Genomic DNA, 288,358 nt, shown 5'->3' on the forward strand with positions numbered 1-288,358 from the left:
GAAATAAGGTGAAGGGAAGTTTTCTCAAACTCTTTGGTCTCAGGAGGTCTTTTCCCTCCTAAAATTATTGATGATCTCTCAGGAAAATGCATTCTAAAATGCAATATATATAATATATATATTGATGTGTGAATGAACCTGGAGGACTTTATGCTAAGTGAAATAAGCCGGAGAATGACAAATACTGATTGATTTCACTTACATGTGGAATCTAAAACAGTCTACTCATAGGACAGATCATAGAATGGTGGCTACCAGGGGCTAGGAGTGGGGGAAAGGGGCGAATGTTGGTCTTAGGGTATGAACTTTCAGTTGTAAGATGAATAAGTTATGGCTATCTAATGAATAGCATGGTGACTATAGGTAATAACACTGTACTATATACTTAAAATTTGCTAACAGAGTAACTCTTCAGTGTTCTCAACACACACACATACACAGTAACTGTGTGAGATGCTGGATGTGTTGATCAACTTGTTTGTGGTAATTATTTTACACGTGTACATATATCAAACCATAACTTTATACATTTTAAATATATAAGCTTTTAAATTGTCAATTACACCTCAGTATGGCTAGAAAAAAAAAATTAAGGGTCCCAAAGAGCTTTTGTTTATGTGGATTATTTCTACCAATATTTAGCAAATAAGAAATAAAATTTTTAAATATTTATGTGTTAATTCCCTAAAATAACATAAGAATATTACATGTTTACATAAAAACATACTTTATGTAAAATAATTTTCTTTCTCAAAATAAAATAATTCATGAGAATTGCATTGTTTTATATTTTTGCCAATATATATTTTTACATTTTTTATTGATTTGAGAGACAGAGAGAGAGAGAGAGAGAAACATTGATTTCTGGTTCCACTTATTGATACATTCATTGGTTGCTTCTTGTATGTGCCCTGACCAGAGATTGAACCCCAAACCTTGACATATCTGGGCAATGATCTAACCAGCTGAGCTACCTGGCCAGGACCTGCTCATCTTTTTAATGTTTGCTTAAAAATAAGCACTGCGATGTTCATATCTGCTTCTGCATTCAATCTGTTATGATGTGTAGTTTCCGTGAAATTGTATGAATTAATCCAGTATCACACAGACGTGCAGTTGGAATAAAAAGACATAACTATGGATCTCTGCACCCACCCACCAGTCTTCAGTCAAGTAGACCATCCAGATGGTCTCAATAACACATCACCCTCTCAAGGGTGAGTCCTTAAGTGGCTCCTAGCATGGGAACAGCGGGCAGAGGTACATTCCAAAGCTGGGAGACCATGAGGAGCCTCTGTTGCCTTGGTCTACCAGTGGCTGCATCTTCTTGATGACCTCCAACAACTAGTGCATTAAAATTCATTGGCCAATTGAGCACTTGGAGTGGCTCTTTTACCCATATAAGATGTCCCTTCATGTATTGATCATCTGGAAAATAGTGGCTTATTGCATTATGCAGATCTTCCGATTGTTGACACATTTCATGACACAATATCAAAAAATATCATGTCACTACCTATCTTATCAGAAAAGTCTTCCTGTCTAGGGAAACCGGCAAGCTCATGCTGGTGAACACTCAAAATCCTAATGGTCGGTCACTCGAAAGCTTGAATTTTAATATTGGCAACACACACAGTTGTTTTGTTTCTAATAAAAATCCCACTTTGCTTGTGTTTGAGAAATGTGTCAAATACATCACAGTTCTCTTTCTAAAATGCAGAGTTGATCTGCTGAAAATCTTCCCAAGTCTACGGAATCAAGTTCAAGTACCTGAGCTTTTAGACTCCCGATTGGACCCTAACCTCACTCTGCCATCTCTCTCCATTCATCCCTCTCGTACGCTACACTCAGGCCAAGTTCACCTCTTTACCGATGACATCTCCCATTCTTCTTTGCTAATTTAGTAGCTAGTTTATGTCTACCATGGTTTTCTCCCTTTTCCCCAGTTCTTAAAAGTCTACTTCAAGGTTCCAAACTAATTTTATATCAGCTTCCGGTCTTTTGTATCTCAGTGATTCAGAACCAATTTTTCTTTTTTCTCAGCTCCTGACTCCCCTCGTCTAATAAAAATCTTTCTTTTGTATGTGTGATGGTATGATTTGAGTTTAATTATATGGGTTAACTCCACTCCTCACTTAAACGCTGGGTCTCTGAAATCTGAAGTGTTTCTATCACAAGTTCAGTCCTGTAGCTGGCAAAGGAGCTCCTAAAAATAGTTACTAAGTTGAAACAAACCTTGTAATAGTTCCGTAGCCTTCTCCTTAGACCTGAGACGGGTAGTGCCTGTGAAATTCCATATAAGTCCAGGAAAATTTGAAATGAGGTAACAGTGACTCCTCAAATGTTACCCAGTGAATCAATGACAAGGCTGAGTGACTCTCAGAATCCGCTGTGCTTGGTCTCCACAGGCCTCCAGACACTGGCTGAGTTCCAAAATGTCCCCAAATAAAAGAGAAATTCTCAACTTACAAACAAACAAAACAAATAAAAGTAAGGTCTTTGTTCCCCAGCTCCCTGGATCATCCACACCCCACAGTCCGTTCACTGGTGTGCCAGCACCAGGGTTGACTGTGGCTGCCCCCACTGTCCTCACTGTGTGTGTGGCAGGCATGCGGACAGTCTGCCGGTTGTACCCACCCCCAGGTCGTGCTGACTTTGCCGTGAGTCCCCTCTGGAAGCCACTGACTCACACAGCCCTGCCTCCCGTGATGAGGACTCACACCTGAGCCAGGCTGGAGCCATCAGATTCTCTGCCAGGGACTTCCACTCAGTGCAGAGATCACAGAGCAGCTTTGCTGACCACACGGACGAGGAGTTCACGTTCACTTGGGGTCACGTTCTTCATTGAGCAGAGAAAGTGCCCGTTTGCAGCTAGTCGCTCACAGCAGAGACCAAGAGAAAAGGCATGTGTGCAGGAGGGGGTGGGGCGCTTTCATGTGCACCTCTCTGTGTTCTGTCTCCAGCCATCTGTGGGATCTGGGCCTTCCCTTCCAGGAGATGCCCCTGGATATTCCTCTTTTCCTTCTAATCTAGTTAACGTAGGTTCTCATCCCTTGCACTAGCTTACCTGTAGGACATCATGGTTCTCCTATGGCGAATCCTGAGGCCAGGGAACAAGTCTCACTGGCTTTCTTAGCTCACAGTCCTTAAAACAGGGCCTGACACGGTGGATGCTCCATGCAGTCGGGCGCACTAACGAATAAGCCCATTTGTCCAGCTAATGGCCAACCTCGGAATTCAGGGAGATGAACCAGAGAGAAGTTTCTCTCTTAGAAGCTCAGCGAAGGGGAAACACTGTTCATATGTCCTTTAGGTTTTATTTGTGTGAGAACTGCGTCACGTGTTGGACCAGCCAGCTGTATGACTCGGCTCCTTTCCTTCTCTGGAAAGAATTTATGGTTCTGCTAGAGATCAGTTATTTTTCAAGGGGAAAAAAAATCAGTCTCCCTGAACCTAGCCGGAGTCGGTGAGCTGTTCATTGGAAGGCTTTGGGGAAACCTCAGAGAACCGAAGACGTGAATGACCGCCTGGTCCCTGGGGCCTGACGCGGAGGCAGAACGACGAGACCCGGTTCCTGTGTGCAGCCGGAGAGATGCCATGAGCCCCGGCTTCGCCTCCTCTGTGCACCTGCTCCGTTCTCCTCTCTGCACACCGACTTCCTCTCTCCCCCCGCCGTTTCCACTCACCATGCCTTTGGCTCCGCGCTCTGTGGCTGTGCTGGCTCGCAGACAGACGTGAGCGGAGGAGCCGGGGCCAGGTACGGAAGGTCACCTGGGCTGAAGGTCTGGGTGCTTAGCAAGGGGCAAATGTGGACAAAGTGGGACCTTGCCCCAGGATGATCTTCCCTCTCAGCATGTCTCTGGTCATGTGGTTTAGATCCCAGAGCTTTTTTCTTCATTGTTAATCCTCTCCTGAGGATATTTTTCCATTGATGTTTAGAGAGCATGGAAGGAAGGGAGGGAGGGAGAGAGAGAGACAGACAGACAGACAGACATCGATTGGTTGCCTCCTGCACAACCCCCACCGGGGCTGGGGATCAAACCTGCAACCCAGGTACATGCCCTTGTCCAGGAATCGAACCCGAGACCCTACGATCCTCGGGCCAGTGCTCTAACTGCCGAGCCAGACCAGCCAGGGCACGCCTTGACCTCCCGTACGACTGGCCATGCGGTCTGAACCCTCCCCTGACCTCTCCTCCGGTGTGTTGCGAGTCATGCGGGTCAGGCCTCCTTAGAAGGGGAAGGGATGAAGGGCCGGAGACGAGCCCTTAGGCATTAAGTCCCAGGACAATGAGGTTCTGACCACATCACACACATCTAGGTCCCAGGTGTGTTTCAGCTCCAGGCCCAGAAAAGCAGCAAACCAGGCAAGTGATGTCATGGCTGTCTCTGGACCAGCGGTGATGACTGAGGACCCTGCCCTGGTGCCCACCCGTCAGTGGAGACCAGGACCCTGGAAGGACGTAAATAATGGGGAGCTGATGAGTATGCTACTGAGACCCTCCTCTGGGACTGCTCCTAAAACCCCATCCATTCACGCCCTCAGGACACAGGGGCCAGTGGCTCTCCCCGGAGACCCCTTCCCCCAGGTGCCCTGCCTTGACCTGTGTCCCTTTGTCCGGAGCGCCGAGGGCCTTCTTTTTGCCTCTTTAACTTGTTTGTGAGCTCATTTCTTCTACGGCGCACTTCTGCCCCTGTGACTTTCCAAACGAACTTTCTCTTAGAGCTTGACTCTTGGATCTGAGTTCTTCCCAGAACTCACGTGCTGAGGTCGCTGAGCTGAGACTGGACACCTGGTGCCATTCTCTCCACAGCACCTCTAGTCTGGTTTTCCGAGGCCCAAGGTTAACTCACCGCAGCCTCTTCCGCTTGACACACTCAAAAGACCACTCACGGTGGAAGGTTTTCCCAACATCCCCTGCCAAGAAGGTACCATCGCGGATTATTTTCCGAGGCTGAGACCCCTCCTCTGCTCCCTTCTCAAGCACTTTGCGATTTAACTGAGCCTCCTGTGAGTGACTCTCCCATGTCTCCGAAGCAGTCTGCACTGTGCCGCTTGCCCTGGAGTCTGTCCTAGCAGGAAATGCGTTTCAAGTGTTTACCATCAGAAAGCCAGACAGAGCCAATTTTTCCATTAGGACGTCTTTGACTGGCAGGCTAGTGAGCTGTGTCTACACATCAAAAGAATGAAGCCGGTGAAGATGGCTGAGCCTCCAAAGATTCTGAACTGCAGTGTGCCAGGAATCGCCGGCTCCTGCTTGGGCACCTCGTGGCACTAGCCGAGGACACGGGATTGCGCCTCCTGGCTGGCCAGCACCGGCTGGCCATGGTCTTCCAGCGTTGGTCCCGAAGCTTCCTGCGTGATTCTCGTTCAGACTCCCCACCTCCCTTTTCACACCGTCCGTGCTAACATGACCCTTCGCCTGGACCTCGCGGAGAATCTCGCGGTCACTTCTCTTTCGTCCTTCACTCATTCGGCACGTGTCGACTCAGTGTCCACTGTGCGCAAGGACGTGGCTGACCTCTGTGGTGAGAACCGACGTTAACGGACTGTCCTCAGTGGGCTTGGCGTCCTTACCGACCGTCATGGTAGGTGTCTTGCTCCAGCTGACATCACCAGCTATCGGAGCAGAGAATACGGAGGTTCAGTCTGGTTATGCCCTTCGATAGAATGAAAGGCCATTTCTTCAGATTCAGGAAGAACCTTTATAAAAGTACAGTTACCTGGAAAGCAGCTCAGACCATCAGAAGCTTCGAGGTTAAGCAGATGTTTCAAGACTTCAGTGTGAGGAGACCTCACATTTCAGAGCCCATACAACTGTACATTTCCACATGCCAGACTGTGGGAGGTGGTTCAGCTCATTTTCTTCTTAGAGTGTGGCCCATAGGGTAGTGACCTGCACACGCTTGTTAACAGAACCTGGTCAGCCTGGCCCCTCTCTGTGAGATCCCACTCATGCCAGCACCCCAATGTTCCCCTCTACTGCTCGCCCTGGCACATGGCAGGCACGTGAGTTCAAAGATCAGCCCAGGCCGCTGCTGGGGCCGGGCTCTCCCCACTGACTGGGTGGGCAGATCCTCCATGTCCACCACGCGTCGTGACTGCAGACTGCATGCTGCTGGGCCCCCGGAGTCTGCTGTACCAGAGGCGGCTGCCCCCCTGCCCCAGAGCTGAGGGGTTCCCCAGGAGGCTCGCCAATGCCCACTGTGTTCTCCGATCCCGTGAGATTCACCTGTGGCCACCACACCCGCCCCGCCCTGGGTGAATTCCTGCCTCTGGGAAGCTGGAGACCACAGAGCCTGTCCCATTGTACCCAGAACCTCTACTTCCTCTCCACTCTGGGCTGGTTCAGAGTCTGGCTCAGAATTCCCGCCCCCCACACGTCCTTGCAACCTGGCCTCCCTTCTTTCCCATGCTCCTCCTTCTCCTTCCCCAGCCGCCCCCTGCCACGGGGCTGGGGCTCAGCCACGGGGCTGGGGCTCGGCCACGGGGCTCGGCTCGGGGCTCGGCCTCGGCTCCTTGCCCGGCCAGCCCTGAGTGCATCTAGTTACTTTAGGGATAGGATCTCCATAATGATTGCATTTGTTTGGTCTTTCACTGTTGCCTCGAGGTATAATTGACATACAATAAACTGCATGTGTAAGTTGTACAATTTGAGGTCTGGAAATTTTATATTTGTACTTTGAAGAACTTTTCAACAATATGAACGGAATTCTGAACGCGCGCTCTTACCGTTGTGCAGAGAGTGTTTGCAGGTGTTTGCGGGTGCGGGCACAGTTTTGTGTGCGGCTGGAGGGGGCGCTTGGAGGAGGCGAGCTCGTCGGGGGACCGAGCCTGATGATCCACATGTCTACCTGAGCCACGACACCGCCAGGGAAGGAATTACTCCCAGCAGAGAGTCAAAGTCTGAAATATTAATCCAAGGAACAAGAGGTTGGCAGGGGGCCAGATGAATCTGAGTAAAGCCCCAAGGGGAAACTATGAAAATAACCACAGAGCAAAACGGTGGCGTGGAAGCATCTCCGGGGGAGAGTCAAAGGCAGTGCTACGCGTCGGTGAAACAGCGAGACACGGGGAGTGGCAGGTGGATCCCTCCTTCCGGCAGACGTCGCGAGAACGTGAACCGGAGGGGCGACAGACTGACTGCAAGAGAGAGGCCCCCGGAGGGCTTCCCAGGATGACACCCCACAATATGCCACTTTGAGGCTAGGATCGTTTTGAGCAAAAGGCTGTTGAGAATAAGCAGACACAAGAAAAACTCTCTGCCCTCCCCTCTCTACCTGGATGGGCAGGACAATTCTGGGTGGCCAGAGGCAGCTGGAGAGGCACCGGGAGGTCTACACAGCAGACCTCAGTGACTAGCCCTTGTCTTTGTGACTTTCCACATCTCTTTGCTTTGCAGGTAGCCGCCCCTAAAAGTCTAAGCCACCTTCCTCCATCTTGTCATTTCTCTACAAAATCATTGTTCTTTGCTAAGACTTGGCGTTGATAAGCACCACGTTTTAAGACCCTTTCGGTCGGAGGAGGTCATCAAGAGGACGGGACTGCAGGGGCCTTGAGGTGGACCTGGGCCTCTGGGGGTCCCTCATCAGCTCCCCAGTCCTGGGCACGCATGTTCCGCCCATGGGCCCCACAGCTGGGTGCAGGGGCTCACCCTCGAGAGAGGGCGGTGTCTGCGGAACCATCTGGGCACTGTGCGTGACTGGACCCCCTGCGGTCTCCGTACAAACGGTTAGGGTTCTGCCTGGCAGGTGTGGATCTACTTGTCTCCTGGTCCCCGGAGATGAGCCACCTACCAGCGCGGAGTGGCCTGCCTCTCCCGGTCTCTCCTTGCCCTCCGTGTGTGGAGGCCAGTTTGGAACCAACACTTTGGAGTGACTCACCCCATGTGTGTGCTTGGTGCGCATGCGGATAACTTCTGCATGTGTTTATCTGATTATTCTGTCTCTGATTGGGCTGATTCACAGGGCTCTGTCCAGAGGACCCAGGAGGTAGAGAGAACACATCTTTTCCTGCCCTACACGACTGAGCGTGGTCAAGGAATCAGGATCAGTACCAAGAGCAGGAGACCACAGTGACCTGGGCACCATGCATCTCCTGGGCGGCACGTTGGCACCTCCGTGGCAGGCAGCCAGACGAGCAAGCGGAAGGGTGACCAAGGACAGGATTGCTGCTCCTTGGTGTCTGTGACACAGATACACAGCCTGGTGGCCTGTCGAAGAGCCGAGGGCACGATGCAGGCCTGGGGGCCTGGGGGCCTGGGGGCCTGGGCACCGCGGAGTGGGAGAAATCTCACGGTAACACTGCAGTGTGACTACCTGCATGCCAGAGGATCCAAGGGTTACACACATCTGCTTGGTATGACATATCGTTGCGTGTAGGTTGCCATTCATTTTTGTGTACAGTCTGTTTCCACGCCCACCCCAACCCCCCAAATTTGTACTTTGCTTATTGCCTCTCAATATTTGCAAAGCAGCAGGACTTCCTGTGTGTGTCGTCTTCGGGTCGCAGTCCAGATATGAGCGTGTGCATGCAGAGATAGGTGATCTGTGTCCGTACCAGTCAGGAAAGATTAGATCGGCCCACTCCGGGCCACTTTCTACATACTGGGCTTCGTAACGAACTGTCGCTATTTCTACATTGTTAAAAATACAGACATATGTTCTAGAAACTGTGGCCAAAAAGAGTGCCGATTTTTCACTTAAAAATTTACCCTATTTGCTAATGTTAATTACGGTGGGAATCACATTGAAAATCCTTTAGATACGTTATTTGGAACCTAAAGGAAAAATAACTTACTTCTTGTCCTAAACTATACAGAAACTGAAACCCAGTGTTCACCTGAGAGACTGCTGGGGATGGGGACCGGCCACAGGACAGTGAGGAGGGAACCCTCCGCGTCTTCCCCGTGGACCAACGGCTCTCAGATCTGGGGGTCCCGTCGCCGTCCACTAGATGACGGGGCCAGATTCCACTCTGAGACACAAGATCCCAGATCCCACTCTTCAAAGCGGTTTCATAGGAAAAAGAATCACATACGTTTATTAGGTGGTTTATTCAGAAAGTAGGATCTGCGTCCATTGCAGCCTGGTCAACACCAGGCCAGGAAAGGCGGAAGCAGGATTTTCTGAGGATTTTCCACGTCCTGCTAAAGAAAATGGCAGCCTTGAGGGAATACGCCAAACTCTTCCTCCTCACCATCCATCCAGTGATGCCATGAATTACCAATGCATGGAAAAGCTGAAAAGAACTGTTTCCCAGTAACCAACAGATACTTGTGTTTACAGATACCAACTGCGCATTTTCTGTTGTAGAAATACCCCTAAAACCAGATGATGGAAACTGCCTTCCCCCTGGGCGGCCTTGTTTTTTTTAGCTTTACCAAGCTGAACTTTCATATAGGTAGGGAAGTTGTCTTTTAACACAGACTCCAGAAGATTCTTACTCTTTAAAAACATGAATCAAGAGTGATGATGAAAGTAGCAGGTGCTGAGACTCTGCGGTTCTCTGAAGCTCTGGGCCCTCCCGGAGAACCGTACCTGGAAGATGGAGAAACCACTAAGCCATCCTCCCGGAATGTCCAGAGAATCAACAGTAACATGTTTGTCTTCTCTTGTATTTCTTGATCAAAAGATGTTACAAGTATTATTGCAACATGTTAAAGTTACCATGATTGCAGAAGCCACAGTGCTAATGTGTAGCTTAATAGAAGGCACTTGGTGTTAAAAATGGAAATGGATTTCTATGTGACAAGCAGCCCAGGCATGACGTTTTCTCACTATATTTACCCTCAGAATTAGTTAAGCACGTATTTGGATCTCAAGAATTTTTTTTTCCAGAAAGCACTAATATACTCTACGATTCTCATTAATGACAGAAAAGAGAAATATTTGTAAAAACTCTACTGAAGGAGAAGGGAAATCACTAGAATTGAGTTTTGTGGTCTTGCCCCTTTCAACAAGGACCCTGCTCAGAAAGCCCACAAAGTGACCAAACACCCCGCAACTGCGGCCCCTCGATTGGATGAACACTGGTCAGCGTTCCACGTGAATTCTTGAAAGATGGGGCCTTGAGGAAACCAAGTCCAAGACAGTCTCCTAAACTCTCACGAGACTGGGAATGTGGAGACAGGGAGACTGTTTCCATTAAATATTTTTGTGCTGTGATGAGCTGTGGCTCATAATTTGTTAAAATAGTTTGTGAAGCAAATACCTTTTCAAGGTGTGCATCAGTAAGACAAAGTTCCTTCATAAGGTTAAACATCTGTTTGGAAATATGCTTTTATTTTTCCTTAAGCTCAAAGAGCACAGGTCAGAGAAAACAAATTACCAGCTTTTGAACATTATTTGATATCTTATTGCAATGAACACCGTGCAAGCCATTTGGATTTTAGAAATCTTGCCCCATGAATGTGCCTCCCCAGAAAGACAGCGTGGTCCCCCAAGATGTTCAAGTAAGGTTCCCACACTAAACCAGTGTCTGACATACTATTTTTGTTTTGTTTTGTTTTTTATCCTCACCCGAGGACACTCTTCCACTTTTTTCAGATAGAGTGGGAGGGAGAAAGAGGAAGAGAGAGAGAGAAACATCGATGTGAGAGGGACACATCGAGTGGTTGACTCCCGCACGACCCAACCAGGGACGGGGACGAATCACAACCAAGGTACATGCCCTTGACTGAAATCGAACCTGTGACTCATTGGTCCGAGGGCCGACACTCTAACCACTGAGCCAAACCGGCCAGGGCTATTTGACATACGATTAATTTAAAAGTTTCCTCTTCTACACACACACACACACACACACACACACACACACAAATACAAAACATGCAGATATGTTCAGTACTTGGCATCATTCTCTCTCGTATTATCTGACAGGAAATACGAAACAAAACAAAGCACACAGCTATGATGTTGACACAATGTCCTCCAGCCTGCCACAGACACACATTTCAAAGGCAGGAAAACGAAATAATAACTATTCCCGGTCCAAGCCCCATCCACACAGCACCGCGCAGCCGCAGGAAGGAGTGGACACGAGGTCTGTGCAGCGGCAGGACGGACGGACAACACCAGGCCGGACGGGGAGAAGCAAACCCAAGAGACGGGCTCTCTGGGCAGAGGACGCTGCGGACAGAGAGCAGCCGGTGGCCAAGGCGGGGACCAGGCGAGGAAAAGGACAGAAACAGCGAGAGGACATGTTTAGGGGACGGAAACAGTCTACATCTTGGTTGTGGTGGTTCTGACCGGCTTTTCAGGACCCGTGTAACTGCATTTGAAAGGGATCCCTTTGCGGTGTGTACACCATACCTCAGTAATCGGGCCTTTAGAGATGTTTGAATATAAATGTAGAAGAAAATGGAAGTCCGGAGACAGGGAGGCGGGGGGAGTAAGTCTGGGCCACAGAACTGTCCCCGGCAGCGGCTGCAGCAGAGGCGGACCGTGGGATGCCATCGGAGGCACACAAAATGCAGGCACCAATGCCACGGTGCCCAGGAGAGGGACCGAATACTCACACTTCATTGCGCCTTTAAAAGACACTTTCCGTGCGAGCACATGGCAGCTTGGACTAGAAACTGCGCAAAGAGAATGGCGGTCGCCCTTGCGGTCAGTGGGAATAGCGCTGAGCCACAGGCAAGGGCGGGGACAGCGAGGCACTGGGAGGCGGGGCAGTGTCCCCGCTGTCTCTGTGGGCGCGGATGCCTCCCTCACCACGCCCTCCAATGCAACTCAACCAGAGTTTCTGGCAGAAGCTTCTGTTCACCCTCATTGCTGCCTCCAGGCAACAGCTGGACTCTGTGCGCCGGGGAGGCCTCTCCTCGCGCCAAGCAGGGCCTGTCGCGCCGCAGCCGCGCTCGCTTGTCCAGCACCTGCTGTGGCCACCACCGCGGGCAGAGGGCAGCGGGACCGTGGCCCTGCCCTCGGGAGGCTGGCAGTGAGCTGGAGGCCCAGGGGGACCCAGGGAGCCAGGGCCCCCGCTTGCACTGGGCTCTGCAGGTCTGGAGGGTGGTGGCAGTCACGGGGTCCCCTTGCAGGCAGGACTGGGAGCTTCATGAACGATCAGAGGAGGCAGACCGCCCCCTAGTGGCGGGGCGCCGGTGGTGCCAGGAGCAGAAGCCAAGGAAGAACAGGCCACACCGCGTGGTGACCAGAACTGGCAGCCCCGAGCATGCCACGGCCTCTGGGGGTTCCAGAAGGGGCTGAGGGGCTCCTCGGAAGGGCCAGGATGGGTAGACTGCGCCCAGGTCCCAGAACGTCCAAGGACACGTGTAACCTAATGGGAGCCCAGGCCCCGCAGCTGGGTGGGAGGCGCGCATTTGGCAACGCGCAGGTGTGGAATCACAGTGCCCGGAGCCAGCACTCCGAGGCGCGCTGGCATCCCTGCCGGACTCAGAGAAGGGTGACGTCGAAGTGTCATGAGTAGGACCTTCTCGAGGAAGGCCGACTGGAGCTGAAGAGTCACCATGTTTCACTTACAGCTCTGCAGGAAACAGTGTCCACAGACCCGCCGGGGAACAGCGTCCCTTGGATGGAAAGGGTCCTTGGCTGGCTCTCGAGGGAAAGGTAACTGCGCCTGTTTTCAGCTGTAAAATTACTTGCACACCGTAGGTGCTAACAAATGTCTGTTAAATTGGGATTTCAATGAATGAATTATGTCTTACATATATATTTTTTAAGAATATGTTTGTATTCATTTTTTTTAGAGAGAGAGGGAGACATGCATCAGCTGCCTCCTGCACGCCCCCTACTGGGGATGGAGCCCACAACCCAGGCACATGCCCTGCCCAGGAATTGAACCGGGACCTCTCAGTCCGTGGGATGATGCTCAACCACTGAGCCACACCGGCCAGGCAAATGTCTTAAATATTTCAAGATAATGTATGGTTTTAGAATTTTAAGTGTTAGCTGAGTCTTAGAAGGGTTCTACATAGAGTCAGATTATATTACTTTATGAGGAATGTGTGTTGAATCATCTTGGAAAATATTTTTAAAAAATTTTTTTTCGTAGAATATTGGAATCCGAAGTGCTCAACCTTCTGGCTTGAGGTTCCATTCATACAGAAATGAACATGAAAAGAAGAAGGAGTCATGTTCATTGTATTTGAAATACTGCTCAAGTGGACATGATGATGGAATAATGCCCAATCCCATCCAACGTGCCTCTTCCTTCTGCTACAGAAGTTAAAGCTAAAAATTCTATTTCCCTTGCATCTAGGAATGGTCACTGAACACTGTTATGGCTAACAAGGCATATTGTAGAAGCCTTCTGGGAGGAAGCAATTCTGGGGAATCTTTTATGATTCTGATTTTATTTTATTTTTTAATTATTGCTGAAAGCATTTCAGAGGTCCCCCTTTTTCTCCCATTGCCCCCTCCTCCCCTCTCCGACCCCCGCCTTCACCCCAGTGTTGTCTGTGTCCATTGGTTATGCCTATATGCACAGCAGCTCTGATTCTGATGATTATTTTCAAGGGCGAGCTGGCTTTCGAGCGGTCTTCTCCCAGCTTAGAGCACATATGTCAGTCCATGTCCCAGTCATAAACCTCTTAGGGAGCATGAGCGACGCCCCTGGAATGCACAACTCTCGTTCCTGAAGGCGTGACCCCTCCCAGGTGGGAACCGAGGAGCCACACACTCAGCGGGACCTTGGCGAACGGCCCGCCTCAGAGTGATGGGGTGTGCAGGGCGGGCGGGAACAGGGTGAAGGTCTGAACAGTGAGCGAGAAGGACCCACAGATGCAGCTCGGCTGCAAGGGGCAAAGGAAAGTCTGAGAGCAGAGGGACAGAGGAAACAGGAAAGAGGAGACCTGGGCATTTGGTCAAGGATGGTGCGAGCCCCAGGGTGGCTCACCTCCTGCTCCACGAATTGCAGTCTGATTGCCAACTCTGGACGGTATTTTTTTTATTAACCAGGAGGAGGCATGTTCATTCTTGCCTTTGGAATCCCATTCGGGATTGTGGTAGCCCAAGGAATTCATCCACACACGTTCTGTTGAGAGATGCTACAGAAGCAAAGCAGCGGAGCCAAGTGGAAGCAAACACCGAACCCAAAGGTGTTTCAATGCAGCGCGTATTAATTTAGGCCAGTATTTGCCAGTCAAGTGCCAGCTAGAGCTCTGGCACGTGACCAAGCTGCCCCGCCCATGAAGCGGCTGGCAGTCTGGGATCCTACGGGCAGACCTGCTGGCCCCCCTTTTCCTGCTGGCAGGGAGGAACGGGGCCATCGCCCCAGGAACATGTGCAGGGACCCCGCACACTGATTTGAGATTCAAGGCTCAGAGTGGGATGTCTCCATGATTCTGTTCTAATTGACACAGAACTTTCATTTCAGGTCCTAATAAGCCCTTGAAAATCTGCAGGACATCAAAGTCAGCTCAAGTATACATCTAGGGTGTCTATGTACTGGGGGGAATCCCTGGGGTCTCGTTCTCCCCACCAGGTCAGAATCTGCTCACACCTGCCAGTGCACATACCTTCAGTCCTTTGTTCTCAGGACAACCACCTCCGGCCCTCTTATGGTTCCTGTTTGCAGGTCCATCATTTTCCTTTCAACTTATCTGTGCCTTTAAAGTTAAATTCTCACCAGAGGATATTTTTCCATTTATCTCCAGATAGAGTGGGGGAGAGGGGAAGAGGGAGAGAGAGAGAGACATTGATGCATGAGAGACACATCGATTGGTTGCCTCCCGCAAGACCCCAACCAGGGCTGAGGACCAGACTGCAACCGAGGTACGTGCCCTTGACCAGAATCAAACCCGCGACTCTTTGGTCCATGGGTTGACACTCTAACTGCTGAGGCCCAACTGGCCAGGGCTAAAGTCTGTCTCTTTTAAAGGGCATAGAGATGAACCTTATTCTTTGATCAGTCTGACAATCTCTGCCTTTTGATTTGAGTGTTTAGATCATTCACCTTGAATGTAATGATTGATGTGGTTGGAGTTACATTGACCATATTGCTGTTTGTTTTTTTTTATCTATCTCCTGTTTTGTTTGTTCCTCTGTTCCCCCTTTATTGACTTCTTTTTATAAATGCTTGCAATGTAATGATGCTAGGTCTAGTTACTGGTAAAATTAATTTTTTTCATACAGTTGTTAATAAAATAACCCAGTGGGTTTTGCATAAATGGGGCCACAGTTGCTATTATTCTGAGAAAGTTTATTTTTTCCATCTTTCCCCATCTACTCCTTGCTCTCTGCCCTGCCCTACTCCTGCTTGAAGAAGTAGGTAAAGAATTATTTAACATGTGGACTGTGGAGAATTCTAGCATGGTGTGTGTACCTGTGCATAATGATTGCTAACTTAGGGAGAATGTGGGAGAGGTCATTTCCCTCTCTATTGTCAACTCCAGAGTAAGGAAAATAATCTGATAAAATATCCCTTTCATATGAAAGAAAAATCGAGATATAAAAGGTTAGAATTTTTTAAAGTGCAGGTACCATATTCTTTGTGATTTCAAGTATGTCTAAATAGAAGCAGAAATATATAAAAGTTAAGTATGCTTGCCCAGAGAAAAGATAATTCATGTCAGCTATTTTTTGGTACTGATGTAATGACTGTTTTTAAATTATTTTTGTGTGTTTTTTGAATTTGCTACAATGTGTATATATTGCCTTTTATCCTAAATGAATTTTTGCCTTATTAAAAATTGATGCATATTTTAAAGCAATGCGAATACTATAACTCATCTACAGAGGAAAATAGAAACCACCTCCAATTTTCTTACTGAATAATCACATTTGTGACTGTTCTTCCTGATGTCTGCCTATGACTATCACGTTAATTTTTTGACTGGGGTACACAAAGGCACCACCGAGGATGACAAAGTGAACGTTGTCTCTGCTCTAGACGGAACACCGCCTGAGGTTGGCCACTTACTTCACAGCGAAGGTGTCTGGATTCCTTCCAGCATGCCCCCTGCTTTGTCCTCCCAGGCAAAGGCTGAAGTGGGAAAAGACCCCCTTGTCTCACAGCAAGAGAGAAAAGACAGGGCATTCGGAACGTGTCCTGACAAATCCGCTGCAGGGCTTAATAAATACCCTCTTCATAACTCAGTTTCTTCTGTGTACATGCCTTCCTCGCTCACCGGGCTGCATACTTTGAGAACGACATCTTTTGCAAGATAACCATGTGATTACTACCAAAATTTTTTCCTACTTTTTTCTGCTAGTCTTTCTATGTTAAACACTTTTATTTCTGCAAACTAAAGATAGAATAAAGCAAACAACTTCTTTTTGTTGCTTAGTATTTCCTGTTTCCCAGTATGTGGTCCTGTCCATTATTCTGCAGCAGAGAATGTATTATTAAAGCATCTCGTTAGGAGGAGGTGTGGAGAAGGATGGCGTCTGTGGTTCTTGCCTCAAGTTTGCAGAAGACTAATCGTGTTGCTATACTATGTACAGGAAACATCACAGACAGATTTATTTGATTTTTTTTTGTTTTTCCCCTTTTGGAGCAACAAAGTGACAAGTTGCTGAGGAGCTAAAAAAAGCTGGAACTTAAAAAGAACTATTCGTCTTGGACAAAAATTGTGAACTTAAAATCACAGCAGTCAGATTCTTCTTTGAGCCCTTTTTTATTTAACCCATAAGACAGGATGTTCATCTACCTTGACGTAAAATACACAGATGATCCACAAGATAAAATTTACAGAAATACCAGACTCTGACCTCAAATCGGCAGACAGGATGCAGAACGCTGGTCTGCTCACTCAGCTCTTTCTAATTTTATCCGTTTAAATCCCTGTTATCCAAGAACTGATTTCTTTGAAAAAATGGGTTTAAATTAGGTACCTTATAAATCACTAGAGTCAACAAAGTTGGCGCTTCGTTGGTCTTGAATGCGATCAAAACATTCTTCTAATCATGAGTCTAATAGAAAGTCTTGCAGAAGCGCACGAGTTTATTCTGAGGTACATAGAAAAGACATAACCCGCTGTCACCTCATATGGCTGGCCATCTGACTAAAGCATCATAAAAATTTAATCCCGCCCTGGCCGGTTTGGCTCAGCAGTTAGAGCGTCGGCCTGCAGTCCTGAGTGACCCGGGTTCGGTTCCCGCTAAGGGCACGTACCTCGGTTGCAGTTTGTCCCCGGCCCTGGTCAGTTGTGCGGGTGGCAGCCACTCGATGTGTCCCTTTCACATCAATGTTTCTCTCTCTCTCTGTTCCTCTCTCTCCCCCCCCACTCTACCTGAACAGAAAATGGAAAAATGTCCTCGGGTGAGGATAAAATAAAAAAAAATTAATCCTTGTCTCTACCTACTGGTTCTGGTGGTGACCAGAAGCACCAAGCCGACATCTCCGGTTGCACTTATTCCTCCCTGTAAAGACAGAACAAAACAAAACAAAAAACCCTTTTCCCTAACCCTTGAGAGTTTGTGAATCGTTGCTGAGAGTGTTTTCCCCATGGAGACAGTCTCTTGCATGTTCTTGCAATAATCCTTTCAAAGAACATCTCGAATGATTAAGCCTGGATTTGTTTTTCATGTGACACCCGACTATATCCCAACTCCTCCCCGGAAGAAACTGAACTGCTCAGTTTCTCCCACACCCTTCCCCGCGAGCCTGCCTAGCGGGCCTGACCCGCCGCCTCTCACACGGGCCTCCCCTGGGCTGCTTGAGCATCCTCGTGACATGGCTGGCTGTTCCCGCTGAGCAATCCCAGAGCGAAAAACAGAAGCCGCACGAGGTTTTTTTATGATCAAGCTTAGAACCCACACACTACCACTTGGGCTGGACTCTGTTGGGCCGCAGACTGAGCCTGGTGATGGAGGGGACGACAAAGTGTATGAACAGCAGGAGGGAGGAGGGATCCTTGCAGCCCCCTGGGAAGCTGGAAGGCCTGGTTGCAATCACAGACCCACACTGTGAAAACACCAGCGATCAAACAGCCCAGGTCAGACCCACACTGTGAAAACACCAGCGTTCAAACCGCCCAGGTCAGACCCACACTGTGAAAACAAAAGCGTTCAAACCGCCCAGGTCAGGCCCACACTGTGAAAACACCAGTGTTCAAACAGCGCAGGTCAGGCCCACACTGTGAAAACACCAGTGCTCAAACAGCCCAGGTCAGGCCCACACTGTTGAAACACCGGTGTTCAAACAGCCCAGGTCAGACCCACACTGTGAAAACACCAGCGTTCAAACAGCCCAGGTCAGGCCCACACTGTGAAAACACCAGTGTTCAAACAGCCCAGGTCAGACCCACACTGTGAAAACACCGGTGTTCAAACAGCCCAGGTCAGACCCACACTGTGAAAATACCAGCGTTCAAACAGCCCAGGTCAGGCCCACACTGTGAAAACACCAGCGTTCAAACAGCCCAGGTCAGACCCACACTGTGAAAACACCAGTGCTCAAACAGCCCAGGTCAGACCCACACTGTGAAAACACCGGTGTTCAAACAGCCCAGGTCAGGCCCACACTGTGAAAACACCAGTGTTCAAACAGCCCAGGTCAGGCCCACACTGTGAAAACACCAGTGTTCAAACAGCCCAGGTCAGACCCACACTGTGAAAACACCAGTGCTCAAACAGCCCAGGTCAGACCCACACTGTGAAAACACCAGTGCTCAAACAGCCCAGGTCAGACCCACACTGTGAAAACACCGGTGTTCAAACAGCCAGGTCAGATCCCCACTGTGAAAAACCAGTTTTCAAACAGCCCAGGTCAGACCCACACTGTGAAAAACACCAGTGTCAAACAGCCCAGGTCAGACCCACACTGTGAAAACACAGCTGTTCAAACAGCCAGGTCAGACCCACACTGTGAAACCCAGCGTTCAACAGCCCAGGTCAGACCCACACTGTGAAAACACCAGTGTTCAAACAGCCCGGTCAGACCCACACTGTGAAAACACGCAGGTTCAAACAGCCCAGGTCAGGACCACACTGTGAAACACCAGTGTTCAAACAGCCCAGGTCAGGCCCCACACTGTGAAAACACCAGCGTTCAAACAGCCCAGGTCAGACCCACACTGTGAAAACACCAGTGTTCAAACAGCCCAGGTCAGGCCCACACTGTGAAAACACCAGTGTTCAAACAGCCCAGGTCAGACCCACACTGTTGAAACACCAGTGTTCAAACAGCCCAGGTCAGACCCACACTGTGAAAACACCGGTGCTCAAACAGCCCAGGTCAGACCACACTGTGAAAAACACCAGTGTCAAACAGCCCAGGTCAGACCCACACTGTGAAACACCAGTGTTCAAACGCCCAGGTCAGACCCACACTGTTGAAAACACCAGTGCTCAAACAGCCCAGGTCAGACCCACACTGTGAAAACACCAGTGCTTCAAACAGCCAGGTCAGACCCACACTGTGAAAACACCAGTGTTCAAACAGCCCAGGTCAGACCCACACGTGTGAAAACACCAGCTCTCAAACAGCCATGGTCAGACCCACACTGTGAAAACACCAGCTGCTCAAACAGCCCAGGTCAGACCCACACTGTGAAAACACAGTGTTCAAACAGCCCAGTCAGGCCCCACTGTGAAAACACCCGTGCTCAACAGGCCCAGGTCAGACCACACTGTGAAACACCAGTGCCTCAAACAGCCCAGGTCAGACCCACACTGTGAAACACCAGTGCTCAAACAGCCCAGGTCAGACCCACCACTGTGAAAACACCAGCTGCTCAACCAGCCCAGGTCAGACCCACACTGTGAAAACACCAGTGTCAAACAGCCCAGGCAGACCCACACTGTGAAAAACACCAGTGTTCAAACAGCCCAGGTCAGACCCACACTGTGAAAACACCAGCGCTCAACAGCCCAGGTCAGACCCACACTGTGAAAACACCAGCGCTCAAACAGCCCAGGTCAGACCCACACTGTGAAAACACCAGTGCTCAGACAGCCCAGGTCAGACCCACACTGTGAAAACACCAGTGCTCAAACAGCCCAGGTCAGACCCACACTGTTGAAACACCGGTGTTCAAACAGCCCAGGTCAGACCCACACTGTTGAAACACCAGTGTTCAAACAGCCCAGGTCAGACCCACACTGTGAAAACACCAGTGTTCAAACAGCCCAGGTCAGACCCACACTGTGAAAACACCAGTGTTCAAACAGCCCAGGTCAGACCCACACTGTGAAAACACCGGTGTTCAAACAGCCCAGGTCAGACCCACACTGTGAAAACACCAGTGCTTCAAACAGCCCAGGTCAGGCCCACACTGTGAAAACACCAGCGTTCAAACAGCCCAGGTCAGACCCACACTGTGAAAACACCAGTGTTCAAACAGCCCAGGTCAGACCCACACTGTGAAAACACCAGGTGTTCAAACAGCCCAGGTCAGGCCCACACTGTGAAAACACCGGTGTTCAAACAGCCCAGGTCAGGCCCACACTGTGAAAACACCAGTGTTCAAACAGCCCAGGTCAGGCCCACACTGTGAAAACACCAGTGCTCAAACAGCCCAGGTCAGGCCCACACTGTGAAAACACCAGTGTTCAAACAGCCCAGGTCAGACCCACACTGTGAAAACACCAGTGCTCAAACAGCCCAGGTCAGACCCACACTGTGAAAACACCAGCTCTCAAACAGCCCAGGTCAGGCCCACACTGTGAAAACACCAGTGTTCAAACAGCCCAGGTCAGACCCACACTGTGAAACACCAGTGTTCAAACAGCCCAGGTCAGACCCACACTGTGAAAACACCAGCTCTCAAACAGCCCAGGTCAGGCCCACACTGTGAAAACACCAGCGTTCAAACAGCCCAGGTCAGACCCACACTGTTGAAACACCAGTGCTCAAACAGCCCAGGTCAGGCCCACACTGTGAAAACTCCAGTGTTCAAACAGCCCAGGTCAGACCCACACTGTGAAAACACCAGCTCTCAAACAGCCCAGGTCAGGCCCACACTGTGAAAACACCAGCTCTCAAACAGCCCAGGTCAGGCCCACACTGTGAAAACACCAGCGTTCAAACAGCCCAGGTCAGACCCACACTGTGAAAACACCAGCTCTCAAACAGCCCAGGTCAGGCCCACACTGTGAAAACACCAGCGTTCAAACAGCCCAGGTCAGACCCACACTATGAAAACACCAGCGTTCAAACAGCCCAGGTCAGACCCACACTGTGAAAACACCAGTGTTCAAACAGCCCAGGTCAGACCCACACTGTGAAAACACCAGCGTTCAAACAGCCCAGGTCAGACCCACACTGTGAAAACACCAGCGTTCAAACAGCCCAGGTCAGACCCACACTGTGAAAACACCAGCGTTCAAACAGCCCAGGTCCTTCACTGGCTAGACTGTCAGCGAAGGAAAGGAACAGTCAGCCAGCCTAGAGATGGAGAGAAAAACACACCAAATTTAAAAATATGAACAATACTATAGTGTCTTGGTCCATATATCTGGGTAATACAACTATTAAAAAAGCCAGAGTGATGACGCTTGGGGGTGGAGGCTGGGATTGGGATTGGACATCTGCAAGGTCTTTGGGGTCACTAGCAAAATTCTTCCTTGGCCTGGCGGTGGTTACGAGGGGGCTGGAATCCTGCGCTAAGGCACGCATTTGCTCCCCACGACTTCCGGTGACTATATTTTATTCGATAGTAAAAATAACTTTTAAAAACTTGAAAAAATAAAGCAATGCAATGTTCTCGATGTTAGATTATGCCGAAAAGTTTATTGCTGTGACTATGATATGAGTTTCAGGGCAGTAGTTATTGTATACAATGCTTTCTCTTTTAATAAAGTGGATACAATTCTTCACACTGTCCATGAACAATTTTACAACCTCACAGTAGTAACACACAGCGCGCCATTCTCCTTACAGCCCCCCGTTTGCTCACGAGGCACGGGGTGCGGGCTGTCACATCCTGGACCGGGCAGGGGGTGTCTCAGAAACGAGACGATCAGTATGGGGACATCCCCTGTGAAATGGTCTGAACAGTGGTAACTTCAAATGGTTTCCACTTGAGCCCAAAGTGTCTCAAACTCCAGGAAACAGGCCCTTGCTAACAGACAGGTAAGAATATACACCTTCGCTCTTATTGCCTCAACAGTTACCCTGTGAAAAGTACCTGGGTGCGTGTCACGGGCAGGGACGAGGTGGTCTGAGGGAGCTGACAGTCTCCTTAGCAGTCAGGATGTATGGATACAGACACATAGCTTCCTCTCCTCCCCACTTCTTCCTTTATTCTTTCTCTTCAGGTGTAAGATTCCCCAGGGGGTGCCCAGCCGGTGTGGCTCAGTGCTTGAGTGTCACCCTATGCACCCAGAGGTTACTGGTTCGATTCCTGGTCAGGGCACATGCCCAGGTTGTGGGCCAAATCCCCAGGGGGGGCGTGCAGGAGGCGGCCAATAGATGTTCTCTCTCATTGATGTTTCTATTTCTCTCTCCCTCTGCCTTCCCTTTTCTCTACATTCAAAAAAGGAAAAAAAAACAAAAAGATGCCCCAGGGGCATGCCAGCGGGGGAGCTCAGACCTCTGGGACGGCCACAGTTACCCTGTGTGGCTCCCTCCTGCTAGGCTGCTCCGTGGAGGAAGGAAAAAATTGTTTCTCACCCTTCCCCATCCAATCTCACTCTCCCCTTACAAACCGGGAGCACAGACCCCGTCAAAAGGGATTGTTCAACAGGACATCTGGCTTTTGTTCTGTGTCATTTGGAAGTTTGCTTTGAAAAATGTAGTCCCCAGTCCATATACCTAGATCCACCATTAAAGTAAAACACTGAATACTGAGTCTCGGTCTGGGGCGGAAAGGCTCCTAAAATTCCCGCTGAGCCTCTTTTCATGAAGATGTGACCTGAAATAGGATGAAATTAAACAATCAAACGTAGTCGTGTTTCTGAGCATTAATGGGCCCTTGTTTACTGCCGTGATTCCCATGGAGTGTCAGCTAATTGAGGGATTTCCAAGTCTCAGCCAAGGAAGCCGGAATGACCCCCCCGCCCCCCGTGCCGTGAGGAGGGGAGAGACCACGGGAGAGGCGAGGGGTCCTGCTGCCCAGGGCGCACGCACAGAAGCTCCGGCCTGTGCTGGGAGGAAGATGCAGGGAGCCTCCTGCACAGTTCTGGGTGCACTAGCAACAGGTGAAAGGTTTCCATGTGCTTTTAAAAAGAAAAACAAAAAAAAGCTGATCTCATAGCGGGGTGTTTTCTCAATGTTTTGCAAAGCAAGACCGTTAAGTCCCACGAAGCACATCATAATGTCTGACAAAGACTATTGTGTATGAAGCTCCGTGTGTGGAAAGGGGTGGGTGGCCGTACGTTCACTCTGTGGCTGTGGTCCTTGGGGGCCCTGGGGCAGGGGGGCAGGGATGCTGAGAGAGAGCAGGGCCAGGCTTCCCACAGCCTCCACCACAACCCAGTCCCACTGAGGCACAGGGTAGCTGCCTGGCTTCAGGGCCGATGTTGGTCTTCCGGTGCGGCCTAGGCATGCACTGGTCTCATCGAAGGAACAGAGGACATAGAGCTATGTGCATTTACAGGTGACATTATGGCTGAGTAAGCATCAAATTTTGCAAAATATCTCTCCTTCCACGGCCGCGGTTCAAGAACACTATAGCAGAAAACATTCGAAGATTAAATTGTCTGTGAATCTACAAATTACTCAGAGAAAAACAATGAACACATTGGATCCACCGGCTCACTGACGTTCAAACTGAGTCAGAGAAGTTAAAAACATTCACACAAAAGGACCGTCCACCATATAGCGCCAGGGTGTGCGTTCCCAAGGGGCTTCTTCGTGGCCGTGCGGCTCGGATTTCACACGGGCTGGCTTCCAGCTGTCCCGCAAGCTCATCTCATTCTGTTACTACGACGGGGAGGGTGTAATTTCAGGAATCACAATGGAAGAACAGGGCACTGTGCGGCATTATGTCTGCTGGGCTTGAGATCAGTAGGTTAAGCATCACTTAAAATATAACTATATTGTGTGTTTGCATATGTATATATGTACAACATGTTATATCTATCATCTATCTATCTATCATCACATGATTCAATAATGTGCTGAAGATCGCTCATACAGGTTCATGAGAGATGACAGGAATTTTCAGGAATTTTGCAAGCCAGTTAGGATTACGTTGGTACATTGAAAGTGCCCTTGTCAAGACTATTCAGAACAAGGAAACAACAATAATGCAAATCAGAAATCTTTTCCCTTTGGAGACAGAGTTGTTAAATGATGTACCAATAAACCACTGTACATTTGATCAGGAAGGGACCTCACACAGAGTTCAGTTCCCAGGGGAAGCAATAGTCAATTAAAAAAAAATACCAAAGTTCAAAAAAGAAAGTATTTTTGCAATTTAATTTAGCCAAATGTTAATAAATAGGCTTAAATTTCACCTACTTTTCTTCTTAAATATCTTAAAGTAAGATGATAAAGTCCAGTATATTTCTTAATCATTGGCTGTTTTAGAATACTTGGACAAAGATAATTTGGGACATCTATTGCTTTGTATTTTTAACCAAAGCCTCTGCATTTGCCTGCGTTAGTGGCAGAGCTAATGCTCCAGTTAAATGTTAATGAAAATGAAAACTATCTGTAACATGGATGAGTCAAACTTGTCTTTTGGTGCAGCTTGTCTGTGTTTATTTTTTGTAAACTGTCATTTGGTGTCACTGAGGTATTTTGTATTAAATGTGTGTCTTTGTGTCCATGTATTTATATACACAAACATGCACACACATACAGAGACACACATACACCTCAACAAATTATCACGTTAGGGAAATGGGGTTTCAGGTTAATTACATATTCTACTGCAAAACCGGAAATGGCATGTGCTGACACCCATGCCAGGTTTATAAGTAGCTATTTGATCGGGCCCAACAGTTCTTTCTCTGTTTTCTAAAAAAATTCAGCCACCATCACGTCCACGCCCCCTGGCATGGGCAGCGTGTTTAGTTTAAGCGTGAGCGATCCTGGGTCAGAGACTCCGGGGTCAGGGGCTCCGGGGTCAGGGACGGCTTTGCCTGGTCACATGCATGGCGTGTGAATTTTGTGTCCTCCGTCCATTGATTCCTGCAGAGGTGCTGAGATCCCGGCCGAGCCGCTGAGCAGGCGGTGCCCTGGGGTTGTGCGACGTGGTGACTCGGAATCAGAGGCCTGAGTTTCGCTGGACAAAGAAAGTTGTGTTGGGTGGAAAGAATGATCCCTGCACCTGGCGATGGATAGCAGGGATGAAGGAGAGTCCAAGGCGGGTGGTTCTGCACAAGAGGAGACCAGCTCTCTGGGAGGGTCCAGCCTTTCCCCTGGCGACGGGTGTCCACGGTGCCCCCAGCTGCGTGGCTTGGACCATCGGGATCTCAGACGGCTCTGTGGCGCGCCAGCGGGTGCGCAGGTTCTGTGTCCTCAGGTGATTCCTTGGAAACCAGTTCTTAATAAAAGAAATCCAGGGCACTTTGTTTCTTCGTTGACTTGAGGCTCTTTGAGCAAAGCAGAGCTCAGGGCTTGGTGGACGGGTACAGGTGCGGCAGTCGGTGGGACGGAGAGGAGGCGGCGTCGGGGGAGTAGCAGAGTGTTCAGGCAGTAGTTCACACGTGCGGCCACTGTACATTCACTGTCACTGTCCTCGGAAGTGCAGCCCCGGGGCTCCCGTTGCAAGGGAGTCCAAGGCACCGGGACGCTTACTTCGAGAACGAAGAAGCACACACCAGGGCGTGATGGTCGCTTTCTGCAGGTGTGAGGTCTCAAACCTGAAACCCTTCAGAGTACATTTCTGGAGTTCAATTTAAATATCCACTCGATCAGCAGTGGCTTCTCGTAAAAGGCAAGACTGAAATGGAATCCTGCCTTTTCATAAAAATAAGAGGTGTGTTTGAGAAGTTAAATTCCTTCGAAGAATTAAAATACACGTACACTCACAGCTTGAGGGTTGGAATGAACCATGTACCGAGGAGCTGAGAAAACTCCTGCTTTTTCGGTTCCATCCCAGGACGTCGGGCATTCAGAAGCGGCCCAAAGAAGGCGCCCAGCACGTCGGTGGCATTTATTTACGCTGTGACGTCCCATCAGAATCCACCTGAACACATCCCACAAGCAACGTGGCTGGTCATAACAAGTCACCCTTATGACACAAAGCTGCCCTCCGTGTTATTTTGTGTGTTTGTGTTTGTGTTTTGTTTTTGTTTTTTTCAGTATAAAAGAATTGTGAGCTTTAGAGCTCAATATCAAAATTAAGCATGTTTTGTAAAACCTTAAAGTAGTCCATTGGTGCACTTGGTTTTAAAGAAGTCTTTCTTGACTTTCCATCATAGATAGAGTTTCAGCTCAAATGCACTATTTTCCAAACACTTTGGAAAGAAAATCTTCCAAGTATTGAATCCAACACAAAAATATTTACTGTATTATTCTCTGTGCTTTGATTCTATTTAGGTCCATTATAGACTCTACCCAGGAAGTTTTTCTCATTTGAATAGAGGAAAGTTATCTGTTTCAGGTAATTTCTTTCTTAGCATTTACAAATGTTGACCATCTTGTTGAGTGGATATTGATTAGGAATTAATAGAAAAAGCTTAATTTAAATTGTTCTGGACGTAAATGCTTCAATGATCATAAAAATCTTTCTATGAATTCCTTAAATACTTTGAATGGTAATTTAATATATAAATATATTTGTACAGGTTACTCTTCATCTTTAAAAACACCAATTTTTCTTAAATACTCAACAAAAGTGAGTAATTATTTTAAAATATTTTTATCATTTTATAAAATACATATGGTATTGTTTTAGGATCTTGATCTCTCACTTCCCAAGTGATTAACCCTGATAGATTATATAAATTTATGTGACTGTCTTCATCATATTTATAAATTTCTTGTCACATATTTGAGGCAAACCTGAGAATAGATCATTAATTATTTTTTCTCTCGTAAAATATTTCATTTCTCCATTTTCTTCTTTAGTGGTCTTTTGAAGAATCCAATCTGTTGAGAGAATACCAAACATAACACAATTAATAGCCTGAACTGAAGTAATAAATACTAATCTCCTTGAATATGAATTAATTTAATAATATGTTAACAATTCTAGGCATACAAATACTTAACATAATTATTTCTGAGAAGTTGTTGTTGTTGTTGTTGACCTATAAAGAAATATTGAATGTCAAGATATGACATTATCAAATTGTAAATTCATTTTTAACCTTTTCGTTAGCTGAATATATCATCTCCTAGTAAAAACTAGTGCATACAGTAAACTAAATAAAAGGGCTCTGGGGAAATATTTTGGGACACATACCAACTGCAGTTAGCTGGCACGGTCTCTCCTTTGCCATCACACCCCTCTTTTCCAGGGGTGTGGCAAAGAAATTTCCATCAAATAACTAATGATCATACATTGAGGTCATTAGAGTTGATGGGGAATATGGGAGGTTCACTGCGGCTAAAGGGTTGGTGAGATTTCTGAGTTGTCTGGATTAACGTCAAATCATATACAGTGTCAAAATATCTGTATATATAGGCTTGGCATGCACAGCCCCTTGAAAAATACCCTATATCATTGGGATATAAAAGTTAAGTCATTGAGAATATAAAAAAATTCACATAGGCATGAATGTGTCTATTTTTCATTATGCTTTATGATCCAGGCATCATAAAAATGATGTGTTTTATTTATTCATTTTCTATTATACAGAATAACAAAAATGAGAATGGGGCTGGACTCGACCTTTGCAGTCATCTAATCTAAAATGGGTATTTAAAAAAATTAAGGGTCCTAGAGACGTAAGTAAGTCGTTTTATAAAATATCTGTCCATATACACGTCTATGTTTTTCAAATTTGAGAGTGGATTATAATAGTTCAAGCAAAGACAATGAGTTAATTCTTTGAAAGTGCGGTACCTTCCTATCACGTTAATAACCAAGTGATGGTCAATTATGAAAGGGAATTCTATATTTTTAAAAGTAACAAACAACTGAGGGCCTACAGGAGATAAATGGTAAAAACATGCAGTGTGAAATGAGGGAAGTTTTACTCAGGGCATGTCTTCCTCAATGCCAGCATCTAGTTGGTGGTAGATGAGGATAGGGTGAGAACAGAGCAAGTGAACATGAAGAAACGGTCCGCTTGACCTCCTTGGGGTCCGGTCCACCTAGCTATCTCGGGCCCTTTCCACTGAGCCAAATATGAACGTTCTGGATGCACAAAGCCTCAAGCCCCTTAATGTGTGCCTCCGTCCTGCGTGGAGAATGAATCAGACCAGGCGTCAGGAAGCAGGTGCCGAAGGGTGCTCGTCCTTCCTGCCCGCGTCTCTTCAACCAGCCTTTGCTTTCACATGCCAAGCGCACTACTGTAACACGTAACCTCTGCTGTCTAAACTTCCCCGCCCAACCCATTCTATTAACACTGGTCTTCTGGTGGGAGCTGGGTGATCCGTGTGGGGATTAGGGCAACAGAGTTTACAGCCCCTCACTGGATGGGGGCAGTTCTAGCCAGAATCTGAAACAAGTCTGTTTCCAGCTCCAGGCCTTCCTTGTCGCTTTCACCTTCTGTCTTTTCATGTTTAATGATTGTATTTATGCTTCTGGAGTTCAAAACCCTATAGGGAGGGGTCTGATGAAATAGAGAAGGTAAATGCTTACTGACAATAATAAAGTACATGCTAATGACAATAATATGGAATGAATGTTGAATGAATACATGCATACTAACGTATAAAAGACCAAAAAGCTCCCCTTCCACACCCTGCAGGCATATGCATATTGAATGAGGAAAGAAACTTTAGGATCAGTAAATAAATGGGCAGAGCTAGGACTTCAGGCGTCAGGATGAGAGCAAGTTAAGAGAGAGGAAAGGTCTGCCTTCTCAGTTCCTCTGTGGGCAGAGTCTCGGTCCCTTCTCCGGGGAAAAGCTGCACACAGCCCCTGGCATACGGGCAGCGCTCCGTAAGTGACAGCCCCTTCCCTTCCACCGAGGGTCCCGGAGCGGCATCGCCCTCTCGGGGGCTGGACTGACTGTCCCTACTGGTCAGGACAGTCCAAAGGCTGTTAAACGACTGTGTTTGGGTCCTAAAAAGATCTACAAAACTGTTCCTGGAAGGAAGGGTGTGTTCATTTTTATATCTGTGCTTTTTCAGACTGGTGATGAGCAAACAGGTGGACAGAATGTATTTGGCTGTTTCGAACGGAGGCACGGGGTCAGAGAGAACCCCTGCACACATCAGCTCTGGCTTTCCTCCTCTTCTGAAACCACGCGGGCAGTGCAGCGCGCAGAACAGACCACCCTGACGGGCGTCACAGAAGGAGAACACTTTCTCTGTCAGAGGTGACATAAACGGAGGAAGGCATTCCTGAGCCAAGTATAACCCTGAGGCCACTAAGCCAGGCCTCGGGTACCACAGTGTGGCAAAGGCAGGTACTGCAGACAGAGCACAGATCCCTGTGAAGGAGGGAAGAGCTCAAGGTTTGCGATGGGGGACAATTCTGTCCTGGAGACTTTGCTGGACTAAAGCTATGGGCTCTGTTTACTGACCTACATACCACTGACCTACATCTTTTAAAAAAAATTTTTTTTCTTTATTGATTTTTTTAGAGAAAGAGGAAGGGAGAGGGAGAGAGAGATAGAAACATTGATTGGCCGCCTCCTGCATGCCCCTCACTGGAGACTGGGCCCACAACCTGGGCATGTGCCCTGACCGGGAATCGAACTGGTGACCTCTTGGTGCAGGGTCAATGCTCAACCACTGAGCCACACCAGCCAGGCTGACCTACATCTTTAACATGGCTTTATTCATCTCCTCCAAGAGTCACCCCATAAAAGAGGAAAGTGGTCATCATTAGAGTCAGAAATGGTCAGAACCATTGGTGATTAGATGGGAGAGAAATCTGTTACTCAAACTATTTGATTAAAAGATCATTCTCTTGCTCAGGTGTTAGAAAAACGAATACAAAGGGCGAGGAGTTGAGGAACTGGGGGAAAGGTGAAGGGGTTGAGAAGCGCAGAGTGGTAGTTACAGAACAGTCACAGGGAATACAGTGCAGCACAGGGAATACAGTCAGTAATACTGTAATAAGTACGGATGGGGCCAGTGGGTACTGGAAGTGTCAGGGGGACACTGTGTAAAGTGTATGATTGTCTGACACCTGAAACCAGTAGAACATCACGCTGTGAAAAAATGAAAATGGAATATGTATCCGCGATCTGTATTTTTAGCATAATTTAGCTATATAACAAAATAATCCGTAAAATATAGGGTAAATGTCAATTTGACGTTTTACTGGAAAAACTGAATTCAACTTTCTATGGGATTTTATTATCTGTTAAATTTATCTTAGAAGCGATCATCTCAGTTCGCCTCATTTAAAAATGATACAGTTCAGAGTTTCAAAAAATCTGCAGGCCTCAGTTTAAGCAAAACAGCTGGGTAAATGCAGGGATCTACCAGACAGAACACAGAGGTGACCCAGCTTTGCAAGAGGATTTGGAACAGGAGTCCGTGAAACTATATTTCCTCTCCATCGACGCACTGATAAAATTCTCATCTCTCACCCAGGCACAAAACATCGCACAAATGTGGTCTATTTGTTTATACATTCAAGAAGTATTTGATTTTTAAGACACACAGAAATACGTGGTTAGGATAAGGCTCATCTTAACCATAACTCTATTGCTTATATATTCTTGAATGGACATGGGAGTCCATACTTTTCTTTTTCTACATAAGAGAGTTCACATGCTTCTCTGCTTATGAAAGAAATGTACACTTCATCTAAGACTTCCAGTGGCGCACACCTAACATGAATGTTCCCACCTCTAGAGAGAGCCTCTGTGGTTTTTGGATACATCTGTTTCTTTTTCTTAGGCAGAAACAGGATCAATGTGCACACAGTGCCTGAGACACACATTCTTCTTTTTCTCGATCCTCGGTCCTTATTCCAACGTGTGTCATCGCCGTGCGGGATCGCATTCCACAGCACGGGTACATCACGGCCTCTTCTCGCCTTTGCGGGGACAGCGGGGACAGAAGGGAAGGGGGGCTCGGTGCTCACCTTCCACAGCGCCACCACCAGCAGCATCAGCAGCAGGAGGCCGGCGAAGGCACTGAGCAGGATCACCCACAGCGGCACGCGGCCCGGGAGCCCGTCCTTGGAGATTTGGATTGCAAGCTGGGCATGGGGAAACGAGAGGGTTAGCACGCACGCTGAGCTCCCTCGGGCTGTGATGTCCTGCCAGGCAGTGCCCTCGGTCTCATGGCGACATACAGGGAGCACGGAGTCTACATTCAAGATGCCTTTCGTGTCTTCTAAATCTCTAACCAGGTCAAATTCATTTTTACCAAAAACTACCATCTCCTCCTTCAGAAACGTACAGATAAGTAGTAAACTGTCTATGAATGAGAGTGCTCAGAGGTAGGGGTGAATTTCACTCAGGGAGAACCAAGCATATGTTTCAAAGATGGTTCCCAGAGGTCAGTGCCGCATCTCGACAGCATGAGTTTAGGGTGGATGTTGGTACAGGCTTGGACATAAAAACCTGAGACCACTGTCTTATTTTCATGTAATTCTGATGTGCTTTATTCATTTTATTTTTTACAAATTGAGGTATACTTTTCATCCAGGAAAATGCACACATCGCAAGTGTACCTAGAAGTGAATTTTTGCAAATACATTCACCCCGACGTGCTTTTCATTATAGTCCACGGACTCTTCAGTTGACCTAGAAGCTGTGAACTAGGTCTTAACTGAAGGAAAACCCTGAAGTGGACATCTGTGAGTGTAGCAGCGACTCCAGCTCCCTCAGTGTGGCACCCCGACCTCGGTGACACTGTCCACCCTGCGTCCCACCCCTTAGGTTCCTGAGAAAAAAAATAATTGACGGTAGATACTGATGACTAATAATAGCTCAAGTTTCTGTGTTTGCCTGTGACCGGGAACATCTCAATCCCTTCACCTAGGGAGAAGATGAGGGTCAGAACGGAGACCGACAGGGGATGTCTGCACGGACTGGCTGCTGACCGAGCCCTGTCGCTGGGGCAGGTCACAGCCGGTCAGAGGAACCCAGAGCGGCCGGAGCCCAGCCCGACCACGGCTGAAAGAATTCTCTCAACTTGCAGACACAGAACCGAAGTCTGGACGGGACCGGAGAGTTCCCTAAGATCACACAACCACACAACCGTCACTTGGAGGAATTTTAACAATCCGGGTGTATTTTTTTGTAGGATAAAATGTTGAATAAATAGCTCCATGGGGAATTTTAAACTAACATTTTGGGAAAACAAAGCTAATTATAAAAATTTAACAAAATATAGTTAGAAATCCAATGTACTCTTTTCCAATATAATGTGTACTCATTTTTTCTGGTGCTTACTGGTGAAATGTTGGCTTCCCTCTGTGTGGGACAACTTGGCATTTATCAGGTTAAGAGCTATTTATAAAGTAGGCAAACATTACATGTATTATATGCATAGATTCTTTAAAGGTGAATATTTATAAGGTCATTGACAATTAAATTATTTAAAATAAGTAATAATTTGAAATAAGAAATTTAAAAACCAAAACCACAGCTGAATGTTAGATACCTTCCAAATAGAATTTTATGACTCCTGACTACCACATGGGGTATTGAAACTTGTCTGTGATAGTCCTGGCCGGTCTGGCTCAGCGGTTAGAACATCGGCGCATGAACCAGAGAGTCCCAGGTTTGGTTCCTGCTAAGGGCACGTACCTCGGTTGCAGTTTGTCCCCTGCCCCGGTTGGGGTTGTGTGGGTGGCAACCAGTCGATGTGTCTCTCTCACGTCGATGTTTCTCTCTCTCTCTTCCTCCCTCTCTCCCTCCCACTCTATCTGAAGATAAATGCAAAACTGTCCTCGGGTGAGGATAAAAATAGATAAGTAAACTTGTCCACGATAGGAGAGGTGTCATGCTGACGTACCCACGTCTATGATAAATACTTTGGCTTTGTTTTATAACAAGACAAGAGGGAAAACCTCCAACCATTTTATGTTTACCAAGGACTCCAACATGCGTTTGTACTTGGGAATACTTCATTTTCAGTTCAAATTGCCCAGGGACTCAATGAAGAACACGTTTGGAAATGTGCACGCATCCCCACGGAGCATAGACACTTCTGGAAAGGAATTGTTCTTCAGACCTGCTCTTGAGTCAGCTGCAGTTGACAATGCCAGCTGCGAAGGCGGGAAGGACAGCCGCTTTGTTTGTTAGCCAAGTGAAAGTAAACACACCCGCTTGCTGCGCTAGCACAGGTGGCATGTTAACTGCGACCTCATGGTTCCCCCAGGGTCTTACAGAGAAGCAGGAGCCTGAAATCACGCTTGAGGCTGATCGAGCATAATTTGAAGCTTCGGTGAAGTGGGTGGCGTTTCCAGAGCAGGACGAGTCACACCGGGGGGCTCCCAGCAACTATGAGACGCTGCGTCTCGAAGTTCACAGGAAAACGCATCACGTTTTCGAGTCAGAGGTGTGCTTACCTGTCGTTTCTGATTGCCGGGACTCAACACCAGGGATGTGTTTTCACTCGCAAGTTCTGCCCTGACGGTGAGATTGAAGTTGGAGAAATGCGCCTGCAAAGCAAACAGGAGTGACTGTCCACAGGTTACGCTGATCGCGTGACAGCTGGTCCTGTCTGAGCAGTGTGACTGCGTGTGTGTGTGTGTGTGTGTGTGCGTATAACTCTCTGTGAGTTTGATTTTGTTTCCAAATAACGCAGTTTTTAATTAAACTGATTGGGGTAACATCAGTTCATTGAATTATGGAAGTTTCAAGTGTACAATTCTGTGATACACCATCTCTCTGTATATGGCGCTGCGTGTCCGTCACCCAAAGTCGAATCTTCTTCTCTCACCACACATTTGCCCCCTCTCTCACCCCTACCCTTTTACCGAGATAAAAAACAGTGTTTTGCTAACACACCAATGGAACTGGTGGTATCAAGAGGTGATTGTGCTCCTGCCCTTCATCCCTGCGCTCAATTTCTCACTGAAATCCGTGTTCTAACTAATTTCTATTCAGATGTATCCTTAGCCAACACGAACCTTCACCCCCGCCCAGCTTTGTACAGCTAGTTGTGAAAGAGCTACACTCTGGTCATGAGGGGTATGTAAGAGTTTGCTTACAGTTAAACATGAAATTTCCCATATTCAACAATTTGTGACTTGCAAAAACAGCAACTTAATAGGATCAAATCTAGAATTTTCATATAATTAACCAAACACTTCTATGAGAGAAATAAATACTACAACATACGATGGATTAAGTTCTAAAGTAGCTTGTTGTCAGACGGATTTGACTTTAGCAGATGTTAAAAAATGTCCTCCAATATATAGATATGCTATATAAATGTGTTTATCGATTTATATAGATGCAGGTGTAGACAGATAATCTGATCCAATACAATGAGCCCATAATATATGCTAGCGCTATTCTTTGTCATGGCGTCCAGGACTGTCTCTCTCTAAACCTTCGTCTCTGCACTGAGTTCTCAAGCGTGAGAGGAAGTACAGACTTTGGTAGGTGTTCATCTTTCGAGATGCAAAGACGAGGATAAGAAGGGCTGGAACGGCACATATCTGGAAGGGGACCTGACGATAGGAACAGACAAGGGAGGTGAGACCCAATAGCCAGGCGTGGACCACACTTCTGAGACTTCCAGCCTCGTGTTCTCTGCACAGAAGTACTCTGCTCTGCACATACCAAGTAGAGAACAGACGTGTGTGAGCACAATACCCTCACAGAGCCATGCGACCGCTTACTTTTATAAAAGTCGGTTTCCACAGGACGAGGGAGACGTTGACCTGGCTCACGTCGGACGGAAGCAGGCTGCACGTGATGGTAGCCGACTGACAGGTGCTGCAGTCCTGTGGGAACGCCCAGGGGCAGGTGTTAGTACCTGACACTTGACAAGAGACAGTTTGAAAATAGCCCGTGGCAGCTATTTTTAGGTCAACGCTGAATTCGTTCACCGGGAGAGCACACGGTAAGATTAGTGCTTGTCCTGGTTGCCTCAATTTACCAGAATTGTGCCTCGTTTGAGATCTTCAGATTTGAGCACGATCGTTTTCTTCCCGGAGTTGATACCAAGAGGATCCTGCAGGTGATCGGGTCTGCAGTTTGCATTCTGAGAAATGGAAATATTTCTTTCATCAGACAATGCCAGGTGTCGGAGGGAAACGTGATTCGGGGCAATAACATGAAGACGGTGAAGGACCGTCACTGGCACACAGGAAGGTCACCTCCGCAAGCGCGGTGTGCAGGAAGCCGCCCTGTGCGGCATGTGCACCCATCGCCAGGTGACCCCTGCGTCTCTGTGCCATCTGTGAGTATCCTAGAGAGCAGTGAGGTTGTAACGGAAAACAAAGCTTGCTGGCAGAACTTACTGGTACACCAGTCAGCGGTTTTCAACCCTACAACACCTGACTCCTTGGTCAGGGGCACTGACCTCTCTCCCCTTAGATCGTCAAATACAAAAATGACAACAGCCAACACAACAATAGCCGTCTGTTGTGAATGAATCAAAATCATACCTATTTTTTTTATCAGATCAGCAAAATATATATATTTTGGTGTGCCGCAGAATTTTAGCAATTAGTTTATGTGTGCCTTGAGATGGAGAAGGTTGAAAATCCTTAACATAAGTGATACACTTACGATAAGTGTATTAATTTTATAAATTGCTGTAATACAGAGAGCAAAACATGAAAACTCTACTGAGAAAAAAAGGTTAGCATTTATCATTCAGTGTGGTGGCTCATAGGATGATTTACGAAACAAGAAAGCGACTGTCGTCCGCAGGTGTGTATCCATCCAGTGCTACTGGAAGTCTGTCAGCCAAGGGCAAGACTGAGTCTGCGCGGGAGCGAGCGGGAGCAGCCCAGATGCACATTTATAAAGTGGCTGTTTTTGGACTGTCCCCTAGACTTCATCTCATACACCTTTGGCTCCCCCAGGACTCTTCACATCCTTGACAAAGGGTAGTGAGGACAAAGAAGGGTCCCTAAGTAGTAGGAAAAGCACAATTTTAGTCTTTGGAGGTTCTCACAAACCTGCTTTTGGGGATTTGAGGCAAACGCCAGAGGTTTTTCCTTGCCTTTGGAAAAACACTTAGATGCTACAAGCCAACGACACTGTGGCTGTGTCTTCATTTCTGAGACTACTCTGAACTTTACAAAGCTCTAAAGGGAGACCTGTGGTTTGTTTTAGGGACTGAGCCCTAACGATGAACTACGTGGAGACCACTCAGCGTGCTAGGGACAGGGGTGGGGGGGTGGGGGCGTGTGTGCAACATTAGTACTGCCTGCTGTCCCGGGACACTGCTGTGCTTTACGGCAGCCCTGGTGCTCAGTTGCGACGTTGGTGCTGCCTGCTGTCGCGGGACACTGCTGTGCTTTACAGCAGCCCTGGTGCTCAGCACCTATTCAGAAGTTTCTTTCTTGACACGTTTGAGCATCTCCAACAAATTAAAGGTGCCAAAAACATTTCGGGCGTACGTAGAAAATTGATTGTCTCAAATCTACTCTAATGGACTGCATAGTGACCCCAAAAAGACATGCCCGAGTCCTAACCCCTGGAACCCGGGAACGTCACCTGTTTGGAAACAGGTTCATTGCCATTAAGGGTCTCCAGAGGAGACGGGTCTGGATCTGGGGGTCTCTGACGCCACTGGGGACAGTGCTTACTGTAGAGACAGAGAGGCCCGGAAGGCGGCGGAGGCCGGGTCATGCCACCGCCTGGGAGGGGACGCCGGGCGACAGCACCACCAGGACCTGGGGAGCGCAGGCAGGCACCTGCCCGAGCCTCCAGAGAACCAGCACTGTGGACGGCTCGTTGTAGACGGCAGGCCCCCGGATCTGTGAGAGAACACACTCCTGCCATGTTCAGCCACTGGGTTGGGGCAGCCTGTTACCATGCAGGGAACTAATACATCCACTGCATAAGGAGTGCACGTTATTATTTAAAGTGTTTCTGAATGTCTCTCCCTGTTGCTTTGGTGAAGCTCTATTGCAGGTGGCAGACAGAAAGCTTTAAATACGTAACGACTGAGCTGACAGCGAAGACACAATTCTCCGGCACGGTGACTTACGTTGGAAGACGACCACCCACTTGGGTACAGCACGGGATAGCCATCCGATGTCAGGTTGGGGAATGAGATGGACAACTTAAGTTGTGGCATTGGGAAGTGTCCACTTTTCCTAATCTATAGGGAAAAAAATAGAAATGTAACCCTTTCTTCCTCATTCAACAGCATCCTTTTTGTCTGATGTGGGGCGTCAGCTCTCTGCTGATGATTAGGCTGTGTGATGTTTTGAACCCCCAGACCGAATGCAGATGGTTGATGACACTATACAGGGAACCAGCATAATTAAACAAGCAAAAAAACAGGATTTTGATGGTCAGCGATCCTGGGCTCAGACACAACCAGACACTGGCCCTTCTTCCTTCCACTCCCAGGATAGGACCGAGATTCAAGAGATGTCAGGATTGATTTGTTTCTTAGTTAATTTTCAATGCTCATCATCCTCTCCAACAGCCCAGTCTTTGGGAAGGAGAGAGCATGCAGCTGGCCCACTCCGGACAGGTGAGCATGCCTCTGTGTACCTCACCCCAGTCTGCTCTAATTCTGCAGATTATTTCTTGCTCCAACATGGTACACCACCACCGGATAGGCAACCAGACCTCCATCCACCTGTCTCACAGTCCTGTCCCCAGTCTGGCTGCTGTGTCCTGGCTATTGGCAATTCAGGCCGTGACACTCAGACTGACTTCAGCTCCATCCCCTCTGTTTTCATCCACGGACCCCGAATGCCCCCTTCATACCGCACTGGGCCACCCGAGCCCTGATATGTAGTCAGAAATCAGGTATCCTGTAACTAACACTTATTATTACTGGTTAAAAACAGTGCTCCCCACAGAAACACTTAAGCATATGGAAAATAAACAGAAAATACATTTCCTAGAATTCCACTGCATTGCGATACTTCAGTGTACAAGTTACCTGCCCTTATCATTTGCATATATGCAAATTATATACAATTGTATTATAACGTACAAAACGTGGTGTCCACATGTAACATGGATTATGGCCTGGCATTTTCTCGTAAACTCAGAGACCGTTTGGGACTATGACTTATTAGCCACTTAATAACAAGCACACCATCAATGCCCACTGCGGCCATGCTCCGGGCACTGTGGGGGCTTCTGACGGCTTAGTTGGCATTAACCTTCGCTCAGCACCCTGTTTTATCCATTTAGAAAACGAGGTTAGAATGAGAATAAAGATATTCCAAGTTCACAGAGTTGGGAAATAGCAGCATCAGAATTTCCCCTGAAAATGGGCCCTCGGGACTATTATAATAGCTGTGCTACCACTGAATAACTTCGCGGCAATTTATTTAAACAAGCTCATGGTGTGAAGCATGTAGATTGTGCCCAGGTTTTCACTTTTAAATGATCATAAATAACATTATTAAGAATAGCTCTGAGCATAAATCTTTGTTTGACTCACTAATAATTTCCTGTGGTAAATTGCTAGCAGTCAAGTTACTGGGTCTCACCTAAAAAGAGTTTGTATTTTAAAAAGCTCCATTCCTCCAATTTTAGATTTTACTCTAGCAAAATAATCAGAGATACAACAGAATTAATTCACAGGGATATTCTGAACATGTTATTTATTTCAACGTTATTTATAATAGTTTGAGAGTAACTGTTTCAAGTCTGGGTTTTCATAAATGGCTACGTATAAAGATCTACAACATTCAAAGTCTCTTCTTCCCTTTTGTCTTCTTTCCCACCCCTCTCTCCCTTCTGTCCGCCCCCCCCCCCCCCCTTTCTTGTGTTTGCGGAATTCTCTAACCCTGGGAAGTGGGTGGGGCTAGGAAGACCTGGTAGTCTGAATTCTAAAATCTATCCCCATAGTAGAATGACTGGCACTTATGTTACTTCCCAGGGTATAGCTTATCATAGGCATTTCGGCAAAGAGCACAGATAAACATAATGAGAAGCATCATGTGAGTATATATTTATTCCACTTTGTAAGAGAACTTGCTTTTTCGTTGTTGACAATTCCCAAAGAGACTGAGACCATCTTCACCTATAATAATGTTGATTATTTTCTACTTTTGAATCTGTATTTAAATCCATCATTTGAAGTGGACCCTCATTACTTGAGTGACATTCACGTGAGTCTGTGTCTGTAAGTGGGCGCTACTGCCAATGAAGGTCCACGCAGCGCCACAACTACTTGCTGAAGTGGAAAGGAAAAGTCTGCCGTGGACAATTCCCAAAGAAAATTATTGTGATAAAGAAACATCCCTTAAAGAGGTGGTAGTGCGAACTTATGTTATAGTATAATACATACAGAGTAGCAATGATACATATTAATTTGTTGAGTAAAGAAAAACAGTACCAAGACAATTTTAAATAATCCCTTTCTGAAGTAGCTGTAATTACTTTTCAAAAAGTACTTCACTCAGTGATACTAAAAATAATAGTAATAATGTAAATATTATAGGTAGTATCTATTTGGTTTCATAGTTTATTTCTTCTAGGAAATCATTCTAATAAATTTTGTCTTATTATTGGGAAAGTAGAGCATCAGGTCTTTGATATTGTTTCAAATATAATGATCAATTTGAATAAAATTATTTTAAAATAGTAAAATTATATATAAAAGTATGCTGCTATATACAGAGTGTTAAACCAACATGTCTGTTAATGCTTCCATGCAATTTATTAATTTATAAATAACTCCTTACAATACTAATTTGAAGGCAATTTCTTACCAAGTAGAAGATATTAATTTCATTTCCAATGTCCTCGGTAGAATTAATAATTTCGGGAACTGTGTCATTGGCCGTGATTGAAACATGGTGCTCGCTGGCAGAGCTGGAGAGAGTGCACAGGAAGAGGGAAAATAAAACACAACAGAGTTTAACTTGTATTTCCATCTTTCTCTTTCCTCATATCAGGGACCCCACAAAAAACAGTTACAGAGATTTCAAGTCCGAGGCCAACTCTTTTACCCTGAAGCCTAAAATGAAATCTTTGAGGAAAGTGTGGATTATATATAATTTAGTTCAATAGTCACTGATACCTAAATGGCCTTAAAATGCTAAAATATGCATCATTTTTCAAATAAAAAGCTCATTGTTACCCAATGAAGAGTTTCCATGAATTCGCTAATATCATGTACATTTGATGAATAGCCAGGCTAAAACTTGGTATTTGTAATAGTGCTGAAATACTGAATTTTTAAGTCTAGCAGTAAATATAGAACTTTAAATAGATTTTTAAAAAATTGTTACCTTTTCACTATTTAAAGTTCTATATTTACTGCTAAACTTAAAAATTAAGTATTTTCCATACCACTTCTTCATGATCTCTGGATGAACTTAGGGAATAAAATATAACACATATTTTTAAGCAGCACTTCAGTCAAGAGAAAACAAATAAAAAAACATAAGTATTTGCCAAAATTTGACTTTAAATAAATTAAAAATTCTTGGGAAAAGAGTCAATGTCCCAAGAGAAGTGGAAATAGAAAAATAGACCATAGTTAATAAAATTTAAAGGCTAAGAAACATAAGCAAAATCTACATGCATAATCCTCTCATTTTTGTGGTCTGTTACCACAAAGAAATAAAGTGATAAGACTTTTAAACTAAACTTGACACTGATTCTTACACTTTTTACATTCCTTGTGCAGCTCGACAAACGTGCAATGAGAGAAAAAAATATAAGAACGATGCCCAAGACATGCGCGTGACCTCTGAGAACGTCACCTGTGCGAAGGGCTCTGGGCCTTCACTTGCACGAGGATGGACGCCGGATCCTTGGCGCTCCACGTTTTAGTCTATTTAGGGTGCTGGCACTCCAACTTCAGAGTACATGAGAATCCCTGGAGGGCTACTTAACACGGGGTTCTGGGCTCCTCCCCCAGGGTTTCTGAGGGGTAGGTCTGGGGTGAGGCCTGAACATGTGCCTCTCTAATAAGTGACTAGGTAGTTCTGATGCCCTTGGCCAGGGACCAGCGACCGCAGTCAGAGCCCCTGTATCAGCAGAGAGGCACCCACCCCAGCAGGCAGCCTGCTCCTACCTGGAGAACTGGAGCCCGGCTTCGTATTTGACGGGGATGGAGATGCTGACCTCATTGTCGAACAGGGTTTCCGGCGGCTCCTCACTGTCACTAGAAAACACACAGGACGTTCAGACAACTCATTCAACCACCGGCTGTTTAAAGGTGTTTCTGAGCAACCGAAAGAGAAGCTTACCAAATAAAGGCATGAAAGAGTTCAATTCTTGATTTTTAATGGGGTGAGGAGGGAGGTGGCGATGGATGTGGTTCAAAGGTCTCAAGAAGATTCTGAAGAGCAGCTAGGTTGAAAACCACACTGACTCAGCCGGAAGATTCACTGACTTCCATCAGGGTGATAATAAGAACCCTGGGGTCAATTCTAAGAATGCACAGGCTACGGGGTTTCTCGCCTAGGAATGTGGATTCCGTAGGTCCAAGTTGCGGCCCTGGACCTCTGTGTTTTTAACAGGTGATTCGAACTCACTTATCAGAGATGAGGATCTTATAAAGAGATACAGCCAGGGTCACATGACTGAGAGTAAATCTAAATTCTTCTGTCTTCACTGTAATGGTCTTTGCGTGCTAAGTACTCAATGCTCACATTATTTGTTAAACTCTTATTTATCCCCTTGGTTTTAGTTATCATTCCAATTATATATTATGTAAACACATGCAGACATGTGTGTACACACAGGTACACACACAGGTGTCTCATGATCCCCTGTATTCAAAGAGCAGGGATGAGGAACTTGACAGTTGGCAACACGGGTTCTGGGATGAGTTTCTGGGAGTGTTGTTGTACATGCACACACTCGCAACCATCTACTCTCTGTGCCTTGGTTTTTCTCCTAAAAAGTGGGGGTTTATTAGATAATGAATGTCTGATGAGTCATAAGTATAAAATGCTTAACATAGGAAATAACGTGTCAGCTTTCATTATTATTACACGTACTCCTCCTCCAAGTGACCAGGAACCTAGCATTCTGTCTCACAGAATGGTCAATGGGTACCTTCTCCCTCTCTCTTTTTTTAAATATGGTCTTTATTGAGTTTTTTAGAGAGAGTGGAAGGGAGAGAGAGATAGAAACATCAATGTGAGAGAGAAACATCGATTGGCTGCCTCCTGCTTGCCCCCTACTGGGGATGGAGCCACAATCCAGGCTTGTGTCCTGACTGGGAATCGAGGAACCGGGACCTCTCAGTCCACCGGATGACACTCAATCCACTGAGCCACATGGGCCTGGCCCCTTTTGCTTTTTCAGTCGATGTGTTCTATATCTTTCAGAAACTTTGACTGATTTGGATATAATTCATTAGACTACTGAAAGGTATCATAAAACTAAGTCTGTCCAATAATTTAGTTGACCTTGATGGGCAGCCAGTAAAAGTTTCAAATTAGCAGAGCCTGCCAACTTCCAAATAGATTTAGATGCAGTTTGACAGATAACAGTGATGTGTGATTACAACATGTCCTGCAGAACAAATGGTTTAATCCAACTAGAGGGTGAAATTATTTTTATAAAATTAAAATCTATTTGTTTTTCTAATTACTCACACACATACCCTCACGCACACATACAAACCAACCTTGTTGTGTTTAAATGGACGGTCACATTTTCCATGAGATAGGATGTGTTAAATTGAAATAATATTTTGAAAGTTACCTATGAAATAAAAATATACATCATTAGTTTAGGCTCAGACAAAGAAAACATTTACTTCGATTAGAATATTCAGTTACATAACTGATTTTATCTAAGCTCAAGTCATGAAGCTATTTAAGAAATATTATCTTATTAAATAAAAACTCATCACATCTCAAAAAAAATAAGATATAACATACATGTACTTTTCGACATAAAATGTAATATACTTTGCATATTAATATTGAATTTAAACACTTTATTCAAATTATATTAATATTTCATACTAACCACAAATAATTTATACTACAAACCATTACCATGAAGGTGCATCCTATTTGTTTTATTATATTACCAGAGTCTATAAAGTCACAATCATAAACAATATAATTATGAAATAATCATAATTAAAGTCTCCTGATAAAGCTTCCAATATCAGCAACCATCTATACACATTTATTGTAAAATAGAGGAAAACATATTTGGTTCCATTAATTTGATAGTGTAAAAAAGTTTTGGCCCTTTAAGAAATAAGAACAAAGTGAAAAAAAAATACTCGTTATTTAGAAATATGTAAACTATTTTAAAATAATGAGTTTTGCTTGCAATAGTTTGCATAGTTAAAATACCTCATAAAAACTGGGAAATGTCATTGTTATATTCACACTGACACGGAGAATTTACTTTTGAGAAATGATGTCTGAGCACATGTCTGAATTATATGATGCATGATTCTTCATGGACACCGAAAGGCGCACCAAAAACTCGATTTTTTTTTTTTTTTTTTTGCAGAGATATGTCAACAGCAGAGTTCTAGTCCAAGAGTCCTCATAATAATGGTTATAAAACTGTATTTCCCGTTCTCAAAACTAATCTTGGTTTGTGCTAAGTTTAAATTTTGGCCAGCAATACAGATAAGCCAAAGTAAACAATTCATAGAAACTACATAAAATGGTGTCTTTGTAATTAAGTGCTGGACAGGGCAGATATTTAAAGCTCTTTTAACCAGCGTAAGCACCATCCACCGAAGGGATGGCTAGAATTCAGGGGCCATGAGATTTGCATGGCTGCACCATATTCTTTGCAGGGATTGATTTATTTACTCATTTAACTGTATTTTATTTCATTTTGGTGTTTTCCTCTCCCAGGTGTACCTTGAGCTATATTAGAAGATACTTCCTCTAAAGATCGACAGCTCTGCAGCTTCCTTCCTGCTCTTCAGTAGCAATCACAGGCCCAGCAGAAGCTTCGCTGGGGGCCTGGGACAACGGCAGACCACCGGAGAGCCTGCCGGGGCCTCTCAGGAGCTGCTCTCCTCCTGCCTTCCCTTCGCCCCACGACTGTCTGGGCACTCCTGGCGAGCCCAAACATCGAGGGCCGACCCTGGCAGAGTGGTGGGTGCGGTGGGGCAGCTGCCTGTTGCATGCTGAACTGACCCGGAAATGCTTCAGCTAAAACTCTAGATCTCGACACCGAAGCATAGTCTGAGGGTAAAGGCCGTGTACGAACAACTTGCACGTTGTCGAGATGACCTTCCCATGTCTCCACGGGTGACACGAGACACTGTGATCGAGGCTTTTACCCGAGCAGGAAGGACTTGCTGAAGAAAGGATGACAAGGTTAGTAAATAATTCCGATCGTAATGAGGGTCTCTACTGGTTGGAATCTAACATGAAGCAGGACACTATTCTCTGAGAAACTGAGATAATTCCAGGGCCAATTAAAGCAGGCAAAGGAAGGAGTAGACAAAAATTGGTATTTCGTGTTTTCATGTCAAATTAGAGGAGTTATGGGTGTCTTTTTTCAAATGTGAAGGATGTTTTATAAATTTGTAGAGAAGAAATTCAATTTCACAGTAAATTATATTTGGGATGGCCATGAAATAGACTTTATGAAGAGGTTCCAAAAAATAAATTGGTATATCTTGTTAGTGCCATAAACTACAATGGACACAGAAGAGATTTTATTGCATTAGGTGATAATTACCATGATTCATAGTTTCCTGGATCTCTAGTGACCATGCCACATATATGAAGAGGAAAGGCCTTTCTGAATTCTCATTGGCAAAAAGAAGAGCTAAGGTATTTTATTATTGCTACGTGACTAACATTTCCAGATGTCCAGCCCTGTGTTTATCAACTTCTTCAGATGAGTGTTAAAGATGGAAGGGATCTATTTTGAAGTCTTATATTATTAAACATTATAATATGAGAAAGTGGGAATAAATATTGGGAATAGTATTTCCCTTTTTCGTTTAAGTCTAAGTTTTAAGTAAGTAAAGTATCTTCGTATCTGAATCATTTTGATTAATTAAATATTTTCCTCCTTAACTCAATAGTGAATAGAGGAGGAAATATTTATACTGAAAAGTAACCTTCAATGGAAAAAGATGCAAATACCTTGTTTATCATTGAGTGAGCTAATTATTCTCTGTTTTTCATGGAAACAAATGTTGTCTTTAATTTTGAATGTATTTATTATTTAATGAGAGTGCTTGCTTTACTTCTATACAATTACTATGGGAGGTTCTAGCCAGGGCAGTTAGGTACGAAAAATAAATGAAAGAATGCCTCTATTTGCAGATGACATGATCTTACATATAGACTATCTTTTGGAATCCTCCAATAAACTATTAGAAGTAATAAATAATCCCAGCAAGGTGGCAGGGTAAATGATCAATATTCAAAAATTCATTGGATTTCTATGTATTAGCAATAAACAACCTGAAAATAAATTTAAGAAAATAATTCCACTTAAAATAGCATTAAAAGACATGAAATGCTTAGAAATAAATTTAACAAAGGAAGTACAAATCTGGTACTCTAAAAACTACAAAACATGTTTTTAACTTTATTTTTATTGTCAATGCTATTACAGATGCCCCCATTTTCCTTCCCTTTGCACAAAACATTTTTGAAAGACATTTTAAAATTCTAAATAAATGTTAAGACATCCCATTGCTGTGGACAAAAAGACTTACTATTTTTAAGATGGTAATACTCTCTAAATCGACTTACAGATCAATCCCTAGCAAACTTCAGAAAATAACAAGCTGATCCTAAAGTATAAATGGAAACGCGAGGGCCAACAGCTTTAAAAAAGAGAATGGTTGGAAGACTTACATTTTCTGATTTCAAACTTGCAACAAAGATACAATAATAAAAACAGTGTGGTACCAACATAAAGTTAGAACATTGATCAGTGGAATACAATGAAGAGTCAAGAAATAAACTCATGTGTTTATAGTCAACTGATTTTCAATGAGAGAGCCAAGATAATTCAAAGGGGAAAGAAAATGTCTTTTAAACAAATGGTGTGGGACAACCTGATATCCACACACAAAGAATGAAGTAGGATTCTTTCCTTACACCATACACAAAAGTTCATAGAAATGGATCACAGACCCGAATGTTAGAGCTAAAAAACCATAGCACTCTTGGAAGAAAACATAGGAGTAAATCTGTGGGAACTTGATTAGGCAAAGCCTTCCTAGATACGACATCAAAAACATGAGTGACAAAAGAATAAATAGGTAAGGTGAATTTCATCAAAGTAAAAACGTTTATGCTTAAAGGACACCACCAAGAAAGTGAAAAGACAACTTACAGAATGAGAGAAAATATCTGCAAATCCTAAGTCTGATGAGAGACTTGAATGTAGAATACCTGAGGAACTTACAGCTCAGTGCCAGAAAGACATCCCGATTGAAGAAGACTGAAAGAATCTGAACAGACATTTCTATTCGGATCTGCACACGGCCAATAAACACATGAAAAGATGTTCAGCAGCATTAGCCACTCAGGAAATGCAAATTAAGACCCCAGTGTGAAATGACCTCACACCCACGGAGATGGCTATCACCAAAAAGACACACAGGGACAATGTGCAGGGGGTGGAACCCTCAACATTGCCGGTAGGAATTTAAAAGGGTATGAAGGGCCACTTTGGAAAAGTTTTGCTGTTCCCCAAAATGCTACACGTAGTTGTCATATAACCCGGCAATTCCATCCCTAGATGTACACCCAAGAGAACTGAAGACATGTCCACACCAATACCTATACACAACCATGCCTAGCAGTGTTATTCATAGTAGGCAAAAGTAGAAACAACCTCACTGCCCAGTGACTGGTGAATGAATGAATAAAAGGTGATATATACACACAGTGGAGTAGTATTTGCAAATAAAAGGAATGAACTACTGGTACACAAAGGGACCTTGAAAACACCATGCTAAGTGAAAGAAGCTGGTCACAAAAGACTACATCCTGTATAATTTCATTTACACAAAATGTCAGAATAGGCAAATCCATAGAGAAAGAAAGCAGATTGGTGGTTGTCTAGGGATCAGGGAGGGGCTATTGGGGGAAAAAATGGCAATAATGGGTAATGTGTGCAAGGTTTCACTGGGGGTGTGAAAGGCTCCTACGATGGGTTGTGGTGATGGTTCACAACTCACAATTTGGTGAATGTACTAAAACCCACTGAATTGTCCACTTTAAATGAGTGAATTGGCCCTGGCCAGTTTGGCTTAGCAGTTAAGAGAGCCAGCCCTGGTCAAGGGCAGGTACCTGGGTTGCAGGTTCGATTCCTGGCCCTATTCAGGGTCATGCAGGAAGCAACCAATCGATGTGCCTCTCTCATATTGATGGTTCGTTCTCTCTCTCTCTCTCTTTCTCCCTCCCTCCCTCCCTCCCTTCTACTCTGTCCACAAATCAATGGAAAAATATCCTCAGGTGAGGATTAGCAAAAAAGAGGCAGAGAAATAACAGCGGCGTTTTCTATACAAAGTTCTAAACCAACCTGTTTAAAAGGTCAGAAAAGTCTGCTACTCAGAGGACTGCCATACGAGCATTTTCTAGCTCTGTGTTATCAGATAAGTTACCTCCCATAAATGTGTCATTTTGCCTTGGTGTTTGCGTGGGACTCATGCAATAATTGCCTTTTGATTTTAAGAACTCACATTTAAACTCAGTTTTCATCGACATCACCCTATGATACCAGGAGAAAGAGTTGCATATGTGCCTTTGAGAACATTATTTTTAACATCCGATTGCCACATGCACTTTGGATGATGAGCTGCTCACCATTTCTCCGCTCCTCAGGAAGGGGTACCCGACCTTACAGGTGATGTTATGATTGGATTCGCAGCTGTCTTTCTGGATCGCCTAGGAGGGGAGGAAACAGCCTTAGAGCAGACACGCGGGTGAAGTCCTTGAGCTGCGTGTTCTGGGGTCTCCCCAGCTGTGCCTCGCGCTGTCTTGCTAAGATTGATCTTCCGATTCCGTTGGGAAAGTCACAGCATTCTGGGGTGACCTGTCCCACAGCCCATGGAAAACTGGAAACACCACTTGGATTAAGGGGGCCTTTGGGCAGAGTCCACCACACCGTTCTGTCCAGATCCTCCTTCCAGTGCGAAGGGGAGAGCTCACAGCACCTGCCCCCACCCCCGCTGGTAGGGGCTGCAGGAAAGAATCTTGCACAGAGAAGCCCTTAGGGGAGGGTCGAGCAGTGGGGGAGGGGAGCATGGGCTGGACCTGGGACCACCAGGGCTTGAATCCTGACTCCACCCCTCTCGGTTTTATCCTGCGAAGACTCCTGATTTCTGTCAAGTGGGTCAGTTATACTGGATCCCATTGAATACCAAATGCCATTCAACACGAGCCACCATTGTTCTCTATGCCCTAAGGGATGTGATGCTCCCAGGTCGATCAGCGCAACATCGGCTGCAAGAGGCAATTACAGACACGTTCGTGCGGAGAGAGGGATTTACTTTAGAATCTCTGCTACTTCATCCTTACTCACGGAGGAACCAATGAGAGCAGAGTGAACCCTGGTGGGCGCAGAGGGTAACCGAGAGAAGACAGGCACGTGACGGGCACTGGGCAGGGTGACCCAGAGGAGACGGGCATGTGACGGGCACTGGGCAGGGTGACAGAGAGGAGACGGGCACTGGGCAGGGTGACAGAGAGGAGACGGGCACTGGGCAGGGTGACCCAGAGGAAACGAGCATGTGACGGGCACTGGGCAGGGTGACCCAGAGGAGACGGGCACTGTGACGGGCACTGGGCAGGGTGACCCAGAGGAGACGGGCACTGTGACGGGCACTGGGCAGGGTGACCCAGAGGAGACGGGCACTGGGCAGGGTGACAGAGAGGAGACAGGCACGTGACGGGCACTGGGCAGGGTGACCGAGAGGAGACGGGCACGTGACGGGCACTGGGCAGGGTGACAGAGAGGAGACGGGCACATGACGGGCACTGGGCAGGGTGACAGAGAGGAGACAGGCACGTGACGGGCACTGGGCAGGGTGACCGAGAGGAGACAGGCACTGGGCAGGGTGACCGAGAGGAGACACTGTGACGGGCACTGGGCAGAGCAGAGGAGACGCATTGTTGAGGTTCTGTGTTGTGAGCTGCTCTCGGCCAAGGTCACAGAGGAGGCCCACACAGCACTGTCCCCACATCACCTCTCTGCACCTTTGGATTCATAACTGACACCTGTGACTGTGGCACACGACATGTGTTCCAGCCCCTCAGTCACGTCACCAAATGGGGAACTTACAGTGAAGATATAACTTTATAGGAGCTAGCCAATAAATTTAGTATGATGCATAATAAGTGCATTGGCTTTTCGGATGGATAACATTAAAATAATTAGTTCAGCCCTGGCCAGTTTGGCTCAACGATTAGAGCGTCGGTCAGCGGCCCAGAGAGTCCCAGGTTTGGTTCCCGCTAAGGGCACGTACCTCGGTTGCAGTTTGTCCCCAGCCCTGGTTGGGGTCCTGTGGGTGCAACCAGTCGATGTGTCTCTCTCACATCGATGTTTCTCTCTCTCTTCCTCCCTCTCTCCCTCCTGCTCTGTCTGAAGATAAATGCAAAAAATGTCAGGTGCCCACAGGAGGCAACCGATGGTTGATTCTCTCTCACATTGATGTTTCTTTCTCTCTCCCTTCCTCTCTCTCCAAAAGAAATAAACATATCCTCAGGGGAGGATTAAAAAAATAATCAGTACTGCAGTATGAAAGAGAGGTTCACTAAATCATGATTCCAAGAATAAGTAAATGAAAAACGGAAAGTTTACCTCAATTCCTGAAAAAATGAGATTTGGAGAATAATGCACCATGGTTCTAGTATTGTAGGCACTGTCTCCTTTATTTTTGACGGTGAGGGTGACGTTGAACTTGTCATTGTGGGATCTGACGACCATCAGGTCCTTGTCCATGGTGGACACCTCCAGGGCGAGGTCTGAGATACATGTTTCCTTGTTTCCACAATCTTTGGCAAAAGGGATCTGAAACGGCCACGGGAAAGCATTTTCCAGAGTGTAGTTAAGCAATGATGGAGTAAAAGCAACAGCCTGCTGACAAAGAAGGTCACCAACTCATAGAGAGGAGCCATCTCACCAGAGACACCATGAGACATTTTATCTTCCTTCCTCCAATTTGTAGGGAACAGGAATAAACTTACTTCTGGATACAAATTCTTCCAGTCCTCTAAAGAACGTTAGACTGTTCGAATAGAATGGTTCCAAACACCAGGTCAAGTACCTTAAGGACTAAATCTGTCAGGGAACACGTCCACTGAACTCAAGGCCACCAGAGCTTAGGAACATCACAGAGTTCCATGGGGTGTGGGGTGAAAATGCTCAAGTCACAAAACTGGGAGCTTTCCTGGACTCCTCTTCTTCATGAAGCCCTTCCTCTTCGTTCAGTTCCCATGGGTCTCAACTCTGGGGTGCGCCCTCTGACGTCCCGAAACGGGCAGAGTGCCCTGGAGCTCCGGCACCCCTCCCTGGCACACCCCCAGTGACCACCTGACACCTGTTTCTGAGGCTGGGCTGCAGCTCTGAGCCTGGTGTGTGTGACAGTCCAGAGGTTTGGAAGGAAGGAAGGAGAGTGGAGAATAGGAGCCTGTGGAAAATGAATTCTCGGTCCCCAGTGTTTCTCTGCTCCTGCCCCGCGTGGGACCCCTCCTCCTGCGGTTCGCCCACTCTTCCTCGGGGGCGGGGCAGCGGACTCTGAGTGTGGGAGCAGGACCTGGGGGAACGCAGTCAGTCCCTTCCCATCTCTTCTGCTCCTGGGGCAGTGGTGTGCCCAAGGGAAGCCAGATCCTGCTCTATGCCTCCAACCTGCAAGTTTTATGAGGTGGGTCCCCTTGAAGAAGGCCTGATACTGCTGAGCACGGCTGGTGACCCATTTGGTTCCCTGTGGCCTACGTGATTCAGTATGAGATCACCCCGTATGCCTAGAACAGTTTCAAAGAAATAAAGTCAAGTGTTTTAATGTTCGTTAGGAAGAAAAGGAGCTCCATCTGGTCAACCCATGTCTTTCTTTCAACTCATCCTGAATTCAGGAGAGATCAAAACAGGTGTCATTTATAAGTTCCCTTAACCTCCAACAGGAGAAAGTTTAAGAAGTTTGAAAAAGTCTACAGGAGTCTAGATCTTTCTTTTTAAAAACATAATTGATCAGGGTTGTGTGTGCCTGTTGGGATGATGGAATACATCGTACCTTGCATGTACACATGCGTGTAATTCTAAATCAGTTCTATACAGTATGTATGTGTGTGTGTCTGTTTATGCATTTTGAGTTTTTTCTTAATATGTTTAGAAGTAGGTATTCCAAATTAAAAAAAAAAAATGACTTACATATTCATGTACTGAATTTGGGAGAGCATCATCAAGAATGGGCCCGTTTTCGGGATCCGTAAGATTGAAATCCACGGTCACTCGTATGGAATCCCGGAAGTCATGCTTGTCCTAGAGGTCGAACATAAAACATGTCATTGGTGTCACGCTCACTGGATGTTCTGCCCCCGTGAGAACCTCGGGGACATTCCTGTGCACCTGATCTGACATGTCACCTCATCGGACTCTGCTTTGCTGGGACAGGCTGTCCTCTGCCTGGCCCAGGCCGCAGCGGGAAGGCAGCGGCTTCGGGAGGTGACCAGCTGACTCGGCCCTGCTGCTTGGAGGGCCCACTGGAAGGAGGGGGTGCGGCCCCTCGTCCTGTCGGGACACCACTCAGAGCTACTTTGAACAGTGTCATTTCTCAAGACCTCGGGATGGAAGCCAGTAGGTCACACTTGTGGGAAAGTCTCCAAAGCCAGGACTGCAAGCTCCTTGGAGCCGAGCTGCAGTCCATCGGACACTGTGCGTCTTGATTTGCAAGAATCGTACACCGTGGACGGTGTGTAAATGGTGCGAATACGGTCAGACCGTTCAGACGATCCCCAGTGACAACATCATTTATGGCCTGCCCACAATTACGAGCTTCCTACACGTGCCTGAGAGCTGCTTCCAGAGTCCTCCGAGATGAGTAACTACACAGCCATCGTGCAGATGGAACACCGAACCCCTCAGACCGCACGACTTCGCCAAAACCCCTGGGATACAGACCCGTCCTGGCTGAGTCCAAGTGTCCGAGTGGCCATTAAGATCCAAAGAAGTTTGGAAACAAGTTTATTCCTTTTACTACGAGTGCTAGATCCTAAATGCTGGAGAAATACACTCCTGTGACTCTCGGTAGGTGATCACCTCTGGCTTCCTGCGTGGTCAGCCCTGATGAGCTCACGGAGGAGGGACAACTCCGGGTTGTTGTTTCTTCCTAATCATACACTGATCTTCGTGTTGACGGGAGTAGAACATGTCCTCCCACGCTCCTGTCTCTAGCCGTGACTTTCAAAATATAGAATGTGAATCCATCAATTCAGAAACATGTCTGAATTGGGGAGAAATCAGTCTGTTCCTTCAAACCTCCAAGATCAGGTCCAAGGCCCTGAGTCTCAATCTCGGTTACTGAAATCAGCGTTTCCTCATTACAGCTGTTGTGCGCTTTCTGTTTGTTTGTTTAAGAAAACATTTAAGCCCTGGCCAGTTTGGCTCAGCGGTTAGAGCGTCCGCCTGCGGTCCGGAGAGACCCGGGTTCGGTTCCCGCTAAGGGCACGTACCTCGGTTGCAGTTTGTCCCCGGCCCTGGTCGGTTGTGCGGGTGGCAGCCACTCGATGTGTTCCTTTCACATCGATGTTTCTCTCTCTCTCTCTGTTCCTCTCTCTCCCTCCCACTCTACCTGAACAAAAAAATGGGAAAATGTCCTCCGGTGAGGATAAAAAAAAAAAAAAGAAAACATTTAAGAAACTCTTGCCCTGAGTAGGGAATGCTCCCTACATGAACAGCAACTCAATAACATGCATTTCAAGTGGTTCAAACTAACTTGCAGCTAGTTCTAGAGATTGATGCCTGGCTTTCCAAGGCTCCGCCCCCCTCACAGAAAGACACCCAGGCAGCCCAGAGCCTACAGGAGACAGAAAACACCAGACCGTGCCCTGCGGTTTCAAGCCACCGGGTGAAACACCGTTCAGGACAAGAAGGGATCTCAGAACGCACGTGGCCCAACACCCCCTCAGGCGTTTACCCTTCATCACCCACATGTGACCGGCAAGACCCACAGAAGCGGTGTCTGCAGGTTGAAAGAAGAAATGACGGACGGGACCGGTCTCGTTGCCTGGTGCACGGCCCTAGGACTCCACACGGCACGGCTGCCGTGACACACAGCGGGGAGGAAGAGCATTTCAGGAAACTGTACTTGGGAACGAACAGGTCCCATCCAGGCCTGTCTGATACAAGTGAACACACAAAATAAAGTGTGTTTCCTGATAGGCCCTTTGAAATAAAACAGTAAGATTCGACGGACTTGGAATAAGACGTCTATGCTCCATTCTCCACTGGGAACAAGGCAGCGGTGACACATGATTTACTTGCCAACATGTAGAAGAAATGGGAGGCGCACTTGGATCCCCGCACGGTGATGTTTGTTTGACTCTTTCTCTCCTGGGTCCCAGAGAAGAAACTGCGGGATATCTGTCTCTGGGAGTCCAGGGTGACGCGGTACTGCATCTCTATAAGATTAAAAAGGACAGTGGGCGGAAAGGTTTTGGGGTGATTTCAAAGCATCCAGCTCATTAAGTTAGCATGACAGACAAATCTCTTGGGAAACTAGTCAACAAAAAGCTTCTGTTGGTCAGTAAACCTACACCGCGGTAGCTCGGTGCTGTTCAGTCCTGTAGAGAACCCTGAAGGACTCTGCTTTGTGAGTTCACCACACTTTTAACATCTACTCACACCTATTTCGTAATATATATGTATACATACACATGCGCGTGCACACACACACACACTCACACTCACTCGCTCGCCTACATATCACCTAATTTCTGGACCATGTCTGTGTTTACTGGGTTTACATGCTTAGAATAGTGATTATGTTATATTTCAAGGGAGACAAAAATACACATTAATGACACTTTCACCCATTTTATAAAAACTGCCATTTCAGACTATGTTGAAAGCATATAATAAAAAAAAGTGGACTACATAAGTTGAATAAAGTAAGCACACCACAACAGGGATTTCTATGAAGGCTTCAATCTTCCACTGATCATGTAGTTACCGTATCAAAATTAATAAGACTGAAATGATGTCCCACATGCAAGGGGAAATCGTCATTTGCCATTCCTGTTCCTCACTTAGCTTCCAGTCAGAGGACAGTGGCAGAGCCTGAACATGCACCCAGAGCAAACTAAGAAAAGTGGACTTTAGAGATGGATGGTTTTTCTCATCCACTTCTGTTTGGTTTGCAGTGAATTACGTTTCTGCAGCCAATGGCCTTCCTAGTTTTGACTCCAAGGTATTTCAATATCATTTTAAAAAGCCTTAGAAAGTGCAGTGTGTGGGAGGAGGGGGACACCTGAGTGGCAGACTCTCAGAAATGAGGGTCAGCGGAGTGAAGCAAAGGGACCTTGCGAAGGTGGGGGGCCCAGCTTTTGGGTCCTCTGCACTTCCAGCCCTATAGGCAGAGGGACGGGAGGCCTCTTCCCGAGAACCCCAGCAAGGACATGGAGCCCAGTTCCTAAACACTATCTCTGAAAGGTCTCTCTCTCTCTCTATTACTATTATTATTTTTTAAGCAGTAAGTGTAAAGCTAAGGGGAGCCCTGGAATGTTGAGACCATCACACAGAGTTTCTGCCCCAGATTTCTGGGTTCCAACATCCATTTCTCCAACAACAGGTTTTTTTCAAGGTCCCACATGTTCATGGGGCATATGGGCCGTGTGATCCCGACTGCGGGGGAAACGCAGCTCCTCATGAACTCGTCCTGCTGGGGTGACTGTCCTGTCCTCCCGCCCCAACGTCCCTGCTGTGTGAATGACACTTACCAGCCTCGTACACCGTGTCTTCTTTGGACTTCAGTTTCACATCGAAACACACCATAGCCTCTATGCACACTGTCTCCTTTCCCTCCATCTGACAGTTCTTCTTCTGAATGTTCACTTTATTCGGAGTAAAATTCATGGTCACTGTAACTACTGCCACGTCTCGGGACCTGGAGACACACAGACGATGGTGACGCCCCCATTTTCACATGTACAGAGGCCACCGCTCGGGGAGCTCAGAGTGAGTGCTCTGGAGGGGACGGTCCTTCGTGGGCAGTGTGGCGCGAGGCTCCATTTCTCGGGGAATTTCATACAGACGAGATTGTACCTGATGTCCTGACGACACTCGGGTCGTTATAGGACCATCTTAGACTTTTGTTTCTAACGGGTAGCAGAATGCCACCCCACAACGTGACCGAAGGAGCTCAAGACATGCCACCCCAAATATGCCACATCAATATGCTGACGATTTGAGCTGTCGGCCCTGGGAGAACACAAAGGCAGGAACAGGCTTCCCGTGAACTCCCTTCCCGCAGGAAACAGAGCCTCCAAAAGGGACACAAGAGCCCCCCACCCCAAGTCTCATCAGGCAGGGACCCTGACTCGGCACCGGAGAGGGACCACAGGTGCACACCACACCCAGACCACCTCGTCACCAGGCGTCACACTCCCTGCGGCCTCCTAGGGGCCGGCCCATCTTTCCCACGAACCATCGCTCCTGTAGGAGACCAACACTCTCCCTGTTCAAGTGGTGTTTAGCCTGAGTTCTAAGCCACCGCAGGGAGTTACTCAGTTTCCCCTGGGTATCTCCCACGGATCCACGAGGTATATAGTTCGTTTAATTCCGGAGTAACAGTGCAGACAGGAACTAAACGTAAGTACTCTCTGATCCTGGTGGCTTCTGGTGTCAGTGAGCCCCCCCCAAAGCCACAGCCTTCCCAGGCTAGTGTGCTGGTCTCCAGTGGTGACTCCAGGAGCTGTATGTGCAGCTACATGTACAGCACCCGGGTATACAGTTATATCCATAGTAACTATGTATATCATATATAGCAACTGTATAGATAATTTTATGTATAGCAACTGTATATATAGTTATATGTATAGCTAAAACCTTTTTTTTAATATAATGGTTATTATCTGTATATGATTTAGGGTACAAATTTCATTTGACCATTAGTTTTATCTTAAATTATGACAAAGCCATCGATTTTCAGGTCTCTGTCTTCACCGCAGTCTTTCACAGTTTTGTTTACTACTCTAGCAGATAAATTTTGGGAGAAAAATGACCATTGAGGTTTGTTTTCACCTGAATTGTATTAAGCCAATGGTCAATTTGGAAGAATCAATTTGTGTACTTTCCATCAAGACTCGTATCATAAATATAATTTTTTTAAATATATTTTTTCTTTATTGATTTTTAGAGAGAGAGGAAGGGAGAGGTAGAGAGAGATAGAAACATCGATGAGAGAGAACATCAATTGGCCGCCTCCTGCATGCCCCCCACTGGGGATCGGGCCCACAACCTGGGCATGTGCCTTGACCAGGAATCAAACTGGTGACCTCTTGGCGCATGGGTCGATGCTCAACCACTGAATCATACTAGCCGGGCCATAAATATAATTTTATTCATTAAATCCTTCCTTTATTTTCTTAATAAAGTCTGTAACATTTTTAAAACTTTTTATACAAAATTATTATTAATGTTATTCTTCATATATTTTAACCACTTTTTTCAAATAGAACCATTTTTGAAATTGTATTTAATTAGTTAAAGCTAGTTATTAATGCTATTAATTAATAAATTATTTTATTAATGAATAAATAAAATGACATTAATATTTCTATTTGACCATTAACTAGATTTTACAATTAATTGATATTAATTTGGGGATGTAGGCATTTTAAAGGCTGGACAAATTAAGGGTTGATTCTACTTGTTCCTTCAATATAATTTATTGACTTCTCAAGCTTAACAAACTGCCTAATTTTTATCTGAATAGTGGAGTACAAAAGGAAATAAATATTTGGTGTGCAGGAAGCTTCGCTCATCCTCTGAGCTCTAGAACTATGTGAGGTACTCTTTGGGCATTATTAAAATACGTACCAGAAGAGGGCAGCACCACCAAGGCCCCCGATGGTCACATCAGTCAGACCGTCACCGTTCAAATCCATTTCTCCGTGAATGGACTGGCCGAAAAATTTCAGCGTCTTGCCATCTCCCCCTGACGCAATACGCTGTGAAAATACCAGCCGAGAGTTTTCACGTCAGAAGAGTGTCTTCAAAAACGATCTCAAATAAATCTGAGCAGTTGGATTGGTTAACAAAAAAGCAAACTGCAAGAACTTTTGGAACGCGGCCCAAAAGGCCCCTCAAGAGAAATTACGCAGATGTTCCCAAAGGATATTCTTTTTATCGTATAGACACAGTCATTTTGGGGTTACTGACACCAGAGAAGGGGAAAAGATCACATAACATCATCTTGTCTAATCCTCAAGGCCAACACTGTAACGGGCTCTGCCTTCTGGTTCCTGCCCAGCCCCCCGGCACAGAGAAGTGGGAGACCGTGGAAACACATCACACGGCAGCGGGGGCCAGGAAGGGGTCCCAGGGTCAGTTTGCTCACTGAACTTGGGGCTGGGTATCCATCACACGTTCCAACAAATCCATTTCTCAATATTTGATCTCCTTCACCATAGACTCACTTCCAGCCACGTGCAACCACAATGTTGGGAGGGCACAGATGAACACGGGGTTCTCAAAGGACCCCGACATAACGTGTGACATCTGGACTTCCTGGCGTAGCTTTGGTTCCAGCTGGTGACATGTCGGTAGAACCCGACAGTAAGGAGACAGGACAGACAGACCCTCCCTACACTTGAGGTCCTTCTCATCCTCCTGTTTTCTACGCAGATGTCATAGCTTAAGCAGCCAAATACGGCAAACCAACTGGAAACATTTTTCATACTTAAATGTTTGTAACTCTTTGGGAAGTATTTCCTCATTTTTTTCCCCACAAACAAATGGGGAGAGACCTGCCTCCTTGGTTCTGCAGGAGCCGACCCAGTGTGATTCTGGGTGGTCCCCCCACACAAGCAGCGTCTCTGGTTACCATGGAAACCAGGGAGCACATCCTCACCCATCCTTGGGAAAGTGGCTAATAAGCAAAGAAGCTCACCTCTAATGCTTTTTGTTTGTTGTTTAAGAAATTGCTTATGGAAACTCTGTTCCATGTATTAATGACTCACAATCCTTCCCTTTTTACCACACATGCTGCTGCATTCAATTTGCAGGATTAATGCTCATCACAAGCGGGAGAATTCACGGAAGAGCCTCTTCCTGCGCCTCCCGACTCCATCGCGCCCCCTGGCGCCACTACTCATTCTAGCACAGCGAATAACTGCTGTTTCATAGAAACAACCCCTTCAGTGGGCAGGTTTGTTCTGGCACGTCCCCTCGGTTTTGTCGCTTCGCTACTGTCTTTATGACTCCGTGAAAGGTTAGGGACAACTTCCTAACACGCGAAAAAATATTGAGAATTCTGTTGATTACAGCACCAAAGAGCACGGTCCAATGTAAAAAGAAATAATGAATGTTTTGATTTTCTTTTCTTGGTATATACACGAGGAAGTAGTAAATTTCATTTTATTTATAGGTGATTTCCAATGCCTAACTAGCTACCGTTACTTAAATACAATTATGTTAGAAAAATTTCTTTAAACTTTCCTGTTTCTATAGTGCAAGAAACACTTCTGTAAATTTATGTTTTTCTCATGTAAAAAAAAAATTACATTTGTGGATTAGAGCCACTAACAGGATAAATTTAAAACAGGAACAACAGAAATCCCCTGCAGGTTGAGTTTAATTATTCATATATATATATATATATATATATATATATATATATATATTCTCCCCCCCCCCCCCGCCAAGAGGGGTCACAGTGAGAAACTGAGAAACCTTTGGAAACCTAAATTCACTTGATGAAAATATGCCAAGTTAATTCATCAATATAAAGGTAATGCAGTTTTGTCCAGCTGGTGTGGCTCAGTGGCTGAGCGTCGACCCATGCACCAAGAGGTCGCCAGTTCCATTCCCGGTCAGGACACATGCCCAGGTTGTGGGCCGGATCCCCAGTGGGGGGCGTGCAGGTGGCCAGTGGATGTTCTCTCACTGATGTTTCTATCTCTCTCTCCCTCACCCTTCCTCTCTTTCTAAAATCAATAAAGGAAAAATTAAAAAAATAAAGGTAATGCAGTTTTATTATAACAACATGGGGGATGACTATCAAATTATTGTTCTCTCATTCAGAAAGTGGTGCCCTTGGGGATCAGACACATTGTGTTAAGTGTTAAGAGCAATGTTAAAAGTGCTGTGTGTGGCCCTGGCCGGTTTGGCTCAGCGGTTGGAGCGACGGCCTGCGGTCCGAGAGACCCGGGTTCGGTTCCCGCTGGGGGTGTGTGCCTCGGTTGCAGTTTGTCCCCGGCCCTGGTTGGGTTTCTCTCTCTCCCTCCCACTCTATCTGAACAAAATATCAAGGAGTGTCCTCGGGTGAGGATTAAAAAAAAGTTCTGTGTGTGTGTGTGTGTGTGTGTGTGTGTGGAGTTTGTACCATTTTAAAAGATCAGGTTATAGAGACTGGCAAATAACAGAAAAAAACTAGATAAAACGATGAAGTGCAACGTCATTCTTCTACAAAGATAATGCAGAAGAGCATTGGAAACCCAGTCTCCCAGGAGCATCAGAAGGAAGACAGGAGCTAGCTCAGGGAGGCCTGGCACCGCCCAGCACCGCTGGGGTCGGGCGCGGGCGGGACCCACCTGCGCGAACGGTGTCCTCAGCGACCTGCCACTCCCGTGGTAGATGTACACCGCACCCCCGTGGTCATCCTCCAGCGGGGCGCCGATCACCACGTCATTGAACCCGTCCAGGTTGAGGTCTTTCACGGCAGCGATGGCGGTCCCGAACCGAGCCCCGCACGGCTCGTGTTTGTTCTTGTTCGTGCATGAATTGTGCTTCAGGGACGAACAGCACGCCTGCTTGATGGGCTCCAGGCTCATCTGATACTCAAACCTCGTCTGGAGGAAAGAGGCACAGGACAGCTCGGATTTGGGATTTGCACCGTGACTACGGCGGAGGGGACTTTTAAGTGCGCGCCAAACCTGCGCTGGGAAATACCATTTGTACATCAACGGAGCGGTTGCAACATTCCTGCAAAGCAGGGCCCGAGAGGCTGTTGAAGAACAGACTGTGGACGTGTGGGAAGAAGGCAGGCTGAGGACGTTAATGGATCCTCTTTAATGCAATTGAATGAGTGCACAACCCACATCATCTTTCTAAAGCAAAGGAGCTGGACTTTGAAACCCTCGATTCATGTCATGATCCTTTCCTCTCCCAATATCGTGTTTCTTTGAAAAATCTCTACGGATGCCCCCTTACTCTGCTCAAAACCAGACTTTCCTCGAACTTATCTAGACCGAAAAAAAGCCCACAACTCGGTCAAGGGCCAGAAAGTACTAGCAGTGATGGACGGGAAGGAGCACAATTTCTTGGGGGAAAAACAGCATAGGACCCCAAAAAAGTGGACAGAAGAAAGCAATAGAAAGAAAAATACATCACTTGTGAATTTAATAATTAATGTGGTGAGACTTGAAATTTTAAAAACGAAATAGATGAATACCGACTTGGCTCTAAGCAGCAAAACAGCAGCAGCACACCTATTCTAAGGAAGGAATCAAGAATTATTCCATCTCACAAATAATATCTTAGGTCGGGAGGGGAAAACCGAGTCTCGCCCCAGCCAGTGTAGCACTGCAAAGGCCACCGGAGTTGCCGAAACGCCTGGTGTCCCGGCCGCAATGCCCCGTCTCCCCAGCCTGGCCACCCCCCCTCCCGTGCACCCCACCCCCAGGGGCGATCAGAGCTGAGGCTGCCTGAGCTCAGGAATGGCTGCTTGTGAGTTCACTGAGATTTATATTTACCCTGTACATCCTGTTTAAAAAAGAGCAGCTCACATTTCCGAAGCGGAAAACAGCTAACGGTTTGAACAACTGGATTAGAATTCTTAAACGTTCATTTACAGACAGGGGTGGTGGCGGAGCCTGAAATCTTCCTGGCTCCTTTTCCCGAAGTCAGTAGAAAATGAGAACTACCTTATTTATTTGAAATGAGATGAGAGGAGGCGCCTCCCCGGACTCACCTTCCCCATCACCTGGCTCACGGAGTAGACGTACACTTTTCCCTGCTCCTCCTTCTCTGCTCCCATGAACATGGGGGCCCCGACCAGCAGCACGTCAGTGTTAGAGTCTTTGTCGATGTCCACTGTCGTCAAAACACTGCCGAAGTAGGAACCGATCTGGGAGACAAACCGACCGAAACAAAACCGTTGTGGGATGGGCACCGGGGATTCTGAAGCTACAAGTCTGCGTTTGTTTGACTGCCGCTGATCTAGAGGGGACAGAGGCTGATGCTGAGGCTGCAGAGGGGCTGCTCCCCGAGAGCTCCCCCTGGCCCTTGCACAGGGCTAGGGACCGGCTAGGTGCCCCTGGAGTAGGAGGGGCCCTCACAGATCCTGCAGTTTGAGAGAAATCATTTCCTTCAGATTTCACTGCATCATCTTGGAGACTGTCTACCTGACCGGACGGCTCGGCCTTTCCAGCTGCCACGGGAGACAGAAAGCCATGGAAGGGTTCCAGGGGACCACCCCCTTGCAGCCATCGGCTACCTCTTTTACAGGTAGGGTGTCTGTCAGGGAAATGCAGGGACGTATACTTATCAAAATGCAAACAGCTGACACCCTTGGGAAGTCTTTATTGAAACGTGCTGTCTCGGCTCCCATGACTATTTTTGCTCTCTGAATTCTGCCCCATATCACGGACTGACTTTTCACTTCACCTTGGCTGGCTCCCTGCCCTTCCCCGGCCCCTACACGTTGGCCTTGGTAAGCTCAGACTGCGCTGTCCCATCCCCTTACCCCAGGTGACCACACACGTCCAGCTGCAGATGTCCCGTTCTCTCCTCCTCCCCACGGCCCGAGCCTACATGTGTACCCCGGCCTGGACGCAGACCACTGCTGGACACTGACTTCTGCGCAGCCTGTTCTCACAGGCTCAGGAAGGGTCTAAAATGTCTTTAATGGCGGAGTCAATGTAAAGGATGACAGGCTGTAAGGTCTGGTAGCTGTGGATCCCCAGGCCCCATGGCTGCAGCCACCCGAGCCCAGCGGGAGCGGAGCCTTCAGACAGTGCCCGGCTGCCCGCTGCTGGGCCCACGAACGGCTTTTGTCTTCTGTCCAGCTGCTTCTTCACGTCCTTTACCCACCTGGCCCCGCAACCCCGGACTGTGTGCTCACGGGTACGGGAAACAGGCCCAACCCCCAACGCCAGCTGAGAAAGCCTCCGACCTGCTGCGGTTGCGGGCGTGCTAGCCTGGCCCAGGTTTCTCCAGGCTCCGGGCTCGCGCCGCAGGCCTTGGGTCATCTAGATGGTTGGTGATGCGCTCCTCAAACTTCCACGAGCATTTGCATCCCACAGAATCGCATGCTTCCCGTGTGGCAGACAATTCGCAGAGTGGAGCGGACCCCCGACGTCATCCACAGCGCTTCATTGGCCAACCCTGCGGATCCCTCCTCGGTACGCCCACCACGCCCCTTCCTGTTCCACTGGGTGGTGGTGATGCTGCAGGTTCTCCTTACCCCTTCCTTGAGCTACAGCAGTAGCCTTGTCTGTATTGTTGATACATTTCCTGGTCACACATGTGACGATGGGCTAAGAGTCCTTCCACCTGGTACACGCAAATCTGACCTTGGTTCACTCTGACTCTGCTCCCCTGGAAATCCGAGGGGGGCAATTAACCCCTGATGGGACATCACATTTAGGCTGGGAGGAAGTATAACTATCCCACACAGAGGATGTATTCTGGGCTTCTCAGACGGCAGCAACCCTTGTGGCTGCGTGCCCTTAGCGGGACCCCTGCAAGCTAGGGCCACGCTGCTGTGACAGACACCTGCTCCTGCACCTGCCGGATGGATGGGGCTGCCTCCCTGCACCTGAGCTGCGGGTGTGCCGGGCTGTGGTGAGACCTCCTGCAGGGAGGCAGGCTGGAGCTGCCCCCCAGGACTGTGCGTGTGTGTGTGGGGGGGAGGTAGTCTAGGGGGAACCCCCATTGACCCATGAGGATTGCAGAGTAAAGTTCACAAATTCTCATTATAGAACACTTAGAGAATACAGAAAACTATAAAAAGGGGATAAAAATTACCCAACGTTATTGAAGTTCAGTAATAATCCACAATAGCATAGGTGTTTTGTTCGGTTTAAAAAAGTATTTATGTATATACTGATGCTTGCACCTTGCAGAGATCATTTCTTACACCCCTTTTCCTATTCAGTATTGTCTGAGGAGAATTTTCTGGTCTTACACGTTACAATTTCCAGTTACAGCCAGGAGGGCATCCTAATTGTTCACCCCGTTACTCAGCACCTCACACCATCGGGCCCCGTTCTCCTTACCTGGCTTTTCCACCACCTGCCTGATGACTTTCCTTCCAGACTCACCCGAAGTTTGTCTCTTATTAAGACTTTCTGCACCAGTCCGAGCTCAAAACGACCTTCCCACCTTCTGAATGGAGTCTGTGCCCCTGTTAACCTTCTTCCTAAGGCTTTTGCTCTTTTTCTGAAGGAATTTTTGTGCCCCCGTCTCTGCATCTGTTATCTATCCATCTCAGCTCCACCCCATCCACCCAAAATACCCCTGAGGCCAAAGGCTCAGGGACTCTTCATGCCTCCACGGAGCCCACCACAGGGCCCCGTTCTCAGCTGAGGTTGGATAGGGGTGCTGGTGTTTTTTAAAGTTCAGGACAATAGGCAGTGCAGTTAAATCTGCGCAGACAGAGTGTGGCGGAGTTGTTCACAGCCATGCCCTTCCAGCTCACCTGCTCTCCACGGAGCGCCTGGAGAATCCTGACGTCCCCATCCTCCATCCGGTAGATGATGACCTGGCCTGTGTGGTTGTACCGGGGCTGGCCCGCAATGTACAGCACGTCTCCAGGGACCGTGGCGGAGTTGACCGTGTAACCTGACAAGGGAGACATACCAGATACACGCTGTCACCCGACAGTCTGCCCCAGATTAACTGAGATCCACTGTCACGGGTGGGAGAATTATTTTTTATATTTTTGCGTGGCCTTCTTTTTTTATAAAATAAACACACATATTTAAATGCAGACAAGCTTTTTGGGTAGAAGCTTTAGTGTGCTCTCTGAGAATCTCCTGCAACCGCTTGGTCCTGAAAAGAGGGCTCACCCAGCCTCACCGTTCCATTGTTTAAAGGCACAAATAATATAACAACGGTGAGAGAAAACGGAAACTCACTAAGGGCTCTCACAACTGCCATTTGCCGCTCCGTAATGAACTGATCGTAGCTCATCTGCACAGGTGCGTCTCTGTGCTAGAGAAATGACTACGTTTGCCCAGGTGGCGTCAAAGCAAACGTGAAACGTGCCTGTATGGTGGCCCAGGTTTTAAATGGCAGTAAATGCTTGAAGCTGATTTCTCCGAGTTAAACCACAAGACTTTCATTGAAGCCACAGGATTATTTCCTGACGGACAGTGGAACTTAGGAGGTTTTGATTTTTTTGGTGTTATACTTAAGCCTGGAAAGACCCCAGTGTTGGAGTTTTTCCTTCTTTTGGATTTTTTTTTTTTAAATGATAAATTTCAAGGAATAGTTTACTGGATCAAATTTGTAATGGTCCTTATAGTGTTTGGTCAATGGTTTCCAGAACGTTTGTTCTAATTAATTCCATGGAGAACCCAAGGACAGAAGGGCTTCATTCAACTCGTCCAAACCTTGTGTACTGTTACAATTATTTAAATTGTGGGCGTTGTCATAGATGCTCAACATGATCTAATAATAGCAACTTGCTGTGATTTTAATTTGTATTTGTTTGATTAAAAGTGAGCTTGAACAGGTTTTCATGTTAAATCACCCCTCTTAGTAAGTGGTTTTCACAACCTTTAGAGTTTTAAGTGGAATTTTTAAGGCAGATTATTATTAATTTCTGGGAGAAGAATTAGATTCGTTCTTTGTGTCTCTAGAGAACAGAACTAAACCTCTCAGTAAAAACGATCACAGTCAGATTTTGACTCTGCAGAAGGAAGAAATGTTCTAATGACCAGCGCTGCCCCTCACTGGGGCAGAGAGCAGGTCACTTTTGAAAATGCCAGAGATAGCATTTCTTACCAAGAAAAAGATCATACTGATGATTTACTTACCAGGTATTCTGTACAAGGTAGTTGTTCCACGTTTTTCCAAAATTTTGATACAGAAACAGAGGTTTTTGTGCTCAAATATGTTTATTTCTTACAAGAGCTAAAGAAGCACAATTCCTCAGGCCTATGTTCCTCGTGAATGTTTTTCTCACATTCTCCTGTCTTCATCTTCCTTGTAAAAAGTATTACACGTAATAGACTATTTCACACATGTAATGTGGCACACTTTTATGTTACTACTAGGACTATTGCTTCGGAATGACACTTGAGGGTCCTGTTCACAAGAAATAAAGGGGAGAAGGACCAGGCTGTGTGAGATAAGAGCTGGGGGACTATTCTTGGGGTGCTCCTCACCCTAGGCTCTTCCACTGCGGACGAAGACCGTTTCGTGACGAAGAGCCCCTGGCATCCCCTACACAGCGCCTGCCCCGCACAGATCTAGAAGAGGGTGATACCACCTCCTCATTCCGGCAAGTCTTTGGAAAATGACACGATGTTACATCCCTGGGTTCAAGTTCAATATCTGCCTTATTGAGCAGAGCTGTTCAAGAAACAGCTCTATGACAAAACAAATTTCAATTTTCTTTTCCAAAATAGGACCCATAAAAAGAAAAGAATGATAGAGGATGTTTAAGAGACGGCAGGGAGCCAGCACTAACATTATTATACACTTAGAAACTGTTTGAAAGAGTAAATGTTCTGTTAAGTGGTTTTTCTCACAATAAAGTACAGTAGGACTTTGACCCCAGGGAATCAGCGGGGTCAAGGTTTCTTTTTCTAGCTTCACTTCCTGTCCACTGGGTCCCAAGCTCTGCTCGAGGTAAAAGAGAACACCGGACCCGGGGAGGCCTGGGAAAGTGCACATATCAGTCTAAACCATCCCTGCACTAACAGCCTTCTGAGAAAGAATACTTCCACGCTCTGTGATGTTGACTAAGGCCACTCGGAGACCGGAAACTAGCACGTCCTATAAAACAGTGACTCTTGGAAGTTGTAAGAGTAATGCCTTGGACATGGAATTCTACATAGTTGTAAGTAAGCCAATACACACAGAAGCAAATGATGCTAAAGATTTAAAAAACAAACAAACAAAACAAAATTAAAAGCCAGTAACATTCTGTGAATGACATCCCGACTTTACCTAAATAGGAAGCAAGGGGCTCGTTCTTTTTGGTAGACTCAACATTGAAGGTCGTGTTTTGGGGGATGAGGATTTGACTCCCCTTCTGCATGACGACAGTTCCGTTCCAGTCATAGGCTCCTACTGCTCCTAGCATGACCCAGTCCTGACACCCGGGAAGAGAAAGCAGGCTCGTTAGTAGCAGTAGTGAGAGAGACACTTATACAGCAGAGACGAGGTGATGGGTACTCTTTGGAGTGCTTTGCAAGGATGGACGCGGGTGACCCTCCTAGTGACAGAGGGGCTGGCTGCCGGGGTTACCATGTCCATGGTGAGGGTTCACAGCTTCCACAGGATGACTGCACATCGAAATGCCAATAACTATTTGCAAGGACCATGCTGCTTTCTGCCATCAACTACAAAGGATGCCTTTTCTCATGCTTTATGCTGGGTGCCACGAACCCTATGCCTTGAACATGGAATTCTAGTAAAACCCTTGAATATCTTTTTTTTTTTTGGTAGGTGCGCCTAGCGGGAGCTGAACCTGGGACTCTCTGGTCCGCAGGCCAATGCTGCAACCGCTGAGCCAAACCGGCCAGGGCAACCGTTGAATATCTTAACACAGAGGAAAAGACACGTTCTAGGTCATTAGCAACACTCTTAAATGAAGTACTTCACCTGGCCAGATGGATAACTACATACGGGGACCTCAGAAGGCTACACAGTTATCGGGACAAGGCGGTGAGCTGAGAGAGAGCTGTCTCCCCAAGGAGAGGCGCGTGAATGCCTCTCTCCTGCCTGGGTGAGAGGGGCCCTCGGCTCCGAACCCCGCTCGGACCCCCAGCCGGAGGGTACACTGCAGTGCGATGCCTGGGTCCCGGTTTGGGGAGGAAACCTCAGAAAGTGCTCATGTTCTTGAAGCACATTCTCTAACTCCCCTCTATTTTCTGAGCGAAGGAGCAAGTTCACCTGCAGGTGGTCCACGTACCTGTGAGTAATGAGCACTGAAGCCGGTCTGCGACATTTCCATTTCAAACGAAGCCGCCGACGGGTCCACCGTGGCTGGGACAGGAGGAGAAACACGTCAGCACACGGCTGATTGGCGGCAGACGGACACCGTGGAGCTGCGGCCTCTGCCAACAGGAACCCCATCTCTAAGGCGCTTCCCCGCCACGCTTCCCCGCCTACCACTCCTAGGCGGGCGGGTAGAGGGCCCTTCTGCAGAGGGATGTGTACCTGCCTCATGCTGCTTTATATCCACAGGCCCAAAGCCCAGTCCTGGGAAACCTCCTTCTCGCCCTCTCAACCCAGGAATTCTGCTGAGACTTAGGCTAAACTTACCTGATAGTTACGAGGCTGACAAAATTTCATTCACACTTTAACTTAGATGTCCGGCTAGAGGTCCTCCCAGAATTCCATTGTTTGAGAAAGGGGAAAGGGATTGGGGTTTATATTGGCTCTGTTTCCTGCTGTGGGGGTCACTCACAGATGGGGGGGGGGCTTTGGCAGGGCTCTGGGCCACAGGCCATCCGGTCACATACGTGTTTATGACTCTGAGCCCATAGTGAGGCTCCAACTAACATGTAGAGAAGATGAAGAGTTCTCTTTGAGAACGTGCTGCTCTCCAAACATCTGCCAGCCCAAACCACAGCCTCCGAGGGGCTGAGGGGCCGTCAACGTACCGGCTTTCGGAGGGAGTTACTGATTCATTGGGCCTTGCAGATCAGTTAAAAATAGAGCATATTTTAAGAATGTCAGTCTGCCCTTTCATTGAGGCATGAGAATAATCAAATCTGTGGAATCAGAGTTATTTACTAGTTATTTCCTGGCATAAATTTGTTAAAAAGTACATCAGCAATTGCCTTTCTACAGGACTCGATTCAATGGGAAAATGAATCAAGGGTTCAAATGTATCACTTGAACCTCATGACTTGCCCTCTAATGTAAATGACTGAGATGCACTTAAACTTTAATTGAAACCTTTATTTTAAGTCCACAATACTTGAAGGTGGTCTCTCATTTATATTTGCCAGATCAGTTATAAGAAGGCAGCAGCCAAGACCTGCCTGCGTCCAGCACCTTCTGGGGCTATTGTTCGGTTTGTAGTAGTTCTGACATTCTGCCTGCTGAGCGGACATCGTGGGAATGGCGTCTTGTACGTGCCTGAGCTTCTCCCTGTCAGCCCCTGGCCGGGCTGTGCACGGTGCTGGGATGACCACGCTAACCACTGGAGCGCCTCTGGGTAGGGAATTCTGCATTCTCCCCGAGTCTGATGGGAAAGGGAGACATTGGACCATTTTCTGGTTTTATTGGGCAGATTGCTGGCACCCTCCCCTCACTAGGTGGCGCTGTCCTTGGCAGACAGGAATTTTATAATTGCTGCTATTTGCTATCTAAAGATAAATGTTGGCCTGCCGGTTTGGCTCGTTGGTTAGAGCATCGGCCTGCAATCCAGAGAGACCCAGGTTCGGTTCCCGCTAAGGGCGTGTACCTCGGTTGCAGTTTGTCCCCAGCCCTGGTTGGTCATGCGGGTGGCAGCCATTTGATGTGTCCCTTTCACGTCGATGTTTCTCTCTCTCTCTCTCTCTCCCTCCCACTCTATCTGAACAAAAAAATGGAAAAATGTCCTCGGGTAAGAATTAAAAAATAAAGATAAATGTTGATAGGAAGTAGGGATTTCCCCAGTTAACAGGGAAATGATGGCCTTCCTGACCTCACTAAGGAAGAGGACCGGGCAGTCAGGACCCTCTCGTGGTCAGCTCTAGAAGTGCCGCCACACCGATGCAGGACACGCTGCCGTGGAGGAGCTCCTTGTAAAATCACTTCTTTCTTCACTGTAGAGTCCTGTCGGAGTGTCTGGGCACTCGCGTGCCGCCTTTCACTGTGGTGGGCCTCGGCTAGCACGGATCTGAAGGGTCACTTACGGGAAACGGACCCCTTCTCCTCCCAGCCGCTGACATTCTGCGCGTCTTGGCTTACGTCGACTGGCTCACGATAAGGCGAGAATGAGACTGTATTGTGTTTAACTAGCTCATGTAACCCAGTCGTTTTTCCTTCTGATGCTCTTATGGACTGCTTCTATGCTACCTGGGCCCATGGTATTAAACATAAAAAGTGCCCAAGGACTCGGAAAACCTACTTCCTTTCCTCCGGGAGTGCTAAGCTGGTGATCTGGCCTGGGAGGAAGGGATCGTGAGAAGCTGCTGCGAGAACAAAGCCACTTAGAAGGGCCTCGTCCACGGCACAGAGGACAGCCACGCTCTTCAGAAGAGGCTGTGACTTGAGACGGACAAATAGTCTCAGTGTTGTTTGTCACAGGCACAAGGGGCAGGGCAGAGGGAGGCGCAGGAATTCGGTCTTGATGGTCTGTCGGGCTCCATCGTCTCTGAATCAAACTCTCTGCTGACTGGCTGCGGTCCCGTTGTGAAACCAGCAGGGTGAGTCAAAACCCCGATTTTCTTTTCATTGAAAGGGAAGAGAACAGGATGAAAGAGATGGGAAAAGGCAGAGAGCAAGGGCTACTCGGTGATTTTCTGTTTATCTGCATAGAAGTGTGTGCCCTGGGTCACAAAGCCAACTGCATTTATGACTGTGGGTCACCGTGATGGAGTCCGAGAGCCGTTACTCTCCGTCACGTCCTGGCCTTTCCACTCATTTGAACATTCTCTGTCGGTCACGTTCCTGCATTTTCCTCATTACCGAGGCCCAGTCAAAGGGTCCACCTTTTCTCAGGGGTGTCCCCTTCCCATTTTATCTCGCTGTTTCCCATTATCAGCTCAAACGGGGACCCCGACAAAGCGCTTTTCAATTTCCATGTTTCGGAGGCAAATACAACAGCCCTTCGTGTGCCTCGCAAGGGCAGACTCAGATGGATTCGGACGGAACGCGCCCTGGTGTTTCTCACCCCGGGACGAGGAGAAAGGCGTGTTCTCAAGCCCCCGGATCACCAGAGCAAAAGGGGCTTTTCAGGGGGCCTGGCAGGACAGTTCTGAGGACGTTTCTTTCGCTAGGAAAGATCTAGTTTCAAAGTAAGTTGTGACGTGACCACTTCTACCTAAGGCCGCGACTCGGCATCCTCAAGAGCCTATCGCCAATGAAAAAGCACAGACAAAATCCCCACAGACGTAGCGTGACTCAGATGCAGCGAAACGATGTCTCACTGCAGTGGGACCGAGGCCCAGCTCCGTGGAGACCTCCAGCGTGGGCAAGGGCAGGACAGGGGGGAAGAAAGGAACAGAGAAGTCATTGCTGCAGACAGTCCCACAGATGCGCCCCAATGAAACAGACGGAAATAATAAAGCTTGGGCTAGCGTCTCCACTTACTAAACCCGGGTCAGACAAGAGACAGACCACAGGGCACACTGTTCTTGTGCCTCCCCATGGACTGTTGTCCTCATCGGCTCCCAGGTGGGCACTGCCTGTCCTTACAAAGAGCCTCCAGCCGAGACAGCTCTACGGGAAAACTCCATCTCAGCCACGATAGAGTTACAGGATGGCACACAGCACAAACACATTAGCCGGCGGTAGGAGTACACACCAAAAGCCCAGGACATGCGGGTGAATGCAGAGAGAACAGCGGATCAGCAAAGCAGGCCTACCTTCCAGGGCGAATATTCTTTCTCCCAGAGCCTCGACAATGGTGACGAGAGCCAGCTCATCGGACACGTTGAAGAAGTGCTTTTCGGTGGGCTGGCTGGCGATGGATTTTATTTCCTCCACGAACTTTTCAGTGCTTAAATTGCCCCGGTTATAGCTGCCGAGAATCTAAGATACAACAGACAGGGCGAGAATGTACCTTAAATTCTACACGTCGAGTAAGGATCTCAAGCATCCTGCCAGTAAACAGGTTGTGTAGCATCTCGGCACGATGCATGTTTTATGCACTTGCACAGTCTTGGACAAGCAACTGTCAGAATGTATAGATTTCCTAATATTAACTGGTACATACTGTACAAGGTGTGGGAAAGGTATGTTTGTGAAAGTTTCTTCTTTTGCATCCCTGTGTACCTGTTTATTAACAGCTGTATCTTGAAGACCTGACAGTTCAGCCCTGGCCAGTTTTGCTCAGTGGTTAGAGTCGGACTGCAGACCAGAGAGTCTCAGGTTCGATTCTGGTCAAGGACACGTATCTCGGTTGCAATTCGGTTCCGGCCCTGGTTGGGGTTGTGCAGGAGGCAACCAATAGATGTTTCTCTCTCTCCCCCTTCCTCCCACTCTATCTGAAGATAAATGAAGAATATCCTCGGGTGAGGATTTAAAAATTTTTTTTTATTTTAATCTGACAGTTCAAAAGCAGTGTCATAGTTTCTGAACATCTCTGATGTTATTCCAGCCGGTGACATCACTGTTTGCTGGCAAAGCAACTAGCAAATCAGTCGCTCCATCCAGAAGCTGCAGTTCTTCCCAAAAATCTCCCCAATGGGCCGTCCAATCCGTGGACATTTTACACAGCTATTGGGCTAGGAGAAATCTAACTTGGCAATCTAGGGCAATCCAGAAAATCAACAATCGGGACTTCCTGTTTGAGACCCAAAGCTCAAGGCAGGGATGTGCTTCTTCACAGAGAGGGAGGCAGGCATGATCTGTCATAGTTTAACTAGAATTATTTATTATAGAAGGTTTTCTTGAACCTTTAGTTTACTTTTCCAAGTAAGCTTTATTGAGGTATACTTTATATACAGTAAAATTCACCCTTTTCAGATACACAACTCCGAGATCTGACAAACCTACGCCACCGCACTGAGACGTGGAGTATTTCCGTCGCCCCGAAGTTCCCCTTGTTCCTTTCAGCCCCCCCAAACACCAATCTACTTTCGGCCTCACAGCGTCGCTTTCCCAGGGGTCATAGGTAAGGAGCCAGCAGTGCGCAGCCTGCGTGTCCGGCTCTCGCCACTTTGCACGCTTCAGACACCGGCCACGCCGCCTCCTGGGCCGGGGCCCCATCTTCGCTGCCGAGCCCGGGCCCCGCAGGTGCACCGTGGTCTGTCCAGGGCATCCGGCGTGTTTTCAGCTTCAAGTGGCTGTGAGCAGAGCTGCTGGACATGGGCACGCAGCGGTCCCCGTGTGGACGTCCTGTCCCCTTGTCTCCCAGGCAAAGGCCTGAAAGTGGGGGTGCGGTCCTGTCCTGTGCTCAGTGTCGTAAGAAACTGCCCGACCGTTTCCAGGGCGACACCGCGCGTTCCTGGCCCAGTCCCGGCAGCAACGCCAGAGGTGCCGTTGTTTTGCAGCCTCGTCAACTCTTGGTTTTGTCTGTTTGTTCTCTGTGGCTTGGTCCACTTCCAGCAGGTCCACTGGTGGGCAGCGGCAGCTCGTGTCACGTGCATTCCCTGATGCCTGGTGACACGGGGACCTCCCAGCGCTTCCTCGCCACCGTGGATTTTCTGTGGGGTGGGGTCTGTTCCAGGCTTTTGCCAATTAAAATCAATGCGATGTTTATTTTCCTGTACTGAGTTGTCATCGTTTCTACATATTTTAATACAAGACCTTTATGTATTTTGCAAATATTTTCTCCCAGCCTGTAGGTGGTCTCTTTTTCTTTACAGTGTCATTTTATTTGAAGAAGTGTTTAATTTTAATACATTCTAACACATTCTAACTGGAAATGTTTTATGTGTTTTTTTTTGGTTTGTACATTATGCTATTTAAATATGTAGTTTTAATGTAAACATTTCTTAAAATTTAGTTTTTTGTTTTGTGTTTTTTTAAATCCTCACCTGAGAATATTTTTCCATTTATCTTCAGGTAGAATGGGAGGGGGAGAGGGAGAGAGAGAGAGAGAAACATTGATGTGAGAGAGACACATCGACTGCTTGCCTCCCACACGACCCCCACAGGGCCGGGGACTGAACCGCAACTGAGGTACGTGCCCTTGACCTGAATCGAACCGACAACTCTGTCCTCGGCCAATGGTCTAACCACTAAGCCAAACTGGCCAGGGCTTAAAATTCAGTTTACAACATAACAATGTTCAAGTTAAAGTAAATGAAAAAACAAAATCTTTGAAAAATAATATGTAAATTAAAAATGCAGAAAAGTTAAAAAAACAAAACAAAAAACCCAACAAGTAAATAAAATAGAGACGAATCTTAATACAATAATAAGTTTTAAAATTTTCAAAATAGTTTAGATAACATGACACCTCTTTTATAAAGTTAAAAGCAAGGAAACCTTCTCAACATGTATCTTTTCAGGTAGCACAGATGCCAAGCAATTACCCTGATGGCTATCAGGTATTTGCCCTGATTGAGCGACACAGCCCTGGATGCTCACAATGCTATTAAAACGAGTATGCAGATCCAATCAGAAACTCAGAACCAAACAAAGCGGGCCAGGTTCTGACAGAGGATGAAAATGTCTCCTAGGGCGAAGGTCACGGTTCATTCGATTCTCGCCGCAGGTGTCTGGAAGCAAAGCTGAGACGAGAGCGCGGGGCTATTGCTTGGATTTGTGGAAAATCCAGCTGCTTGGGGAGAAGGAGACCGGTGGCCCCCCGGGACCACGCAGACACCAGCATTCTGTAGCTCTCTTTCATTTTTAAATGGCAGCCACAGACTTGTCTGGCACCGTTAGAAACAGACAGCTCTTTGGTACCTTCCAGCCCTGTTGCAAACACAACTGGGGTCCTGAGATGTGGCGTGAGTGCGGCGGAGACTTGGTACCCTAAGGGACAGGACAGCGCGGCGGGTAAAGTTCGGTGGGGAAAATGCCCGAATGGCACACTGGAGGACACACACAGAATGTATAACTGCAACGCAGGAGTCTATCTTTTGAAGAAAACATAAGAGAAAAGAATGCCCAGGCCTGACTGTGGCTTACTCCCAGTTTGAACTGTTCAGCATCACAAGATCTAAATGAACACAGAGGGAAGTGTACTTTGATCCTTCAGCCGGGGGTCTGGTAGCTCCAAACACATTCTTTTCTAGGAATGAGGAGAGATACACAGTAGCGCATAAACTACCCGTTTCAGTGAATGGGAATATGCCAAGCCCAGGCACCTGGTGTCCCGCTAACCACCACCTGTGACAGGTACTGAGAATGGAAGGTCCCTGGAGACAGGAGCATGGAGTGTGCCCACCCGGGGGGCAGTGCCGTCTGTGTGCGAAGGAACGACATTCTAAGACACTAATTTCCCTCACTTTCCTCTGAGAGCTGCAGGTGATGCATCTGCACAGCCCTGTCCTCCCAGCCATTGTCATTTAGGATGGGAATCTGAACACAGAACAGGTGCTAGCCAGCAGGGCTGATGTCCTCAAGTGACAGGGTGAGCTCAGAACAGAGTGCTCAGGCCCCCCAGGACCCCCAAAATCTGAGTTTCATGGAAACTGTCTGCAGTTTCCTCACAGAGGTCTCATATTCTCAGGAGTCAATTCCTGGTGATGCTGTCTCCCCACCAAAACACATCTCTACGGGGTCAAGATCAAATGGTGGGTGAAGAGTCAGACTGAGAGGAACCTTCCCACCGGTAACTGGCCAGTCCCGCAGGTGGACTTGAACACGAGCGTCATGAATGCATCTCGAGAAGGGCCCCCCACCTTTCCGTGGGAATGCACAGGAGAGGAGAGAAAACCACCGGGGAAAAGAAATAGGCATTTGGAAGGTAACAAGTAGTTATTGCGAAAGTGACATTTTCCTAGACGCTGTTATTTATACCAGTTTGAAGAGCAGTTTGATAATACGTGACTCAATGGTTTAAATGGGAATGAACGGCATGACTTCAGGGTTCTCCGGGAAGATGAATGCAATCGTGAGACTTCTTTGTGACCAGATGGGAGGCGAAGTCTGAATGATGACAGGGACCCAACAAAGACAGTGATTTGAGGGAAGAAACACGGGACCTGCAGCTGGATTCGGTGTAAAAGTGTGAGAAGGTTCACTTTACAGTAAGAAGTCATCCAGTGAGGGCACTTTCTTTGCGGTGAAGTTTTCCTAACGTGTTAATGCTGCTGCCGGTCCCTTTAGTTCATGTGACAGTGGGGTGCTACACTGTATCCTCTGGGGGGAGCTGAACCAGTGACAGCAAAGTGGGTCCCCAGGTGTCTCGACATAGTGACATGCCCTGGCTTTGCATACGGAAGACACCAGCCAAGGACTGTGACCGAGGACAGGACCTCTGAGGGAAGGCTGGGCCACCTGGGATTATTCTCCACCCCGGAAGACGTTGAAATAGTCACAGAGAGGTAATAATGAACTGAACAATAATTGGCAAGAGGTAATTGATAGAAGTAACAATGGAAAGAGAGAAATGATGATTCATTAATTTTTTTCTGTCTTGTGCTCCAGATGAAAAAGAAAATGTTGCTTCTTCAGGAAGAATACACGCACCCTTATGTTCATAGCAGCACTATTTACAATAGCTAAGATCTGGAAACAGCCCAAGTGCCCATCAGTAGATGAGTGGATAAAAAAGCTGTGGTACATGTACACAATGGAGTACTATGCAGCTGTGAGAAAGAGAGATCTCTTATCCTTTGAGATGGAGGGACCTGGAGAGTACTATGCTAAGCGAAATAAGCCAGTCAGAGAAAGACAAATACCACATGATCTCACTTATTTGTGGAATATAATGAACAAAATAGGCTGTCAACCAAAAGAGATCCAGAGTCCTGGCAGTAGGGCACAGCCTGACAACCCTCAGAGGGATGGGGGTAGGAGGGGTGGGAAGAGATACACCAAAGAACTGATATGCAGTACGCACACCAATGGATACAGACACTAGGCTGGGGAAGGCAGGAGGGGCTGGGAGCAGGAAGGAGAGGTCAATGGGGAATGAAGGGGACATCTGTAATACTTTCAAGAATAAAAAAATTAAATAAAATAAACATGAAAAAAAAAAGTTATCCCTGCTAACGGCCTAGGGAAGGGTAGAAATGAAGGCCATGGTTAAGGTTCTCAAAATGACTAGATTTTATAGGCTGCAGAAAGATCTCTGCAGGTTTCTGAATGAGGAGGTAACATAATTTATCTCCAAGACACGTTTCAGCTCTAAAGCACTGTGGTTTTATGATCTCGTGGTTGCAAACTCCTTGAGATAAAGTTCCTTAAGCAAAAATAACCCTGCCTGCCGAGCCGGCCTGTGCAGGGCCAGGTGCTCCACAGGGCTGTCCGACTCGTCCCCGGCAGACAGAGGACAGGCTACCCTCCCCCACAGATAAAGAAGCCAAAGCTCGGAGTGTCACGTGGGCCTTAGCCACAGTCACAGAGCAGCCCTGCAAAGGCAGAATTTGAACAAAGGTCTGTCTGACTCCAAAATAGTGTCCTCGACCCTTCCCCAGCCCCACCCTCTACTTGTCACTTCAGGAAAATGCCTGTGAGTCTTTTGTTGTTTAGGTTATGATGCATGCTGGTACACGCCTCCTGTCTCTAGGCTGGTGCACGCCTCCTGTCTCCAGGCTGGTACACGCCTCCTGTCTCTATGCCGGTACATGCCTCCTGTCTCCAGGCCGGCACACGCCTCATGTCTCTAGGCTGGTGCACGCCTCCTGTCTCCAGGCTGGTGCACGCCTCCTGTCTCTATGCCGGTACACGCCTCCTGTCTCTAGGCCGGTACATGCCTCCTGTCTCCAGGCTGGTATACACCTCCTGTCTCCAGGCCGGTACATGCCTCCTGTCTCCAGGCCGGTACACGCCTCCTGTCTCTAGGCCGGCACACGCCTCATGTCTCTATACTGGTACACGCCTCATGTCTCTAGGCTGGCACAGGCCTCATGTCTCTATGCTGGTACACGCCTCATGTTTCTATACTGGTACACGCCTCATGTCTCCAGGCCGGCACACACCTCATGTCTCCAGGCCAGCACACACCTCATGTCTCCAGGCCGGCACACGCCTCATGTCTCCAGGCCGGCACACGCCTCATGTCTCTAGGTTGGCACACGCCTCATGTCTCTAGGCTGGCACATGCCTCATGTCTCTAGGCTGGTACACGCCTCATGTCTCTATACTGGTACACGCCTCATGTCTCTAGGCCGGCACACGCCTCATGTCTCTAGGCTGGCACATGCCTCATGTCTCTAGGCTGGTACACGCCTCATGTCTCTAGGCCGGCACACGCCTCATGTTTCTAGGCTGGTACACGCCTCATGTTTCTAGGCTGGTACACGCCTCATGTCTCTATGCTGGTACACGCCTCATGTCTCTAGGCCGGCACACGCCTCATGTTTCTAGGCTGGTACACGCCTCATGTCTCTATACTGGTACATGCCTCATGTCTCTAGGCTGGCACACGCCTCATGTTTCTATACTGGTACACGCCTCATGTCTCTAGGCTGGCACACGCCTCATGTCTCCAGGCTGGCACTTGCTTCGCGTCTCTACGCTGGTGTCTCTTTATCTCTGGTACAAAGTGTGGTGAGGTGGAGACACTGTGGTGCCCTTGGGAGGCTGGGGACATGCATGGAGACAGGTGAGCACCACAAGGACCTGCGCAGCAGCAATGGGAATCTGCGCCCGGGCAGTGGGTCACAGGCTGGGGGGAGTCTGGAGTCTTGGCGTGTGGGCCACGGCCATGGGCCTGCTGCCCTGGCTCTGCTCGTGCGCAGACCGGGAAGGAAAGCTGCCTCCTCTCTGGGGGCCAGGAGCACAGAGCAAAGGCATGAAGGACACAGATGTTAAAAACAACACCAAGGTTAAAAAAAAACAGAGTACTAGGTAAGCAGAAACTTAAATGATTTTCCATGTTCGCAAGGTCTTCTCTGAACGTCCCTGTTCATGGGGGGCACCATGACAATTAAGTCAACTGATTTCACGGAACTGCTAGAAGTTGGGGGGAAATCACTAATCAGAGGTATGAAGCATTCAGACACGTCTCTGCGTGCATTTGGAGAGACAAGGCTGTTCACCAATAACGACTGCTCTGTGTCGGTTCAGGTATGCTCACGCCGGGTGCAGCCTTTTCCACACCATCCAGAGCAGGTTTTTCCCGGGAACCAGCAGAAATGTCTTCTCTGGTCCCTTTGCCCTCCTTGTCCAGCTTAAATGCTCTTACAGGGCAAACACAGTTTTGTGGCTGCTGGCTGCACCCTCGGGGACCTCAGCAGAGGGGACGTGGCTTCGCACAGAGGACATAGCAGTGGCAAGGGGCTCCCCACCCCCCATTCTAGTCCTGCCAGAGGTGGTAGGTGCAGGGGAGCACCCACACCGTGGAGCCCCTAGGACGCTCCTACCACAGAGGGGACTTCTCCTATGCCAGGGGTACACTGTCCAGGGCAGACGAAAAAGTAGGTGACCGAAGTTTCTTTCTCGCATCTCAGAGTGGTAGGCATGGAGAGGCCATCACTGGCTTTTAGCCCACAAGAGTCACGTCCTGACTGTCCACTCTCTCAGATCACAGGAAGGGCTGTTAATTAGCAGGCAATGTTCATGTATTACCTAGTCCGTCTTCAGTTTCCTCCCTCCCTCCCTCCCTCCTTTCTCCTTTTCTCCCTCCATTCCTTCATGTTCCCCTTCCCACCCTCTCCCCTGTCCCCTCCTCCTCCCTATTTCTGTCCCTGGCTCCCTCTCCCCCTCCTTTATTCTACTGTTCTCCCTTCCTTTGCTTTGTGATGGTCTGTGGGGCTCTGGCCGGGCACTGGGCTGGGCACTGAGGACGAGGAGGGACAGAGCAGTCTGACCCGCACAGGGTCCGCCCCGGAGGGCAAACGCTCTCCTTCCAGCCCGGGCCACTCCCATCAGTGCCCCGACGACCCCACCCGGCAGCCGGCCGTGCCTACCGCTATGGCGAACCGCTGGATGCTTTCCCCCTCGCAGTCCTGGATGACCGTGTGCAGCCGGTGGTTGTCGTGAGACTCGCCGTCCGTCACGATGACCATGACTTTCTTGACCCCTCTTCGGGCGCCTCGGGCTTCGGTGAACGCCTCTCTCCTGAAATGGCAGAGACAAGAGAGGAGCAAGTAAGACCCCCCCCCCAGGTGAGGCAGCGCACAGACAAGGGAAGCCCCACCCCGCGGGTCCCGGCCTCCCTCCAAGGCCCGCGGCGCCCCCGCTGCAGCTGGGAGACCCTCGAGCAGGCCTGCCCAGCCGCAGGGTTATTGGAGGGTGCGGCGCACCACCTGCTGGTCACCAGCAGCCCACGCACAAAAGGCTGCCGTGTTCCGTCCGTGGGCACTGGGGAAGGGGGTGCCGGGAGCAGACGCCAGGCGCTGGCCTCAGCACCCCCAACACACACACACCCCGTGCACAGACCAGCCTGCAGCTGGGAGGGGTGGAGAGAGAACCCGGCTGTGAGTGCGGACGTGCTCCCGGGTCTGGAGGCCGCCGCCAGACACGGGGATCAAGACTGCGGACGGGGCGGTCGGAGCCGGGGCAGAGGCGGGCTCGGGCGAGGGCTGGGGTAGCGGAGGCGGATTTGGCCTGTACTAGGCCTTAGGACACAGGCCGGGGGCGGGGTGGGAGAAAGTAGCCTGGGAGAAAGGACAACGTTATAACCAAATGGCAAAAAAAAGAGAGGGATTTTTTATTTAATTCAACAAGCATTTCTGGAGTGAGAGAGAAGACAGGGGAAACTGTTCTCGTCAGTTTTGTGTCTCCTGCGCACCCACACGCACACACCCACACGCACACACCCACACGCACACACCCACACGCACACACCCACACGCACACACCCCCCACACGCACACCCACATGCACACACTTACACGCACACACGCACACCCACCCGCACACACCCACCCGCACACCCACCCGCACACACACCCACACACACGCACTCACACACGCACACCCACGCACACACCCACACACGCACACCCACCCACACACACCCACGCACACACCCACACGCACACACCCACACACGCACACCCACGCACACACCCACACACGCACACCCACCCACACGCACACACCCACACACCCACACCCACACACCCACACGCGCACACCCACACACGCACACCCGCGCACACACCCACACACGCACACCCACGCACACACCCACACACGCAAACCCACCCACACGCACACACCCGCACGCATACACCCGCACGCACACCCACCCACACGCGCACACACCCACATGCACACACCCACACCCACACACACACACACACACCCACAGGCACACCCACCCACAGGCACACCCACCCACACGTACCCATCCACACGCACCCATCCACACGCACACACACCCACACGCACACCCCCACATGCACACACACACGCACACACACGCACACCCGCACACCCCTCTGTATCACTGTCTTGTTCAACTCACTTTCCTCTCTGGGTCCTGGGAGAGAAGAGAACTTTTACTTAGGACTGGAACAATACCAGGATTTTAGGTCACATTATTTCATACTCTGGTGCAAACTGCAGCAGTCATTGTAGGACTGGCCCATTTAAACACTGGCCCCTGGCCCCAGGAAAGGCAGTGCAGCCGGGCGAATGAACACCTCCCGGAGCGAAGCCTCCGCAGTTCATGTCCAGGAGGGGCTTTCTGCGGGGGGGGGGGGGCTCGGTGGTGTGACCGCTTTCCCTTAGGGGCTTTCAGCAGGTATGACAGGGTATTTGCACCTGGATTCTGTCCGATGCACACACATTTTGCTGCCTTGTTTACATTTCCAATTTCCCCTAAAACTTACAAAAGAGAAATACATGAAGAAAAGACCGACCCCTGGGGAACTGTGTGTCTGCCCTCTACGCCGTGCAAAGGGGTTCTGACGGCTATACGCTCGGGCGAAGGTGAAAACAGACATCAGGGGCTAGTATTTAAGGGGCGTTGGAGGTAAGGGTCAGGGGATGCAGTCCTCTCTGCAGTCCTCACTCCTTGGAGGGTAGGGTCACTCAAACGTGCAGATTATCGAAGTTCAAGGCTGGAACCGAACAAACATCAGCCAGGGAGCTAACGGCCTTCCTTGAAGAGAATCGGGCTCTGTGTTCCTGGGAGTGGCCCCCAGCTGCCTCCTGAGGGCCCCCTTTCTGCTTCAGGCACCTTCAGCAAATTGCCTGTGACCCCCACATACCACCGCCCTGTGATCTTTCTTAAAGTCAAACGCTGGCCTCCCTGCATGCTTTTAAACTGTCCCGGGAGCGTGCTTTCTCTGGGGTGGGAGGACCCCGGGTTTATGATTAAACACGGGAACTCGTTGAAAAGAAAGGACACTCGGGATAGGCAGAGGGGGACAGAGACATATTACACCAGGAGACACTGAAAATGGAAGTAAAAGCTTATAAAAATATAAAAATAGAAGCAGTGTTTGAACTGGCCCTGCCTGAAAGCAATAAATACAATTAAGAATACACTCCAACGTGAAGAAGACGACCCGGTCACATCACGTGGAGTTTTATTTACACGCAGAGCTCAAATCTCTGAGCCCTGCAGCTGGGCCCGCCGAGAGACAGAAACCATATAGGGCCATGGTATTCATGGGGGAGCGAAGAACCGGAATGTTTGTTCAGTTAGCGTGCACAGCTGAATATTCACTCTTCCCTGGTTCATAGGGAATACACAACACCCAGGGCTCCCAGGGGTGCCCACCCAGCCCAGGGCCCCAGGGGTACCCACCCAGCCCAGGGCCCCAGGGGCGCCCCCCAGCCCAGCGCACTGGGAAGGTAGACTGGTGATCTGTGGGCAGGTCCCCCAGCCGCGTGTGGTTCTTTTCTCTCGGGCCCCATGTAACTAGAAGCACCTGCTGCTCTCACATGGACGAGTCTAAAGCTGCCCATGTGATGAAAACACGTGGACTCGCCGACCCACTCTTTGGGGCACCAAAACCCCCATCTTAGCAGGCGGGCGAAGGGGCAGCAGGGCCCTTCGCTCCGGGAATCAGGGAGAGCCCAGAAGTGGATGGCACTGAACAGAAGGGTCGCTAAGGTGGTCAAACTACCTGTCAGCTCCCCAGCGATGTGGGTGTTGACTGTTAAGATGCCTCCTAGCTCCACGGGTGACGGCGATGAGAAATGAGGGGTAAGAGTTGGGTGGGATAGAAAAATACCGAAAGCTAGGGCCCTGCATTGCAAGAAAAGGGGCTCAGTTTGGTCCTGGGGTTCTTGCAGATGGAAGTGCACCTGTAGAGTGGACTCTGTGCTCTCCAGGCGGGAGGGGGGGGGGACCACTGAGGGGATGTGAAGAGTGTAAGAAGGAAGAAAGAGCCAGCATTACGATGATGAAATCCTCTCCGCCTTTGCACCGAGAAGGATTTCAAGTAAGGCGATAGATACTGAGCTTGGCCTCCTAGGAACTCCTATCCGAGCGCCTCCGCAGCCCCAGATCGGCACTGCGGACGTGCCCGCACGCTGGGCAGAGCTGCCTGTCGAGCAGAGCACTCCCCAGTGTTCAGATGGAGAATCCCAGAGGCTGAGAACACAGAATAAAGGGAAGGACAGTCACTCCTATTGGGTCCTAGTGCCCACGAACACGAAGCTGTGGACCACCGTGGTGTTTGATGGATGTTCCGGCAATAAAACCCTCAGAATAAAGGAAAGGGAAGAAGGCAGGGGAGAATGTGTGCGAGAAACACCTGATGGTGTCACTGAGCTAACCAGCCGAGTCAGGCTTAACCAACACAGCTCTGAGCACCCCAAGGTCAATGTTTCACCAACACCGAACGTCTAGGCCGTGAACGGCTGTTTCAGCGCAGGCTTTGACTGCGGTCGGCTGTTCACCGGGTACCTGGCCGTGTCTATCCCGAGGGCTGTCATGGTCTGGCGGCCGCCTCTCTGCACTATTTTATTGGCAGCGACGAGCACGTCCTCCGTGGACGCGTAGGTGTTGAGGTTGAACTCGTGGGTCACGTTTTCTCCGTACTGCACGATCCCGACCTGAAACACAACCGCAGCGAGTCACCGCTCCAGCCCCCGCCCGTCCGCGTGGCTCCGTGTAAGCACGGAGCTCACAGCGGATCCGCTCGGGGCTTCAGACAAGTTTAAAAACCCACGAGAACACGGACCCTACGTGGGCGCAGTACTGTGGCCGTGTGCGCCCGGAGGACAGGCGTGGAAGTGCCCTTATGAAATGTCTCAGGTGATCGGCTTGTCCCTTCAGTGGTGTTCAGGGGCGCAGTGTGAAACTGGGGTGCACGCACAGCCTCTGCCGTCCTTCTCATGGAGCTTCTGAATGGGGAGGGAGTACAACCCAGGGCCTCTTTAAAATGGGGCCGAGGCCTGGCCAGTGTGGCTCAGTGGTTGACCGTTGACCCTGCACCAAGAAAGAGGTCGCTGGTTCGATTCCCGGTCAGGGCACATGCCCAGGTGGTGGGCCCGGTCCCCAGTGGGGGCATGCAGGAGGCGGCCAGGATGGTCTCTCTCCCTCTCCCTTCCTCTCTCTCATATCAATAAAGAAAAAAGTATTTTAAAAAATTAAAATGGAATGGGGCTGAGAGAAGGCCTTTCAGAAGTGATGTTTCCACTGGGACCTGAACAGGTGCGGGGAGGGCAGAGGCCTGGCCCGGGTGGTGGGAGAGAACTGTGGGCATGAGGAAGCTGAGATGGGGAACAGGGAGGAGAGTCCCCAGAACAAAATGCCAGTCAGCGAGCCTGGACCGAGGCATGGGGGCAGAGGGGGCTGGACCAGCAGGCAGGGGTGAAGGGGTGAGGGGCGTCCATGCTGCCTGCTCAAGGTGCTCAGCCCTTCCCCCACCCTTTTCTTCTCTGTCTGCTCCCCCTCACCGCCCTCCTCTCTTCCCGTCTCACCCACAGACTGGATGGTATCAGCAGAGCCACCGTAACGTAAGAAGACAAAGAAGGTAACATGCCCCCAGATGCAACGTCCCTTGATACATGTTCCTCTCCCCACCCCAGAGATGCCCATGTCTCGATTTCCTTTTTCTACACCCTCCTTTGAAAGTTGATGTCGGCCAATGAACGAACCTACATCAGAACTGTGCCTGAACATACTTTTTCGTTGAACTTTCTACCCCAGAATCGGGGACCCAGAGAATTCTGTACCCCAAATGGATGTCTTTTTTCATGTAGGGATTCTGGGCCCTTCGTTTCTTGGGCAGAGGACATAAATTGAGACCGGGCTGCCTTCTTTGCCAGGCAGTTGCCTTGTGTGCCCACGGGTAACCTTGCCCTTGGTGCTTGCATTGGAGCTAAACCTATTTCCAAGTCTGATGCCCTTTCCACGTGGCCCAGAGGATGGGCAGCCACCTGGCGGCCCCCCGCTGACATCGCTGTGGTCAGTACCCCGGAGGCGCGATCCCATGTCTGATGTGGAGGCGTATTTCCACGGCTAGGTCTTCCCGGACACCAAAAGCATGCTCTGGTATTTGCAGAAACAAATACGAGAACCTCCAACACAGTCACCTTCCCTGTCTCTGAGCTGCCTCCAGACCCACCAGACATCTGGCGCGATGGCGTCACCGTGCAGAATCAGGTAGCCCGTGTCTTCACGGCGCCTTACACAGGTTCTCCCCATGTTCATTAAATCACAGCAGCGGGAAGGATCTCCACATTGTGTAGATAAGGAAACTGAGTTAAAAAAACTCACCCTCCACTGAGAGAGGGCAGAACGGGGTGGAACACTGATGACCAGAAGTCGCGTAGTAAATAGGACAGGGTACACCCGACGAATCACACCCAAAAGTAAAGTGAAGGGGTACACACCCATGACGCCTATTCGGGTAATTTCCTTGACTTATAATGAAATGTTTTCTATTATTCTCCACATAAAATTAAAATTCTTTTCCCTCCCAGATGATGTGGCTCAGTGGTTGAGCGTCGACCCTGCACCAAGAGGTCGTTGGTTTGATTCCCAAGGACCCTTACAGCTTTTTATTAGCAATCCAGGGAGACGCTGAATTGTTATTAAGGAAGTCACTCACGTAGGTTTGACATTGCCATTGTGTACGCCAGTGTTCAGTATAAATACAAGTGAAATGATTTTGTAACTTGGATGATCATTATGCTAGCTGTGGGCATGAGGTACATAGATGCTGCTGGGGGAGTTAATTGCTCACCCATTCAGGACACCTTACTGCTTTGTTCTTTTATTTCCCTTTGTTTTTATTTGATTAAGCAGGAGGCTAAGCACTTTGAAAACTGCTCGCTTTCGTCATTGTTCTTGGACATTTTACTGCTTGGATGAATCTATTGAACGCCCTCGTCTCTCATTTCTTCGACGTCCTGAGCTTCCGTACTCTTCCTCTCGCTCACCCGGGTAACCTACTCCCGAGGTCGGAGCATTGACCTTGTCCTCTGGGAAAACCGCCACACCTCAGTCCGTTTCCAGTGTCCTTCTCTCTGACCCTTAACCTCCACTTATTGACCTAGAGCATCTGATTCATTCCTTGACCACATCAAGACGTCCAATTAATTCACAGATCCTACCTTTTTCTTTTTGGTGCCGACCCTAGATCCCACGGTCCATCATGCCGTAATCATTGACTTGCAAACGCTGAACTCCATTAACCTTTTCCCCTCCATTAACTCCGGTGGCTGACTTCCAACTCTGGCTAAGTCTACTACCTCCTTGGCTGGGTTTGCGTCTGGGACACCGGATGTTGCTTCACAGAAATCCCGCCACCGGTCGCCTGGTCTCGCTTCCACATTAGGACCGTGAACCTCGAACCCACTCCAGCCCTGCTGCTTTGTGCTAGGCGGGTACTCCGCTCGCCTGTGTGAGCTCAGGTTCCAGCCGTCAGCGGTAACTCCTCAGCAGAGAGTGTGACCGGCACAGGGTGAGCGCAGAGAAGGGGCGGGGGAGGCTCTGCACTGTGATGTTCCCTCTGACGACCTTTCTGAGTCTGACAACCTGCAGTGAACCACTGGATTACCTGGACCAAGTGTCTTCACACCGGGAATAGCACGACAGGGAACACCTTGGTGAGTCAGAGACAGGTTACCTGTCTGTCTGTCCATCTATCACTCCACTTTACATTCATCTCACTTCTATCGCTTCTTCTTTGCAAACAGTAAGACGTGAGGACCTTACAGTGGCCTATTCCCTGGCCTTTCCGTGGACTGAGCGTCCAACAACTCCACCTGCTGCCACTTTCAGCCGATGCCCTTGGGATAGAGCTGCGTTGCCCCAAAGGGTCAGGGACACAGAAGTGCCTGGAAGTTTCCCCCTCCCCCCCCCTTCGCCATGCTTCCTGGGCAATGCGGGGGCCCTTCCAGATCAGGCCACGGCCCAGACCTCCCTGGAGTCACACCCCTCTTTTCCTCTGTCGCTATCCTGTGTTGCTCCCCCAAATCCCTTCCTGTTTCCTTGCGGGAGAGATTCCGTGTTCAACCCAATCACCTGGCTCCTCTCTCGGGTTTGCTTCTGCGGAATCAGACCCAAGGCAGCTGTGATCTCGTGTCTGCATTTCTCGTTTAGCCCAGGCCGGACCCATGGCCTTGAACCTGGACCACGGCCATGGCTGGTCGCTCCACCACCGCCTCTCCTGTGCCCACGCCCCTCGGGTCCTTCTAGAGCACTTTTCAACGGTAAGTTAACTGTCTCGAAATTCCTTCATCACGAAATTTCCTACTTCAAAAACCTCTAATACCTCTCCGTGGGCTACACCAGTGACTCTGAAATAGACTTTCTCAGAGAACCTTTATTCTCAATGAAATAGGAAATGGATCAGACGTCAAGTTGCCCCTTGAAAAACTAGGCCTACTGGTTTAAAATCCAGTTTTCTTCCCCAGCCCTGCGGTCACTCATCGGTCTTCCTCATCCTCAGGACTCCCCAGTCTGAACTCTCCCTCCACCCAATGCCCTTCCAATGAGGGGAAGTTCTACCCACCCTGGAAGCTTCTGCTTGCACAGAGTGCTGCCCACGTCCTCGCCAACAGCTCCCAGGCGTGTCCTCCCGTCTGAACCCGAAGCAGCCGCCTCTGGCCTGCGGGCTCCGGGCTCCTCCCGGCGGGGGTGCAGCTGCATCTTCCCAGCCGCACCGAGTCCTCGAGGGGCAAAGGGCAGGACGATGTCACAGCATCACCATTCTCTTATCTCTCCCCACCCGCGGCCCTGCTCACAGCTGACCTCCGTGCATTCTTGCCACATGACTGTAGCATTTCCCAGGAGCCAGTGGGAACCGGGCAGGAGAAAAGACTGATAAGCAGAAATAGACACACAGCAGTGTGGGAAAGGAGAGGAGCGGGCAGTGGAAACTCACTCACAGGCGGTCCCTGGCGGAGACCGGACCGTAGGCACCAGACCGGACCAGGCGGAGTGAGGCCTGCTGTGTCTCACCCAAAAAGGGCCCATTTATTATTTTTCATCCCAGGAAAATGGCCACATGACAGAACAAACACAAGTAATGCTTTGCTGAGTATCGGTGAGGCCCAGTGCACTACAGACTGCGCGGGTCCCAGCTCAGAGGACGCTCTAAGGCAAACACCACAGGTTTGTGCCAGCGCAATGTGCATCTGTGTGCGCACAGCAGAATCAGTAAGTGTTAAATAACAAGATACACAAGGGCCCCGTGGGGGTGCACAGTGCGAGGATGCAGGAGCGAGGGAACCAACATTCAGTCTCAGCCGGGGGTCTGCGGAGGAGGGAAGGTCCGGCCTCCTGACACCCAGAAGAAGAACAGGCAACGGGTTTTAAGTAGAACAGAGGAAAGCAAAGCAGTCATGAGCCTGAAAAACATGTAACATTGATAAGGAATCCAAATCATCATAGAAACGGAGAAGAAGAAAACAACCGATAATCATCACGTTGACCTGAAGCAGCTGAAACCCAGATGGTGGACTGAGTCCGGAGCTGGCGAACAGCAGAGAAGGTGGAAAGATTCTAGGCGTTTCTGCTGTGTGGAAATACGTAAGCAAGGGTGGCGGCTAAGAGAAGGGACTGGGTTCGATGTGGACTTTGTAAAAGGGAGAATGAAAAGAGTAGCTTAAACCCTTACAAACGGGGTGGACGTCCCACGTAGAAGGAATAGTCACTTTTCAGAGACCGATGAAATGGATGCATTTACCTCCTGGGAGAGGCATCGGACTTCCTGATTTGTGGACCAAACGTGAGGTGTACAAGTACAGGTTAAGGCCAAAGAGACCTAAGCTGATTCAGGTGACAGTGGGACCAGGCGCACACTGGCTAAGGGTTCTGCTGTATGAGCAGGAGGTCTGTCTCACGTCACAGAACCTCCCACGTAAACGTAAGACTTATAACCCTCCATCAGCCGAACCCCAAACGAATACCCCTCGTCCTTGCCGGGAAGGATGAGCATCCCTTTGAACACTCCCAGGTATGATTTTCTTAAGGGTTCCACCGCGCAGCAGTCCTGAGAAACCACGGGGAACAGGAAGATAAGCACGTCCTGATAGCAGGAGCCTGCCCCGTGGCTCGCTCTCTTCTCCTGCATTAAGGAGTAGATGCCAAACATTTGAAATGGTGCAGAAGAGCAGGCTTCCCTCCTCCCGTCCCGGACGCTCTGCTCCAAGTCACAGGCAAATCCTTCTGAGAGTGCTCTCAGCCTCAGCGTGAAAACAGTCGCCGCGGATCACACACCGGAAATGCATTTATTCTCATTTAGGGGAATGTTGTTTCGTTTTGTGAGGGACATATTCAATACCTCAAACAATATAGTTTGGAAAACACTACTTTATACTATAAAGAGTTTTCTACTTGTAAAGATAAATTAATTGTGCTTTTTTAAAAATATGCTTTTATGGATTTTTTTTTTTTTAGAGAGAAAGGAAGGGAGAGAGAACATCCCTGTCAGAGAGAAACATTCATCAGCTGCCTCTTGCACGCCCCCTACTGGGGATCGAGCCCGCAACCCGGGCCTGTGGCCTGACCGGGAATCGAACCGGGACCTCTCAGTCCATGGGACGGTGCTCAATCCACTGAGCCACACTGGCCAGGTGAGTTAATTGTTCTTTTCATTCACTGACATGCATTGCAATGATCCAAAGATAAGATTTCACCTCATTTCTAAGTGGGACGATTTTTGGGGATCGAGAACACAGTTTGAGTGTTTTCTAACACCGCCCAGACACCTAGCACGGGACTTCGTGAAGTGCTCCGTGGGTGCCTGCTGCACTGACGGGAACTCTGACCTGCCGGAGGAGGGCAGGGAGGGCAGGGAGGGCGAGGACGGCGGGAGGGCCGCTTCCACGGGTGTGAGCGTGGGGACCAGAGCTGCCAGCGAGGGACGTCCACCCCCAGAACTATCCTGTCGGACGCACTGCCGCATCCACATCACACCAGCCGGCGCCTTCCCCCCAGCACGAGCCAAGCTTCTGGGCCATTCGACAATCCCTCATCACACCTATGGCTTCAGGGAGTGACGGCGGAGAAACGGCGACGTTTGCTGGGGTCTGAGACACACAGCCAGGCTCAGGCTTTCCGTCCGGCAGTTTGCTTGTCCTTCAAACAGGGCGCACCTCACAGCACGCTTCCGTGGGGTGAAGTCAGGGCCGGAGGGGGCCACCAGCGCGCCGCCCACGGGGCCTGTCCCACAAGCCCTTCTGAGGCTAAAGCTGAACCCAGGCTGAACCTCTGTCACAGGGACCAGGACACACGTGGGCGGCTCGCGGGCAGACAGAGGGAGCGCTCGGGAACACATACACATACGCCCGAGCGCAGAGGGACCCCGGGCCTGGGGACGGGCGGCTCCCGCAGGCCTCCCGCTGCAAGGAAGGTGCTTCGATAACGTCCCTGCGCAGAGCCCGGGGCGCAGGAGACCGCGGCGTGGGCGGAGAGGGGAGCAGGCTGGGGGAGAAGTCAGGACAGCAGGTGAATGGGGCTGATGAGTGAACACCTGCAGAGAAAAGCCTGAAGCACAGTGTCCAGGGGGCCTCCGGGGCGTCCCCACAAGCAAGGATCTTCAAGCTCATAACGTCACGAAGCGGCGAGAGAGACGGTGGTCATTGCGATAACAATTTTTAACACCAGGAGAAATGACGAATTCCAGGAACTATTTTCCCAGCGTAAAGGGCTCGCCCGCTGTGTGCTAGGCACCACGGGAACGCTGCGCTCCCTTCCATAATGACAGGGCGGCGGCCAAGCCGTCTTTGTGGACGTCACAGAGCCCGCGGGGGGCGGGGCAGCGTCCTGTGACAGAGAGCGGCGTGGCATTCGGGGTGACGAGGGCCATGCCTGAAGGGTGTGCAGATGCTGTGGGGGCGGGAGGGGGGGGAGTGTGCCTTGGGGGCGTGGGTGGAGAACCATAGCAAAGGAAGGGACATTTGGACTAAGAAGTTTGGGCAGCACCTGGGGCTGGGACAGAGAAGGGCACTGGAGGCGGGGTGTCCCATGAGCACAGAGCAGTGTGCTCGGGGAAGGCCAGGGTGTGGGGGAAGAAGAGAGGTGGGCACGAGGGAGGCAGGAGGCCGCAGGAGTGATGGGCACCGGGGGACAAAAGCCTTAGAGTCCCCTGGAGAGAGCAGACATTGCTCATCCGGCAACAACAGCAGATGTTTATCAAGGGAAATGCCAGGACCTGAACTTGACCTTGGGGAGGTGACTCAGGTGAGTGATGCCCAGGGTGGGGGGACGGAGACCAGGAGGCCAGTGTGTGGGAAGGTGCGTCTCCCTGGCAGCTGCTTTCGGGAAGGACAGCCCGGCGGACAAGGGCGCAGCTGCTTGGCTGGACCAGGCTTCTTCTCAGACCTCAAGCGTGAATCAGACCTCACACTGAGGCTTCTGGGAAGCGGCCGTAAAAAGAAAGATAAATGATGTTCCTAAAATGTAATTAATTTCGCTCCTTCGTCTGGCCTGGTTTAATGTTGTGCTACCCTCTTGATGGGAACAATCTAGATTTTGTTCCATTAGTATATTTCACCTTCATCCCGGCCTCACGATTTACGGGCTCTAGTTAGGGTGATGCCCTGGCGTGTGGCATGTTCACGCCGTTCTCGTCTGTCACTGAAAGCAGCGCTGGGTAGGCACTGGGGACCCGCAGGCCTCGCCACGGTTACCACGCCGTCCATGGCGAGCCCAGAATGCTTCAGGTTTGCTTTTATGGGCAGTTTCTTGAAAAGCAATTTCATACCCTTTCCTCTGCCTTGGGTAGAAAGTTGGTTTACAAAAAGCCCTTGACTGTGTTTGCAAACGTCTCACTGGGACCACACAGAGACAGGGAAGAAACTTTGAGTCACTACAGTTGCCCCCCCTTTTCCACGGGGACACATCCCAAGACCCCAGGTGGACGCTGAACGAACCTGTGGGTATCGTGGAGAGTATCAACCCCGATATATATTTTGTGTTTTCCTAGGATAAAGCTTAATTTACAAGTTAGGCACGGTAAGAGATTAACAACAAAACTGTAACAAAACAGAACAGTTAAAACAGTCCTCCGTAGTAGGCGCTCTGTGAACGGGTCTCTCTCCGAAAACAGCTTCGCGTGGGGACGTGGACAGACGGATGATTCACGTCCCGGGTGGGACGGAGGAGCAGGGCGGGGCAGATTTTATCACGCTGTGCAGAACAGCTCGCACTTCAGGATTTATGAATTGTTTATTTCTGGAATTTTCCATGCAGTGGTTTTGGACCACAGTTGACCACGGTTACTGACACTGCAGAAAGCAAACCTGAGATAAGGGTGGATGGAGACTGCTGTGTTCAGAATCAACGTGTGTCCCTGGCGTTACATCCCACGGTGGGTCCCACGTGGAAACGTTAAAGCAAGGTTTTATTTGCCTGTCTGCCTCCCTCCTCCCTTGCTTTCTTGGTGGAGGTGATATTTATGGGAGGAATGTTTCACATCTTTGAGACTGCCTTTCGGTATCTGCCCTCACTAAGTGACAGGCCTTGACTGGAGAGGGGGTCGTCAGAGTGCACCCCCTTCGGCTGCACGGGGTGTGCCGATGGGGTCACTGTAGCAAACAGACCTCAGGACACAGCCAGCAGCCCCCCTCATCTGTGGCTTTGCTGTCCATGTTCCAGTTACGTGTGGTCAACTGTGGTCTGAAAATGCTAAAAGGGAAGTTCCAGAAATAAACAATTCATAACTTTTCAAATGCACGCTGTTCTGAGTGGCGTGATGAAATCCCCTCCCCGCCCCAGCTCCATCCGACCCAGGACGTGAATCACCCCTCTGTCCAGAGCCCCCACACTGCATCCGCTCCCCGCCGATCAGCCACGGAGCAGCCGACTCGGTCATCAGATCCACTGTCCAGGTATCGCGGTGCTGTGTTCAAGTCGCCCTCATTGTACTTAATAATGGCAACAACGCACAAGATAATGCTGCGATTCAGATCTGCCAGAGAGAAGCTGGAGAGGCTTCGTTTGAGTGAAGGGAAGATGCTTCGATAGCGCGAGAGACCACATAACCTTCGCTACAGTGTATTGTTACAATGTTCTGCTTATTATCATTCTGTTCGCTTCTTATTATGCCTAATTTATCAATTAAAGTTTATCAGAGGTATGGATAAACAGGGTTTGGTACGATCTGTGGTTTCAGGCACCCCCTGGGGGTCTTGGGATGTATCGCCTTGGATAGGGGGACGGCTGTAATCAGAACACACTTTTTGGGGGCCCATTGTCCCTTTAAAGCTTATTTAGGGTGAAGTTGTTCTGCGGTCCCTGGATGTAAAGATATGTGTCTTGTGACTTTGCTTATTCTTAGTTTTAAAACATCTGTTAATTTAAAAGTCCTGTATTTTTTTTTTTTTATCCTCACCCGAGGACATTTTTCCAATTTTTGTACAGATAGAGTGGGAGGGAGAGAGAGAGAGAGAGAAACATCGACGTGAAAGGGACACATCGAGTGGCTGCCACCCGCACGACCAACCAGGGCCGGGGACAAACTGCAACCGAAGTACGTGCCCTTAGCGGGAACCGAACCTCGGTCTCTCGGGACCGCAGGCCGACGCTCTAACCGCTGAGCCAAACCGGCCAGGGCAAAAGTCCTGTATTTTAATGTAGGTTGTGCCACAAAACCGCTGTGTTTGTAGGTCACAGAATGGTCAAACAGCAACAGTTTCATATGGCGCAACCTGAATGGAGACAAAGTAACAAGACAGACGATCAGCGAGCAGCACTGATGTGTGACTGTCCTCCCACCGGAGGTGAAGCCTGGAGCTCAGAGGGTCGGGCAGGCCGGCCGGTTCCTGCCCATCTCCCTGCCCACAGCTGATTTCAGTTTCTGGCCTGCCCAGGGGCAGAGGTGGGAAGGTAAGCAAAGGGCGTAGGGGCTTCTCCTTGGCCGGCACTGTCCTAGGAAGGATGCTGCTAACAGGTGTGTACAGCTTTCTAGAGGGCTTTCGGGGCTGTCCCCTCGCCTGCACCCTGGCCTGAGTGCACGTATTTCACCCCTGCTGTCCCCAGGCCGCGGGCTGTCTCCCGCTCTCCTCTGCCCTGCGGGAGGTTGTGTGACAGGGACCGACAGGACCCCGTGCGGGTCCCCGGGACACATGCATTCTTCATGCTGATGAACTCGGGGAGGGCAGGCCAGCCCCAGCGCAACTGCCTCGGCTTTGGCTCGCCCCCCGCAGCCGGTGTGTCAGGCAGGAGTCACATGCTAGGCACTGTGTCCCCACTCCAGGGGACCCCTGTCGGCTTCACTGCACCGCTGCCCTGAAGCCTGAAGCCTCCCTCATGAGGCTCTTTCTACGGATAAGTGCTCCTCCCACCCCACCCACTCCATTCTGAAGACCCGTGTACTTGGGTATGCGCTTGGAGTCCAAGAGCCCTCCACCGGCTCCTCCCTGTCTGTCTCTGCAGCGCCCCTGGGCCAGCCTCGCTCACACTCCTGTCTGCCCCTCGGAAAGGGGGGGGGGGCACAAGCTGCCCCTGCCGCTCTTAGGGCAGAATTGGGTGCTTTATTTTTTTATTTTATTTTTTTATCCTCACTCGAGGACATTTTTTGCATTTATCTTCAGACAAAGTGGGAGGGAGGGAGGGAGGAAGAGAGAGAGAAACATCGATGTGAGAGAGACACATCAAGTGGTAGCCACCCACACAACCCCAACCAGGGCCGGGGACAGACTGCAACCGAGGTACATGCCCTTAGCGGGAACCCAACCCGGGTCTCTGTGGTTCGCGGGCCGACGCGCCAACCGCTGAGAAAACCGGCCAGGGCAGAATTAGGTGCTTTAATTGAAAAAACAGACAGACACACACACACACTTATTTAAATTATGTTAGCAACCAGTCGGGAAAGAAATGATTAAAACTAACTGTCTGGTTTTGGAGATTGTAACTCCAGGACCACATGGAAGATAAGCAGACTTCTCAGTACCCCTATGAAGAGGACGCATCTTTCCAAATTTTCTATGAATGAGTTTCTTTTCTGAATCCACTGAAGGAAGGTCAAATGTTAAAGAGAGTTTCGACCATCACACCTAAAACCCACTGAGCGCAGTCTGGCGAAAGCCGTGGCTCACTGGACACGTCCTGCTGGTCACTTTTGCTTAGAGAATTACCGATGAAACTTGTCGTTAATACAACTTAAGCCAAACTAGAAAAAGATGAGGAAATACCAGAGTATAAATACTAAAGCCTAAAGCAGATTCTGAACAGAATATGAAAATGCCATTTATAGGAATAAGTCTCATTAAATGTCCACCAGGCAGAGAAAGAGTCTAGAAGCATTCATGGTGATCAACATACTTATTCAAGTGGTCACTGAGAGGCCGGCTGGCCGCTGACAAGGACACAGGATGAGGTGCCTGTAATTGGAGGAGGCAGAGCACGCCCACGCACACAGCACACACGCACGCACACACACCACACACGCACCACACACATGCACATGCACACACGCACATGCACACACGCAAACACGTGCACACACGCAAACACGTGCACACATGCACATGCACGCACACACACACACTCCCCAGTACAATTTGAATGCATTAGTCTGCTGTCTCTCCAACTGGAGCCTGCGGAGGAATTGTGCGCACGGCTTTCTCACAGTGCCAGCTGCACAGTCCCAAGCTCAGAGCATCCAGCTCTGAAAGTCTGGGGGACAGTGCCCACACCTCAGGGGTTCCGGGGAAGGGACCCCGTGAGCCACACTTGCAGAAACACCGCATTAGACACAAGCTCCATGCAGGCAGTGACCGCGTCTTACTCTCCATGGTCCTCCGAGCCCCAGCACAGAGCGGCTGCCCGGTCAGCCCTCAAGAAAACCCTGAACAAATGAAAGGCCACCTGGCGCCATCCCCACAGCGAGGGAACAGGCAACGCGGGGTAGAAATCTGAGCAGCTCTTCGGGGAGCAGTCTCCCGTGGGTGAACTGTGCAGATCCTACACATCACTGTGTACAGAGCTGCCCCGAAGTCCCCTCTCTGTGCAGTGGGGTCGGGAACTCAGGAACCGTGACCTCTCTGCCTCAGCGTGACTGCCGGTCCCTCCCCTTCGCTGGTTGCACTGGGCCCCCAGGCTGTCCCCATCCCTCTGAATAAAGTCATTGTTCCCTCTGAGAAAGACACAGCTCCTCAAAGCCCACCCTGGTGGGCTGGGGTGCCTCTGGTCAGGAGGAAGAATAGCCCCTCTATTAGTCTCACCGCAGAAATGTAAAAGTAATTATGGTTCGCAGTTAGGGATCGGAAAATCGCAGCAGAAGGCTTGAGCCTAAAGCAGAGGGTTGTTATTTCTTCTTCACGCAGCCCAGCCCCCTCCCCGAGCCCCACTGACGCAGCGACGGGGACTCTGCAGTCTGTCGATTTTCTCCCTGAAGCTGTGTGACAACTTCGGACGGATGGCGGCGCCCCTCCTTGCCGCCAAGAGCTGCACATAAATTACATTTTTTATAGTAAACCGGATAAGTGAATTCCCAAGTAAAATCAAATGCTCAGATGACTGTAAAATATTATAAATTTTAAAACGTTCCAAGACTGGTCTGAGCTTTGGAAAGAAAGGACTGGCCAGAAGGCCAGGGGGTGGGGAAGGCCGGAGGGAGGGAGGGATGCACAGCGTGGGACGTGGCGCGAGGGGAGAGCTGGGGTCGAGCAGCTGGACTTCAGGGGTGTCCGTGCAGGGAGGGGGCACCCGGCGCTCGAGGCTGGCCTGGGAAGGACGCGGCCAGCGTCATAAGATGGAAAGGACTAGAGACCCACTACTTCAGGCCGTCGCATGGGGCACCTGGAACCTTCCCCCGGGAAGGAGAGGACTCGGGACTGCCGTTGAGGGCTGTGCCCCATGTGGTCAACAAGCGAGGAGCCGCGGGCCAGTCTGGGGGCCCCTCCGCAGACGGAGACTCTCGGCTAAACGCCCTCTGCGGTTCCCCTGGCTTCCGGCTCTGGGAGAGGACCGGGAGGGAAACAGAGGGTCTGTGCGGGCAGGAGGGGCTGTCACCATTCTGAGCGGCCTTTTAAGGGACACAGGCCCTGACACCCTGTAGCAGGAAGAGACCACCAGCCTCTCCGAGCCCCTGCTGGCCCCCTGGGGAAGGTCAACTGCGAGAACCTTCCGCCCAGGAAACGGGTGCTCCTGATGTGAACAAGTCCATTTTCTCTGAGTGGCTTCACCCAGAGTTCGAGTTCCCTGTCCTCCTGGAGGTATACCAGGCTTCCACCTCACCCTCTCAGGGGACCCATGGAGCCAAGGGACAGCCACGCGGAATCCCACCGAGGGGGCTCGGGCCACCTGCACTCAACTACCATCCATCTTTGTGGGGACATTGTGTTTCTCTATATATTTATATGGCCACATACACAGATAGGTGTGTATGCCTTTATATATGTTTATGTATGCGTATGCATCTATGCACACATATGTATAGACGTGCGTGTATTTACACCTCAGTTTTATGTGGGTGTGCTGAACCCTGAAGGGGCCAGGCTGCTGCATCAGTGCCTCAGGAATGTCTCCCAGGGCCAGCAGGGCTGTCAGCGAGGGAAGGGACCCCCTGCCTGCAGGTGCGGCCACGGCCCCCCGCGGTCCTACGGTCCCCACACCAGGAACCACACTGGCTCCGATTCCGTGCTAATTCCTCCGCTCAGGGCACTGACTTGACTTCGACATGCAGGCCGCCTGGTACCCCCTGTGTCTTCTCTACATTTTCAGCCACATGGCCATAAACGTTCAATAAAAATTAGATGCATTACACCCAAACTCCGTGTCTAAAGCGGAAGAGCCACGCGGGGAGTTCCACGACATTGAGTGGCAATAAAAGGACGGTGTTTAGAAGCAGACACCATGGGGTGACAGAAAAGACAAAATCTATTTGACTCACTGCAGCGCAAGCAAGAACTTTGCTTTGTGTTCAAGAGAAGAAATGGTTAAGTGGAAGGAAAATGGACTTTAAGCAATAGCCTGTGGCCAGTTCCCACTGTATCTGCATCTACGAGAAAGGAGACTGTCACTCAGTTCCCCAGATTCTGTAGCTCTGCTCTGACATCACCAAGGTGGCCACACTTAGTGTATAATTAAGAACAAGATTTCACAGAGAGCTCTAGGGGACCTTTTCCAAGGGCGCTGGAAATGGCAGCTTTCATGGTATTTTCTGTTTAGAAAATTGTGTAGTCTGCCCATAATGTCCCTCTGATGAAGAACCGGAAGGGGTTACGTAAGGTAAAACCGTCCCGACGAGAGGTGACGCGCAGAGCCCCGCACCTGCGTCTGTTTCGGGCTGATGTCCATCCTCTCCAGCAGGCTGTTCAGGAAGGCCGTGACGCTGTCCCAGGGGTAGATGCTGTTGGAGCCGTCCAGCACGATGACGATGTCCAGCTGGGTGCCGCACTCTGCAAGACAGGGTCCGCTGACGACCGCGGGGCCCGGCTCCTCGGAGCCGCGGGCGAGCGCCCGTTACAACGTCCACTGGTGTCTCACAAAGTGGGCGCCTTGCGTGTGTCATCATAAAAGTAGTTTTAGGAAAAGTGAAGTGATACGCATTGCATTCCGTAACCGGGGGTGTAGAGCCCTCATCAAATAAGACTCCCCTCTCCCCGACGGCACGAACGTGCCTGAGTTATCTTTGGAAAGGCCCTCAGACGGATTCCCTAGAACAGTCCTCACGCTGGGGGTATCGCACACGAGGTCCCACCTCCCGGACACTCGCTCTTTAAATAAAAACAATGGGGCAGCCTTAGCCAGGGTGTGTAAACACTATTCCGTAAAGGTGTTGACACTAATATTGATTCCAAAGATGGCAGCGAGGTTCGGCTATAGATTGGCAAAGCCAACGGCCCCCTAAACTGGTAACACCAGTAGCTGAGAAACTGGGGCGGGCTTTTTGGCGTGGTCCTGTGGACTCATGTCTCACCACCCAGCTGTCACCAGGGAAGGGCCCAGGAGGACCTGTACCTCGCACGGGGGCGATGGAGTTGACCACCTGGAAGGTGGGGCTGACGTCGGAACAGATCCCGGTCGTGTAGTGCAGGTGTCCACATCTGTAGGCGTACAGGGGCCCACAGGCCTTGGGGGGAAATGAGAAACCGTGAGACTCAAGATCACGCGCGAGACTCGCCGAAGACGTACGACGAGAGCATCGCTCGCTCACCAAGTCTCACGACTCTGCTTTCTTACCAGAAACCCGCCGTTGGGGTTGGTGACCAAGGTGCTTCCGAACGTCATGTTCTCTTTCACTTCTGCGACGTTGGGGATGGACGTATTCACTGGAAACAGGACACAGTTTTGTGAAGGCGGAGAACAACGTGAAACTGTCTTCCCGTTAAAACGTTCTATTAGCTTTGCTCCCGTCATGGCTCATTCCCTCGTCCAGCCACACACTCTCCCGAGTACGCTTAGGACTACAGTGCAGAGGGGCTGGGGCCGTGGCTGAGGTCCCAGACTCGTGATCTGGAGCATCGTCCCAAATAGTTTTGCTGGACTGTGAAGGAATGCAGAGCCATCGGGGCGGAGGGTGTGGGCTGCCTTTCACACACGTTTGCTAATTAAAACAAATAAAGATTTCAGCCTCACGACATTGCAGATAAATGTAAACCTACACCCTTTCCTTCCACGTTAGACCCACATATTATTTGTGACCCGTGATGAAACATGACTCCTGGCAAGAAGGGCAATGGAGAGAGGACCAGAGAAGAAAAGTCAGACGCGATTTTCATGACCATTAGTGAGAACATCATGGGGACAGCATGAGGGTTACAGAGAACACTGGGGCTAGACCAGGGCGGTGGACAGGAAGTTTAGATTTTTAAGAAGGCACAGTGAAGGGACTACCTTTGACATTCCAAACAGCAATGCCAGGTCTTTTTTTTTTCTTTTTTCCTTTATTGGTTTTAATCCTCATCAGAGGACATTTTTCTATTTTTTGTTCAGGTAGAGTGGGAGGGAGAGAGAGGAACAGAGAGAGAGAGAGAGAGAAACATCGATGTGAAGGGACACATCGAGTGGCTGCCACCCGCACGACCGACCAGGGCCGGGGACAAACTGCAACCGAGGTACGTGCCCTTAGCGGGAACCGAACCCGGGTCTCTCTGGACCGCAGGCCGACGCTCTAACCGCTGAGCCAAACCGGCCAGGGCTCCTTTATTGGTTTCAAAGAGAGAGAGAAACATCGATGAGAGAGAACATGGATTGGCCGCCTCCTGCACGCCCCCTACTGGGGATCGGACCCACAACCTGGGCATGTGCCCTGCCCGGGAATCGAACTGGCGACCTCTTGGTGCAGGGTCGCCGCTCAACCACTGAGCCACACCGGCCGGGCACAATGCTGGGTCTTAACGCATGCCAACTGGCAAAACTGGCAAAAAAAGTTCTACTTATTCATCGTAAAAAAGTAAAAGATTGGACAGGAAAAGCAACAGCTTCTAAACCTGCTTGGTGGAGTACTGACATGTTTAAAGGGGCAAAACTCCAGTTCAAGGAGGTTGTGTCTCCCTGTTCACGCCTGGGAGTTGCTGCTCCCTTAGGACGACCTATATATTAGCTGGAGGAGGGATGGAAGAGATTCCTGAATGGTCACATCGCCGTCTGAATCTGAACGCCGGTCTCGGGTTAGTCTGATTTGCTGTCAAAGCGCCTGGGACTGGACTGCACTCTGCAATGGTCTTGAATAATCTGGGTTAGAGTTTTTTATACGGGGGCTGGCCCCGGGTGACCCTCCCTGGGACGTCACAGACCAGAGTGGAAACTTTCCTACTGTTCTTTCTTTATTTCATTTTTCATTGTAAGCATTAAAAAAAAAATTCTGATACTATTACAGATGTCCCCCACTTTACCCCCTTCTATCCACCTCCACCTAGCGCCCCCCCCCCCCATCTTCACCGTGTCCGTGTCCACGGGCTGTGCACATAGGGTCTTTGGCTAATCCCCTCACCTTCCTTTCTCCAGCCCCACCCCCACTCCGACAGCTGTCCGTCCGTCCTGCGTTCTTCAAGTAGCTGACATCGCCAGCCAGCGTGCAAACTGTCCAGCTGCTAGCAACGGAGCAGCAGCTCCTGTCGTAAACTCTTCCATAGACAGAGACTGTAGCCTCCAGGAGAAGGAAGAGGATGTGTCAAACCGCCATCTCTGGGCAGCGGGGAGCAGCCAAAAGCGGCGGAAACTGGAGGGGCGCACGTACCTGCAGGAAGAGCTCAGCAGTGGCTGGGTCTCCTGTTTCTGTGTGTGTGTGTGTGTGTGTGTGTGTGTGTGTGTGTTCCCGCAAGGGAAGGCCCTCGTCAGTGCCTAAACCTCAAGGAGAACTCTTTCCGACTTTCTCTCTTGAAAACAACCGAGGACAGAGATGGGGCAATGACAGTAACTAAGAAGTGGGGGGGGGGGGTACCTTGGAAAGCGGAGCCACGAGGAGCGTTCTAACATGTACACATGTGTCCTGTCCAAACATCTGCATGACCTGGACTGCACATGGGCAGGGACAACTTCAGACAGCCCAGCGTGGGCACAGTGCGGCCGAGCCACCTGCCCACTAAAACCAAAGGGTGAGACGATTCAAAGGCAGGTGACACCCGGATCTCCACACTTACAGCTCCGAAGTGTGACCCAGGATATCATCCCAACCTCCTGTACTCAGGAAGAAACAGGAAGAGGTGGCCCTAGCTTCAGAGAAAGCAACACATGGAAAGCGATGGTGAGATTTTCCAGAAGTCGGGATGATCTGAAACGGGTATCGACACAGCTATTGTCACTGTGCTTGTGAATGTAGAGGAAGAAAATGGTCATGTAAACAAACAGGAGATGTTTTAAGAAGGAGAACTGGAAGCACACTATCTGAATGACTGCAGGTCACGCCCATGGCATCTGGTCTCTCGCGGGACGCCTGCTGGCTGGCTCCGGCAGGCATTTTCTGGCCGTGTCGTAACTGCAGTGACCCTTCCGTCACACATCTCTAGTTCAGTACGGACTCACCTTGTGCTCTTCTCTTTTAAAACATTGACTTATCTATTATAATTCTTCTTGTCTTATTTAAAAACAACACTGAGTTAAGTTTTGTGGAGCAGAGGTGATGGACAGGTGGGTTGGAACACCTGCGTCATGTCACCACTGGCTTTGCAAAGGATGCTGAACTCGGTGGCCGTTGGGTAGACACCAGTCAGAGCCTCTGAGTCTAAGTCTATGGGTAGTCGAGGGTGAATGTCTGCACCCAGTGAAGGGCAGGGAAGCCAGGTGTCACTCTGTGTGAATCTAAATGATAAAAACTGAAGACTGCTTATAGGTTCCTTTTGTTTGTTGTTAATCCTCACCCGAGGATATTTTTCTATTGATTTTTTTTTTTTTTTTTAGAGAGTGGAAGGGAGGAAGAGAGGGAGGGGGGAGAGAGAGAGAGAGAGAGAGAGAGAGAGATTGATATGAGAGAGACACATCAATCAGTTGCCAAACCTGAGACCAGGTACATGTCCTTGATTGGAAATCGAACCCATGACCTTTCAATACTAAGGACCAACGAACACTGAAAGCACTAAGCCACACTGGCCAGGGCTGTTTATGGGCTACTTCCAATAGTTTCTTCAGTTGGTTGAACCTAACTTTCCGTTAGAACACGGGGCATTACTTAGGAGCAGACTTGAACCCTTGGGCGTCACCTACCTGGCAGATGCAGCTTGACGCAAGGCAACGCCTCCCCTCTGCCCACGGGACACCTGTAGACGTCCCCAGTCCTGTTCTTGGGCTGGCCAGCCAGAGGCGAACCGATGAGCACCCTGGAAGTCAGACCACTCGGTTAGCACTTTCAGCGATAAGAAGCATCGTAGGCTAGTTCCTTTACGGCTCTTCTAAGACCGCTGAGAGCAGTTCCCATAGACGTAATCAAATGGTCCCCCCGTGAGTCATCTGACGCGATCTAAAGCGAGCAGGGAGTCATCTCCAAACTGCACATTGATCTGAATAAAATAACCCGGAAAATACGTAGGAGAGAGACCTCAAGATATTTCATTTTATGTTACTTAATCATATATTTTAATTTGCAGGATAAATAATACTTCGTGGTGACGCCTGCTGCTGAGTTCGTTTATGAAACACACAGGGGTAACTGAATAGAGATGTCAGGAACTATGCACATTGGACCATGTACGATTCAACATTCGCCTATGCCGGTTTGTGAGTGCTTGCAAAACAGGGATGGTTCTGAGACTCGGGTTAAAATAATGCATGTCTTTTTAGACAGAATTAAAAATGATCACTCAGGTAATAATTCGTGAAAAAAATATAATCATGATTTATTTTAGTCCCAGCGAGCCATGACACAAGATCTCCCTAGATGGCTTCAGAAACGGAATGGACACACGTGGCCGACTGCCAAGGTGCGTGGGTGGTTCACCACGGCTGATTCATGGCGGGTGGACTAGCTCTGTCCGCACGCTGACTGCTGGCAACGAAACGACTCCATCAGGCACCGTCCGGCTGCCCTGGGGATGTCTTGGCCTGTATCCCTGATAATGTCTTCCATGAAGACACAGAAAGCATGAAAGCGTCCACCGCGCACATCAGTGTGCCCGTGTGGCACTCAGAAATACCTCGGCATTCTGGGAAAAGACTTAAACAAACTAGTTAAAGTTTATGTGAAAACCAATGTAAATAACTTCACTAACAAACTAGTTAAAGTTCATGTGAAAACCAATGTAAATAACTCCACTTAGCTGCACACTATCATCGACATCAGGATGTGGGAAGCCTGGCTTCACTGGCATCTTTGTGAAGACATCGTGGGGGGTTTGGTTGGCAGCAAGCCAGCAGCGTATCTGGGCCAATATGCGAGCGTGAGCTTCGTTTTCGTGGCTGGAACAGATGCCCTGGCTGAGCGCCGTGACACCCGGTGCCCTGCCCTGTCTGGCCACGCCGGGACTCCCCAAAGAAGAGCGAGGGAGGCCCGGGGAACGTGTTTAAAAGACTATGACTCAGGTGGTCACAAGTCTGGTCGTTTTCTCAAACCAGAGAAGCCTGAGGGGACGACAGGGATGCTTAGCCCGCAGGAAGAATGTCTGCAGGGGACTTGGGGATGATACAGGGGGTGGGTGGGCGCAGAGCTGAGAGACTATCAGGTGCGGGCGGGAGGAAAATATTTTTTAAAAGTTCAGTATTTGAAAGTCTGTCTTATTGAAAAGGGTGGAGATTTATTTTGTGTAGGTTCTTTGGGTGAAGCTAATATTAATGGAAGTAAGTCTTATAACAATTGTAAATACTGAATTGCTGACCAGAGTCCCTAAAACATAGTTATGAAATAAGGCCTTTGCAAAACCGTATCTGATCAGAATAAGTAAGCCTAAAAATGTTCAAGCCCTTTAGTACATAATTCTTACTTCTGGGGATTTCTCCTTAAATCAAATTGTCTAAAGTAAGGGGGAAAACTTAATGCACAAAGATGATGCTCAGACTGTTATATATAGTAATGAAAGATTAAAAGAAATATAATCAAGAACTACAACAAATGAACTATTGCAGGGCTATTAGGATATTGAGCTGTCATGAAAAAGGTAATAAGAGAGCATGGTAGGAATAAAAATTATCTTTGATCTAATGTAAGGTAAAACTGACCTCATTTAATGATAAGCTATGACTTCCAGTGAAATGCAACAGATTACATTCAGTGTAGCCAGTACCATGGCAGTGGTGATCATAGCCAGTGTTTAGTGACTTGATGTCACAGGTTAGGACCCTGTTCTAAGTGCTTTCCATGTACTGTGTGATTTAATCCTTTCCAGGAAATACAACCTGTGCTTGGACATCACACTTCATGAGTTCAAGCCACGGCTGCACCATCTGCTCAGCCGTGTGATTCAGGACAAGTCAACTTTCCTTGGTGCCATTTTCTCTTCTCTGTAAAATGGAAATAGTAAGAGTAGCTACCTCACAGGATCCCCACAAAACTAAAATGTTGATATGTGCAGCCCGGCCAGTGTGGCTCAGCGGATGGAGCGTCATCTCATGGACTGAGAGGTCCCGGGTTCAATTCCAGTCAGGGCACATGCCTGGGTTGCCCAGTAGAGGGTGTGCAGGAGGCAGCCGATGGATGTTTCTCACATCAATGTTTCTCTCTCTCTCTCTCCCTTCCTCTCTAAAAAAAATAAATAAATAAAAAATATTTTTTAAAAATGTTAATGTGTACAAAATGCCTACAAAAGTATTTGGCTCATAGGATATGCTATCTAAATGTATTATTACATCTTTTTTTTCAGGGGATGGAACAACCATATCTATGTAAAATGTAGATTAAAAGGGAGCACAGTGAAACACAAATTTATAGAAGGTTGTGGTTAGCTTTTCCCCACAATGTTTTTGAAGCCTTTTATAATGTGATTGATTATATTACTTCTAAAGAGAAAACATTTTAGACAAAAATAATGAGCCTACTGTTATGGAAAGTCTTTAAGTTCAGGCTGGAGAGATGGATTAATGTTTATTAAGAACACTCTACAGGCTTGGCATTTTGCCAGGCCCTGCGGATATAAAATAAATAAAACACAATTTTTAGGTTGTTTGAACTTAGAAGGAAAGCAAAACGATAAATGTACTGCAACAGGGACTAGGTCTGAAAGGCAGCACAGTCTCAGAGGGAGAGAGACAGCGTTCTTCTGGTGAGTTCCAGGAGCGCCCGCAGGGGGAGTAGACCTGGCATCTGGAAAGGTAAGCAGGGTTCTGACCAGAGAGTCCCCGCAGTCCGCCTTAGAAACAGTCCTGACCCGAGAGTCCCCGCAGTCCGCCTTAGGAACAATCCTGACCCCGAGAGACCCCGCAGTCCGCCTTAGGAACAGTCCTGACCCCGAGAGACCCCGCAGTCCGCCTTAGGAACAGTCCTGACCCGAGAGTCCCCGCAGTCCGCCTTAGAAACAGTCCTGACCCCGAGAGTCCCCGCAGTCCGCCTTAGGAACGGTTCTGACCCGAGAGTCCCCGCAGTCCGCCTTAGGAACGGTTCTGACCCCGAGAGTCCCCGCAGTCCGCCTTAGGAACAGTCCTGACCCGAGAGTCCCCGCAGTCCGCCTTAGAAACAGTCCTGACCCCGAGAGTCCCCGCAGTCCGCCTTAGGAACAGTCTTGACCCCGAGGGTCCCCGCAGTCCGCCTTAGGAACAGTTCTGACCCGAGTGTCCCCGCCGTCCGCCTTAGGAACCGTTCTGACCCGAGAGTCCCCGCAGTCCGCCTTAGGAACGGTTCAGACCCAAGAGTCCCCACAGTCCGCCTTAGGACCGGTTCTGACCCGAGTGTCCCCGCCGTCCGCCTTAGGAACGGTTCTGACCCGAGAGTCCCCGCAGTCCGCCTTAGGAACGGTTCTGACCCCGAGTGTCCCCGCCGTCCGCCTTAGGAACGGTTCTGACCCGAGAGTCCCCGCAGTCCGCCTTAGGAACGGTTCTGACCCCGAGAGTCCCCGCAGTCCGCCTTGGGAACGGTTCTGACCCCGAGACTCCCCGCAGTCCGCCTTAGGAACAGTCCTGACCCCGATATTCCCCGCAGTCCGCCTTAGGAACGGTTTTGACCCCGAGAGTCCCCGCAGTCCGCCTTAGGAACAGTCCTGACCCCGAGAGTCCCCGCAGTCCACCGTAGGAACAGTCCTGACCCGAGAGTCCCCGCAGTCCACCTTAGGAACAGTCTTGACCCCGAGAGTCCCCGCAGTCTGCCTTAGGAACAGTCCTGACCCGAGAGTCCCCGCAGTCCACCTTAGGAACAGTCCTGACCCGAGAGTCCCCGCAGTCCACCTTAGGAACAGTCTTGACCCCGAGACTCCCCGCAGTCCGCCTTAGGAACAGTCTTGACCCCGAGAGTCCCCGCAGTCCGCCTTAGGAACGGTTCTGACCTGAGACTCCCCGCAGTCCGCCTTAGGAACAGTTCTGACCCGAGAGTCCCCGCAGTCCGCCTTAGGAACAGTCCTGACCCCGAGAGTCCCCGCAGACCACCTTAGGAACAGTCCTGACCCGAGAGTCCCCGCAGTCCACCTTAGGAACAGTCTTGACCCCGAGAGTCCCCGCAGTCCGCCTTAGGAACGGTTCTGACCTGAGACTCCCCGCAGTCCGCCTTAGGAACGGTTCTGACCCGAGAGTCCCCGCATCCGCCTTAGGAACAGTCCTGACCCGAGAGTCCCCGCAGTCCGCCTAAGGAACAGTCCTGACCCCGAGAGTCCCCGCAATCCGCCTTAGGAACGGTTCTGACCCGAGAGTCCCCGCAGTCCACCTTAGGAAAAGTCCTGACCCGAGAGTCCCCGCAGTCCGCCTTAGGAACGGTTCTGACCCGAGAGTCCCCGCACTCCGCCTTAGGAACAGTCCTGACCCCGAGAGTCCCCGCAGTCCGCCTTAGGAACGGTTCTGACCTGAGACTCCCCGCAGTCCACCTTAGGAACAGTCCTGACCCGAGAGTCCCCGCAGTCCACCTTAGGAACAGTCCTGACCCGAGAGTCCCCACAGTCCGCCTTAGGAACAGTCCTGACCCCGAGAGTCCACGCAGTCCGCCTTAGGAACGGTTCTGACCCCGAGAGTCCCCGCAGTCCACCTTAGGAACAGTCCTGACCCGAGAGTCCCCACAGTCCGCCTTAGGAACAGTCCTGACCCCGAGAGTCCACGCAGTCCGCCTTAGGAACGGTTCTGACCCCGAGAGTCCCCGCAGTCCACCTTAGGAACAGTCCTGACCCGAGAGTCCCCGCAGTCCGCCTTAGGAACAGTCCTGACCCCGAGAGTCCACGCAGTCCGCCTTAGGAACGGTTCTGACCCCGAGAGTCCCCGCAGTCCACCTTAGGAACAGTCCTGACCCGAGAGTCCCCACAGTCCGCCGTAGGAACAGTCCTGACCCGAGAGTCCCCGCAGTCCGCCTTAGGAACAGTCCTGACCCCGAGAGTCCCCGCAGTCCGCCATAGGAACAGTCCTGACCCGAGAGTCCCCGCAGTCCACCTTAGGAACAGTCCTGACCCGAGAGTCCCCGCAGTCCGCCTTAGGAACAGTCCTGACCCCGAGAGTCCACGCAGTCCGCCTTAGGAACGGTTCTGACCCCGAGACTCCCCGCAGTCCACCTTAGGAACAGTCCTGACCCGAGAGTCCCCACAGTCCGCCTTAGGAACAGTCCTGACCCCGAGAGTCCACGCAGTCCGCCTTAGGAACGGTTCTGACCCCGAGAGTCCCCGCAGTCCACCTTAGGAACAGTCCTGACCCGAGAGTCCCCGCAGTCCGCCTTAGGAACAGTCCTGACCCCGAGAGTCCCCGCAGTCCGCCTTAGGAACAGTCTTGACCCCGAGAGTCCCCGCAGTCTGCCTTAGGAACAGTCCTGACCCGAGAGTCCCCGCAGTCCACCTTAGGAACGGTTCTGACCCGACAGTCCCCGCAGTCCGCCTTAGGAACAGTCCTGACCCCGAGAGTCCCCGCAGTCCGCCTTAGGAACGGTTCTGACCCGACAGTCCCCGCAGTCCACCTTAGGAACGGTTCTGACCCCGAGAGTCCCCGCAGTCCGCCTTAGGAACGGTTCTGACCCGAGAGTCCCCGCAGTCCACCTTAGGAACAGTCCTGACCCGAGAGTCCCCGCAGTCCGCCTTAGGAACAGTCCTGACCCCGAGAGTCCCCGCAGTCCGCCTTAGGAACAGTCCTGACCCCGAGAGTCCCCGCAGTCCGCCTTAGGAACGGTTCTGACCCGACAGTCCCCGCAGTCCACCTTAGGAACGGTTCTGACCCCGAGACTCCCCGCAGTCCGCCTTAGGAACAGTCCTGACCCCGAGAGTCCCCGCAGTCCGCCTTAGGAACGGTTCTGACCCGACAGTCCCCGCAGTCCACCTTAGGAACGGTTCTGACCCCGAGAGTCCCCGCAGTCCGCCTTAGGAACGGTTCTGACCCGAGAGTCCCCGCAGTCCACCTTAGGAACAGTCCTGACCCGAGAGTCCCCGCAGTCCGCCTTAGGAACAGTCCTGACCCCGAGAGTCCCCGCAGTCCGCCTTAGGAACGGTTCTGACCCCGAGAGTCCCCGCAGTCCGCCTTAGGAACGGTCCTGACCCGAGAGTCCCCGCAGTCCACCTTAGGAACAGTCCTGACCGGAGAGTCCCCGCAGTCCGCCTTAGGAACAGTCCTGACCCGAGAGTCCCCGCAGTCCGCCTTAGGAACGGTTCTGACCCCGAGAGTCCCCGCAGTCTGCCTTAGGAACAGTCCTGACCCGAGAGTCCCCGCAGTCCGCCTTAGGAACAGTCCTGACCCGAGAGTCCCCGCAGTCCGCCTTAGGAACGGTTCTGACCCCGAGAGTCCCCGCAGTACGCCTTAGGAACGGTCCTGACCCCGAGAGTCCCCGCAGTCCACCTTAGGAACGGTTCTGACCCCGAGAGTCCCCGCAGTCCGCCTTAGGAACAGTCTTGACCCCGAGAGTCCCCGCAGTCCGCCTTAGGAACAGTCCTGACCCGAGAGTCCCCGCAGTCCACCTTAGGAACAGTCTTGACCCCGAGAGTCCCCGCAGTCTGCCTTAGGAACGGTTCTGACCCCGAGAGTCCCCGCAGTCCACCTTAGGAACAGTCCTGACCCGAGAGTCCCCGCAGTCCGCCTTAGGAACAGTCTTGACCCCGAGAGTCCCCGCAGTCCACCTTAGGAACGGTTCTGACCTGAGACTCCCCGCAGTCCGCCTTAGGTACAGTCCTGACCCCGAGAGTCCCCGCAGTCCGCCTTAGGAACGGTTCTGACCTGAGACTCCCCGCAGTCCGCCTTAGGAACGGTTCTGACCTGAGACTCCACGCAGTCCGCCTTAGGTACAGTCCTGACCCCGAGAGTCCCCGCAGTCCGCCTTAGGAACGGTTCTGACCTGAGACTCCCCGCAGTCCGCCTTAGGAACGGTTCTGACCCGAGAGTCCCCGCAGTCCGCCTTAGGAACAGTCCTGACCCGAGAGTCCCCGCAGTCCGCCTTAGGAACAGTCCTGACCCCGAGAGTCCCCGCAGTCCGCCTTAGGAACGGTTCTGACCCGAGAGTCCCCGCAGTCCACCTTAGGAACAGTCCTGACCCGAGAGTCCCCGCAGTCCGCCTTAGGAACGGTTCTGACCCCGAGAGTCCCCGCAGTCCACCTTAGGAACAGTCCTGACCCGAGAGTCCCCGCAGTCCGCCTTAGGAACAGTCCTGACCCGAGAGTCCCCGCAGTCCGCCTTAGGAGCGGTTCTGACCCCGAGAGTCCCCGCAGTCCGCCTTAGGAACGGTTCTGACCTGAGAGTCCCCGCAGTCCGCCTTAGGAACAGTCTTGACCCGAGAGTCCCCGCAGTCCGCCTTAGGAACAGTCCTGACCCCGAGAGTCCCCGCAGTCCGCCTTAGGAACAGTTTTGACCCGAGAGTCCCCGCAGTCCACCTTAGGAACAGTCCTGACCCGAGAGTCCCCGCAGTCCACCTTAGGAACAGTCCTGACCCCGAGAGTCCCCGCAGTCCACCTTAGGAACAGTCCTGACCCGAGAGTCCCCGCAGTCCGCCTTAGGAACAGTCCTGACCCCGAGAGTCCCCGCAGTCCACCTTAGGAACAGTCCTGACCCCGAGAGTCCCCGCAGTCCGCCTTAGGAACGGTTCTGACCTGAGACTCCCCGCAGTCCACCTTAGGAACAGTCCTGACCCGAGAGTCCCCGCAGTCCACCTTAGGAACGGTCCTGACCCGAGAGTCCCCGCAGTCCGCCTTAGGAACAGTCCTGACCCCGAGAGTCCCCGCAGTCCGCCTTAGGAACGGTTCTGACCTGAGACTCCCCGCAGTCCGCCTTAGGAACAGTCCTGACCCCGAGAGTCCCCGCAGTCCGCCTTAGGAACGGTTCTGACCTGAGACTCCCCGCAGTCCGCCTTAGGAACGGTTCTGACCCGAGAGTCCCCGCAGTCCTCCTTAGGAACAGTCCTGACCCGAGAGTCCCCGCAGTCCGCCTTAGGAACAGTCCTGACCCTGAGAGTCCCCGCAGTCCACCTTAGGAACGGTTCTGACCCGAGAGTCCCCGCAGTCCACCTTAGGAACAGTCCTGACCCGAGAGTCCCCGTAGTCCGCCTTAGGAACGGTTCTGACCCCGAGAGTCCCCGCAGTCCACCTTAGGAACAGTCCTGACCCGAGAGTCCCCGTAGTCCGCCTTAGGAACGGTTCTGACCCCGAGAGTCCCCGCAGTCCACCTTAGGAACAGTCCTGACCCGAGAGTCCCCGCAGTCCGCCTTAGGAACAGTCCTGACCCCGAGAGTCCCCGCAGTCCACCTTAGGAACAGTCCTGACCCGAGAGTCCCCGCAGTCCGCCTTAGGAACAGTCCTGACCCGAGAGTCCCCGCAGTCCGCCTTAGGAGCGGTTCTGACCCGAGAGTCCCCGCAGTCCTCCTTAGGAACAGTCCTGACCCGAGAGTCCCCGCAGTCCACCTTAGGAACAGTCTTGACCCCGAGAGTCCCCGCAGTCTGCCTTAGGAACAGTCCTGACCCGAGAGTCCCCGCAGTCCGCCTTAGGAACAGTCCTGACCCGAGAGTCCCCGCAGTCCGCCTTAGGAACGGTTCTGACCCCGAGAGTCCCCGCAGTCCGCCTTAGGAACGGTCCTGACCCCGAGAGTCCCCGCAGTCCACCTTAGGAACGGTTCTGACCCCGAGAGTCCCCGCAGTCCGCCTTAGGAACAGTCTTGACCCCGAGAGTCTCCGCAGTCCGCCTTAGGAACAGTCCTGACCCGAGAGTCCCCGCAGTCCACCTTAGGAACAGTCTTGACCCCGAGAGTCCCCGCAGTCTGCCTTAGGAACGGTTCTGACCCCGAGAGTCCCCGCAGTCCACCTTAGGAACAGTCCTGACCCGAGAGTCCCCGCAGTCCGCCTTAGGAACAGTCTTGACCCCGAGAGTCCCCGCAGTCCGCCTTAGGAACGGTTCTGACCTGAGACTCCCCGCAGTCCGCCTTAGGAACAGTCCTGACCCCGAGAGTCCCCGCAGTCCGCCTTAGGAACGGTTCTGACCTGAGACTCCCCGCAGTCCGCCTTAGGAACCGTTCTGACCCGAGAGTCCCCGCAGTCCGCCTTAGGAACAGTCTTGACCCGAGAGTCCCCGCAGTCCGCCTTAGGAACAGTCCTGACCCCGAGAGTCCCCGCAGTCCGCCTTAGGAACAGTTTTGACCCGAGAGTCCCCGCAGTCCACCTTAGGAACAGTCCTGACCCGAGAGTCCCCGCAGTCCGCCTTAGGAACAGTCCTGACCCCGAGAGTCCCCGCAGTCCACCTTAGGAACAGTCCTGACCCCGAGAGTCCCCGCAGTCCACCTTAGGAACAGTCCTGACCCCGAGAGTCCCCGCAGTCCGCCTTAGGAACGGTTCTGACCCGAGAGTCCCCGCAGTCCACCTTAGGAACGGTTCTGACCCCGAGACTCCCCGCAGTCCGCCTTAGGAACAGTCCTGACCCGAGAGTCCCCGCAGTCCGCCTTAGGAACAGTCTTGACCCCGAGAGTCCCCGCAGTCCGCCTTAGGAACGGTTCTGACCTGAGACTCCCCGCAGTCCGCCTTAGGAACAGTCCTGACCCCGAGAGTCCCCTCAGTCCGCCTTAGGAACGGTTCTGACCTGAGACTCCCCGCAGTCCGCCTTAGGAACAGTCCTGACCCCGAGAGTCCCCGCAGTCCGCCTTAGGAACGGTTCTGACCCGAGAGTCCCCGCAGTCCACCTTAGGAACAGTCCTGACCCGAGAGTCCCCGCAGTCCGCCTTAGGAACAGTCCTGACCCGAGAGTCCCCGCAGTCCGCCTTAGGAACAGTCCTGACCCCGAGAGTCCCCGCAGTCCGCCTTAGGAACAGTCCTGACCCCGAGAGTCCCCGCAGTCCGCCTTAGGAACGGTTCTGACCCGAGAGTCCCCGCAGTCCACCTTAGGAACGGTTCTGACCCGAGAGTCCCCGCAGTCCGCCTTAGGAACAGTCCTGACCCGAGAGTCCCCGCAGTCCACCTTAGGAACAGTCCTGACCCGAGAGTCCCCGCAGTCCGCCTTAGGAACGGTTCTGACCCGAGAGTCCCCGCAGTCCACCTTAGGAACGGTTCTGACCCGAGAGTCCCCGCAGTCCGCCTTAGGAACGGTTCTGACCCGAGAGTCCCCGCAGTCCACCTTAGGAACGGTTCTGACCCGAGAGTCCCCGCAGTCCGCCTTAGGAACAGTCCTGACCCGAGAGTCCCCGCAGTCCACCTTAGGAACAGTCCTGACCCGAGAGTCCCCGCAGTCCGCCTTAGGAACAGTCCTGACCCGAGAGTCCCCGCAGTCCGCCTTAGGAACAGTCCTGACCCCGAGAGTCCCCGCAGTCCGCCTTAGGAACAGTCCTGACCCGAGAGTCCCCGCAGTCCGCCTTAGGAACAGTCCTGACCCGAGAGTCCCCGCAGTCCGCCTTAGGAACAGTCTTGACCCCGAGAGTCCCCGCAGTCCGCCTTAGGAACGGTTCTGACCCGAGAGTCCCCGCAGTCCGCCTTAGGAACGGTTCTGACCCCGAGAGTCCCCGCAGTCCGCCTTAGGAACGGTTCTGACCCGAGAGTCCCCGCAGTCCGCCTTAGGAACAGTCCTGACCCCGAGAGTCCCCACAGTCCACCTTAGGAACGGTTCTGACCCGAGAGTCCCCGCAGTCCGCCTTAGGAACGGTTCTGACCCGAGAGTCCCCGCAGTCCGCCTTAGGAACGGTTCTGACCCGAGAGTCCCCGCAGTCCGCCTTAGGAACGGTTCTGACCCGAGAGTCCCCGCAGTCCGCCTTAGGAACGGTTCTGACCCGAGTGTCCCTGCAGTCCGCCTTAGGAACCTGGGTATGTTTTGTGGTGGGAGATGGTCACCATCGAAGCTTTCAGAGTGGGATGGGACATGATTGACTCCGACTTGTAAAATGTATTTGCTGGGGGGAAGTACCGGAGGCGAAGTCGCCTCCCCCGGGGTGAAAGGTTAGAGGGAGGACGGTTCTTTCCTTTCTGGTCTAGGCCCAGGGGGCTGCCATCGAAATGGGCAAGTGGATGAAACCGGGAGGGTGTTGCTGGTCCAGGCCAGACACTACTCCGGACGCAAAGCGGTCGTCATCAAGAACACTGATGAGGGCAGCTCGGACGCCCCACGGCCGTGCTCTGGTGGCTGGAACTGACCGCTGTCCCTGCAGAGCGACAGCTGCCGTGGGCAAGAAGAGAGCGGCAAGAGGTCAGAGAGCAAGGTCACAGCTTGCGAAAGGTCACGGCTACAGTCACCTCATGCCCGCGGGTGCTCTGCGGGTACCCCTTGCACAGAGCTCGTCACAGGACCCTTCAGAGACCTGCTCTGAAACGCGAGGTCAGAGAGCAAGGTCACAGCTTGCGAAAGGTCACGGCTACAGTCACCTCACGCCCGCGGGTGCTCTGCGGGTACCCCTTGCACAGGGCTCATCACAGGACCCTTCAGAGACCTGCTCTGAAACGCGAGGCCGCACGGGAGGCCGAGGTCACGTTCGAAGGGAGGTACGAGACCGGGAAACAGATGCTGCTTCTAGAAGCTGCGCTTTTCGATCTTTTTTGTTTCAATCATTAGAAATCCAAATAATAATAATAATAATAATAAACGTATTTGCTTACAGTGTCATGAATCAATGAGGGGATGGGGCAGATTAGACTCTGAGTGAAGGCAGGAGTTCCTAAAATTACCCGGATGCGAAAGGCGGACCTGAACTAAGGAAGTGGAGAGGAAGGGGTGACCGATTCTAGAAATACTTAGGGTGTACGCTGTCCTAGTTCGGGGTTCTCCCAAAGCAGACCCCAGACGAGGACTCGCACAGGCAGCTTCTGGGGCGGCAACTCCGGGAAGGACGGTGCGGAGGCGGGGAGGAGGGAGGGAGGGAGAGAGGCCATGGAGGAGTGCAGAGGACGATGACGCCTGCGCCGGGCGGGCTGTGTAGCTGGGGGACATCTCCCGGGCCACCTGGGCCACAGATGAGCGTGGCCGAGGCCCCAAGAGAAAACGCTGCCCCCTCACGAGAGAGGAGGAAGAAGAGAGCCAAAGGCCAACACCTCGGGGAAATAACACCGTAGTTTAGCGAGTGAAGGAAGGAAGCGGGTGGGAGGGGCCGAGAGGAAAGGGGACAACAGGGCTGGAAGGAGACTGTCGCTGTGGGTGTCATGGTGTAGGGACGGCTTCACTGCGCGTGCTGTGGCTACAGAGGAGAAGGATGGAGCATCGACTAAACGTGAGCTTCCTGTTATTAGGCAAACCCTTAGGGGTCGAGTTGAGTTGAAATGAACATGGAGGCGACCTCGATGTGGTTCAATGGGGGTGAGAATGATCCGGGGACTAGAGAGAGGCTGCCGTCTTGGGGGACGGAGGGGAATCCCTGAGCAGGTAGAAGGGGTGGGCCCAGAAAGACGAGTTTGTCTTAGGGATGAGGCAAGACCGTGGGTCCCTCCGCAGGGGCCTGGCCCGCCGAGATCCGCAGGTTTGTAAGCCTGGTCGATGGTTTGGGGTTGTGTGCAGCTTGGTGATTTCGCGAAGCAGAACCTGCTTTTCCTTCTGTTGAAACGGATTTGCTTGGCTTACAGAACGCAGCAGGGAAAAGCTGGGGCTTCTGAGGCTGAGCCTTGAAGGCCTTGCCGAGTCCACAGCCCATTTTTGGAAAGCCGGGACCACGGCGCTGTGAAGGAGCCAGGCGGGCTGAATGGGGAGAAGAGGCCGCACGCAAGAGAAGGGTGCTGGAGCTGCGGGAGGACCTGCCAGACGTGGGTGCAGTCACCCCGGGCCCCTGCCCAGTCGAGGCTGCAGGGAGAGCAGGTGCGTGACGAGAATGCAGGGCTGAGGCAGTGGGGCCTTGTTCAAGCCTCCAAGTCTGCAGAAGCAATCAATAGGTGTGCTTCGAAGCCCCTGAGTTATGGGGTAATCTATTATATAGCAACAGCTGACAGAAGAGAAAGGGAGGATAAAGTTTTAATCTAATGGTTTCCTTCCTCCCTTCCTTCCTTCCTTCCTTCCTTCCTTCCTTCCTTCCTTCCTTCCTTCCTCCCTCCCTTCCTCCCTCCCTTCCCTCCCTCTGTTGCTTTCTTCCTCCTCCCTCCCTCCCTTCCTTCCTTCTTTCCTTCTTCCTTCCTTCCTTCCTTCCTTCCTTCCTTCCTTCCTTCCTTCCTTCCTTCTGTTCCTTCCTTCCTCCTCCCTCCCTCCCTCCCTCCCTCCCTTCCTTCCTTCCTTCTTTCCTTCCTCCTTCCTTCCATCCTTCCTTCCTTCCTTCCTTCCTTCCTTCCTTCCTTCCTTCCTTCCTTCCTTCCTTCCTTCTGTTCCTTCCTTCCTCCTCCCTTCCTTCCTCCCATCTTCCTTCCTTCCTTCCTTCCTTCCTTCCTTCCTTCCTTCCTTCCTTCCTTCCTTCCTTCTGTTCCTTCCTTCCTCCTCCCTTCCTTCCTCCCATCTTCCTTCCTTCCTTCCTTCCTTCCTTCCTTCCTTCCTTCCTTCCTTCCTTCTGTTCCTTCCTTCCTCCTCCCTTCCTTCCTCCCATCTTCCTTCCTTCCTTCCTTCCTTCCTTCCTTCCTTCCTTCCTTCCTTCCTTCCTTCTGTTCCTTCCTTCCTCCTCCCTTCCTTCCTCCCATCTTCCTCCCTTCCTTCCTTCCTTCCTTCCTTCCTTCCTTCCTTCCTTCCTTCCTCCCATCTTCCTTCCTTCCTTCCTTCCTTCCTTCCTTCCTTCCTTCCTTCCTTCCTTCCTTCTGTTCCTTCCTTCCTCCTCCCTTCCTTCCTCCCATCTTCCTTCCTCCCATCTTCCTTCCTTCCTTCCTTCCTTCCTTCCTTCCTTCCTTCCTTCCTTCCTTCCTTCCTTCTGTTCCTTCCTTCCTCCTCCCTTCCTTCCTCCCATCTTCCTCCCTTCCTTCCTTCCTTCCTTCCTTCCTTCCTTCCTTCCTTCCTTCCTTCCTCCCATCTTCCTCCCTTCCTTCCTTCCTTCCTTCCTTCCTTCCTTCCTTCCTTCCTTCCTTCCTCCTCCATCTGTCCCTCCCTCCCTCCCTCCAACACATTGGCTGAGTCTTCGGCAGACGTGGGAGAGGCAGTGGGGTCCTGGGCTCATGGGGGGCGAGGACACTCACAGGTGAGGGGGTGGGGTCCTGGGCTCGTGGGGGGCGAGGACACGCACAGGTGAGGGGGTGGGGTCCTGGGCTCGTGGGGGGCGAGGACACGCACAGGTGAGGCGGTGGGGTCCTGGGCTCGTGGGGGGTGAGGACATGCACAGGTGAGGGGGTGGGGTCCTGGGCTCGTGGGGAGCGAGGACATGCACAGGTGAGGCGGTGGGGTCCTGGGCTCGTGGGGGGCGAGGACACGCACAGGCGAGGCGGGCACAGCTGCTCGGGACTTTGGAAGCTGCTCCTACAGCAGCTGGCGGCCAGGCCTCCCAGGGCCCTCCCCACTCTGAGCTTCCATCTGAGCAGAACAGACTGCAGGGTGCGGAGGAGAACCAACTAGTTGGGGAGCATGTACCATGAACGGGGGACCCCGCAGGTAATCCGTGCAGAGTGGGTGGCAGACACGCTGACTGAGCGGAAGGTGGGACAGAGGGAGGGGGCTGGGCATGAGTGCAGACCCCCTGTGGCCCGGGGCCGGCTGAGACCCCAACAGGGGGCGGACACGGAAGGAAAGGGCCTGGAGTCCACATTGGACCTCCAGGATGACAGAGAGCTCGGGAGGGTGCTGGTCACGGGAAATAACGGGCACCACAGCCTGCCCTGGCCTGGGCAGGTGCCCACGGAGGAGCCCGGGCTCAGAGAGCGGGCGGGCAGTAGGCGAGGACTGACGGCTGCAGAGCTGGCCCACAGGACAGCGGGCTCCCAGGACTGCACTGGAGCACAGGGCAGAGCTGGGGGTCAGCTCACACGTCGCTCCATCCTGCGTCAGCTGCTTCTCCGAGCTGACGAGATAACCAGGACCTGAGATGCTATCAGCAGTGTTTACGGACATCAGAGCCCCCAGCGTCCCTGAGCCCCGCATCTGGCTTTCTGCCCCCCTGCGGCGCTTGCCACATTCTGACAGGGAGATAACCTACCTGTTCACCGAGTTTGTCATTTATCTTGTGTGTTCCCCACCTTCCCCAGTGGAGGACATCCGGGATTTTAATGTTTTAGTCACTCATACACCCTCAGGGCCTGCAATACTGCCAGGCACAAAACAGACATTCAATCAACATTTATTAAATGAATGAATTCATGACTGCGTCAAATATTCTAAGACTCTCCAGGGTGGGGAGGGTGGAGGTGGAGGAGGTGACAGAGTGGCTAAATGGTGATGGAAAGATGAAAAAATAAGACAAATATATCAGCATTCCTCAAAACACAAAAGACAAAAAAGAATCTAAATAAGGCAGATCTGAGAATGTTGGACTTGTGACCAGCTAAGAGGTTCTAATTGGGAAGTCTTTTTTTAATCTTTTTCCATATTAGAGACTAAATATTTCACTTAAGCAGAATGTCATATATGCCTTTGGTTAACACAGGAGGCATTGCCAAAGGCCAAGGTTCCAGGGGGGACAGAACTGGCCCAAAGCCAGAAGGCTGGAGTTCCACATCCTGGCCCGGTTACATACTTGCTATATTAAACCTTCAGCGATTCATTCACAGCTTCCTGTTTAGAAAACGAAGATAAGAGAGATATCTATCCAAACACTCAGGGTCAATTTGAAGACCCAAGGCTAGGGATGCTGTTATTTTAAAATTTAATGGACGTTTGCTTTAACTCATTACATGTTATTTTTATTAGATTTTTACTTTCCATTTGAAATTACTGTAATGATTTGTCAGTAGATTAAGATTAAAGAATGTTCTGGATCTCATTACTGATCTCTTGAGAAACACCCACTGAATTCAGAGACCATGGACGTGAGCAAAACATCTCCAGAAAAAGCTCCAAGCATAATAACATTTGGTAAACTGAGAAATGGTGGCTAATCGCACCCGTCATTATGACCATTGCGATGTTTATTTGCAGAGTAGCTGGTCCCTGACTGCTTTGTTTCATATTTATGTTTTTTTTTCTCTATAAAAATAGCTTCCCGGAGATTATTGTCTCGTGTTTACATTATTTTGTGAATACTTTTCACCTAACCCTTTGTTGATGTCCAAGCCAAGTCACTATGTGAGTGCCAAGAGCCCCTGCCTGCCAGGTTTTGAAAAATAAATGAAGTGTTCGGCCCCCTTAAAGGATGAAGCCGAACAGTGGTCCCATTAGCTGCCGCATTCTCGGTCATGACAGGTAGAAGCATGACATGAGGTGGGCCAAAGAAATGACAACTTTGGCCAACAGACTATTTCAACTTCTAAAGATATTATAAGCAATGCAAAGTAAATATTATACTAAAACACATAAGAGAAAAATTGGTAGAACCTTTAAGACGTCTGTTTAGCCCTGGCCCAGCATGGCCCAGTGGGTTGAAGCTTTGTCCTGTCCACTGAAAGGTCTCAGGTTCGATCCCCGGTCAGGGCACATGCCTAGGTTGTGGGTTCCATGCCCTGTTGGGATGCGTACAGGAGGCAACCGGCCGATGTTTCTCTCTCACATCGATGTTTCTCTCTCCCTCTCTCTCTCTCTGTCTGTCTCTCTCTCTCTCTCTATCCCTTCCTCTCTTTCTAAAAATGAATCACACATCCTTGGGTAAGGAAAAGGCATGAAGCCGCAGAGTTTGATACAAACTCTAGGTGGAGGATTGGCTGGAAAGGCTTCTACATAATGAAAATCCACTGTGAGAACCAGGCCCACTGAGGTCACTGGCACTCCCACGAATGGCTGGGGGTCCGGCAGTGAAGAGGGCGGGCACACCTGCTGGGGGCGGGGCCCCAGGCCGAGAACCACAGGGCGGAGGCCCACCCGGCATCACGCATTCTCCGGGTCGGCTGAGGCCCAGCCACACCGGTGATTCCCGCGGAATCTGGAAGGCTCGGATGGTGCTCAGCACACGCAAGTCCCTTCAAAGCACAATCATTAAGCCAATTAGGCTCCTTGTGACTTTTTGTTCCAAAGCACATTGCAGTTGCTCGGTTGCCTCGGCGCAGCCCCCCTAAGGAGCAGCTGGCCTTACTCAGCGCTGCAGTGCGTTCTGTACTGAGCAAACGTCCTTTCGGGGCCAGAGATGGACAGGAAGTTACACTTCCCAGCACACTTCTGAAAGGTGGAGGGGCGCCAGCCTGACCTTCCTGCTAACTTTCAGTTCTCTCGAAGCAACTGAAGCGATGTTTTCCACACACCCAGACGGCAGCGCCGTGGACCACGAAGAGCTCCTTCTCCAGGCTGCTGCAGCCAAGGTGGACGAGGTCAGGACGGTTCTCTACACTCTGAGCTGGCCGAGCTCCCAACTCATGAGCAGCAAATACGGTTTGCCAAGGTGCCCACATTTGGAGAGAAATAACAGAACCCCGTGTTCTCCCAAACAGTATTCTGTAGTCCGTCTCTTAAAGTAAATCCTACCCGATTGGATACACACGGACTATCCAAACCTGTCTCTAAAATGCAGCTGGCATCCCAGTGCCTGGGTCTCTCGGGATTGACGGGCTGCCCCATGCCATCCTTGAAGGTTAGGAAGCTTAGAATTTTTTTACCGGTTGCTCACTTGCTAATTCAGTTGACCACAATGTTTCTGCTGCCCTGACGTTCACCCCTTGTTCTGTAAAATCCCCGTAAACATGGAATGTCCAAATGGAATGAAAGTATCTGACATCCACAGACATTCCAATGCTCAGTCTCACACTCACGGATCAGGAAGGCGATCCGGCCACGACGGTTACTGTCCACATCTACTTTTTAACTTAGTTCTGACGAAGGAACAGCACTGCACTGGGCGTGGGGAGACTTGAGTCTCACTTTCAGCTCTGGCCCTGATGGTAACATCTTGGGGAGTAACTTTTCCACAAAACCACTTCATTGAAATGAGAGCAAAAAGCTGTACATACGTAATGTGTGTAACTGGATGAGTTTGGAGATAAAACTATCACAATCGATGCTATAAACACGCCCATCACTTCCAAAGGTTGCCTCCTACCCTCTTTATTATTGTTATTATTATTGTTATCTGATAAGAACAGGACATAAGAGAACAAATCTGTTGCTACCAGAGGGGAAGGGGGTTTGGGGTGGGCAAAAAGGGTGCAGGGGATCAACTGCACGGGGATGGATGGTGACTAGACGTTTGGAGGTGATCATCTGTAGTGTACACAAATGTCGCATTGTAATTTGTGTACCCGAAAGTCATATACTTGCAGAAATCATAAAAATCCTACCTAAAGTGAACTTAACCAACAGTACAGTGTATGAAAGCATGTAACGAGAGTTCAGTAAAGTTCATTATAAGGAGGGGGCCATCAGCCGCTCAGTGAGGCACCAAAACTATAAGCCCAGTATTCCGCCGCAGAAGCGACACTAAGCCTTTCGAGGACAGCATCTGAGCTGTGCCCGATCCTTTCTGCTGCATTCCAGCTGCTGCAAAGTGAGAGCAATCAGCCCTCTGGCCATAACCCCATCACTACAGAACGACGACTGTTTGGGATAAGGACCTTCCTGAAGGTCAGCCCAGGCTTCACCAGACATTACTAACCACTTCCTTCCACAGTGCCAAGAAAGTTTTCATTTTTCACTTTGTCGGTTTCCATTACCAAGTGATCGGACCGCGTTTCCCACTGCAAGTGATTTCTTCTGTCGACTCTCATTCATAAAACAAGCTGCAGACAAAGGAAGTGTTCATTACCTTGTAAGAAAACAACCAAGTGCCCTCGCTTACCATTTCCCTTCTTCGTTTTCATACTGCTGCACAGTGTAGCCAAACATGTCCTCCACGGGGCCGCTGAAGGTCATTGAGTTCTTCACGTCGACATTGAAGGACACGCAGAAGCCGAGGACTACAGAAAGGCAAACAGAGACCAGTCACACGGAGTTAACTAAGGTTCCATCAGTTTCGAATCACGAAAGGCATTCTCGAGGTTACCATAAAAAGCTCGACCCTTATTAAGAGAGCAGTGATGCTCAACGATCGAGGACAAGAAAGGTCTATAATATTAACGGTATTACTGACCGGAAATCAATATCATGGCTTTGAAGAGCACATGTATTACCATTCAAACAAAACCCCATCGTGATTTAACATCTGTATCATTCCCAGAACTTCAGACTTTAAAATGTGGGGAGCATCCCGCAGAAACGCGTGCTCCCAGAGGGCTGTCCGGGAGGGTGAGCTGCACAGCAGACCGTGGCCACCAGGAAAATGCAAGCAACGCCACCCTCCTGTTCTGATGGCAGGATGCAGCCATGGCCATCTAGACCATCAGCAGAGGAAGCTGGCTCCTAGCGGCTTCCCCAGGGAAGGCGAGGGAATGTCTCCACCCAGAGAGACTTCCCGTGCAGGCCTGAGATGTTTCCTTCTCCTGCAAACGCACCGAGCCTCCTTCCAGGGCGGGGGTGTGGTGCGCTCACAGGTCGCTGCTGAGATGAAATCAGATGATGTATCTAGAGTTTACACAACTCCTAGCACGTACTAGATCGTCAGCGAGGGTTGATGCTCTGCAATTTCCTTGCAGTTTAGGTCATGGAAACCCTGTCTGGGGGAGTCTCTCCCCAAAGCGTTCTGGATGGTGCCAAATCCCACCTGGGATGCTGGCTTTCAAAGTGTGCTTGTGAAGTTCCAAAGCACGGCCCTGCTGCCTGGAACGCGGGTTCTCCTCCAAGAGCACTGGCCTAGGAACCACAGAGCGCCCTGAGGTCCACTCAGAGGTGGCCACACCCACGCCCTTTTGTTAAAACCAGGATATAGCTACACGTACCCTGAAAAATTCTTTCCTCACCCAATGTAAACTCTTGCACAAATGAAGTCTAAACCTAGACTCTAATTCATTCTACGTTCTAATTCATAATCTTCAAATTTTGGTATCAATATTAAATGTTTCTTTGGTGCATTGAATCGTACATCACTTAGAGACAATTTTGTCCTTAAAAAGAGAGAGTTATGTATATCTATTCTTGAAGAAAGAGATACTTACATATACCCATTTATAAAGTCTTCCTTGATCTCTCCACCTTGAAAATAATCTTTTAACTACTGAACCTTCATCTGGCTGGTGTGGCTCAGTGGTTGAGCACTGACCCAGGCACCAAGAGGTCACTAGTTCAATTCCTGGTCAGGGCACATGCCCAGGTTGTGGGCCCGATCCCCAGTGGGAGAATGTGGGAGGCAGTGAATCAATGTTTCTGTCTCTCTCTCCCTTTCCCTTTCTCTCTTTCTAAAATCAATAGAGGAAAAATAAATTTAACTACTAAACCTTCCTCTTTTATTTAAAAAAAAAAAAAAAAAAAAATCCCTCATAGAGATAATTATCCAACACTATTTACACTGTGGGTAGCTGTGTGATATTCTCTTTCCTAGACTGAAGAATTCTTTTCTTATTTATTTTTATCTTTTAAATGTATTTTTCAATGACAGCTGACATACACCATTAGCTTAGTTTCAGGAGAACAACAGTGATTAGACATTCATGTAACGCACAGAGCGATCGCCCCAATAACTCCAGCACCCACCTGGCACCCTACATCATTATTATGATATTGTTGACTGCATGCCCGGTGCTGTACTTCACATCCCTGGGACTATTTTTGTAAGTGACAATTTGTACTTTCTTCACCCAGCTCCCCACCCGCCCCCATCTGGTGACCATCTCTGTATCTACGGCTGGAAAGCGCTTAAAAGCAGGGCTTGGCTTTGCTCATCGTTCTTCCCTCTGAAAATAGCGCCCTGCTTGTGCCCAGATGAGCAGGGACACGCTCGTGGAAGAGGGAACGCAGTGGAGGGGGCTGGGCGGGTCACAGAGGAGGGGGCTGGGCGGGTCGCCGTGGAGGGGGCTGGGGGGGTCACAGCTCATGGACCAGGGGCCGCAGTGGAGGGGGCAGGGTGGGTCGCAGTGGAAGGGGCTGGGCAGGTTGCAGCTCGTGGACCAGGGGACGCAGCGGAGGGGGCTGGGCGGGTCACAGCTCATGGACCAGGGGATGCAGTGGAGGGGGCAGGGTGGGTCGCAGTGGAAGGGGCTGGGCAGGTGGCAGCTCGTGGACCAGGGGACGCAGTGGAGGGGGCTGGGTGGGTCGCAGCTCATAGACCAGGGGATGCAGTGGAGGGGGCTGGGCGGGCCGCATTGGAGGGGGCTGGGTGGGTCGCAGTGGAAGGGACTGGGCAGGTGGCAGCTCGTGGACCAGGGGTCGCAGTGGAAGGGACTGGGCAGGTGGCAGCTCGTGGACCAGGGGTCGCAGTGGAGGGGCTGGGCGGGTCGCAGCTCGTGGACCAGGGGATGCAGTGGAGGGGGCTGGGCGGGTCGCAATGGAGGGGGCTGGGCAGGTGGCAGCTCGTGGACCAGGGACGCAGTGGAGGGGGCTGGGCGGGTCGCAGTGGAGGGGGCTGGGCCGGTCGCAGCTCGTGGACCAGGGGACGCAGTGGAGGGGGCAGGGTGGGTCGCAGTGGAGGGGGCTGGGCGGGTCGCAGCTCGTGGACCAGGGGATGCAGTGGAGGGGGTTGGGCAGGTCGCAGTGGAGGGGGCTGGGCGGGTCGCAGCTCGTGGACCAGGGGACACAGTGGGGGGGATGGGCGGGTCGCAGTGGTGGGGGCTGGACGGGTCGCAGTGGGGGGGGCTGGGCGGGTCGCAGTGGGGGGGCTGGGCGGGTCGCAGCTCCAGGGGAACGGGCGGAGACTCTTCCTCCTGGAGGAGGACTCTATGGCGCTGGAAGCCTTGGAGTGAGGGACTGGCCGTGAGACCACGTGCCCCGGGTTCGGGAGGGTCTCTGCACGCGGTGAGAGCACAGGACCAGGGTGGTGGCGACCCCAGTGGAGGTGCGGGCTGAGCCGGAAGCACAGGCCTTCCCGCCACTTCCGCTCCAGTCCAGGTGCTGGCGACAGCTGGTCCCGGCACCTGCGCAGCAGCCGTTCCTGCCTCCGAAGGCAGTTTAAACACCGTCCCTGCTCCGAACGAGGGACGCGCCCCGCCCTGTCCTCGGCTTCATGTCTTTCGAGCACGTTCAGCCACCTGGTGTCCGTAAGAGACAGGACAGGACTGCGGCTGCGCAGCTCCGGGGTGGCCATTGGGTGGGAGGAGCCTGTGCTGGGAGGCTGCCCTGTGCCTTGCGGGGTGGCAGCAGCCCTGGCCCCGCCCCCCATCCCCGGAGCACCCCAGCTGCAGGGTCAGAATGTCCCCAGACAGTGCCAAATTCCCCAACCAGAGTCGCCCGGGTAGAGGACACTGCCCTGTCGGTGAGGACCAGAGCACCACACCAAAGGCTCTGATGAAGGAGATAACTGGAACCCGAGGCAGCTCCCCAGGGCCCGCAAGGAGCCCAGAATCCCAGGCCCTACCCAGATTTCCTGCATCAGCACCTACATCCAGCGGCGCCTCTGGAAGTCTGCGTCCTGCCAGGGTTCGGGGGCACAGGTGTGTGACACAGTACCCCTCTTTCATATGCTGATGCAGGGACCAGAATGTCCCCAGATTAAAAGTGCTCAGCATCCACCCTGGTTCAGCGGTTAGAGCGTCGCATCGGCCCATGGACCAAAGAGTCGTGAGTTGATTCCAGCCAAGGGCACATACCTCAGTTGTGGTTCATCCCCAGCCCTGGTTGAGTCATGTGGGTGGACACCAGTTGATGTGTCTCTCACATCGATGTTTCTCTCCCTCCCACTCTATCTGAAGATAACTGGAAAAGTATCCTTGGGTGAGGATTAACAACAAAAAAGTACTCAGCATCCTTTAGACCGGGGTCCACTGCCAGCGCCCCATGGTCTCTGGTCCATGCTCGCCCAGAGGCGCCCATGGAGCCCCCACAGGCGAGGACCCAGAGCGGGGCTCCCGGGCCTCACTGTGGATGCCACATGTGTGTGGAATGTCCGGGGTGTGCTGCACTTCGTTCATTTCCTGTGCTCAGAGCGCTCGGGCAGTCTGCCCGTGTCTGCGAAGCCAGCAATGGGCCGGAAGCACAGGAGATGACACACGAGACAGTTTACATTTTGTTCTTGTAACCTGAAGGGGACATAAACAGTAAGAGCAGCATCTCGTAGCTTTTTGTTCAATGTCCATTTTGTTTTACTGTGTCGTCTTAGAACTTCACACACCAGAAGGAAAGCAAAACCGTGCTCATCCTCAAAGTCAAACAAAACACAACCAGCAAACAAAGCCAGGGGGGCTTCAGGGCCACGGAAGGTGAAAAGGACGGAAATCAAAGACAATAGCCACAGGTCAAGACTGAATTCTGACTTCACATGTACCAGTAAAAAAAAAGAGAGATTGTTTTCCTTAATAATCCCAACAGTTCTGTGCCCTTACTACGTGTTACTCTTCACATACTCCTACTCACACGATTTTCCAATGAGCCTATAATCAAATACTGTGCTTATAGCCCAGCCGGTGTGGCTCAGTGGTTGAACATTGACTCATGCACCAAGAGGTCGCTGGTTCGATTCCTGGTCAGGGCACATGCCCAGGTTGTGGACCTGATCCCCAGTGGGGGGCATGCAGGAGGCGGCCAATCGATGTTCTCTCTCATCGATGCTTCTCTCTTGTTCCCTCTCCCTTCCCCCCTCTCTCTAATATCAATAAAGAAGACAAATTTTTTTAAATAAATAAATACCGTGCTCATCACCCTTGGGCAGGTGAGGGGGCAGGAGGAGCTTCGGCTGCAGGGGCCTGGCTGTGGGGCCCGAATGCAGGAGGCTGGGATAAGGCACAGGCCCCGCCTACAGACCTCTAGATAGAGCAGCTCAAACATGTATGTTTAGGTAGAAAGAAATGAAGCTCGCTCTCCTCCAAATGTGGCTACAGATGTATGTCACCTATCGTACGGCTAAGAACTGAGGAGGAAGACGGGGTGGCTGGTACTGAAAGGCGGCACTGGGAAAGAGACCATTTGGTGCGATTTCTTTTCCCCAGGATGGAATTGGGAGTGTAAGACATCTCAATGGGAGAGAGGAGAGGAGAAAAACCTCGGGTCGGGCCTTGTTATCTGCCTGCGACTGTTGCATCCACATGACAGCACTGAGCATTGGACATGCCGTGGAGGGATGCTGGGCAGCAGTCGTCACTGCCTGGGTTGGCAAACTGGCCCTTGGAGGGTTAGATGGTTTGCCCAGGACCAGACTGTGTAGTGCAGAGACAAGCTTCAGCATGGGTCTTTGAGGCTGAGTCATAGACTTTCTGTGACTACAGTGCTATTATTGAGTTGGTCAGATTAAGAAAAATAAAATAACCCAGGTCAACAAAACCCTCAAAGGGCCCACGAGAGCTCTAGTCATCTTGTAGCTTTGGGGTATTTGAGGCTGGGACTAGCAGGGAGAGCTGAATGAGGGGTTGAAGTCTGGGCATCTCCAGAGGGTACTGACTGGCTGGTGCAAAGGAGGCCTCCTTCCTCCTCCTCATCCTCTGATGCCCGAGGAAGGTCACTGCAGCCTGTTTGATGGTTTGCTTCTCAGTGATGAAACTGTCTTTCCTGGGGTGGTCTGGAAACTCTGATCTAGCAGTATCCAGATTGAAGCATGAATAGCCAGGGGAGCCTTGAATATTTTAAATCCTAAGCCCAAGGCAAGGGGCTGTCAAATAAATGACGTCAAGGGTACACGTTAAAATGCGATTGCTTTCTTTCAGCAACTTCCTACGCAGGACTATCCCGTCTAGAAGTAATCAGATAGATCATGAAGGTAACATTATATTTATTATTTCTAATAGAGTGAAATGATGATACACTATTGAGATTAGAAATAAAAGTACGTGTGTTATTATAGTTAATGAGTGGTTTTTAGAACAAATTCCTTGGTAGTGGTGATCTTTAGAGATATATGAACCTGGGTTTAAACCTAGCCCTCTCATTTATTTTTTTAGTTATTAACATGTATCCAACTACTGCACAAGTATTAATCACGTCTTTACCTCGGGCGGGTGATAGGCTAGACCCTAGAGATTAAAAGCTACAGGCGGCAGTGCCCCTGTGTTCAGAGCTCTTACAGCCGAGCTGGGGAAAAGCACAGCAAATGGTTTAACCGCTCTGAGCCTCAGTTTATCCTATTTAACATGAGCTTACAAGTGCCTTCCGGGTATTGGTTGCTGTGAGAAATAGAAATTGGCATCGCCACTGTAGAGAACGTTCAACGCGTGCATTAGCAGATTTCATAACAAACCCCAGAGTCGTTACCCTCTGGCAGTTGAATTGTATTTCGGAAGAGGATCTCCCTCCGTTCCGATGGCCGTTCGTATCTTCAGGAGCGATACAGAGGTGTGACATCAGTGGGACAGGACAGTGACTCATCTCCACAGCAAAGTGCATGTTCCCAGGGCCACGGCGGTGACACGTGTGAAGATGTGAGGGCGTGGGGCCCTCCCAGTGGGGGAGCTGGCCGAGAGGGGTGGTGCCTGTCCTTGAGTTAGATGTCCTGGAGGGTCATCTTACTGCCTCGAGAGTGGTGCGTACTTATGACACCATCTAGCTTCTCAGGTCAAGGTCACGAGAATGGTGCGTACTGATGACACCATCTAGCTTCTCAGGTCAAGGTCACGAGAGTGGTGCGTACTGATGACACCATCTTGCTTCTCAGGTCAAGGTCACGAGAGTGGTGCATATTGATGACACCATCTAGCTTCTCAGGTCACAGCACGTCCAGGCTTCTCTGATTCCAGTGACAGCCTCTAGCCTACTAAAGTCTATTCCAAGGACACAGGACAAGTCAGCCTGCAGTGACTCGTCTAGTGTATCCAGGCCATACTAATGGAGTCACCATCTTCAGGCACCTGAGAATCAGACAGCACACCTGGGCAGTGCATTTCCGTGGTGGGGGCTGCAGAGGTCCCATCTCCCCAAACCTGGCACTGGACCATCCTGGGCCCCTGGTGGGAGGAGTCCACCCACTGCTGCGCGAAGGGAAATAAACTCCGGAGGCTCCTGTGGTCTCTATAATTATGGTGTGATGCGTTAGGCATTTGCATAACTCCAAATTTACAATTTGTCGTCTCCTAAAACTTAGATCGAATAGATTTCACTTTGAGGCACGCCAGGGCGTTGGAAGGAAAGCACTGATAAAGTTGGTGGAAGTTGGAAGCCTTTTTCCTCACCTTGTGACAAGCAAGGGAACATCTTTATAACATCAGCGCTGTGGGCCTGAAATGCTCACTAGCTGAATGATTCTGGACAGGCTGAGTGAGTCGGAGCTCATCGAAGTACCCGGTTGCCTTGAGATAAAATCTCATCAGAAGTGTAAGCGAATCTGTCCGAACACCCTGCAGCGCCGCAGCATTCCTGTTGCGTTGAGCTCCGAAGGTCATTTCAACAGAACTGCAACCGAGAGGGAGGAGCCAAAGAACTGCAGGGATGAAGGCCCAGGAAGTACAAACAGAGAGAAGACCCTCTGAGCGCCTTGGGCGTACAGTCAACACACTGGCTTGGGAATGACATCATCACCTCCCATTCAGGAATTTATATTTTTTGGGGAAAAGTACCTTATCCAGCTCAGTGTCTCCTTCAAACAATCAGAACTTCCCTGTGCAGTTAGGGACGGGGAAAAAAAAAACCCAAAAAACATCAGTCTCAAGCAATCTCACCAGTCAAAGCTTTTCCATGAAAAATGATGTAATATGCCAGCAGGGCATCTACCTCCACCAGCAAGTCGGGACAAGCCAACCCAAATAAACACCGCGGGATCAGAGCGCTTTCCAAGCTTCCTCGGGGAGGTGCTTGCAGACCGCGCCTGCGCAGTGCGCTCTGCCTGCGCTTGGCGTGACCGTCCCGGCCTCCAGCCCCAGGGCGCGTGCGCATGTGTGGCTCTGCAGACGGCTGGCGGGAAGGAGGCCGGAGCCCCAGTTCTTGGCACACAGTAGGTGTTTAAAACAAGTCTGCTCAATGGAACAGGATGGAATAAACAGAGAAAGGAAGATGTCTAATGGAGGTCATTCTGGCTGTCAGGACGCGTGGCCTCTTGCGACGGCGGCCCAGAATATGATGCTCCGATGGAGTGATTCCAAACACCCTTTGTGGAAAACCCCCCTTGCAAACCTCTCTGCATCGGCTCCTTCTTCCCGTGTTTGTTTTCCCCTGCAGCGTCCACAGCCGTCGGCCCCTTCCACACCCTGGCACCATGGATGGCGCTGGCTCTGCCCGCCCGCGCAGGCTGCCTTCGGGGTTCGTGTCTGAAGCCGGCCCCACCGGTCGGCAGCATCTTCTGGCTCGGTGTTCCACAGGGTGACACAGGGTGACACAGCCGAGCCCTCAGGGGGCCTGGGAGCCCACTGCAGGGAGCACGCCTGTGTTTCTGCAGCCGCAACCCGAGCGCAGAGCCCTGCGCCCCGCTGCCCGGCCCCCGGAGCCCAGCTCATCCCTCCGGTGACCGCGCAGCGTGGAGCCCGTGGAAGGCAGGCACCTCCAGCCGCAGCAGCTCCACCCTCTCCGAGTGTTCTCCCCACACACGAGACGCCGTCTCTGGATGTGTAAGAACCTGAGAAATTTTCAGTGCATTTTATCCATGTCCATAGAATCTCGTCTCAGTGAGGTGGGAAGGCGCTGACCACTTGAAGGTTAGTTCTGTTGGTACCCACGCAGGTACGTGCGGGGGCAGGACATCAGAAAGCCAGCAGGCAATGTGAAATGCTCAATTTCCAATCTACCCATCCACTGACAGGTTCCAGTTCCAGGCACGAGGAGATTCTGGGCCTGGTTCTCTCACACCATGAAATAAAGCAACTTTTCTGGGTGGCCTCGGGGTCAGCCTCTAGAGGCCACATGCATGTCCAGGTGTAGGAGACATGGTCACTGCGGGACCCTTCCGTGGCTTCTTGGGGACAGTGGCCTTTCCGACCGACTTTCTGTCTGTTGGTGAGTTCCCGTGGGGGTAAGTCCAGTGAGAATGAGGAAGCTGGAAATCGCTGTGTATGCCCCCTCGTTGCCTCCCTGGCCCATGACACGTATGCACACTGGCAGGAATGACCCTGGGACAGGCACCCTGTCACTGGCTCATCTATATCACCAAGAAGAAAGTCTGTGTAAATGTATAGTTAACTGATAAGAGCCTGAGAACAAAGGTACAACGTTTTATCCAGCTCCTTTATTGTAAGACGTCGATGGGCGGAGCACGCATGGCCTATGCCTAAGGACGGACTCAGCTAAAGCCCCTGACATTTCAGAAACGGGGGGGGGGGGGGGGGGGGGGGGAGGGTGAAAACATATTTAGGTGCAACACAAAATAAAGTGAGAAAACATAAAAATTTCAAATATGCCTATCACTGGAAAGATGAGGGGTCAAAGTTGAAAGCTGTTCACAAATGCGATCATTTTGACTCCACTCTATCACATAAAATATACTAGACATTCCTTACATCCTGAACTTGCACAAAGTGAAAACAATACCATTAAACTAGGTTGTGATGATCAGATTGAAAATAGTCACTGGTGTTTCGAGTTGGTGACAGTGTTTTTTCAAAGAGACATGTACCTGGACGTTTTCGAATGTCATGATTTGTATGGAAGGTTTGAGAAAGAGTCAACACACAAAATGAAGTCTATTTGCAGTTTATTTTTCCATGGAACCCCAGGGGACATTAGATTCACCTTGCTTGACCTCTCTCTCTTTTTTATTTTTATTTGCCAGATTGCTCAGAAGCAGGAGGCAAAGTATACAGATTTATAACATTCCTTGCGGACGGAATACAGTTATCTAAATACTTTCTGGCTTAACATGCAAGAGGTCAGTCATTAACATCACTACACCAGGGGCTTCATGAAGCTAACAAAATGGAATACTGTGCACACCCCAACCAAAAACAAACCTATAAAAAATCACGCATCCCAGAGTTACCATGGCTTTACCTGGCATTTCAAAGTCCAGACACTAGCAGATGTCATTGTGGAGTCTCCTGTATTAGTGCACAGGCTAATTTTCTGGATGGCTTCGTACCGCCCCTAATAATACACTACCACTTAAAAAGGATTTTGTATCATTTTCCTCCCCTCCTAGCTACTTATTATAGAAATTTTCCATTATATCATTCGCTACCAACGTTCTCCTCATTCAAAAGCTTTTTGGTACCTCTGCTCAATTTAAAACTTGTCTAGTTTATCGAGAAGAAATAGTGTAAGCTAAATGAATGTGACTTGTTATTCACCAGAAAAACAAAAAACTGGACGATAAATCAGAAAGTATTTTAAAGGACATTGGGGCTTGTTTATAGGAGATGAAGAAAAATCTCAGAGCCCTGGAATGTTGAAATGTCTCAGAAGGCAAGGGTCAGTAGAGGGCTTGTTTTCTTTCCAGAATAAAGAGATAATTTTTTTTGATGCTTTGTTTTCTCTTTTGAGATAGCTCTAAACTTTGTTTTCTTAGCTATAATTGTTGTTGCTAAGACGGTAATGATCTTTTCGTACTTAGAACACAAGTGGAGTAGTGACATCCTGGGCTCCAAAGCCTATTTCTGTCCAGTAGCATCGGCTTTTGCATTCTTTCCATGAGCCTCCTCAGGCATCTTGAAGTACATGCAGATGTTACAGTGACCGTCTCCCGAAACTCGCAGCCAATACTTTCCTTAAACGGAAGTGTTCTTGGACTGAGCATCCCAGTCCTAGCGCCTAAGTACCTGTCATAATCTGGGATCTTAAAATTCGGGTAGAGGTTACCTCAGGACTGAGGGGAAAGGAAGGATGATCATGGGTTCCAAAAGGAGATTTTTTTAAAATGTGACTTGAACTTTGCTTTTAGAAGAAAATGCGGACTTCCCGTTGTGCTGTGTGGAGGGACTTCACCGACTCTAACACTCCCTGTCTTCTCTGCCTGCTCTCCTTTCCCTGAACCGCGGGGGGCTTGGAAGGAGAAGCTGGACAGTGACCACTCCCTCTTGAAGGTGAGCCTCTCCATAGGAAAAAGAAAAGCTTTGTTCTGTTTCTGCAGCGTGGGCTCCCAGCTGGTGCCGGAGGCTCCGTTGGCCTCATCCAGGGATCAGTAGTGGGGATTTCATTGCTCGGCTGTCCCCGTGCTGATCCTGTCATTTCCCAAGTGTTCTGACCTCTGGAGAGGGAGGGAATTGCTCCTTATCTGGCTGTCTCAAAAATCCAATGGTGTTTTATTCCTTATGAAAGAGAAACAATTGTGGGGAAATGTCTGGACCTCAGGAAGCTGAGTGGGGGACGTTCCTGTTGGCTGTGCATTTTCTTTAATTTTCTTGTGAGCTGGAAGTATTTCATGATAAAAAAAAACTTCTAACAGTTATGTAATGATTATTATATGTTTGAAAATGTCCTGACATGCTAGAACTTCTATAATTCTGTTTAATTTTGTTCGATGCTTGCCCCTGTTTTTATAACTTTTAACAAAGAAATCAGCACAAACAATGCTATTCCTGTTTCTAAGAGCTGCCCAGAGGCAGAAAATAAAAGCACTTGCATGAATGGCCTTAATTCTCTTTACCCATTTCCTATTTACCACAGTCCCTTGACATTCATGACATTGAAAGTAAGGGGAGGGGCTAGCAGAGGCGGAAGGAGGCGGGCAGGAGAGGGGATGACTGGCAGGCAGGCCTGGGGAGCAGCCTGGCAGAGACCGGAGAAGGGTCCGCTGAGCGTCACTGATGGTGAACTTGGACAGGCAATAAGTTCAAAGATTTTGGAAATGAGATTAATGCTACGATTAGCCAAAGTTCACAATTTGCTTAAACAAATGCATTGGCCTGAAAATTCACCGACTGCTAGAATTTCCACTAGTTCCTTTCCATAATTTCCTCTGCACGTGTCCACATCCCAGTCTTTTTCATTTCGCATCGTAGGACTGTGCCCTTTGGACGGACGGCTCGTAGCCTCTGTGGAGAAGTGCAGACAGCCCCAACCCTGAACAGAGTTACAGGAAGAAAGAGGAACTCAGATTTACAGTAAGAAGAGGAACTCAGATTTACAGGAAGAAAGAGGAATCCATCCGCCCTTCCTCCCTGAAAAGTGTCACTAGGAAATATGGAAGTAAGTCAAGGAACTTACTGGCTTTCCATCGCTCACCCTCACGTCGCAAGGACAAGGCACTCGGGAGCCCTGAAAACCGAACAGGCCGTCTCTCGGTTCAGAGCCGTCCAGCTGGCTACGGGCGGATCAGACATCTGCTTCTGAGCGTGTGAGCGTGCCGGACCGAGGGGAGTGCCGAGAGGTCCACAAGGGTCGGGGTTACACAGGCACAGCAGGAGCATGGCAGGTGAGTACGGATGCGTCCCTGACAGGGTCCCGCCACGACGGCAACTTGAGACAGCTTGCCAACCTCAGCGCTTCTCACCATCCGCGTGTTCTGGCAACTCTCTGCTTCTGAATTAGTATTTGGATCTTCAAAGGGGCAGAAGTTAGTGCAACTGAATCAATAATAACAGCAAAGACCTCACCTTGTGCCATCTATGGAATCTAATACCACGTTTCCTCAGGAGAGTTGTAGTGAAACACATGCACCTGTCTATAAATTCATCAGTTTCCTTTCCTTTCTGTTGGCAAAAGTGTACTTTGAAAACATAATCTGGTTTTAACACCATCTTACTCCTGGATGGCTCTCCAGAGCCCAGGGGACACAGTCCCCCTCCCTAGATGGCATTTTGCACCCATGACAACGAGGTCTCCTTTCCCCTGTCCAGTCTGGACCCCCCTGGCGAAGCTGTGGTCACCCTTTAATATCTGCAGTTCCCTGACACATCTGTATTCTCATCGGAATCACCCTGAGCCTTATGAACATCCACACACGTTCCAGAGCCTCCTTCAGGATCGCCCTCCCAGCTGCCCGTACCGAGAACCATGCTTTCTGTGTGTCCCCGTAGGACTGTACACATTTATCCCACAGAAAACACTGTTCCATCGCAGTGATAGTATACATGCTATTCCCGGGTCGGACTATCAGCTACTCAAGTTAGGAACTCCTGTTCTCATCTTCAATGCCTAGCGCAATTTCTGGATATGACAGAGGTGGCTGGTTGAGTCCCAGGATCTGTTTCCTCCTTTTCTTTAGTAGCAAAACCTTTGCTTTACCCAGGGCAGCGGCAGACGCGGCCAGAAGACAGCTGGCAGCTACGGGTGGTTCTGCCCACATGTGGCCAGTGGACAGGAGGGAGGAGGCATCAGGGAGCTCCTGGAGCAGGGCAATGCCCTAAAAGAGGTGCCCTGTTGCCTCCTGCTTTTGCCCGTCTCTCCTCCTGCCCTCAGGTAGGGGTCCCCACACGCCGGGCACTGAGCTGTGCCTCTCCCAGTTCAGCGTTGACCCCCCAATGTGACTGTGCAGAGACAGGTCACCAAGGTTACACAAGGCCAGAGGAGGGAGGCCCTGGCCCAGCGGGACAGGTCTGATAAAGGAGGGAGAGACACCACCCCGCGCCCGGAGGAAAGGCCACGTGGCGAGAAGGCCAGGTGAGGACAGGGCGAGAAGCCAGCTGCGCACCAGCCAGCACGGAGACGCCACCAGGAACCAAGCCCGGTGGCACCTTCAGCTCGGAATTCTAGCCTCAGGAACTACGAGCCAACACGTCTTTGTTGTGTCAGCAACCGAGCTGGTGGTCACGGCGACCGAGGAGACCAATAGGAGCTCCAGCTGCCGGGCCTGGCCAAGAGGTGGACCAGAACGGGTGACGGGACAGGAGGCAGGGCAGAAGGACAGAAGCAGCATGGGACTGTGAGGGCACCGGACGCCACCGCGCTGAAACTGCTGCCATGGGCCCCGAGTGTCACATGATCTCTGCACTGTTCGGGTCCTTCCCGTACTAAAGTCACAGTTTGCTAGTTTCTGGGAAGTCGAATCTTAACAGATTCGGTGATATGCAGCAAGTGTTCAATTGCACTTGCTGAATGAATGAAAATATAAGATGAATATCATACTTGTTTTTAAAAAAGATTTCTTATGGAGCCTAATTATCACCTCATGGAAATCTGCAATTCTATGCCACGTTACCCAGACATGGTCTTATCTACTTATTTTGCTTTTAACGGTACAAGTCAACTAAACGAACACACCCGCCTTTGAAAGAGCCACATTACAGATTTAACTTTGATTTCAATTTGCATACGCATTTATCAGAATAGCTTCAACCGACTTCAAAGAATACTACTTCGAAAAATATCCTTGCAACAAAATACACTTGCTCTGAACTGTCACTGTGTGGTCACCTAAAGAAGAAACCTCCATACCTACAACAGGGCCTCCCAAAGGAATGATTAGTTGCTACTGAATAGGCTCTCAGAAAACTTGGCTCTCTGGCCAACAGCAAGGTAGTGAAGTCAGACGAAAAAATTCAAGGAAAGATAAATATCTGTGGTATGCCTACGCATCAGGAAACATTTTCCCAGGAGATATGTAGCCATAACGCTTCAGGAAGCCCACGCCGTATGACACGATGTTACGCGTTTTCTTTGGAGACGGGTAAAGTTAGAGGAGCATCTTATAAACACGCATGGGTGACCAAGTGGCACGAGACCGGATGCACTGTTTTACGAGGAGACAGCCAAGATCTGGAAAGTTCTACAAAGTAGCTTATCCCTGCTGAAACGCATTCTGTCTGCTGGTCCTACAAGAAGGTAACAACCAGTCCCTCTGACGGCTTCCCCAAACCAAACCCCCAGTAAAATGAAACTCCTTTGAGTGATAACATCAGGAAACAATACAGCTAGAGGTACAGCTGTTTCTGTTGGGATAAAAAGGGTCTTCTCATTATTTAGAATGTTTCAGTATTTAAATTTGCTTCCAGGGCGCATTCTCCATTCTAATACAGTGTGTATTCTTTTTGGTTTATACATTGTAACTTCTGCAACAGAAATCCATTTGGCCTATCTAGGTCACACTGCTGAATTTAAGAGAACCTGCATTTAATTAATTATGACTTACCAATATTTCATGATAAATCATAGAATCTTAGAGCTGGAAGGCCGGACGCCTCAGCTGTGGCCCCCCCCACCCCCCACCCCCGTTGCAGCAGGTCAGCCACTCCCTTCTCTTGGTGCCCGACTCCCTCAATGGGGGCGCAGAGGTGACGCATGGCTTTGAGGGACCCTCTCCCCGAGGCAAGAAAGCTGAGAAAGACAGATGGCCACAATGACTCGACACCATGCTTCCTTCTGACTTCTGTCCCCAAAAGCGATTCAGAGGTGCAGGAAGACAGAGGGAGAAGGGAAAATGGACTGGGCCTGCTGTGTGTACAGGTGACCGGTCGGCCAATGAGCGTCTGTATTGACGACACCATGAATGTGTTCCCTTCTTCAGCACAGACGGACCAAGTTCACCACGCGGGGCTCACGTAGAAGAGCTAGGAGGTGGACAGGTGACATAAACCCTGGCCCTGACCCCGGAGGCTCCAGTCACTTGTGAGATGCAGAGACAATGTAGTCTGTGAGGTTAAAAGGAGAAAAAAGAAAAGTCCTCAAGGGCCATCCCTGCTTACTGTAATCATGACGATTGTCATTTGGATGCCCGTGTCATAAATCCACACAATCCCCGTTTCTTTCTCCCCTTATTAATCACTGAAAAGCTCCGGGCTACCTAAAAAAAATGGGGGGATAGATATCTGGGGACTTAACTTGGGGGATCCTTTACCCATTATGAAAAAGTGTGACACCTCTTTTAGCTGATTCAGCAGGTGATGAAATATTCTTTTAAAATCTTCCCGTAAGGACTCGACATTTCGAAGTGGAAAATGCTTTCAGAATCAACGTCTGTTAGAGGTGCCGCCGGACCGCAAAAGAGCATGACGCAGACACCCTGCTGGCCGTCACTGCCGGTCAGACTTCCTGTTGGAATCTCCCGTCACCTTCAGAATCAGTCATCTCATTCCGAGCCAAAGGGCAGGGTGGCGATGAGGTCACCACGAGTAACCGCAGCCGGGACACACTGTGAGCCGCCCCAGCTTGTCACGCTGCCTGGCGTCCCATGAAAATGCTCCCGTAGGTCCGCAGCGATGTCGCCGCGGGACCCCGAGGCGCGATGTCCCTCCATGTCTTGATGGCAACTACCATTCCGACCTTATGATGATGAAAGAGCAGGAACATAACTTGTGTGGTCACTTTATAAATGCTTGACCTTTTACTGCTTTAAAGGCATAAAAAGAGCTTTGTGAAATTTTTCAAAAATTGGATTCTTTTCTTTTTTTAACCTTTAACAACAAGTTATGATTTTTTTTTTTTTTTGGATCAAGTCCGATCACCATAAAAATGACTGCTAGATTATTTTTTAAAAATTTCCGTCAAATAAGAAAAAGAAATTTTTTTAAAGATATACTCCCGCGTAAATAATTAGGACTTATTTTAAACCTTCATAGAACTCTGCATAAGAAAGCTTCCAAATTTTATCGTTAACGGCATGTTCAACTGGGGACAACTTGAGACTGTGGTGAATCGAAGCCTTGTCGTCTGTTTCTGAGCAGGGCCATCCAAGCAGGGGAAGAGGAGCCCGGAATAGCGCGAGGGTCTAGGGAACTGGCTGCGAAGCGCTCGGTCTTCTGAATGAGGCCATTGTGTGAACTCCGAAATCTGTATGTTCTCGGACTGAAACAGCTTTTCACAGAACTACTGCACCCTGTTGGTGTTTTTACATTCAGGAACTCGAATAATTTTTAATATATTGAATCAAATGTCATTCTTGAGAAGAAAGAATTACTTCACATTTTTTAATAAGAATTATTCTCTTTTTTTTTCAAAATTTTTTTTCTTTATTGATTTTAGAGGGAGAGAAAGGAAGAGGGAGAGAGATAGAGACATCAACGAGAGAGAACATTGACTGGCCGCCTCCTGCATGCCCCCCACTCAGGGTCGGGCCCGCAACCTGGGCATGTGCCCTGACCAGGAATTGAACCGGCGACCTCTTGGTGCATGGGTCGATGCTCAACCACTGAGCCACACTGGCTGGGTTCATTTACATTTTATTTAACTGATGCATGAAATGACATCCCAGCAAAGCTGGCGGTGAGCTACATGTCACAGTAAAGCACAAAGGTGCTGGGCCAGGAGTCCGGTATAACTTTCCTGTCATGACCTGAACCCTGAGCCAAGAGTAAACCAACCAAAGTTAGGATTGCAGTGGTCAAAAGACCCAAACCTCAACATTATAGATGACTTATGGGTAAAAGCAAATAAAATAAGAGTTCGTCATGGGTAACTGTGAACACAAAAAAACCCCTGCTCTCTGGACATTTTAATAGAGTCCTCGTTTTGACAATACAAAAACAAACAAAACCCCACCAGACTCCTTAGTACCTTAAAAGGTATTCTCTGTATACGCAAACGATGCTGTTCCCATTAACTTCCTCTCAAAAAAAGAGAAAAACACATCAGTGTCCTTTGAAAATCTTATTTGAAAAGTTCTTTTCAGAATCACAATGAGTGAAGTCTTTTCTGAAACGGATTAAGAATTTCTTCTGCATAGGAAGACATTTCCCCTCACCTGCAGATCTTCAGACTCTGAGGAAACTCAGAGGACCACACTCTAAAACTTCTATTTAAAAAACTAAGCATGGAATACACTGTATTCGGTGTAGTGGGGTGAACGGTGTCCTCAGAAAGATGCCCCACGTCTCCACCCCTGGTGTCTGGGAATGTGACCTCAGTTGGAAAGAGGACCCTTGCTGACAGAGTCAAGGAGAGGGTCTCAAGAGGAGACGGTCCTGTATTTCGAGAAGGCCACACCCCCCAAAACTGCTGCCCTTAACGGATAAAGGAAAGGAGGTAAGACACCTGGGACCAGAAACACAAAGGACAAGGTCATGTGAAGTCAGAGGCAGAGACTGGAGAGGTGTCTGCACGCCAGGGCTGTCCAGGACCCCAGGACCCCAGGACCCCAGGACCCCAGGACCTGGGAAGGAGGAGGCCTTCTCCCGAGAGCCTTCAGAGCGGGAACAGCTCTCTCGACGTCTTGAATGGGGGCTTCTGGCTCAGAACTGGGAGAGACCGCATTCCTGTTATTTTACTTTTTCCAGTTTCCTAGAGATAGAATTGACATTCAACACTGTATGTTTAAGGTATATGGCCTAATGCTGTGCCCTCTATATCATGAAATGATTACTACAGTAAGTGTAGTTAACATCCATCATATATATAGATATATATATAGAGAGAGAGAGAGAGAGAGAGAGAGAATTTTTTCCCTTGTGATGAGAACTCTTCACACTCGGCCTCAACGACACCCCTGTCCTGCAGCTGTGCAAACCGTAGTCACCGCGCTGTGCATCCATCCCCAGTGCTCACTCGTCCTGTCACTGAGGTCTGTGCCTTTGACCTCCTTCCTCCAGCTCCCCCCCCCCCCCCCCCCCCCCCCCCGGGAACCACAGATCTGACCGCTCCTCGAGGAGTTAGGGTTTTCTGTCTGCTCGTTTTCTAAGACCGTACATGTGAGATCAGACAGGGTTTGTCTTTCTGTGACTTATTTCACTCCGCTTCGTACCCTCTAGGCCTCCACGCTGACACACACGCCAGCTTTCCTCTGTCTTCAGGGCCGAGTCGTGTTCCTCCGCTGGGGCCTCCGAGGCGTCCCCTGCCTTGGCCACCGTGGATGCTGCTGCAGCGGACAAGGGCTGCGGATGCCTTTGCGACGTAGTGTTTGTATTTCCAGGAGTGGACGGGCTGAGTTACTGTTCGTTCTGTTTCCGAATTCCCGAGGAGCCTCCACGCTGCCCCCCACAGTGGCTGCCCGAGGGCTCCCTTCGCTCCACACCCCCGCCAGCTCTTTCTACGTGTCCTGGCCAGAACGTCTGCCGTTCGGAGCTGGGGTCATGTCATGTGGCGGCCCCAGGGAGCCAGCAGGTTCCGAAGAGGGCCCACATCCTCATTTCTGACAAAGGTGCCCAGGGTACAAAGTGAACGTGCCAACACAGCGACCACCCAAGTCTAGAAAAGAAACATTTCCATCGGACGGAAGCCCCCTTGGGTATATTTCCTTTTAAAATACGAAGAAACTCAACAACAAAGAGGCAAACAACCCAAATGAAAAGTGGGCAAAGGACTCTAAGAGGCATCTCTCAAACAACCTACATAAACAGCCCACATAAAAGGATGCTCAACATCACCAATTATTAGATGCTCAACATCACCAAATCAAAACCGCCGTGAGATACCACTTCACACCCAGAAGGATGGATATAATAAAAAAATACAAAATATGATGCACACTGTGGCGAGGACCTGAAGTCACTGGGACCCTCGCACATCGCTGGTAGGAATGTAAAATGGTGCAGCCTCTGTGGAAAACAGGTTTGTGCTTCCTCATAGGAATATACAGAGCCACTGCCGGGCCCACTCGTCCTGCCCCCAGGATTGTACTCCAAAGAGCTGGAAACAAATGTTCACACAAAAACGTGCACCTGATTGTTCACAGTGCTGCCCACCCCAGCACCAAAGGGGAGACATTACCCAAATACCCATCAGTGGATGAATGGGCGAACGAAGTGTGATCTATCCATCCAGTGGAATATTATACAGCTATGAAAAGGAATGCAGTGCAGATATGTGCTACAGCATGAGTGGATCTTGGAAGCACATGCTGAACGACAGAAGCCAGTCACAAAAGGTGACCTCCTGCGTGACTCCAGTGATACACTAGAAAGAACTGGCATATTTATAGAAACAGAAAGCAGCCGTGTGGTTTCCAGGGCCTGTGGGGCAAGGGCGCTGGGAGGGAGGGCATCTGGGAGGGGTCTCTGTGCGGGGTGGTGAGAGGGCCTGGGGCCAGCTACTCACAGTGAGGAGTTGCCCAACACCGCAGATGTTCTTAATGCCACCGAACTGTAACTTTCAAACGGTCCGATGGCAACTTTGTAATGTTTACTTTGCCACAATGAAAAGGACAAAGCAGCTGAATTCCTCTCTCTAGTCATACAACAATATGCTTTGGAAAATTAAACTTTTTATTTCGAGGTAACTAGAGGTTCACATGCAGTCCTTCTTTTTCCCACTTAGAACAATAAAATGAAAAATACCTTCTCTTTGGTAGCTAAGGCAAGATTGTGTAACTGGGCACCCTGCTTACTGGGCTTTGTGCCACAACACTGGGTAAAAGTACAACGTTCTGCTTGGTTACTTATCAGCCCATCGAGAGAGAGAAACCTTCCCAGGTATTTTATCTTTCATGGGAGACAAAAGGAGACACAACTAAGGACAGATTTTGAAATCGGGATGATTTATGTACATATTCAAATGAATTCTGGTGAGTGATTGATCTATGTATCTATCTATATAAATATATGTATACATTGTTTATTTGTTTAGTCTGTAGAACAAATGCATGGTCTGGGCTGAAGGAAATTAAGTCACAGACCATTAAGTATGAGAACAGAAAACAAATGCATCACTTTTCAGTTAGGGCAGCATTGTCTTGAAGCCATGATTCTTCACATACCTGACGGACCATGCAGCTGGGGGTGTGGAACACGTGAATGACACTTGTATACACGTGAAATAAATCGGCAAGTGCTGATCTGTTTCCCTTCTCTGCAAGCCTAGTACAGGCATAGCAAACACCTATTCTATTGTTCAAGTATGTGAGAGAAAAGAGAAAGAAATGTTCAAGGTTCTATCCATCCCTTTCCCCTCCTTGTTCGTTGTTTTCTCCTCATTTCCAAAGACTTCTTGCCCTTTGCCTGCATTTCGCCACTGCCTGTGCTGTGCTCTCGGTCTCCACTGGGACGTGTACATGCCCAGCCACAGGCTAAACACGGACCAAGTAAACAGACATTGATCTGGCTGTGGGTTCTGCCTGCAGCAGGCTCCTGGGATCAAAACTCCAATGAAAAGAGATGTCAGGAGGCCAGTCACCTCCATGTTCCTAAGGCACAAAAAGACTGGGGTGTCAGCGAGGGTAAGGTAGCCTCCGTGTCACTCATTCTACCCACATACATTTACATGTTTATTTGTGATTAAATATCTTTAATCAAGCCATGGAATTGAGAGCAATGAATGGTATAGACTATCTCACTAATTTTGAAAATGAGGATCTTCTCCAATATTTTATTCATCAAAAATAATGAGAACTGGTCTCAAACACACTTATGTTCTGGATTCCTGCCTCTGTGTCTTAAACAGGTCTGTCTGTCGATGGCTTTGCAAGATTCGTGACCACTTTAAATGCTCACGCACTCGCGGAAGTCGGGTGCTTCTATGTTGATCATTCAGTCCAAGTCTAGTCCCGGGGCTTGTCTGTGGTCCAGCAGGGTCTCAGGAAAGTCTGAGCACCTGCAGCCCCCTGGACCTGGCTCCCTGGAGACGGCTTCGAGCCCTTGAGCATCTCAGATGGCCGCAGCTGGGGTAGGCCTCACCGAGACCGTCTAACTGCACACGTCCTCGAAGGAGGAGAACGCCGAGGCCCAAGCAGGTGAAATATCTTGTCTAAGATGCTGTGGCGTTTACGGATGGATCTAGAGGAGAAAGCAACCCCTTGGCCATTTGACTCCTTGAGGACACGAAGCAATGAGGAGCCACGTCTGCACCCCTGCATGTGACCGCAGCTCCTCCGAGGCAGAGAGACCAGAGGCGACAGGCCACCGGCCGTCTTGCTGCTCTGTTTCCACGGGGTAAACGATGTCACGGGCTGAGGCTAGATGGGGGATGGGTGCAGAAATGGGGCCAAGTGACAAAGTTCCGGCTGGTAACAGGCTGAGGCCCCATGGCCAGGCACCACGCCGGTGCCCCACAGCCCTGCGCAGAGCCGCTGGGTACCAGCGACAGACTGTCCCAGGAGAGCAGCTCACAGTGGCCCCCTCGGATTCAGGCGGTTGCCGGGCCCTGCCCGGGTCCCTACATCACCGGGAGGGACGGGGAGGACGGCGGCGGGAAGTGGCTGGGTTCACCTTATTATATCTGTATCTCCAATGCTCTGCATACAGTAAAGGCCAAAATATATTTATTTGAACAGACTCATTATAGGCAGAACTTCGTCACCAAAATACCGAAAGCAAACATCTCTCTCCTCTGAGCCTCAGTGTCCAAGTCTGTCACGTAGAATTGCTCATCTTCTCGGGGTCTTTGTCTGATATCTGCCTGTGACCACCCCTGGGGAACTCTAAGTACCCAAGACACAGAGGACAGAAGGCAGGAGACGGCCACCACAGGCAACCTCGTCGAGGTGGTCCAGGCCGACTTTGTCACGGACATTCTTCTGCTGCACACAACACATCCCACGGGAGTCGGAGCTGTAAGAGCACAGGCACAGCCACCCTACGTGACAGTCACTCTGAGGAGCAGCCGTGTGTTTCCACAAAGCAGGTGGGAAAATAAGGGAGCTGGTGGTCAACCGACTTGGAGCAGCCCCTGCAGGCCACCCCACCTTTAGCCAAAGCACAGCAACCGCAAGGACAACCCGAATGAAAACGCTAGCACCATGTTACAGGCATGTCCAATTCCTAGCAAACAAGCACTACGCTAAGTACGGGACTTCAGTGGAGGGGACTGAGAACACAGAAACTGCGGGGCTCTGGGGACGGGGGAAAGCGACAGAAAGGACACGTACAGCCAGAGGGAGCCGCGAGGGGGCACTGGAGAACGGGCACTGCTCCACGGTGTGTGAGTGCCAGCTCCCAGTGCACCTGGCATCCAGGGCTGACACTCGGTGGCACAAACATTTAGGGGAAAACTGCGTGCTAGTGACGGGTTGTGGTGACATCACTGCCCTATTACCAGCCATTATGGGCTAATTTGCTTACAGCAACATGCACCTGAACAGATGCGACTCTGTTCTTCTCTTATGGGTTATAACAGGGCCATTTAACTCAAAATGAAAAACAGAATAGACTAAATTCATAATTTTTTTTACTAATGTAGGTTCATTGGACATACTGAGAGAAGCATGATCCGAACTACAACCCCGAAGCAGTCTAGAAATGCAAATGAAAGACAGTCACCCTCGATCTTCATGCTACTGACTGGAACCATATTTTCCTTAATACACGTCTCCAAATTAACTGATGCATATACAATTTCCCCTGTCTATTAATCAACCAACACTTATGTCACTTATGTATTGAGTACACACTGAGGCATAATTGTTTTCCTCCAGTGACTGTAACTGAAGAAACAAGACACACACACACACACACACACACACTTAGGAAGTAAGCTATCAGTACAAAGGAATATATAACGTGATGCAAATGTTAAGGATTATACAGTTAGATGGTGTTTCATCTGTCAACTAAGTTAAAGGACAGAGAGTTTTAAATAACCTTAAAATGGGAAAACAAGAAGAATGGAGCAAATATCCCCATCACCATATGTTCTTGTCCAAACCAACTGAATGAAAACTGAGGTGCTACTGTAAGTTTCTCATAGTCCTTACCTGATTGAAATTTGGATTCAGAACAAGAACCAAGTGCTTTAACTGTTTTTCAGTGGCAATTCTGGCTCCCCAGTTTCACCACATATCCATGTGCTCTTTCATATTCCACAGCCTCCCTTGCAGCTAGGTGGGAGCCATATAGCTGATTCTGGTCAATGAATGAGAAGTGATACTGTATCACCTCCAGCCGAGGAAGTTAAGAGAAGGTGCACTATTTCCTATACCTCTCTCTTCCCCTCTGCTGTGATCTTATAGCAAGTGTTTCCAATGGCACAGTACAAGACAGAGTAGAGCCATCCAACCCACACTGTGCTGAGACACAGGGGAGAAACAAAGTCAGCATCCAGCCACTGACATTTTGGGGTCTTTTGCCAGCTAACTGTGTTTACCTTGTTATTACTCTTGCCGAATGTTTTAAACTAGGAGCAGAATCTCTAAATGGTGAGGGATTGGATGCCTTTTGAATGTACATGTTAACGCTGGATGCTTTGTTAAGTAAGGCACAAAGATTGAGTTAGTCAGCTTCTTAGGTTATTATGTCAAAAAAGGGATGCATGCAAGATGGTGGTGTAGGTAAATGGTACTCACATTCTCCCATAACCACATCAAAATGACAACTGAACTATGGAACAACTATCATTCACAATCACCTGAAATCTAGCTGAATGGAAGTCCTACAACTAGGGAATTAAAGAAGAAGCCATATCCACACTGATAGGAGGGGCAAAGACGTAGAAAGGACTGGTCTCACATCCATGTGTGGCAAATAAAAATTGGGAGGGATATTTCAGCTGTAGAGGTCCCCCCTGAGGAGTGAGGGGGTCTCAGCTGCACACCAGACCCTCCAGGTCAGGGTTCCAGTGCCAGGAAAGAAGACCCCCTGACTTCTGGCTGTGAAAACCAGCAAGGACTGAAGCTACGGGGGATGGAAGGCTCTGGAGTCCCAGGCAGTTCCTCTTAAAGGGCCCATGCACAGACCTAGTTGGACTCACTCCCTCTGAACTCTAGCACTGGGGCAGCAGTTTGTAAGGCACCAGGGACATATGGGGAAGAAATCAACTGTCTGGCCTTAGGACAAGAGCTGGGAGGGGGGCAGCATTCTCCCAGACAGAGCTGGCAGGGGCCATTGTTCCGTTTCTGAGCCCTCCCCACACACAGCTGGCAGGCGGGCACCATGTCTTCATAAACCTGGCCCCACTCCCTCCCCACCCCTGGTGATTCCCTGAGACTCCACAGCACCAAACCTATGGGCCTACACTGGCTGCTTCCAGTGGCTTTTCCAGACAAATGGCCTGTCTAGGCTCATGACTCACACTTCCCTAACGTCTCTCCAACAAGCAGCAGCTGGCATTGGCGAGCCCCATACCTCTCGCCAAGTGTCCCCAGACCTGGCACCAGTGGCATCTGGATTTGGTTTAAGTTTGGATTGCAGCTTGGCCTCTGCTGGGCACCTCCAATCCCAGCACAAGTAGCAGCCATCTGCAGGTCACTTTGTAGCTCATGCCAAGTGTCCCCAGGCAGGGGACAGGCACCAGCTGACTTAGGCCTACACCCCCCAGGAGATCCCAGAGCCAGTGCACCTGGTGGACAGCTTCAGACCACATCGAAGCACCACCCAACCACCTCTACAAGTGACACACTCAAGGGACAGACTCAACAGGCACCAGAGCCCCACTGAAGTACCCCTGCTCTGTGGAGTGGGCCCCTGCACAGCTGATCCTCCACGGTGGTCATTACCAGTTCTTGTAACTGATTGACCTGGGGGTAAATCCCTACCACTGACATGCCAGCAGTAATTAAGGGTCAACTACAACAGGAAGGTGTACACAGCCTACCTGGAGTACCCAGACTGTGTACTCCATGCCACTGGGCCCTACAGACACCTACTACATGAGGCCACTTGACCAAGCCCAGGAGACCCAGCAGCTAGACCTAACACACAGGACAAACACAGGGAGGCTGCAGAAATGAGGACACAAAGAAATGTGTCTCAAATGAAAGAACAGAACAAAACTTCAGAATAAGAACTAAACAAAATGGAGACAAGCAATCTACCAGATGCAGAGTTCAAAACACTGATTATAAGGATGCTCAGTGAACTTAGAAGAGTAAATGAACTTAGAACTTCAACAGCATAAAAAAAGAACTTGGAAACCACAAAAAAGAACCAGTCATAAATGAAGGATACATTAACTGAAATGAAGAATAATTTATAGGGAATCAGCAGTAGAGTAAATGAAGCCAAGATCAAAACAGCAACTTGGAATAAAAAAGCACCCAATCAGAACAGAAAAAAATAATGGATGGATGGATGGAAGGAAGGAAGGAAGGAAGGAAGGAAGGAAGGGAGGGAGGGAGGGAGGAGTACGGAGCCTCTGGGATAACTTCAAGTGTATAAACATTCACATCATAGTGGTACCAGAAGAATAGAGAGAGCAAGAAATTGAAAACCTATTTGAAAAAATAATGACCGAAAAATCCCCTAACCTGGTGAAGGAAATAGACATACAAGTCCAGGAAGCACAGAGAGTTTCAAACAAGATGAACCCAAAGAGGCCCACACCAACACCATAATCAAAATGCAAAAGACTACAGACAAAAAGAAAAAATAAGACAAAGAGAGAATCTTAATTAAGCAGCAAGAGAAAAGCAGTTAGTTACTTACAAGGGAGTTCCCATAGGACTGTCAGTTGATTTCTCACCAGAAACTCTGCAGGCCAGAAGGGAGTGACAAGAAATATTCAAAGTGATAAAAAGCAAGGACCTACAAATAAGATTACTCTACCCGCAAAGCCATCATTTAGAACTGAAGGGCAGATAAAGAGCTTCCCAGACAAAAAAAAGTAAAGGAGTTCATCGTCATCAAATCAGTATTACAAGAAATGTTAAAGTTTTCTTTAGGCAGAAGAAAAAAAAAAACAAAGATAAAAAATATGAACAATAAAATGGCAATAAATACATATTTATCAACAATCACTTTGCCAGATGATTTCAGTTATATGTGGAATCTGAAAAACAAAATAAATGAACAAGAAGAAGAGAAACAGATCCATTGATACAGAGAACAATGTGAAGATGGCCGGAGTGGGGGAGGGTTGGGGGATGGGTATAAAAGGTGAAGAAATTTAGAAGCACAAATAGGTAGTTACAGAAGAGTCACCAGGATGTAAAGTACAGCCCAGGGAATATATTGTAGTTAATAATATTGCGATGACTATGTACAGTATCAGATGGTACTACTTATTCAGGTGATCACTTTGTAAGTTATATAAATGTCCAATCACAAGGTTGTACACCTGAAACTAATACAATATTGAACGTCAGCTGCTAATTTAAGAATTAAAAATAAATAAATAAGCTTTAAAAATTGCATCCTAACCGTTACTGCTACTGTAAAGACGTCTTGGGATCAGGGACCTTCTCGGAAGAACCATCTCAGGTGACTGAGCTGAAGAAGGAGAGGGCGTCATTAACTTAGGATCTAAAAATCATCTGGAAAAGAGGGTTGCTAAGCAGATGCTCGTTCACGTCACACGCCACTGTTGAAAGGCTAAGGCAAGCGTTTTCCAAACACAGGACAAGAGGTTGGCCTTTCTCCATTGTTCTAACAAAGGCTCCAACCCGGGGCAGGACCTGTTCCAGCAGGATCCATTGGCCCGCGATGCTCCGCGCCCACCCACGCAAAGACCTTCCCCAGCTAATCACGCCAGCGGTGCGAGCGAGATGAACATGCCGGTGTGGGGTGGCTGCACACCAAATCTGAAGTTGATATGCAGTAAATTATTTTCTTGGAGTTAAGTATGTCTCATTCATGCCCACCCCCATATAGGAAGGTGGAGGGAAGCTACGTTTTACAGTTTGAGCTGTGGCGTATGTCCAGATTTAGGTGTAACTGTAAGAGAGTGAAAACCCCAGTGGGCCGTGTTCCTTTCAAGTCCCCTGCTCAGCCTGCTGGACAGGAAATCCGCAGGCATCTGAGAGCTTCTCCTCTTCCCAGCCTGAAGTCCCACAGCTGCGCTGAGGAACAATGTGGAGGCCAAGGGCAAGCGTGTTCGGAGCGGGGAGGTAGAGTCTCACCTTCCTCTTTCCTGGCTTCTCCCTCCTTCCAGAGGCAGATGTCAGCAGGGGAGAGGCAGAGACAGGAGTGACCTGAGGTGACCTCAAGAAGCCCCGCCTCCCGCACTCCCCTGGGCCTCCAGCTTGAACACTGGACCTCCCGCTGGGAATTCCCCTGGCTGGAAGTGCAGAGATCCGCTGAGCACTGCAGCCCAACAGCCACTGCACTATCAGCAGCCCAGAAGCAAAGTGTCAGGTCTAGGGGGTTGGTGCTGGTTGCCTGGGGTGGCCATCCATCCACTGCATTGTCCTACACAGATGACTTCTGTAGCAGGGGTCTGACTGTGCCTTCTCCTTCTTCCTGAGCCTCCTCATCTTCTTACGAAATACTTCTTCATGGCTCACATGATCATAGTTGCCTTCTGTTGTTATCAACTGACTTAGAAATAGTAAGAGGATTGCGCTTTGTTTGTGCCTCATGTATGGTGTGGCTGAAACACCCAGATAAAGTTGAGCAGCTGAGGAACAGTATTGAAATAATCATTAACAGGTACCATAGGCATGAAGGTGACTGAATGATGGGAAAGACCATACGTGTTGCTTGAACTAAGAATGAACAGTGATTTCTCTTGGCTGGAAGTTTAATGATGGGTGGTGGCTATATGAACCAGTTCAGCATCCTGGGGCTGCATGAGCTTCCGTGGCTCCTGCACAGAGCCAGGACCTCCTGGTGGGGGGTTCGAGCTCCCTGCGTGCTCACGGTGGTCTCCTTGAAGGGGTTACCGCTCCTGGCCTGAATTTCACAACTGAAATGTGCTCTTCTGCGTTCCTCTTCTTTATTGGCTTGTATCCGTTACACAAATGGGGTTTTCACCTGCATCCTCTGTGTGAGGAGGTGGGACACGCACATGTATCTGAGGATGAAGGACGTTATAAAAGCTGAAAGTGGTCTGGCTAGCCCCTCCTTGCTGAAGGTGCCTCTAGGGAGTGGGCCCACTCTTTGAGGACGGTAGGAGTTGATAACAGGAAGAGGTATGAGAGCCTTCTTCTGCGTCATACCTGTACAGCTGGAGGTATACTTCTACCGTCATACCTGGAGCCGGGTGGTGCCCCTGGTAAAAACATGCATTAGGCCCTGACCGGTTTGCTCAGTGGTTAGAGCATCAGCCCTTGGACCAAAGAGTAGCAGGTTTGATTCCAGTCAAGGGCATGTACCTCAGTTGCAGTTGGGTCCCTGGCACGGGTCGGGGTGGTGCGGGAGGCGACCAGTCAATGTGTCTTTCTCAAAATGATGTTTCTCTCTCTCTTCCTCCCCTACTCTATCTAAAGATGAATGGGAAAATATCCTCAGGTGAGGATTAAAGAAAAAAAAAAAGATGCATTAGGAGAAAGGGATAAAACTAAGTTAAATAGAACTCCTGGCAATTTCCAGGTATTTAGCTAAAATCTTATCATTTATTCCTGGCACCTCTCTGAGAAATTTTGATCATTTCTCCCATTTTATAGATTGAAGCTCAAAAATCTACATTTGAGGATCATTAAGGTCACATGATCCACCCGAAAGCCACAGCACTCACTGTGGGAGAGCGAAGGTTTTTCTAGTTCAGGCCACTGCTGCTCCTGGGTGAGTAAAGACGTTCAGAAGGTGGCCCGAGCCCAAGTGCCATCGTCACGAGTGACTCTAGCCTACTGCGATGCCTTCCCATTGTCAACAGCTTCAGCTTTTACTCACTGCATCATATATGGTTTTGCTGTCTTGCATAGTCCTTGCATCCAAGACGTTAAAGCTCCATCCTTTGAGAAGTGGGAACCAGTTTCTCTACCATTTTGTACCCTCATCCTGCTGTATCTAGCGACATATGTACATGCAAAAGGCATCGATAAACATTCGCAAATTGGTCAATATTAGGCACAATTGTGAATTTATTACAGCAAGTCGAAGATACCTGAGGTACAAACAAATCCCACACTGAGAAATTAAAGCTAAAGAAGTACATTCCCCACAAAGCAATCTATAGATTCAACCCAATTCCTACTAAAATACCATTGGCACATCTCACAGATCTAGAACAAATACTCCAAAAGTATACATGGAACCAAAAAGACCCTGGATACCATCAGTAATCTAGAGAAAGAAAAACAAAGTTGGAAGGATCACACTACCAGATATCAAACTATACTACAAGTCCATAATAATCAAAACAGCATGGTATTGGCAAGAGAACAGGCATCTAGATCAATGGAACAAAAGAGAGAGCCCAGAAATAAACACCTTTATGGTCAATTGATATTTGACAAAGGAGGCAAGAACACACAATGGGGTAAAGCCAGTCTCTTCAATAAATGGTGTTGAGAAAATTGGACAGCTACATGCAAAAAAAAAAGAAAGAGAAAGAAAAAGAAAAGAAACTAGACCACCAACTTATACCATACACAAGAATAAACTCAAACTGAATTGAAAACTTAAATGTAAGTCATGAAATCATACGAATACTAGAAGAAAACAGACAGTATAATTTGAGACATTACTTGTAACAATATTTTTGCTGATAGATCTCCTCAGGCAAGGGAAACAAAGAAAAAAATAAACAAATGGGACCACATCAAACTAAAAAGCTTCTGCACAGCAAAAGAAACCATCAACAGAATGAAAAGGGAGCCCATTGTATGGAAGAACATATTTGCCAATGAAACATCTGATAAGGGGTTAATTTCTAAAACATATAAAGAACTTATACTACTCAACACCAAGAAGACAAAGAACCCAGTTAAAAAATGGGCAGAGGACCTAAAGAGACACCTCTCCAAACAGGACATACAAATGGCCAGGAGACATGAAAAAATGCTCAACGTCATTGATCATCAGAGAGATGCAAATTAAAACAACAATGAGGTATCACCTCCCACCTGTCAGAATGGCTGCCATCAACAAATCCTCAAACAACAAGTGCTGGCGAGGGTGTGGAGAAAAGGGGACTCTAGCACACTGCTGGTGGGAATGCAGACTGGTGCAGCCACTATGGAAAACACTATGGAATTTCCTCAAAAAATTAAAAATGGAACTGCCATCTGACCCAGGGATCCTACTTCTGGGAATATACCCTAAGAAGCCGGAAACACCAATCAGAAAGGATATATGCAGCCCCATGTTCATTGCAGGGTTATTTACAATCGCTAAGATCTGGGAACAGCCCAAGTGCCCATCAGTCGATGAGCGGATGAAAAAGCTGTGGTACATGGACACAATCGCATATAACTCAGCCATTACAAAATAGGAAGTCTCACTTTTTGTGACGGTATGAATGAACCTGGAGAACATTATGCTAAGTGAAAGAAGTCAGTCAAAGAATGACAAGTATCACATGATCTCACTTCTATGTGGAATCTAATGAACAAAATAAACTGACAGACAAAACAGAACCAGAAGCGTGGATGCACAGGACAGACTGACAGCTGTCAGATGGAAGGGTGTTGGGAACTGGATGAAAGAAGGTGACAGGATTAAGCAAAAAAACATGCATAAAACATACATACAACAGCCCGGCCGGTGTGGCTCAGTGGTTGAGCATTGACCCAGGCACCAAGAGGTCACCAGCTCAATTCCCTGTCAGGACACACGCCCAGGGTGTGGGCCCGATCCCCGGTGGGGGGCGTGCAGGAGGCGCCAGTCAATGTTCTCTCTCGTCCATGTTTCTCTCTCTCTCTCCCTCTCCCTTCCTCTCGCTAAAACCAATAAAGAAAAAAAAATTAAAACAAAAAACAGACACAGACAACAGTGTGGTGATGGCCAGAGGGGTAGGAAGAGGGGGGTGGAGGGCGGAGGTGGACACAGAGGAGGAAAATGGGGTGAAAGAGACTTCACTTGGGGTGACGGGCACACGATGCGGTGGGCAGATGATGTCGTGTTGAGTTGTACGCGTCAAACCTGTGTGGTTTTGTGAACCAATGTCTCCCCAGTAAATTCAGTTTCAAGAAAAAAAAAAAAAGTACATTCCCCTCATCAACTTTTAAAGTTGCCTTTCAGTAGTAGAAATCAGTTCCTCTAAAGTTTCACAGTGTCTTTCTAGGCCTCATCTCTTTTTCTTCGCCAGACAGCTGGCTGGTATTGTGCACAGAACTCACGACAGCCGCTGGTCCCCTGGGGGAGGCAGCCGGTCTCACCAGCGGCAGGCAAGCCTGTCGGAAGGCGCAGGCGCCGGCCCCTCCCCCAGCATGCTGCCTAACTGGAATCAGGACCGGCTCCTGACTCCAGTGAGCTCCCTGGTGACATTAATGTGGTGTCTGGGTGGAGAAGCACTGACTAAACTAAAAGAACATTCCAGAGAAAAATAAAGACCTGTGTTGGCTCAGTGCCTGGTTCTCCGGGACCGCGGGCTAGGTTTTTAGGGGAAGGACACACCAGGGCGGAGGCTGGCAGGGCTCTGCCACTTGGCGTGTCGCTGGAATGTGGCCAGTGAGTCACAAACATGCGTGAGCCTCAGTGTCTGTGCATCTACCGCCAGTGTTTTAAGCAACCCCCCTCTCCCCCAACGCCCACGTTTAAAGGCCCCCCACCACTTCAAAAATAGGGCAGCCCTTGGCCAGGCGGCCCGATAAATGACCCTGACTGTGGAATGCGCGCCTTCCTAGCAGGCTGCTCCCTTAGCCGTCAGCCAACCAGCATTTGGCAGTTTCTGGAATCCGGTGCAAAACAGATTCCTTTTAAAACCTGAGAGTCACTGGTGATTTATTTTGCAGGAAATATATGACTTTTAAAAATAACAAGAGACGGTGGCTACTGCATCAAGCAGGAGCAGAGACGGGCCAGGGACTGAATCAAGGCTGCGTGCCTTCCCTCCTCCTCCCGATGAAGGAAGCAGGCTCCAGAAGCTGCCATGACGTCCCTGCCCTCACGCCGGCCCGGGCACCGCCTGAGCTGCCCAGACGGGCCAGCCCGGGTCCGCACCGGCCTGGCCACTCCTCCGCGATTCCTAATGGGTTATCCACACACGCCACGTCCGTGCAGATGCTTAAACGACACGATCTCCGGGAACGGCAGCGAGCGGCATGTGACAGCCACATTGCCGTTTGGGGTCCCCAACATGAGATCTGCTGACAGCACACTCCTGAACCCGACAGCCACCGCTGCTGATGCATCTGAAGGACACGTGCGGACCCAGCCTCGCACGCAAACCCGGGGCTTCACACCCACCACAGAGTGCTCTGAAGAGGCCTGTGCCCCGAACTTCCTGTCCGCGCACCCCCCTCCCACCACCGTCTGCTGCGGAGCAGGGAAGCCTGGAGACAGACAAGGGTGAAACGTGGTGCCCAGCAAGGCAGGAGACAGGCGCACACCCAGGTCTAGGCAGGGGTAGGCCGAGTGAGGAACTGACTGTGGTGCTGACAGGCTCGCTTCGGAAAAACACGTACAGCTCAGTGATGACAATAATTTTGTCTCAGCTTGTCCCCCTCCCCACATTCCACCTGTCATTCCCCTTCCTTCCTTCCTTCCTTCCTTCCTTCCTTCCTTCCTTCCTTCCTTCCTTCCTTCCTTCCTCCCTCCCTCCCTCCCTCCCTTCTGTCCGTCTGTCCGTCCGTCCGTCACTCACGCTGAGGATACGGGAGAGACACAGTCAGAGCCTGTCCCAGGGCTCAGTTCTCCTGGGAAAAACATTCTTTCCTCCCTTCTGCAGGAAAGACCCTTCCTTCCAGCAGCCCAGTGCCGGCCATTTACTGACACACTCCTTCGGCAGCCTTCCCTGGTCTTGAGGGCGTGTCCCCTTACACCAGGCTCAAAGGATGGCTAGAAAGAAAGACCCCAGCAGGGCTTCCGGCAGGTCTGGCTCCCCGGCCCCAGCCCGCTGCCCCCACTTCCTTCCACTGGGCAGGGGCCCGGTGGGCTGCTTCCTCTCCCAGAGGTGGCCGCCACCCCGCTCTGTCCTGGGCACCCGCTTTTCCAAGGGCGCCCACGGAGCAGGACACAATGTCCCAGCCCCTCACTGTCCCCTTCCTCGCTGTCCTGAAACGGCAGCCAAGCTCTCCTTTCTGGGGTAACTGTGTTGCTATTTGTCACGAGAGAGAACCCGACGATCACGAAAACGTGAAAAATACAAAGGTTCCAGAATCTTCCAGTCGTTTCAGTCATGGCCCCTGGTTCCCATGTCTGAGTTTTTCACTTAATTCGGAGGAAAGGAGGTGACGCAACCCTCTTCTCAGGGTTGTTGACTCTTCCCTGTAAATACTGAGCATCGAGAGAGTTCGGGGATTCCAGGGACCACGACGCAGAACGACAACAACATCACAAGTGAGCGAGAGGCTCTGAGAGAGGAAAGCTCTCCGTTCCCTTTGCCACCCCGTCTGGAAGCAGTGGGAACTGGAACCCCCGTCACTGTTAGCCCAGCGGCACCCCAGCCCTGCAGCCAGGCTGGGCAGCAGCCCCTGACCCTCCCCCGCCACCCGCTGCCAAGGCTGGGTGGCCCTGGAAGGGAGGTCTGCAGTCTCCTCGCCTCGCCAGAGGCTGGCATAGTGCCTGGCTCCCCGCAGGTACTCAGCCAATGGTGGTTGGAAGGATGAGGGGCAGGAGGCAGAGTCTTTCTGGAGCAGAAGTAAGTACCCCTCCAAGGAGCAGCCGCCTGCAAAGCGGATGCCCTGAGACCCAGGTCTAGGCAGGTGTTGCTTTACTGAACATCTAGAGAGCTCAGGGATTCCAGGGACCATGGAAGCATCACTGGAGGAAGCATCACTGGATGGACAAGGAGGATTTAAGGCCTTCGATTCCCAACTTGCTTCTTTTTCCCTAGCCCAACCCCCTCCCCAGACGGTGATAAGGAAGTGGGTGAGACCTTGGAACCCGGTGGGCTGGGCAGGAGTGTGGACCTGCGGAAAAGCCCCATCTGTATGGCTTTGAGCAAGTGACCAGCCCCCCTGGGCTTCAGTTCCTTCTCCACCATGAATGGAAGGTCAGACGACCTGCAGGGTTCCCGAGGGCACCGTCCTTTCGTGACCCTCCAGGATGGGAGCCCCCTGGGGCGGTGTGTTCTCTAACTCCCTCTCCTCCTCCTCCCCCCAAAACCAGGCAAGTTCTCCCCTTGTCAACAAAGCGCTTGGAGAGGAAGAAACACTGTAAATTACGGTCACAGGACCGACGAGCTGAATCACAGAATGAAAAGATTTTCCACGCACACCGCAATCTTTCACGCTGGTGTCAAACACAAAGCCCTGGTCGATGTTTACACTCGACTCGACGAAAAGTTCCAGACATAAAACTTCTGCAGCTCAGACTTGAACTCAGAGGACCTCCCGCCTCCGAGGAACTTTTGCAACGGAATTTTCCCCTTAACAAGAATTCCTACTTCAGCAGTGACGTGAGTTTTCTTCCTGAGAGTCCCGTGGAGTAGTAAGACTGGCTATCCGGAACTGTCCTCCGGGGTATGACAGCTAAAGACTGAAGTGACACCGTCTGACTAATTTGGGAGGAACGTCATTTCGAAAGACATGACAACTCCTTGACCTCTCCAGCAGAGCACACGGAGTGTAATCCAGGCTTCTCCTCCAGATGAACACCAGTTGCTCCCACAAGGGTCCTCAGGCCCAGGATGTGCTCTGAGCCCTGACTTTCCCTCGGATGGCGTCATTTCTCCCTGTCACCCGTCAGCTCAGTCACTTGTGGCCACCTCTCTGTGATACCTCATTTGCTGATTAAAGGCAGGAAAATTTTTCTTAATTCATCATCGCATACCCAAGGGTAGCACAGTCCCTGCCACCTGGAGGTACTTCACAAAATGAGGCATGAATTAACCTAGCAGACAAGCTGGCTGAAAACGAGGTGTGAAGGAGAAACCCAGATGCCAGTGGGGCTCGAGGCCTTGGCTGAATACACAGATCTGCAACAGTGTCTGCGCACTCTGATTCCCAATCTATTCCAGAAAGATCTGAGGGCATCGGATGAGTTCGGATCTTCGTGAGGCTAACACTAGTGGTGGCGGGGAAATAAAAGCACACAGAGCAAGGCCCTGAACGCTGGCCCAGTACACGAACCTTGGCTCTCGGGCGGTTTTCCTGTCCAGGCAGCTGACCGGAAGCCGAGGCCGGCCTGGCCTTCTCCTGTCGGTAGGAAGCTGCTTGTTTGGCTGGCCAGCCACCCACCACCTATGGATCTTCGACAAATCATTTAACCTCCTTTTTTTCCCCTCTAATCCTCACCCGAGGATATTTTTTTTCCATTGCTTTTTAGAGGGTGGAAGGGGACTAGAGAGAGAGAAACATGGATGTGAGAGAGGGAGAGAGACACATTGACTGGTTGCCTCCCACAAGCACCCCGACTGGGGCAGGAGATCGAACCTGCAACCCAAGTACATGCCCTTGACTGGAATCGAACCTGTGGCCCTTTGTTCTGCGGGCCGGTGCTCTAACCACTGCGCCACACGGGCCAGGGCTATCTATCCTCTTTTAACTTCAGTTTTCCCATCTGAAAAAGTACAGACAGGGCTCTTCAAAGAATTAAACAATTCATTTTTAAAGCACTCACTATAGGCCTTAGTAAGCACGTAGCCACCTTGCTTAATAATCCACTGTCCATTCCTAGAGTCGGGGCCCTGGTGCCGGCGCCGTGCGTGGCGGGCCCTGTGGCCACACACTTTCCTCTCTTGTATGTGCTGAGTGGCAGATGCTGCCTCAGCCCTGGGTCTTGTGGGAGCACCTGTGGTCCCCTGCATGGAAACGAGGTCCGAGCCCTCCCAATGCCTGGCATCGCAGAGAGCAGGTGTCTCCTTGCGCAGGCTGGTGTTCCACAGAAGGGCACTGACTGTGGGCACTGTCAGAGCAGGGAGGACAGGGCCTGAGACTGCTCATCCTGGTCCTCACCGTGCCTCCTAAATGTCACGATCCTCAGCGACGGGCAGCCGGAAATATACGACCTTCCCACATCAATGCCAGTTATAGAATGAGAGGGTGAAAACATTCACTGCCAAAAGCAAAAACGACAGCCTCAAATTTGTATGCAACTAAAGTACTACACAAAACTGGATTTTACTTGAGGAAACACATTGGTTTCTCTGTAATTTTTTTTTTTTTTTTTTAAATCCTCACCCGAGGACATTTTTCCATTTTTCACTCAGATAGAGCGGGAGGAAGAGAGAGAAACATCGATGTGAAAGGGACACATCGAGTGGCCGCCACCCACACGACCCAACCAGGGCCGGGGTCAAACTGCAGCCAAGGTACATACCCTTAGCGGGAACCGAACCCGGGTCTCTGTGGACCGCAGGCTGACGCTCTAACCACTGAGCCAAACCGGCCAGGGCTGGTTTCTCAATTGAAATATACAAATTCACAATATCCCAGTTTCTTTCTCAGCGTTTCCACAACAGAACATGCTGATATGTTTCTTAATATGGAGAAATTCAATGCTGCAAAATAAATGGGTTATCTTAAGTAATTCTACTTGGAAATCTATACAGAACACTCTAGAATATGGCTGAGGAAAGAAGACACGCTACCAAATGCTCCCTTAAAAGGAAGAATTCCTGAGATTTTATCACCCACTTCAGCTTAACAAACACCTTTTACCGGTGCTCTGTCATGGTCTCTCTAACCTGATTGTCTTCTTTTGAACATGGCCCTGTGTCTGTTAGTGCTAGCTGAGTCACCAGCTGCTCGCGACTGTTAGGTGGCTCCTGAGGGTGCTCCCTGCTAAATTCCAAGGCCCCTCAGATCTCAGGCTCCAACCTCCCACTTAGCTGCATGTTGACTTCTGAGTGTTTCCCGAGTAAGGCGTGCTTGACACACAAAATACTCTATTTGCATTTCAAGTCCTTTATTTATTTATTTATTTTACTTTCCCCCAACCCCACCCTTTATTGATTTGAGAGAGAGAGGAAGGGAGAGGGAGAGAGAGATGGAAACATCAATGAGAGAACATCCATTGGCCGCCTCTGGGGATCGGGCCCACAACCTGGGCACGTGCCCTGACTGGGAATTGAACCGGCGACCTCTTGGTGCAGGGTCGAGGCTCCGTGTTGGAGATGGAGCCATGAACCTACCAGACCGTAATCTCCACCCCCATGGAGCTTATATCAGAGAGAGGTGATAAGCAAAATAACCGAGCATTACAGAGGAAAATAAGACAGTGGGAAAGGAATCTTGGAGAAGTGACATTTTTTAGAAAGGCTGGTTTGGGAAGAGGGCACTGAGAAGACATCTGAGCCAAACCTGGCGGGGATGAGGCGGGAGGAGACAGGCATCTGGTGGAAGAACACTTGGAAGATGCAACACTGAATGCAGCTGCCCTCACAAGCCTGTCTCTTGCTGGATTTCCTGTCTCGGAAGCTGACCTGTGCCATCATCTCCCCCAGCCTTAAAACAAAAATCTGAGACTTATGGACTCCACTTCCGTAACTAACACAGCCTGCAGCCCAGGCCGTGCGGTCCTGACCCCGCCACCTCCCACGCTTTCCTTCTGGGAGGGCTCTAGCCACCGCCTCGCTCAGGCCACCACCTCCCCCGGGACGTCTCTGGCACCCTCGGAGCCAGCCTTACTGGCCCCCGCCCCTGATGCTGCCCGACATGATCATGCCGTTCTCTGCTTCAGCTCCCCGTGGTCTCTCACCGTGGTCCAAGCACACTTCGTCGTGGCACGAGGGTCCCGTGTGCTTGGCACACCTGCCCTGCCCTCCTCCGCTTAGTCATGGCCGCTCCAGGTTGCTTCTCGTGGTCTTCGATACATGTACTGTCCCGGCCAAAGCTCCTCTCAAGTTACTCCTTACAACACCGTGCCCTCTTACACACTCCATGTACACTTTTACACGGGAGTGTGTACACGTTTGTCTTTCTGAAACCCAGCTCAGTGCTTGGTTCAAAGCACTAAAAAAATGAATGGATAAAATTAAATGCATGACCCTTAATGACTGTAATACAAACAGGGACACCCCATCTCTAAACCCCAATCACAGGCAATAGGTTTCCTCTCCTCACACCCTCAGAATCACCTTAGAAATCCCTCTTCAATATGCAATTCAACATATTCTGACCCTGAACACAAATATCCACTCTTTTTTTTTTTATCCTTACCGGAGGACATTTTTGCATTCATCCTCAGATAGATCGAGAGAGAGGGGGAAAGAGAAACATCGATGTGAGAGAGACACATCAAGTGGCTGCCACCTGTGCACATGACCCCAACTGGGGCTGGGGACACACTGCAACCAAGGTACGTGCCCTTAGCGGGAACCGAACCCAGGACTCTCTGGTCCACGGGCCGACGCTCTAACTGCGGAGCCAAACCGGCCAGTGCTAAATATCCACTCTTATTCGCTTGGAAAACAATGTTTTAAAAAGCATAATATTCCTTTCCCAAGTAACAGCTTCTACTTCAGAACATTTTATATACACCACTGATCTGTGTCCTTTTGACAGCAACAGAGAACTTCAGTGCCAGAACTGCAGAGGTGGTGACTCACTTCTGTTAGAGATCGTCTGAGGTTGACGGAGCTGGCCAAAGGCTCAGCAAAGGAAACTTCGGGCAGTGACAGAAAGAAGAAGGAAAAACAGCTTCACAAAGCTACTCTAGGGGCATCTGGGAGGGAAGGGGTCCAATCTGTATATGAAGGAGGAATGAAAGTGAAATCCAGAATCAAGAATCCAGGCATAAAGTCAGCAAAACGTTTAACATATAAATGGCCGACCAGGAATAGCAACAGGTAAATTTGATATGTATCATATCTAGAGGAAGAAGAAACAAATTTGCAAACTTCTCATTTATTGTGCCTCGGGGGGGTGGGGACCAAATCTGTTTACAAGTGTCTGATGGTAAATGGAAATTTCCAGTACGCTGCATTATTTTCAGATGTTTGTTACAACATGGTCTTTCCTTATTCAGGAACAGCAGTTGGAATTAGATTACTGAGCGTAATTTCCAAATAATTGGGGTTTATTTTGCTCGCTAGAGAACAGTAAAAAGTAAATATTAGAATTTTTATTTTATATGCTCCAGTCACTGTTTGACATTTCTGCCTACGCAGAAATTCTTAAAGATAGTTTAAATACTATAGAGACATAAAAGCATGCTTCTATTTAAAGAAGTTTTATAGATAATTATGCACAGCAATCAACTGGAGATGTACTTAAAACATATTGCAACTCAGGAGGTGGATGTAGGGTAGAGACCGGATTCTAATTTCTGGAACTCTCTCGGGAGATGCTGCTGGCCCATGGACCACACTTGGATAGCAAGGCCTGAATTCATGGTTCCCAGCCTTGATGGTTACTGGAATCACCTGGAGAGCTTTAAAAACACAGCATTTCTAGGGGAGAAAGGTTACATGGTCTGCGGTCCAGTCTGGGTGCTGAGTTTCCAAAACTCCCAAGTAGCTAAATTTGAGAACCTATGGCCTAAAATGGATTGGTTAGATTATCAGTAGGCTTTCTTCCCCCTGATAACTGTAAATAACAGAACTAAGAGTGACCAGTAATGAACAGATTATTAGAGTAATAGACAATGCACCAAATCTCCAAATTCTGAGACCACGATTCATTATCAATCATTTTATATACTCCTAACAAATTATTTAATAACATACTTTTAATATATTTTAAAGTCAAATATTGATGGAATTATAATGCAATGACAATCTCACTTATTTTTAGATTAGGATATAGTTATGCAAAAATGTGATTTTAAAGCATATAGGGATATATATTCCTAATTACAGATAAAGAGTTCTGATTACTTGGGAAGTTTATAAAAAATAATCCCCAAACCTGGAACTCATTCCAGCAGAGACCCAGACTCAGAAAGGACGATCAAAAGTTTAGTGTCCATCCATCCCTACTTGAAGTAGGCACCTCTGTTACAAACAGATTATCACTCTCCCTTCACAAGGCTTTTCCTGATTATTGCTACGTTGAGGGTTATGAAAGGTCAAGCTTCAATTCCATTCCAAGGGTCCCTCCCTTAAGTTTAGAAATGCACATCAAAAAAACTTAAACAGGATATAGGGACAGCCCAGTAAGAATGTGAAAACACACAGAAATAGCACGAGGTATAACCATGGCCACAAACAAACCCGTGGTGTTGCCGTGCAAAGAAATGAGTCCGGGCAGGGCCTCCGTCCAGCTTGGCCTCTAATGAGCCATCTGACAGCAAATCACACACCCAGTCTCACTGTATAAACAAGGACACCTCAAACAGAAGAGCTTGAAAATGAATTCCTAGATCCAAGCTCTGTGATCTAGCAAGAACTAGGTAAGAGGTCCTCTGATGCAAATATGACAAATTCTAGAGAAAGAACCCAAGAGCTTACTTTTAACATGATTGGTTTAACAAGTTTCTTAAGAAAAAAAAACATTTTAAACTTGCCTTCAAAAAAAGTCTACTAGGTGGCTATCATTTAAAACAATAAATAAGTTTAGAAATGTAAATAAAGAGCAGCGTAGGCCCTGGCCCATCTGCTCAGCAGTTAGAGCACCAGCTGGCAGGTGAAGGGCTGAGGGTTCGACTCCCGGTCAAGGGCAAGTACCTGGATTGCAGGTTCGATCCCTGGCCCTGGTTGGGATCGTGCAGGAGGCAACCAATACATGTGTGTCTCTACATGGCTGTTTCTCTCTCTCTCCCTCCCTCCCACTCTAACTTAAAAAGGAAAAAATATCCTCAGGTGAGGATTAACCAGGAAAAAAGGGCAGTGTAGGACAAGTGGAGAGAAAGGGATCATTAAACAGTGCAAGAACACTATGCAGAAATCAAATAAATAACGTAAACTGAGGATAATGAAATAGTAAAAGCTTTTCCTAAGGAAAACTATTTCAAAGCATGAACTATGGGGTTTTATGATCCATCCCAAAGAACAGAGATTCTTATTAAATACACAAAATGTTTCTAAGTACTGCAAATAACTCATAATTCCTAGATAAAATTATTCTAATTAACAAAAAATGGTAGTACGTGGAGATTATTTCCTTTTATTGTTTAGGTTTAGTTTTAAATAGGAGTCCTGCCCGCCACAACACCCTAGCGTGGCTGGTCCCTACAAGAAGGCTGCTCTCGTGGCTGCCTGTCTCCAGGATGCTGAGAACATGTGGACAGTCAAGGAGGCACGCGGCTGTCTCAATGACAAGTTCCAGTCGTTAATCTTCTTCAGAGCTGGAGTCGTCCTCTTGGTCGGAGAGTTCGGGGACAGGGAATCGGAGAATGGCAGCTACTCCGGTCAACTGGCTGAGCTGCTCCCCGGAGACGTGGAGGCTGGAGAAGATCCTCACAGTGCCTGCATTCTCTTTCACACTGTCCACCAGCCGCACATACCGGCTCCGCATGGCTACGTCCTGATGCCTGAAGAGCTCGTCGCTGATGAGCAGGGTGTCGATGGCCATGGCCTCGTTGGCCTTCTCCACCTGCTTCAGGCCGTAGAAAGCCCGGTCAGGTTCATGTTGCAGCATTTTATAGAAGTCATCCAAGGCTTTCACTTCCCCCGCAGCTTTGGTGTCCGAAAGGCGGCTGGCCACGGTCGGGTCACAGAGGGCCTCCTTCAAGGAGTATTTGTGTCCAGAGGAGGCATGCACCTAGAATCGATGACAAACATTACACAAGAATCTCTGAGAGCACCCATTAATCAGCCTGCAATAACCTAAAGCCAAACGCACTAACGGGCTTTATACGCTTAAGAACTTTATACCTTAAGAACTAAAGCCAAGTTTACTGTATAAACTTGCTTCTGTTGAACAGCTCTGGTTTCATGACCCCATTTCCAATCCCGGTCAAACGAAGACTTTCTACAGACCCCTCTGCCCATTCTTGGTCACCGGTGTGTGTGTGGGGGGGGACAGTTTTACCTGCAGGAACTTGGACCGGTTTTCCAGGAGCACCTTGTTGTCCGTCTTCACCGCTTGCTGAAACATGTAGTCGCAAAACTGCTCCCGCACAAACCCCGGGCTGGCCACCAGGACGCACTTGACCACATCGAAGTGTATGTGGCGCTGGATAGCCTGCACCACCTGCTCGTAGAACCGCTCCAGGGCCCGGTCGTGCTGGGAGCAGTTCCCCTTGCGTTTCCTGGGGATGTTCACCTCCACCTTGGCCCGGGTGAGGGTCATGCTGGGCGTGACCAGGCAGACGTGGGCCAGGCCCTCCTGCATGACCACGGCCGCCACGTCGGCGCTCCAGGCCGGGTCGCAGGCCTGCTCGATGCGCTCCAGCACCACGCTGTCCCACTGCTTCTTGGCCAGGGTGAACTGGCGGTTGGGCTCCAGCTCGATGGTGTGGTAAGCGCCCATCTTGACGTACTCGTTCTCCTGGATGTTGGTCCCCTTCACCCGCAGCTCGCAGGCCTGCGAGTCGAAGTCGATGGCCTCCACGCAGAGGGTGAGCGTGGTGCGCACGCGGCTGCTGCCCACGCTGCCCGTGGAGGACTCGGTCTGCACCTTGCGGATGGTGGAGGCGCGCAGGCTGTCGCCCACCTGCACGAGGTTGTACGTGTGCCACATGTCCTCGGGGTCTTCGGGGACCAGGGTCACCTGGCCCGCGTTGTCCTTCTCGATGTCCTTCCTCAGGAGCTTCATGGCGCTGCCCGGGGCTCCGCGCCAGGCACGCGGACCGCGGGGTCCCCACGGGGAGGGACGGGGAGTCCCGGCCGGGAAGGGGGCGGGGTCTGTCTACAGCGTTCCTCCAGGCACTTGGGGGCGGGAAGGCAGGACCAGCTCCGACTCAGGGAGCCAGGGGAACATTTGCTCCAGTCCTACCTTTCAGTCTCGGGGCGCGACGCGACAAGCGGGGGCACGAGAAATTCCGCACCGAGCCCAGGCTCGTCCGCAGCTCCTGCCGCCAGCACCACCGACTGGCTGATGCAATGAGAGCGCATGCGCAGCCCGCAGCCCGCTTCCCCCGCCCCCGCTCCCTCCCCCCGGCGCACGTTTGACGTCGAGCGCGGAGGCGGGGCCGCAGGTTGGGCTGCGCAGGCGCAGTGTACGGGGAAGGGCTCCGGACCGTAAGCCTCCTAAAGGAGGGGTACGGGATCCTGGTGGGCGATCCCCTGATTTGAATGCTCGAGTTGCGCTTCCTAAGTTTCCCCTTCCGTTCCCGATTGTGACGCTCGGGGGATTCGTGAGTGGAAATGCACACTCTTTAAGCTGCGTGCATTGCCTGTCCACCTGCTCCCTGCGGGGCAGTCCAGTTTCAAGGCTCACCGGAAAGGAAAGGGAACCCTCAGGAGCCGAGGGACGGGGGCACAGCGCCGGAGCCTGTCTGCGGGGCGGCTTCCCGGGACACACAGGTGGCGGGGTGGCTGCGGGCGTGCGGGGTCAGCGCGGGGCGACCCGATCGGCCGGGCACCCGGAATCCGCGGGGGCAGCCTCAGCCCCAGCTCCGCGCACTGAGATGTGGAAGGGGGGACCTGAGCCACTGGCATCCCCCATCTGACAGCGACAGAACTGATTTTAAAGGACATCCTAAGTCACTTAACCCTTGTGGGGGGTGGGGCGGTTTGCTCTTAATACAACCCGTGAATGGGAAAAGCCCAGCAAGGTTTTCTTGCGAGTTAAGACCGGGTGGAGGGGTGGAGTCCTGCGCTCACACCTCATTCTGTCTCCCTGTCTTACCGCGGGTGGCATGGACAGCGAAGCTCCTCACCCCGAGCTGGGGACACGGGGTGAAAGGGAGGAAGCTGGCTCTGGCACACATCGTAATGCCAAAGTCGCAGTTATCTTCCTCAGAGATTGTCGGGGGACACGAAGGTCCCCTCCGAAACTCTAGTGCAAATTAGAACCGCTGCTTGCTCCGTGGCCCCCCCTCTCCTTCCTTTCGGCGCTCCGTGCCCTCATCTAGTTTCCGGCTCACAGGGCCTTCTCCCCTTCCAGGAGAGTCCAGCAGCTTTTCACCGAGCAGGGAACGGATCACCCCGTGTATCCTTTTAAATTAAAATGTGCTTATTAACCTAGAAGAATTCCTACCTGGAAGAGGGAGGGAGGGAGGGGAGAGAGAGACATGGAGGTTCTCCTTGATCACCTTTCCAAATACAACTCACTTCTCTCCAAAGTCAGCCAAGGATGAAAACCCACAGAATCCCAGAGGCAGCACACAGTAGGATCTTAATAAATGTTGGGTTTTCATCGAAGAGCTAACATTTATGGAATATTCACCAGGCACTTTCCTGTGCTCTTTCTAATCATCATCTGTGGGGTCAATATGTGTTATCCTCGTTTTACAGATTAAAAAAAAAAAGAATTACAGAGAAGAAATGTATTCAGAAATCACATAACCAACATTAAAATTCAAACCTGCTTAACCCCCCCCCCCTTGCTATGCTGCATCATGGATGTTTGAAATAATCTCTGCGACCACAAGCCACACGCTGATTTGAACAAAACTAACCTAAAGGATTGGAGAGTCACCATTCCCTTCCTCGCTTTTATCACTTTTTAAAAGTCTTTACTCTTCTTTTCCTTTAGCCCAGGCTAGGTCACCATCATAATCCTTGAAAAAAAATCCATTATTCTACTTTCGAAAAATACACATATCTCTCTACATTTAAAACCTGTGGACAGCATAGACAAGAGATGGTGATTTGGTGGTAGGATTTGAAGGACAGAAGATCTAGCGATTTCATGATGGCAGAGCTAATCCAGACTTGTGAACAGACTGGATGTGGAATACAAGAGAACATGGATCTAAAATATTATGACTGATATTTTGGACCAGAGACTAAAAGGATGGGAAAACAATTCACAGAGATAGGTTGTGGAGTGGGGGAAGGGTGTGGCGAAGAAGTCAGTCTGGAATGTTATGTGTGAGGTGACAGTGGGACATTCAAGTAGAGCTGTGGCCTGGCAGAGGAGGCTGGGTGTGGCAGAGGAGGCTGGGTGTGGCAGAGGAGCCAGTTCATGAAGGAGATACGCATAGAGGTTATGAACATACAGTTGGAATTTAAAGCTGGGTAGCTAAGGAGAAACTCCAAGAAAAATGAGGGAACAGCTGGTTTGGTGGAGGGGAAGTCCTGGGAAGGCAGTGACCACTGTGCCAGATGCTGCTCAGAGGTCAAATACAATGACCTGAATAAGGATCATTGGTATCATTGATGATCATGACAAGCACTGTTTTATTGGCATGCTTGGGTGAGTTGAAAAGGAAAGAAACTGGAAGCAAAGAGTGTACACATGCCGTCCTGAAAAGGCTCTACACTGTATCTTCTAAGTATATGACATTCTGGAAAAGGCAAAGCTATAGAGACAGTAAAAAGGTCAATGGTTGCCAGAGGCTCGAGGGGAGAAGAGAGGGAGGGAGGGATGAGCAGGCAGAGCACAGGATTTTTAGGACAGTGAAACTATTCTGTATGATACTGTAATGGTGGGTATATGAGCTGCATTTGTCAAAATCCATAGAAATGCACACAAATATAAACTATGGACTTTATTTTTAAATAATGTATCAATATTGGTTCATCATTTGTAACAAATGTACCACAGGAATGCACGATAGTAATAGGGGAAAATATATGTGTACTGGGAGTATATGGGAACTCTGTATTTTCTGCGTAAATTTTCTATAAAACTAAAACTGCTCTTAAAGAAAAACCTATGGAAAAATCCACATTGTCTGTTAATTCTGTGGCTCTTTTTTAAAAACTCATTTAAATTATGAGGCAAATTGCTCTGGCTGTCTTTAAACATAAATGTGCTTCAGTGATTGAACCTATCCCAACATTTTTCATAGACTTACTATTTGATCTGAAACATCTTTAACAACTATATTTTTTTAGTAAGTGGAGCTTATTGTTGAATGATCAGATGTTTTTTTCCAGATTTTGTGTTATAGTTTAGTATTTCTAAAACAATCATTACACTTTTATTTGAGTTCTTTGGAGGTCCCGTTGCTATTAATTAAAATCTAAACTGCCTAGTATTGAAGGCCTCCATTCCAGCCTCACAGGCTGCATCCCCCACTTGTCCCGTCTGCACCCCATGTTCCCCCATAGGAGGGACCAGTGACCTTGGTTCCCCGTGCATCCTGACAAGCGTCTGCTTCGCCGCCTTCGCTCATGCTGTTTAAAATGCGCCCCCACCCCCGGCTCCTGCTCCCATAAATCCTGCTTATCTGAGGGACCAGACTGAATGTTATCTGAGATGTGAAACCGTACATTCTACTCACTGGAGTACTCTTGCTTACTGAGCTCTGAGTGCATCCCTCCTGCGACCCTGGAAGAGTCGCGTGCACACAGTAGGCACACGCACACGGATGGCCGGATGACGAGTGCGTCCATCATCAAGTGGCTGCTCTGAACTCTGGCACAGGCCGTTCTGAAGGCGTTGATGTTGTTGCCAACTACAGCTCACTTTAATCCCTTAGTGTGAGAAGGAGCTCTATACAAAATCGCCATAGTTGTATAGCAGTATATGATAGTCTCAAAATGAGCAAAATCATGGAGACGTGAGGAAAAGACCATGATTTAGCTCTGTTGCCTTATGTTCTAATTTTATTGTTATTTATGGGTTCTTTAAAAATAGAAACCTTTACCTCAGTACCTTTATATCTGTTTTTTTCTATAACATTTTACTTATGTTGATTTTACTTATGTTGATCTCTCCAGAAGAAAAGAAGTTAATGTTATTACCACCAAAACTTTCCAATTTGTTGCTTTTGATATACTTCTGGTGTCTCAAAAAAGGAATTGAGCTAAAAGTCAAGCATCCTGAATTGTAATTCTTACCCTGTCATTTGTTTTCCTGTGATTTTAGGCAGTACTCAGTCTCTTTGAAACTCAGTTTCTTTTACTTAAGAATGGAGAGGCTTGAATTAAATAATTAACATTTGTTTTAATTGTAAAAATTATGCTGCAACGGTATTTTAAAAGATTAAAACAATACCCATAGTCTCACCCTAACACATTTATTTTCAATTTTGCATGTTACCTTTTGAATTTGATTCCTGCTAAGGCCCATTTTAGCTGTAAAAGATTGGTACTAAGTTTAATACTTTAGAGGTAGCAGACCTGAGTTCTGGTCTTTTCTAGTTAGATTCCAACAACTTCAGATAAACTCGCCTAACCTCTGCTAACCTGAAGCTTTTCATTCTAAATCGTAAATAAGATGATGTGTCCTACCTCTCTCATTAGACACCCCTGTGAGGTTCTAATGAGACTGATATTTTGTAACCTGCAGAGCGCTATAAACAAAGGTACCATATAAATCTCTAAGAACGCCTGGCTTGAAGCTAGAGGTCTGGATCAAGCAAGAGGCAAGGGCTCACTTTTTTTTTTCCCCTCACCGGAGGACATTTTTGCATTTATCTTCAGATAGAGCGGGGGGGGGGGGGGGCATGAGAGAAACATTGATGTGAGAGAGACACATGGGAGAGAGACACATGGAGTGGTCGCCACCCACACAACCCCAACCAGGGCTGGGGACAAACTGCAACTGAGGTACGTGCCCTTAGCAGGAACCGAACCTGGGACTCTCTGGTCCGCGGGCCAACACATATCACTGAGCCAAACCGGCCAAGGCACAAGGACTCACTTTAACATGATCATCATTGTTCAGCCTTGGAAAACCAGCTGGTTCAGCCAAGCTGACCGATGGATGGTCTGCTGGGTGCATTCGATCGATCCTCGCACCTCTTCTCCAGGGAAACCTTAGGTGGGTCCTGCTGCATAAAGTCGTCCGTGCATCTCAGTGGTGCACTGGATTACAATCCTTCCTCCTGTTATAATACGTTCTACATGGTCTGTAGGACCGCAGCAGGGATATGGGGTCCCGAAAGGTAGGAATCTTGTTTGAACACCTTGAGCCTCGCACAGGAGGGGCTGTGTACATTTTCTGGCTTCTCGTATTTTTTGGCGATGCAATGCTTACTCTGCTGTGACACAAACTAATCTCCTCCCTTCTCTTCTTAGGGCACCTTGGAGGCTCCTCCCATCATAGGCTCTGTGCTTGTCTATTGCTTCTCGCGGACGATGAGTTTTTAAAGGACAGAGACCACCTTTTATTTGTCTTTGTGTTCCTGGAGCCCAGCACAACAACTGGTACGTCGTCATAGTTACTATCTGAAAGAGTGAGTGGTTGGTAGTTCTCCTGTAACTCAGAGTTTTTGAGGTATCTGTCACTGACATCTTCAATTAGGAAAGCATATTCTGCTTTATAATGTTACCAAAAATTTAAAAAGATTACTCATAAGCTAAGTGTTTATAAACCTATTTTAATTTTTCAGATATCCATGCTTGGATAGAAAAAATGATTATTTTAAACACATCTTATTAAAGGAAAGACTTTGAAATCTCTTAAAATAATGTATAACAGCTGCTTTTATTATACATGGTTTGGAAAACGATCTTTACAGAATAAGTAGCCAGAGCTCTGGTTATGAACATGTAGCAATAAATGCAGTTGTTTATTTAGACAGAATGTGCTAACCTCAGATGGTAAGAAGTGCCCCTGTGACATCCACAAGCCAGGCTGAGTGGACCCCGGGAGGGCTCTTCAGCTAATTCAGTCAAAGGGAGAAAGCAAAAGGGAAAGTTTATTTTTTAAGGAACTTGTTGTACTCACTTACTGTCTAAATTTCCTGTGATTAAAAATAAGTACTTGCGATTGTCACCAAACAATACAAAACCTCCTACCAGATAAACAAAATCTTATCAACAAAGTATGTGTGGGTGTGGAAGGGTATGTGTGAGTGGGGGGTGTTTCTGTTTGTATGTATCCTGTGTTTTGTTTTGTTTTGTTTTGTTTTGTTTTTATCCTCACCCTGGGACATTTTTGCATTTATCTTCAGATACAGCAGGAAGGAGGGAGGGAGGAAGAGAGAGAGAGAAACATCGATGTGGAGAGAGACACAATGACTGGCTGCCACCCACACAACCCCGACCAGGGCCGGGGACAAACTGCAACTGAGGTACGTGCCCTTAGCGGGAACTGAACCCCAGACTCTCTGGTCCATGGGCTGACGCTTTAAGCGTTGAGTCAAACTGGCCCGGGCTTTGTATGTATCTTTGTACATTACAGGATCATCTTACCAAAAAGATTATAATAAAATGTATAATTTTAAGGAGGACTGGTCACATTCATGTATTTTCAAGTTTTCATATTTGGCAAACTAAACATATACCTAATAAAATAATTTTGAAAGTATACTGTGATTTGTAATTTGTATTTAGACATAATAGGATTTATAATATGCAGATTTTAATCATCTTAATCATTGGACATTCTAATGTGAATTAGCTGCCCTACAAAAATTTAAGTATTTGTCTTTATTTCAGCAGATGGCAGATAATCCATACAAAGAAAATATGAATCTCCATTCCTTTTTATTAATCCTCACCTGAGGATATTCTTCCATTTATCTTTAGATAGAGTAGGAGGGAGAGAGGGAGACATCGACTGGTTGCCTCCCGCATGACCCCCACCTTAACCGAGGTACGTGCCCTTACTGGAATCGAACCCAGGACTCATTGGTCCGTGGGCCAATGCTCCAACTGCTGAGCCAAACTGGCCAGGGCACCATTCTTTTTAATATCTGGATTACAGTGATTTTCCAGTTCAGATTTCTCACTTATTCTGTTGATAGAGATCTACTCTTTAGATAAAACAGCATTAATGTTTTAGCACAAAAATGAATCCTTAACACCAAACAGCGCATATATTTTAATCTCCTTTTTAGCCTTAGTTGACTTTTCATCTTCCTTGTAAATTCTAGAAGACATTAGATGAGAATCGGGTCCCTTCCTACACACACAGCCCGTGAACCAGCACTATGGCAGAAAGGTGGGGCTTGCCCAAGCCAGAGTCACGGAGCCTGCCACTGGAACATTTGTTTTGAAGGTTTCATTGTCACCTTGTCCCTGAAGCTTCCTTCTGAAGACATTTAGAGGAAGCTCTGTTCGTAGGATCCGGCGAGGCTGCTGGTGCCAGAGGGGGCGTAGCCCTGGACCAGGTACAAGCGTGGTAGGGAAGAGAACGAAGAAGAGGGACCGTGTTCCTATCTTTGCATCCAGAAGCAACATTATTTGTATCCAGGAGTGTGTTTCAAATCGTACGATGCCGTTTCTAAAGAGACAAGGAAGTGTGGTAGAAATGGCCACGTAGGTGGCCTGTACGTTCTGGAGGGTAAAGAATCAGATGCGCATTTCCCACAGGTCACCACCTCCGGCACCAGGCGGGGCCTGCTCGTCTTGGTGTCATCACTGGATTGGCCCTGGTTTCCTTCCTTCAAGGTGGTTCAGAGATGGTGCATCATTGAACTGATGGCAGCTTCCATTCAGTTAGGTAGAAATATGGGAAACGCATATATTCCAGGTGGGGATATAATCACAGGAGACAATCTGACCCCTGAAGCATTTTCTGACTCTGCCTATAGCCTATTTCATGAATCATTCAATAATGTACTCTTAGATGCTAGGGATAATTAACAGAGACCCGAGCCCCACAGAACATAATGAGCAATGGGAAGACCACTAGAGATTTGATTATAACGTCATGTGGTGTGTGACAGAAGCAAAGGTCCTTGGGTCTCGGGGGAGGGGTCCCGTGTGGTCTAACGGGTTTCTTGGAAAGGACGTTCACTCACTGGAGACTTGAGGGTCAGCAGCAGTGTGAGTACCCCTTTTTTATTGGTATGGGCCCCTAGCGGAAACCGAACCCGGGACTCCTGGTCCGCAGGCCGATGCTCCAGCAGCTGAGCCACCGGCCAGGGCGGGATGAGTACCTCTTGCACCAAGGCCCAGCGACCTGGGAGAGGCTGGCAGAGCACAGGAGCTGAAGGGAGCTCCGTGACCTGGGGAAGGAGCATGCTCAGCTCCCTCCCACGCCGGAGGCCCTCCTGGCTGTGAGTGAGCCCAGCTCTCCAGCCCCAGCGCACCGGACGGGCAGTGTGTTCTGACCTGCGCGTGGCCGCAAGTCCATGTATCTTTCTTCTCACGTTTTCACCAGGAGTTCAAATGCCCTACTTTGTGTTTCATACGACAGAAGAACAGGGGAGGGTGAAAAATAGCATTGTGAGCCCTGACCAGTTAGGATCAGTGGTTAGAGCATCTGCCCACGAACCAAAGGGTTGTGGGTTCAATTCCTGGTCAAAGGAGTATACCTGGGTCTCAGGTCTGATCCCCGCCAGTCAATGTTTCTCTCTCTCTCTCTCCCTCCCTCCCTTCCACTCTATCTGAAAAATCACTGGAAAAAGATCTTTGGGTGAGGATCAACAACAACAAAGCAGCATTTTGATCCCTAATTATCTGAATGTAGGGTGGTGTAAAAGTGGGTTTACAGTTGTTCCTATGGCAAATAAGACAGTAATGAATAAACAACAGTACAAGAATAAACTATAGTTTGCATCTGCACAACTGCAAAGCTACTTTTACACCACCCTATATTCAGAAAATTAGGGATCCAAATGTTCAACCACTGAGCCACATCGGCTGGGCCCACCCTGCATTTTAAGCATGAGCTACTTTATGGTATTAAATGTTTTAAGGGGCACATGAAAAGTCCTCAAGTTAAAAATCTAAGGGAGGTTTGTTGGGTTGGAGGTGATGAAACACAAGCAGAGAGGCATCCGCCTGTGGAGGTCAGGCCATCGGTTACAAGCTGTGGTCCAAGAGCCCCTGCATCAAAATAGCACCAGGGAAGGAAAAACAGGCGAACTAGTTTATTATTCCACTGCTACTCTCCCTGCCTACTTACTAAACAAACAAATAAAAAGATAATCCTTCAAGTTTATTGCTCTGTCTGCATATATTATAGTGACCGAAGAGTTTCACCATCTTCCGCAATTCCTGACAATCCACTGGGTGCCATCGGAGGTCACATTTTTGTGATTTTGTCCCACACTCAGCCACCGCCTCTCTGGACTTCATTTCGAGTAGGAAACCGGTCCCATGAAGACCCCACTTCTAGGCTAGTTAAAATGGTAGGAAGGAGAGCCTTATAACTTTATTAGGGGCTTTCTACATTTATGTTCTGAATAACCAGAGACATAGTATTCTCATTTGAGTTATACTTAATGGAGGGGAAGACATCATCTGTTTTCACGTTGTGCCTAAAAATCATGAAAATAACAGACTCACTTGCATCCTTAATTCAATGCTTATCTAAGTTCTTTAGACAACTCTTGGGTCTAACACCGAGAGGGTCAAGCGAGAAGGAGGCCTGCACAACCAGCAGGGACTGTGCAATCTAGTTACACACAGGGACTGTGGGGTGGCAAAGCACCAGAGAGGCCTGCACAACACAGCAGGGTCTCTGCCATCCAGTTACCCATGGGACCTGTGGGGTGCTAAAACTTTCAGAGCATGAGATCTGAAGTCAGAGGTCTGAGCCGAACACACGGTTTGCCATTTACTGACTGTGTGACTTCGGACAAATTAATCTAACCTTGTTTGGTTGCTTCATCTCCAAAATATGAATAATAGTTGCGAAGCTTTTCCTTTTTCTAAGATTGACATGAAATAATCCATGCAAGGTTCTTGGTGTGGGGCTCATACGTTATACGTTGTCGATAAATACGCGCCTCCCAGCATTAAGCTGCATTGCTTTTTCTCTATTGTATGTATGACCTTTGTCCCCTGGGAGGTTGAACTCTGCCATTTGGACGTGGCCAGTGGGGAGCGCTGGGTACAAAATTAGAGAATGGGAGGTAAAGGGGTAATTCTGTCCCCTGCTTCCTCCCTGCTGGGCTTCAGTTCGGGTCCCCCAGGGCCACAGCTCCAGTCCCCAGGGCCCGTCCCACAGCTAGAGTCCTAGTTCAACCTGACATTGCTCCCTCCTCAGGCCCAGAATGGTAATGGCTGTTCTTCAGCTACATCCTTTCTCTGTTATACTAGTTTTTTTGCGGGGACTTTGACATGCACAAAATAACAATGAAGACTGTATTTGGACAGAAGGGAGGACACCTTTCCTAATGAATGGTGTTTAAATACTGGAAAATGCCAGTACGCAACAGTTCCAACCTCATGGAAATGTACTGGGATGGTGGCGGTTTGTTGTGATGTGAACCCGTTTTGAAGTCGAGAAGGTTTGTTTAGATGGCAGTGGTGGTGGGAAGGAAGGGTGGGCTTCTTTTCTAGATGCTTAAAACAACGAGATTGCATTCGCTGTAGCAAAGTGAGCAGGAGAGTTATGGGCAAAGTAAGGAAATCTGACTGCTATCATGGGAACTTTATGTACAGGTTTTTTTTCCCTTTAAAAACTTTTTAAAATTGATTTTTAGAGAGAGGAAGGGAGACACACACGCACACACGCACACACACACACGCACACACACATCTATGCCAGAGAGAATTAGTTGCCTGCCTCTGGATCAACCAGGGGATCAAAACTGCAACCTGGGTGTGTGCCCTGACCTGGAATCGAACCCACCACCTTTTGGGGTGAGGGACAACCCTCCAACCATCTGAGCCACACAGGCCAGGGATATTCAGGGCTTTAAATACATAGAGTACTGGTCCCCCAAAGATGTCCATGTTCCAATCCCTGGAAACTGAATACGGGAGGAAGGACCTGGCCTGTGTGATTCGGTTAAGGACCTTGAGAGGGGAGGCCAGCCTGGATTCCCGGGGGCCCAAGATCTCGAGAAGCGTCCTTACAAGAAGTAGGCAGTGGAGTCCGAGTCAGAGGGGAGACTTGAAAGTGCCGCTCTGCGGGCTGGGTTGCAGCCACCAGCCTGGCGTTGCCCGCGGCCTCTGGAAGCTGGGATGGATTCTCTCCCAGAACCTCCTGAACACACACCGGTGCTGACACCACTTTCAGCCCAGTGAGACTTCGACCTACAGAACTGTACGGCAGTAAGTACGCTGGTCTTGTTTAAGCCAAGAGGTCCGAGGAAATCTGTTACAAGAGCCCCGGAAACGGAGAGGAGAGTCTGGGAGGCAAAGGGCGCTGGGTTGGGGCGACCCCTGCATGGTGGGTTGAGAACTTTGGATTTTATCTGAAGACAACAAGAACCACCGGAGTTTCCTGACTAAAGACTCAGATGTAATGAAAGTGACTTGTTAGCAAGATAGATGAGAGGTTGGGTTCAGATGGGAGACAAGAGCTGTCTGCAGGCGTGTGCGTGCGTGGGTGGAGATGAGCCCCAGGTTAGGTGTGGGCTCGAGGTATCGGGAAGTTTCCAGGGAAGCAGACAACATGATGAGTGGCTGGGAACTAGCAAAGAACAGGAAGAACAGTCAAATCTCAGACCCTCTTGATTCTGACATCGCAACTTTTCAAATTCTAAGTTTCAGTGATTGCACAACATACAGAGAGATACACACCCACAAAAGGGAATTAAATGTTATAATTTTGAAATATTTATGCACTCTTTTCTTTCAAATCCCTCCCTGGACTCAGCAAGGCACATCACCCCAACAACTACAGAAAAGCCACAGCACACAACTCGTGACACCTGTAGGCGTGGAGAGTAAAGTAGTGGGCCTGAAAAAGAAACTTCTACATATATGTGGGTAGGCAAATAATTCTATGCATAAATAACAAAACTATATATAAGTAATGTCTATGAAATTGTAACTTCTTAACCAATACTTTTACGTCTCAGTCTTGTCTTTTTATAGGACATGCAAATATTAGTGGGTCATGTCTGCATTAGTGGCTGCTTACATGGTGAAATGAAAAAAGGTACTATTTTACAAGTGAGTAAGCTATTCAGATTTTGCACAAGAAAAACAGGCAAGTGACCTCCAAAAAATGTGAGCTGGAAAAAGCATCATAGGTCGTATGTGTCAAGGGCAGTGACAGTAGCTGATAAATTAAACCATTCACTACCTCTAGAGCTATTCCGAGGTCGTCACTGTTTGGATTACTGAATGTTTCCTGAGTAGTGGAAAAGGTTTGGATGAAAAGTCAGTAACTCATAATTAACTCTCTTTCTACCATCGGGGTGGGGGTGGGGGGCTGTGCTTGCTAACAACCCATTTCTAAGTGATCTTCATAAAAGTGAACAGTGCTTGGCCGTCTAAGCCAAGCTAAACCGGCTGGATCACTCTGCTTTCAGTGGAAAAGAGCTAAATTAACTGCTACTAATAAGTACGCCAACGGTGAAGACGCTGAACGACCGGATACTGATGACATATATATATGGATATGCTGAAGTCAACCATTAATTAAACCACTCATCAGGTCATCCTTTAAAAACAAAACTGCACCCATAGGCCTCCCCTCGTTCCCCACTGCAACTTCCCCTCCTCAATCAGCAACTGGTAGAAAAGGTCTGACCACGGGTTCACCACCTGGAAAACCTTAGAAAATACTACGATTCCACCTTTCTCTAAATTGGATTCAACTTGGCATCACCACTGTGTTTTTTTTTTTAAGTCCCTCCTCAAAAGTACCTATGTATACACAAATAACAATACTGTATTTTGCATTTTTTTTAAAAAAAATCAGCTCTGTGATATTTACAGAGTAAATGTTCACTATTCCTTCCTCAGTTTCAAGTCTCCCCTCCCGGTGCTGACACAGGAACACAGTTCAGGCCGAGAAGCGTCTGGCCTCCCCTGCCTCCCCTTCCCTGTGCGGCAGAAAAGATTTGAAAACTTGGCAGCAGGAAAAGGCAGGACTACCCACCCTGCACCCTGAGGGTAGGAACTTGGCCTATAAACCAGGCGCCCTCTAGTTACTTCCCTCCGGGGGTGGGGTGGGGGGGCAGCCCCGCAGCAAAGTCCTACTCCAGGGTAAATTCTCAAAACAACTTTAATTTGCAAAGTCAGTTTCACCTTGTAAAGTTATCAGCACAGCCTCGCTCCCACCGTTGGGGCGGAGGGTTGCGAAACGACTACAAAACGGATTCCTATCAAATGCCAGACGCAGCAACTCCTTTCGGTCCTCCAACCTGCCCGGAGGACCCGCAGCGCCCGAGAGTGGGTCACAGTGGCCCCTGCGCTCTGGGCCACAGCCCCCGAGCCGCGCGCACGGGAGATGCTCACGAAAAGCGGGGTCACTCACCGGTGAGGAGCCAGCAGCAGGCGACAGCGACCTCCGCGCGGGCTGGGCGCCGGGGGGCCATGGCCAGGGCGGCCGGGGAGCTGGGGACGCGCCGGATCGCCGGGCAGGACGCGGAGCGGAGCCGCGCGCTGGGCCACTCGGCCGGCCCGCCGCTCGGGTCTCAGTCGCTGGCGCGCCGGCCGGGGCGCCCAGGAGCCGCACAGTGACCCCCTGTGTTCTCCACGAATGCTTCTAAGTCCGCTCCACGCCGGTCACATCCAGACGCAGTGCCACGCCGCCCGCCCCTTCGCGCTTTTCTCTCGGAAGTGCCTGGCAGCCTCCCAGGCTCTGTCCGAGACATGGACAAATAAAGCCAGCTTCGCGGGCCCGTGTTTAGGCTAAAGTCCACCGGCTGGGAAGCAAACCTTAAAGGGACATCTGCGTTTCACGGAGAGGGTGATCCCGCCGTCGCTGCCAACTCCCTAAGGTGGTAGGAAGATGGGCGAGGGCTGGCCCTTCGGGAGGGTGTTGCCCGCCCCTTGGCTCCGCCTCCACACCCCTCGCTCCCCGGCTGGGGCAGGCAGGGCACTTTTAAAGTGCCGGCCCCCGGGCCTTCGGGGAGGCTGCTGTCCTGGGTCCGATTGCGCCCAAGGCGCCGGCGATCTGCGACAGTGAGCAGGTCCGGGAGCCTGTCCCTGTCCCTGTCCCTGTCCTGCGCACACTTGAACTTGGCCGCGGCCGCCGCTCACGGGGAGGGGCGGGCCCGGCGCGTGGGGCGCAGCCTCCCCGACACGCCCCCGAGGGCTCTGCTCGCGCCCGGCAGGATTCGCTGCGTTGGTGGCGATTCGGGATTAGAGGGTGTTTGCGGACAGGCTCCTGGGGGCCGTGTGAGGAGCGGGAGGGGAGGAGACGTGAGACGGGGAGGGAAAAGAAAAGAGATGCGTGCAACGGGGAGCAGAAGCGAGCGCAGCCCCGTGGAACTGAACGTGCGTGGGCTAGTTCACGTAGGCTGAATTGGGGGGTGTGTACGCTGGAAATTGAACCTAAGGAAGAACGCGGGGCGCTGGGGGTTTGGGTCGCTGCTTGTTTCTCCTTCTTGCTGAAGCCCGTTGGGAAGGGCAGGAGGACGTGCTGAGGTTCCCCTCGCCTTGCCCCTCCTGCCCCAGGGGACTGAAGCTGGCTGGGCACAGTGCCAGGGCCCGGTGCCGGCCCCGGGAGAGCCGGTACCTTGTCTGGTGAGTGGTACAACCTCCCGGAGTCAAGAGCCACGTTCAACGTGAGTGTCCCCTAATGCTTACTGTTTCAAAGCTGCTGTGTCTTTGTACTTGAGAAATTCAAAGAAAGGGAAGGAGTGGATGAGGGGGCGTGTTTACAGGTGGTGGAGGTAAGGACTATCCAACTGCATTCAATTCAGTTCCACGACCAACAACCAATCCAGTCTCCCCGCAGGAAGGGCTTGGAAGGACAAGAGTGCCCCCCGAAGGAGGACTCACGGCCTGGACAGAATGCAGGTGGCACAGGGTAGGTGACCCAAGGGAAGAGGGGGAGAAGCCTGCAGGGATCACAGCGACAGGAGTCAGCCCAGGCCCTCCTCCGTCTGAGCCTCTCAATGATCCACCTGGTATGTACTCAGACAATCCTTCTCCTTGTTTCCAGCTTTCTTTTCTCTTTTCTTTTCTTTTCTTTTCTTTTCTTTTCTTTTCTTTTCTTTTCTTTTCTTTTCTTTTCTTTTCTTTTCTTTTCTTTTCTTTTCTTTTCTTTTCTTTCTCTCTCTTCCTTCCTTCTTTCCTTCCTTTCTCTTTCTTTCTCTCTCTCTCTCTCTCTGTCTCTTTCTCTCTCTCTTTTCTTTCCTTTTCTCCTTTCTTCCTTCCTTCCTCCCTCCCTCCCTTCCTCCCTCCCTCCTTAAGCGCTATCTTCGAATCTGCACAAACAGATCTCCGGAAACAGATCTCTGGAAAAATCACATTGTGTTGGCTCATAGCTCGGTCTCATCAGATTTTCATAGTTCAGACTCATTACTCCGGCTTCTTTGCCTGCATTCAATCTCTCCTGCCCCAGTTTAGCTTTGCAGCCTCTCTCCCATCTTCTTTACGTGGGTAGCATCCACCTGCCTCCTGTGCTCCCTTCCTGGGAAGGCGGTGCTGGGACACCACATCCCAGTCTCTAGTCTCACGTAGCCCCTCAGTGTGACCCTCAGGGCTTTGCACAGTAATGAATATATACTGATTCACTGGTTAATGCTCATACAGTTAAACTTATGATAAATATCTGATTCTAAAATCCTGTTTTTTATTGCAGAGACATTTCTCTAAATTGCTCAGTTTTCAAGATCAGATAATAGTGTGTGTGTGTATCTGCATGTGTATATGTATATATGTATATTCACACGTACATATCTGGGCTTCTAGAAAATTGCAATATATTGAAGAAAAAAATAAAAGAGAAATTGTAAAGTTATATCTTATTGAAATAACGTAGGGTTAAAACATACTTATAATATGTATGGCTTTAATTACTGGGAACTTTCCCTTTCTTTTTGGGGGGTTAGTAAATATTTGATCTCCTCCAGGGTTTAAATTAATGGTGATCAACACCACTGCCACTGGTAAGGTTAAAGTTAATTTTCATGTGTGATGAATCTCATGGTGATATTTATTGCTCTTCATGTCAAATCAAGGCGAATGCAGAGATGGAGAAAACAGCTGTCACTGGCGAATTACATTTAAAGTAAGTGCAGCCCTGTCTGGTGTGGCTTAGTCTTCTGAGCATCGTCCCACGCACCAAAAGGTCACTGGTTCGACTTCCAGTTGGGGCCCGTGCGCGGGTTGCTGGCTTGATCCCCAGTAGGGGCCGGGCTGTAGGGGGTGTGCAGGAGGGAGCAGATCAATGTTTTTCTCTTTCCCTCTCCCTTCTTTCGTTCTAAAAAAAATCAGTAGAAAAACAAACAAAACATATTTAAAATAAGTGCTCATTGCCCTGGCCGGTGTGGCTCAGTTGGTTGGAGCTTCGTCCATTTGAAGGGTGATGGGTTTGATTCTTGGTCAGGGTACACACTTAGCTTTCAGTTCGGTCTTGGCCGGGGCACATGCAGGAGGCAAACAGTTGATGTTTCTCTCTTACGTCCATGTTTCCCCCACCTCTTTCTGTCTAAAATCAATAAAATTTTTTTAAAATGACAGCTAATCTGATCAGATCTTTTTTAGGGTTTTGAGAAATATGGGCGAGAATTAAAAGGACCCTAAGCAGTTAGAGACTAAACTTAGAGTTTGTGAAATGAGGCAGAAATAATTGGGATTACTGACTAATAACCTCAAAAATAAAACGTTTAAGTCATACCAACCAAGTCTCCTCCCTAGAGGTGACGTAACACCCTGCGTGGCATCACTGGAAAAAGTACGATTCCAGAGCGAGACTGCTTGGATTCAAGGCCTGGGACCACCACGTGGCGAGGGTGACTCAGGAAAAGCACCCAGTTTCTCTAAGCCTCAGTTTTCTCAGCCGTAAAATGGGGATGAACCGCCTTTCTCTGAAGATTGTTGTGAAGATTACATGAGGGAAGACTACGGAGCATGCGGCACAATGCCTGGATTAAAGTCAGCGCCTAACGGAAGGGGTTCTCCTCCGCAGTAGAATTAGTATCAGACAGACAGTGGAGACAGGCAGGGCCTGTGCGGGCTGGGGTGTCTTGGAATTGGTGTAATTTCATGGGCATCAGAAGGGAACTTAAGTGTTTGACTAAAAACATCTCCACCAGCTCCTAGGATTGTTTCTGAAATCCTCACCTTTAGAACTATCTCGAAGATACCCCGATAAAACCGATATACATTGAGACATCAGACCATGACATTAACCATGATTTGCTTTTCAAATTACCTAGCTGTCAAAGGGATATTTTTTTTTTCTTTAAACAAGAGAAGAAAACTTCACCAGGGGTTCGGAATAGGTCTAGAGAATCCTTTGGTAGTAAGATTGTGGGTTTTCAAAGCTACAAGATAAATAAGGTTCTCCCACCTGGGTAGGGGTGGTGTCAATTTTGCTCAATAGCAAATAGTTTTAAAATTGTTGTATGCCAAAATAAATTTATTTAAATTAATAAAAGCAAAATAATGTCGTTTTTTGCTTTTGTTTTGTTTTTAATTTAAATATTAAGTTTCAAATATATTTTAAGGTAGCATCCAAGTGTGTCTTGCCCTGGCCAGTGGTGCTCAGTTGGTTGCACCAAAAGGTTACTGGTTCCATTCTAGGTCAGGGCACATGCCCAGGTTGCAGGCTCCATGCCCACCCAGTAGGGGGCGTGCAGGAGGTGGCCAATAGATGTTCCCCTCTCTCTCTCTCTCTCTCTCTCTCTCTCTCTCTCTCTCTCAATCAGCGGTTCTCGACCTGTGGGTCATGACCCCTTTGGGGGTCGAATGACCCTTTCACAGAGGTCACCTAAGACGTAACAGTAGCAAAATCATAGTTATGAAGTAGCAACAAAAATAATTGTACGGTTGGGGGTCCCCACAACATGAGGAGCTGTATGAAAGGGTCGCGGCATCAGGAAGGTTGAGAACCACTGCTCTAAATCAATAAAAATGTTGAAAACAAACAAAGTGTGTTTCATCCTCCCTCCCGACTCTCAGGTATGGAACGTAAGTGGCGTGGTCTGGAGCAGCCTTCGTTCTCACGAGGGTTCCGTGGGGACTCGGCTTGCTCGCTGCTCTCTGCGTGTTCACGGGAATGCACTCCAAAGGCTGATGGTAGCCCGCGGGTGACCCACATGGGGAGCTTAGTCTCAGTAAATAATATTCAAATGCCTGCTGCGGATGGGGCTCCAGGGCAGAAATGAGTAGGACAGTTGCTTTTCCACTGAACACCTGCTGTCCACTCATTTCTGTCACTTGTAATCAGGGACAGAACGCCAGCATTTTGTCGTCACTTCTCGCATTGACATGTTGCCTTTCAAACCTGGTCAATGAAGCAGTCTCGTGAAACCACCGTGTCAGTCGTACTGTTAGAACTTGGGGCTGCTTCTTCTGTGACCAAAATAAATTCCAAGATGTGAAGCTTGAACTTCACCATCAACCAACCCTTTTCTTTTCTTTTTTTTTTTTTGGCTATTGCGTAACGTTCTGGTGAGTGTTTTTTCACTTACAATATAAAATAGGTGTTCCTCCCGCCCTGTTTCCTGAATGAGTCTGTGCCAGAAGCCTGGTCCAAAGACCTTTGGGCAACTGGTACCGATGAAAAAAGTAACTTGAGAATTCTGGTGAGGTGCCGTTGTTGACGGTGTAGGAAACTTCCCTAAAACTTGTTGGCAGGACTCAACACGGGTGACACACTTGGGCTCAGTGGGGAGAGAGTCTGGGTGGTGCCCTGGCAAGGAAACGTCATGCGTGGCATTCTGACTCAGAGAAACCACCGCTGAAGAGGAGCAAATTTTAGCTGTGTTGCTGGATCCCCTCCTGTGAAATGTGAATTAATTCCATTTTATTAGGCGATTCTAGGATCATCTGAGCAGTTGATGTAGTTACTCTCCTTGAACCAATTTCTTAAACGTGAAATCAAGAAGGTGGGCTCTCAAATCCCAGAATTGCCACAAATAAATCATCAGTTAGTAGTCAAATGAAAAAGACTAGTATTTCTTGTAACAGGACTAGGTCACTGACTATGTCCGTGGGAAAACAGTCTTTAGTGTTTCATAAAAAGTGCATACATGAAGAGAACGCATGTCTATCACTTGACTCTAACTCACTACCAAGGTGGTCAATTACTCATTTCTGCTTCAGCAGAATCTGCCCCCACGTTCTCATTCATTCAAACAGGTATGGAGTTATTTCTGTGAAGAAGGAAGTCTTCTACATCCTGGGATGCGGAGATGTTCAAGTGCGTGGCCCTGTCCTCAAAAAAAGGGCAGGCTACGTAGAGACACGCAAAGAATGGTCTCTCTAATGGCATCCGATGACCCCTGAACACAGACAAAGTGAGCAGGAGAAAACAGCAGGCGTCACGGACGTGGCGGCCCTGGCATTTCGTTCCGCAGAAGTGGGCACGGGGTTTCCCGGGCGGAGAGAAGGGTGCTGGGCACTGCAGGCAGAGGCAGCAGACCTGGGCCAGGACGATGGGATGAAGGTTAGGATGGGCGTGCAGAGCTGGGGCCAGAACTGACAGGACCTTAGAAAGAGGCAAGGAATTGGGGCTCCTCACAAGCACAGAATATTTTCATGGCTCTGAGCGACTTATGCAAAATGTTTTTTACTGTTTTTCTTCTTTTCTTCTACTTGTTTCCTGACGTAGTTGGAGTTCATCTAAGTATTGTAGTAGAGAAAATGAAACTTATGAAATCCGTGAAGCACGCTGTGAAAATTCTAACCCCTGAAGTTTCATGCCACGCCTTCTGTAAGGAAACGCATTGTTATTTATCATCAGTAAGAGCGATATATGCACTACCAGGATAAAGATGGGAGATGGGCCCTGGCCAGCTTGCTCGGTGGTTAGAGCATTGGCCCACAGTCCAGAGAGACCCGGGTTCGGTTCCTGCTAAGGGCACGTACCTCGGTTGCAGTTTGTCCCCAACCTGGCGGGGTCGTGTGGGTGACAACCACTCGATGTGTCCCTGTCACGTCGATGTTTCTCTCTCTCTCTCCCTCCCGCTCTATCTGAACCAAAAATGGAAAAATGTCCTCAGGTGAGGATTAAAAAAAAAAAAAAAAGGCCGGAGATGGGACATTTTTCTCTGACCAAAGAGCGTAGATAGTCCAGAAGAATAATCTTCGGTGGTTCTTTCAAAATGTAAAGAAGATGAAAATAAAACCACTTCCTGTGATGCCTAAAGAAGTTTTAGATACTCCAGCTAGACACCACGCAATAGGTATTTAAAATTTAGTAAAGAGATAGACTGTCAATATTGGACATTTTAAGCATTTTGGTCGCAAAGTTGATTTCTGGGATGAAGGAAGCCATGAACTCAGTCAACCTAGTCTGCTGTGTGGGGCGAAGACCGCCAGCAGAGGAGGGCTTGGACTTTCCATTAAACAAGGCTATGCGCAGTAGCTTTCCCTGCTGGAAGGGCATGTACGGGGCCTGCGACAACAGAGCCAGTGTTAAAGGCACCCGAGGTGCCGGTAAAGCTAGAGCGCAGGGTGGAGGGTAGCAGGCAGTGCAGATGGAGGTGCTGTGGAGCACGGTCCGAGCTGGGAGCTGGGGGAAGTCAAAGCTGAGGACTAAGTATCAGCCTCTGACCGGGTTTTGTTTCCCGTGGGCCCAGATATGCCACAAAGGAATAGGAGGCGAGGTTTACGTACCTACTACGGAGTTATGGCTAAATTTATCTGTGCTATAAAAAGTTACAGGAGAAGTAATTCTAATATGAAGTGCATTAGTAAGGCCAATAAAAATGAAAATATTAAACAACTTTACGTTTAGATTGCAGGAAAGAACTTCACAGTCACAAAAAGTGAGGAGTATGAAAAAGGGTACCATTTGTATGAGAACACCTTTCTTTCTCCAGCCCCCAGGATACTGTACTGAGATAAGTTAGTGCTTCCTTTTTCTTTCTCTGGGATTGACTTCAGTGTTCTCCTCTAATTTAAGTCTTCCTGAGAAGAAAAGGAAAATGAAAGAATATATGACAAAAACAAAAACGCGTATTTCTTTTCAAAGAGCTACAGAAAGTTTTGCACTCCTTGGGTGAAAAAGAATCCTAAAAGTTATAACAAAGGAGAGAAGTCAGGGGACCTAAGGTGGGGTGGATCTGGACCCAGAATGACTGGAAGGATGCAGGTGGGAAGCATCCAGACACCGCCCAGTCCGTCCTGCGAGCAAACCAGCACCTGCTAGCAGCTAGCAGCTGGACTGGGGCCTGCTCAGTGCCTGCCCTTTATTCCGAGGTCTACCAGGTGCGTTGAGCAAGCAGAGCGTAGCACTGCGCCAGGATCCAGTGACCGGAGCGTCCTCCATCCGCCATAGCCAGTGGCTGTGCTGTCCTGGGTATGGCCGACTCGCTCCACCCACGACGTCAACATAACTGTCAACAATCTAGGCCACTTATGCATCCTAACGTGGGCTCTGGGCACCTGGAGGAGGCAAGGTGGAAGGGAAATAACCACTCCCTCCCATCACACCTGTTCTTGCGGGGGGCGGACTGGAACCAGATTAGAATTTTTATTTGAGTTGAAACATAAAGAGTGCATCCCTTATACAGTTATAAAAAATAAAATATATAAATTTAGTTGGGGAATCATTGTCAGTGCTTAGCAAAATTAGACATTGAACTGGTTAGAAGGTGAAGGGATCAAGCAACACACACACACACCAGACACACCCCAAACTCAGACACAGACAACAGCACGCTGATTACTAGAGGGAAAAGGGGGTGAGGAGGTAGAAGAGGGTAAAGGTGGGATAAATGACGATGGAAGGAGACTTGACTTGGGGTGGTGATCACACAATACAATATACAGATGCTGTATTATAGAATTGTACACCTGAAACCTGTATAATTTTATTAACCATGTGTCACCGCAATAAATTCAATAAAAAAGAGCTTAGAAACAGGCCGGGGAAGTTACAAACTATATATGTCTGGCACCTGACTATATTATAGCTGGATAGTTGTGTTTCTGTCTTAGAAAATCTTATAACTCATTTTTACAATGACCACCCTGCCAAAACACACAATTACAAGTAAAATAAAATTTTTGACATAAATTCAATCTAGCTTGAGTCACACTGTTTAGATTTTCCTTATCATCTCCATAATACTTAGTGCTGAGGTTGCTTTATATTTTACAGCACAGAAAGTGCATTAGAATTTTCTACTTGGTGGTGATCAAAGTTAACTCTTCTGACTAAATGTGGTATTTTTATTTCATGAATGTGTGTCAATGAAAGACTCATTTTGTGCAGATGATAGTAATAGGCATATTTGTGCAGTATTAAAATGAACAAGAGGGGAGAAGTGTTTCTTGAATTACAAAGTCAGTACCTGCACAGATCTGCTTCTCCATAAAAGTCATGAGGACATTGGCAAACGTTTGCCCAAATGAGCTCTTTTCACAACTCTGGGATTAAAAAAGAGTTGCAAAATTAAAAAAAAATAAAAAATTAAGAAAACCAGCCAAATCTCAACAAAATGACATTTTAATTGGCTGTTTCCATCCCCTTCCTCTTACCTGTGTGCTGCCTGGAAAGCAGTGTCCTCCCCAGCAGCTCGGCTGCGACAGGAGGCCGCCTCTCAGCCCCTGGAGGAAGCAGAATGGCTTTGACCTCCCCAGACCCTCAGCCCAGGTTCTCACCACTATTTGTCCTGATTGGCAGCTCCCTAAAGAGCTCCATTCTGAAGATTTGTCTTTACTTGGGCTGAGTCAGAGCTAGCACTGTGAATTCCAAGAACATTTGCTTAGAAAAAATCATTAGTCACTGTTTAACACCACAATAGCCTGAGGCAGCAATACCAGTGAAGCTAACAGGAGGCTGATCAAAAAAATGCAAAAGGAAAAAATGAACAATAAGATGTCCACAGGGGACTTGAAAAGGTTCCACATGTTCATGAGAATCTAGAAGGACATGCACATGGGCGGGGCTGTGTGCTTTCTTTGAAAAGACGGAGCAAAGAGAGCCCTTGGTGAAGGCTGGGACACCGGATGTTTCCAGGCATTAAAAGAAATCTCTGTTTAATCATTAAATGACTATTAAGCTAACAATTCCGAGACTTCAGCAGCCATAAAAAAAAAAAAACAAAAAAAAAAAACAAAGAATGAAGATTTTACAGAATTGGTCCAGGGAAGTCACTCATTAAACACAGCAGCAGCAGCAACAAAAACAGATATAACTACAAACCTCAGAGTGAGGAATTTAATTTGTTGAATTGCCATATTATAATATTTTAATATGTTTTTATTGGCTTTTGAGAGAGAGAGAGAGAGATAAACATCGATGTGAGAGAGGAACATCGATTGACTGCCTGCTGCATGGCCCCTACTAGAGATTGAACCAGCAACCTGGGCATGCACCCTGAGCAGGAATTGAACTGAGACCTTTCAGTCCGTGGGGTGACATTCAATCCACTGGGCCACACCAGCCAGGCACCATATTATAATAGTTTAAATGTCCACTTTCAACAAGAAAAAGACACCTAGAGAAACAGGAAAGTATAGCCGAAACACAGGAAAACAACAGCAATAAAACCTGTCCCTTAGGAATCCAAAATGGTGAACTTGCTAGAGAAAATTCTCTCTCTTTTTTTTTTTTTTCATTAATTAATTAATTTCTTTATTTTTGTCACAGATGTTTCTCCTTTTTCCCCCCACTGATTCCCCCCTCTCCCTCCCTCACCACCCTGTTCCCAGCTTTGTTTGTCCATGCCCATGGTTCATGCATACATGCATATAAGTTCTGTGGTTTATCTCTCCCCCACCACCCCCTGTTCTGGAGATTGTCAGTCTGTAACCTATTTCCACATCTCTGGGACTACCCCATTCCTCAGACTGTTATGTTCATTATATTCCACAAATAAGTGAATGATATGATATTTGTTTTTCTCTGTTTGGCTTGTTTTGATTAGGATAATACTTTTCAAGTCCCTCCGTGTTGTCTCAAAGGATAAGAGATCTTTCTTTCTTACAGCTGCATAGTACTCCATTGTGTATATGTACCACTGCTTTTTTATCCATTTGTCTAATGATGGACATTTGGGCTGTTTCCAGATCTTAGCTATTGTAAATAGTGCTGCTATAAACATGCGGGTACATATATTCTTTCTGATTGGTGTTTCCGGCTTCTTAGGGTATATTCCTAGAAGTGGGGTCACTGGGTCAAATGGCAGTTCAATTTTTAATGTTTTGAGGTAACACCATCTTGTTTTTCATAGTGGCTGCACAGTCTGCATTCCCACCAGCAGTGCACTAGAGTCCCCTTTTCTCTACACCCTCGCCAACACTTGTTGTTTATGATTTGTCGATGGTGGTCATTCTGACAGGGGTGAGGTGATACCTCATTGTTGTTTTAATTTGCATGTCTCTGACAATTAGTGATGTTGAGCATTTCTTCATATGTCTCTTAGCCATTTGTATTCCTGTTTGGAGAGGTGTCTATTTAGTTCCTCTGCCCATTTTTTAATTGGGTTCTTTGTTTTCTTTTTGTTGAGTTGTATGAGCACTCTACATATATTGGAAATTAACCCCTTATCTGATGTATCATTGGCAATGATGCTCTCCCATACAGTGGGTTGCCTTTTCATTTTGATGATTGTATCTTTTGCTGTGCAAGAAGCTTTTGAGTTTGATGTAGTCCCATGTGTTCATTTTCTCCTTTGTTTCTGTTGCCTTAGGTGATGTATCAGTGAAAATTCTGCTATGTATGATGTCTGAAATTTTGTTGCCTACATTTTCTTCTAGGATATTTATGGATTCATGAGTCACATTTAAGTCTTTTTTCCATGTTGAGTTTATTCTTGTGTATGGTGTAAGTTGGTGGTCTAGTTTCATTTTTTTGCATGTAGCTGTCCAATTTTCCCAACACCATTTGCTAAAGAGGCTGTCTTTACTCCACTGTCTGCTTTTGCCACCTTTGTCCAATGTTAATTGAGCATATTGCCTTGGGTCCATTTCTGGGTTCTCTGTTCTGTTCCACTGGTCTATATGCCTGTCCTTGTGCCAGTACCAGGCTGTTTTGATTACAGTGGCTTTGCAGTACCTGAAATCTGGTAATGTGATCCCTCCAACTTTGTTCTTTTTCAAGATTGCTGTGGCTATTTGAGGTCTTTTTTGGTTCCATATGAACTTTTGAAGTATTTGTACTAGTTCTGTGAAGTATGTCATTGGTATTTTGATGGGGATTGCATTGACTCTATAGATTGCTTTGGGTAATATGGACATTTTGATTATGTTAATTCTTACAATTCATAAACAAGGTATGTGCTTCCACTTTTTTATATCTTCTTCTATTTCTTTTTTCAATGACCTGCAGTTTTCTGCAAATAGGTCCTTTATTTCTTTGGTTAAATTTATTCCTAGGTATCTTAATTTTTTTGCCACGATGATCAATGGGATTTTTTTTTTTTTAGTTTCTCTTTCTGTGAGTTCATCATTGGTGTATAAGAATGCCATCAATTTCTTGACATTAATTTTGTATCCTGCTACTTTGCCAAATTTATTTATTAAGTCTAATAAATTTTTGATGTAGTCTTTGGGATTTCCTATATATAGTAGCATGTCATCTGTGAATAATGACAATTTCACTTCCTCCTTTCCAATTTGGATCTCTTTTATTTTTTCTTCCTGTCTGATTGCTGTGGCTAAGACTTCCAGTACTATGTTAAATGAGAGTGGTGAAAGTGGGCATCCTTGTCTTGTTCCTATTCTTAAGGGAAATGCTTTTAATTTTTGCCCATTGAGTATGATGTTGGCTGTAGGTCTTTCATATATGGCCTTTATTATTTTGAGATATGATCCCTCTATTCCCAGATTGCTAAGCGTTTTTATCAGAAATGGTGCTGAATTTTGTCGACTGCTTTTTCTGCATCTATTGATATGATTATATGATTTTTATCTTTCATTTTGTTTATGTGGTGTATCACATTTATTGATTTGCAAATATTGTACCAGCCTTGCATCCCTGGGATGAATCCCACTTGGTCATGGTGAATAAATTTTTTGCTAGATTCGATTTGCTAGTATTTTGTTCAGGATTTTGGCATCTACGTTCATCAGGGATGTTGGTCTGTAGTTTTCTGTCTTTGTAGTGTCTTTTTCTGGTTTTGGAATTAGAATTATGCTGGCCTCATAAAATAAGTTTGGAAGACTTCCTTCTTCTTGAATTTTTTGAAATAGTTTGAGGAGAATGGGTGTTAGTTCTTCTTTGAATGTTCGGTAAAATTTCCCCGTGAAGCCATCCAGGCCTGGGCTGTTGCTTGCTGGGAGAGTCTTGATTACATCTTCAATTTCTTTTGTTGTTATTGGTCTGTTCAAGTTTTCTATCTCTTCCTGGTCCAGTTTTGGGAGGATATGTTTTTCTAGACATTTGTCCACTTTGCTTAGATTGTGGAATTAGTTGCCATATAATTGTTCATAATATTTGTTAACATTACTTTGTGTTTCTGTGGTGTTAGTTATTATTTCCCCTCTTTAATTTCTGATTTTGTGTATTTGGGTTCTCTCTCTTTGTTTCTTGGTGAGTCTAGCTATGGGTCCATGAATCTTGTTTATCTTTTCAAAGAACCAGCTCTTTGTTTCATTGATCCTTTGAATTGTTTTGTGGTATTCATGTCATTTATTTTTGCTCTGATGTTTACTATTTCCTTCCTTCTACTTGCTCTGTGGTTCTCTTTTTGTTTGCTCTCTAGTTCTTTAAGTTGTGAGGTTAGATAGTCTATTAGAGATTTTTCTTGTTTTTTGAGGTAGGCCTGTAGTGCTATGAACTTCCCTCTCAGAACTGCTTTTGCTACTTCCCATAGATTTTTTGTTGTTGTGTGTTCATTTTCATTGGTTTCCAGGAAGTTTTTAATTTATTCCTTGATCTCCATGGTAACCCATTCATTGTTCAATAACATGCTATGCTATTTAGCCTCCATGTTTTCAAATGTCTTTGCATGTTCTTGTTGCAATTGATTTCTAGTTGCCTGCCATTGTGATCTGAGAAGATGCTTGATATAATTTCAATTTTCTTGAACTTATAGAGACTTGCTTTGTGCCCTAACAAGTGGCCTATCATTGAGAATGTTCCATGTGCACTTCAGAAAAATGTGAATTCTGCAGTTTTAGGGTGTAATTCTCTGTAGATATCTATTAAATCCATTTGGTCTAGTGCTTCATTTAGAGTCTGTGTTTCCTTGTTAATTTTTTGTCTAGAAGATCTATCCAGTGATGTCAGCGGGGTATTGAAGGCCCCTGCTATGATTGTATTGCAGTCCCCTGATTGTATTGCTGTTGATTTCTCCTTTGATGTGCTCCAAAAGATTTTTAATATATGTTGGTGCTCTTAAATTGGGTGCATATATGTTTACCAAGGTTATATATTCCTGTTGGATAGATCCTTTCAATATTATGTAGTGGCCTTCTTTGTCTCTAGTTATGGCCTTCATTTTGAAATCTACTTTATCAGATATGAGTATTGCTACCCCAGCTTTTTATTTTTGCTTTCCATTTGCTTGAAAGATTTTTTTCCATCCCTTCACTTTCAACTTATGTGAGTCTTTCGTTGTGAGGTGGGTTTCTTATAAACAACATATATGTGAGTCATGCTTCTTATTCAGTCAGCTACTCTGTGTCTTTTTATTGGAGCATTCAAACCATTCACATTTAAGGTGATAATTGATATGTACTTATTTATTGCCATTTTTGTTTAGTGTGGTTCTATTTTTCTTCCTACTTCTACTAATTATAGCAGGCCTTTTAGCATATCTTGCAGTGCTGGTTTGGTGTTAATATATTCCCTTAGCCTTTTTTTGTCTGGAAAGCTCTTTATTTGACCTTCTATTTGGAATGATAGCCTTGCTGGATAGAGTAGTCTTAGATTCAGATCCTTGTTTTTCATGACCTTGATTACTTAGTGCCATTCCCTTCTGGCCTGTAGTGTTTCTGTTGAGAAGTCAGCTGAGAGCCTTATGGGTTTTCCTTTGTAGGTAACCTGTTGCTTAACTCTTGCTGCCTTTAGGATTCTCTCTTTGTCTTTAATTTTTGGCATTTTGATTACTATGTGTCTTGGTGTGGGCCTGTTTGGGTTCTTCTTACTTGGGGCTCTCTGTGCTTCTTGAACTTGAATGCCTTCTTCCTTCACCAAGTTAGGAAAGTTTTCTGTCACTATTCAAATATATTCTCTAACCCTTGCCCATTTTCTTCCTCTTTGGTGACTCCTATGATGCAAATGTTATTACATTTCCAGTTGTCCCACAGTTCTCTTAAGCTGTCTTCCTGTTTTTTAATTGTTTTCTTCTTTTGTTTTTCTGATTGGTTGATTTTTTCTTCCCTGTCTTCTAATTCACTGATCTGGTCTTCAGCTTCCTCTACTCTGTTGGTTAGTCCTTTCAATGTGTTCTTAATTTCTGCTATGTCATTCTTCATTTCCACCTGGTTGGTTTTCAGTGTTTCTGTATCTTTACTCATGGTGCTGATGTCCTTACTCATGCTGTTGAGCTTCCTGAAGATCATGGCTCTGAACTCTAGTTGCATTTCATTGATCTCATCTTCGATAGAGTTCTCTTGTTCTTTCATTTTGAATTCGTTTCTTTGTTTCACCATTTTGGCTATCTCAGTGGGTTTTGGAGTCTGCCAAATTTTCCCTGTGAGTGTTGGTGTTCTGCTGTTTGTGGCTCCCTCTGCTGTGTTTGGATGAGTCTGGGTGGGCCCACGATAAACACCACTGTCAAGTCTTGCTTTCCTGGGTAGATTTGCAAGCCCAGGAAAAGTTCAATTATCCTCTAGCTTTTTCCTGGTGGCTAGTAGTCTCAGTTACTCAGTGCTTTGGGATGTAGGCCTGTGTTCTGCATAAGAGGATTTCCAGAGGGTGGGATAGATGCTGGTTGTTAGTGAGCCTCAATTTGCATTTCTTTGCCTCACCTGGGAAAGGCTGAATCTCCGAAAGAGGGGGGCTGCTGCTTTTCCCCACATCTCTGGGAAGGAGCACACTGGCCACTGTCCTTTGTGACCACAACTCAGCAAAATCTCTGAGTGCCCTTGAACTCCCGTGTGTCCCTCAGAGTTCCAGCCCAGTTTGCCCTCCCTCTGAGGTAGCCCCCAGGTGAGTGGCTGTGGCTATTTTAGCACTCTGTCCCGGCTCTCTGCACTGTGGAGTGGGTTTGGTCTTTATTCCCCAAGGGCGCTGCTCACAGCTAAGACTGCTGCTGTCCTTGGGCTCCCAGCCCCCCACCCTTTCACACCTCCGCAGATCTTACCAATATCCCTGGTTATATGGTCCTGTTCTGCTGCTTTTCTGTTGCTTTTTTCAGAGGATTTGTCTTTATTTTATTTGTAATTCCTGTTTGGTCCTGGGAGATCTTCTGCATAGCTTCTATTCACTCAGCCTTCATTTTCACATCCTCTATGCCTATCTTGTGAGCAGCTGGGTCGCACAGGCCTTTCTGGTGGCCCTGCACCATGCAGTTTCCATGGGCAGGCAGCTGTATTGCACCAGTCTCTCTCCAGCTCTGTCTTCCCACTGCTCTTGTGAGCTACTGGACCGCACAGGCCTCTGTGGAGCCCCAGGTCCCACCGCTGGTGGCTGGGGAGTGCTGCTGCCCTGTGGGGCTCAACTCCTGCTCAGCTTTTGCTGTAGATTTTGGGGATGGGTCTCAGCTGCTGGTATGTGCTTCTGTTGCCTGGGGATGGATGTCTGCTCCCCAGCCACTGTTCCTGGGGGTATATCTGGACTCTGATCGGATTGCTACTATGGGGATGGTGCTTGGCTCTGGGCTTCTGCGACCAGCATCTTGGGAGCTCCACTACTGTGCACTGGTCTGTGTTGACACAGAGTGTCCACTGGTCCAATGGTGCCAGGTGCGCTGGTGGGCTCAGGTTGCTGGGCCCTAGCTGCTCCCACTGCCTCCTCCCAGGTAAGACCCGGGATCTTCCAAAATGGTGGGACCTCCCCACAGCGCAGTGAGAAACACCCTGAAGGGCTGCTTACCACGGTAGCCAGCTGCTCCGTCCACAGCACAGGAACCTTCTGCTCTGTGGCTCTGTACTGCTCAGGTTTGGTCGTCCACCCTTCACATCCACTCACTCTCTCACACACTCGCTCACACTCTCATACACTCACCCTCCCTTCGGTCCTGCCCACTGCCAGCTTCCAAGAAAACTTTAAATCAGTAATAAATATGTTTAAAAAACTGAAGAAATTATGTCTAAAGAACTAAATAAAATGAGAATGATGTCTAGCTAAGTATAGAATATCCCTGAAGGATATATATTAGTAAAAAATAGGAATTATAATGTTGAAAATACAACAGCTGAAATAAAAATTCACTAGAAGGGGCTCAACAACAGATCTGAACTGGCAGAAGAAAGGTGTAGTGAACTTGAAGAGATTATCCAGTCTGAGGAACAAAACAATAACAAAGAACAGAAACATACAGAGGCTTGGAGACCTGTGGGACACCATCCAATGTATCAACATGTGAATGATGGAAGTTCCCAGGAGAAGAGGGGGAAAATGGACCAGAAAGAGTATTAAATAATGAACAGCAGAATGGAGAGAATGGCATTTAAATTTTTTGAAAAAAAAAAAAAAAAGTTTATTAACTGTACCCAGCAAAACTATCCTTGAAAAGAGAAATTACACTTTTCCATATACAGAAATACTGAGTTAAGTCATTGCTAGCAGACCTGCCCTACAAGAAACACTAAAGCAGGCTTTGATTCTGAAATGAAGACACTAAACAATAATTCTAATTCACATGAAGAAATAAAAAACAGCCCTGTGAGTTGGTTGGAGTTTTGTCCCATACACCAAAAGGGTAAGTGTTTGCTTCCTGGTCAGGGCACATACCTAGGTTGTGGCTTTGATCTCTAGTCTCTCTAGTTGGGGCATGTACGGGAGGCAACTGATCTCTCCCCCTCTCTCTCTCAAAAATCAGTGAAAAAAACTAGTCCTCGGGTAAGGATTGAAAAAGAAGAAAGAAAGAAGAAAGAAAGAAAGAAAGAAAGAAAGAAAGAAAGAAAGAAAGAAAGAAAGAATTCCAGTGAAAGTAACTACATATGTAATTTTGTTTCTTTTCTTGTATCATATTTAAAAGTAACCACATAGAACAGTAAGTACAAAACTATGTTGGTGAGCTTATCATTATTAAGGTATAATTTGTATTAACAAGGGAAGAAGTGAAAATCCACAAGTTCTCTTTCCGTTCCCAAGCTGATGAGTGTACAGATTCTGAAGAATGAGCAGCACTAACCTCGCAATAATTACAGAACAGAATGACCGACCACCAGATTTCTTTGAAATGAATGCAGCTTGCTTAAATGAGAACAGTTGGTAGAGGCACACTGATTTAGTAATATCTACTGATCAGAACAAAGCATTGGACAGTATGAAATCCGCCCAGAATATCCCTGTTGATCACAAAATGTTAAGGCACTTCTATGACGAAATGAGGACAAACCATAGAAGTATGTTCAGTGGGCAAGGCTGATAGCAACACGAGACCCTGGGCAAAGTGGGCACCACCAAGAGAAGCTTCCCGTCTGCTTTCAGCCCTGTCGTTGACTCTGTGATTATAACTATCCTAATAAAGTTAGATGTCCTGAAATTGAAAACAGGAAGAAACACTGAAAAAAAAAAGTCCCTACAAACAAGCAACTTCCAGAGCTCTGTAATCAACTCCAGTTGCTTCTTTTAAGAATTATTCTAACCTTTCTTTTTAAAGCAACTAAATGGAATTCAAAGTTGACAAAATGAAATGAGACACTTGAAATGATTCTGTATTCCAGGGGATTTTATTACAATTGTTAAAAAAAAAAAATTGAAAGCTTGACTGTTTTTTAGTCAAAAACTAATAAAGTCAGGAAATTGAGTCTGGTTGAGTCCTAACATTTAAAACACATGTAGGACTGAGTGAGCATGCGTACACACACACACACGCACGCACGCACACCCAGGACATCATCTACAGTATCTTTCACCAATGTTTGCAAAGTCTTTTTCCAAATTTCAGAAGAGTAAAACATTCATTCCACTTCATAAATATTCACAGAAAAAAAATATATAACTATTATTTGTGTGACATTTTATAATTACCGAGAATTATTTCATTATCATTAAATTTGAATTTCACATTTTCCCCACCAAGAAGGCTGGGAAGGCAGCTCTGATTTACTCCAGTTTTTAGAAATTCACAGCCGCACAGGGAGTGGATTACAGAGACGGAGCCTAACTCTGGAGGTTTTGTTGTTGTTTTTGAATTCCGTGTCCCCACAATCTGGGAACATTTTTAAGGGAATATATTTTATGTTAAGCTTGTATTTCAGTTTTTGTCTGTTTGTAGTAAATATACACAAAAATATTAGGAAAAAATCTCTGGGACACATCTGTTTCCTGTTCGTTGTGCACATTGGTAGCTTTGGCAGTGAAATTGACATTTGAAAACCTCAAGAAATGGCAGCAGCAGCAATGACGGGGTTGCCGGCCCTCACTGGTAATGTGGGAGCTGATTATGAATCCCAAAGTCTTTCACGAGATGAAGCAACCCTTGGAATATATTCAGTTAGGAAGCCATCCTGGGAATGATATGGGTTCCAACAAAAATTAATAAGAGTTTCAACCAAGAAGTCAGTGATTTTTAAAATACTACCAATTCTTAAATACTTACCCAAGTGGCTTTTGTTCATTTTAAGATGCCGTCCAAAGTTGATGTTGGCATTTGTGCAAAACGTATTATTCTGTATTGAAGGTAGTACAGATGCCGGAAGTACCAGAACACACCTTCTACCTAAATAGGTGCAGAGCTTTTAAATAATTTTATATTCTGGTTAGGTTACTCACCTTTGAACGAAAAAAAAATTGTACTAAGGAAGGAAACAAAGAGCCTCTACGTCCTTTCCTCAGTCTTTAGTTAATTTTTGTGGAAGTCAAAGCTCCCTGACTAGGAATGAGGCCTCTGGGGTTACCTGCATAACCATCGTGTGTATATATGTTTGCAAGGATGCACGTATTTGTCTCCCGATCTGCCCGCCAGGACCCGGAACAACAGAAGTTACGACCAGCCTGGAGATCGAATAGAGTTCAGTCACGGGGCTGCTGACAGGTGTAGTTAGGGCAGAGGAACCAGCAAGGCATGTTGGGTCACAAAGGACCCCCACCTGCAGCTAGAAGGAAGGACGCGGCTTTAGCTGTGGTGCTGGGGTTCTGGATGGGAGTGCGAGCCAACAGAAGTGCTCTTGGAACAGGAGGCTGCCAGTGGAGTGGGGTGGGGGTGGGGATAGAGCCCAGGGTGGGCGGGAGCCAGGGAGGGCACCAGGAAACTCCCTTCTTCTGCTGTCCAGTGTCCTGCCAAGGATCCTACTGGCCTAACCTCTCAGAGTAAGGAGACCTGGCTGATGCCACTCCCAGAATAGAGTAGAAAGGGGCAGAGATCTGCGGAGCAGCGGGGCAATGAGAACACACCTTTCGTAGCCAGGGCTTCGTTTTCTTGGTTCGGCTGCCTGACTTGCCAGGTGAACCGACCTATCACAGCTTTGACCGAACGGGCTTGGTGAGCACGCCTTCCCGCAGGTGAGCATGCCTTCCCGCAGGTGAAGATGCCTTCCCGCAAGTGAGGATGCCTTCCCTCAGGTGAGGATGCCTTCCCGCAAGTGAGGATGCCTTCCCGCAGGTGAAGATGCCTTCCCGCAAGTGAGGATGCCTTCCCGCAGGTGAAGATGCCTTCCCACAGGTGAGCACGCCTTCCCGCAGGTGAGCATGCCTTCCCGCAGGTGAGGACGCCTTCCCACAGGTGAGGATGCCTTCCCGCAAGTGAGGATGCCTTCCCGCAGGTGAAGATGCCTTCCCACAGGTGAGCACGCCTTCCCGCAGGTGAGCATGCCTTCCCGCAGGTGAGGACGCCTTCCCACAGGTGAGGATGCCTTCCCGCAAGTGAGGATGCCTTCCCGCAGGTGAAGATGCCTTCCCGCAAGTGAGGATGCCTTCCCGCAGGTGAAGATGCCTTCCCACAGGTGAGCACGCCTTCCCGCAGGTGAGGATGCCTTCCCGCAGGTGAGGACGCCTTCCCGCAGGTGAGGACGCCTTCCCACAGGTGAAGATGCCTTCCCGCAGGTGAGGACGCCTTCCCACAGGTGAAGATGCCTTCCCACAGGTGAGGATGCCTTCCCGCAGGTGAGGATGCCTTCCCGCAGGTGAGGACGCCTTCCCGCAGGTGAGGATGCCTTCCCGCAGGTGAAGATGCCTTCCCGCAGGTGAGGACGCCTTCCCACAGGTGAAGATGCCTTCCCACAGGTGAGGATGCCTTCCCGCAGGTGAGGATGCCTTCCCGCAGGTGAGGACGCCTTCCCGCAGGTGAGGATGCCTTCCCGCAGGTGAAGATGCCTTCCCGCAAGTGAGGATGCCTTCCCGCAGGTGAAGATGCCTTCCCACAGGTGAGCACGCCTTCCCGCAGGTGAGGATGCCTTCCCGCAGGTGAGGACGCCTTCCCGCAGGTGAGGACGCCTTCCCGCAGGTGAGGATGCCTTCCCGCAGGTGAGCACGCCTTCCCGCAGGTGAGGACACCTTCCCGCAAGTGAGGACGCCTTCCCGCAGGTGAGGACACCTTCCCGCAGGTGAGGACACCTTCCCGCAGGTGAGCACGCCTTCCCGCAGGTGAGGACGCCTTCCCACAGGTGAGGACGCCTTCCCACAGGTGAGCACGCCTTCCCGCAGGTGAGCACGCCTTCCCGCAGGTGAGCACGCCTTCCCGCAGGTGAGCACGCCTTCCCGCAGGTGAGCACGCCTTCGCTCAGGTGAGGACGCCTTCCTGCAGGTGAGCACGCCTTCCCGCAGGTGAGCACGCCTTCCCGCAGGTGAGCACGCCTTCCCGCAGGTGAGCACGCCTTCCTGCAGGTGAGCACGCCTTCCCGCAGGTGAGCACGCCTTCCCGCAGGTGAGCACGCCTTCCCGTAGGTGAGGACGACTCACTGTGGGTGGATCCACTTGGCTAGAGCAGGCACATCCCTGTCCCTGTCCTCTGCTCCTAGGCTCATGTTACTGAGGTTGGGGCTTGGGGGTGAGGAGTGTTTTCTAATAGGCCCCTCCAATGCCAGGCTGCCCATGTTCCCGAGTTAAGTTACGGGGATGGATCGATGTCAGGCCTTGACCTTGGAGGAGAGTTCCCGGGATTCTCACCCGTGACTCGCTCTGGTGGGCTGCAGACCGCTCGCCTAGCTTCACGTAGATAGGCCCTGGGCGTCCGGTCGGCCTGCACTCCGAGGCCAAGCGCGGCCCCTCACAGTGCCCAGGGACTCTGGTTGTGCCCCAAGCACCAGCGCGCATTTTCCACTCCGACAAAAATTCACCAAACTAGAAGGGTCCAAAACTCCGAATATTATGCTGCTACAAAATTAAAATGTTTTGAAATCAAATTCAACATTCAGTCTGATTCACACTGAAGGTTCAGACCATAAACACTCCTCAATATCATGAAACAATATATTTGAAATAACTTTCCTGTGTTATATTTGGGTGCAGCTCCGGGTCTAACTTTAGGGAAAAGACACTTTGCCAAAAGGCACAGGACTCATCCTTAAAAACGCATCTGCTTGGTCTCATGTAAACATGAACTAATGTGAAGATAATTAAATATTATGGAACATTATTACTGACTCTTACTTTCCCATGTTCTAAAGGTTGTTTAAATTCAATGTTCTAGGCAGGCAGGGGGAATATTGTAGCCAACACATGGGAATGAGCTGCTTCATGTTCCTGAATGACACCATTGGTCCAAAGACATCCAGTGCTTTGAGGAATTAAATACTTTCACAATTTGGATAACATTATGACCAGTACTGTGATTACTGTTACGACAGTATGTCCTCTGTAGTTCTCCCCATATGTTTAAAACATAGAATGTCAAATTTGAAGAACATAATAACAATAAGAAAATGCTTTAAAAAATCTGGAACTTACACATAAAGGAAATACGGATATTGGATTGTTCTGCTTTTTAATGAGCTACCCTTAGAGTTCTACGGCTTGATGGCTCAGCATATCAAAAATCATTTTGTCTGTCAAGATTTATATAGGGAAGGATCACACAGTCTCAGCTAAAACTCTCTTATCTTTAAATTCAGATTGTCATTGATTCGTTTATAAACACATACTGTGAAGTCTTCCTTAGGTGCTGGAGTAGGGACAGGGATCCCGGTGGACGGAGTGAGGGACGTGTTAAGGGGAGGTCTGGTCTGTCAGCAGCAAATCACGGGGGGCAGATGGAGACACTCCACAGCCTGCCCTGACAGCAGAGTCGAACATGAGTACGTTTTCTAAGTAGCTGAACAGAGCGGCTATGAAATGTGCACAGACAGGAACAGGGAGCTGGGGCTTTTGTTTCAATCATGAGCAAGGGGTGGGGGGGAGGAGAAGACAAATCAGAACTTTCATTTCATTTGGGTGGGGCTGGGAAAGAGCTGCTGGGGAGGAACACAGAGTAGCTCGGAGGGTTAGGGGCAGAAGCTGGAGGCGCAAGGGCGTCCTTGTTTAAACTGAGTTTGCAATATCTAAATTCCTTACCTCTGCCTATCTGTAGGACCTGCTCCTTCTGTCAAACACATGCATTATGCAGGACGCTACAAGAAGTCTTCAGAACTTAAACAGCAGAGAGTATATGGGGAGCTGGTGCTCTAATTTCCTGATCCTGTGGTTTAGCCAAAGCTTATGGAGTACCTACTATATGCAAAATATGATAGGCCACTGTAAAAATATGTATCCCTTAATATCATGTTTTCTCCAGTTTAGAAATGTTACTTGAATAAGTGTCTTCAGCGCCGATGAGGGTGCGTGTGTGCGTGTTTTAGGTATTTTGTCACATAGGCAAGGAAAGAATTACCAATGTGCTTCATGAAGATAACGCCTCTAGAAAGAAGCCCTGACCTGCTAACAGAAGTTTGGGAAGCCACACTACAGCACAGAGGTCAGCCTTGTAAACAAGGACTCCTGGAAGTCCGACAGGCAAGGTCCCCACCCACTTTCCGGGCACACAGGATGCAGTGGCTTTTGTTGAAATGCCGGGTGACACCAAGTAATTGGCAGTCACTGAATGTGGCTCATTGAGGGGTTGCTCTGTAGGGCTGCGGTTACAGGAAATCCAATGACCGCTGATAGATGACGTGTTGATGTCAAATAAAAACACATCAGGTATTGTCAGGACACTATTTGGGCACAGAGATTCATATTCCATACGTGCCAAGAATAGCCGCATTGAAGAAATTGTATTCATAGTTCAGGTGCATATGTAATCACTTTCTGTGAGTCAGAGTCCAGGCCCAGCTCCTGCTCGCCCATTCATTGCCTCCGGACATCACTTCTGCGAGAAGAGTTGCCCTTGGACGGGGAGCTCCGTTGGGGAGTTGATTACGCGGTGCGTGTGCAATAACGCATCTTCACCTAGTAGCTCCCTCGAGCCATGTTGTATTGTTATCTCATTTTTTTTTTTCCTGGAACCTAAATTTAACATGCTGTCCACGAATATCTCTACGGTAGTCGATGTCACAACACAGTTTTGCTTTTTTTTTTTTTTTATCCTCACCCGAGGACATTTTTCCATTTTTTGTACAGATAGAGTGGGAGGAAGAGAGAGAGAGAGAAACATCGATGTGAAGGGACACATCGAGTGGCTGCCACCCGCACGACCAACCAGGGCCGGGGACAAACTGCAGCCAAAGTACATGCCCTTAGCGGGAACCGAACCCGGGTCTCTCTGGACCGCAGGCGGACGCTCTAACTGCTGAGCCAAACCGGCCAGGGCAGTTTTGCTTTTTGAACCATAAGTTGATAAAAGTGATTAATTAAACCCATTTCCCTGTTGGCCTTGACTGAGCCCATAGTGTAAGGCAGGATGAGGTACAGACTTCAGATGGTCGGCTGCATTATCCCAAGCTGTTCTCAGGTAGGAAATAAGACAGACACAGTCCCCGCCCTCGTGAGCGGATTGGTTGTTGGGAAGAGATCAATAATAAAGGGTAAACGAATGAGGGAGAAAACGTGTCACGTAGGAATCAGTGTTACACAGATGATCTGCGTGGCTGGCGGCTGCCTTCACAGGCAGAGTCACAGGAGAGCTGAGGCGATGCCGTTCACGTCCTTTGTGACTGAGAAGAGCCAGCCCTGTGAAGTTCACGTCGTAGGGGCCCCCGTGTGCGTGAAAAGGCCCAGCACACTGTGATGGGGACACTTTCAGCCAAGAATCTGGCGAATGTGGGTGGCGATGGGACAGAGAGACATTGGAAACAGAAATTGAGGGCGAGTTGTCTGCAGAGGAGAGTATGGAACAAAAACGAGCCGTGGCGCGCACACGTGGAGACGGCAGGAAGAAGGAGAACAGGGCAGAACAAGAAAAACAAACTTCCGTTATTTCTCACCTCGCTACCCGGCGGACCTAGAGATACGAAGGATTAGCAGGGCGACCCGTGGACGGACAGGAGGGAGCCACAATGCAGGTCACTTTCATTCACTGGTGGCAGCGTTATTTGTTCTGAACTAGGCACTACCATCTACATTATACAAGTAACTTTGAGAGGTCAAATTAAGTATGTGTATCCAAGAGTTAAACAGTCTTTAAACCGCAGGAATAGGTAACAATTGAGTTATATACCTTCTGAATCACCCCCTTCACAACAGACTTTTAAAAAGTAATAGTACATTTGTATAAAAACGCCAGTGTCTCACCCTGGCTGGTTTTCCAGTGGTTAGAGCATCGGCTCATAGGCCAAAGAGTTTCAGATTCAATTTCGGTCCCTGTCCCGACTTCAGCACTTAAGGAAGACTTCACAGTATGTGTTTATGAACGAATCGATAACAATCTGCATTTAAAGACAAGAGAGTTTCAGCTGATTCTGTGTGATCCTTCCCTACATAAATCTTGACAGAAAAAATAATTTTTGATATACTGAGCCATCAAGCATGGATCAACGCTTAACCACTGAGCCACACCAGCCAGGCTCATGTTTTATTGTTTAAATGACCAATTCTTTGCTCAGGAAATGCTTACTCCAATAACCTTTATTGTTCCCCTCATGACAAAAGAAATCTATATAAATACAAATGATACAATAAATAAACATTATACAAATTATGTAATAAGTAAGGAAAGTATACAAATTAGACAATAAGTAAAAATAAAACATAATCTAGCCATCAAATGGTAACCTGTTAATAACATTCAGAGACTGTAACACCTATGATATGTGTATGTGTACATGGATATTCATAACAATGTGGTCATGCACACTACATTCCTGTAATCTATTTTCTCATTGTGTAATTTCACTATGAATCTGTGCTTTATTATGAACATATTGAATGCCATTGAAAATGGCATATACATGATTACATGATATTTATTTATTTATTTAATCCTCACCCGAGGACATTTTTCCATTTTTTGTTCAGGTAGAGTGGGAGGGAGAGAGAGGAACAGAGAGAGAGAGAGAGAGAAACATCGACCTGAAAGGAACACATCGAGTGGCTGCCACCTGCACAACCGACCAGGGCCGGGGACAAACTGCAACCGAGGTACGCGCCCTTAGCGGGGAACCGAACCCGGGTCTCTCAGGACCGCAGGCTGACGCTCTAACCGCTGAGCCAAACCGGCCAGGGCTTATTTTTTTTTTTTTGTGGTATGTGCCCCCAGCAGGAACCGAACCCGGGACTCTCTGGTCTGCAGGCCAATGCTCAACCGCCGAGCCAAACCGGCCAGGGCGGCATACACATGACTTTTCATGTCTATATTTCATTTCATAGATTTATCACACCCTCTTCCATCGGCTCACTTCAGTCATTTCGTTTTCGTTATTAGCAACCATGGTTGAATGGACCTCATCTTGGGGAAGCCATGCAGTCAGAGCAGACACTGTGGACGCAGAACTCGGTCCGGGGCAGTGGCCGCTTCTCAGATGCTTCATCCTCTAAGCGGAGATCTGAGAAGCCCGTCTGCAAGCGATGAAGACAGATGCGACCTAACATCCTTTGAACATCCTTTCTCCTGTTTCCTAATCTTTCTTTAGTCGTTAACTTAGCAGAACATTCTTTAAATGCTTCCTTGTTCTCACTGGCCCTCAGAATTCAGGAAAGAATTCTTTTGCTCCTTTCTTTCTGGTTCGCTCCTCTCTGCCGTGTTAATCGTGGTGCAGCTATTTGACAGGCACAATGCAAACTGCCCTCCTCGACCTGGGATACTGTTGGACAAGTGGGCGTCCCGCCGAGTAGCCTGCGTTCTGGGGTGCTGAACGTGAGGACAGTCCCAGTTCCTGAGGCATGACGCGCTCCTCGGTAGAGGGCGAGGAGGGCGTTCTGTCTGTGCAATCGATGTCCACAGAGTCCCAGCAGGCGAGCGGACAGCTGTCCTGCTACAGCTCACACGGTGGACCCGATGAGTGGGAAATAAAGCCACCTGCCTCCAGCCCAAGAACCCTGAGGATGTGGGGGAGTCTTGAAAACAGACAAGTCAACGTACCCTTTGCTCATTAGAATCACGGCCATCCTTAAAGTCCGTTTCCAATGTCATCTTCACAGATTCTCAAGAAGTGCCCGTGGGTTGTGGACATATCAACTATGCCCCTTGAGCTGGGCCCAGGAGTGAGGAGCACCTGAGGTGTAGTAAAACCCCAAAGATAAAACAGCAAAGAAACGCACAAGATGAGAATTAAACGTTATGATTTAAACGAGTGCTGGGGAAAAAGGGGAAGAATGAGGCAGAACCCAGTGTGGACGTAGGTGTGTACACTGTGATACAGCTGTGGACGTAGGTGTGTACACTGTGACACAGCTGTGGGCGTGGGTGTGTACACCGTGACACAGCTGTGGACGTAGGTGTGTACACCGTGACACAGCTGTGGGCGTGGGTGTGTACACCGTGACACAGCTGTGGACGTAGGTGCGTACACTGTACCACGGCTGTGGACGTAGGTGCGTACACTGTACCACGGCTGTGGACGTAGGTGCGTACACTGTACCACAGCTGTGGACGGAGGTGCGTACACTGTACCACAGCTGTGGATGTGGGTGTGTACACTGTACCACAGCTGTGGACGTGGGTGTGTACACTGTGACACAGCTGTGGACGGAGGTGTGTACACTGTGACACAGCTGTGGACGGAGGTGTGTACACCGTGACACAGCTGTGGACAGAGGTGTGTACACTGTAACACAGCTACGGATAGGGCCCACATCGCGAGCCAGAGAGAACACGGACTAGAACCCCTAGATCACACGGAGCAACACGCAGCTGAGCTGGTTTACAGACAGTGCCTCTGTCCACGGCCACTTCAGTCATGAATCCAGTAGGGGCTGTGGACACAGTTGTACTAATATTTATTTTAGGTTGCCTGGCTTTTTATGAGCTGGTTTGAGTAGGTGAAGCAGAACTCACTCTGGGCGTATGAGGTAAGCTTCTGCCGGCTGCTTCTATTCCGGGTGGGCGTACAGCATTCGAGAAACTGGCCCCGGGCCTGGTGGGAGCGGAGCAGAGTTCCTCAAGAGATGTGCTTCGTTCCATCAGCTGTGGCGGCCTAGTGCCCAGGGCTGGCGGTCTGAAGTTGTTAGCAGTGTTTTAGGAACAGGATAACAAAGTAAGTACTTGCCAGCAGAAGGCTAAGAGGTTGGATCAGACGTGGGAACATTGGTTGTACTTTCTTGAGACGGAGTATCGTGATGACAGAGACCAAGGAAACGTCACCAGTTTAGTCACGTGTTCCGAAGGAATGTCAGCGCCCGGCGTCCAAAGGGTCAGGCAGGTCTTGCTACGAGCTCTCCTGGTTAGGCTCATGTCAGGACGCGTCAGACATAGTTTCATACTCGTGACCTCAACGGTGTAGGTGGGGATTACAAGCAGAACATGGACACTTGGCTCATTTCTGTTCTGTCAACTGGATAAGGGGTGAGCACATGTTGAAGATCATTAAACTATGTGTTGACATTAAAAAAAAGTTTTGAGTTAAGGAGGGCTGTTAGAAAAAACTTGTCAGAGCCCTTGGATCATGGCACCGGGGTTCTTACTGATACTAGAAAATGACATCACAGATTAAACTCTCCTAAGGAAAAAAGAGAACTAGACAAGGTAGCTCTGCGGCCTTCAAGGAAGAGAAATATTCGAATTCAACCCAGACTGTGAGTTGAGCAAATGAAGATTCCATGCCCCCTCGACCTGCTCTGGGTTTCGCGAAGTTGTGGATTGCCCATATTTGTAGATATGTTGGTATAAATGAAGGTCCAAACCTACAGGAAGTTCTCAAGTGACAGCAAAGATGAAGCACAGTTTAAGCTTTGGCAGCAATCCCGGAGAGACAAATCTCGAGGTCTTCCCAGGGCATCAGAGGCCTGGCGCGCCGGCGTGCCTGTGTCCAAGACCGAGGAGCTGGGAGAGAACTTTTCCCAGCAGGTTGGCACACAAGCCCTGGAATTCTGGGTTGTGTATAGGTCTCAAAATGATTGAAATGCACAGCCCTGGGGCAAACCTGGACAAAAACCTAGCAGAAACTTCATATACACCTGAAAGTCACTGTTGAGGACGTTAACCTAGATTCTGAACTGGGATGAGCCCTGAAAAATGTTCTGCAGCCCCCCCCTTTTTTAGAGAGCGTGGAATGAAGGGAGGGGGGAGAGAGAGAGAAACATCGATGTGAGAGACACATGGATTGGTTGCCTCCTAAATGACCCTGACTCTCACTCTGACTGGAGCCTCCTGAGTGACCCTGACTAGGGACAGGGATCGAATCTGCAACCCTTTGGTCCAAGGGCCTACTCTCTAACCACTGAGCCACACCAGCCGGGGCAGTAGCCCTTTTCAAAAATGCCAACACTGCCCTGGCTGGTTTGGCTCAGTGGTTGGAGCATCAGCCCTTGGACTGAAGAATCTTGGGTTTGATTCCGGTCAAGAGCACGTACCTCAGTTGCAGTTTCGACCCCCGGCCCTGGTTGGGGTCATGCGGATGGCAACCAAGAGATGTGTCTCTCTCACATCGATGTTTCTCTCTCTCCCTCTCTCCCTCCCTCTCACTCTACCTGAAAATCAAGGGAAAAATATCCCAGGTGAGGATTCAAAAACAACAACAACAAATGCCAACACTGCATTCTCCTTACTTGTTCAAAGCTGATCAGTTAACAGCACTGGGTCAATTAAAAAAACTTTCGTTTAAGAGATTGATGACACCATGTTCGGTTATGTTGGCATGTTTGCCCATTCACTGGGTTACGCTTTCCCAACATCATCAATAAGGGACTCACGCAGCCCCCCTTGGGGGTTTCTGGTCTCAGGAAGTGGTACAGAAGGGACACATCAGACAAGGGACCACCAGGCCAGGAAGGAGTTGCTTAGCAGAAGGCAGTTCCCTGAAATGTAAAAAAAAAAAAATGTAAATAATTCTCTTTTGCTTATAACAACGTAACTTAATTTAGACTGATACGTGTATTTCGAAAGGAGTAGACCTGGCGGCCGAGGCAGGGAGAGGAACACGGATCCCTCTCTCGTGGCCTGCACGTCTCCTTTTACTGCCTGGCTGCTCCCTTCCCTACCTGGCCAACTGCATGAGGTTAAAAATGGAAATTTTACAAACATAAAAATGAAAAGCTTGTAAAACCAGAGTCTGGTTGTCTCAGTGAAAAGCCAGGCCGCTCCGCGACTTTGCGGTTGACCCGTGTCCCAGTGCCCTGGGGGCGAGGGCCCAGGAATGTCACAGGAATGACTGCTTCTCTGCAAGGAAGGGCTGGGAGCTCTCCTCGAGCACGGAGTCCCCAAGCACTGTGTGTCCATGAGGTGGGTAGTGGCGAGCGAGGAAGCTCCCGAGACATGAGGCACCACACACGTGTCTCCTGTTGGTTAGCAGACTCATAATAAATATTCTCCCGGCGAAAAAGCAAACAGGAAGCTGGTGGCTTTTCAGTTACTATCTACAAAGTGAGCCAGTAACCATGACTCTGAGGTAGAAAACACAAACTCGAGAAGCCACGGGCTGGTCTGCAACACTCCATCTGACGTCGTTTCCACACAGACACGCTGCGCAGGGGGAAGGAAACACGGACATTCTTCGTTTCCTCAAAACGAATGTGACTCTTCGTTTAAAAGGAATTCATTACCGCATCGGTGTTTCCTTCTTCTCAATTTTGATGGTGACATGGGGACAGCGAGATATTTTACTATAATAAAAGAAAAATGCAGACAAAATTCGCTCGTAGATGGAGGCTGGCATTGTTGGTGAAAGGGGTACAGAGAATTGGGGTGAGGGGGGATCCAGGCCTTGTACAAGGGCCAGTCACTGCTCGATCCTGATGGTTGCTGCCATTCGAGACTGTGGGCTTCGTGGGGTGACCTCTCTCAGTGTCCGTAGGAAGTCAGGAATGATGAATATTTTAAAATTGAAAGTCATCTAAGTTTTATATGTTGGCCTCCCCCCACCCCTTCCAAATTCTTCAAGTGAAACCCGTTTGGAGGTTGGAATCCAACCAGGAGTCTCTAGCTTGTGACCACGTCTGAAAGACCATGAGACAATTTCCCTTTCTCGTTATATTTCTGAGCAGCTTTGCAACCTTTCTCTCTTAAAAAAGATGTTGCTTACACGAAGATTAGCAAACCAGGCTGGTTTGGTTGCCAGGGAACCACCACCTTCTCAACAGACAGATGTTTCAGTAGCTGATCCCCAGTCATAAAGTGAGTGCTGACAACTGTAAAAAAGGGGATTGAATCCTTGAGGCATGAACTCAGGAAGAAAGAGGTAAGCAGAAAATATTGCTCATGTTATCTATTTTTGTCATTAACTATGTGAGTCTGGGTAAGTCTTTTGTTTTTGTCCTCACCCAAGGACATTATTTTTTTTTTTACATTTATCGTCAGACAGAGCAGGAGAGAGGGAGGGAAAGAGAAACATCAATGTGAGAGATACACTGAGTGGTCACCACCCACATGACCACAACTGGGGCCAGGGACAATCTGCAACCGAGGCACGTGCCCTTAGCGGGAACCGAACCCGGGACTCTCTGGTCCGCAGGCTGACGCTCTAACCACTGAGCCAAACCGGCCAGGGCTGGGTAAGTCTTTTGCGTGTAAATTGCCGAATCTGTGGAAATAAAGGACCAGACTAGAAGTTCTCAAGCTCAGGACACTGGAGAACCTGCAGTTCAAATGCTGGCTTCCAGGTGCCGTACATCTCTAGGCGACACCATGGAAACCGAACCTTCAAGTGATCACAGACCAGGGCAAATTGTAGAAGGAGAGAATAGGGCTAGATAGAGGCAAAATATAACAGCACCATTTATAGGCACACATGTCACAAAAACTTTTCTGTTTTCATCTGTTTGCTTCTTATTTATTAATTAAAAAAATTTTTTTTTATTGTTTAGAGAGAGAGGAAGGGAGAGGGAGACAGAAACATGGATGAGAAAGAACATCGTTTGGCCGCCTCCTGCATATCCCCCCCATTAGGACTCAGGCCCACAACCTGGGTATGTGCCCTGACCGGGAATCGAACCTGCAACCTCTTGGTGCATGGGTTGATGCCTAACCACTGAGCAACACCGGCTGGGCTAGTTAGTGATTTTTGATGTCTGTTAGTACTTGTTAGTTGATAAGTGACCACAATATCAATATCTTAAGAAAAATTTGTTAGAGACAAATTATTTGAGAAAAGTATTTCTATTAACTTTCTATTTCTTCAAATTGGAAAAAAATATTGCTGTCTTCAATTTTACGGTGGGGAAACTTGGTCTAACTATTATGGGAACATAGTTTGCACCAGTGGAGTGGGTGCCCTAAGGCCCCTCCCAGCTACAACATTCCTCGCATCTACATTTTGTAAGTGTGGCCAAGCCAGATCCATGCACTCTGGGTGGAGAGAAACCCTCTTAAAAACAATATGGAGCTGTAGGCACTTCTTGTGAATTGAAATTGGGAAAACGTATTCGAAGACAAGTAAAATAGCTGAAATGCATGTAAACTCTGTCCTAGCAATAAACGTTGAGAGCTTTATCAACTTCTCTTTAATCAAATCTCCGCCCAGACAGTTTTATAAATTCATTATATTAATTTATTTCAGTGGCCACTCCCCGCTGAGGAATTCTCTACGTGCTGGGAATACAACAATGAACACATGAGAAGAAAACCTCTATATTACTGACGCTTATATTAATGGAGAGACTTAGGAAATTTAAAAATATGTATATATGGAAAATAGTATTTGAGAATATGTAAGTTTTATGGAGAAAAATGAAGCTGACGCAGGGGAGGAGTGAGTAGCAAGAGTTCAGGGGTGGATTTAAGGTAGAGCAGCCAGGAAAGTCTCCCCCGTGAGGATGGCCCGGGAGAGGACAGGAAGAAGGTCGCGTCGGACCCCGGGGTAAGAGGGAGTGGAAGAGCCCGGAGGCAGGGCATTCTGGGGTGTTGAAGAGAGTAGTCTGCTCAGAAGGGAATGTCTAAGGCAGGGAGCGGTGGAAGGTGAGATGAGATAGTCTGAGGACTCACAGACCAGTTACAGGATTTGTTTTTTATCCAGAAATGGAGGCCAATGAAGGATTTTGAGCAAAGTGTGGCGTCATCTGATTTATTTTTTAAAGTTACTCTGAATGCCCCTCTGGGAGGAGCCTGTCACGGGGACAAGAGCAACGAGGAGGTGGTTGCAACAACCCAGGTGTGGGGCGGCGTGGCTCAGACCAATGAGGCCATGGGAGGTGGTTAGGCTCTGGGTGTATTTTAAAGATCGAGCCAATAGCAGTTGCTGAAGAGGTCAGATGAGTGGTGTGAGAGAAGGAGAGCGTCAAGGGTGACCTTAAAGTCACCAAAGGCAAGCTAGCTTCTTCCTCATTTGCACATATTCTTATCCCAACCTCAACAGCTTGTCAGGACCATGATTATAAACTACTCCGTAGAGTTTATTGTCATTTCCCATTGTCTTCCCTTCCTTCTGAATACTCTACAATCATTAGAGCTAGGACTGAGGCTCACATTAAGGTCACCAACAACCTGTTGTCTCACAGGGGGACCACTGACTCTCATGAGTCCACCACCCCCACTTGGTCTATAAAATGCTCTCTTTGTGTTACCTTTGCATGAATTTCCCATCTGGTCCACTGAGCTCATCCACCCGTCCTACCAACTCCTGTGCTCTGTTCTCCTGGGTCCAGTGCTTGTCACTGCACTTATGATCTGAGTCACTTCTAGTTGCATTAGGATAGGATCTTATCAAGAGTAATTCTACCAGCACTCGGGGCATGGGGATAGTGGAAATCGGATCTCGAGGAATGAACAGGTAAAGCCCAGGGACTTAACAAATGTTAATTATTTATTATTATTATTGTTGCTAGTTACTATTATTATTATTATAGAAATTTATTTAAGGAGAAGTGTATCCCTGTTCTGAAGAGTTCACTGTTCATTATAGCCGCTACTGGACACATGAAACGATGTAAATGTAAGTAATTAAAATTAAATTAAAATTCAGTTCTTCAGTCCCAGACACATTTTAATTACTCCAGAGCCAATGTGACTAATGGCTACTGTATTGGACACCGTAGAATGGGGGACATTTACACTAGTGCAGACAGGCTGTCAGAGAGAAACAGCTCTAGACAATGGGTGTGTGTTCTCCTGATTTCAGGAGGGGGAGAAGTACAAAGTCACTGTACTATTCGGTTGGTCTAACTTTCACTCTGGGTGAGTTGCTCTGGGATTTCTTATACTAATAACCAGGTTCTAGGTCTTCCAAGGCTTTCGTGTTACCTTGTTTCCTTACCCATTTGTCAAAGGCAGTGAGTACAATTACGACATTGTGTGCGTATGTGCACACCGGGGATCAAGAACATCTCGGCACAGTCCCATGAGATATACATGTTTTTGGCTGGTACAGCTCTTAGAATTTTTCAAATGACCTTTGCCTGAACTTAAAAAAAGAATGTACATTTTAAAGGAAACAAATCCCACACATTTTGGTTTATTTATGCTTGTTCCTCCAGCTTTTGGTTTGAAGAGGACTTGTGGTATCTGAACAATCTTTGGGGATTTTCAAACGAGGATTAATATCAATTTTCCCCTCCAACATCGGAAGTTAGGTCTAGGTCATGGGCAAATGATCACACAGTCCCAAATGTTTTAGGTTGCCTTCAAAGCTCAGACATGTCAAGTTAGTGTGGGTGTCAAATTTGGCAAGCGATGTTGATTCATTCATGGGACCTTGTCCATTAATGAGTTCTTTTCAAAAGGAGAAAAGGGAGTGTGGGGTAATTTACAGTAAAGGCATTTAACTGTGAGTTATTATGCAAAGTGTTTGTAAAGGATCACTGGAGCGAGGCAAGTGGGCCACTGGCTGTCCTGGGGAGGTACCACAGTGAACTGGCAAGGCTACAAGCTAGTGCCAGCCCACTTCAGGGTCAAGTCTGAAACCGTCCAGAACTTTGTTAAGCAACACAACTAGACAGTCATGGCCTGCACCGTATTGGCCATGACCCTCCTCCTCTGACCACCACAGAACAGCCTGTACTCATTCAAAACTTGGCCAATAATCTCTAAGATATCCAGGTGTGTAGCACTCAACCTTTGCACTAGATGATTCGGCCAACTACACCTGACCCAAAAAGTAGCAATAAAAATAAGTGCTCCTATACATCATGATCATGCCTTATACCAGGTGCTACGCAAACACTTCTACCAAGTTATGCACAGCCACTTTTCATGATACCCATCAATAGACCTATTTTTTTAGTTGAGTAAACTGAAGTTCAGTTTATCAGAAACAATACCTAGAGGTAGGATCGCATGGAGTTGAGTCCCATGTCAAATCTCTTTTTAATAGATTACACTGTTCCCTACTTTCTTCTTGAGCTTGAATTGAGGACCTACAGCAAATGTTATTTGGGTTGTAGAAAATGAGACACAAAACAGAGACGGGGTACATCTGAGTCTTCACGATGGGAGAGCACATGGAGCTCACTGCAATGGGACAAGCCAACAGGTAGAGCTGCAAGAGTCCAGTCACCCTGGGGCCCGATCATTAGCAGGCAGCTGTGCCTTAGGTGCATCCTCCATGGGTCTGGCCATGGCTGTTGAACATATATGTGGTGTTCATCTCCATGTCCATTTTTGATAACCCCTCTCACTGGGGAACATTGCTGTTCTTCCTTTAACATGGAAATCTGCTCGTTGTTGACGAACATTCTTCATTGCGCCATTGTGATTTCTGACTTCAATGCTGAAAGTAAAATCGTTACACACACTGTCTGAGCTAGTGTCAGCTCTCAACAGACTTTAAGATAATGCTAGTTCTCTTCTATTCCCCTTGTACTTATGTGTACTTAAAAATACATTGGAGTTTTCTGATTTTCATGCTTGTCCAGCACAGTTAGTTTCTTCCTTTAATTTATAAATTCTATTTCATAAGAATTGCACATTCCAAGGAGTGCATTTCAGGGAAGTTACTGCAGTTCATTTGAGGATAAAACCATTGGCCTTTGATCTCCTGTCACCATTGCAGAATGCTAAAACTTCTCAGAAATGTATTGCCTTGTCAAGCCTTCTCACTTAATTAAATCTTCCTGTAAACTTCTTGAAGGCAAAGCAACTACATAGCAGTTATTGATATAATAAGAATTATTTTCTATTCCTTAGAGTCTTGGACAGGAGTAGTGCAATCATCAGCATCCTGTGATTAATGCATAGTAAGAACAGTGGGCTTGACGGAGAAATGTCCTCTTTCTACAGCCAAATCTCAGTCTTGCATATCATCTCGTATCTTCTGGGGCTCAAGGAGAAACAGATGTCCTGCTCCCCCACTGACCTGAGATCAGAGCCTTGGGGAAACTCAGTCACACCAGAATTGGAAACTTGGATCAAATCACTGATAAATACTGCATTGCGGCACGGTGGCACTGTGCCCGCTGCAGAGCACTGCCCATGGACCTAGGCAAGCAGGGCCCGTCCCTCACAGAGCTCCGCTCTACATGCATGTTCTAGGTCTCCGTCCCGGGCCGGGGCCAGCAGTGCCACTAGGACAGAGCTCCTGGAGCCTGGGTAGGACTTGGCTGTGCTCTGCTCACCAGTGTGGTGCTCTGCATGGCCCTGTGCCACAGCACAGGTGGGACGGAGTGACAGCCTGCATCCCGGAGCTAGCTAGGCCCCTTGCTCACCAGTGTGGTGCTCTGCGTGGCCCTGTGCCACAGCACAGGTGGGACGGAGTGACAGCCTGCATCACGGAGCTAGCTAGGCCCCTTGCTCACCAGTGTGGTGCTCTGCGTGGCCCTGTGCCACAGCACAGGTGGGACAGAGTGACAGCCTGCATCTCGGAGCTAGCTAGGCTCCTTGCTCACCAGTGTGCTGCTCTGCGTGGCCCTGTGCCACAGCACAGGTGGGACAGAGTGACAGCCTGCATCACGGAGTTAGCTAGGCCCCTTGCTCACCAGTGTGGTGCTCTGCGTGGCCCTGTGCCACAGCACAGGTGGGACAGAGTGACAGCCTGCATCACGGAGTTAGCTAGGCCCCTTGCTCACCAGTGTGGTGCTCTGCGTGGCCCTGTGCCACAGCACAGGTGGGACAGAGTGACAGCCTGCATCCCGGAGCTAGGCTCCTTGCTTACTGGGAGGTTTTGCCCGATGGCCTCTATTATGCTGCTAAAGCATCTACTGTAAGCTTTACTGTCAGTATCTGTAAGGAATCACACTTTTTCCTCTGCTAGCTTTTAAGATCATCTGTCTTGATTATTATACCGTGTTCAACTGTAGATTTATTTATTTATTTTATACTGTGTTCAACTGTAGATTTATTTATTTATTATTTATTTTTTATCCTCACCCGAGGACATTTTTTCGTTTTTTGTTCAGACAGAGCGGGAGGGAGGGAGAGGGAGGGGGAGAGAGAGAGAGAGACACATCGATGTGAAAGGGACACATCGAGTGGTTGCCACCTGCATGACCCAACCAGGGCCGGGGACAAACTGCAGCCAAGGTACATGCCCTTAGCGGGCACCGAACCCAGGTCTCTCCGGACCACAGGCCGACGCTCTAACTGCTGAACCAAACTGGCCAGGGCTGTAGATTTATTTTTATTTCATCTCCTTGCTTCATGGAGTCCCTTAAAGCTAATCCTTCTGCAATTCTCAAAAGTTTTCAATAATTTTTTCTTTAAATATTGCAACGCCACTGGTCTCATTTTTTCTTCTCCTTCAAGAACTCCTATTCTGTCAATTTGGGACATCTCAGTCTAGCTTCTTAGCTTGTTTCCTGATTTATCTTTGTCTCTACATATTAGAATTCTTCAGCTCTATGTTTTAGCTCCTTCATTTTGGGGTAGTTTTGTCTGGAAGTAATCGCACTTTCAAAGTCATTACTGTACTTTTCATTGCCGAGATTTATAGTTGGCATGTCTATGTATCAGCTGTCTATCTGTCTCTCTGCCTACCAAAAATCCTATCTTCATTTATCTCTTTGATATGCTCAACATTTTAAAAAAGTCTTTGGCAGACGGTTCTGTAAAATCAATATCACATGGAAGAGCTACACGATCTGAGGGAGGGTTGTGTTGACTATGTGTTTTTTTTTTTATCCTCACCTGAGGACATTTTTTCATTTTTTGTTCATATAGAGTGGGAGGGAGAGAGAGGGAGGAAGAGAGAGAGAGAGAGAGAGAGAGAAAGAGAGAGAGAGAGAGAAAGAGAGAGAGAGAGAGAGAGAAACATCGACGTGAAAGGGACACATCGAGTGGCTGCCACCTGCACGACCAACCAGGGCCGGGGACAAACTGCAACCGAGGTACATGCCCTTAGCGGGAACCGAACCCGGGTCTCTCTGGACCACAGGCCGACGCTCTAACCGCTGAGCCAAATTGCCCAGGACTGACTATGCTTTTTAGCATCAGATGTTTTCATAAGCTTGGGGATTTCAGTAGGCTGGTTTATCCTGAATAAGAAGATCTCTCTGTCTCTGTCTCTCTGTCTCTCTCTCTCTCTCTCTCTCTCTCTCTCACACACACACACACACACACACACACACACACACACGATTTTGACCACACCCCCTCTTGTTTTAGTGGCTCTGCAGCCGCCTCTGCACACCGAGTCTCCAGTATAGGGCCACTTGGGCTACATCTTATAACCACAGTTTGAAGTTGCCTTCTCACGGGCCCGTTGGAAGAGAGACACACCCAGCCGAAGCCGGAAGGCAGCATAACTGAGTTTAGAGAACAAAACGGGTTTCTCTTTTCCCAAAGCCTCCTTGAGCCCACAACGGCTCCCCCGCAGCTCTGTTCAGCATGTTGCTCGGCACGTTGCTAGCGCTTCTGCTCCCTGCTTCTCTCGGTTCGCAGGGGCGTGAGGGGTGTTCACCAACCCACAGCTCCGAGCAGCCACGGAAGCAAGTCCTCCAACACCCCGCTCACCCTCTCGGTTCCCCTTCTGTTTCTCAGCTACACAGGTATCGTCATGTATCGCACGCAGTTCGCCGTGTGCTTCTCCATGTTCTGCTTCTCTGTTGACAGAAGTCCCCCTTGTATTCATGCTTACTCTTTTTTTTTTTTTTCATTTTTTGTTCAGATAGAGTGGGAGGGAGAGAGAGGAAGAGAGAGAGAGAGAGAAACATCGACGTGAAGGGACACATCGAGTGGCTGCCACCTGCACGACCAACCAGGGCCGGGGACAAACTGCAACCGAAGTACATGCCCTCAGCGGGAACCGAACCCGGGTCTCTCCGGACCACAGGCCGATGCTCTAACCGCTGAGCCAAACTGGCCAGGGCTTCATGCTTATTCTTATAATAAACTCTCTTATCTCACCCAAGTGAACATGTGTTCCTTGCAACCTGGAAATCCTAATAGACATAAAACTGCAAAAACAAAACAAAACTGGTCTTTTTCCGATTTGAAGGAAGGTCCTGTCACTTGCCTGAACCGTTGCAGTGACGCGCTGTCTCGTACGTACTGAGATGCCGAGACCGCTGCGGATGACAGCCCCCCGTTCTGCGCTCTCTCGCGGCCTCCATCCCACGTTCTTCCGACCCCGTCTCAGCTTCTGCCCAGCACCAAGCACACAGGCCTTCCTCTCTTTGCACCTGCTGCCCCGCCTCTGCCTGCAAAGAGCTCCTCTCTGCCTGGCTCTCCTGCACACCCTACTCTACTTCCCACACCAGTCTGGGGTCCGAGTGTGCTCCGTCAGGAACACTGCTCATGCGCGTACTCAACAAGAGTTAGAGGTACTAGCTGGTGGCCATTATCCTGGACAGTGAGAATCTGACATGGAGCAAGAACAGACATGCTCTGTTCCCCAATGGCCCACGCGTGCTCATGGAGGAGACAGATGTCAACGAGCGATCACTGGATAAATGGAGGCCTCTGTGATATGACCACTGTCAAAGCTAGGGTCTCAGTACCACGGGGGCCTGCAGCGAGGAAATCGAGCCTCGAGGAGGAGACTCTCGTGACGGTCCCACAGAATTAAACATTTTCTTCTTCGTTATGTGGATGTGGTTCTGTTATGGTAATGATCAGAGTGAGTTTACGTATCGATGTTTATATGTCTGTCTCCATCGCTAAGCCGTGAGGTGCTTACCCGCTTCTGAACCTGGGTGTTGAGCAGGTTACTTGGCAGCGTGTAGGAATATATTAAATATAAAAAATAATGATGCCCGGCTGGTGTGGCTCAGTGGATTGAGCATCGTCCCAGGGACAGAGAGGTCCTGGTTTAATTCCCAGTCAGGGCACATGCCCGGGCTGTGGGCTGATCCCCAGTAGGGGGCGTGCAGGAGGCAGTCAGTCAATGTTTCTCACATCCATGTTTCTATCTCTCTCCCTTTCTCTCGCTCTAAAAAGTCAATGAAAACATATTAAAAAAAATAATGAACTATTTTCTGTTTGAGTTAACATTTAAAGTTAGTGGTGGATCATTGGGAAATTCATAGAGAAATTACGTTTTTATTCCTGTTATTTACTTTCTGTAGAACAAAATGTTCAGTGTTTAGTTGCTTTGCCAAAACAGTGCCATTCTCTAATAATTATAAGCTTCTTAGAATTCTTTCTTATAGGTCACAGACTATTTAGCAGTTACTTGCTAGCTTTGAGGTTGGAAAATGAGGAAACCTCATTCACTGGTCCAATTATGAATTATTTCAAAGGTCAGAGCATCAGAGCGTCAACTACACTGGTGCCTTTCAGAGAATGGAACATGCGTTTGATGAAATAAACGTTGTAATGAGGAGAACAAAAATAACCATTCTCGCAGACATTTCTGGAACAAACAAGAAAACGATCAAGCAATGTTAAACACGTTTCTGTGATTTCCTAATCTTGTATATTCTAAAATCTTGCGGCCAAAATGACCAGAGAATGGATTCGGCATAGGTATTGGTTGATTTCTTTACATGAAATGGAATGCCTTGAGCACAGCCCACACAGAGCCAAGACTGTTTTCATACTTTCTACCACCACCCTCTTCCTCTTCTAAAAGTAGGTCAAAGAGAGAAGTTGTCCTGTGCGTCTTGCTTCCTGTTCTCGCCCCAGTGTTCCTCTGCCAAGTGACTCCCGGGGCGCACTTCCCTGGCTGAGGCCACACCCCCCGAGCCGGGAGCAGGCGGGCTAACAGAGCACACGCGTCATGTTCACACATCTGGGCGTGCAGCCCTGGTCTTGGGCTGTCCTGAGAGTCCTCCATGAAACCAGGGGTGGGACAGAGGTCTTCTCACTCTCTTTGCACCTGCTTTTACTTAAGATCTCAATAAACTCCCAATGAGGTCAATTGTTGTTCTTTTCTATTCTGATTATAGCCATCCTAGTGGGTATAAAGTCATATCTCACTGTGGTTTTGATTTAGAGTTTCCTAATGATTAAAGACGATGAGCATCTTGTTATGTGCTTATTGGTTACTGGTATATCTACTTTAGAGAAATGTCTCTTTAAATCCTCTGCCCACCTTGAAATTGGGTTATTTGTCTTATTGTTATTGAGTTATAAGAATTCTGGATATGATATATATTCTTGACACAAGGTCCTTATCATATATATGATTTGCAATTATTTTTTCCCCATTCGATGGATTTTCGTTTTACTTTATTGATTATGTCCTTTGAAACAAGAGTTTGCAGTTTTGATGAAGGGCAATTTATTTATTTTCCTTTGGTTGTTGGGCTTTTTGTGTTATGGCCAAGAAAATGCTAATCAAAGTCATGTAAATTTAAAACTGGGCTTTATTCTAAGAGTTCTACTGTTTTTATACTTACATGTAGGTCTATGACCTGGGTTAATTTTTGTATGTGGTGTGAGTAGGAGCCCAGCTCCACTCTTTAGAATGTGGATACTCAGTTCTCTTAACGCTGTTTGTCGAAAAGACTTGACTTTTCCATTGAACTTGCATTTTTGTTGAAAATCAATTGACCATAGATGTATGGGTTTATTTTGAACACTAGTTCTGTTTCATTGGTCCATACGTCTGTCCTATTCCACTTTGATTACTTAGTTTGTAGTAAGTTTAAAAATCAGGAAATTTCTCACAAGTGCTCCACCTGTGTGGTTTTCCCAGATTAGTTTGGCTATTCGGGCTCCTTTGTCTTTTCTTATTAATTCTAGGGTCAGTTTGCTCGTTTATGCAAGAAAAGCAGTTGGAAATTTGACAGGGATTTATTACATTTGTAGATCAATTTGGGAAGTATTTCTATTTTAACACTATAAAGCCTTTCAATTCATCAACATAGGATGTCTTTCCATTTTTTAGATCTTCTTTAATCACTTTCAATGCTTCTCCCTCTCTCGCTCTCTCTCAATTCCTTGTTACCACTGTCCACAAGGCCAATGCTAGCACACTGTTGTCCTGGGATGGGTGTAGTAATAAGTGTTGGGGCCTAGAACTAGAGATGGAAACAGTGCAGGCATTGAGGGGCTGATCAGAGAAATGGTGAAAGAAAAGGAAATTTCATGTAAAAACCAAGAGATAGGAAAAAATTCTACTTACGAAGGAAAAGACTTAAGCAGTTCATGAACAAATAACTCATGACTATGTCAAGTACTTGAAAGTAACCCTTTTTTGAACCAACAACTATTGTTTTTACAAAATCACTCTTGGGAATTAAAGTCAGTGACGCCCATTCTTCAAATGACTGATTAAACCTCTTGCATCAGAATTTGCATACAGGAAGCATGGTGCTGTCCCGAGAGCGTTCTTGTGGTGCTGGTGACTCTGGAGGGTCATTACTACTCTAATAAAAGAAGTAAAATGCAAATATAATGTAATAAGTTTACTTTCTTTATGGCAGCTGGAAGTTGGTATAGTGATCATTTATTGAAATATTCATTCATATTTAGTTTTTGCAGATATTATTTCCTTCCCAGTTTCTAGAGAGTAGCCTGTCGCTTTCTGTTCTTTTTTCCTTAGGGGAACTTCTTGTCTCCTTGTTGAACACACTTTCCTGTACACAAACTCTCTTCCTAGCTTTGGTATATATATATATATATATATATATTATATATATATACATATATATATGTATTTAATCCTCGCCTGAGGATATTTTTTCATATTTTGTTCAGATAGAGTGGGAGGGGGAGAGAGAGAGAGAGAAACATCGATGTGAAGGGACACATCGAGTGGCTGCCACCCGCACGACCAACCAGGGCCGGGGACAAACTGCAACCGAGGTACGTGCCCTTAGCAGGAACCAAACCCGGGTCTCTCAGGACTGCAGCCGACGCTCTAACCGCTGAGCCAAACCAGCCAGGGCGGTATGTTTATATTTTAATTTTAATGCTGTTAAGGGTTACCGATGATGGAAAGGCAGAAAGAAAAGACTAGAAGGACTCAAAGTAACAAGTGATCCTAGAATGGGGAATGAGAAAAAAACCTTCAGATTGGGGGTGCAGAGGGTGTAGGACCCATGATGTGCTCCCTAAAAGGGACACACGGAATTGGCTAAGTCTTCCTGATGATGATCATTAGCATCCTCCTGGCCTTGTAACTCCGCCTCCCCTGTCCAGGGGGCGCTCGCCAAGGCCAGCAGAGGGTGAGAGTGTGGCCGGAGGGTGTCCTCACCGGCTCTCCGACTGCTCAACCTGTGGGGTCTCTTACCTTCCTGGTGACCTGTCGGTGCCTTACTGCTTTCCTTCTATGTTTTCAATTACAGTTCACCTTCCATCTCATTTCATACAACACAGTGGTTAGAAAATCCTATGCTTTAGCAAGTGTCCCCCCGATATTTCCAGGCCCCACCTGGCAGCACACACAGTTATTACAGTAGTATGGACGGTGTTCCCTGTGCTGAACGTCACGTCCCCGGGACTACTCTGTGACTGCCAACCCCCACCCAGTGCTCTGACCCCCACCTTGCCTCTGGCCACTGTCTGCTGTCCTCTGTCTGTGAGTCTGTTTCTGTTTTGTGTGTTCACTGATATTGTTCTTTAGGTTCCACAAATCAGTGAATCTCGTGGTGCTTGTCTTTCTCCGCCTGGTTCATCTCGCTGAGCGTGATGCCCTTGATGTCCGTTCATGGTGTTGCAAGTGCCTTCGCTTCCACATTGTGTTCCATGTACCAGCGGTAAGACCTTGTTTGATTTGTGATCTCTGCCGTGTGAGTTGGCTTCTGGGCTGTTGGACTCTCTTCTTTTCCCAATTCACTTGATTCAGAAGGTCTCCTTTTCCCAGCTTGTAGCACTTTCATCCAGTGCGTAGACACTGACTCGATTCGTTTTGGTCCCAAGGTCTCACCCCAGACTAACAATCACAACTCGACATATTCACGGACCCAACCATTCACCCTCTCCACGGGTTGTTTATTTCCAAGGAAGATTTGAGGAGGTTTCTCATAAGATGTACAGAGGCCATGGGATCTAAATACTAGGGATGAAAACGGAGGAGGAGGATTCTAGAAAATAAAGACTAGAGAAACAATGTCTTTGTTATAGATTGAATTGTGTCCCCCGAATTCACATGTCCCCCCTGACCTCGGAATGTGACCTTATTTGGAAAGAAGGCTCTTGTAGATGTAATTGGTTAAGATGGGATCATACTGGGGGAGAATGGGCTCCCAAACCCAGAATAACTGGTGCCCTTACAAGAGGGGAAATTTGGACGTAGATGTTTACCTAGGGAGAAAGCCATGTGACTGTGACAGCAGAGGTGGGGGTGATGCATCTGTGAGCCCAGGGACGGCAGAGAGGCCAGCAATCCACCAGAGGCTGGGGTGAGAGGCTTGGGACAGTCCTGGGCAACTGCAGAAGGGACCCCTGCAGTACCTTTGGGGCTGACTTCCAGCCTCCAGAACTGTGCGACATGCAATTCTGTTGCCATGCGTTGTCATGGCAGCCACAGCACACCAATACATGACCTTAAACATGAAATGGGTATTCCAACTTAGATGGATGTTTATTTATTTTTTTTCAAAAATGTATTTTGAATTTGATTGACTGTCCTATAGGATATGGACTTTTATACATTTTCTTTTTAAAATATGTCTTTATTGGTTTTTAGAGAGGAAGAGAGAGAGGGGGAGAGAGAGAGGGACATCAGTGTGAGAGAGAAACGTCAACTGGTTGCCTTCTGTACACACCTTGACTGGGGATTTGAATCTGTAATCTGGGCATATGTCCTGACCCTTTGGTGCAAGGGACGATGCTCAACCAGCTGAGTCACACTGACCAGAGCTATACATTTTCTTGACCATCCAAATTGGACGATGAAACCTTCATTATTTTTCTGTGTTTAAAAATATCAACCAGTTTAACACACATGGAATAAGAATTGACCTCTTGGTTCATAAGCTCCACGCCCTCCTTACACAATGTGCAAATTAAGTTCACAAATATACCACCTTGAATTTATTTAATTCTCACTTCCCTTTACTAGTGGTTTGACCCTGACTTCACCCCGGTTTCGATTTCGCACAGGGTCAAACGTTTGGCGCGGCTCCCAGTTATGCTCAGTCTTTTGCACGTTGAGGCTTCCACACAATTCCCTTCCACCCTTCCGCCCCACTCCCTCCAATTAAATCAGCAATAATTTATTAAGTACCATTTCTGTAATCTCAACACATTTTTCCCAGCAACCACCTCTGAGGCACCCGTGCTGACTAGGTAGCGTGCCGGGCACCGGGCACACAGACAGAAGTGGACGGGACAGAAACCGGCCGTGTCAAGACCCTGCGGCCCTCTGCTGAGACTTGCAAATGTCACCGGATAACCTTGCCGGCTGAAGTTTTGTGCTGTCTCCTTCGTGCCCTAAGACTACTGCGCAGGCTTTGACCACGCACGAGCCAGCCGCGGGGATGCATTTCCCTGGTGCGTGGCTGACATCATGGGTTCGGGAAATGAGGAAATCAAGGATGTTTCCCAGTTTAATACCCCCAAGACTACAGAAACTTAAAGGAACCTTTTTGTTTGTTTTGTTTTTTTGTTTTTTGTTTATAATCCTCACCGGAGGATATTTTTCCCATCTATCTTCACATAGAGTGGGTGGGAGGGAGGGAGGGAGGGAGAGAGAGAGAGGGAGAGAAAGAGAGAAACATCGATGTGAGAGAGACACATCGGCTGGCTGCCTCCTGCACGACCCCCACCAGGGCAACCGAGGCATGTGCCCTTGACCAGAATCGAGCCCATGACTCAGCCAGGGCTGTTTTTGTTTTCTATCCAAGTAACAGACGCATGCAGTTTAAGAACTCATACAAAGCTAAAGGTTTGCTGTGAAAAGCTGCTCCTTCTCCTACCCTGCTCCACCCCGTGATTCAGAGGCAACGACCTTGAACTCTGATAGCTTCCCCGCTCTTCCCTCTGTATGTGGAAACGCGATTCCTGACCGGTACCTCCTGAGGTGTCCACGTCGAGCATTACGGATTGCCTTCCTTCCGCGGGGGTTGAAGTGTCCCCCTCCCTTGCCGTCCACATCCCCGCTCCCTTGTCTGCAGCCCCTCTGGAGCCCACCCGCGGCACTTGAACAGGCACGCGGATACTGTCATGATTACGTGAATAGTAACCACTGCTGTTCTAAGTTCCTTTCTCAGGCAGCTGCCGGCGTTTCCTGTGACATCCCTGCCCAGTGTGTCCATTTGCAATGACCTCCGTTTTCAGCATCGTGTCTTCCCTGAGGGCTGGTGGCCCAAGCCCTGATCTCTTGCAGAGCGAATTGAAGTGACGCACTGTCCTTGGGACTCCTCCCCCGAAGGTGCTGAGGTGGCCACACCCTCTGCTCCCTGCACTGCTGGCTCCATCAATACTGTCTCACGTACACATCACTTTAAAGAGATCTGAAAGAAAAGGACATTAACAGGGATGTCCAGAAGTTCAAAATTCCCCTCTTAATGCATCGTGTATTTATCTGTGTGCACTCAGGACTGACAGGTGTCTCTTTCTCCCGACACCGCACTGGAGGTAGGCCCACTCATTCTCAGGTATGAGAGGCAATATTCTAGTTTCTTTCTCCTTCTTCTCCCTGTCTCTCAGCCTCCCGTTTTACCAGTGGCCTTAGATGGAGGGAAAGATGGACAAGGTTGTGGTCTGCACAGTGGGTGAAGATGCTTATATATGGGAGTTGTACTCACTGTGGCAGAAAATTACAGAGTCGATCATCCAGATGGTAATGAGTTCCTTACTTCAGGGCTCTGTGGTCTATTTTGTGAATGGATAACACAGCACTCATTATACTGAGAGAGAATGGGCTTTCGAAGTCCAGAGTGCTGAGGGGTTAATTTATCAACCCACTTCGTTCTTCCTGATGTCCCGAACTTACATATCAATATAGTTGAATAATTGAATGAGACGCCTGCTTTAGTCCAGGTGGGATAAATCAGAGCGATGGAGTCTAAATTGAGACTCTTGAGCAAAATTAAGTAGAAATGACAGCCTCCTGCAGGTGACATTCCCAGACTGCTTCATGCCTAATCTCACTGATGGCATGGCAAGCGTACCACCTGTCGTGAGCTCTGTTACGTAAACTAGCTGCCACACAGAAAAGTAATCTTATCATGGGTTAGTGTTAACTAATACATGAATTATTAATGGAAAAGAAGTACCACCCAGACCACCAGGACTGATGCTCCGAGTATTGTGGGACATCCAAGAGGCCAAGTCCAGCATCTTTCTTATTCCTAGCCTAGGGCTTGGCATGTTGCACCCCAAAGACCCCCCAGCGTTCCCCACCATTGGCACTGCCCGATCGAGCCAGGCACGAGCCAGGCTCTGTGGTTGCCCTCTGGCCCACTCCGATTCCACCTTCCTGGAGAGCAGGCTTCCGTCTTCCAGAAGGTGCCCTGCCTCATGTATGCTCAAGGAATGAAACAAATCCACGCTATCCCTACAGGTGTCCTCTGTCGTAAATCTCTCTACTCTGAGAACAGAGGCATGTTTTCCATTAGGGTGCAACGCTGGGCAAGGCAGACGTAGGGTCTCATATGTCCAGTTGAACACCCCAAACGTCTGCATAGTGTGGACACTCAATAAGTATTTGCTAGTCGGGAACATGTCTTGGCCATTTTAGAGAACTTAACAGCTGGCAAAAGAAGTCACCTAGTAAGCAATTAGAATGAACCCTAATAAGCACAGATGGAAGGGGGGCACTCTGGGGAGGCACTTCAGCCAGACGGGGCAGTCAGAGAGGAACTCCTGGAGGAAGTGATGTCCGAGTGAGAACTGGAGGAGGCTTGGGGCTGAGCTGGCCAGAGTGGCTGCGTGGGAGCCGACAGAGTGCCGGAGGGAGGGTGACATCACAGTGGGGGAGGGGAAGGGTTCCAGTGAGAGGCAGTCGCAGGAACCAAGGCTTGGAGAAGGGACAGCATTTGGAAGAAATTCACTGCGACTGCACAGTAGGGTGAGTGGAGTGGCTAAAAATAAAGATGAGGCAAGAAGCAAGAGCCATCAGATTTATTTGGAAGAGTTTGAACTTTATTTTCAGCATCATTGAGGCGCTTTAACCGGGGAATCACAGAGCCTAGCTTGTCAGCCGGCCTGGTGTGGTCAGGAGGACGTGAATTCTTGCACTTCGCCGAGAGGCTGAGGGGCAGGCTTGTTCCTTTCCTGGCCACCTTCCAGGGTATATTTTTGAATATTGGCAGACTGAACTTCATAACTCCTACATGAACCAAAATAAACGCTTGGATCCGATCCTGCCGAGTCCTAATTGCATACCAGATCCTGTGTCAAATTGACACCTGGTATTTATTAAGGTGGAATCCATTCCTCAAGGCTTCTGGAAGTCCGGGCATGTAGAAGAAGTTGCTCGAAACGTCGTTTCTCTCCAGCCGCCCTCCATGGAATGCAGATGACATTTCCTAACCTTCTGTGGTTTGAGACTTTGTTACAAAAATCCACGCCGGACTAGATTGAATACTCGCATGGGAAGCTCTCCTTTCAAATAGGGCAGCGTCCCAAGTTCACATCTCTTCCTTCCCAGGCTCACGGGGACTCTTCGGCGGGGTGGTTTGTTCTGCCCAGCAGGTCGAGGCAGGAGGCCCCGGCAGTCTGTCCAGTACCACTGAGCCTGGCGCTCTGGTCGGGAGCATCTTTGACCTCGTGCTCCCGTTCCCGGCAAGCCTGTGGTTACTGGTGCTGGATCACATTCATTACCTGTCGCTCTCAGCGTGACTCAACCGTGCGGCGGGTCGGCTCACAGAGCCCCTCCTGGCGCGGTGCGTGGGGGGCTCTGACTCCGTTGGCCCTGTCTCCCTTCTGTTCTTCCCGGGCCCAGGAAATAGAATCCAGCCATGGAAGGAGACAGAAAGGGCTTGGTAATCAATGGGCCCGGGTTTCATTTTGATTTTATTATCTAGTCAGCTATCTGGGGAATCGTATCTATTTTCTCCGCTTCATTGCCCTCCGCTGTAAAATGAAGGTAGCGATGTCCGAGACACAGAACTGCCGTAGGATGAAATGAGACATGAACCAAGGACCCAGCGCGATGTCCGGCACACCACTACTGCATGGACAGGAGATGCTGCCACGTTCATAAGAAAAATGGAAACATTTGGTATCGTGTCACCACGTCTGGACTTTAAAATTAGCCAGTACCCCGGGTCAGAGGAACATATGCAAATCACACATGTTTTCGACCTTCACCCTGGGAAAAATCTCTAAGACAGCTGCTTCCTGTCATTATAGAGGAATTGTCATGGGGATTGAGGAAGAAATGGTCTGTGTGAGATTTCAGACAGCGTTTCATTTGATTGATTCTTAGTGTCTTCATCTCTAAATTAATATTTTAGATCAAGTGACTTCCAAATTGTTTTAATTCCATGTTTCTGAACTGCCAGGGACTTGTTTTAACCATACTATAATTTTACTGAGGGCTAAGGCCATTAAATATCTATGTGCAGTTAAGAACATAGTTGTATAGTTGTGTGTGTGTGGTATTCCTGGAACATATAAAAAGATCCTTAAAATTTAAGAATATACTTTTTTCTTATGTTGTCCAAAAATTATAATCATGATGACCACAGGGATTTTAACAAATGCTTACTCTTAACTCCACCTATATTTATGATGGCTTGACTTTACCCCTTTCTTCAACTTGTATAAATCTGCCACACTTTTTTAATGTGTATGAGTAATTCAAATGGTTGTTGTAATTTGTGTGTGCACACGTGTGTGTGTATGTGTGTGTGCCCACATGTATGTGTGCACACTAGGGACAGACTTTGACCTTAAGAGTTGGCCCTGATTTTAGGGAGACCACAACAAGTCCTGCTTATTCCAAATTTATCTCCTACTAACCCAACGTGGACTTTTCTTTCATGCCGTATAACGTGTGTCTCAGAAATATTTTCTAACCCCGTGACTTCAACTACAACCTGTCTATTAGCCACTCCCTGAACAATATTCCTAGCCCTCCGGAGAATGTCCTAGTCCAAAAACGTGTTAAATGAAGCCAGTGAACTGGAAGGCCAGGCGATGGTTTCTTCTCTTCACGTGCTCTGAGGGCAAATCCCTGCTCCTTGTCATGAGAGGTTTTACCGCCGGAGATGGCATCTTTGCTCCGCAGCCGCTGTGCCAGCAGCGACCACGGCGGGATGTGAGCGGTCACGGCACTGGCCTCGGTGTTTGGGGCACATTACAGGTCAGGCTTGAAATTGTTAGGGGTGAAACAACAACAAATAAGCAGGACATGCACGTAGGAACGGACCGGTAACCAGAAGAGCTGTAAAGTACCTGGATTGTTATTGCTGGCTGAGGGTTTTGTCTAAAATTTAATTGTCGAATAAACATCCTTACACCAGACTCTTGGTGGTGATATATATTTTTTGCGAATGAACCGTATGTACAAACAAGTTGGACTGTTCCACATTGCCTGCAGAAAATTGGTTTAAAAACCTCCTTAAGTCAGTCGAAAAATTAATTTGACTGTTTTTACCAGTTGGATAATTTTTTTTCACTAAAAAACAAGTCAAATCAGTAAACTATTTTGTGCATGGCAAAAAGAAAGCCTCGATTTATTCACGAGTAGCCTCCATTTTTTGAGGCGGAATTCCCGTTTTCCCATCGTCAACGTGCCACCTGCTAATGGGGTCTATTTGCCCGCACCCATCAAAGCCCTGTCGAGACAAACGGGCATTTTCAGCCAAGCGAGCAAGAGGTTCTTAGTTGAGGAAATGACACCAAGCCCAGAGACACAGGTGAGCTCGGGTTCAAAGGCCTGGCTCCCCGCGGGCTTCCTGGGACGGGCTGTTGTGGAAAAACCATGAGTGACGGTGCGAAAGGAGCTGGGGCCGGGCAGGGAGTAGGTGCTCACTGTCTCGGGTCCTGATGGCAGCCACGGCGGGGTCGTCTGTCTGGTTTCCTGAGGGTGTGGCCTGATTCTGTGGTTAACAGCCCTGAGGTTTTCTTCTTCAGCCAGTTCGATGCTGCCCAGAACCGATGTCCCAAGGGCTTGCTGACCGCGAACTGGGTGGACGGGCAGGCAGGAGAGGGTCATGTAAAGAAATGGACCTTCTGTGCAGCTGCAGACATTCCTCCAAGTTCGCATCCATTTCTCCCGAAGACTCGTTTCTCAGTGGGGCTCTGCTTTTGTTACTAGAAGCTTCAGCAGCCAGACGTGTCAGGGAGACATAGGGACAGCAGAAGAGAGAGAAAACCATAGTTTAGAAGAGGCGCACTGTGGGGCGGGGAAGAGAGGGCGTGAGGGGTCTGCGGGGAGTCGGCGTGCGGGAGGATCTGGAAGCAGGCGGAGGGCGTCAGGCTCGGTGGCAGCAGAGGATGCTACAGGTGTGTAACACCAAAGGCTTGGACCAGCAGCGCCAGTAATGGGGCAGATCGAACTGATGGTCAAAACAGGAGACGAGAGCTGAGTAAGAGGAACCAGAGAATAGGTGAAAACCAGAGGTCAAGGCCAGGTCACAGTGAGAAAAATTACCAGAAGAGCAGCAGCCGATAAGAGAGCTTTGAAACCGAGGCAAGTCTGTTCGGCAGGAAATCTCTGCTCTGGCAGAAGCAGGAAACAGATGATGGAATTTACAGGGCTGGAGTGTCCCATGGCCTTGAGGTTCCATCAGTGCTGTCCTCCACAAATTCCCATCGAACAGATCTGAGGGGCGGGTGGGGGCGGGGGGGGGGGCTCCCCAGATGCTCAAGTTAAGTCAGTCATTTTTTAAGACATATATTCACTTCATAATTATATTTCCAAAGAAAAATTTGTTGTGGGTGGGTTGACGTTATGAGATAGAGTCGGACAAGGGGAGAAAAAATTTAATATCAGGACTCTCTCTGAATATTCAGGCTGATCAGTTGCTGCAGTTACTCTAGGCTGGAAACAAGAACATGAAGAGCAGTTTTATTTTGTGTAAAGAAGTATCATATAAATGTAAGCCTCCATCTCTCACAAAAGAGATCAATATGATTCATGGCTCCAACAACAACATAAAAAATGCAACATGTCTTATACTAAACAAAGACTGAAGTGCTTGGATAGGATATCATGGCCATAAAAAAAAAAAAAGACTTTATCTGTCTAGTAATACTTTATATACTATTTGATAGAAATATCGATCATTGGGTACTCAAAGGACCACAGTGTTCTAACACTGTAAAATTTCACAATTGAAAAAGCAAGGAAGAGTAATAATAAAGTCATTTTTGATCCCTAAGAAGGTACATTAATCTGAGGCAAAATAATATACCTTAACTTTGCTGGAGAAGCAAGGTAATTCGTGGAGTCCATTTAAAAAGGACACTCCAGCCCTGGCCAGTTTGGCTCAGCGGTTAGAGTGTCGGCCTGCGGTCCAGAGAGACCAGGGTTCGGTTCCCGCTAAGGGCATGTACCTCAGTTGCAGTTTGTCCCCGGCCCTGGTTGGGTCGTGCGGGTGGCAGCCACTCGATGTGTCCCTTTCACATCGATGTTACTCTCTCTCTCTCTCTTCCTCTCTCTCTCTCCCGCTCTATCTGAATAAAAAAATGGAAAAATGTCCTCGAGTGAGGATAAAAAAATAAAATAAAAATAAAAGGACACTCTATACTCTCAGTAGTAAAGATCAAAAAAAAAAAAAAAGTAAATAAAAAGAGAGACTCTGTTCCAAGCCCCTTTCAAGGCAGTGACACAGGGCGGTTTTCTGGGGTTAGAAGAACCATAGTGATGTGCTGAGTCTCACACACACGAATGCTTGTGAACAGCCCTTGTGTCTCAGGAGAATTAACCGGCCCCGTCTGGGGTCCCGGAGCGGTGAGGACATTCGGTAGGATGAACGTTACTGGAAACAAGATGTAGGATCGTCCCATTTTGTTCTTTGCGATGTTGATTATTTGAGAATAACGTTTAAAGATTCTATTTATAAAATTCCCGTTCAAATCAAGTCCCTAGGTATAGGAGACCCCATCTGGTGACTCGGACCAACAGCACGTCTGCCCCCTGGAACGCGCACCGAACAGGTGCTCACACAGGCGGATCTGATCGGATCCGGGCCCGGCAGCGGCTTTGCAGGCCGAGTGTCCCCTCGGGTCCGCGAAGGCGGCATCTAGTGAACTGCAGTTTCTGGACCTGACCCAGAGAGGTCCGGCTAGCACATGCACAGCTGGCTAGAAGACGCCTTGAATTTGATCTTTGACCCACAGGCAGACACTAGACCAGCGTCCTCGCTTTCCTTGGGGGGAGCAAACCCGGGTGTCCCGCCTTCGCCAAGGCACCTGCACAGAACAGCACGCGGCAGGGGGTTCCCCAGCCGTTTCTAACACAGCGCGTCTTCCCCGAGGTCGGGGGCCAGCTCTCTGGCATCACCCTCGATGCTAAGTTTAAAACGTGGGGACCCGGCCTCATTCTCTCATAAGGAAATAGCATCCCTGGTGAGGGGCCCTGGGACCAGAATTCCCTACCAGGTCCCTGGGGGGCTAAGGCACCCTCCATCTCAGAGATCTGGTTGGCGGGCTTTTGCTCACGCTTGATACATACAAAGGCGCTACATTGTTACCTTGACCCTCAGGATGGGGAGGGCAAACTTCCTTTGACTTCTTGTCTTCTCTGAGCTGGGCACAACTGCTCTTGCTGCTGGAGCCCTGCGGTTCCAAGACAAGGTTATTTTGCTGTTTCCTTGTTTCCAGACCTTACAGGTTTCCTCTGTGGATGAAAAGGGGCCACCTGCTAACCTGACAAGCTCAGGGAGGCCTGTGTGACCGTCTTGCAAACTCAGAGACCTCAAGTCACCCCCCAAGGACGGTCTGAAGTTTAAACTTTTTAACTAAAAGCAGTTTATGGCAGGTAGTCATGTCCTGGGCCAGCATCTTCCCCGACAAAGGTCAGTGTTCACCTTAAGTGAGTTTCCTGCCTTTTCTGTCTTTGTATCTAAGAAACAGGCCTTTGGAATGGGGGCTGACTACCTTTTTTCCCAGACCCCTCAGGGCACAACCTATGCAGCAGGGTGGAGACCACAGATCCCCTCATTGTTATTATCATCATGTTAATTGTTGACTGTTAACTGTTCCTGACTCACTTATGTGAAAGAAGCCTGTGTCTATCATTTTACTTTTCGTCCAATCCTAGGGATTTCCCTGGCTTTGCTTTCTCCCACCTCCCTAATCCGTCACCAGTGGGTTTCATGTACCCACTTACTTCTCTTCTGATTGTCACCTACAAGTCAGGGTGCAAACTGCCCTTCTCCAGCGTTGGCTTGGTCCGTTAAGGTTTTGCTTCTCAGCATTTGTCGACATTTGGCTCAAATACACTCAAAATTCTTCACAGGTTTGAAGGTTTCTTACGATGACACCTCTTTATAGTTCTTCCCACTTGGCTGTGGGGGAAGGTTTTCTGGGGTGCTTTGTTTTTATGTTTAGTATGTTTTCCCTTTTATTCTTTGTAATGTCGCTACGTCATTAATTCAGGCCAGGAATAAATATACTTAACTTTTAATTTTTTACCTGGGTGTTTCTTACCCGTTGCTCTTCCTCCTAGCTTTCTTTGGTAGTTTTGAGACTTTTATTTTTTTTAACAATAACAACAACAAAAAAACAAGAGCCCTGATCTGTACGTGTACTGATCATTTACCTTTCCTGGACGCGGTATCTCTTTTTAATCTTCCTCCAGGGTAATTGTGTCTTTTCTCCTTTGCAGCTGCTGCTCTGGCCACTGATTAAGGGGGGACCCTGGCCTGGGTTCCTGTTTCCTTTCATATTGGGAGATAAGATAATGAGGGAGGACATCCCTGTCCCAGACGGCCTCTGTAAATGTTGGGTTTCTCCCCCTTCTCTCCCGCCTCATGCAACTCACAACACAGAACCTCACAGTGCTTGCGGCCTTCCCAGGAAGGGACAAAATCCCGTCTCCTACTTTCTCTTCCGTTCACTTAGGAAGGTAATTTTATCGAATTGCTCCAGAATTTTTGATGACTTAAGGAGATCAGAGAAGGAGTAGAGGTTAGAGAGAAATTCTGGGCCCCCCGTTGTGTAAACTGTAACACAGACCCACAAAAGAAGTTAATAATTTTACAATCTGAGTGCTACTCACTATGAAAGGCATTTTTGGGGAAATACAGTGTGAAATTCTGAACATAATATTTCTATTTACCTTTGATGGGTATAGACAACTACCTTACCAGTGATAAAAGGGGGGTAATTGTGGACACATCATTACGATTAACAAGGAATTCTGAAACTCCATGTAGAGTTTCTCCCTCCTGTTTTTCTCTCACGTAGAGTTTACAAATAGATCTGATTTTCTTCCTTTCCTCCAGCTCATCTCATTCCCTCTGGATGTTCCTGAAGCCTGGGTGTTTAAGACGGGATGGTGATCATGTTGTTTTCAGAAACTGCTGTCGTGAAGTTATGTGGTCTGTGGACAAGTCTGTTTTCTAGAAAACAGATCCAGGCTTGCTCCCCCATGACTGGACGGTGGGGAGCATCTTGAGAGAATTCAAGGCGGGCGGGAAATTAATCGTCTGAGTCCGGGTTATATGGTCCAGTCTCTCTGTTTTTCTTTTTCCTTTTCTATTCGGTATCTTTTCGTAACAATGACACGTTTGCTATTGACTAGTTCAGTTGAGGAGTAGCTAGATTTAATTTTTAATGATTTCGCCTACAATGACTGTTGCTTTGTTTCAGTACGCCTGCCATCCACACCCACCCACCCCGCTCACTCAGGAATGTGAATTGCTTTAGGGTTCAGCCGTTCATTTCTTTCATCCAATTCTATCCTTTTTTGGGATACCTCCAACGAGCAATGGGCAAGTCAAATATTTTTAAAAATCCAATCGTAAAGTAAGACCAACACACCTTTTCCTTCTCTTCCCCCCACTTTGGACTTGCAGCGAATGGAGTGGACCATACGAATGGTTTAGGGAGACACAGGACCAGCGTCGGCATGTTCCCGTCACGTGGTCTCTGGTCCCCTTGGCCTCGGCCAGCCTTGCCACACACTGGACTCTCTTAGCTTTGCCTTTTCTGCAGGAAGCTTCTCTGGTCAATTCTCTCTGACCTGACCTCACATCTTAATGGAAACAAGCCTTTGGAGAAGGAAAACAGGAAGCTGGCCGGGGTGTCATTACAGCACAGCTTGGTAAACAGTGATGGCTGCCAAGAGGCAGGAGTGGTCTTAGCCCATACAACATCTCCATATTTCGTTTTTCTCGCAAATCCGAATAAATTGTCCTTGCTGTTGGTAAGTAATAGGTAACGCTCAATTAGGCAACATGTTCCATAGTATAGTTCAGAAATATTGTCACAATAGTTAAATGGTATCAAGTTAACTCATAAAAGTATGTTGTATTTGTTTCAGTGATTAAAAAAATTTAAAAAAATTTTTTTTTTCTCTATTGATATTAAGGAGAGAGAGAGAGAAACATTGATGAGAGAGAACATCGATTGGCCACCTCCTGTATACCCCTCCCCCCGCCCTGGGGACAGTGCCCAAAATCTGGGCATGTGCTCTGACCGGGAATCAAACCAGCAGCCTCTCGGTGGCTACTGAGCCACACCTGCCAGGCTAAAAAAATTTTAAAATCAAGTCTTTTACAAGTAGGTATCTCTAAAGTCTTTCAGAAATTCCTAATACACAATGCTTGACGAGCAGACACTGGGTGAGAGAGTACCTGGAATACTGGATAAATGCCAAACACACTATTTTATGGCCAAACACAGAAGTCACCCCATGGAGTGGCCACTCTACACGCGAACCAACCCGAAGTCTACTCCTGGCCCGTGTTCTAAAGGGCTGCACTGCGTGATCACCTCGTTTTCGTATTGAACAATTATTCCGGAACTCTGCCTTTCTTATGCTAAATCCAGCCTCAACCTGTTCAGTGGCTGCCTCCTTCAGGAAGCATTTGCAATCATATACGTGCTGATAAATGTCACATTGTGCAATTTGAGAAGAAGCTTCAGCTGGATTGCACCCGAAGCAGAAGTGGGCTCTGTTTGCCATCGCAGTCTACAAGAAGCAGGGACCACTGCAGTTACCTGCCGGCCTGGGTTTCGTCATAGGGCAGTGCAGGTGGGTGTCAGCCGTCACCGATAAACGTGATCAGGGCTAAAAGATGAGCGCTGGGCGTCAGCGCCCACGCACGCCATCGCCAGCAGACCGGCTGAGTGAAATGCTCAACTCTCGCCAGTTAGGCTGCAGCACACGAAGCAGCCCTTTTGTTTTTGTCAGAACAGCAATGTATTGACAACTTTATTTGATTCAACCTTAGATCTTTCAGAACCAAAAACGACCTTGGAAATAATTTAATCCCAAATTTCTTAATCTGGGTTGAGTTCAAGGAGACCAGGAGCCCTCATCTGTTTATTCATTCAGTTGCTGGTTTGGGGAACCTTCGATGTGCCAAGTACTGTTATAGTAACTGGGATACAAATATGAAAAAGGCGGAGTCCCTTGCCTTCATGACATTTCAGTGGGGAAGCCTGGCCATTGATATATGATATGATGTCACTACTGCATCGAATGGAGAGATATATGTCTTATGTTCATGGATGCGTTTTTCTGGCGGGAGAGTTCACTGAATTCATGGAAGTGGTTTATGATCACCAAGAGATTAAGAACCACCCAGTCAGTGTGGCTCAGTGGTTGAGCACTGACCCATGGACCAAGAGGTCGCTGGTTGGATTCTGGTCAGGACACATGCAGGGGGGAGAGGGGGGTGCAGGAGGCAGCCAATTGATGTGTCTCTTCCTCTCCCTTCCTCGTTCTCTAAAACCAATAAAAATACATATTTTTTAAAAAAGAGATTAAGAACCAGTAACCTATTACATTCTGCTCATTTGATAGGCGGAGAAACCAGAGCACAGACACCGTGTGATTGGCTCACGGCCCTGTCGTTCATTAACGGGCCACTGAGGACTGGCTCCCAGGTACCACGTGGTCACTGTCAGTCAGCACCATACACTGTAGGAAGGGGATCTGCAACTTGTCTTTTCTTGCCTGCACTTACCCTCCTTTTGCTCGACCCTGCATAGCACTCTGACTCAACGGATTCCTGCCGAGAGTCGAGAAAATATCACACAGAACCCCCCAAATTCCAGCATCACAGGGCTTGGACTTCAGAAAACTGCTTTAGCCCTCGGAGCCCCAGCCGACACGTGTGACAAAAGTGAGTCATAACTGACTGGTTATGGTGAGGATTCGAGGGGATCACTCACACACGCGTACTCACACGTGCCCCCTTGTGTGAAGTAATCCTGTCACCTGCTGAGCACACCAGCCATTATTGTTATCACTCTGTTACTTTAAAGATTTCTATAGAGGGTGTTCTTTGGTGCCATGTCCCCAGGTTCTAGAAAATCGCTCCTCTGTCTTCACCAGACTGTACCGCAAACGGCAGAGACTGGCCGTCCCTAACCGCGGGGATCGCTGCGTGTGGCCGTGAGTGACACGACAGCGCAGAGCACGCTCCTGGAGCTCGGTGCCCGGGCTGCAGTCCTGCCTCCCCGCTGACTGCGCAGGTGGCCCTGAGCAGGGACACAGAGTCTGCCGTGCTGTGTCCCCCTCGCTGCAGAACCGCGATACTAACTAGCCACCTCGCTGCGTCGTCGTGAGGATTGCATTATTAGTGTGTGTGCCGGGCCTGGGAGGTAGAGATTATTTGGCGTGTGTGAAAGACTCAGGTGAGACAGTTTGATAGGTTCATCTAACGTCACACTGTAGGCGTAGCAGCGCCGCCCTTTGACCTCAGTGATACTTCTTCCCCATCTCGGTGTCATTAAAACCATCTCCGGCCAGGGCGCCTCCAAAAAGCAACCCATGAACATGTCAATAATGACGCCTGACCCAGTGAAGGTGGCACATATTGGGTAGGAGATGTTTAGCCTCTTTCCAGCATCAGGGCCTCCTTCTGAGACTGAGGCGGTGCGCAGGGTAAATGCCAAGGGGAGAAACAGCGCGGGGACCAGGAGCAGAAAGGTCGATGCCTAGAAATCTCCAGGATGTCAAAGTGCACAGATGTGAAACCAGAGAGCCAGTGGTCTCCACTCTGAGGAGAGCGGATGTGCACATTTTCTGTTATGCAGGTCCTTTGGTATTTCAAAGAGACTTCAGATTCCCCTGGGTCTGCTCACCTGAAGCGTTCATTACAGTGTCCCTAGATGGCCGAGGAGCAAGGATGGAGACCTGAGTCTGTGGGGAAGCTGGCTGGGAGCATATTCACAGTGTACGGAAAGTTTCAGAGTTAATCTGTGTCTAGGGAGATGCACCAGGCTTACTGTTAATATTGGGCCACCCCTTATTTTCACCATGGACCTCCATGCATTTCTGTTTAAGAAGCATGGCCTCAGACAATGGAGGGTTATTATTTTGTAAAAGAATATACAGGGACAGCAATCACAAGAACTTGTTGTGGGTTCCAGATTCACCCTGAGTCTCTAGGTTGTGGGGTCCCAAGTCATTTGACATGGACATTTCTTTAAAAGAAGAAATATATGTTAGTCACCTCGCTCGGGAGGGTTGTGTACATTATAACTATTTTATAGAGTCGTATGTACTGAGTAACTACCAGCATTTAATATATCATATTTGCCTCACTTTGCATCAATCATATCCTACAAATAATTAGAACTTACAAAAATACTCAGTGCGTTTGAGTTATCCTCCGAACGAATCTTAATGACCACAGTGAGAACTAATGTGTCAAAGAATGAGAGAAGAGGGAATTGGAAGGAATTAGGAGGAACCAACATATCCATAAGAGCAGATTCTAAGACCAGGAAAGAGAAACGAGAAAGGATCAGGTCACAGTAAGCCTTGCATCTCATTGAGGAGGAGTGAAGAAGACCGGAGAAGTATAAGGCACATCCTGGAGAAAACCTCCACCAGGCTCACGGGCTAACTTACCTGTGTCAGATCATACGTGTTTAATTTTCAGACTAGCATTAAAAATCCAATCCCTACCAGGAAAGACATGGGATGATCCAATCGAGAGCTGGGATAGACTCAAGCGGCCGTGAGGTGCGGTCATCACACACATTGTCTCCACGACATAGGTGGACAACCGAGGATGCTGCCCAAGCTCACGTGGCCGACGGTGGTGTGCAGGGATGCGCCCTGGGTCCCTGCGTGAGTGCAGACCTCGTTCAGCGTCCACGCCGCTCCCCTTCATGAGTCCAGCCGCGTGGTCCGTGGCTTCCGCGTGGGGTTGAAAGCATTGTGTCTTTAATAAATATCCAACTTCAAAAGTAAGTGATGTTTTAAAAATATGCTTTTATTGATTTTTTAGAGAGAGAGGCAGGGAAGGAGAGATAGAAACATCGATGTGAAAGAGAAACATCCATCGGCCGCCTCCTGCACGCCGCCTCCTGGGGATGGAGCCCACAACCCCGGGCGTGTGCCCTGACCGGGAATCGAACCGGGACCTCTCAGTCCGTGGGATCAGACTCAATCCACAGAGCCACCCCAGCCAGGCACTAAACGTAAGTAATGTAGGCAGTTGAAGCCGTGGAGACAGCATTGTCACAACCAGCATGCTTATCCACAGTCACTTGACTATCCGAGGCTTCGATTCGGACAGGCCAGGACCCTAAGGGGCTGAATCATCCAGGCCCTAAGTCAATGAAAATAGCTCTAGGGAATATTCTTATATGGACTTTCTTTTACCCGTTTACTTTGAAACAGCTGGAGCTCATTTGTGAAGCAGTTGTCCATTTCACTTGTTGAAAAGAATGATAAGTGGTGTTGTTTTTTCCACGAGGAAGTGGAACTTTCTGGAAAGTCAGAATACATCCCCCTCCTCGAACTTCCAGGGCAGCCCTGCGCGGTCGGGCTGGCGCGGTGGTGCTGTGGTCAGCCCTTCAGGAGCCCCTGCTCGGTCTGTCCTCTCCTGGAAATCTCTGCTCTGTCACCACTGGTGTCGTCGAATTTGATCAAGGACCCAGGGGTGCCTCTCCTTGCAGGTTCATGTCACCTTGAAGGTTCAAGAGTCCACAGGCTAGTGGGCAGAGCAGTAGAGAAAGGGGGGCGGGGAGAATATTTATGCCTTTGACTGCAAAAGATGGTGAAAGAACTTTGCAAAACACAGAAGGTGCAAAATGGCAGCCAGTCCTTGACGGTTTCATCCTGGTTGGCTTCGCTGACCACGACCTCCTGTGTGAAGGTGGCTTCCTGTCTATCAAAGATGAGAAGCAGAACATGGTCTCCCCGGACTCCCCACATTGCTCTTATCTGACTGCATCTGACAAAGGAAACAACAGGAGGTGTTCCTGGAAGCTGTCAATGGCTGGGGGGAAATAGCACTGTGTAGAAATGTCACAGCCTTGACCTTGCCTCCAGCACCTTGTGGTTGGTTACAGGGTAAAAACAAGACAAATATATGTTAAAAGCAAACCACTGGGGCTGGGTTTTGCTCGAGCTGTTGTCTTTGGAGAGTGTCCCCCATCTGATGTGGGGCACCATGTTCTAGCTCATGCCGCCCGGGTGCACAGCTAGACCTTTCTGCAGAGGGAGACCGTGGTCATGGCTTCATGTGAGAAAGTGTCACCAGTGCATTTCCAGCCACAAGTTCCCGCATAAATGAACCCCTCAAGGTGCACGCACTCTAGGGTTAGGAGATCTGTCTGGCTAGAATCACCAGTGCTAGACATTCGTCATCATGTCAATGGAGCTTTATCAAATGCTGTGCACTCAGTGCTGCACACAAAGACTCGGGACTGTGAAAACTTGACCGTCGTGACTCCTGAGGACAGGGACCCCTCAGAGAACACACTGCTTTTCGCCTCGATCTGCTCTCTCGATCAGCCTTCTCAACCAGTGTCGTGAGGGAATGAAGTGCACAGACGGTCCTTTGAGTGACTGTTCTCGGTTCTTCTGAGGATGGAAGTAGTTGGTGCCATTCCTGATGCATAATGAGTAAGTTAATTTGTCACATACAGTGCAAGTCTTAGGCTATTAGGATTTATTTGACCCTGGTTGATGAGAGTTTCTCAAAAAGAACAAGGTCCTCTCTTCTTAGAGCCCCCACGACGACCTTGGTCCAAACCAGGATGAGGAGACGTTGTTAACAATTAGGCAACGGGTCTTGAGGAGAGAAAGGGCACATAGAAATCAGGACAGTCTCTTAAGAAAAATGACTCCTGGGGCTGAGAAAACAGGGTGAGTATTTTAGGGGAGAGATGCTGTTCTGAGGGATCAGTAATCAGACGGTACGGCACGTAGTCTGGGGAGGAAGAGTGTGGACCAGCTGAGAACTTCCGGGGGCTCAGGAAAGCTGGGGACCAGACGTTTGCTAGAAGCTGCTGTAAATGGATAATGCACGAGCATCTGTTTGTTTGTTTCTTTTTATCCTCACCTGAGGGCATTTTTGCATTTATCTTCAGATAGAGTGGGAGGGAGAGAGGGAGGAAGAGAGAGGGATACATTAATGTGAGAGAGACACATCGAGTGACTGCCACCCACATGACCTGAACCGGGGCCGGGGACAAACTGCAACTGAGGTACGTGCCCTTAGCAGGAACCGAACCCAGGACTCTCTGGACCACAGGCTGACGCTCTAACCGCTGAGCCAAACCAGTCAGGGCACATGAGCATCTTTTTAAATGTCTTTGAGAGATGCAAGTAAGGGGGGGAATTCCCATTGTGCTCAAAGTTATTTAAGACACCACCGCTCTTGGCCTGGCCTCATGGAGCTGGTGTCGGAAGGTCGTACTCTTATGAGTTCAGGGGCGTCTGCTCCCCTTCACTGAGGTGCCTGTGATCTGACTCCAGGGTGCTGGGGTGCTGGCCTCTATTCCAACAGGTCCCTCCCCCCTGCATTTCAGACCCTTTATTCTGAATCATCTCTTTATCGCTCATCCTTTTTCCTTATCGGGGCTCCCCAGAGAAACAGAACCAATGGGGTATGCATAAAAATCGAACATTTAACATTTTATATGTATGTGTAAATGATACACATATACAATTTACATACACACATATAGCTATATTGCATATGTGGATACACGCATATAAGCAGCCCTGACCGTATGAGTATATACAGCTATCAGTGCAAACGTACTGTCAGGACGTGGTGGTTCATGCGATCACGGAGGCTGCCAGGTCCAGAGCAGGTGCAGGACAGTCAGTGGCGCGGTTAGTTTGGGTCTGAGTTCAAAGGCAAAAGATCGACATTTTGGCTCAACGACAGGCTGAGAGAGAGCAAATTCTTTCTTACTCCTGTTTTTCCCATGCAGCCTTTATGGCCTGGAGGAGGCCGACCCACGCAGGGGAGGGCAATCTGCTTTATCCGCCCAGCAGTTCAACGTCAAGGTCACCCAGAAACACCCTCACGGACACACGTCGAATAGTTTTACCGAGTATCCGCACAGCATGGACCAGTCGAGTTGACACGTAAAATTAACCCTCACACTTAGTCAATTCTGTAAATGGCTGTTTTTCCTTCAGCCTTTCCATTCAGTTTCCTTCTGATAAATCGCCCTTCTGCCGCAGATGCCCTTGTATTTAAGACAGGGACTGGTGGCTCACACGTCTATCTGAACAGGCACTAAGTTGAAAGGTGTGCTCAGCCTCTGTAACGCTGTTGTTCAGGTACTCACAGTACGCAGTTAACGCTGAGCTCCACTGATGACATTCACTCGCCAAGCGGCTCAGGCTGCCCATGTGCACTGACACAGACTCCACCACATCCCTTCTCCTCTCGAGCCTGCACATCCCTAGCCTCCATCCCTGTTGTCAGTCTTCAGTTCGTGGTGATTTTGGTTATGGGCAAGAGACTGTCCCACACGGGGGAAGAAATATGTGTCTGTGGATTGACACTGGGAAGAACTGAAACGCTGGACTTTTCCCACCCAGGCACCTACACCCCGTCGCCACCCGTGCGCTGTGTCTGGGACCCTCGGCATCCTGACTTGTTCTGTGAATGGGAGAGAAAACATTTCAGTTCTGCGTTTTACTCGTCCATCTCGTGAAAAGGGGCTAACAGCTACATTTTCTTTATATTCATCTCTGGATTTCAGCCAGGGCATGTGCCTACACATAATGCATCTGTTTGCAAGAGAAAATGGGAGAAAAGAAGAAATACTGATCATTTCTAAACAGGTTCTCAATGCTCACTCATTGTCCAGCAGGTCCAGGGCCTCGTCCCTGAGTGCAAACATGTAGAGTAGAGAACTGGAGAGGTGTTGGGGAGCAACCGGAGGCATGTGAGTTATTATCCTTTATTTTAAAATATCCTGCTTTGCCCTGGCCGGTTTGGCTCAGCCGTTAGAGCGTCGGCCTGCGGTCCGGAGAGACCCGGGTTCGGTTCCCGCTAAGGGCACGTGCTTCGGTTGCAGTTTGTCCCCGGCCCTGGTTGGTTGTGTGGGTGGCAGCCACTCGATGTGTCCCTTCACGTCGATGTTTCTCTCTCTCTCTCCCTTCTTCTCTGTCCCTCCCACTCTATCTGTACAAAAAATGGAAAAATTTCCTTGGGTGAGGATAAATAATAATAATAATAAAATAAAATATCCTGCTTTGTTCTTAGTTCATAAAAAAATATAAAACAAGGTCCACCACTTATTGGAAGTGGTCACCCTATTATTAAACTTTTGAAAACCCTGCTCACGAAGCATCACGTGTGACATGCTCCAACAGGAACCTGATGACGGAGAATGCTTAAAATAACAAAACTAACATCTCAGAGACCTTGATTCCTGTTAGATTAAGGCACATTTTTGTGGTGGTTGTTCAGAATAAGTGAAAACAATACTACCAGTATATGCGCAAGACATTTTGGTGTGTGTGCATTTTAACTGCACAGAGGAGGGAACACGTTCATTAGATAGTTAAACACTTTCCCTGAGGTTTTTAGATAAATGTATTCAAGAGTTGGTCCTTTAACCCTTCAATTTCAACAAATTTTCTACCATTGAAAAGGGGATCATTTAAGCCTGGTTGGGACTATTTGCTCCTTGTAGATGCCCAGACCCCCTTGCTGCCTTCTCCCCAACAGCACCTCGTCCCGGGGCATCGGGTCCCCCTCTGCCTCTTCCGTCCGGAGTGGTCAGCCGAGCGCTGAACATGTTTTACCGAGACATTCGGGTTCCTCAGCTCTCTGATGAAATGATACGATGAGAAACCTCCCAGTGTACGCATGAGCAAAACATTCCAGATTTCGATTCAGTTTAGAGATAGGATAAAGTGAAAAGGCCCTTATGTGGACTGGGTATCAAGAAATTTACTATTTCGTGCTTTTCCATACTGACCGGGGGGTGTTGAAAGTGAGTGTCCCCGGAAGGAGGTGGAGTGGGGAGCGGAGTCCGGTTCAGCGGGAACAATTGGAGTGGGCCGGGGGTGGGGGATGGGACAGGGTGAGTCTCAGCAGAGGCCTCAGCCAGTCCTGTGGCGGCGCTCGGGTTCTGCTCGGGTAGGGGAGCAGGTCCTTCTGTTCCTGCACGAACCCCGTTGAATGTGTGGTGCCCTTGAGAGGGGGCCTCACACTGGTCCAGGTGGGTGCCTCCAGGAAGGTCCACCTCCGAGAGGAACTCAGTTTGCCATTCCGGGAGCTGGAGAAACCAGTGCTTCCGTCCCGAAAAACAACCTGTGTGGTTCATCCTGCTCTGCCCTGGGCCACCCAGACACCGGGCCAGTGAGTTCTGGGGGCGCCTCCCTTGGGTCCTGGTTAATGCTTCTGCTGATACAGCTAATCTTGAGGCCCCAGCTGACACTCACCTTTTCTCCCCTCCCCTAAGCATGCTGGATTTTCTCTCCTGGGCCTGTGTCTCTGCTTGTCTAAGTGGATGAACTGTGGCAGGGCCACCCAGACCTTCAGCCCTGGGGATAAGCCCAGGGCCACATGCTCTTTGCAGGCCCCTGCCGATGTGCCTGCCTGTCCCCCGGCATCGCCAGGGGCTGTCGTCAGGCAGGTCTTTCCTGGTCTCCTTGCCTAGCAGCAGCCCCTGAGCCTCAGCTCGAGTGCCCTGCAGGAGGGTGACTTCTCTCCCCGCTTCCTTCTGGTGTCTCGGAACCCGGAGAAAGGTGAGCAGAAACTGCAGCTTAAATTCTGACGAACCTCTTCCCACAGAGCCGTGGTTGAGGGGAGAGAAGTGCAGAGCCTCCAAACAGATTGCTGGGAGTGACAGTGAGTGACGGGGGCCACTCGTACGGTGACTGTCACTCGTACTGTGATATTTCAGTCGCCACATCTGGAGAAACGAAACCCTTGGTTTCGATGACCAATCTTAAGCATTCTTTCCACTGCTGGTAATTAATGATTCTCCATATGATCCAAGATGACTCAGAGTTCAGCAACTTTGAACATATGTGCGAGGCGACATCAAAAGGCCTAAAAATTCACTGTTTGCAGCAAATGTCCCTTTGAAAATGAAGCCCTTTTTGGGGACTTGGATAATTCAAATCTCACTAAAATGATAAAAGACTAAAATAAGATAAATACCAATACTTTTACTTATTTATTTATTCATCTATTTATTCATTTTCACGTGTACATTATAATTCAATATCTGTTTACACTACAGCATGGTCACTACCAAAAAATCTAGTTTCTGTTTTTCACTATACATTTGACCCCATAACCCATTTTGCCCTTCCCAAATCCCCTTCTCTACTAACCACCAATCAGTTGTCTATCTATTAGTTTGTTTTTGTTTTGTTTTGTTTGTTTTTCGTTTGTTTGTTTTCTATTCCACAAATGAGTGAAATTATGTCTTTTGTCTTTTTCCATCTGGCTTATTCCACTTAAGCATGATACCCTCAAGGTCCATCCATATTGTGGCAGATGGCAAGCTTTCATCTTTTTTATGGCTGAGTAATATTTCATTGTGTGTGTGTGTGTGTGTGTGTGTGTGTGTATCACATCTTCTTTTAATGATATTATTTTCATCCCTTCAAGTATACCCTAAAAGACTAAACAGGCTACCATTGTTAGAATTATTGTAGTTCTGGACTTCAACCTGGTTTTCTGTTTCATTGTTGACGTTCGTGTTTATTGTAACGTAGGCAAGTTGGGTCACATTGTTCCTTTGTGTATCCGTTTCCTCATCTATGAAGGAAGAGACCACAGTGAATCTATCCATTCCTTCCCAAACCAAATGAGTCATTTCTGAACTATATTTTTTTCCTTAAGTGACGTTGTAACTTAGTATTTTGAAGTCCAACATGCCTTCAGTAGCCATGAAATACTATCATTGGTGCTTATGGTTCTGAAAGCAGGTGATAGAAACATTAGGTTTACAATGTATCATACTATATTCTTTAAAAGCTCAAACTAGCATGAGAATAAAACTAAGAAACACAAAACTCACCCTCTAGCTAAAGAGCATTTGTTAAATTAATAAATTGCAAATGCTACAAGGTTGCTATTCGCTTCTCCCCGGGAGAAGAGGCATCACCTTGACGTAAAACCAGGACACATCTATTCTTACAGTTAGTTCTCAGCTCTGTGGACCACAGGCAGGAGTAAACGAAGCTGGCTATTTTTAAATACTCTTTTTGTATGAGTTCCTTTGATCTTTGGAAGTACAGAGTCTGCTTTGAAGTTTATAAGGTTCAAGCCACCCGTTGTTGTAAAGGACCAGAAGCTCTTACACTGCATGTGTGAGGCGACTTCATTTGCTACCCTGTATCAGTTGCCATGTCTTTAGCTATGTCCATGGTCAATCAGCAATGCCTAAGATTGTTTTCAATAAGAGATTTGAATAAGCTCATATAAAATACAGCAATATATGTTTTAAGATGTATAAGACATGCATGTGTTAAATTTACATATCCACTTGCATAGAATATATAAATATACATATGCGTGTATATTTCCCTTCTATTTAGTAATGCCTTTCTGCACTGACATGTGGCTGTATGGAGGAAGCTCGGGCTGGGGCTGAAGAACCTACGTTAGAGTTCCGACTCTATTACCTATTAGCTATGTGGCCTTTGGTCATTTTCTTAACATTTCCAGGACTCTAATACACCCTTTTCTTTTATTTTTTTTCCTTTATTTATTTTAGAGATAGAGGAAGGGGGAGGGAGAGAGAGATAGAAACATCGATGAGAGAGAACATCGATTGGCCACCTCCTGCTTGCCCCCCACTGGGGATCTGGCCCACAACCCGGGCATGTGCCCGGAGCAGGAATAGAACCGGCAACCTCTTGGTGCCTGGGTCAACGCTCAACCACCAAGCCACACCGGCTGGGCTAATATGCTCTTTCTAAAATGAGGGGTTTGATAGTGGTTTTAATCTCTCTTTTGATCATGGGCCCCTTATGAGTCTGCTAGAATCCACAGGTGCTCTGCTCAGAAGAATCTGATCACATAGTTGCACTGAGGTCCTGGTGCCATTGAGGATGACCAGCGACTTCCTGAGGTTGTGCATGGACTGCCGGTAAGAACGGACAGACACTTTGAACTTCATATTTCTGTACGAGAGGAGTCCATCCCTTCAGGGTCATGAATACCATTACTACGTCCCTTGTGCTAACTCAGGCCCTCCCCTCAGTCCCTCCAGATGCATCTCCGGTGTCTCTTTCTGACACCTGGGCTTCCTAAGAACAATCTTGCAGCCGGAGCACAGGCGGCCCAAAGTACACCATGTGTGAGGCCAGCCCAGCGCCGGACCCTCTGCGGAAATCAGAACACTGACCCAAGTTCATGAAGAAGCCAGAAAACCTGGCTTGATAGCAGCTCACCCAAAGCAGACTTGGAGGTGTTCCTCGATCACTACCTCCCTCTGAGCCGACGGTATGATGCAGTTTCTAGAAATGTCCGCACAAGCCCACCCAGCCTCTAAACAAGCTGAGGTTTCCCATCCTGGATGGCCAGGTTCTAGGGCACAGTACGGGTCATGCCACATTTGCAGTGTGGGGGCATGTCGTGGGGATCGGAACCCAGAGATTCACTGTTGGAGTAAGATGGAAAGGAAGTGGGCAAGGGGAGAAGGATCTGGAAACTTTGCCAAGTGAGAAATGCTCACAAGGACCAGGGATGCTCCAGCAGAGGACGAGGACTCTCGGCTGTCCTCAGGTCACCCACGAGCGGGACCGGGACAGCGGCCCACAGTGCTCTGGTGACACAGGAGGTCTGCGCTCGGCGGGGCCGGATTCCACCTGCGTGAGGAGGGCTGTCACTGCGCACGCGCACGGAGAGGGGACAAGTCCGCTGCGAGGGGCGGAGGCAAATGCAGGAGCCGAGGCCCAGCCGCCCCAACCCCTTGTCAGAGATTTCGGAGGGGTCAGTTGAAGTGGTTGAGAGAAGAACAGAGGTTGGTGAGAGAGAGGCCTGGATGACATCTGAAACACTTTTTCTTTTGTCTAAGTGGTTCTATGACTAGACCTTTAGGGGTGGAGGAGATGGCTTGGGAGAGGTGGTTGCTAGAGAGAGAGTCCAGTCTTCTTTTTTTGTTTTGTTTTAGAAATAACACCTTTTTTTTCTTCCTGTATTAATTTTTAGAGCGAGAGAAAAGGAGAGGGAGTGAAAGAGAGAGGGAGAGGGAGAGAGAGAGAGAAAGAGAGAGAGAGAGAAACATCGATGAGAGAGAACATCCATTGGCCGCCCCCTGCACACCCCCCACTGGGGATCGGGCCCACAACCTGGGCATGTGCCCTGACCAAGAATCGAACCAGTGACCTCTTGGTGCAGGGTTGATGCTCAACCACTGAGCCACACCGCCAGGCCCAGTCTGCCCAAGCTGTCGAGGACACCAGGAAAGAGGCCTCCTGCTTGCTCTCGGACCCCAGGGCGCGGGGTCCCGTCTGGCCGTGGAGGTGCAGCTGGGGAGCAGGAGCCCATCAGTCACGGTGACCGGCAGAGGGCAGAGTCCAGTGCAGAATGGCAGGGGCTGCTGTGAATGTGTCCTGGCCACATGCTGAGATGACAGCAAGGGTGATAAGCAGGGATAGTAGCGACACGGTGGCACGTGCACAGAATCTTTTCTCTGATCTTCACCACAACGCTGCTGGGGAGGCACCGATGACATCCTCATCCTCGTTGGCCACAGAGCCCTGGATAAAGTGACGTAGCCAGTGCTCGAGAGCTCGGCTTGCGCTCACACACCACGCGGTTGACGCCACGGCCCCACGGCCTCAGACGGCTTTGTGCGTGGGAGAGACCCGCAGTGTTCTCCGCTCTGACTCAGGGTCCCGGACCACACGTTCTATGTCTACAGCGACTCCCACCCGAAGGTTAATTAAGGGTCAGTGAACAAACAGTGACTGGGCAGCCTCGCAGACGAGCACTAGTCTGTGGTTGGGGTGACTGGAATGAACCAAACAAACCCCGAAGCCCATGTCCCTCTGTCATCCCCACACACAGGCAGTAAAAGGAGGACATTGTGTAGTCTGTTAGAGAGCAGGAATTACTGGAAAGGAAAATGGACGAGAGCAGGACAGAGGGGTCGAAGCTGCTGGGGGACGGCCTTAAACCAGGAAGGAGGAGGAGGACAGTGGAAGGGATGCTGAGCCCGCCTGACCTTCGGTCCGGTGAACGTGAATTTCCCGCCGCTCTGCCTGGCAACGCCTGGGGAGTCCTGCAGAAATGCCCCCGAGCAGGGCACGCTGCTTGAACCCGTAGCACACGCCTCCGGGGCCTGCAGGTGACGACTCAGTAGGACGTGGAAATACCAATGGGCAGCGCAGTGCTGGCTCCTGAACGGTCAGCAGCCTCAAGGCCCAGGGCCTGGGCTGAACACCCTTCAGCTGAACCGGTCAGCAGCCTCAAGGCCCAGGGCCTGGGCTGAACACCCTTCAGCTGAACGGTCAGCAGCCTCCAGGCCCAGGGCCTGGGCTGAACACCCTTCAGCTGAACCGAGTGTGGGAAAAGCAGGCCATCTGCTCTGGCTGGTGAGGCAGGAGGAAGTGACCTTTCAGACCCGTCAGTGACACCAGGGACCTCCTGGACACATAGCGTGCATTCCTGTGCAGTCTGCAGTGCATTTCCCTAAAAGGGAAGACCCGACGGGTGGCTGTCCTCTCTCACCCCTGCGCTGGTGTGTCTGCCGCTGGGTCAGACAGTGCGTCTCTGACGTGAGCGTCCAGCGCTCTTTGTCCCTTTTCCTCACGTGCTGTGACTGCTGTGTTCGTCCCAGGCGGCCGAGGACGCGCTTAGAACCACGAGCCGGTAAGATCTGTGCGTGGATGGGTAAACTGAGTTCCTCAAAGGCAGGAAGGAGGGCTTGTTCCTCTTTATGTCCCATCGTAGCCGCACATGACCACTGGATTCCTGCAGGAAGGCAGGGAGTGCGTTACAAGCTGAATGCATGGGGTTTCTGTACGCGGCTATTTTAAGAATCACGGGCACACAAACACAGTGTCAAACCTGCTGTCCCAAACGAGTATAAAGTTCAACAATTTTGAGTTTAAAATAAGCAAGCACATCTAACATGCCAGCTTATCTTCCCTTCCATTTGGGGTTCGAATAGAAGTAAATGGCCAAATGCAAGAAATAAAGTTTACTTCTTGGTGCTTTGGATTCTCAGTGTTTATTTTCTCTTCAGAAACCGTATGGAGACTTACGTCCGACACCGCAGAGGGCAATGTGACCTGTCCTCTGGAGGGGACACCGGAGGGACTGGAACACCGGAGAACCGTTCTCTGGTGCTCGGGGTGTTGTACGTAGCATCTGGTTCACTGACATCTGACTCAAAAATGTTCATGTTTTGCAAAACTTTCTGAAATGTTATCTCTTTTTTTTTTTGGCCTTTGAAAGACTGAATGTCTTCACTGTTAACTGCTAATAAAATGGATGTGTGACGTTCCCCCTTTCTTATATAAACAGTCACTCTCCCTCACTCCTGACCAGTCCCAAGTGCCTTTCCATGTCTCAGAATCTCCAGCCTTAGGGGTAAGGTAGAAACACAGTAGATCACAATAACTCTATTCGAGTCACTGCAAACTAAGGTCTGATGGACAAAGTCTACAGGAAAAAAGAAAGTCGCCTGTGCTATCAGTCACATCGATCCGGCCCCTGGCATCGCTTTGACAGGGAAACGGTCCGACGCCAGCCGCTCGGCCAGCCATGGGGAGTTCTAGGCAGAATGTGGCGCTGTCATTCTTCTGAAGGGCAGGAAGGGAGGTCCCCCCTGACCTCAGGTTTGCCGCTTTCGGATGTTAGGAAGTTGCAGGAAACGGCTGACGATGTTCCCAGCTGCTCCCAGCACCAAAAAGGGTCCTTTTCAGGAAATGAGCGTGGGCCGTACTCAGCTCCCGGTGCTGAAGTCCCCCCCCCTCCCCCCGCCCCCAGCCTCCAGGGGACCGCAGATATGTCTTCTGCTTCCTTCTTCCTTTCCTTCTCCAGTTCCCCTGGGCGCCTCTTCTGTCTAGATGGACACTGGTGGCGGGGATTCTGGGAAAGGTAGTTCTCGGGCCTGCAGACCCCTGGCTCTGGGAGTTCAGCGGGGAGACGGGGTGCAGAGCTACTAGCAGATAATCTGGGGAGAAAGGGAGGCTGGAAGTGAGGGAACAAGTTGTCCAAGACAAAATTCTGGACAGACTGATACATCAGTGCTTTGCACAGACCCCTGAAGCACACTGTCAATGATCATAAGCCCCCTGGTTTCAGCAAAAACCAAAACGTGCTCCATGACCCTCACACCCTGCGGGGCGTCCTGACTGTCTCGGAAGGGAGGCAGCGCCGCTGAGTCTCTTGGTTCGGAGGAAATGTTTTACAACCGCATCATGCCTTCCTTATGACAAGCCTGGACCACTTGATTATTGTGAAGGTTCTCAGAACTGGTTTAGCAGCTTCCTTTGGAGACGTCATTGGTGAATTCCTGTCTACAGGAAGCTGGCCAGGCGTGAGCCACACACACCAGCACTGAGCTCGGTCCCGGGTGAGACGGACCAGCGCTGAACCCTCGGAGTCTCCTAGAGCGACGCGGGCTGAGGTGGCATTCCCCCAGGGTGCCGTGGGGCATGCTGTGCGCGCTTGTTTATCATGTGCAAGTAGAAATGACAAAAACGTCTCCTTGCAATAATCTCCCCGTGCGTGATTTCAGGGCTCCTGGTTTAGCAAAAGTTCCTCTGGAGGTCTGTGCATGGCCCACTCACCTCTCCAGGTTCTGTGCAGAGAAACCCTCCTTCTGGGCCAGACACGAAGAGAGGGTGAGCAGGAGGCATGTGTGGTCCTGCAGGAGGCTTCTTCTCCTTCCTCTCTTGTCATCTATGCAAACCTTCCCCACTTGTCATCTACGTAAACTGTCCCCCTGACTGTGGTCCTGCAGGAGGCTTCGTCTCCTTCCCCACTTGTCATCTATGCAAACCGTCCCCCTGACTGTGGTCCTGCAGGAGGCTTTGTCTCCTTCCCCACTTGTCATCTATGCAAACCGTCCCCCCTGACTGTGGTCCTGCAGGAGGCTTCTGCTCCTTTCCCACTTGTCATCTATGCAAACCGTCCCCCCTGACTGTGGTCCTGCAGGAGGCTTCTGCTCCTTCCCCACTTGTCATCTATGCAAACCGTCCCCCCTGACTGCGAGTGCTGGGGTCCCTGTGGGCACAGCCAGAGGCACACAAAGGCGCTCACCAGACTGCAGCATCTCACCTTTGCCTCTGGTCACACAACGACGTGTTCTCTCACCACGCGTGCGGCCTCTGCTCCCAGCCCGCTCCTGAGGACAACTGACACGATTGCTTGCACACCTCTCCCCACGGGATCACGACCACCTCACCGCGGACAGCCTGGGGTAGAACAGAGAGCAGAAGAACGGCCATGGGCTCGGCTGGGCCAAAGCTGCATGACAGTCTTACAGACTTCCGTGTGTCTCAGTCGTCAGGGATGGATATGACAAATATATTTGTCTCGTCTCCCTTGCAAAGCCATACGCCCTATATTTTGACCCACACCAGGCCACTTTGTAACAGTTGGTGAATTTTTGTTGTTGTTGGTCGGCCTTGGGAACAGTTTATAAACTTCGGTATGCCTGAAAAAGGGGTATTTGGTCCACAATGTTCATCGAGTTTCCACTACTCCTACATGGACAGTGCTTCTCTGTTGCTTTCTCATTCTCTCTCCCTCCCTGTGACGGGAGTAAGGACACACTGACCCGCCAGGAGAGGACACCTTGAGATTTCCCCATGAACGTCAGGAGAAGACTCACAACGAGAGCAATGGTTAATCGCTGCACCTGCTGGCTGGTTGCAGGGCTTGGGCATGTGCACAACCGTCAGGGGTGTGTAGGGAGACCAGAACCCGCTGCATGGTTGTGGGGTGGGGGCGGAATTCTGTAGCCTGTGCTCACCCCCAAGCCACATGCCCCAGGACGCAAATGTCTTTTCCTGTAGGAGGGGCATCCCTCTCCCATGAGTCTTTCCCGGTGGAGGCATCTCTTCCAGTACCTCCCTCCGAGAGGGGTAGCCCGCAGCAGGGGTCTTGGTTGGAATGACTGTCCCTGTTCTCCTTTCGCTGAGGTATTGTCATTGTGCGCTTCTGATTTCCGATGCTGAGACCTGGTTCCACTTTTCCTTATCCTTCTTTCATTGAAAACGTCATGACTTGGTATATTTAAAAAATTTTTTTATCCTTTATTGATTTTATTTATCTTTTTTTCTTTTTTAATTTTATTTTTGTTACAGATGTTTCTCCTTTTTTACCCCAAGGGAGAGGAAGGGAGAGGGAGGGAGAGAGAAACATTGATGAGAGAGAACATCGATTGGCTACCTCCTGCCTGCCTCCCACTGGGGATCAGGCCCACAACCTGGGCATGTGCCCTGACCAGGAATCGAACCAGGACCTCTTGGTGCAGGGTCGATGCTCAACCACTGAGCCACACCAGCTGGTCAAAATAGAAAACAATGATTAGGTATTTTTACTGGCATCAAAGAAACTTGATATTAGCCAAACAGAAACAGGGATAAGTATCTAACTTGGGTCCTTGGGCTTATGCATAAATACGAGAGTTGTGTAATTCTTCTTCTTTTTTTTTTTTTAAATCCTCATCCATGGATATTTTTCCATTGCTTTTTAGAGTGGAAGGGAGAAAGGGAGAGAAAGAGAGAAACAGCAATGTGAGAGAGACGCTTTGATTGGTTGCCTCCCGCACAACCCTGCCGGGGCCAGGGATCAAACCTGCAACCCAGGTACGTGCCCTTGACCGGGAATTGAACCCGAGACCCTTCATTCTGCAGGCCAACACTCTAACCGCTGAGCCAAACCGGCCAGGGCTGCGTCATTATTTTGAGTAAGATTTAGAGTAAACCTTTTAAATATATGGGAACCTCTTGCTTTTCATTGAACCTGGCTTATCGGCCAGGAGGTACACACACATCCTGGGACACATTTCCCCTCGCTCTCACACAGCTATGGGGCATTTGGGACTTGCTTTTGAAGAAGATTCAGGTTTATTTGCTTTTGAGAAAGCCTCTTGAACTCTGCAGACCTCAAGAACATGGAACAAAATGCTGAGAATAACACAAGGAAGGGAAGCCCCCTGGGGTTTCTGATGCTTCCTGCCCGGTCCGGCCGCAAATACACCAGAGTCATGCCTTTGGAATGCGGGCGCTTCCATGCGACCCCAGGATCACTGGGCGTGCAGAGCGGTGAGAAAGACGCAGGCTTGCTCGGACGAGCGTGCGTAGGAGTTGCGATTAGAGATTTGTATAAACTTTGGGCTTTGTCTTTGACACTCAAAATTTACATATGGTCCCAGTGAGAGATTCCCATTACGACTTCAGTTAGCTGCTCTGCCATCCAAATAAATGGAAGTTCAAGTTGAAACTGGTATCTTTTTTTTTTTTTATTAATTTTTGTTACAGATGTTTCTCCTTTTCCCCCTCTGATTCCCCCCTCCCCCTCCCCCCTGCCCTGTCCCCAGCTTTGTTGTCCATGTCCATTGTTCATGCACACATGCATGTAAGTTCTGTGGTTTATCGCTCCCCCACCACCCCCTCTTCTGGGGATTGTCAGTCTGTACCCCACTTCCACGTCTCTGGGACTAACCCATTCCTCAGACTGTTATGTTCATTATACTCCACAAATAAGTGAGATCATATGATACTTGTCTTTCTCTGTTTGGCTTGTTTCACTTAGGATGATACTTTCCAGGTTCCTCCATGTAGTCTCGAAGGATAAGAGATCTTTCTTTCTTACAGCTGCATAGTACTCCATTGTGTATATGTACCACTGCTTTTTTATCCATTCGTCTACTGATGGACACGTGGGCTGTTTCCAGATCTTAGCTATTGTAAATAGTGCTGCAACAAACATGGGGGTACATATGTTCTTTCTGATTGGTTTTTCAGGCTTCTTAGGGTATATTCCTAGAAGTGGGATCACTGGGTCAAATGGAAGTTCAATTTTTAATTTTTTGAGGTAACACCATAGTGTTTTCCATAGTGGCTGCACCAGTCTGCATTCCCACCAGCAGTGTACTAGAGTCCCCTTTTCTCCACACCCTCACCAACTTGTTTTTTGATGATTTCTTGATGGCGGAAACAGTATCTTATATGCCTATGTGCGTAACCAACGGACACAGACAACAATGCTGTGTGTGTGTGTGTGGGGGGGATCGGGAGGGGGGTGTCTAGAGGAAAAAGGAGAAACATCTGTAATAAAAATAAATTCATTAATAAAAAGAAATACTAAAATAAATAAATAAAATTGAAACTAGTAAATTCATGTGCACAGAGGCTTAAAGTTTCTCTAGGGCTTGTTTATCTCAAAAATATAAGACAGCACTGACAATTTTGATAAGAATATTGAACAAGTGGTATTGTAGCAAAAGGGCGTTAGCAGTAGTTTCCTCAAGAAATACTCAGCAGGATGTGCCTGCACACCTATGAAGCAGAATCAAGTCTCCACGCAACGGCAGGTCCGAGAAAATAACTAGAAAACAACTGTTCAAATGTATTGATTGGCTTGTTTCACTTAGGAGCCCATTTCTGGTTGTGATTAAAATTTTAAACTCAGTCCTAGTTCCTGAGACTGGCAAAGAGTAACAGGTCTTCATGCCTTAATAGGTTCTGTGCTTAGAGCTGAACTCTAAAGTAAGTCTATACTTAGAGGTTGAAGTGATCCAATAGATATGGTCTTAGTGACAAGGAAATGGCTGTTTCATTAATGGCAAAAATGTTTGCATGCTTGCATGCGTGTGTGTGATGTGTGGTGTGGTGTGTGTGTGTGTGAGATCTAATGCATATTTCTGAACTTGCAGAACAGATACTAATAGCTTTACAAGGTCAATGATATGGTAAACCTCTTCCACTCCTCGGTTGCCCATCCTTTCCTTCACCAGGGACTCCGTCCTTTCTCTTATGCTTCTATGGTAAGAGGAAAGTCCTACTCAAGGGTACCAATGGTAATACTAGGGAAACAGTCTAGAAAACCTTCTTGTGGGAGGCTGAGTGGCGAGTTTGCTGTTTTGAACCCAAGTGTTAGGTGTCAGGGGTCTTCCTGGTCCCCGATCCCTCAGGGCAGCTGGGGAAAGTCTGGAAGCCAGAGTCTGCGCCCTTCCAAAATTGCGTCTGCGGCGTTTTCGATACATTTCCTACTATTTCACCGAAGGAAATCAGCCAAAATATCCTTAACACTCATCACTGGGCTCTTTGCCTGTGTCAGTTTTAATTGGTGTTGCTTGTGTGGGGGGAGGCTTCCCATCCCCCAGCTAGACAGACAGACAGGAATTGATTTGCAAATATATATATATTTTAGTTTCAAGTGACTAAGACAATGTACTCAGTGGCAGCTTACTTCAGAGTGGGTCCCAGGAGTTCTCTGCCCCCCCCCCAGCAGCTCATTATCGCTCAGACTATATTCTGACCCATCATCTGTCGTTATGAATCTTACTGTCCCAGACTAGGCTCTGCCTGAAGGATCCCCAGCATCTGGGAACACTTCAGATGGAAGTCGCCAAGGCCTTTGGAAATAGCGAATGAGCCTCTAATCACCTCAGACCACGTGGTTCAGATGGAAACAGACCTCCTAAGATGTTCCAAATTATCCTAGACTCAGTCTTTTGATGATCAGTAATTAAAAAATAGATAGCCCCAGCCCATTCCAAAGGTCCAGTCCTCGTTAGGGCAGGAGCGAAGCACCCGGATGTTGCAGTGCGATGTACTTGGCTTTATATTGTGACACATCACACACCACTGCAGACAGTATTCGAAAGGGCCACTCGGTGGGTGTGCCAGGGTGTCAGAGCAGGACGGGGGCGAGTCTGTGGTCAGGCTGTTCCACGTCCCCCTGATTCCCCTCATCATTCGGGAGCTCATACTGTTGGCCCTTCATTTCCGGCCGTACACCGCCTCCTTAGAACATCGTACTATTCTGCCATATACATTAAGATGTCTCCCAGGTTCAGGACATAAATAATGTCCCGGTGCTTATCTTTGTGCATCGTTTTAGGTTAATGGAGATTTTTATATTTGATTGTAGGTTTCCAAGAGAAAAACCCTCTCTACGAAGTCAAAGGATCCGGATAGCTTGGTTTTCATACACAGTCCCACATTTCTTTGAAAGAAAACTTTGCACCCAAGCTTAACACTTTCTACGGTTCCATACTGCTTCTGCCAAAGCCTGTTACAAAGAGGAACCCAAGGAGCTGAATTCCTGCTCAGCACAGTTCGTGCGATTCGGCGACAGCGTATGGGGAGACCTTCTTGCAGTGGAAGCCCCTGGTTTGCCAGCTCGGGGGGCAGACAGAACTCGAAGGCCAGGTTCTGCGCACGAAGAATGACGTTGTAGTGAATGCAGTGCTGGGTGATCACGAGACAAAACCCATCGGGAACTTCAGTCACGTTCTAACAGAATGTCTACCAAACCTTCTTAAAAAATAAACTCTTATCTAGAACTACTCTCTTCATTAATAGTAATAACCAATAGTGTTTATTGTATGTCCCCCTGGAATTAGTAATACATGTTAAATTTCAAAAGAAAACAAATATGTTCTAAAACTCCCAAATGCACATAGACATACTGTATGTTTAAATATATACATGAATGTTACTTAACTTGATGAATATTATATATGCAAAATAAATTTAGGGCTTAGTTTCACCAATTATAATAAAAATCTATCAGAATAACTTTAAAAGTTGTTATTAAAATCATGGTTCATTTCGGTAGAAATGAAATAAAGATTAAGAATGTACAAAAGGCATTATTGTAATGAGAGAGCTGAGTTAAATTCCTGTGACTACCAAAACATTTGTTTTTATTTAGTTTAAATTATTTAAATATGTAGGGTCCATGAGAAAAGGAAACACATGCATAAAAATATTACTTAGTCTTTAGGCCACTCCCAATGGGACTGAGAAGTATTTACATGAGTATATCTCATTAATAACCATTGAGCCAATAGAATGTTTCCCATTTATGCTTCTCAAGACAGTATCTTTCGTGAAAAGCCTGCACTGTCGAATATGTCAATTAAATGCAGCTTGACTACTTCCAAATAATGTATTCTGTTAGTAACTTTAATCCTTAAAATAAACTAAACACACACACACACACACACACACACACACGCATACAAATAAATAAGAAACACGTAGTAACACACTAAAATGGTACAGAGTTCATATCCTTTGCCAGGTATGAAACTGTAGGCCCTTAGCCCACATCCTATTGATTCAGAATTAAATGTGAAAGGAAACATCAGACTTAATGCACCAGACTACCCCCTAAAGAACTGCACAGCAGCAGGCCTGTACCTGACATGTCTGGGACTGTGTTTTCCTGCACCTGCTTTGTCTTGGAGCATGGAGATGTAAACCTGGGTCTCTTGTAGTAGAGGGAGACTGTTTTGCACATCTATATCCTTCACTGTTAGGGTATAAAACTTGACCTTCTAAATGATGACCTTTCATTATCAAAAGAATATTTTTAAATGAACATGCTGCAAATAATTCCGTTAAAAGGTTATCATATCAAAGATGCATTACTTATAATGATAATTTCTCCTGATCTGGAAAATTCACGTGTACTAAATATTTCATTCTTGCATGTTTGAAAGAGGGCTTTACCCCATTAACATCCTAGAAGAAAACATAGGCAGTAAACTCATGGGCATGTCTCATAGCGATATTTTTTCTGATATATCTCCTTGGGCAAGGGAAACAAAAGAAAAACAAATGGGACCACATCAAACTAAAGAGTTTTTGCACAGCAAAGGGAACCATCAACAAAATGAACAGACAAACCACTGAATGGGAGAACGCCAATGATACATCTGATAAAGGGTTAACATCCAACATTTATAAAGAACTTGTAAAACTCAACACCAAAAACCCAAAAAATCCAATTAAAAAATGGGCAAAAGTCCTGAATAGACACTTCTCCAAAGAGGACATGCAGACGGCCAATAGACATACAAAAGGATGCTCAACATCACTAATCATCAGAGATGCAAATTAAAACCACATGAGATCTCACCTCACACCTCACAGAAGGGCTGTCATCAGTAAATCAGCAAACCACAAGAGTTGGCCAGGATGTGGAGAAGAGGGAGACCTCGTGCACTGTTCATGAGGATGCAGACTGGTACAGCCACTATACAAAGCAGTATGACATTTCCTCAAAAAATTAAACATAGAACTTCCTTATGACTCAGTGACTCCTCTTTGGAGAATATATCTGAAGAAACCCGAAACACGAATTCGAAAGAATAGATGCACCCCTATGTTCATTGCAGCATTATTTACAATAGCCAGTATGTGGAAGGAGCCCAAATGTCTATCAATAAATGAGTAGATTACAAAGTGTGGTATATTTACACAATGGAATACTACTCTGCCGTGAAAAGGAAGATAATTTTACTCTTTTCAACAGCATGGATGGGCCTGGAGAACATTATGCTAAGTGAAATAAGTCAGTCAGAGAAAGGCAAATACCACATGATTTCACTCATATGAACTACCAAGGGAAATAGACACACACTTGTAGAGAGAGAGCAGACAGACAGCTTGTGTGTGTGTGTGTGTGTGTGTGTGTGTGTGTTGGGGCAGGCAAGGAGGGGTGTGAAAGGATTGAGCAAAAAAGGAACAAAAGAAAGAAAGAGAAACCATGGACATGGACAATGGTGTGGTGTTGTAGGGGGGAGGGTGTGGATGGAGGTAGAGGAGGGTGTGGTGGGATAAATGATGATGGAAAAATAAAAAAGAATATTAGAAAAAATAAAGTACATTGGTGGTAGTTGGGGGAAGGGAGGGACCCTAATATATGGTGATGGAAGATGATTTGACTTTGGGTGGGGGGCACAGTGCAATATACAGATCTTGTAACGGAAACCCACATCGGTAACCTGTATGATCCTATTAACCAATTTCATCTCAATACATTTAATTTAAAAAACAGTACACTGTTTAAAAAAGAAAATGGCTTTCCCTCTATATTATACATATTTTAAATATAGATATAATCAAGATTTCAATATAATTGTATAATACATAAAATAGATTATAAGTGCTAGAAATATCAAAGGCCTGTCTTATGGCATCCATTCCAAGTTTTACATTACATGAGAATCATGCACACTGTGAACTGAATTGTGTCTCCCTCAAATTCATATGTTGAAGTCCAAGTCCTAATGCACACCATGACAATATTTGGAGATTGGGTCTTTATGGAAGGAATTAAGGTTAAATGAGATTATAAGGGTGGGGCCCTTATCCAAAAGCATTAGTGTCCTTATAAGAAGAGACACCAGAGAGAGCTTCACACCCTCATTCCCTCTCTGTCTCTCTGTCTCTCTGTCTCTCTGTCTGTCTCCCTCTGCCATAGGAAGGCTGAGGGCGTAGAGAACAGGAAATATCACAAACCCAGGAAGAGAACTTTCACCCAAACCAAACCACGCTGGCATACTGATCTTGGATTTTCAGCTTCCAGAACTGTGAGAAAATAAATTTCTGTTGTTTAAACCACCCAATCTATGATAGTTGGTTATGATAACCCAAGCTGAATAAGAAAATGCATACTGCCCTGGCCAGTTTTTCTCAGTAGTTAGAGCATCGGCCTGTGGACCAGAGAGACCCGGGTTCGGTTCCTGCTAAGGGCACGTACCTTGGTTGCAGTTTGTCCCCGGCCCCGGTCGGGGTTGTGTGGGTGGCAACCACTCGATGTGTCTCTCTCACATCAATGTTTCTCTTTCTCCCTTCCCCTCTCCCCTCCCACTCTATCTGAGGATAAATGCAAAAAAAATAAAAATGTCCTCAGGTGAGGACATTTTAAGTTTTTAGTGTCTGAGCTTGATGAATTCAAATGTCAAATAAAATGCTGATACTATGATTCCCCAGCTTGTATTTTTTCCCTTGAATACACTGGGATTCCCTGTTCAGAGATGACTGCTCTTCTCTGTTTTAACTCCACGTAGCTATAAAGAATAGATTTAATGTTGGGTGTGTGTTAGGAACAGTGAATTTTATAAAACTCTGGAAAGAACAAGTAGCCTTGGGTAAATTCATTAATCTCTTAGAGATTGTATCCTATCAATATTACCCAAACTTTTCCAAGAGTAACTTACATTTCACACTAGGGAAGATTTATAATCTCTAAATGCTTCAAGAACATTGACAGAGCGGGATCTATTTGAAAACAGCTATCAAGGGGCCATAGATGGGCTCCTTTAGGATATATATGCTTCAGCCCTTCAAAGAAAGAGGAAAAGACCAAAAAGCATAGAGCAAAACACAGAAGATGTTGAATGATTAAGTGATAGCACGGCTAAAACAGAAAGAGACTTTAAAAATTATCATCTACAAGAGAAACCCCTCAGGGACTCTATTTACGACACAGGAAATGGAAGATGTTACCTCGCAGCTTAGGATGAAAGGAAACCACGTGGTAGGGGGCACAGGTGTAAGTGATCAGAGGACGGCTGTAAACTTCATTAAAAGGCTGAGAACACAGGAACAGATGGCTACATTAGAAACCAGAAGACCGGGGAGCCAGCTGATAATGTCGCCTCCTTGAAAACAGTGACTATGAGCTCATTGCTCTCTGTCACCCCCACAACTCACACATCTGGGCATCTTCCGGGTCGGTGGTGGGTGGGTGGGTGAAGAAGGCATCGGGTTAAGTCTCGCTCGCCGCAGAAGACTGCTCTGTGCACCAAAAGGCGGTCACATGGTAGGAGGATTTTTCGTCTATCTTTAGGCTAAAACGGGTGAACCTTGAGAAATGGTAGGGACCGGACCTGATGCCTGCAAAGGACCAGGGCTGTGATGCTCAGAGATTAGGTAAGAGCAACACCTGTGTTCAGGCTGCTCCAAGCTGGTGATGAGAGCAGAATACCGAGGACAGGGAATAGAGCAAGTGCTCACCGATTCTTTTGAAAAAGGAAGCCTGTCGTGGTTACTGCAGAGGGTGATGCTAAACAGTACCCAGAAACTAGGTGAACGCAGGGGACATAAAAAAGGAATCTGCAAATTTTCTAGAACATTTTGACTCATCAGGCAGCGGTTGTGCTGTGTGGTTATCTTTACTGGGTTTATTACAGCTTCTTCTTTTTTTTTTTTTTCTTTTCCTTTGCTGGTTATCACCTCAACCTCAGCAAATGAAGGCTGAGACGTGAACACTGAGTGCTCACTGAGGTGACAGCCCTGGTCTTCGAAGCACGCGCTGAAGTACACATCGGGCACCGAGAGCTTCCGCGTGGGGCCTGTGTGTCCGAAAGCAGGGTGGGAGGAAGCCGGGGGGCCGGTGCCCAGAGGAGAAGCCGGCGGGAAGGAAGTGTGTGCAGGGTCTGGGGAGCACGGGCCGTCAGAGTGCAAGTCTGAGGATGTGGGAAAAAATGAAAGAGACCAAAGAATCTGAAGAATGGAAAACGGTTAGGACAAGCCAAGCTGTGACTTCAGCGGCCCAGTGTGGGAAATCGCTAGAAGGGAATGGAGGGTTTGAAAGGCTTCTTCTGCGTGGGGGGAGCAGCCCCTGCTCCAGCACACAGCTCGGCAGTCACACGGCCCCAGGCAAAGGGGCAGCCCTGGTTCCATCAGCCAGAGAGGCAGTCGCGGGAGGGGCCCTGCACTGGGCCCAGTTCGCACCAGCTGTTCAGTCCTCCAGCTGCCCCTTATCACAGAAGGGGAAACCCAGACGGGAACTGGTAAGCGAGCAGCCCCGCCGGTGTGGCTCCGGGGATGGAGTGTGGCCCCGTGGACCGAGAGGTCCCGGTTCTATTCCGGGTCGGGACACAGGCCCAGGTTGTGGGCTCCGTCCGCAGTAGGGGGCGTGCAGGAGGCAGCTGGTCGATGTTTGCTGTTTCTCTCTCACATCGATGTTTCTATTTCTCTCTTTCCCTTCCTGTCTCTAAAAAATCAACAATAATTAAAAAAAAAACCCACATAAGAAAACAATAAGCGACGCCCCTGGTTCCTCGTCCAGGAGCTGAGATGGGAGTGGACGTGTGTCTGCCCTTGGAGCCCAGGCCTCTTCACAGATGTTTCCCCTCTGACTGCCCTGGAACCTGCCGGGGTCCAGGCGACAGCTCCCGGCAGCGCCCACAGCGCCCCCCTCCGGCTCTGAACCGGAAGCGCTGGCGATAGGGCCCCCCCTAAATGGTCAAGAGAAAGTCAATGTACTGCTGCTCAGGAGCGCGGACAGAAGCGAAGGCGTGGGCGGGCCCCGTGCGGCGGGCCCGCGGGCTCAGGCTCGGGGCACCCTGGCCAGGGCCCCGCACTCTCCACCTGGGCTTCCCAGTGGAACACCGGGAGCCTCAGAAAGTCTTCACGTCTCCGTCCCGCCCTAGAGACTGAATTCACTTGACGGGGTCACTGGCGTTTGCCCTGCTGGAATAGTTCTCGGGACCACCCGGGTGGTCATCACGTGCGGCACAGGCCAGGGGCCGTCCTTCTAGCAGCTGAGCTCGTCAGCGGCCCGCCCGTGAGTAGCCTGGTGTCCTGGAATAACAGGTGATGGCAGAGGTGTGGGGAACGAGCTGCTGATCAGCAGAACAGCCGCCTGGCGCAGCCTGGTCCTCTCCCCTGGTGAGCCGGGAGCCTTTACACGTGCTTTCCGGGGGTTTCATGTTTCTTTCTACGCAAACGAGCCTCGGGAGAGCTGGGCAGCAGGAGCTTCTGAGTCCAGGAACACCTGTGCTCCTGTAGCCAGGCCTCCCTTCTGGCTTAGAACCCGACACTGAAAATACCACGGCAACCCCCGACCTCCGTGCTTCGGGAAAGTTCCCCAGCTCAGTCCATCCCGAGTCCTCAGTGAAGCTGGGGTCTGTGGTCAGGTAGGCAGGACAGCACACTCGGAAGAGCAGGACCCTGGAAGCCAGACTTCCTGAGTCCAAGCCCACGGCCTGCTCGTGACGGCCTGTGACCTTGGCAGATTGCTTAGCCTCTGCGTGCCTCGGTTTCCCCCTCTGTGCAACACGAGGGCGTGATCCCGTACCTCCGAGGGGCGTGGTGCGTTAGAAGTAAGTCTGTGAAATATCAGACGAGTCCTGGTACGTGGGAAGTGCCGTATAATCGTGTATCACTGTCACAGGGGGAATATTTTATTAAAATGAGTTTATAATGTTGTCTGTAGGCTTCTAGCAGTACTTTGGAGGAGGAAGATTTTTAACAGAAATGAATCTCACTGGAAGAATTCACAGGAAGATGCTGGAGAGGGTTTCCAGGTGTTTGAGGACAGGTGGGATGGACAGTTGGGCTCTACCATTTGCTCTTTACCTTGTCTAGTCCCTGTGGAAGCCAACCTCTGATCACATCACATGGCCAGCTCCCTGGGGTGACACGCACAGTCAGTCATCATGATGCAGTGGCAACACACAAGGCTGGACATGTCTGTCCTCCGGTCCCTTGGTTTCTTTCTTTTATTCCTAATTTTTCTTTATTGATTTTAGAGAGAGGGGAAGGAAGAGAGAGAGAGAGAGCAATGAGAGGGAATATCAGTTGGCTGCCTCCTGCACACCCCCTACTGGGGATCAGGCCCACAACCTGGACATGTGCCCTGACCGGGAATCAAACCAGGACCTCTTGGTGCAGGGACGACGCTCAACCACTGAGCCACACCGGCTGGGCAAGGTCCCTTGGTTTCTTTGCTGTTCTTTAGCTTTCAAATAAGAACGAGGCAGCAACGGCCGTCCACGCAGCTGCGGAGAGAAGACGGGTGATTGTGAAACAATTTTGAAGAATCCTTCATCTCATCCCCACCTCATCCCACACGAGTGGAACCTTTCCAAGTAGGAAAAGTGGGAACTGCCGCGTGTGTGCGGGACGTGGGGAGTCTGTCATTGAGGAGGGCGTGCAGGTTACTGCACAAGGGTCACTGGACACGCTGAAGGACCTGACAAAAGTCGGCTTGCTGAAAGAGAATGCAGACGAAGAGGAATCTGTTCTATGAAGTAGTCCTACGGGATGGTGAGATTGGAAGGTGCCAACGAACCTGAATCCAAGCAGCAGTCACCATCCCTCAGGACCCCCGTAGGAACCAGGACCAACACCCTTGTGATGTTCACGCCCCGCTGGGCTGTACTCTCAAGGAGATAAAGGATCAAATGAGAGAATCTGAGGACTGAGGATGGTTTATTTTGGGGTTCCAGCTGTGATTTTTCTGGCTTTCCAAATGACTGCCTTGAAATGTATTTTTCCTCTTGGGAGAGGAGGGAAAACACCCTCTCCTGCATTCCCACTGTCTAGGATATGAGCTGTTCCAAGCCCCGCTGGCTGACCTCCCTGAGGAGGACAGAGCGTTGGGCCAGCTCAGCGTTTCTTCCCGTTCTCTGTGCAGACAGGACCCTGTGGCACACACTGTGCTGGACCAGCCTTCGAGAGGCGCTGCAACATGACCCGCAGACACAAGTGACCCCCTGCCATTTCCTGTCCAGCTCCAACTGGCACGGCTGAATTCCCAGGCGTTATAAAATTACAATTACAGTTTGTGACTTTCTGGAAATGCCTCATCTGGGTTTGGCTTTAAAAAAAAATTAATCTGTTGTTTTACTAAAAAAAAAAAGAAAGTAGAAATATTTCCACATTCCATTTTTCATGCAGTCAGACGACTGGCTAGTTTACAAGACCCGAACACGTCTCAGAACATTAGCCACTGTAGCTGGATTCACGAGTGATGAACCCACGCTCGGGGCTTTGGCCAGGTAGCCCGCTGGTTAGAGCATCGGCTCATTACGCCCAGTTTCTGGGTCCGATCCCAGTTGAGGAGTTGATTCCCCCGCACCCGAGCAAGCGGCTTAGGGAGTCCTCCAGCCCGGAGCTGAGAAAGGAAGGGTGTAGTCATGGGTGTTTCGTGAAGGTGACGGAATTGGGGAGCACCCCCGGTTCTGAAGTTTCTGGCTTTCCATGAATGTCTGGTTACACTTAGTTTCAGAGCAAGTTAAGGTAACCCAAATGTAGTTTAGAAAGTCTGTATTTTAGTAGAAGTTTTAAAAGACTGTGGACAGAAGAACACCCAAAAGTCTTTCCTCTGAGGGTTTTTTTGCCCCGAAGGAGCAGGTGGCCTGTGTCTCCACCGGGGCCACAGCGTAGCTCCGAGTGCACAGGAGCTTGGGCTCCCTTCCCTTCCCTTCCCGCCTGGATCCCTGGGGCCTTTCACCGTTTGCTCCCGACCTGCCGCAGCTCTGCCCAGGTAGCTCCTCCGCAGCTCTGCCCAGGTAGCTCCCGGGAGCATGGCCAGAGGCTGTTTCAGCACCGTCTCTGGGAGGAAGCGGGTGGGTGACCAGGCCGGGCCCAGGCAGCCTGCTCCGCCCCCTCCGGAGAAATCTGGAAAGACGGATAAGCCCAGGCTCCCAGCTTGCAAACAGCAAACTCGCTTTGGGAACCCCCTGGAGGCAAACCAGGACTATGTTTGTCCAAACAGATACACGCAGTGGTTGCCTTACAGCATCTCAAAGCGGGAGAAGCTGCTCCCCAGGAAAGGAGGGAATGCATGAGCCGTGTTACCGGGTAACGGCCCGGGCCCGGCAGTGTCCTGTGGGGATCTCAGGACTGCGTGCGGGTGGCTCCTTCCCTGACACCGGATGTCAGACCTCAGGTTCCCGGGAGCGGCTCTCTGCACGTCTGAGTGAGAAATTCAGGTGTTGTCCAGTCATGTCAGAGGGCGCCCCCTTTCCAGGGAGGATGTCTGAACCGGGCCAAGACGTTTTTGTTGCTCGTGGTGGTGGCATGTGTGGTACCTCAAAGAGACACAGTTTTTTTTTTTTTTTTTTTTAGTCTATGTTCACATTTTTATTTACTTACCTTTTATCAATTAGAGTTGACATTCAATATTATATTAGGGTTAGGTGTACAGCAGAGTGCTTAGACAATGACACATGGGCTGTGGTCAAAGTAGGTGTACAGTTGTGAGTATTCAAAACACAGAGTTCATTCTTGTGTTATTGGTCAGTTATCATTGTGCCCCGTCCTGTATTTCACAAAGTGATCCCCCCAATAGTTTCAGCACCCACCTGGGGACTAATTATTACAGTACCATCGACTGTGTTCCCCGAGCTGTACCTCACATCCCGCGACTCGTTTGTGGCTGTGATGCTGTACGTCTCACTCTCTCCCCTTTCCCCCCAGCCCCCACCCTGCCTCCGGCAGCCCGGTCTGTCCTCCGCATCTGCGCGTCTTTTCTGTTTCGCTCGTTCATTTGTTTTTCAGATTCCACGTATAAGTGAAATCGTCTGGCATTTGTCTTTCTCTGTCTGACTTATGTCACGTAGCGTAGTGCCCCCCTCTAGGTGCCCCGTGCTGTCCCACACGGTAAGATTTTATTCCGTTTCATGGCCGAGGGATGTTCCACTGTATTTGCAGGTCTCCCCACAGACGGCAAGGTCTGTATCTTTCCCCCTAGTCTGGGCGGGCTTCATAAATGCCTGTGCAGTGTCTGGGTCCCTTTTCCACTCTTGGGAGACTGCTTGTGGAACCCTGACCCCCCCTTACACGAAGGCTGACCGTCCTTCACGAGAGACCATGCGAGAAGACCCCGGGAATATGTGGAGAAGCCAGGGGCCCAGGGGCGCTTGGCTCCAGCTTTGCTAAGGCTGTAGGCGTGTGAGCGAACACTCAGATTTGGGGGCACCCCCGATTTCCCCACAGGCCTGTGGGACGAGGCTCTGAGTAGAAACTGGACAGCCTTCAGGAGACTGTCAGCTGGAAGGGCTTCTGGAGACCCGATGGGCTGAGGAACAGTGGGAAGTGTCATCAGAGGCTGCAGAAGACGCCTGTCGCGTGAGCTTAGCGAAGCTGCGGTCTGTTGTCGTGGAGGAAGTAGAAAGAGTATCGAGTAAACTGGTAAAGTTTTTAAGTGAATCACCCAAGTGCCAACTTGTATATTTTAGCTGCATGTGGTGAAATACGGAAAAGAGAGGGATGAGCTAAGTGGAACCGTTAGCGATTTGAGCAGAACTTGGAGAAAATGTGCAATCGAAAGGACTAGTTAGAGAAAGGGTTGTTTTGGAAAGAAATGCGGGGGTGACTTTTGTCTAATGGAGTTGATTTCTACATTGATCCATAAGCACCCCACAAGGTTTTAAAAGGCACAGCGTCAGCGTGGACTGAAGGAACTGAACGATGCATTGGAAAGAGGTCTTTGGACCCCACACCTAGCTGCAAACTGAGTTATTTTTATACGGAGAAGCAGTGTGACTGGGACGGGACGGCGGGTCCCAGAGAAAGAGCCCAGAGCTCAGGAGGCTTTCCCGGGAGCAGGGCTGGGCCCTAATCAAGGGACTCAGTCCACTCGGGCTGCCAGAGCGAAGTCTCATAGGCTGGGCGGTGTGATACCCCAAGTTCTGGAGGCTGGGAAGTCCCAGTGGAAGGCCTGCACCGTACGATCCTGGCCAGGAACTACGTCCTGGCCTGCAGACAGCATTTTTTTTTCTGTGACTGCATAAGAGAAAGAAAGAAAAAGAGACAGAAATGGAGACGGAGAGAAGAGAAAGAATCTCCTCTCTCTTCTTTTAAGGGAACTAATCTTATGTGGGCTCTAGCCATGATCACCTACCTCCTAAGGCCCCATCTGCAAATATGATCACATGGGGAGTTAGGGCCTCAACACATTCATGTTGGGGAACACAACGCAGTCCTTAGCAAACTGCAACATATGCCCAATGAACTTCAGTGTCGCTGTAGCCAGAGACTGCTGTGTGCCTCCCAGGCTCCCCTCCTGGAAGGGCAGTATCTACTGAAGTCGTTCCTGTCCCAGGGTTGTGTGGTGTGTGTGTGGAGTGGGTGCGTGTGTGTGGGAGCTTCACATAGAAAGAACTGGTACTCCTGGAGCCGTACCCGAGAAGCTGCTTCTGGGAAACCTCACTTGAGTCTGATAGAGGTGACAAGATCTTAGACTTTGAGAGTCGGGAGTTTTTTTTTTTGGGGGGGGGAGAGGTAATTAATTTTGCATGTGGAAGAAATGCAAATGCAGCGAGAAGGTAGAGTATGTTAAATTAAAGATGTCTGCAACTCCTTTTTTGCTATTTCTATTGAGAGGTGGGGTCTCTGCCTTCTCCTCCTGTACCTGGGCAGCATCTTTGACTCCATGATGACAAAGTACAAACGGAAGTGCCAGTTTCGGGCCCAGGAGGTAGGGGACCGAGAGCTTCCATGTCCCTCTCTCAGAACCCTTGTGTTCGGAAACCTGAGGAGGGTTGGAAACTTGTGAGAAGGCCACCGACCCTGGTGTTTAGTATGTGTGTGCCAAAGACGCAGGCTTCCTGCAGTGATGGTGGTCGTGTCCAGCTGACGACAGTCACATGTCTTTCAAATGTGCTATAAGGCGCCCCCCACTGAGCATAATAAAGACTCTTTCATTCTACTTTCTCGTTCAGTAGCTCTTGCTGGTGGGACCCTGGACCGTCCCACTTCATCCTTTATGTCTTTATATTTATTTTTGTCCCTTCGTATTGCATTCTGGGAGGTTTCCTGAATCAGTCTTTCAATTATTTATGTATGTTTTCTTTGTGCTTATTTTTGTGTTCAACTTACTGATTTGTTATTAAAAGAATTTTTTTTCTTTATTGATTTCAGAAAGAGAGAGAGAAACACCGATGAGAGAGAACGTTGATTGGCTGCCTCCTGCATGCCCCCCACTGGGGATCTGGCCCACAGCCTGGGCATGTGTCCTGATCGGGAATAGAGCCAGCAAGCGACCTCTTGGTGCAGGGTCAATGCTCAGTCACTGAGCCACACCAGCCAGGCTCACTGATTTTTAAAAAAAGTTTATAAATGTATGCAGGAGTGGGTTGACTCTTGAGGTGTGAGATGCTCAGACCGTCCACATTCCCAAGAAAGACCTGTTTTCAGAACTGGCCCTTGGACAGCTCCTGGACATTGAGTGCTGAGTCCTTGGACGATCCTTCCTGGGTCACACAGTATCAGTGTGACCAGATAATTTGTTCTAACAAGTGTGATTGATGGTGAGCCTCTGTTTTGTTCTGTGGCTGGAGTCTCAGGAAGCTAAGTCCTGGATGCCTACTTGACTGCCCACAAATAAAAACCCTGGACACGAGGCTCAGGTGAGCTTCCCTGGGTGACACTTCGCAGGTGTCATCACACATGTCTGTTGTGTAATTACGCACACCTGTGCGGCTGAGCCAGTGTGGGACACCGGGAGGCGGAGTCCGGTTTCTCGCCGACTTCACCGCGTGCCTGTCCCTTCCTGGTTTTAATCCGCATCCTGTTGCTGTAACAAGCTATAACCACGAGTGTGACAGCTTTCTGAGACCACGAGTCCTTCCAGTGACTCTTCTTGCCTGAGAGGGTCCTGGGGGTCCTGATACGCAAAATATATTTCTCCTACCTAGTCCACTGTGGTCATTTCTAACTGGTCTTTTTTCACATTCTTCTATTAGTATGAAGACATTTTATTGTTCCTATTCCTTTATTTCTTAGAACATTTGAAACTTACTTATTTAAAACTTCTTTCTGATTTTTAAAATTTATTTTTTGTCTTTTATCTGTAAAACTGTCCTCTTGTTAAGCTCACGGATTCTCCCGTGTGCGTGCCCAGACCACGCTCACTGACACTCAGCGACACCGCAGGCACCTGTCGATCATGGCCCCTGCTACCCAGGCTGTGGGAACGTGTCTAAGTGTGGATTTAAGTTTACCTTACTTGGCTCAGTCGGTTTGGCTCAGCGGTTAGAGCGTTGGCCCGCGGACCCAAGAGTCACGGGTTCGATTCCGGTCAAGGGCATGTACCTCGGTTGCGGTTGGTCCCTGGCCCTGGTCAGGTCGGGTGGGAGGCAGCCACTCGATGTGTCTCTCTCACATCAATGTTTCACAGACCCCCTCACTCTATCTGAAGATAAATAGAAAAATGTCCTTGGGTGAGGATTAAAAATGAATAAATAACTAAATAAAAACAATAAAATTCATTAAAAAAAAAGTTTGACCCTGGCTGATTTGGCTCAGCAGTTGGATCGTTGGCCTGCAGATCAGAGAGTCCCGGGTTCGATTCCCTCCAGGGGCACAGACCAAAAAAGAAAAAAAAATAGTTTACCTTACTTTAAATTTACATTAGGTCCTGAGTTTCTCCGATTCTAAGCCAGTTTTTCTAATACATTTTCTGCTTCATGTCAATCAGATTTTGAATGCACATGGTAATAGGATCGGGGTTCTGATACTATTTTATTAAAATATTTTTCCTCTTTATTGATCTTGGTTTCAGTAGGCATTTTTCCTACATTTTCAGGCTACTGGGTGGCATTTAAAGTTTTCTCCAATCTTCGTTTCTTGGGTTTAGTGGATGTCAGGGAAGGACGTAAAACTCTCGTCTCCGCTGCCTGAGCTCAATCACACTTCAGGTTTGTGTGTTCAGTGTGTTCAGTGTGTTCAGTGTTCAGTGTTCAGTGTGTTCAGTGTTCAGTGTTTTCAGTGTGTTCAGTGTTCAGTGTTCAGTGTGTTCAGTGTGCAGTGTGTTCAGTGTGTTCAGTGTGTTCAGTGTTCAGTGTTCAGTGTGTTCAGTGTTCAGTGTGTTCAGTGTTCAGTGTGTTCAGTATGTTTAGTGTGTTCAGTGTGCAGTGTGTTCAGTGTTCAGTGTGTTCAGTGTGTTCAGTGTGTTCAGTATGTTTAGTGTGTTCAGTGTTCAGTGTGTTCAGTGTTCAGTGTGTTCGGTGTTCAGTGTGTTCAGTATGTTTAGTGTGTTCAGTGTTCAGTGTGTTAAGTGTTCAGTGTGTTCAGTATGTTTAGTGTGTTCAGTGTTCAGTGTGTTCAGTGTTCAGTGTGTTCGGTGTGTTCAGTGTGTTCAGTATGTTTAGTGTGTTCAGTGTTCAGTGTGTTAAGTGTTCAGTGTGTTCAGTATGTTTAGTGTGTTCAGTGTTCAGTGTGTTCAGTGTTCCGTGTGTTCAGTGTGCAGTGTGTTCACTGTGTTTAGTGTGCAGTGTTCAGTGTCTTCAGTGTGTTCAGTGTGCAGTGTGTTCACTGTGTTTAGTGTGCAGTGTTCAGTGTCTTTAGTGTGCAGTGTTCAGTGTGTTCACTGTGTTTAGTGTGCAGTGTTCAGTGTGTTCAATGTGTTTAGTGTTCGGTGTGTTTAGTGTGCAGTGTGTTCACTGTGTTTAGTGTGCAGTGTTCAGTGTGTTCAGTGTGCAGTGTGTTCAGTGTTCAGTGTGTTTAGTGTGCAGTGTGTTCACTGTTTAGTGTGCAGTGTTCAGTGTGTTCAGTGTGTTTAGTGTTCAGTGTGTTCAGTGTGCAGTGTGTTCACTGTGTTTAGTGTGCAGTGTTCAGTGTCTTCAGTGTGTTCAGTGTGCAGTGTGTTCACTGTGTTTAGTGTGCAGTGTTCAGTGTCTTTAGTGTGCAGTGTTCAGTGTGTTCACTGTGTTTAGTGTGCAGTGTTCAGTGTGTTCAATGTGTTTAGTGTTCGGTGTGTTTAGTGTGCAGTGTGTTCACTGTGTTTAGTGTGCAGTGTTCAGTGTGTTCAGTGTGCAGTGTGTTCAGTGTTCAGTGTGTTTAGTGTGCAGTGTGTTCACTGTGTTTAGTGTGCAGTGTTCAGTGTGTTCAGTGTGTTTAGTGTTCAGTGTGCAGTGTGTTCAGTGTTCAGTGTGTTCAGTGTGCAGTGTGTTCACTGTGTTTAGTGTGCAGTGTTCAGTGTCTTCAGTGTGTTCAGTGTGCAGTGTGTTCACTGTGTTTAGTGTTCAGTGTCTTTAGTGTGCAGTGTTCAGTGTGTTCACTGTGTTTAGTGTGCAGTGTTCAGTGTGTTCAGTGTGTTTAGTGTTCAGTGTGTTCAGTGTGTTTAGTGTTCAGTGTGCAGTGTGTTCAGTGTGTTTAGTGTTCAGTGTGTTCAGTGTTCAGTGTGTTCAGTGTGCAGTGTGTTCACTGTGTTTAGTGTGCAGTGTTCAGTGTGTTCAGTGTGTTTAGTGTTCAGTGTGTTCAGTGTGTTCAGTGTTCAGTGTGTTTAGTGTGCAGTGTGTTCACTGTGTTTAGTGTGCAGTGTTCAGTGTGTTCAGTGTGTTTAGTGTTCAGTGTGCAGTGTGTTCAGTGTGTTTAGTGTGCAGTGTTCAGTGTGTTCAGTGTGTTTAGTGTTCAGTGTGTTCAGTGTGTTCAGTGTTCAGTGTGTTTAGTGTGCAGTGTGTTCACTGTGTTTAGTGTGCAGTGTTCAGTGTGTTCAGTGTGTTTAGTGTTCAGTGTGCAGTGTGTTCAGTGTGTTTAGTGTGCAGTGTGTTCAGTGTGTTTAGTGTGCAGTGTGTTCAGTGTGTTTAGTGTTCAGTGTGCAGTGTGTTCAGTGTGTTTAGTGTGCAGTGTGTTCACTGTGTTTAGTGTGCAGTGTTCAGTGTGTTCAGTGTGTTTAGTGTTCAGTGTGTTCAGTGTCTTTAGTGTTTGGTGTGTTTAGTGTGCAGTGTGTTCACTGTGTTTAGTGTGCAGTGTTCAGTGTGTTTAGTGTGCAGTGTGTTCAGTGTGTTTAGTGTGCAATGTTCAGTGCGTGTTCAGTGTTCAGTGTGTTCAGTATGTTTAGTGTGTTCAGTGTACAGTGTGTTCAGTGGGTTTAGTGTGTTCAATGTGCAGTGTGTTCAGTGGGTTTAGTGTGTTCAATGTGCAGTGTGTTCAGTGTGTTTAGTGTGCAGTGTGCAGTGTGTTCAGTGTGCAGTGTGTTCAGTGTGTTTAGTGTGCAGTGTCAGTGTATTCAGTGTGTTTAGTGTGCAGTGTGTTCAGAGTGTTTAGTGTGCAGTGTTCAGTGTGTTCAGTGTCCAGTTGCCGAAATGACTCTGCGAGCCGTCTGCTCTGGCCCAGCTCCCAGATCTCGGGCCACGTCAGGAGTCCAGGGCATGCTTTAGGTCCATCTTTATAATCTGTTTTGAATTTTTTAATGCAATTTGAATGCTGTCTTTATTAGTGCGAACTCTCCTCCCCTTTCCTTCTATGTAGAAGTTCAGACCACACATCTGTGCGCACCAGCCAACCCCTTGTGTGGAGTCGCGAGCGCCGTGGTATCAGCCGTCGATTATTTTCATAGGGGCCGACCCTTTGGCTGCCGTGTTGTCTACCGTAGTTTATTTCTAAACCCAGGGCCAAGTCTCATTTTTATAGGCATTCTTCCTGCATAGCTCATTTAGGAATATGAGGGAGCACTGTTTACTAGCTTCCAGGGAATTTGTGCACCACATCCTTTAAGAATGTGAATAATTATGAATCGTTAGAGATCTAAAGTATGGAAGGGATATGGCTGTTATAAAAATAAGAGGAAAAATATTAGTTAAAGAAAAAATGAAGAAATTGACAAATGTTTAATCAATTCTTCATGTCGGTTACCATGGAGGACAATGGTTGGCATAACACCGACAGATCTCCTGGGAAGGATATCACGGTTTCTCACCAGCAAGAAGCAAGGTTGCAAAGGAAGTTAGAGGGCTGAACGCTGCAGAAAGTCTGGGGAAAGGCACGACCTCGGAGTTCTAATGGACGTGGCCCGCAGTGTAAGCAAAGCCTTAGTGATACATCTGCAGTTTCATGCAGAAGGAAACTAGGTCAAAAGGGTGAATGGCTATTTTTGCTAAGATTTCAAGAGGCATCACTACTATTTAGTTTCTAGTGGAGTATGGGGAACAGGTATCTTTCAGGGTGTTTTTTTTCACTTTTCTAGTTTCTGGTACCTTTCTATGGATGGTAGCAGTTGCCTTAGTAACCTCACAAGCATGTGAAAATAAGAGACATTAATAAGATTGGTCAATAATTTTAGAAAATTGACCTAATGTGTTTTTTTCTACCCGTAATAGTGGATGTCAGTTTTTAGCATGTGCATGTCTGTGAAAGAAAAGGAAAACAAAAGATTAAAAACCTCCTGTCTTGCATCGTTTATGAAATATAATGCTTAACTATATATTTTTTAATTTTTTGGTTTTTTCCTTATTGATTTTAGAGAGAGAGGAAGTGAGAGGGAGAGATAGAAACATCGATGAGAGAACATCAATTGGCCGCCTCCTGCATGCCCCCCACTGGGGATCGGGCCCACAACCTGGGCATGTGTCCTGACTGGGAATCGAACCGGCAACCTCTTGGTGCAGGGTCGACGCTCAACCACTGAGCCTCACTGGCTGGGCTGTGCTTAACTATTTTAATATGCTAGTGGCTCTGCCGACCAGCTCTATAACAGCTGTCCTGGGAAGTTGGTGGGACCGTTAGAGACAAGGACGATGATAACCTGGGAAGACAGAAATGAGGGTATTTCATCCAGCATCTGTTTGGTTCACATCTCTGCCTTTTTCTCACTAGCAGACCTCAGTGCCTATCTTCCTTTGTCTTCTGCCATCGCCCGACACCTTCGGGTGCCCCTCACTTGGTCCTCGTTTATCTGTGTAACTCTCTCGTTGTCGCTGCGCGGGTCCCCCTCAGATTTGTAGCACCGTGGGAGATCTAGGCTGCCTTCCTCTCTTACGTTTGCTCCCGTATCCAGGTCCCGTGTGGATTCCCTGGTTTCAGCCATTCTTTCTCTTGCATCCCAGAAATGCTTCAAAATAAAATCAAATTAAAAATAATAAAAGACATCTAAGTGGATCACACGAATCTACACATGGGACAAAATTGTGCAGCACCAAATACATCCACAATAATAAGTGCATACTTTTATAAGTGCGTTAGCTACAAGCGCATGCATTCATAGGGTTGATGGGCTGTAGCGGTGTAACTTTCCTGGCTGGGACACTGCACTACGGTTGTACCAGATGTTGCCACTGGAGAATATGAGGGAGGCTTCACGGAAGCTCTGTGTATGATTTCTCACCACTGCATGTGAGTCTTCAATTATTTCGAAACAAGAAGTGAAAGGAAGACATCTAAGTGTAAATAGAATTGAGAGTTTGGCTTTCAGTGTGTCTTCTGCTCAGTTAGCAATCTTGGACAAGACCACAGATAACCATCCAGCCCCTTCGCTGCTGCCCAGGCTTGGAGGAAAGCGAATTACATGTTATATGCATCAGGATCCTCCGACTGCATTTGTCTACAAATCCTCAGTGATTTTCCAGTCATTTACTCCGTCAATCAATCTTGGCCAAACACCTGCCATGAACCAGGTACCCCTGTGGGTGCATTTCTCCCTCGCTTTCCTGCAGTTGTTTTCCCGCGTGAAAAGCACGGTGGGACCCGCAGCTCTGCTGAGCGTGGGGTTTCAGTGTGCTCACATTACAGGCTGCTTCACTGGCGCCTTCTGAGTTTGTGCCATGACGCGTCAGACTGAATCCTTGTTTTCAGGTATAGACATCTCAAGTTTAAAAATAAACATAAAGCCCAATCAGTGTGGCTCAGTGTGGTTGATTGTTGACCCAGGCACCAAGAGGTCACCTTCAATTCCTGGTCAGGGCACACGCCCCGGATTTCCAAGCTTGATCACCATGGGGGATGTGCAATAGGCAGCCGATCAATGTTTCTATTTCCCTCTCCCTCTTCCTTCCTCTCCCTCTAAAAATATTAATAAAATAAAATCATCAAAACCCACGATGATTTCAGAAGGAAGAGAAACATGGTGAGTTCTCTTGGGAAGGAACCTCAGTTCTAAGAAACCAAGAGCCATATTTCATTTGCAAAGGCCCGTGGTAAACAACATGGGCACCTCCTTAGAGGGGCTAAAGACCTTCCGGTACAGCTGCTTGGATAAACCATCACTGACAAAAGATGGCATTTCACTTACGTCCTTTTTTCCTTTAATTTATTTTTATTTTATTTATTTATTTTTTTAATCCTCACCCGAGGACATTTTTTCATCCTTTGTACAGATAGAGTGGGAGGGAGAGAGAGGAAGAGAGAGAGAGAGAGAAACATCGACGTGAAAGGGACACATCGAGGGGCTGCCACCTGCACGACCAACCAGGGCCGGGGACAAACTGCAACCGAGGTACATGCCCTTAGCGGGAACCGAACCCGGGTCTCTCCGGACCGCAGGCCGACGCTCTAACCGCTGAGCCAAACTGGCCAGGGCCCTTTAATTTACTTTTAATTCTAGTTGAAATATAGCATTATATTTGTTTCAGGAGTACAGTGGTTCATTACAGTATTATTGACGACATTCTCTCTGCGACACATTACATCCTCGTGATTTATTTCACAAATGAAGCTTGTACTTCTTAATCCCTTTTCTGTTCAGCCTCCCAATGCCCACCCCTTCCCCCCCTCCCCCGCGACCATCAGTTTGTTCTCTGTATCTATGAGTTTGTTTTGGTTCCCTTTTGTTCTTTTTGTTTTTTAGATTCCACATGTAAGTGAAGTCAGATGGTATTTTTCTCTGTCCGACTTACGTCACCTAATACAGTGCTCGTTGTGACACACATGGGGATAGGTAATGAACCGGACAAGGTCAAGGGGACAGATTCGACAAGCTCAGTGGCTGCGAGTCCGCGTCCAGGATGGTCTGATCTGGATCCCTACCTGAGTGGGTAGATCACAGTGGCTAATCCTCCATCCTCCATCCTCCATGCCCCAGGCCTCCAGCTTGCTTAGCAAAGAGGACTCTTCACGCCAAGAGCGCTCTGTCCATTGTCATTATGCATCCAGGGTGACAGACCTTTGAAAGATTGTGGTTTTTTCCTGGACCCCTTCAAGGCACTGCAGGCTAGAGGGCACAGGGTCCCCAGAGCCCAAGACCCCAGAACCCCTCCTGGTTACCTGTTTGCCTGCACCCCATCTCTGAGCTGCCAGCGTTCATTATGAGGTAACCTGCACCCACAATGGGAAAGAGGTAGGTGTCTCTCCATTTTGCTTCTTATCCAAGCCCAGAGATGTCCCCACTTTGCTTTCCTGCCTCCTTCATCTACCATGAACGATGTCATGGACCTTCCTTCTGCCTTCTGTGTTGACGCTAAATGCACAAAGGAAACTGCAGAACGTCCATTCCCTGCAGCGTGTTCTCCATTCACCGCAGGCTCCTCAAACACTTGGTTCGAGTGAACTCTTACAACACTTTTAATGTAGGTTTGGATGTTGTTTTGTGGATACTCACTAAGTTATTCTTTTTTTCTTTTTTAAAAAAAATTAATTTATTGGGGTGACATTGGTTAAGAAAATTATATAGGTTTCAGGTGCACAATCCTACAATACATCATTTGTATATTGTATTATGTGTTCACCACCCCACTGACTGAATTCTTAGGATTCTAAATTTATGCTCTCTATGTGTAGACTCAAACAAACTCATTATTTCATCTCTGGATATATCCAAACATTTTAAAGTTGAAGTGGGTTGTGGAAGATAAGTTTCATTCTATTTTTATTCAGGAGTATGCATAGGGGAATAAAAAGGAAGAAAAATGTCAAAATAGTTTCTCCCTAATTGAACCCATTCACTTATTTTCCCAGTTCGACACAGGAAATGAGCTGGGATTTGTTTGTTTTTTCCCCAGCCTCTGTTTTGTGGAGCATTTTCCCTGTGACACAGAAGACTGATCTGCAGAGGCACAGTGATGACACGAATCTTTGCAAACACTGGTCCATCAGAACCGGGGTCTTTATGGATGTTAACATGCATAGAAGCGACATTCGAGGGAATCTGTGTGGCTTCACCCTGGCATTTTCTCTGTGATTACTAGTAAGGACTAGGGGTATGAAATTAAGTGACGTATCACCTTTCAAATCTCCACCTCGCCCTTCCTGCCCCAGAAAGACTGTAGACTAGTTGTTCTTGCTTAACGTCTCTTGGGAGGGGATCTGAGCTGACCAACTTGAACAGACCCTGCAATTCAGCAGCCAGATACTTTTCCCTGTGCTTGCTCCTTTTATTCCAGTTTGCAGACTTCTATGTGGGCCTGCTTCCTTTCTGTTACGTTATTATTATTTTTTTAAACAATTCCATCAACATCCTTTTCCTTTGTTTTTCAACGAAAACACTCCCTCTAGACCAGGAACACTGTGTGAATCCTGGTGGAGGCAAACATAAACAATTACACTGACCCCAGACATTCAGATTTTAATCTCCGTGGTTTCTTCAGCACCAAAGTTTCTCATTTTGCTTGCTTACTACCCAAACCTTTGGAATTCTCTTCCAGTCCTGCCAATGTGACTTGGCCAACATTGTGGCTCTCAAGACTCCATAGTTTTGGGTGAATGGATAAGGGACATGTCCACATTGTCCTAGAAGGCACCTTGGAAGCAGTGTTGGCAAGCAAACATGGTAGGGCACTGTTTAGTTTTGTTTTCCAAAAAGCCGCTCTGTAACCTGCGGTTATCCTACCCTATCACCGACCTCCCGACTGCACTGATGATGGGCTCTGAAGAGCCCGCCGCCGAAGTCAGTGAGTCAGCAGCTGGAAATGATGCAGGAGGGACTCATCGCGCTCAGATGAAATCCAGGTGCTTTTCAACAACACCTGCTAGGCAACTGGACAAGGGAGAGGGTGACCATGGGGAAGTGTATGAATATATACATAGTAGCAATTACACTAACTGAATTCTATTGGAAGCCCTCTTCTTATTACAACATGCAAGTTTTATTTTATTTTCGAATGTGTGGAGCACTACTAACGATAAATCAGAGCCAACATTTAAGGAGTGTCCATCACGAGCCGAGCCCCGTGTTAGGCTGGGGAGCACTTGCTATGAAAAGGCTGGTTGTGAACTCCAAGTACCACTCACGGAAAATCATGCTTTGCTTTCTATGTTATGGCACTGTCTTCAGTTATGACTCACATTCTGGGTTTGAAGCGATTTCCGACGTTTGCCGTGTGGTCGATGCTGGCTCACATGGAAATTTTTCGGCTTGTTCTTTTCCAAGCGCGACTTACACACCTGTCACTCACGGCTGTCTCTGCTCTGGTTTGATTTATTCAATTTGCCAGTGTTCCCTGGCCCCTAGTCTATTTCATGGTCTTTTCATTTGTACATAAACATTTACATAAGATGGAAAAGATGAAGTCATTCAACTTCAGTCCCTAATTTTTTTTCCGGTGTGAATTGTGTATCACAACATCACCTCAGTGACAGGTGAGTTATTCATCGCTTTACTCTCTGCTTTTTTTTTTCTGTTTTACAGCTTCTGGGCATGTTTAATATCTGTGATTAACTGAATTTTTCAGGTTAGCAGCTGCATTCAATCACAAGTTATTACCCATTTCCTCGACTGGTCAGTGTAACATTTCAGTCACCCCTCCCTTCTTTCCCCACCTGCGCGGTAAAAGATTCAAAGTCAGCTACGTTCTCTCTTCCGCAGCCACGGGGCTGCACTTCAATAATATTTAAGAAAGTTCTATTTCTTCTGAAGTGGTCACAGGAAGCATATGCTTCATGTATATAAACAGAAAGAGAGCAGAGGCCCTGTCTGGAGCGGGGCGATCACAGAGCCCTGTATCCACACGGGAACATTTCGCCTGGGAAGGAACAAAGGCTCCCTCGGGCCCCGGGCGCCCGCAGCTCCTGGTCCCCGCCGGGTGGGCAGAGCAGGGCTCCCCAGCTCCTGCCACCTCGGTTCTGGGTTCGGCTCCGCGACCTTGGGAGAGGTCTCCGTCTGAGCCTAAATGCTCCTTGTCTCACTTCCCACACTCCGTGATTTTTCAGTCATTTGATCGTGGAGAATAAAACCTCAAGGATTAACCCTATTTCAGGTGAAGGGGAAAAGGCCTCATCCCCCCCCGCCCCCACCGAACTGGATAATTCAAAGCGATTCTTCCATCTCCCTCTGCCTTCGCCATAAACCTGTCACAGGTGATTTAATTTAAGGAGGAGAAATCATGTTAAAGCAGAAAAGCTAAATATGTGGTAACGTCTGGCCACTATGTTTTTGGCAAAACTTGTTCTGATCCAGGAACTTACATCTTTTTTTGTTGGGGAGGAAGAGAAGGGGGAGGGAGAGAAGGGGGAGGGAGAGAGGGGAGAGGGAGAGAAGGGGGAGGGAGAGAGGGGAGAGGGAGAGAAGGGGGAAGGAGAGAAGGGGGAGGGAGAGAGGGGGGAGGGAGAGAGGGGGGAGGGGAGAAGGGGGAGGGGGAGAGGGGGGAGGGAGAGAAGGGGGAGGGAGAGAAGGGGGAGGGAGAGAGGGGGAGGGAGAGAGGGGGGAGGGCCTAGGCAACCATGCTGGGGTTGTAGTTGACCGAGAACTCGGGCATGAGAAATGGTCTCCATTATTTTTCATGTGTGGAGACTACTGGACTAGGATTAAACCTGAAGGGAATGTGGGAGACTCATACATTTCACCTAATCAAATGCGTCTCACAACTCAGTTCTTCCTGACACATTTAATGATGAGAGCGACCACTGTTTTTCTAGGAGGTTCTAGGCACAATGTCTGTCAAAGGGCACACAGCGACCAGAATCAATGTCCCTTATTCATAGTCAGATGTAACCCTCCTTCTTTTTCTTAACTCACTTACAAACAACAGAAATCACTGTGTTCATACTATGTTCCGTATGAACCTTAATTGTCCTGAAGTCAAGAGTGACATCTCAATTGATCACTTTTGTTGAATGTGTCGGCACGTGATCGGTAGATACTCGAAGTTCATACGGAAATGCGTAGCACACAGAGCCTGTTAAAGAAGATCTTTCAGTCTCTTCCTCCTTAGGTTCCCACTTTGAGTGATCGTGTCCACGGATGCACCGCCTCAGGAGCTCCATCCGAAGGGCCTCGGTTGAGTTCTCTGTTCCACTACTTTTTCTTTTCAGTCCCGGCCTCTCCTTCATGATGGATCTCGGTGTCCCTACCGAGTTCAAGTAACCACAGTCTGCCTCTACGGCTCGAGCCTGAATGAAAGTTCTGTGGGAAGAATGTGGACATTCACAAGGGTGGGGACGGGAGGTGGGGGGGGAGGGGATTGCACTGAGGCCGTAGGAAACCTTGGAGCATAGGAAGGGCGAGAGGTCGGCTGTTTCTCCTGATTTGGTGAAGGAGGTTCATGGCCTATTATTACCTGGAGGTGAGGTGCTAGAGACAGAGCTTCAGGGCCACATCTAAGCCAGGCTCTTGTATGTGTCGCAGAAGCAAGAGGCCTTCTGGGGAGAGAGCAGGGATGGTCTCTCTGCCTGTGACCATGTAGGCACCGGACACCCAATGAAACAGGTTCATGGGCAGAGTTGACTTCCAGGTGGCCTTTCTAGGTCCAGGCCGAAGTGTTCTCGTTCCCAGACTCAAGGGGCCCGTTTGCCTTCGCCCATCAAACTCCAGTCGAACGTGAACAGGAGTTTGCAGCCAAGAAAGGGAAGATTGATTAGTAGAGAAAATGGCACCGAGTCCCAGTCTCAGGCGAGCTCGTGTCCAAGATCTGGCCCGAGATGGCGATGGGCTTGGTCACGGGGAAATCAGTGATCGTGGTAGTTAAAGGGCATGAGCTCCGCGGTCGGTGGGGCCAGGGTGGGATGTATTAGGTCCTCAGATGAGGCGTGGAGCTGTCCTATGTGGTTTGGTGAGGGTGGGCCCGGGGCTGAAACACAGCTCAGGTCAAGGTGTTATCTTTAGCGTGACGACAATTCTGTTTCTGAGGTCAAGAGACCAGGGCTTTGTTCTTAAGACGGGAGCCTGGCGTCCTAAGGGCTTAATGACTCCAAATGGGAGTGGACAGAGAAAAAGAAGAAAGGTTTTCATGTTTAAAGGAAAGGATTTTCTGTACGTTCACAGTTTATTCATGCCCTCTTTCCACGCGAGGCCCAATGCAGCCTCAGAATCTTTTTCAACCTAGGACTTCAGGCAGCCACTGTCCACAAAGTCAGACTTGGATGTTGGAAGTGAAACCTGCCCCGGCCCTAATGATAGTGTGATCTCAGGGCCAACTTTGATTTCCTCTTGCCCCTCCCCAGGGACCCCCTGGCCAATCTCCGCACTGATCTGTGACACCGTCTTTGACAGACACCACGACCACCCCTTCAACAACCAGAAAGTCGAAATCATTCTTACACATCCTTCCAGCTTCTCCCTGTCTGTCTCCTCCTCGGGTCAGGTCATCCCTTGTGATCATACCTTCCTCAGGGCACTTGCTTTTAAAGAACTTCTCCCAGAGCTGTGGCTGCAAGCTGCCGTCCCATTAAGTCACTAAATGGCGATACACACGTATTTGACCACAAGAACCCGTGGTGTGGTGTTATGTTACCTTTTAATCACTTAGACAAGAACTCGAGGGCGTAAGCGCTAGACACTGGGTCTAAAGAGATTAAGTAGCTTGTGAAATGACTCACATCTAGTAAGTGGAATAGAGAGGGATTAACACGGATCTACTTGTAAAAGCAATGCCCTTAAATGCCTGGGAAACCCCTTTCTGTTGACTTTTCTTTTGGTCTTCATATTCCTCAGTCCAGCACTGTCAAAAAAAACCTCCTGCCATGATGGGTTTGTGCTGTAGCTGCACAATTTCTGATGGACACGTCTTGCCACATGGAGCAGAAAACAGATGCAAGATGACTGAAGTAAGTGAGGCGGCACATAATATTTAAATTAAATTAAATTTAGATCGGTACATGCAGCCAGTGGCTACCGCATTTATAGGACGATTGCAGCACCTCGGCGTCATCTTGTCGAAGGCTTCTTCCTCTTCACACACTGCTTCCCCCGGTTTCAGGGATCATCATCTTACGATTGGGTTCTTGTTTTCTGGTCTAGCTTCCTAAATCTAAGAGGCTCCCAAGTTTCTTTCTCAAACCTCTTCTTCCCTCACATCGAAACCCTTGGCAATAATCCTTGTTCTTGTGTCCTCGGATAGCTTTTCTAGGGGAATGACCAGGTCTGTGCGGTCAGGCACCCTCTCTCTGAGCTTCTAGACGCCTGTGCAGCTGCTTCCTGAACGTCCGTCCTGGGATGTGCCACCCGTCCAAGTGTGCGACGAGAGCACGAGCAACCCTTCTTCCCAAAGCCCATCACGCAGTCCGTTTCCATTGATGGCCCCAGCTTTCCAGTTCTTCAGACTTAAAACTTCTAATTCTTCTTGGGTGATGATCTCGTTTATTTGCTCCCGTTTGAGATGATTTGCTAAGTTCTATTGGTCCTGTCTGGCAAACACCCCAAGTTTCTCCTCACTTCTTTGCTTGTTCATCAGCATCTCCATTTCTGGGATTCAAAGTATCAAGTCCCTTGGAACGGTTTTTCTGGAATGTTACAATGATGCTCTAGCGGGCCTCTCTGCGCCCAGCCTTCATTCATGCGATGGAGCCTACCTCCTACTATCACATGGCTCATCGATGGCCTTGCTCTGACCAGACTTACTTTCGTGTCTGCAGAGCCTGGAGGGCTCCCGGGCCACTCTGGTGAAAGTCCACATGCCCCCGTCTGGATTTTGGCTTCTGGACGCTCTCGGTCACAGATCAGTTTCTTTCCCCATGAAATCATCCTAATCCTTTGGTAAGAAATAATATCTCCTCCTCTAATTTCCCACTGTGACATCACTTTCTCTCTGGCTATATTTTCACTTACACACACATCCTGTGACTTCTTCTAGTTCCACAAATGCAGAACATTATTTTATTTGTGGTTCTAACCTTCATAATGCCTGGGATGATGACTTACAAATCATAGCATTTATGTAATTTCAATTGAGAGCTCAACTACATTTTAGTTTAATTCTTAGTGTTTCTTTCATACCAAACTCTCCAAGTCTTTGTGAACACAGGGGGGGAAATGCTGTGTTTTCCTGTTATAAGGATTTCAAAGTCTAGTAGGGAAGACATTCTAAGAGATCTTTTCAAACAAAGTGTTATGCACACAGTGTCGGAATGACGTCCTAGGTATGGTCTGGCACAAAGGGAAGAGTGATCAAATATGAAGGAGTAGCTTCAGATTTAGCAGCATAAGGAATGTTGAGATATCTGGTTGTTAAAGGGCTTGAATGAAGAGATTACTCAGAATCTGCAGATGGCAGTGTGCCCAAGGGGCATGGAGAGTTCGAACAAGGGCCCCCAGGTGTGAAATGGCATGACTTTTATTGGAAAACCACATGCATTTCTGAGTGTCTAGATCACAAGGTCATGAACACATAAAGAACTTAGGGGGGCAGAGAGGGAAGAGGTTGGACATGAAGCCTTACCTTCAAGCATCCTTGGAGGACCTTGTATCTCATCCTGAGAAGGGTTGGCTTTCTCCTGGAGGGGAGCCACTCACAATTTTAGATAGGGGGAACTTCATACTGTTCTCCACAGTGGCTGCACCAGTCTGCTTTCCCACCAGCAGTGAACCAGGGTTCTCTCTTCTCCACATCCTTGCCAGCACTTGTTCTTTGTCAAACAGAAAGAATCTACGCACCCCAATATTCATAGAAGCACTATTTTATAGCCAAGATCTGGAAACAGCCCAAGTGCCCATCAGTAGATGAGCGGATAACCAAACACACAACCCTGTGTTACATGCACACAATGGAATATTATGCAGCTGTAAAGATGAAGAATTTTATCCTTTGCGAAAGTTTTGATGGACCTGGAGATTATTACGCTAAGTGAAATAAGCCAGTCAGAGAAAGACAAATACCATATGATCTCACTTATATGTGGAATATAAAGAACAAAATAAACTGAAGAAAAAGATAGGACCAGAGGCTTGGATGCACGGAACAGACGGACCGATCTCAGAGGGCGGTGGGGAGGGGCGGGAAGAGATCAGCCACAGAACATGTATGCATGGCCCACGGACACAGACAACTATGTGGGGGAGACTGGGGCAGGGGCGGGGCTGAGTGAAGGGGATCAAAGGGGGGACATCTGTAATAGTATCAACAATAAAAAATGTTTCATGTAGAGAGAGGGACTTCTTTAGATTTGTTTTTTAGAAAGGTAACTGGTGGGAAAATGAAAGGATTCAGTATCGGAGGCAGCACATGTAAACAGTTGTTGCAATGTTTTAGGAGATGACGTTCTACATTGAGAGAGGAACAGAGGTGAGGAGAAGAACCCAGTGAATGGTTGGAGGGCGGAGGCTAATGGAATTATGACGAAAACATATTCTGAAGAGGAAATGCTTTGGCAAGAAAGGGTATGAACTCATTCGCTCCCTAAAGTTTGTGACTTGCTGAATTTGTGGGCTTCTCTCGACCCTCCAGGCTGACCATGGGGTAGCCAAGCGGAGAACTATGGGTGTCAGGAGAGCAGTCTGGGATGAAGGTACAATTTGAGGTTCATTAGCTTTCACATGCAAATAGAGACAAGGCTTTGAGACAGGATGTGAAGACATGGGCCTAGAGTCTTTTCAAAGACTTGCCTTTTGTTTTTCTGTGCTGTGAAGAAAAGTTTATGTTCAAGAAAGCAGGCTTGAGCTCTGCTCCGGGCTGGGGCAGGGGGTTAGCGGGAAGGCAGTGAACGTAGTATTTCTTAGAGTAACTGTAATATCTGTTGTTCTTTTCTAGTGACAAGGCCCACAGTAAAGATACTTTGTGTCAGTGTATGTCTGCGGAATAATGTATTCAAACTGAATTGGAGCTTTGCAACATGTTTAATAAACACGCTCACACCCCAGTGTGAGTCTGTAAGATAGGTTATCACCCCAAACGCTTCTTGTATTGCTAGAAATGAATTCTTTTCGGAGACAGAGTAAAGTAGGTGGGCACAGTATTTCCAGCGTGCATTCACTTTGTTCCTGATACAGGGTTGAGAGTTACTTATCCTCTCAAATAATTCTCAAAAATCCTCAGGCTGAGAAAATATTTTGTATCATTTCCCACCAGATGGTGTAGTTAAAAAAAAAAGTTTTTTCCTTTATTGATTTTAGAGAGAGAGGAAGGGGGAGGGAGAGAGAGATAGAAACATCGATTGGCTGCCTCCTGCATGCCCTCCACTGGAGATCGTGCCCACAACCTGGGCATGTGTCCTGACCAGGAATCGAACCAGCGACCTCTTGGTGCAGGGGTCGATGCTCAACCACTGAGCCACACCGGCTGGATAGATGGTTTATTTTTTATATGTATGCCCACAACTGTGGTGTTAACTCTTCATTCTTTCATACATGCTTAATGTTTAGCGCCTTCTCATTTATTAGCATTGATTAAGGCTAAATTGCTTGATATTTTAAATTAATTTTATTGGGGTGACATTGTTAATGACATTAGGTAAGTTTCAGGCATACGGTTCTATCATAGGTCATCTGTATATTGCACTGTGTGCTCACCACTCAAAGCCTGGTCTCCTCCTGTCTTCATGTGTTTGACCCACTCTACGCTTCACCCTCCCCCACAGGTGTCCTACGTTCCTGTCACAGCACCGGTGTAGCTCACCAAGCATTTGACTTCTGCTCACCGCATCTCATAAGTGGTTTGCCTGTTCCCCCGTCTGCCCACCTTTTCCTGGCGTCTTTGGTTCTGGGTCTGGTGGGACATGTCGTCATCCGCCGAGGGGCGACATTGCTGATGATCCGTGAACGGTGGTCTCAGCACGCAGGCTGCTTTCTGAGAAGGGCCATGGCCCTGAAACGTCCCCTCGCTGTCCCCAGAGGCTGTGCCCGCTGCTCACGGCCATCTGCTGCTCAGGCCCCGCCCGGGGACAAGGAAGCCCTGGGAACTCTCGGGGGCGCGCGGTCTGGAGACTGTTTAGAGTGTAGCCCCCGAAGAATCTCCCATGACTACCAAGACGTTGTATTCTGTGGAAATATTCTTGGAGACTATTTTATAACCATATAGTTAATAAAAAAAATGCAATATTCTCTTTTTTCCCCCATGTTCATCCTATAATAAAGCTACAAATTTTATAGTGCTACATTCAAAACAGTGAGATAAGGGACGCATCTAGAAACACAGACTGACCATGTACCTATGTATCATTTCGATCCCCAAATTGGAGAGTAAGGCTTTAATACTGAGGACCATCCTCAATTGTTGGGCAATTTATAAATTTGCTTTATGATTGACTATTAAAAATAATAAATTTATGCATTAACTACTTAAAATTATTAGTTTTGATAGGCTTATTTGCTCCAATGTGACATGGTCCTGTGACATATAACCATATTCTGACACGTCTCCTGACTTGCTCTTACCAGTTTGGGGACCCGTCACCTCGGGGGATGGAATTCAGATTAAGTTATTCTGCTATCTTGTGGCTGCAACTTGAAATAGCAAAGGCTGGGCTCAAGAGTTAGATTTCAATCTTAGTTGCTAAGATAGGAAAAAAGTGAGTTAGATCCCTGACGTAAGGACCCCGAGAGAATACTTGATCTTCATCAACAAATTTTAGCATTTATGAAATCTCCGCCCCCCACCAGTGCCCAGGCAGATTCTGGAAGGAGGCTGGTCACAGTGTGGTCCCTAGGGAGGGACCCGGGGACAGACGGCACCTTCAGCAGGGGTTTAGATGACTCCTTCCTGGTCCCCAAGAGTGGAAGCTCCTACTAATGTTCTTCCAGAAACCCAGACCCTGAGGACTCAAACGCAGTCCTTTCCCGATGAAAACTAATTCACTGCAGGTTTACAGAAGTTCCTTCCACACTCAAGCCAGGGGGGGGGCGGGGGGGGGGGACTCTTCAGGCGCAGGCCCGTGGGGGCGGAAGGACGGGGAGAGGGCGGGGAGTTGTCTCTCCACGCTGCGCAGGCCGGTGGGGAGAGGGGAAGGACCAGAGTCGGGGAGTCTCTCCAGGCGCAGGCCCGTGGGGAGAGGGGAAGGACCAAGGGGGACTCTCCGGGCGCAGGCCCGTGGGGGCGGGAGGACGGGGGGGGGTGGTGGAACTCTCCGGTAGCGGGCCCGTGGGGGCGGGAGGACCAGGGGGGACTCTTTGGGCTCGGGCCCGTGGGGACGGGAGGACCGGAGGGGACTCTCTGGGCTCGGGCCCGTGGGGACGGGAGGACGGGGGGGGGGGACTCTCCGGGCGCAGGCCCGTGGGGACGGGAGGACGGAGGGGGGCGGGAGGAGGGGGGGGGGACTCTCCGGGAGCGGGCCCGTGGGGACGGGAGGACGGGGGCGGGGGCGGGAGGACGGGGGGGGGACTCTCCGGGAGCGGGCCCGCGGGGGCGGGAGGACGGGGGGGGGGGACTCTCCGGGCGCAGGCCCGTGGGGACGGGAGGACGGAGGGGGGCGGGAGGAGGGGGGGGGACTCTCCGGGAGCGGGCCCGTGGGGACGGGAGGACGGGGGGGGGGGGCGGGAGGACGGGGGGGGGGACTCTCCGGGCGCGGGCCCGTGGGGGCGGGAGGACCCCGCCCTGTGGACATTCCCAGCGCAGCTTTCTTCCCTGTGGCCCAGCAGTGACCCTGGGGGTGGGGGGGGGGTGCGAATATAAAAACACAGTTCGCAGTGTTTGCAAGGCTCACGGTTTTGCTGGTTCCCTACCCCCATTCCCTCGCACCCGGGACCATTCCTGGGGCGACTCCCTGTTTGGCCTGAGAATGTTCA

General features: G+C 48.7%; 2 protein-coding genes across 2 annotated transcripts; both read right to left on the reverse strand.

Moving 5' to 3' along the window:
* Positions 1-26,729: 26,729 nt before the first annotated feature.
* ITGA1 (integrin subunit alpha 1) lies at positions 26,730-177,505 on the reverse strand. The gene is made up of 29 exons (XM_036280385.1): positions 177,455-177,505; positions 120,995-121,112; positions 101,980-102,092; positions 98,518-98,606; positions 98,296-98,407; positions 97,606-97,733; positions 82,837-82,985; positions 78,935-79,085; positions 70,826-70,991; positions 67,216-67,289; positions 66,249-66,393; positions 63,769-63,911; positions 61,039-61,194; positions 59,660-59,917; positions 56,946-57,076; positions 54,845-55,011; positions 53,391-53,527; positions 51,279-51,389; positions 49,713-49,922; positions 47,717-47,797; positions 42,577-42,653; positions 41,011-41,100; positions 39,698-39,800; positions 37,000-37,113; positions 34,933-35,037; positions 34,673-34,777; positions 33,392-33,484; positions 30,953-31,069; positions 26,730-26,886 (listed from the first exon to the last, which is right to left on the reverse strand). Exons 2-29 carry the CDS (start codon positions 121,066-121,068, stop codon positions 26,842-26,844), a joined length of 3,444 nt encoding a protein of 1,147 aa, XP_036136278.1. The 5' UTR covers positions 121,069-121,112; positions 177,455-177,505; the 3' UTR covers positions 26,730-26,841.
* On the reverse strand, positions 162,202-164,353 carry PELO (pelota mRNA surveillance and ribosome rescue factor). The gene is made up of 2 exons (XM_036280384.1): positions 163,370-164,353; positions 162,202-163,099 (listed from the first exon to the last, which is right to left on the reverse strand). The coding sequence occupies exons 1-2, from the start codon at positions 164,093-164,095 to the stop codon at positions 162,668-162,670; spliced, it is 1,158 nt and encodes a 385-aa protein (XP_036136277.1). The 5' UTR covers positions 164,096-164,353; the 3' UTR covers positions 162,202-162,667.
* Positions 177,506-288,358: the final 110,853 nt, after the last annotated feature.

This window comes from Molossus molossus, unplaced genomic scaffold (genome assembly GCF_014108415.1).
Source record: "Molossus molossus isolate mMolMol1 unplaced genomic scaffold, mMolMol1.p scaffold_m16_p_3, whole genome shotgun sequence".
NCBI classification, from domain to species: domain Eukaryota; kingdom Metazoa; phylum Chordata; class Mammalia; order Chiroptera; family Molossidae; genus Molossus; species Molossus molossus.

Excerpts from the sequence above, each read along its gene's own strand:
- PELO (XM_036280384.1), bottom strand. The coding sequence starts at position 164,095 with ATGAAGCTCCTGAGGAAGGACATCGAGAAGGACAACGCGGGCCAGGTG. Across the intron at positions 163,100-163,369 it reads ACCGGTCCAAGTTCCTGCAG|GTGCATGCCTCCTCTGGACA; the intron begins GTAAAACTGTCC and ends CATCGATTCTAG.
- ITGA1 (XM_036280385.1), bottom strand. The coding sequence starts at position 121,068 with ATGACCTTCAGCGGCCCCGTGGAGGACATGTTTGGCTACACTGTGCAG. Across the intron at positions 82,986-97,605 it reads TCAGCCCGAAACAGACGCAG|GTCGGGATCGTGCAGTACGG; the intron begins GTGCGGGGCTCT and ends GTTGTGTTTCAG. Across the intron at positions 57,077-59,659 it reads TGAGGACACCGTTCGCGCAG|CGTATTGCGTCAGGGGGAGA; the intron begins GTGGGTCCCGCC and ends GTATTTTCACAG.